This window comes from Microtus oregoni, unplaced genomic scaffold (assembly GCF_018167655.1).
Source record: "Microtus oregoni isolate MIOR12 unplaced genomic scaffold, Mior012 000103F_ref0000194, whole genome shotgun sequence".
NCBI classification, from domain to species: Eukaryota; Metazoa; Chordata; class Mammalia; order Rodentia; family Cricetidae; genus Microtus; species Microtus oregoni.
In genome coordinates, this window is record NW_024544717.1 from 2820380 (window position 1) to 3108737 (window position 288358).

Consider the following 288358-nt stretch of genomic DNA (forward strand, 5'->3'; position numbering starts at 1 on the left):
CAAATATTGATTTAGAAAGAGTATCAAAATTACAAAAAAAAATGGCAAAAGGGCTTCATTTAAGTGAAGGGCCCAAGGCAGGGAGAAGTAAGGCCCTGCTTCCAGTAAGAAACCCAGATTTCCCCTAGCTGACTGGGGATCAGTATGACTTCAAGGCAAGCATTCTTTAGCTTGTCAAGTCAGTGAGGTATAAAGAGTAAGTCAGGGCACCTGACTGGAAGGTGCTTTCCCTCCTCCAGGGTGCGGCTCTCAGGTGTCAGAGGAAGGACAAACAGGCAGCCCAAACACATTTGCTACAACCTAAACCAAGGCTAGTGAGCCCTCGAGACACCTAATATAAGCATAGGCCTTGTTTGTCAAGGGATTTAGGGCTTTGTAATGTGGACACTTCCAAATGTTAGTGTAGTTGGAGGTGCTTTAGAATCCCTTGTCTGGAGTGAGGAGAGTGGGTGGACCTGGGTGAGCATTTCCCAAACTTCCCTGCAGTGGAGGCTGTGCAGTGATGCTGTGCACAAAAGGTCTGTGGCCCCGAGGGAGGGAGGATGGCCAAGAAAGGGGCTCTCACGAAATTAGCAAGAGACGAGCAAGACCCAGAAAGCTTACAACATCCTCTTTCTGTTCCTTTCCCTTCCTCCTCCCCCATGCTTCTTTTCATGTAGCTCAGGCTAGCCTTGCACCATCACACTTAGCTTGTTTCTCCTTCTTAAGTCTTGTTAATTAGAACTCTGCTAGGTCCTTGATATTGATACATTTTTGGACTCTTCCTTGTATTTGAGAGTGACTCCCAATTGTGTGTGTGTGTGTATTCTTACATGTTACTTATTTCTAATAGCCTTGTACATCTGTATTGTTTTATTTGTTTGTTTTTTGAGGACTACTTGACCACCTATTAAAATATCCATCTTCTTGCCAGGTGATGATGATACACATCTTTAATCCCAGCACTTGGGAGGCAGAGACAGGTGGATCTCTGAGTTCAAGGCCAGCCTGGTCTAAAGAGTGAGTTCCAGGACAAGGAGGGCTACACAGAGAACCCTGTCTCAAAAACCACCATCTATCTCCATCTTCTGAGACCACTCCTATTCATTGACGGTGAAATACATTTCGAATATGCTGTGTACTTAATAGTAGAATGGGGTTGGGGGTGTGACTTAGAGGTAGGTAAAGTGGTTACCCAGCAAGCTCAAGACCTTGGGTTTCATCCTCTGAACCACAAGTGGGAGGGAGGAAGTGAAGGTGGTCACTAGATCCAAGGAAGGAGAGGATAAGGAAAAAAATGGGGTGAGCTGGATGATTGGTACCAAAATACAGTTAAGTGGAAGGAGTAGGTTGTGATGTGCCATATCATAGTAAGATGAAGATCATTCACAGCAATTCATTATGTATTATATATTTATATATATTATAGAGAAACAAGAAAAGAGGAATTTGAATCACACCCCCCAAAGGGGGAAAGCAAATTACCTTGATCTGGTCATTAATTAGTCAGCTCTGTGTTATCCCAGCAAAGCGCCTGCTATAAACAGCCTGTGGGAAGGAAAGACATACACGCTGGCTCACCGTCCATCAGCATTTGGCCATTGCTGTGGGCCTTGGCAGCACTGTTTACTGCAGGAGCAAAGTGGTAGCTACGTCCTCGAGGGTCCACTCCAGTGTGAGGACCCAACATGGAGAAGGACAGCACTGGCTTGCTCAAGAAGCCCCATCTAAAGGGTGGCGTGCTACCGAAATTGGCCTGAAATAGGGCCATCTCACTGCCACTAAAGGGTAAGACCAGAAGAAAATAGGACCACACACTGCACGTGGTTTGAGCTCTCATCCAACAATGGAATCGTCAATAATCAGGCAGACTCACAGAGGTTGATCCAGGCTCTCCCTAAAAATGATTACAGATTATGTAATTTTCCCCTCCCTAAATTCTTTGTGGGATCAACTCCACCCATGTGGCTCATAAATCTCTCTCTCCCTGCAGTGAATGAAGCAAGCGCTTCGAATGATCAGAGATTAAATGTCTGTAACACGTTAGGACCAGAATACTCAGTGCTAATCAGAGCTGTTACGTAAGCGGTTCAAGAATTCTTCTGCACACAGACAGCTCATCAGCAGTGAAATGGACATGACAGGTCTAGTCCAAAGACACGGAGGGAAAGCCTAAGTCATCTGTCATCCAAGAAGCATTCCAAGAGGGTTGTGCATCCTACACGCCACAACGTGAAAACAAAGTTGGTCGGACCAGACAGCAACAGCTCTCTGAAGCACTGTGGGCTCGAATGGATGGTATTACCCTGAACTGTGAGAATGAACTCATAAACGGAATTTCAACTCTTAGATAACACCTGCTTTCTCCAGGCTATCTGAACTCCCAGAGCTGGGGAGAGGGACATGGACGGCTAAATTTCAGCCCTGAAAACAACGAGGCTCCAAGACAAGAGAATGAGTGTGACCCTAAGCTCCAGGGTGTGTCTACTCATCAGTCACCACAGAATCCTGCTGCACCTGCAGCCAAAGCAGACGGTCTTGCCTAGGGGAGCAGCCCTTATGTCTGGGTACGCCCTTGTGATGTTCAGGTTGAAATGACCTCTTTGAATTACTGGTCAGACACCATTGTTCTTAAGATGAATACCCCATTCATCTGGGCCATGTGGCCACTAAAGACTAGAAGACCTAACTCACGGTCATGTACACCTTTGTCTTTGATTGCCTTTCGACAGTGAGGAGGTGAGATGCTTTATTCAGCCCAGAAAACGCTGTTAATAACAGAGTGAAGAGCCCAGGATCCAACACAGCACCGGTGCTGTTACAGATGGCAGGGGAGGGAGGGATTACCGTGAATGCATTGCTTGCCTGTAGGGACAGGTAGCTTATGCTAACTCAGAGCCAAGAAACAGATGTCAAATTGAGATGAACCGTGCATGGGTTGTATTGGGGCCGTGCACATGCTGAGAGAGGCTGGGGGACCCTTTGCACCACCATGTGGATATGACCCTGAGGAAAAAGGGGTGGGCAGGTGTTCTGGTGTCATTAAAGGTCCATGCCTCATGAGGTCACAGTCTGTGATCCAGCACTTGGGAGGCTGAGGCAGAAGCATTGAGGTGTGTTTGAGGCTAGGCTGGGCTACATATTGAATTCCAAGTCAGCCTGGGCTTCATAGAGAGAGAGAGAAGGAAAGAGAAGGAAGGGGAAGGGAAGAGGAAGAGAGGGAAAGGAAGGGAAGAGGGTAATGGAAGAAAAGAGAGGGGAGGGGAGGGAAAAGGAATGGAAGGGAGTGGAGGGGGGTAAAGGAAGGGAAAGGAAGGGAAGGGAAGGGAAGGGAAGGTGATGTGGGAGTGTCATATATCAATCTGTTGATTTCATTGGTTAAGTAATAAACAAACTGCTTGGGCTCATAGCTTAAAACATAGGTGGGTGGAGTAAACAGAACAGAATGCTGGGAGGAAGAGGAAGTGAGCTCAGACTCGACAGCTCTCCTCTCGGGAGCAGACACCTCAGCAGAGACACCATGCCCTGCTCCCGGGCAGACACACGCGATGAAGCTCCAACCCAGGATGGACGTAGGCTAGAATCTTCCCGGTAAGACTGGTGCTCACAGATTATTAGAGATGGGTTGATCGGGATATCAGAATTAGCCAGTAAGGGCTAGAGCTAAAGGGCCAAGCAGTGTTTAAATGAATACAGTTTGTGTGTTGTTATTTCGGGCATAAACTAGCAGGCGGCTGGGGTGCTGGGGACACAGTCCCGCCGCTCTTATTACTACAGGAAGGGAAGGGAAGGGAAGGGAAGGGAAGGGAAGGGAAGGGAAGGGAAGGGAAGGGGTTCAGCAAGACCAGGCAGCTAGAGAGACATCCTTGACATTCAGAACTGGCTTGCTGCCTGTCTGGCACTGCCTAGGAGTTGTAGCCTGGAGATGTGTTCTCTCAGCACAGATAACCAATGGGTTTCAGAGTCTAGCTGGTCAGCCACAGTTCCCTAGACTGGAGGCATATACATAGTCTTGAGGCTGCCTCAGAGCAGCCCACAAATCAAAATGGCACCAATACTAAGAAGGCAGTGTGTGCTTACACTAGAAACTAAGCATATGCTGGCAGCTGGGGAAAAACAAAGGCTGCATCCAGAGATGTGTCTGGGATTTCCCCGAGAAGAAGGTGAGTGAGCTGAGCAGGGCGTGATGACAAATACATGAAATCCTAGCACTTGAGAGACTGAGGCAGGAGGATCATGAATTATAGGCTAGTTCCCCAAACAGCAACAACAAAAAGCCGGGAATGCAGCTCAGGGATTGGGATTGGGCTCTTGCCTAACACATGTGAAGCCCTGGATTTGAGTCCAGCACTGGAAGGGGATGCTCATACCCTGACTTTGTGAGTGTGTGTGTGTGTGTGTGTGTGTGTGTGTGTAGGGGGACAATGACTGATGGTTCACACTCTAACTGTGAGTATAGCCCACCCTTGTGCTAATTCAGCAGAGTTGAGCCCCCTCATTGGCCATTTCTCCCTAGTAGTCAAATTTGATTCCAAAAACTGGGGGTGGTGCTGGTTTGGACTTCAGCCTCAACATAGTAAGAGGATCAGATTTGAGCAGATGGGGATTTTGGGATATTTCCCCCCAAAGAACAATTCATCTGTTGGCTGTATTGCTCTGGGCAAAGTGTGGGTAAATCTGTGTGAAAGTCTTGGATAGCTGCCTATTAATTTTTATAACAAAATGCAGGCCAAACTCTCTGGCTGAGATGGAGCTGTAGACGATCAAACGCTGATGGAAATTCACTACTTGATAACTGCGGCATTTTCCAATTAGTAGAGAAAAGGTCGCTTCATAAATTGTGTTGAATCAACTGGTAGCCATCTGGGGGGAAAATCTATTTTTACCTCAGAAGTTACATCAGAATCCATTTAGGATGGATTAAAGCTTTGAACGTTAAAAATGAAAGAACTTGGGGGTTAGGAGATGGATCAGTGGTTGAGAGAGCACTTCTTGTTCTTGCATGGGACTGGGGTTCCATTCTCAGTACCCACGTTGTAGTTCTGTAGTTCACAACCATCCAGAGCTCTAGTTCCAGGGCATCCAATGCCCTCTTTTGACCTCTGTGGGTACTCAGCATAGACATGCTATACATACATACATACATTCAAGCAAACACTCATACACACACAAATAAAGTAGATTGCAAAATATTTTAAGAGATGGGGGAGGAGAGAGAACATGGTGGCTGGAGAGTTTGCTCAGTGGTTAAGAGAACATGCTTCTCTCTTGCAGAGGACCTGACATTAGTTTTCAGCACCCACATGGTAACTCAAAACCACCTGTAACTCCAGTTCCAAGAGACCTGAGGCCCTCTTCTAACCTCTGAGAGTATGGAACACAAACATGATGCTCACACATGCAGCCCACACAATCCTGTACATAAAATAAAGAAATACATCTTTAAAAACATAGATAAAAGAACTAATAGGACATTTTAAGCATGAGGTAAAGGATTTCTAAAATGTAAAGCAAATTCCAGATACCAGAAAAAGATAGAAAACTTAATTTGATTTTAAAAGGCCACTTATGCATGGGAAAATACCTTAATCAAAATCATAAAAATAAACTGTAAAAGGCAGTTTGCAAATCCTGTTGCTAAAAATCTGACTTCTCTGAAGTAGAATGAAAACCTACAAATTAGTTTTTAAAAAAGAGTATTGATTAATGAAGAAAAGGGTAAAGGATACAGACAGCTACAGGGGAAAAATACAAAATGCTCCTACAGATGAAAATGCCCAACCTTGTGCATAATTTTAAAAGTGTATGTTACGGAGCTGGGGATCTGAACTCAGGTCCTCATGCTTGTGTGGGGAGCATCAGTAGACCGAATTAGACCCCAAATCCTTGGGTTGTCTCAAGTGGCCCAGGCTAGCCCTAAAGTTCCTCTGTAGCCAAGGATGACCTTGAATTTCAGGTCTACCTTCTGAGTACCACAATATACAATGTGCCAAGGTCTCCCTGGTTTCCCTCACGCACAGTGTCAATAGAAAACTCAAGTTCTTCTGAAGTGATTTTAATTTCTTGGAGCCCTTTGCTTTGCCTTTCTGATTGCCAGATTGATCAAGAATTATATCAAAATTGATCACCACCATTCCTTAAGTAATTCCTTTCTGTTTTTTGTTTGTTTGTGGGTATGGGTTTTTTGTTTGTTTGTTTGGTTGGTTGGTTTTGTTTTTCAAGACAGGGTTTCCCTGTTGCTTTAGAGCCTGTCCTGGAGTTAGCTCTGGTAGACCAGGCTGACCTCGAACTCACAGAGATCCTTTTGCCTCTGCCTCTGCCTTCCGAGTGCTGAGATTAAAGGAGTGCACCGCCACTGCCTGGCTCCTTTCGGTTCTTGAGTCCACGCCCCTGGAGATGCAGCTGCGGCTCATCTTGACCCCATCTAGAGTCACGGTGGACACACACCTGTGGTAGTGTTTGTAAGGGCGTTTCCAGAAAGGTTACACTGGGGGGGGGGGGGGGGACTCTGCTTGAACGTGGCAGAACCATCCCATGGCCGGGGTTGGAGACTGAATAATAAGAAGAAAGCGAGCTGAGCATGGTCATTCACCTGTTTCCGGACTTCAGCTGCACTGTGGCAGGCTGCCTCCGACTCCTTCTGCCATGCCTCACCCGCTGTGATGGACCACATACTCAAACTGTGAGTCAAAACGAACCCTCCTTCCTTGAGTTGCTTTGTCAGGTACTTTATCTCAGCAACGGGAAAAGAAACGCACATGGTGGTAGCCGAGGCTGGCATCAAACCCACGATCCTCCTTCTGGTGGGATTCTGCGGGGATTCAGGGTATGTATCCCAGCACCCGGATCTACAGTGGACTCTGGAGTGATGGTTTGGTCCAGGAGGCTCTTCATCTTTCCTTCATGTGCACGCCCTGCCCCACCAGTTCATCTTGCAGCAAATGTGCTTTGTGTTCCCATTCTAGTAGCTGCCCTGATAGCACTGCGATAGAGCTAGACCGGCAGGACCGCTCCATCTATGCAGAGTCCACTGGGGCTGCGACCTCGTTCCTGTTAACAGCATCCTGAGAGACAAGGTGGTCCTTGTCACACACACAGCTCTGTAGGGGGCTGCTTCACTGTGTGGGACACTGATGAAACAATCTCACTCCTGATTGGTGGGGACTCAGACCTACAGCCTGGGGGTAGGGGGCGGCGGAGGGGGAGTGTCACTAATATAAAGAAACTGTGCTTTAATCACCTCTTTCTAAAATTCCAGGCGAGTAGGATTATAGCCTATATTTACACAGAAGAACAATTTTTATTACATATCACCAAAGACATACTAAGTTACCATTCTGACCCGCTTTCTTTGTACTTCCCAAAGAACATTTGGGGATTCATGGAAGTGAAACATTTTTAGTTGAACCTTCGGATTGCTTTGCCGTGGTCATGTGTTAACTACCCACTTCTGTCTGATCATGAATTATTGACAACAGGCTCTTTAAAACTTAATTTGCTCTGCACTGGGCTTCCGTATGCCCTACTTCAGGCTGGTTGGGCTGGTGTTTAATTCACAAAGACATCTATTTCCTGTGGCTCTTCAGTACTGGAATTCCTCTTTGAAGATGGAGGTTTGCATTTATCTTTGGAACACTTAATCTTACAATATTTAAAAGTATTTACAAATTTCTCTTCATCTAAAACTCCACAAGAGCAATTTGCTACATTTATAATTGGCATGTCACCCTTTTCGTCCCATTCTTGTGCCCATCTGCCAAGGAAAGGCAGGCAAACCTTTGGTAAGAAACTTTTAACTGCTCGAGTGGACATCTTTCTAACGTGGGGCATGTAATTTCACAAGCAAAATGCTATTATTATATATCACAAAATCAACAGCAATTCCTGAACCATGATCACATATTCAGTGTGAACTGAAATTTTTCTTGCTGGTCCCCACATCCCTCCCCTTGGTAGGTGTGTTTGACCCGGGCCCAGTGTTGCACCATTGTGCTTTGCCCTACCAGTTCTCACAGGGGACCTGTCGCTCATCTCCCTTTGCCTCAAAAACGCGATCGCGTTTGGACCTCTTATGGCAACGGTCTTACAAAGTGTGGAAGCAATTAACCTACGTAGCTACAGCCTTTTGAAGATCAATAGAAGTTTGTCCTTCATTGTGCTCACTGTGAGAAACCCTTCACACAGCCAAGGAGAGACTCCATAGCCTCACGCATGCCTCCTTCCCATTTATTTTTAGAAACACGTCTGCAGGCTGCCGCTACCACGCGCGTCTCCCTCCACAGCTGTGGGGGATTTCCGTCTTCTGAAGAGAAAAGTCATATTTTAGAGTTATATTCCTTCCGCTCATCTCAGAATTGTGGCAAGGCCCCCACAGTAACACATTCTAAAATTACAAACCATACCTGTGGCAGTCCTTGGAACACAGAGACAGAGAGCCAGGAAAGAAAGCAGCCACAGGGGCCTGGCCCAGAAATTTGAATACCTCCCCTTCTCTGGGAGGGAAAGCCGGAGTGTTTGTGGGATTATTGAGTCCCTTTAACCTGAAAGACTAGGAACCACAACAGTTGTGTGAGTGAAGATGCTCAGGAGGGTTTAACAAGGCCCTGGGGGCTCAGGGTTTCTAGGTTAGAGGGGTAGACACATCCAAGGGAAACAAAGGGGTCTTTTCCCTCCTGAGAAAATGGAAATGCTGGTTAAGTTACGGCTGCTTTGAACCCAAACAAGATACAGAGATCTCAGTACCTCACTGCTAAGATCACTGTGGTGGCTGAACAGAGACAGACATGGCCTTTCTAAGTTCAGTTAGTGCTGCCTGTCAGAATGCTGGCTGACCTTGCTGACCAAGGATGGTGTGCAGGTGACCACAGCTGGCTGTGCAATTATGACTGCAGCAGCCATGTCATGTCCAAAAGACGGCCTTACACAGCACTGCTTCATCCTCCAGCTCTTACGTTCTTCCCATCCCCCATTCCACAATGTTCCCTGGGCCTCCCTGTTGGTGCATTGATACAGATGTCCCATTTAGGGATGACCACTCAATAGTCACACATTTTCAGCCTTTGACCAGTTATGATTCTCTGAACTAATGTTGGCAGCTCCGGAAGATGCTTCTCTGGCCAGGGCTATTTTGTTTGTAATCTAACGAGTAAAGCTTTCCTGAAGATCAGAGTGCAGAGATGAGCCACTACTTAGTCATAGAGACCAGGTAGTGGTGGCACACACCTTTAATCCCAGTACTTGGGAGGTGGAGACAGAAAGAGATATGGTTGGGCAGAGAGAAGAATGTAAGGCAGGAGGAGACAGGAGCTCAGATGCAGTCTAAGGATGCAGTCTGAGGATTCATAGAGACTGCTTTGCCCCTTTAGTCTGAGGATTCAGTAGAGGTAAAAGGTCTCTCTAGTGGCTGCTGCACTACTTCTCTGATCTCTCAGCTTTTACCCCCTAACATCTGACTCTGGGTTTTTATTATTAAGAACAATTAGAATTCATGCTACACTACTGGTCAAATAACTTAAGTATTTAGAAATCAGCTTAATATGTCCATTTAACAAACCAGTACCGGTAGGTTTCCCCTAGGGTCTATGACCTCCTGAGTCACGAGCTTTTGTTGAGGCTTACAGTACATGGATAATTCCCTCCTGTGGGGCAGGCCTCCAACTGATTATCACACACACACACACACACACACACACACACACACAGAAGAGAGACAAATATGAATAGCATATTCTATGTATGTGTGTATAGCGTATGACATACTTCTGTTTTTAATTTATTTATTTTTTTTCCCTTGACACAGGGTTTCTCTCTAACAGTCCTGCCTGTCCTGGAACTTGCTTTATAGACCAGGCTGGCCTTGAACTCACTGAAATCTGCCTGCCTCTGCCTCCCTAGTGCTGGGATTAAAGGCGTGCACCACCGCTGCTCAGCTCTGTTTTTAATTTTTGAAGGAAACTCTGTGCTGTTTCTCATAATGGGGACATCACTTTGCCTTCCCATCAACAAAGTGCAATCCTTCCTTTATGTTCTCACTAAAACCTGTCAACTCTGATCTACCTGACAATAGGCATCTTAGTGATGCCCATCACCTTCCCAAATATTTGTTGACCATCAGTCTTTGGGAAGTATCCATTCAAATCCTTTACATAGTCCTTTCTTTTCTTTTCTTTTCTTTTTTTTTTTTGGAGGGGGCATACAGACGATCTTAATTTTTTTGCAGCTTTCATTTTTACAAACTTGCCTACTTGCTAAGACTTGTCCCCCAAGCCAATCTTTTCAGTGCTTGCTTTTGAACTCATTCACAATCAGAGCTTTGACCCACCTTAAACACATTCCTAGTGAAATTCAAAGTACCCTTTCCGCAGTTGATTCAATATTGCATTTTCACTGCCGATTTTGCTGTTAAGAACCCTTTGTGCATTCATTAATCAGGTCATTTGGGTTTGAATCAGGTCATTTGGATTCCTTTTTTCTGTTAAGCTGTATTGAACTCTAATTCCTTAAAGAGCTCAGAGTCCTACCTGACAAACAGACAATTAAATCAGCATATTACAACAGACCCTGATCAGTACAGCTAACAATTACCAAACATTCACTATAGGAAGGTATGATGCTAGACACGTTAAATTGTGTGATGTTTAATTTTTTGTGTGTCAACTTGACTGGGTCCCATAGAGTCTCAGTATTTAAACAAACGTTTCTGGATGTATCTGCAGGTGTTTCTAAAGGGGATTGATATCTGAACTGGTGGATGTAGTAAAGAGGGCCTCATTCCCTACTGTGTGTAGGCACCTTCCGATCCACTGAGATAGATAGAGTAAAAGGCCAGGAGGTTGAATTGGCTCTCTCTGCTGAAAGGTTAGGCGCTAAGTCTTCCGTCCTATCATGATATTAGCTCCCTGTTCTCGGAGCCTCGTGCTTGGGAGATGCATTCCTGGGTTTCCAGGTTGCATAGGTCACATTATCAACATCTTATTTCCAGAACAGACTTCTTCAGTTCCATTGGTCTTGTTCTCTGGAGAGCCTTGGCTTTATCTCACTTCATCTTAACAATAATTCTGTAAAGTATTCTTACTATCAGTGGCATTTTGTAGGTGAGAAATTGAGACAGCAAAGCCGTGAAACTCCCCCAAGGTCACACAGCAGATTCATATCTAATGCTGACATGGCACATTCATAGCTAATGCTGACACAGCAGGTTCCCATATAATGCTGACACAGCAAATTTATATATAATGCTAAAATCAACTGTTCCGTGGGCCTGCAGATGTAGTTCAGCTGGCAGAATGCTTGCCTAGCATGCATAAGGGGCTGCATTCTATCCCCAGCACCATATGGACAAAGCATGGTGGTACATGCAAGTAATCCCAACAACTGGAAAGTGGGAGTAGGAGGGTCACAACTTCAAAATCATCTCTGGCATAGCAAGCTTAAGGCCAGTCTGGCATACATGACATCGTGTCTCAAAACAAACAAAGAGAGGCTGGTGAGATGGGTCAGTACAAAATGGTTACAACAAAGTCTGATGAGCATGGTCCCCAGAAGACACATGGTAGAAGAAGAAAACTGAAGTCTTCCCACGGGTTGTTCTCTGACCTTCACACAAACGCCATGGCATGTGTGTACCCACCCACACTAAGTAATCCAATATAAAACAAAGCAAAAAATACCTCACAAACAGTCTGGGATATTTTGGAATCTTTTGTCATTTAAAGAGGGGTTCAGGAACCGGGGAAAATAACTCAGTTGGGCAAACCACAAAAATCTGATTTGATTCGTAATACCAATATAAAAGTACATTATTGTGTGACTGTAATTGCAGCACCCAGAAGGCAGGGACAAGAGGATTCCTGGCACTTGCTGGCCAGTCAGTTTATCCACGTCAGTGTGCTCTAGTTTCAGCGAGAAGCGTTGTCCCAAATATTAAAGTGGAGAAAAAGATAAAGATTCCTGACATTGACCTCCGGGCTTAACGTGTGCACGTACACACACACACACACACACACACACACACACACACACACACGAGAAATTCAAAGTCATCCTTGACTATATAACAAGTTTGACAATACAGCCTGGGGTACATGAAACCTTGCCATAGGCATACAACAAACAAACAAAGGGTGGTTGTTCTTGAGCAATGACAGACAAGGGATGTATTGCTAGATCTTTCTACCCCATCAGAGATTTGGACCTTGCTGGAGAGTGATAGGACATGCACTGACTAGTGGAGAAGTCGGTAAGAATTCCTGGAGAAGGGAGCAAGGGTGGCTGGGTGTCCTGAGTGGCCCGTGGCCTGCAGAAATGAGCGCAGCCTCAGAGTCATCTTCCCAGTCAGGACTATTCGTCCTTTCTTCCATTTCCAGAACTCAAAGGTCTGGAACTTTTGAGGGCACAACATTTTGCTTGTGACCAGTAAGTGACAAGACAGTGAGAGAATTTCCATTCTTTGTCTCATATTTTCTAGACTCCCTTCCCTAATGTCTCCCCTTTCCCTCTTCTCTTCCTTTTTTGGATGATGTGTTAAGGTATGGTCTAGCCAGGCCGTGGTGGCACACGTCTTTAATTCCAGCATTTGGGAGGCAGTGGCAGGCGAATCTCTGAGTTCGAGGCCAGCCTGATCTACAAGTGCTAGTTCCAGGACAGTTAGGACTGTTACACAGAGAAACCCTGTCTCAAACAAACAAAAAACAAAAAACAAAAACAAACAAACAAATAAATAATTAAATAATTGAAAAATGGCCTTATCCTGTAGCCTGGGGTGGTCTGGAACTCATTATGTGGCCCAGTCTGGTCTTGGCCTCATGGCTATCCTACTGCCTCAGCCTCCTAAGTGCAGTCTAGGCCATTTCTCTGTTATCAGCTGCTCTTTCCTCATCTCACTCTCTGGACACTTTTCAAAATATGGAGAAGTTATGAGACAACAGCAGATGTGCTTTCTCCCGTGTGATTTCCGGGGGTTCTTCTGCTCTCTCTGTGAGCCACTTCCTGTGCTGCCTAGACAGGGTTCCCACCTAGAAAGGCCACAGCAGGCAGGACCCCAGGAGCAGGAGTCCCTGGATGACCTCATTGCTTGACTGCTGTGTGAGGATGCTGCATTTGTTTTCCATCGAATAAATTACCCTTTTGGGATGAAGTCGGCAGTAGATTGATACAGCGTGTGGGCAGAACTAAGCTTCCCCCCACCTAAATTGCTTCTGCCCGGAGTGTGATTATTCTGGGAGTCTGGGCAGCCAGGAAATGAACAAGCGGCCTCTTTATGACAGCCTATAGTATCCTCAAATATGGGGGTGGGGCTTTCCAAGCCTCAGGAGCTCAGGGTCAAGCCAGGTTGTAGGGTGGTTTTCCCTTATCCCTGGCCCCTATACTCCTGTCTCCTCCCAAGTGCTGGGATTGCCAGCATGTGCCATCATGCCCCCACTTTCTCTTTATTTTGATTCATCAGTATGTTAAGGGACATTAATAATCATATGCACTTTGCAGGATTATTGTGAGGATTAAATAACAGGGCTGTGTTTGGTGGACAGTCAAGGTTTGAGGGATGTTCTCTATTGTTAACTATTGTAAAATATAATTTTTTTGCGGTAAGTTATTTTCTTTTTTTTTATATTTATTTATTTATTATGTATACAATATTCTGTCTGTATGCCTGAAGGCCAGAAGAGGGCGCTAGACCTCTTTACTGGTGGTTGTGAGCCACCATGTGGTTGCTGGGAATTGAACTCAGGACCTTTGGAAGAGCAGGCAATGCTCTTAACCACTGAGCCATCTCTCCAGCCCCCGGTAAGTTATTTTCTAAGCAAGAATTATTCTTTGTTTTAGTCATACTTGGATAGATCATGTGACTTACTTTATCCATTGAAAACTATAAAGCCTGCAGACACTATGGAAATCAATGTGTCAGTTCCTTGGGAAGCTGGGACTTGATCTTGCTGTGTAACAGTTTCCTCTGAGATGCAAACATTCCATCCAGCAGAGGACCTCCTTAAGCAGGTAGGTAAACAATCTAAAGTAGCTTCAGGAAGTCCCTGAAACTGAGATTCACTAGGCCCCTCCCTGTCAGAATAAACAATAGAAGGGGAGAGTCCTGAACTGCAAAGAAGACTCTGAGTCCAGATCAACTGCCTGGTAGAAGCAGAAACCGGCCAAGCTGCCTGGAGGATATTAAAACATTGGCACCTGGGAAGGACTTTTCCCAGCCTGCTGAGGTGGCTTGCAGGTTGTGACATGTGTGCACTCCAGGCTCCCCAGGTTCTGTGAGCTGTCACTCATGTTGGGGCGGGCCTTGGTGGTGCAGTTGTCTTTGAGTCACTTCTGCTCTTGTAAGCAACTCCAATGAGATTCATTGGTTCACCAAGTTGGACTTTGGTATTATCCACTCTGGTCTGCTGTGGGTTTCTTAACTGGGGTAAGTAGATAAATGTGTTTCATCTCCCCAGGAAGGATTTTTACACAGCACATCTACCTGAAGATCCAGTTATGCCACTTGAGCATATACCCAAAGGACTCTACATCCTACTACAGAGACCCTTGCTCAACTATGTTCACAGCCAGAAATTGGAAACAACCAAGATGTTCGTCAACAGATGAATGGATAATGAAAATATATATGTTAATACAATGGAATATTATTCAGCCATTAAAAATGAGATCATGAAATTAACAGGTAAATTGGTGGAGCTAGGAAAATCCTCCTGAGTGAGGCAACATAGACCCTAAAAAAATTCTATATGTATTCTCTTATAAACAGATGTTAGCTTCCAAACCATCAATAGGCATGCTATAATCCATAAAACAGTAGAAGTTAGGTATAGAGTAAAGGACTAGGTGGGAGAGGTAGACCTAGGAAAAAGAAACAGAGCATATAATTATGGGGAGACATTGGGGAGATTGCAATGAGACAATTAAATGAAGATGGTGAGGGAAGAGGGGGCTAAGGGAGGGAATGTGGGGAGGGACAACTAACTTAAACATGTTTCACCACAAAATGAGACCTCCATTGCCAGGAATGGGTTACAGCTGATTGAGCTGTTAGCCGATGGGGCCCCCTGGAAAACCTTCAAACAACACTAGCTACCACCAAGGTTATTGGCTGCTCTCCACAGATTGACGCTAAAGCCCTGTTGCTGAAGACAACACCCATGCAACTCTTTTAACATGGAGAAGTTGAGTTGGTGCCTATCTAGAGCTTTCACGCCTACTGACTAGTTCATGGTACTGGAAAGTATTCTGTAGAGTACCAGAGGAAAAAGGTGACCACCAAAACAGCTACAAAAACTACAGTTGACCATGGTGACCTAGCTGCGTGAAATGCTGGTGTAATAGTGGCAAAAACAATGTAGAAGTAACCAACCACTGGCTGAGTGGATTTAAGCTCCATTCCACAAGATGAAACCCATGCTTGACACTGCTCAGGTGGTCAAGAACCTGAGACCATTGTTCTGCTAAAGGACCATAGCAATGTAAGGACTTCTAGTGACATTCTGTTATACCCATAGATCAGTGTCTCGCTCAGCGTTGTTGAAGACAATTCCCTCTGCAGGATATGGGAATTAATACAGAGACCCACAGTTGGACAATGTGCAGGGAGTGAAAGACGTCAGAACATCCAGTCCTAAATGGGATGCCTTCATCCAGCGTCTCATGCTAGAGCTCAGGCAACTATGCCCGAGAGGAGGTGGAAAGTCTAAGAGTCACGGGGTGGTGACAACAGGGAAGCAGTGTCTTCCAGACACAACAGGACTGACACTCTTCTGACATCACAGAGACTGTGGCAGCATGCATATACACAAGGTCCCAGCTCTAACCAAGACGTTATCTCCAAACGACAACTTCCGGTACAGAAAACTTAGTTTTCTCCCATGGAGTCTCACTGTGTTCACAGACCACGCTTAAGGGCAGGCCCCATGCTCAGCAGTAGATGGCCAACACAAAATAAACTAAATGGTATTTATTTAGATTTTTTTATTTCATTATTGGTTTGACTGGGCACTTTTTTTTTTATCTTACTTGTCTTTTGTTTGTATATTATGGTTTCTGATTTTGAGTTTTTATGAGTTTTTTTTCTGTGTGTGTGTTTCTTGTGCTTTTCTTTTTAACTCTGATTTTTTTAATTCTAATTTTTTTATGTGTTTTTTTTTTTTCTAAAGAGAGAGAGAATCAAGGTGTGGATTTGGGTGGATGGGGAGGTGGGGAGGAACTTGGAGGAGTGGAGGAAGGAAAACCACGATCAGAATATAGTGTACAAAAATGTATTTTCAATAAAAAAAATTGTATGCTTTGTAAACAGATTTTCAAATCTTGCTGTAGAAACAATTGAGTAAAGAGTTCAGTGTTCAGGAATAGGTGAAGAGACTTCCCTGAGCCCTTGCCGCCAACACAGGGCTCTATCTACTAGGCTTATTACCTCTGTGGCTCTCATGTGGACATCAGCCTGAGTGGGGAAAACAATATCAGGAGGACGAGTTTCAATAATTCTCTTGAAATAACTTTATATTGTTGGAAATGGCAACATTTGTTGAATAAAGTTCAAAGAAAAATTAATTGTCAAAAAAATTTAAAAAAAACTAAGGTCTTCGGTGTCCATTGTCAGCACAGTGTGAAGAACCGTTCAGCAATCTTTTCCTTTTCCTTCTGCCCCAAAGCCATTGCTGTCTCAGCTATGAGAGCAGAGCCACCCCCTGCGGTGATGGGGAATCATGGGAAGGAGGCCCTGAATTTTGCTTTTGAAGCCACCAAGATTAGAAGGTTTCTGGTCACCACAGAGAATTCAGCCTAGATGGATGGGTACAGTGCTTAACTAGATTTATAGAAAGCCTCTTAGGAAGTATTTGCTTGCCCTGGGATTACCTTTTGATTCTCTACTAACTTAAGCCATTAGCATTTTTTTTTTTTTAGGTCATCCAGACAGCTTACTACTGACCGAAATAGCTTTTGGACTTAGTCTCACAGAAATCAGGTGGTCCAAGAGTCCCTGAATGCTTGCCGACAGTTGTGCTCCGAAACCACAGCCTCCCTGTTTCTAAGGTAAAGCTGTACCAGCTGGAACTTTCTGGCTAATACAAGAGCTTGTAGGCAAAGGCCCTCCCACCAGCTGGCTCACAGCTGCTGCAGTGGTTGGTCATGGTGGACTCTAAGAAATGCAGAGGTGGTTTTGAAGAACGTCCAGGCCAGGCTGTGTTGTGGGGGAGCTGTCACCATCTGTCTCAAGCCTACCCCCAAATCTAGGACTTTGGGGGGGGGACCTACCTCTCCTCTACCCAACAGACTGTGATTTCCTCAGACTGAATCTATAATAAGCTACTTATCTGTCCAGCCCCTAGGTCAGTGGTTCTCAACCTTCCTGATGCTGTGACCCTTTAAGGCAGATCCTCATGTTGCGGTAACCCCCAACCATAAAATTGTTTCATTGCTACTTCATGACTATAATTTTGCTACTATTATGAATCCTAGCGTAAACATCTGTGTTCTCTGATGGTCTTAGGTGACCCTGTGGAAGGATTTCAACTGCTGCTCTAGAACCCTTCTTGCTTTTGTGCTGATTATTTCAGCTAGCTAAGCAAGGTTAAGGAAAGAAAAACAACAACAAACCAACTCGGAGAGTTACAGGTTCTCTGTTGGAAGTCCCCCCGGTTAGACTCTACGGCCTTCTTAGACAGATAACTACTTGAATATTTTGAGGGTGGGGTAGGGACACATACCTTAGATCCTACAGTCAAAGGAGTTTAAACAGTTCATTGGACAAGAGGTTTGTCTGTGGCCTCCAGTGGCTATTAGGCTAGTCTGAGGGCCTTTAGGTATGGTGGGGCAACATTATCCTCAGGGGTGGTTTTAAGGTCACAAGATGGCATACCTTGGGAACTTCAGAAGTGTGATATGCTGCATTGAACGCTCCTCTGTACACTGTGTAAATATATGTCACTATGATTGTCCAGAAAGGGAGGTTTCCAGTTTCATACCTGACATTCTGCATGCAAGAGCTCCACCCTCACCACCCTCTGAACTTCAGGCCCAGATGCCCAAAGGGAAAAGTCTGACAGACTGTGTGAGGCAAGAATTATGGTACTGAGCATCCGGGGCAGGGAAGAGTACCATACAGCACAAACACAGCCGTACAAGGAACCGATGGGTGGGGTGTGGAGGAGGAAGGAGCAGCGGTTCTCAGAATGGAATCTTCTTCATGGGTGGTGGGAGTCCAGATTCCCTGCTTGTTACTCATGAGCCAGCTGAAGATTAAGCTGCTTCAGGCTCCATGTTAGCGAATGAGGCAAGATAAGGTTCCTGAAGCCTTTCTTACAGCGCACTGTCCGGGGAGAATGGCGGGAGAGTAACAGAACGCACTATGTGACATGACATCCGCCCCCCCCCCAAAAAAAAGGAGATAATAAATATCTCCTTTTCTAGATGTTCCTCTTCAAGTATAACTTTTGACATTGCCACATGGAGATAAGGGGCTTAAATCTAAGAGGCCCTGTGGTGATGGCAGACATACTACCATAGAATTTCTGTGGTTAGGCCAGAAAAGATGAGAGACATTCCAGGGGTGCTTGAAATGCTTACCTTATTCACAGCCTACTGTGCGGCTAACCTTCCATCCCTGTTGACAAAGTATCTGAGTTGAGCAACGTCTAAGAAGGACTTAATAGTAAGGGGTCTGCCGGCTTTGTGGCTTCTAAGTTTTGGTAAGGCAGCCACCATGACAGAGAGTGTGTAGCAGAGCGAAGTTGCTCATCAGGCGGTGGCCATGGAACCATACAGAAGGCAGAAGGGGGCTAAGCCTCTTAACGTAACCACACCCACATGCCCTGATTTCTTTCCACTATGCCCTAACATTTAAAGGGTCCATCAGATCCCAGTCTTGCCAGCAGTGGGGGACCATGCCTTCAACCCATGGAGTTTGGAAGTCATTCAAGATCTAAACTTTATACCCATGCCTGCAGAGTCCATCAGCGAAGGCTTGAGATGGGAAATGTTCATTCAGCTCTATGGCTCCCGTCGCCCACGGCTCCAGTGTGCCATCTGCACACACCGATGGTGAGACTAGGGCCAGATGTCCTAGAGTTCATGACTCACTGGAGCTGCCAGGGTTGTTGTGGCTGTCACTGAGAGTTGCTAAAGCTTGGGTGGGGCCGATCTCGCACGCAACAGCATCCACTGCGTTCCAGAAGTCTCCAGAGGGTCGAGAGTGCTGCCTGCAACTATCTGAAAGATAGGGTGTGTACAGGAGGCAGACTTGAAGTGTGAAGCTGTGACAGACAGTAATCAGAGCCTCTGTGGGTTTGGTGGAGGGGCAAGTTTGGCACGTCACGGAGACCTGTCTGAAGACAGATATTTCAAATGGGTCACCTGACCGTGTGCTTGAAACTGAAGTTTTTGGATGGCAACCTTGGGGGAGACTGAAGAAATGTCTGTAGTTATTTTTATTATGTTTATTTGTTTGTGTGTGTGTGTGTGTGTGTGTGTGTGTGTGCGTGCAGAGGTTCTTGTGACGGCCAGGGAATTGATTCTCTCTTTCCACTAGGTAGTTCCTGGGGATTGAACCCAGGTTTTCAGGCTGGCTTAGCAACAGGCATCTTTTCCTGTTGAGCCCTTTTCACTGGCCCAAGATATATTTTTTCCTAGATTTTTAATTTTTTTATGTGCATGAATATGTTGCCTGCACATATGTAGGTGCACCACGTGCATGCCTGGTGCCTGCAGAGCCCAGAAGAGAGCATTGAATCCCCTGGAACTGGAGTTACTGACATTTGTGAGCCATCAGGTGGGTGTTGGGAATCAAACCCAGGTCCTCTGCCACAGCAACAAGTGCTCTTAACCACTGAGCCACCTCTCCAGCCACTCCATTATTATTTCTTAATAAGCAAAGCTAAAGGGGCTCTGAAGAGCACATATTTTCGCAAACTCTTTTTGGAAGAGGTAAAGAGTAGATGGGGCCTTTCACATCCGAGAAGGCTGCAGAACTAGGACGGACTACTTACTGTGGAACTGTTTAACCAGCAACACTTAAATCACACCCCGCTCACCTGAAGACCTCTTCTTACCCACTCAGGGGCCTCTCCTAATTGCGAACGCCTTTGCTTCCTTCACGCCTCACATCCCGTGGCTTGCTAAGTCACCCCACTTCATCTCTACAGTCGGCACCCCGCCTCTGTTTCTTCTGCTCCATTTGCAGCACCATTGACTTTCTTCATGCCATCGTGGCCTCTCATCTGGAAGTCTACAGCAGCCCTCTCAATGGAGAAAAGGCTGCAAATGAACCACCTAAAGAGATTGCCTCCCAGTGTGCCAGCTCCTGTTGATAACGTGGCTAATGTGCTCAAGGCGCTGGGTGCAGTGCCAAGCATTGTTAAAAAAAACAAAAAAAAAACCTTTCATGAACTAGATGAACTAGTAGGAAATGAAAGGGAAGAAGAGGAAATGGAAATGGGCAAGGAGGATTCTCTCTCTCTCTCTCTCTCTCTCTCTCTCCTTTCTGAGACACGGTCTCACTGTAACCCAGGTTGTCCTGAAACTCTTGTTGATCCTCATGCTTTGGTGTCTGGGATTCTGGGATTCTAGGCGTGCATTACCATGCTTCACTTCTTGCACTTGCTTCTTAAAATTGTCATAATATGGCCATGTGGTGGTAGCCCACCCCTTTGATCCCAGGACTTAGAAGGCAGAGACAGGTGGATCTCTGAGTTTGAGTCCATCCTGGTCTACAGAGCAAGCTCCAGGACAGCCAAGGTTACACAGAGAAACTGTGTCTCAAACACACACACACACACACACACACACACACACACACACACACAGATTTCCATAGTATTCTATGAACATTATGGCATAATACAGGCCTAGGGCTAGACCCCCAAATTTAAGGTTTTAGCAAAGCTATATTTCTTCTGGAGGCTGTAGGGAAGAATTCCTCCTTGTCTTTCCTAGCTTCTGCTAGCTCCGAGCAGTCCTCTGCATGTTTTGGCTTCTGGCTGCATCTGTTTAGGCTGTCTTCATCTGTCCCTGGATTCCTTCCTGCATATGTGTGTGCCTGGACCTCCCTCTCCTCTCTGGTGCCATTGGGTTTAGAATTAATTCTAAGTCAGTGTGACTGCATCTTTCCTTATTTCTGCAAAGACCTTATTTCAAATGAGATCCCATTCACAGGCTCTGGGGGATAGGACTTCAGTGTATTTTTTTAAATTGAGGATTTATTTATTTTTTTGATGTAGGATTCCCCTCTGTATGCCATGAATATTTTATTTCCATTGGTTAATAAATAATAATAATAATAAGTTGCTTTGGCCTATGGCAGGGCAGAATAGAGCTAGGCAGGAACTCTAAACTGAATGCAGAGAGAAAGAAGGCAGAGTCACAGAGACACCACGTAGTTGCTGAAGGAGAAGATGCAGGAACCTTACTGGTAGGCCACATCGTGGGGATGCATAGATTAATAGAAATGGGTTAATTTAAGATGTAAGAGCTAGCTGGGAATATGCCTAAGCTATTAATCGAAGAGTGTTGTAATTAACATAGTTTCTGTGTGATTATTCGGGTCTAGGCAGACAGGAAACGTACAAGCAGTCTTCATTTTCATTTATGCAAGTGTTTACTTGCATGTATGTATATGTGCATACCTGAAGAGGCCAGAAGAGGACATAACTGGAGTAACAATTGGTTGAGGGCAGCTGGGTGTTGGTCTTCCAAAAGGGCAGCAAGCGTCTTAACCCCTGCAGCACCTCTCAGCCCCTTGGATGTATGGTTTATTGTTGTCATTATTATTGTTCTTTAAAGATTTTTATTTGTATTTTATGCGTAGGGGTGTTACATCTGCATGTGTGTCTGTGTGCCATGTTTGTACAAATGCCTTCAGAGGCCAGAAGAGGGAGCAGAGTCCTTGGGAACAGGAGTTACAGGTGATTATGAACCGGTTGTGAGATGCCAAGTCATATAGGTCCTGGAAATTGAACCCAGGTTCTCTGGAAGAGTGGCCAGTGCTCTTAACTGCGGAGCCATCTTTCCAGCCCTGGATGTGTCTTTTTTTGATAGTCAGTACTCAATAACTGTCACCATTGAAAAGTGCCAGAGAAATTTAGCACAGGACAGCATCTTCCTTATTAAATAGTTCTGGATGAAGTGAGTAATTTTGAGAATAACAGGAGGTAATATTCAATAGGAACAATGGGGATTTTAAAAATTCCCAACTTACATAATCAAAGAATAGAATTTTAATTTCCTGGCAGCTGGGTTCAGGAGCGTATAGGAAACTACTTTAGGGAAGAGACTGTCTCAGCAATCTAAAGGTGAGATTTGAGATGCGGAGCTAGACTGTGAGCCCCAGAGGCTTGTGAATCCTGTAGCAGAAATAGCCCAAGGCCTCTAGCCAACAGCCTACAAAATTGTTCTATGCGTGTGCCTGCGTGCATGTGTGTGTGCTCAACACACATTCGTTGAAGAGCTGAATAGGGGGACAGAGTAGGCTTGCAGCTCTCTAGGAATGGAGGGGCAAACTGCAGCAGGACCCTCCTGATGGCCTGAGTTAGTTGGACCTGAAACAAGATGGGGGTGACTTAGGAACAGCGAAGCAGTGGTTAAGTCAGGCTTCCTCGGAGCCGGGAGTGTGATTCAGTGGGACAGCGGTAGACCGCATATGCAAGTCTGTCGTATCACAAGGTACCAGTTGGTGACAGACTGAATCCCTCCTATTTAGATCACCTGCCACACGTGGTTTACCATAATAAGTATCTCTCTGCCCTCGGCGTGGTCGGTGGAGAACAGGGCGAACAAAGCTGCTGAAGTCTGTGTGGTCTCTACAGCACTGCATCGCTCACAGGACGCGTTCAATAAAAAGTCCCCATGAAACAGTTCGTGAATTTGGACATTCACGCAAAATTGAGAATCTCCAGAGCCAAGCTCTCTGGCTCTTAGACTGGAGCACGTTTCAAAAGGCTTGGCACAAAGTAAGCGCCGCCCTCGCGCACTTGTTGAACCAAACAGAGTAAATCTACTTCCCTCAGTTCCGCCCAGACAGGGAGGTCTGGCTTTGGCCAAAGCATCCACCGACCGCGTTGCGGTTACATTCTTACGTAAGAGCCGGTGAACCCTCCCGGTCCTCCAGACCCCTCCCATTACAAGGGAAAGAAAATGCGCTCAGTATTTACAAATACACGGTTTTGGTGGTCCACTTCAAATTCATTCCTAATCTCGGTTCACCACAAAGATTTTAAAATACCGGTGCAAGGCTCGGTGTGGGGCTCCGAGGGGCGGCGCGCTGTGGATTTCGGGGGAGGAGTGAATTAGGCCTGCGCACCCGGCACCCGCTCTAAGCCCCTCAGACCGCCCCTGGGCCCTGGCTATGAGGGTGACAGCGGCCTCTGAAGGTGACTCGAGCTCCAAGCGGTGTCCGTGAGGTCTCCGTAGGCACTGGAGCAGGGAAAGCAACGGTTCCCTTCTCCAGGCCCAGCTGCCCGGAGCTAGGGACCGATCGCCTTTGCAGGGTGCCCCTTCCCGGGTCCCAGCTGCCCCGAGTCCGGGGCCGATCGTCTTTGTAAAACACCCCTTCCCGGTTCCCAGCTGCCGGGAGCCCGGGGTCGATCGCCTTTGCAGGGCGTCCCTTTTCGGGTCCCAGCTACCGGGAGCCAGGAGCCCGGGGCCGATTGCCTTTGCAGGCGCCTCTTGCCGGGTCCCAGAGTCCAGGGCTGATCGCCTTTGTAAAACGCCCCTTTTTGGCTCCCAGTTCCCGTTTGCAGCGGCCTGTAATCCCGGGCGCGGCCCCCGGAGCGAAAGATGGCGACGCTGCCCGGCTCCCGGCGGCCGCGAGGGGCCGCGGTGCTGCGCGCACGGCCCGGCCCGAGCGGCTAGAGCGGCGCCTGGGCCCGCGGCCTCCTCCCGCCGCCGCGCCCCGCCCCGCGCCCGCCCCTCCCCGGGCCCGGCCGTGCCCCGCGTCGCGCTCCCCCGGGATGGCCCGCGCGCCTCGGCGCTGCGTCTCGGAGCTCTCGGCGGAGCGGCGGCGGCCGCGCTCTGGGGGCGCGCGGCTGCGGCTGCGGCGGCGGCGCGGCGCTTGAAGGGGCCGCGTCGGGCGGAACAGGGCGCCGCCAACATGTCGGATACGAAGGTAAAAGTTGCCGTCCGGGTCCGGCCCATGAACCGAAGAGGTGAGCCGCTTTCCTCAGCTCCTTTTGCATTTCTGCTCGGGTCGAGGGCGGGGGGTGTGGGGAGGCAACTTTGCAAACTGCTGGGCGGCGGGGTCGGAGACACTGTGATGGCCCAGCGTGGCCCCGGGAGGAGGCAGCTCCCAGGCTCCGGCAGCCACCACTGTGTGCCCGGGGCGCCGTCTCCTTGCCTGCCCGGGACCGAGCCACGCGCGCCGGCTGTGGCCGCGGATGCTCCACTTTGCAACGTCTCCTTGCCCCTGTGCTTTCAGAGCTGGAACTGAACACCAAGTGCGTGGTGGAGATGGAAGGGAACCAGACGGTCCTGCACCCTCCTCCTTCCAACACCAAGCAGGGAGAAAGGTAAATCCCACCCCGCCGGCTCCTGCCAAGTTTGAGCCAGGAAAACCCGAGTGCGCGTTCCCATTGTTAGCAAGGGTGGCTTCAAGTTTGTCCCACGCTTATATGGGAAGCGGTTGCAAGTGCAGGGTTCCTCCTCTTTCTGTGTCCTTCTCTTCTTGTCCCCTCTCAACCAGAGCGGTGTCCCCCCAGCAGGGAACCCTGGCCAGACTCCCCCTCTCCTGGCTGCCTTCAGAGGCTCCCAGAACGTGAAGGGACCGGATGGATGGAGTACTAGAGATGTGTAGCTCAGACTACATTTTACAGATAGGAAAATCGATGTCTGAAGCGTGCAAATGACCAACCCAAGGCCTTATTGATGGGGTCCAGCGCCCGCGGTTCTTACACTGGGTTATTTGTCCACTTTAGCAGAACGGCTTAGGGATGTTGTGTGTGAAATGGGGGCTAAGAGCCGATAAAGCAAACACCCTGGTACAAGGTCTTTAAAAATCTTTAGGTTGTTGGAGGTGGTGAGCTGAGATGGTGTCTGAAAGTAGTGCGGGGACTTTTATTTTCATGGAAACAAATAGAGCCCTGAAGGGTAGCTGTTTAGACACAGGGATGGGGGAATGTCTAAAAGAGGGCTGCATTTTCTAGATGGCAAGACATTTGCATTTGAAAAGTCGTAACTGTGGGATCCTTATTAATTCTGCTGCGTCCCATGCAATGGTATGGGAAAATGCCCTAAAATAATGTGAATATTTGACATTTTTCTGGTAAGCTCCTGAGAAGAAATAGGTTGGAATTCATTCAGTATGGCATTGTAGGAGCTTGTAAAAAAAAAAAATAGAAAAGAAAACCGAGATTATTCCAATTCAGCTTGGAAATGAGTATGAGTTTGCCTCTGAAAAATCACCTGTTGATCGAAGTGCTACATAAGGAGTGGATTTTACTCTTTAGAGTTTCCTTGAGTCAGACTGTGAAGTAGGGGTTGTTACTTTATTGCTAACCGAGGCAGCTGCTTCCTTCTATGATGGAGCTGCGATGCAGTCCAGCCTTGCTAAATTTGGGGTAAGATTGTTAGAAGGGAGAGGATCGGGGATTCTTTGACTTTAGTGTTGAGCCTGGAGTGTTTCATTCACTTTGCAAACACTCTGCCTTCCCCAGCAGATTCTTATAGTGGCATTTAATGGCTAAGTTATTTTAAAGATGCGTCAAGTACTTTTATTGTCATGGCTATATCCTTGGACAGTATTTTTAGGCACATTAAATATTTTACAGTATATTTAGACATATGGATAGCAGTGTAGCTGGTATATTTTATAGATGCCTCTTATATCCTTTTTTTTTTTTTTCAAAACTGGATCTTGTATGATTGCAGAAGACCGTTTCTTTGGCTCTAGTTCTTCAAGGCAGCCGGTGGACGGCTCCTGTTTCACTTCATGGCTTGGTACCCACTTACCACTCACTCCCATTCTTTAAATATTTGTAACCATGTATGTTTGTGTGTATGTGTGTGTGAGTGAGTGAGTGTGTTCATTCATTTGTTCGTCCACTCATTCATTCATTCCAAGGTGCTGGGAATGGAGCACAGATATAGGTAGGACATAGACTCCCAGCCACTGTGGTCAGCTCTCCTTGCCTGTCTTAAACCCTAAAGAATGCTACTGTTCTCTACTGTTGAATGAAATGAAGCCTCGTCATTTGTGTATAGAAAAAGGTTGTTTTGGGGCAGAGCATTGATAACTCTGGGTAGATGGTGATAAGTGTTAAAGTAGCACTTGGACATTCTTAGGGCCAGTGTATTAGATCCTTTAAGTGAAGATTTGTGGAGTGTGTCCTGGGCATTAGCCATCGGCATGCTGACTTGGTGCTATAAAAATTGTGTTGAACTGTAGGATGCTTCATTGTTCTGGGCTGACAGATCCGACTTTTTGTGTGGCCCATGGGTGGTCTCTGGGTCTGCCCGGGTACTTTCTGAGATAAAACAGCAGTGCTCCCTTCAGGTCAGGATGACTGTCTTTGCCAGAATGAAGACACCAAGTGCATTTTGATGTCCACTCTGCAGCTGGTTTCATATTTCTTCCAGGAACTTCCCCTTAAAGCGACAGTGCATTTAAAAATAGAAACAATTCCTCCCTTGGGCTGTGGCTTGTAAATCACATCTGTGCTTTATGGTATATTTGCAATTCATTTCTGTAGATCAGTTTTTGGATAGAGCTCAGGTTGGGACAAGGGTGAGTGGGTAGAATATAGAGAATGTAATTAAATCCTCTGGCAATTCCCAGGTTTGAAATGTAAGAAGTCCTTCAATAAATATCAGCAATCTGGTATCAGGCTGAGAAGCATTGTTTTTCTGAAGTTGCAAAAGATTACCCATTCTTTACACACATTCATAGAAGCTCCGAGTTACCGAGTCAAAGTTTTTAGTTTTACCAGTAAGAACGAGAGAGAATGAATAGATTGACTTCTAGGAAAATAAACAGGCTTCACTTTCATACCTGTCTTTTATGGGACTGCATTTGGGGAGGCCAAAAGATCAGAGGATTTCTCAGGCTAAAGATGTTTGTTTTGATGCTGAAATTCCAGCATTGCAACCCTGTATAGGTCCAGGTTCATAGCTGGCCTTTTGGACCATTCCTCCCTCTGCAGTGCCAAGACTTGTACGGCTTGTTGCTTGTAAGGCCGTGACATTGCTAATAGGGACACACTTAGAAAGTTCCTGCCAGCTCCAGGCTTGGCCCAGGGGAACCAAAGGTAACTGCGGATTGGTGCTTATGCCAGGGCCTTCCCCATTGAGAGTTGTGGGAAGAAAGAGGTAGATATTTTAAATGCACTGTAATGATGGCAGAGGTGTGTGCTTTGCCTTTGTGTTTATCCTGTTCAGTGATTCCCCACTTCTGTCTTGATGGAGGCTGTGCACTCCCTGAAGGCAGGTACCTTGCACTGGTTTTCCTTGTGCCCAGGTCCCCACACAGCACCTGAGGTAGAACAGCTGCCATACGACAAAGGCTATAGTTGCCACCCAGAGTAGGCAGCCTGCTGAGGCAGCTGGCATTAGGCCGCTCTTAGGTAAGTTCACTTGGCAAGAGGAGGCCGAAGTACCTTATTAAGGAAGGTGAAAGCTTTCCTGCCGCAGATTGCTTCTGGGCAGTTCTCTCTGTAGGAACGTGGGGGTGAGGAGTGGGATGTGCCGGCCAGGCGGTTTACCTTGGGTGGGGATTGAGTGAGACTGTCCAGTGTGTCCTTATGGGTGAAATCAGCCATGCAGAATCTTTTCCTCAGCTCTGCTGCCGTCATCCCGACTTTCCCATCCTCTTACCCTGTTTGTTTTATTTTATTCATTTCGGTTTGTATGGGATAAGGTCTCATGTAGCTCATGCGTAGCTCACGCTAGCCTTGAGCGTGCTAAGTAGTGGAGGCTGTCCTTGAACTCTCAGTTCTCTTTCTTTGTCTTCCAAGTGGTGGATTACAGACCTGTGCCATCATGTCTGGCTCATTTATTTATGATTCATTTTTTTTGAAAGTATAAGAGTATATCTATACATACACACAGAAGCATGTATCTTGCTTATGTGTATTTAAATAAGCATTTTGATATCTTTTAGTATCCATATAGGAAACTCATTTGTTTTGGCATCTATCCTGGATGATAGGAGTAGTTTTTAAAGATACAGGTCATTGGGGTATAGATCTGATTCTTAAAGTTATCAGCAAAATAGTCTAATAAACACATTACTTAGGATATGTTGTTATAATTTTATGTTAGTAAATTGGGCATAAAGCATCATAGTGAAGTTTATATCTCTTCCTAGCCAAGAAGGAAAAGAGCCATTCTGACTGGGACTTCAAGCCCAGCTTTTAGAAAGCAGAGGCAGGGGGATCTTTGTGAGCTTGAGGCTAGCCTGTTTTATATAGTGAGTTCTAGACTAGCAAGGGCTGACGGTGAGATTCTGTCAAAAAAAAAAAAAAGCAAACTGGGTAGAATATAGACCCTTAGTAAAAGAGCTGCAAAGTCGTTCATTTCCTACCCATTCTTTCCAGGTTGCAAGGAGCCCAGTGGACCATGGGAATGTATGCATGCTGCTTAGCCGGCTACAGTGTGTAGTCCAGTTCACACATCATATGATGGATGTTTCCAGAATGGTTCCTCTGTTCAAGTATTACTGTCAGTCTTATAAAATTAGCAGGGCAGACCCCTAAGAGTCAATAGGGTTCCACATTATGAAGTCATTTTGAGGACCTGAGTTCTGGTCCATTTTGTGTTGTTACCCGTCTCTCTGGCTTTATTGCAGGGTTGGGTATATGGGTGCAAGGTAAATTTAGGTTTTGCTGGTCCAGGAGGACACGTTCTTCTTGCATGATATTGATGTTTGAAGGAGAATGACAGTGGGATATGTTCATTAGCTGTCAGCTTGTTTAATTTGTTTTAAAATAAAGTTTCATTGAAATCTCACTTTATTTTTTTTAAATATTTATTTATTATGTATACAATGTTCTGTCTGTGTGTATGCCTGCAGGCCAGAAGAGGCACCAGACCTCATTACAGATGGTTGTGAGCCACCATGTGGTTGCTGGGAATGAACCCAGGACCTTTGGAAGAGCAGGCAATGTTCTTAACCACTGAGCCATCTCTCCAGCCCCCGAAATCACACTTTAAAAAGAAAATAAAAGCTATTATCATCTGGCATAAAGAGATTTTAAAATTACTTGGGGGAACTGGATGTAGCAGGGGTTTTTTGTTTTGTTTGTTTGTTTTTATTTTTCTGAGACAGGGTTTCTCTTTTCTCTGTAGCTTTGGAACCTGCCCTGGAACTAGCTCTTGTAGACCAGGCTGGCCTCGAACTCACAGAGATCCGTCTGCCTCTGCCTCCCTAGTGTTGGGATTAAAGGTGTGCGCCACCACTGCCTGACAATCTCTTTTTAAAAATAGTATCTTGTTTGCTTGTGGTCGTTCTCTGTCTGAGGATGCTAATGACCATTTTCTCTGTGCAGTCTGTCCTGCTCTGCCCCTTATGTCAAAGACATCTTCGATGTGCAGCCTTACCTCATCTAGACTCTGGTGTCTGTGGGACAAGGGCGCAGCCTTTGTCTCTGTTTTCAGTGCTCAGCCTCTTCCTTCCCAGCTCACAGAAAGCATTTTGTAAATTCTGTCTGCTGGCGTGATTATTTACTATTGAGAGCTTTCCTTAGCTCCCCTGTCTACTTAAGTAAGAGCATAGGGAAAGGCTACAGGTGAGCCAGCAGCTTTGTGCATTATTCTCAGTGACTTCATTCCTAAGGATCATTAGCTGTACTTAGGACAAAATGCTAGGGAAGAAAACCCCCTTTAGTCAGGGTTTATTATTATTACTACTACTACTACTGCAAAAATTTTATTAAGAAATTGTTTTATTCTTGTTAATTTAAGAGGTGTATGCTTATTGGGCTGTAAGGTGCGGGGGGGGGGGCCCTAAGATAGTCAGACTGTGACACCAAGCTGGCTCGTGTACTGATCTACCAGTCTGGCAAAATCCAAAGACAAATCGGAAAGCTGGGTTGTTTTCAACTGTCAGTAAAAAAAATTCACGTGCCGTGTACTCACATATTAAAGAAACTTCACAACAACAAGTTAACTCTAATAGTAGGCATCCCAGAGATATCAGCATTTCCTAGAATTAGCCAACCAAAGCTGCCTTTCCCCAGATCTTCCTGGGAGGCAGGGCAGAGATGGTGTTTATGTGTTTAGAATTCAAAGCTGTTTCCAGAACATTCTCCGCAAAGGAAACAGACCAGCTGAGAAGTCGCCAGGACACACAGAAACGCTCTGATCACTTTGTATCTCGACAGTGTGGGGAATTATGTAGAACCAAGAGCAGAGCAGTCACTAGGGAAATGGTGCTAACGTTTGTGTGCAAACATTTTCCAATCATCAAGAGTTGACTTAGCTAGGAGTGGTGGTATATGCCTGTAATCAGGGCTCTGGAGGCGGAGACAGAAGGATTAGGGCTTTAAAGCCATCCTCCCCTACACAGCCTGGGTTACACAAGAACCTTCCTAAAAAATAATTTTAAATAAATAAACAGGGTTGACCTGTGAGATTCATCACTGGTCTTTTCAAAGAAGATCATGATTTAAATCTTTCAGGAAATTTACACTGGAAAGGTAGGAAAAGAAATTCCTCTTTGGAAGTTATTTTAGATGGCATTGCCACCCACGATAGTAACACACACGGAGTCAGGTGTTTGTATCTTTATCTAAAATTTCATTTGGAAAAAGGAGTAAGTCTTGGATTTGTCGATTTAAGGTGCAGAAGGGAAAGTGGGGTGGTCCGCGTAGACCCTCAGGGAAAGTGGGGTGGTCTGCGTAGGCCCTCAGGGAAAGTGGGGTGGTCCGCGTAGGCCCTCAGGGAAAGTGGGGTGGTCCGCGTAGGCCCTCAGGGAAAGTGGGGTGGTCCACGTAGACCCTCAGGGAAAGTGGGGTGGTCCGCGTAGGCCCTCAGGGAAAGTGGGGTGGTCCGCGTAGGCCCTCAGGGAAAGTGGGGTGGTCCACGTAGACCCTCAGGGAAAGTGGGGTGGTCCTTATAGACACTTGGTCTTTATTCCTTTTGTCCTTCTTAGAAGTTGTCATCTCTCCCTAATTCTGTCCTCTTTGGCCCAGCACCTTCAATTCTATGTTCTAAATAGAAGCCCCACCTGAAGAGTCAAAATGTTAACAGCTAACTCTTTCTTCAGAGTCACAGAACTCAGGGCAAGACTGCTGGCCCCGAAATACACCTCATTCCTTCGAATCAACGTAAGCCTCTCAAATACTAGCCTATGAGTGGTGGTCAGCATCACTGATTCAGGCTAAAGATACTGAGAGTTCACGGGTCCAAGCACGCGTGTTAATCGCTTTTGTGTGGTTGCTATGAACCAAATACCTGGCAGGAACATCGGAAGAGAGAAAATGTTTATATTGTGTAACACTTTCGGAAGGTTTCAGTCCGTGTGGCAAGGAAGGCATGGCAGAGATCCCGACAGCAGGAATGCATGCCAGAAAGCAGCGGGCTTCAGGGCCTGGGCTCTGACTTCCTATCCCCCTACTTCCACTGGCCAGGCACCACTTCCTAAATCTCCACCAGTATATTACAACATACAGCCTTCCTGCCCTGCTTCTCCTTTCTCTGACCCCATGAGCCCTTTTTGCCCCATCGATCCCCCAAGATGGAGCTCTCATGCTGAGCTCCTTTCTTCTCAAGATTCCAGCTGTTCAATAAACCTGATTCCTTCTTGCCAACTCCCATGTCTCAAGTGTTGGCCTTTCAGGGGCCGTTGTATTCCGATCACACCAGCGTAGGAGAATCTGAGAGTAGCAGTCATCCCCTTCTTGATAGTATCCAGTGATGTTACCATGTTACCATGGTTGCTCAAAGTCATTGGTAAAGTGGAGTTTTTTTCCAAACTATCCTTACCATGGCTTTTCATATTAAAGCACACTCGTGTGTTTCTATAGGGTTGCTTCAGTCCTCAAGAAGCAACAAAAAGTCGCAGTCCTAACAGATCAACCATCCTGCCTTTGCCCTTGCTACTGTCATGTGACTATCTCAGTTACAAAAGCTTTTCTTTCGCTCGTGTTTTGCCATGCTACATGGCTTTCACCGTTTTCAATTTAATAATTAAATGGTTTGTTGCATTTCAGTCTCTTTAGTCATTTCCATATTTTTCAAACTTATAGTTGTTTCTCTTAGTGATTGTATAAATAACAGTTATTTCTCTATTCAACTGAAAGAGCTGGCACAGGGGCTGGAGAGAGGGCTCGGGACGTAAGAGCATTTACTGCTCTTGCAGAGGACCTGGGTTTGGTTTCGAGCTGCAACATGGCAGCTCATAACTTCATAACTGCCTGAAGCACCAGTTCCAGAGGATCTGATGCCTTCTTTCAGCCTTCTTGGTTTCCCTGCACTCATGAGAAGCATACACACACACACACTAAAGACATTGAAGGGGATTTCTCCCAGCTTAGACATGATAAAACATATTATTATTCTCTTTTGCTATAATGGAGCTAAAAGTTGATGATCTTTAGAGCCACAGATGAGAGAGGGCATGGAAAAAGGCAACTGGAAAGCCAGCTTCTGCCATTTCTCCTTTCTGTCCACCCCAAAGCTTGAATGCCCATCAAGTCACAACAGTGCTCTGCATCAGTCCACTTAAAGATCTGCGTTTCTGACCAGTTCCCAAGTGACCAGGATGCTTGCAATGCTCTGAACCTTGCTTTAAGGAACTTCAGTTAAGGGGAAAAAAATAACCAAAAAAACCCACAAAACCTATTAAAGAACTGCTTACTCTAATTTCCTGGATAACAGAAAGTTTCTATTCCCCACTGTCCACTAGACTTACAGGATTGTTAAGCCCTTGAGATGTGGTTAGTGTAACTGAGGAGCTGAACTTTAAACTTGGTTTAATTTTTATGAATTTAGACAGTTATGTGTGGCACTTGGGTACTGTACTGGGCAGTGTCGGTTAAGAGAATTTTTTATTATTATTTTTACTTTATGTGTATGGGGGTTTTGCCTGCACATATATGTGGTATGCACCATGTGCATACAGTATGCAGGAATGTCAGAAGAGGTCTTCAGATTCCCTGGAGACATTTGTGAGCCACCATGTGGATGCTGGGAATCAAACCCAGGTTATCTAGAAGAGCAGCCAGTGCTTTTAACAGCCGAACCGTTTCCCTGGCTCCAAGACAGTGGTTCTTAACAGTGACTGCACATTATATCCTGGGATGCTTAGAAATGATACCTGCCTCTATCTTAGGAGATTCTGGCTGTACCGAATGTCTTAGTTAGAGTTTCTGTGACTGTGTTGAAACACTGTGACCAAAAGCAGCTTGGGGAGGAAAGGGTTTGTTTTGTTTATTCTTCATCATTGGAGGCAGTCAGGGCAGTGACCTGGAGGCAGGAGCGGATGCAGAGGCCGTGGAGGGGTGCTGCTTGCTGGCTTGCTCCTCCTTGCTTACTCAGCTTGATTGCCCATAGAACCCAGGACCACCAGCCCAGGGGTAGTCCACCCACAAGGAGCTGAGCCCTCCCCCATCAGTCAGTAAAGAAAGTGCCCTACACGCTTACCTACAGCCACTCTGAATGGAAGCTTTTTCTCAGTTGACTTCCTTCCTTTCAGATGACTGTAGCTTGAGTCAAGTTGTCAGAAAACTAGCCAGCACAATGAGCAATGGTTTACTTGGCCTCTTTTAAGAAGCCTTCCCAGGTGGTCCAGTGACTGTTGTTTAACAGACCTCTGTGCAGCAGGTTGAACCAGCCACGCTGTTGCTTCTGTGGATTCTGTAGGTCGGGACTTGGAAAGGGCAAAGCAGACATCATCCTGCTCTGTGTTACTGTCTGGGGAGTAGCCATCCGAATAGCTTCAACACCTATCTTTAATCCAAAATGCCGAATTAAAGTGCACTTCCCTTACCTCACAAGCTTGATGCTTGCGTCTCGTGAGCCACCACTGTTGTAAGCAATTAGCCTAGTTTAACAAGCCAGGGGTTCTCCAACCAGGTGTGTCTGACCGAAACCCTCAGCTTCTGTTTTACTTGGGTTGGGGAGAAAGGGGAAAGACTCAGTGAAGTCTCCTGGGTGTTGTGAACCTGCTGGATTCTGACTTGTGGAGGGACAGGTTTTTTTTTTCTAGGTTCAGACTCGTGGGCCCCAGTTCCCTGCTTAAGGTCTTCTCTGGTTTCCCAGTGGGAGACCAATGGTCAGATCTGCACTGAGGTGAAGTGAGAATTCTGGGGGCTGCCTAGCACTGCTTCTGTGGGATCTGTATCTCTGAGCTAGCCACTGATGGACCACTTTTGCTTCCAAGTTCCTTCGTTGATACAGATGACTCTGGACTAGATCATCTGTAAGGTCACTTTTGTTGTTGTTTTCCAAGTTCTAACATCCAGATTTATCCGTGTACAGTGCTTAAATACAGAACCAAGTCAGACAAAGTAGGCAGCAGACATAGCAGCTGAGATGGGCTGCCTTTTCATTTACATCTTGTTAGAGTGTCAGGAGTCCTGAGAAGGACAGGGAGGCCATTGGTGGGAGGCTCTGCTGGTCTGCAGTAGCTGAGGCTTGAAGGTGTCAAGTGAAATAAAACAGCCGCCAGCTCCAGACACTGAGGTTCTTATCAGCTGACTGGCTGGGGGCCTGGGGTGCTTGCAGATACTCTGTCTGCCTTCTTTCTTGGCAAGAAAGGTGGCTTTCCCATGTGCCTATAGGACATTATAAAAACCATTTGAGGCAGTCGCTTCTGGAGCCGCCGATTACCGTCCAGCCATGGCCAAGTCCAAGAACCACACCACACACAACCAGTCCCGGAAATGGCACAGAAACGGCATCAAGAAACCCCGGTCACAAAGATACGAATCTCTCAAGGGGGTTGACCCCAAGTTCCTGAGGAACATGCGCTTTGCCAAGAAGCACAACAAGAAAGGCCTGAAGAAGATGCAGGCAAATAATGCAAAGGCCATGAGCGCACGTGCGGAGGCCATCAAGGCCCTGGTGAAGCCCCAGGTGGTGAAGCCCAAGGTGCCAAAGGGCCCCACCCGCAAACTCACCCGTCTGGCTTTAATTGCTCACCCCAAGCTTGGGAAGAAGATTAGAAGCTACATGGCCAGGGGTCGTAGGCTCCAAAAAACAAAGCCCAAGGTTCAAGCCAAGGCAGAGGCCTCAGCTGCAGCTCAGGCTCCCAAAGGTGCCCAGGCCCCTGTGAAGGCCCCATAAAAAAGGTCGCAGTCTGCCAGTGTGAAGACAGATGGACTGGTGTGAACACCTACACAGTATTTGCAGATGTTCAGGACCTTATGCTGTTTTTACAAATAAACTTGAGGCAAGTTCTGTTAAAAAAAAAAAAAAAAAAAAAAAAAAAAAAAAAAAAAACCATTTGATTTGAACCTTCTAATGATATGCCATCTTGTATAGGTTGTGTGTGTGTGTGTGTGTGTGTATAGCTGTTTTGGTGCAATATGGCATCGTGGAATATTATATAGGCTGTACTAGATGACATTCTCAGAACTGCTAACATAAAGCTTTCTTGTCGTCTCCCACCACCACTTCTTTCCCCCTGTAAGACAAGGTCTTACTGTGTAGCTCTGGCTGGCCTGAAATTTACTGTATACACCAAGCTGGTCTTGAACTCACAGAGATCTGTCTACCTCTGTCTCCTAAGTGCTAGGATTCAGACTATCATGCCCAGCTCTTGTTTTGTAAAAAGAAAAAAAAAGTTGTTTTCTGTTTGTTGTTAGTTTTTAATAATATGTGTATGTGTGGTAGGCTATGCACATGGACTGTAGGTACCTGAGAAGGCCAGAAGAGGGCATCAGGTCCCCGGATCTGGAGTTGTCGGTGGTGGTTGTGAGGCAATGGACGTGGGTGCTGGTAATGAAATGTGGATCCTCTACGGGAACAGTCAGTACTTTCCACAAGCCCTGGCTTGTTTTGTTTCCGAGGGTTTTGTTACAACTTCATTAAACTCTAGCTTATCCCTAATATTTCTACACTTGAACTTAGTCAAAAAAAACAGAGGAGTGCCTGGCGATAGTGGCACACGCCTTTAATCCCAGCACTTGGGAAGTAGAGGCAGGCGGATCTCTGTGAGTTCGAGGCCAGCATAGTCTACAAGAGCTAGTTCCAGGACAGGCTCCAAAGCTACAGAGAAACCCTGTCTTGAAAAACAAAATAAACAAAACAAAACCAGAGGAGCAATCCTACTAATTCCACTAGTACTTACTGTTTTCTGTTATGGGATGAAGTGTGTGTGTGTGTGTGTGTGTGTGTGTGTGTGTGTGTTTGCGCACGCACGTGGCCTCTCTGGTTTATATACGCACTCCTTTGTTGGTTTGTTTGTTTTGGACAGGGTCTCACGTAGCAGGAGCTATCCTTGAGCTCTCTATGTGGTCAAAGCTGGCTTGAACTTCAGAGCCTATTGCCTCTACTTCCTGAGAGCTGGAATAGAGGCTTTTGTCCTCTTTCTCCAGGAAGCAGGATGGAGGCTTTGGTTCCCTGTGACCTTAGAGTCTGGTCTGTAGGTATGAGGAGCTTTTCTGCAGTCAGGTTCAAGGAAGGCATCTGTTTACCATTCTGTGAGGGAGGAAGCAAGGTCTAGCTAGGCCTTTCTGATTTTTTTTCTATTTTGGAAACGGAAGGAAGCTTCCGGGGAAAGGAAAGCCTTTTGCAGCCGGCTTGTTGTGCTGTCTCTGAGAGACACTCCCTAGAGGTACACCCGTAACCAGGGACCACAGACACTCCCATCCCTTATGCTGGGAGACTCAGAGGAGAAGCAGGGTGGGTATATGATGGCGAACTATGCAGGCTTTCTGTCTTGAATACTTTTATGAATAAATTTATCCTGAGCTCTGGGTGCATCCACAGAGGTTTCATGTAGTTTGTTGAAAAAGGTAAACAAGCCTTTGAAAACACTTTATATTTTAATCTGGAGTTTAATGAAACAGTTCACAACTGACGCTCTTCCTACCCACCTACCTTACCAGCTCAGCTCGAAGGGGAATATTTAAAATTTGTGGCTGAGGGCTGCAGAGACAGCTCAGAAGTGATGAGCATTTGCTATCTGTCCAGAGCATCCATGTTGGGTGGCTCACAATTGCTTATCGCTCCAGTTCCATGGGATTGAGGCCGTCTTCTGGGTCTCTTGGGAAACTGCGTACACTTGGCATATGCTCACACAGACATATACACGTGTACATAAATAAAAAACTAAAAATAGGAGGAGTCGAAGTGGCATGAGCGGTGAAGAACACGTACTGTTCTTCCAGGTGATCCAAGTTTGGTTTTGCAAAACCCACGTCAGGCAGCTCACAACCCCCTGTAACTCCAGGCCCATGGAGTCCAATGCCTCTGACTTCCTTGAGTACCTACACACATGGGCATACTCCCACACACGTGTGCACATATGCATAATTAAGGAGGACAAAAGTAAATCTTTTAAAAGTAAACAAAAAGTCAAAAATTAAGAAGAAACTATTTGCGGTTCTTGCAGAAGACTAGAGCACCATTCCCTGCATCTGCGTTGAATGGATCGCAACAACTTGTGCCTTGAGCTCTAAGTGGCGACACTCCCTTCTGGGCCTTATGGACGCCTGCACACACATGCACATATACACACAGATACACGACAGCATATTTACATCCATTTAAAAGCACTAAGTCTTAGCCGGGCGGTGGTGGCGCACGTCTTTAATCCCAGCACTCGGGAGGCAGAGGCAGGCGGATCTCTGTGAGTTCGAGACCAGCCTGGTCTACAAGAGCTAGTTCCAGGACAGGCTCCAAAACCACATAGAAACCTTGTCTCGAAAAATCAAAAAAAAACAAAACAAAAAAAAAAAGCACTAAGTCTTAAAGTAAAAGATTTATAGCTGGAGTTGTGATGAGAGGGTTTAGGTGGACCTGGGTTTTGATGCCGTGGTTCCGTCTCATTCTCTAGCTTTAACCACCTCTGTTCATGTAGTTAAGTGGAGCGCAGGACTCACGGAACAAATTGGAATGGGAAGGTAGAATATTTGCGTGGTCGTGCTGTTGACATTGAGGAAGGTCCTGAGGAATGCCCTCTGTTGAGGCCATTGCTTTCGAAAGGGATGGGGAAGGGTGGTGGAAGGGTGGGCTTATCAAGACAGTGGTGTGCAGTTAAACAGCATGGAAGGACCCAGCTTAAACGTCTGAAGTTTTGATATAGAGTTACAAAGTGAGGACAAATAGGAGACTTTAGCATGGCAGCCCTTGCTTGTAAAGTTGTCTTGAAGTGTTGCTGGCTTCCATGGCCAGATTAGTTACACAGGGGAGAGGAAACTTCCAGACTTGCTGGTCTACTGTTATCCTAAACAGTGTTTTTATTTTTAATACTCTCTAGTCATGTTATTATTTAGCCAGTTGTTTTCTCTCCCAGGACTGACAGCCAGCTATCCTAGGTTTTCAGACTGGAAAATTAAAACAAAACAAAAAATTCCAAACCACTAGAAATAAGGTGTAGTTTCCAGCTTCCCGTAAATTGTTCTCAGTAAGCACCATTAAGAGCAAAGTATATCCACTTGTCCTGATGCCTCACTGACCTTGAACTCAGAGATCATCTGCCTCCCAAGTGCTAGCTAGCATCAAAGTTGTGTGCCACTATGTCTGGCTCTTTTTATTGGAAATTAACACACTCATTTTTCCTTTCCTGGATACTGAAGGGAACATTAGTATAGGTGGCCCTGGACAGCAGCCTACTTGGATTTCCCTGATGTCTACCCTATTGATCAGCAGAATTTTGAGTTTCTTGGATTCTATGAGTCCTTCAGGCCATTGCAGAACACACTGTTACAGGATTTCTCTTCCTTAAAACACTGACCAGGTAGCTACTCAGGAGGCTGAGACAGGAGGATTGCTGGAGCCCAGATGTTGGAGGCCAGCCTAGGTTTAAAAAAAAAAAAATTGAACATGGAGTTGCCTTTATTGAATTTTTAAAAAAAATTTTTACATTTACCTGTATATTTGTGTGTGTGTGTGGTCGTATTGCTGCATGCATATTGAGGTCAGGGGACGGGGGGAGTCAGTTTTCTCTTTGCATCTGAGGTGTTGAACCATAGTCATTAGGCCTGGTGGTGAGTGCCTCTACCCACCTAGCTGTCTCTACAGCCCGACTTTGGATTTTCTAAGTGGTGAGCTATGTCTTTCTATTTGTAATTTGATGTATTGAGCTAATCCATCATTTGCAAAGTCAGACTAAGCAGAATTTTTTAAGACATGAAATTATTGTAAGATACCCATGGACAGGTCGCACATCCCTGGGACTAGAAGTATTTCAGCCTTCTGACTTTGTCAAACTGCAGAGTATTTATGTACACATAATGAGGCATCATGGGAATGGGGCCCAGGTCTCAAGCACTAGATTCATTGGTTTCATCTACACTTTGTACACATAGCCTGCGGCTAACTTCATGCAATACTTTCAGTGTACATATGACTTGCCTGTGACCTGTCTCATGAGGTCAGGTGTAGATTTTCCACTTGGCACATGGCTGCTTTCAAGTTTTGTGTTTTGGAAAATTTGGATTTCAGATGCTCAAATCAGAGACACTTAATCTGCACCCAAGCCATAGCTCTTACCCTGGACAAAAAGAAACTCCTTATTGGTCTTTCGCCGTGTTTCTGTGGAGATCAGTGTGATATAAGAGCGGCCTTATGCAATCCCTCAGGTGTGTGTGACGCTGTTGCCTGTTAGCCTAGACCCTGGAGATATATCCAAGCTTTTGTCATTGTGTGGCAAGGTTGTCATCTACAATTGTAACCCGGGAGAACCACACGATAGTTATAAACAATATTCATATGGGAAAAGCACCTTTACAGTTCACATTCGGTCACCCTTGCCACACGCAACTGGAGGCAGGTCACCATGCCAGGGCCCAGGAGTGTGGACTTGGAGGCAGGCTGCTTCCATGAGTCTGATTCTACCACTTTCCAGCTGGGAAATCCAGGACGGAACCTTGACTTGGTCCCCAGGGCTTCAGTTTCTCCGGCTGAGCGTAGCAATGGAAGGACAGACATTAGAGGGCCGTGAGGCAGGCTTGTGAGGCATGTCAGGTGTCCACAGTTTTGTTTTTACCACCCTAGGACATGTGAGGGTCGCCAGCCTGGGTTCGCTTCTCCTGTATCTTACTCATTTCAGGTTTAAGAAAGGAAATTCTCTAATACCTAAAAATAGCAACAAAAAAAAAAAAAAAAGGAGAGAGAGAGAAATAGAGAGCTTCAGGGAAGTGGCATGTGGCCGGCTCCTGCCATCCTAGCGCTGGGGAAACTTAAGGCAGAGGAGTTGCTGCCAGCTCAGGGCCACTTAGGCCATACGGTGAGAACCAGCCTCAAAATAAGGGTTAGGATAAATAAAAGAGTCTCACAGTTTTATCCACAAGTCTTGTGATTTTCTATTGACCTTTTATTTAAATAAAGCATGCATTAAAGAATTGCTTTATTATTTTTACCTGTGTGTATGTTTATGGAAATATACTGAGTGCTGGTGACTGTAGAGGCAGGGGTACTGGGTCCTCCTGAAACTAGAGTTACAGGTGGTTGTTCTCCACCAGTGTGGCTTAGCCACTGAGCCTTCTCTTTAAATGTGTGTAGCCCAGGCTGGCCTCGAACTTGTGATCCTCTTGCCTCTGCTTCCTTCAGTAAATCCTACTGGCTACAGCATTCATTGTAAGGACTTCTGGCAGGTCTGTGGTCATGTCCATCCCACTTCTCAGCTGATAGGCGCGCTGCTTCCTCCGGACAGGGCACGATGTGTTTGTGGAGAGGGAGAACCTCCTTTTTGATGGGTACTCCTGTCTCTCGGGCAGTTGGCAGTCATTAGTTTAGGTGATGAATTTGTAGCTAGAGTCTGCCCGTGAACGCCTGCCAGAAGCAAGCATTCTTGAGGGAAAGTGTGTACCTAATGAATGAAGCTGGGGTACGGGGGGCACTGCACCAAAGCTGCGGAAGAAGATGGAGGGGAAATGTCGGTGCACCACAGTCTGTCTAGTGTGCAAAGTACTCTCTTTACATGCATGTTACAGCCTCCCTCCCCTCTCTGCCGTGTGCATCGTCTTGGCTTCTATTCAGGTTTCGTGGTTTGCTAAGTGAAGAGCACACACAGGTGTACTGTTTGTTTTGTCAACTTGACACAAGCTAGGGTCATCTGGGAAGAGGGAGCCTTAGCTGAGAAGATGCTGCCATCAGATTGGCCTGAACACAACTCTATGGTGCACTTTCTTGATTAATGATTGATGTGGGAGGGTCCAGCCCACTGTGGGAGGTGCCACCCTTGGACAAGTGGTCCTGGATGGTATAAGAAAGCAGGCTGAGCTAGCCATGAGGAGCAAGCCAGCAAGCAGCACCCCTCTCTGGCCGCTGCCTCAGTTCCTGCCTGCGGTTTCCTGCCGTGACTTTCTTTATGATGAGCTATAAGCGGTAAACAGAAATAAACCCTTTCCTCCCTGCATTGCTTTTGGTCATGGTTTTATCACAGCAATAGAACCCTAACTGATGGGACAGATGCCTGACTCTTATGCCCCTCCTTTCTCTCACCGAGCTATCCCTCCTCAGTCTCACCTTAGAAGCAAAGAAATAACACGATGGGGGATGGGGGCCAAAAGGAGAAGACAGATGTGGAATGAAGAAGAACTAAGGGATTAAAGAGGCGTAAGTCCTGATGACGCCGGCGGTCCAGCCTGCCCTCACAGCTGTCCTCCAGAGACAGCAGCAGGCTGGGTTCCAGGAGGGGAGGTTGGGTTGTACCTGGTCCTGCAGCTGAACAGGGTAAGGCATCTGCAGTGTGCCTTAGGTCACCTTGGGTTTCAGATCACCAATTATCCTTACTAATTAGCAGCTAAGCAGAGCCTGACAGAAACCATCTGAAGCATGACGCAGAGTGCACGCGTGTGTTTGCGTGGCCAGATTCAGAGAGGAGATCAGTGGTGGCGTGGAAAGAAATGAGCTGATAGCCTGTATGCCTCCTGCAGTTTGTCTGCTTCAGTGACTGGTTTAAAAAAATGAATCAAACTATAATCTCTGACTTACACATTTGGTTCTTTGATAGCTGTGAACATGAAGGTTAGTGACAGGGAACCCCTCCCCCAAGCCTCTTAATTGTTGAATTCCTTCTAGTCAGGTCAACAGTAAGCTACGTGGAAATAGTGAGCAGATAGGTAGAGCCACTAAAAATCCATGCATCCGTTCATTTGAGCATCACTGTGCCCCTCCTCCAGCCACATGGCCAAGCCCTGTTGCTTTGGAATAAAAGACAATAGTCCGGTCTATGAGAGAAGAATCCCCTTCTGGACCCTCTGGTGGGCAGAGTCTCTTCTGCTTTCCCTTCTCCTAACAGTTGGTACATGTGTGTGCATAGCAGGCACATTTTCTAGATGCTGTGAGATGGAGTACAGCAAACTATACAAATTCGGTGCCCAGGACCACGGGTCTGCAGTGGAGTGATCCTCAGACTGTCTGTCATGTCACTTGTGGGCCTCGGGAGGCCTCTAATCCCTACATCAGATTACTACATAATAACGGGCTCTGTGCTGTCGTGTGGCTTTTGGCTTCATAGCAGTATAGAGGGCTGGTAGCTTCCTTGAGCTTTCTGTGGTGCTGAGGATGGGCTCCAGGGCTGTGTGCATGCTTGGCACGCGCTCCACCACTGAGCTAGCTGGAACGTGACGGTGCCAGTGCCGCTCTGGAGCACTATGCCACCGACAGTCACTGCTTTGGGCTGGCAGGCAGAAGCTGACACCACTTAGCACTCCATGACATCAGTGACAGTCCTTCCAGCTAACAGGTCACCCAGTGTTTGGCAGACGTTCACATTGTACAGGTTTACTGATTTCACAGCCTACATGGCAGCCCCGACTTGAGGTTTATACAGGAGCTAGTGGGAGAGAATTGTGCTCTAGGCAAAGTCCTGAAACTAGGAATTCGTTTCCAGGAATGCTCAAGCCGAGGATGTCTTCTGACCTTGGCATAGAATGTGGTCTCAGACTTGGTGAGGCAGGGGGCTACATCTCTTTGGCTTGGGTGTTCCTGTGAGCCTCCCTTGTTGTGGGAAGAGAGGGAAAGAGGGGAGAGAGTTGAGAGGAAGCAGAGACTGTCCAGTTGTGTGAATGCCCTCCCTGCTACCATCTTCTCCTGGGGAACGAGGGCATCTCTAGGCACTTCTCACCCTCCAGTTCCTAGGCTGCAGCTGGATCTGTGCTGTGCGTCATCCTTGCAAAGCAGGCTTGTCAGAGCCTTATGTTCCTGTCTGGAGCCTGCAGGCCAGTGATGCTCCTGAATCTGTCACTCCCCGGGGTATTCTCAGCATTATGGGAAATTCTCAACATGTGGCCCAAGAGTGTAGACATTGGCATGGAAGTCACATGAGAACGGCTTGCTGCACGGAGAACTTAGAATCTGTTCGTGTTTGTGTTTTGAAGAAAGCCACTGGTAGACTTCGTCAGGTCTTTATTAGTGCGGTCCAGAGTTGAGCAAGCACAGTTTTAACATTTTATTAAACAAGCCCTTGCCAGTAAGCTGCTGGTGATGCATCATTCAGTGGTTACCGAGCAGGAGCAGAGGCCCATGGATGGGAGTCACAGCAGGAGGGGAGAAGACTGCAGCTGGCCAGCCAGAGCAGGAACCACAGTAAGAGCTCTGGGAAGTCAAACTTGCTGGGAAGTGGTGGCCTCGGCAGCTTGGATGCTGAGGTGCTTTGTGACCGTGGAGATGAGGAAGCAGGTGTCTTGCCTCCTGGCACCTACAGTCTTCATTACAAAGACTTTGATTGTTTCTCTCTGCCTGAGACAAATGTGGTTTCCTGTCTTTTCTGGGTGGTTGAGCGTGAGTTGGTTCTGTCTTCCCTTATTCCCAGCACTTTTCAAATGGCAAAGCCGTGGATGAAATGGTTCTGTTGTCATTCTTGTTGTTCAGGAGGTTGGGGATCAAGTTGTGGCTTCACTCACGCTAAGTTCATTTTCTCTTTCTAAACTATGACTCTGGTTCTTTAGCATTATTGTTATTATCATCATCATTACTATTATTCCTGGATGGCTTTTTCAGGAAATCACAGCTAACATTTGCCTGTGAATGGCACCTATCTTTTTTTTTTTTTTAAGCTCAAGTAACTTTGTGCTTTTTTCTTTTATTTGTTTTTTTCTGAATGTGTAGTTTATTGAAATAAAGGGAATGAGAAGGGAAGAGAGAATGAGAGGGAGAGAGGGAGAGAAAGACAGAGAGGCAGAAAGCAGCTTCCTCAGAAATATCAGAAAGGAAGCATAACTTTGTTTTTAATGTCATTTGTTCTCATTATAATCTTGGTACCTTAGGAAATATAGGTTGGAGATAAAATACCGTTTGCTCATCCGACTGTCATCAGTTTAATGCTTTCCATGGCGCGTTGATGTGTGGTAATTTATACCACGGGGAAGCATCACTCCTTTCTTAAAGCCCTGGAAATGGTTGCTCTGCTCAGCCTGCAGGTAGTAGCGGTGTCAGGCTGTGCTAGCCATTTAGCCTGAACCACAGGTCTGTCTTGTTGGAGTTTTCTCTCATTCATTCGTTAGCATCTCCTTTCTGCCAACTTTTCTCCTCAGACTACTTTGCTTCTGAGAAAGTACTCAGACCACAGGGAGCCAGCCCCCCATCGAGCTGGGCTGGGTTCTGATGGACTTGTGGGGTTTTCTGTTGCTCCTAGTGAAGAGGCAGGGTTAAAACACTAGCCAGGAACTTGTTACCCACCTAGGTGTGGCTCTTGGTACTTGACCATGCTAAAGCTGGGTGACCTTGGGCGAGCTGCCTCTGCTCCAGTCAGAGTCAGCTAAAGTGCTGACAGCTTGTGTTAGCTGTTTTAGTGACTTACTCTGCATGAGAACCGGAGCCCTGAGGCAGAGGGATGACACAGTAGAACAATGCGAACAAAAATTCTTCGAAGTCACTGCTCCCAGTTGTCAGGTGGGAGGATTCACCCTGGTGACTCTGCCTGGTTCGTGTAGAAACCGCCAGCCATGTCATGTGTTTAGAGCAGATGTCATAGATGCTCAGTTGATTAATCACCCTCTCTTTTTTGTTCCTTCATAAGTTGTCATGCTTGACTCACAAGATTCTTGTGTGTGTATGTGTGTGTATCTGCATCCTTTTCCCTTCCCCTTCTTCCCCTCTCCTTCCCTTCACCCCTCCTCTTTTCCTTCCTCTTCCTCCTCTCTCATTCCACCCTTTCCCTCTCATTTTCTTCTCCCTCCTCCTGCCACCTTTTTTTGAAACAGGGTCTCATATAGCTCAGGCTGTTCAAACTCCCTATAGCCAAGACCAGCTTTGAACTCCCGATCCTCCCAAATGCTGGGATACAGGTGTACCCTTCCATGCCCAGCTTGAGAGTTGTCTTAATTCTGTTCCTTTATCTGTTCTCAGAACTTTTGGATTTGCTCACTGTCAAACCATGCTCCATGTTTTTTTCTAAAACTTACTTTTTCAAAATATATATCCTTTTAGTGAAATAAAAAGTAGTAGAAACTATCTCTTGAGTGAGCACACCAGGCTGTTTCCTATGTATTCTCAAGTTGCTCTGTGGAACCACCTTAGAAAAAATGAAAAAAAAAAAACCACACAGAATTTTTATGAGTTAACATTGATGGTTCACATTTTAGCTTCAATTCTGTTTTTCTACGTATGTAGATACAAAATTTTAACCCTGTACCAAACTAGCACTTTTAAAAAATTATATTTATTTGTGTGTGTGTGTGTGTGTGTGTGTGTGTGTGCGCGCGCGCGTGTGTGCGCGCGCGCCTCGGGGAAGGTGCTTGCATGCATGGTGCACCTGTGGAGGTCAGAGGACAGCTTGCAGCATGTGGCTCCCAGGGATTAAACGACAGACTTTGCAACAGGTGCCGTGACTGCAGAGACATCTCTGTGGGCCCAAATCAGTACCTTTTAATTTGTTGAGTTTGTGGTTATTATGTTAATTCAAAGTTAGTACTAAAATGAGTGTATCTGTTACTATAAAGACGAATCTAAGGCCCGGCCTGATGCTGGGTCAGGCATGGGGGGGCATCACAGGCATCCCGAGTCGCCCTGGAAACGCCCGCTAATGGAGCACGGTCAGATTGCTTTGTTTTGAGTCACTTGTAATATTTTCCCCCTCTCCTGCTGCTAAAAAGAGAATGGAACTTTTGACTCAGTGAAAGCTATGTGAAATTTTGTAAAGACCAGAAACCAGTTTCTGCATTTGGAGTCTGGGTTCTCTCAGTAAGTTGCTGAAGTGCTGGCTGTTGAAATGGCCTGCTGGAGACTCTGCAAGAGACAAGAGCTCTTTCTCCCCACATTTCATTTTCATATTGAAATCTCTGTTCTTGGGGAGTCAGGTTTCAGATGGTCCTTGGTCAAAACATTTCTCCCTCCCTCCCTCCCTCCCTCCCTCCCTCCCTCCCCTCTTTTCAGTACTAGGAATTGTATCTAGAGCTGGCGGGTGCTACACAAGCATTCTGCCTGTGTGTTCTTTTTAGTTATTTATTTTTAACTTTGGACAGAGTCTCACTAAATTGCCCACAGTATCCTTGATTTTATAATCCCCTCTGTCGGCCTCCCAAGGACTGGGGTCCTCAGAGTATACCACCAGACATGATGCAAATGACAATTCTTTATCACCAAGCTATTGTTATCTAGGTATCTGAAGATTCAGCATGATATATATGTTCAAAACAACGTTATAGATATATCCAAAACAACATTAAGAAGTATTAGAGGAATAATGAATTAAGAATTTAATTACAAATTAAATATTTCATTCATGATCCAGTAGTCTAGGAAGCCTGTGGTCTTCCACGTAGGACACAAGCGCTTTGGTGGATGTCCTTCTGATTTTTAGGATTCTAAAACACAATTAGATGGGGTAGGATCAAGGCAGACATGCAGCTGGCTACATGGTAGTGTCCCCTGAGTTTGCTTAGAGTACCATTTCTGCTTGCTTCTGTTTGTTTCCCGCCTTTCCCCTTTGACACAGCAGCATCACTGTATCCCCGTGCAACAGCATTTCCCCACAGTCTATTTCTTATAATGATGTACATGCTCCATTGTTTTTATATGCTTGTCTTCCTTGTACTTTACCCCAGTGACTCACTCATTAATTTATTATTTTTTATTATCATTATTTGATCGCTCTTCTGAAGTATAGACTAATGGACAGCAAGCCACACCCTCAGTTGATGATGTCTATCTTTAAGAACCACAGATAACATTTATTAGGCCACCTTTTCAGGCCAGCAAAGGATCACAGCTTGTGAAAGCTAGAAAACTGGGCTTAGCTCAATAACATTGGTGGTTTTGCCTGTTTTTTTCAAGTTTCCTGTTGTATATGAGAATGAATGGAGCAGCTACAATGTAGGCAGCTTAAATGAAATGAAAGGGTTAATGGAACTGACTTGCCCTGAGTAATGAGGTCCTGGATAACAGGCTTTAAACCCAACTTTATTAAGGTATAATTTACCCTTGAGATAAAACACACCCATCCAAGGGTGGCCTTGTTGAGTTTGTACCCAGTAGCCACCACCAGCATCAAGGTGTTGGACACTCTTGTACCCAGATGGTTTCTGGGACCCATGTGAGTCATTGGTAAACCTTCTGTCGTGTAAAACTTTCTCCACTCATGGCCCTCAATACAGCATTTTCCTCTCTCGTTCTCTCTTGAGCATGCTCACTTTCTCTTACGCTCGTTCACGCTTTCTCTTGCCATCTTCTCTCTTGTGCTAGGGACTGAACATCAACATCTGGGATGTGCTTTTCCATTGAGCTTCATTCCAGCCTCAAACAACTTTTTCTTTATTTCATTTTCCCTCCCCGCACCCCTTTTTTGGACAGGGTCTCACGTATCCTAAACTGTCCTGGAACTCACTTTGTATATCAAGCTGGCCTTGAACTCCTGACTCTCCTGCCTTTACCTCCCAAATGCTGAGATTCCACCATCATGCCCAGCTCCTTCCCATTTCTTTTTGGTCTCAGCTTGTCACAAGAAGCAAGTTCTCTGTTATCTAGATTTCCTGGTTATGTAATTAAACTCTGTGGGATAAAGATAGTCTTTCTGCCTGTTAGCAGGGTAGCAGGTAAAGGAACAGAGAGATCTGGAATTTAAATAATCAAATCAACAGCACCCACACAAGAAGCTTTGGGGCTGGCAGATAAAATAAGCCCCGTCCCATTAATCACATTGTCATTAAGAAGCCAAAACTAGTAGACGAAATCCAGCATGAGTCGAGCAGGGGTATATGACTCCAGTTGAGTGGACAGCTGTAGGGTTGGCTGTGTTTTTCTTCTAATGTATGGAAGCCCAGAGGAAGAAAAGGAGGAGGAGAGGATCATGGGAATTTACCAGGCAGAATCCCTGGAGCATACACATAGACTGAAGCAGGCCTGCAGTTCACCCCTTCCCAAGCATGGTTGTTCTCAGGGCTGGGTGTGTGTCCACATGCTGTGGAGTGCCCTACTCCACCCATCCCCAGACACAGCCCTTGACGCCTCGTCCTGGCCTCGCTCATCTCATCAGGTAGAGTCACTGGCTGCCCCCTCACCTGCTGCCTTTCTCTCTAGACTTGCTGCTTCTCCTAAAGTCTCAGCATTTCTAGGAAAAAACATGGCTTTTGGTGGCTGTTTGAAACCTGTTCTCCAATTTAGTGCTGTCTGTTCACCATCTAAGACAGATGAGTATCTAGGTCCCACAAAAGAAGGAGGAACTTGCCAGTGGACCCATTGAACTTTCTTAATTGCCAGGTGCACACTGTTTCCACACTAGATGTGTTTCAGATTTTGGATTTTTTTCACATCTGTGGATGTTTGCTTGTAGACAAAATAAAATAAGCCGGGCGATGGTGGCGCACGCCTTTAATCCCAGCACTCGGGAGGCAGAGGCAGGCGGATCTCTGTGAGTTCGAGACCAGCCTGGTCTACAGAGCTAGTTCTAGAACAGGCTCCAAAGCCACAGAGAAACCCTGTCTCAAAAAACCAAAAAAAAAAAAAAAAAAAAAAACCCAACAAAAATAACCCAAAATAAAATAGGAGTGAGAGCCATATCGAAATACAAAGCTCATATATGTTCACATATATCTTATACACATACCCACAAGGCAATTTTATACTTTTTTTTTAAAGACAGAGTTTCACTGTGTAGCAACTGTACAGAGTTGAAACTGTATAGACCAGAGCAATCTCAAGGATCCTCTTGCTTCTGCCCTGTGAGTGCTGGGATTGAAGGCGTGTGCCACCACGCCTGGGCCTACAGTGTTTTTATGTGCCTGCATTTGGCAGCAGGAGGGGTTGAACCCAGGGCTTCATCTGTATGAGGCAAGCACTATACATACCTGAGGTCCAGCTCCAGCCATGTGTGTGCTTTCGGAACGTGGTTTATACCCCATGAGGTCAGGTGCTTGAAGCTGGAGGTGCAGTCAATTGTGAACCAGGTGCTTTGTGTTCACAGGGTTTCCTAGGGTTTTGATCCCTAGTGTGAAAAGAACAAAGGGAAAGGGGTTTGGGTTTTTGGCGTATTTCAGATTTTGGATTATGGATCCCTTGACAGTGACGTCAGTGCCGCTCAGCTTCCATCACTTTCCCGTTGCTTTTTCTACCCCACTATTCTAGGATGGATGTACAGCTCAGCGTTTCACTTACTCTCCTAGGCCTGTCCCTCAGAGTGGTAGCTGGGAATGTCTCTCAAAGCAAGGTGCAGCTCAGTGGTAGAGCACCTGCCCATAATGCACGTGCCCTTGGTTTAATCCCCACTACTCTAAACAGTGTTTTAAAGTCTTCTTTTATAGGTATGAGTGTTTTGGCTCCATGTCCGTCAGTGCTCTGCACCAGTGTGCTTGGTGCTGATGGAAGCCAGAGGAGGGTCTGGGTCCCCTGGAACTGGAGTTGTAGATGGTTGTGAGTCGACATGTGGGTGCTGGGAACCAAACCATTTGCTGAGCCATCTCTCCAGCCCCTCTAAAACCACCCTGTGTCCTGATGAGAGATAACAATCTAATATATCCACTTGGGAAAGGGAGGCGACTTCCCCATACCCAGCCCAGCTGTAACTGATGGTCCTTCAGCTAATACCGTTGAAGACTGTTTCTCTAAAAAGGCCATTTATTTGCTGGCTAGCCTGGTCTCATTTATAAAGTCACTTAGACTATTGGAAGAAGAAGAGTTAGCCAGGCATATTGATACTGACTTCAAGACTGCTGTTTCTAGTTACACACTGTCCGCACACACGTGGAGCCAGAGGCAGGTTCATCAGTGTTTTCTAGCAAAGCAAAACCTGAAATGCTTTTCCATGGCTCCCTCTTCAAGACTGCTGTATTGGTTTCGTTGGTTGTGTTTTAACTTCGAAAGGCATTACCCTGTCGTTGAGTACACCTTTTCTGCAAGATTCTACCCGGTTGGCGTCTCTCACCCCTTGAAGGTCGAAAAGTCACAAATGCCACTTAAAATGAAGGCATAACATAGATGTCTAACTGCTGTCCTACCCTTTTGGCAAGCACCTTGGTTGGTGGCAGCAGAGAGTTTTTACCCAATAGGGACACAGATTGCAGATGTCTCTGACTTTCACACGAGTTTTTAGGTTAAGACGAGGTTTTAGCAAATTCAGTTAAAAGTGACCTTCCCCACTTGGTGATGAGCTTGGGAAGAGTTGTTCTCTTTGCTTAAACAGACCTTGTCGAGATGGGTTTGTTTGGGGTTGTTTACACGGCCTGCCTGTTTCTAGCCAGTTTATTTTTCTAAGAATACATTCTTTCCTCTCCTGCCTTCCAACCCTTGACTCTCTTGTGCTCATACAGAGAAACATCTGGTATCTCGAGAATTTTTTTTTTGGTGGCTGTTGAATATTTCATGAAACCTTTTGTGTGGTATCTCCAGATATAATGCAGGACAATTGATGGAGTTCTCCCGATTGGCAGAAGATGCTCGACTTTGTTAAGGGTGTGGCTATAAATGATAGTATGGGAACCTTTTCGGAGGCTCTGGCAGCCTGCCAATGTGGCTTGTCCGTGTATGCCTGCTACCAAGGTGTCCAGTCAGCACTGAATGAATGGTGACACTTGTTGCTCCTTATACAGTGACCTTGGGAGGTGACACGAAGACCTGGTAAAATGTGCAGTTATAGTAATTTTTTAGTTTCATTTTCTTATTTCTGTGCATGAGTATATGTGTGTTTATGTGCATACGAGTGCAGTGCCCATGGAGACCAGGAGGGGCAGAGCTGGAGTTACAGGGCATAGGGAGCCATCAGATGGGAGTGCTGGAAACTGAACTCAGGTCCTCTGAAAGAGTGGCAAGTCGTTAACCTCAGAGCCGTCGCTCTGGGTCCTTATTTTGTTTGTATAGTGATCTGTAAAAGATCTGGGAAAGCCTGCTCACAGACAGTAAATTTTTATTTTTTATGTATTTGTCTTAAACAGTGTGACATGAAGGCTAAGCTGGCTTTCAATTTTCTATGAGGCCGATGATGACTTTTAATTCCTGAATCCAAAATTTAGGTGTTACAGGCATATACTACTGTGCCTGGGTATAGTTTTTAAAATTTACATATAACTGACACAGAAATGTTAGCATTGTTTACATAATGTTATAATATAACTGGATTTTTAAAATTATATTTTGAATATATTGAAGAGCATCAATAATAGGTTAAAACCAGTTTAGTGTTTGGGGGGATTAAAAAAGAACCTTGATAATGTAATGATGAGATAGAATAATTGAAATTAAAATAGAATAAATTGCACAAGAGAAATTCATTGGGATCATTGCATTATATATTTGAAAAAAAGCTAAAGGAATGGAATAGTTGATTTTTAAAAAACAAGTATTATTAGAGTACCCAAATGTAGTCCTTGCCTTTCAAAATTCAAATAACAGCTGTTCTGTATTTATAGAAAATACTTTACTATTTATAGCTTGTGAGCTGATGTTATAAGCAACAACTATGTATTTGGATATTTATAGGTGTTTTATTTAACAAATTCAGATACTCAAAGCTCTCATAATATCTAGGTTTTTAAAAAGTAGATATATATAGTTGAATGTATGCTTCCTGGGACACTGTACAAGTATAGACATTCTTCTTTTTGACATTAAGTTTCTCTTTTCTTGGAGGGGGATATAGCATGAGGAGGTCAGAGGGTGGCTCGCCGTAGTTAGTTCTCTACTTTCTCCATGTGAGACCTGGAGGAACCAACACAGGCTGTTGGACTGAGTAGCAGGCCCTTTGGCCCACTGAGCCATCTTGCTGCCTCCCAGTATAGATATTCTTTAAATTTTTAAAAATAGTATTTGTATGTATAGGGGTTTGTGCCTATGGGGTATATGTGTATAGGGGTTTGTGCCTATGGGGTATATGTGTATAGGGGTTTGTGCCTATGGGGTTTGTGTTTATAGGAGTTTGTGCGTATAGGTTATGTGCACATACCTGCAGTGGCCAGAAGAGGTGTCAAATCCTCCTGGAACCAGAGTTATAGGCAATTGTGAGCTGCTCATTGTGGGTGCTAGGGACTGAACCCCAGTCCTCTGGAAGAGCTGTAATGTATGCTCAGCTGATGAGCCATCTCTCTCCAAATATGGACGTTCTTAAAAGGCTTTGGAACAAGCACTTTGGCAGAAAGGAATGCAAGAGCAGAGAAAAAAAAATTCAGAGGTTTTGGAAATAGGCCCCGTCAGGAGCTAGAGGACTTGGGTTGGCTTGATGGTCCTGAAGCCATAGCAGATGAAGTGACTGTTACCAGAGACAGACAAGTATCAGTGGATTGAGTGTGTCTGGTGACGATGTTCTGGTTGACTTTTGCCATGGGAGAGGGTGAAGTGTAACTACAGAAGCCACAGGTTCTGCCCAGGGCGGTGTCTGTTACACGAATAGCGTTCTGTGTCCTCTCTGTGTGTATTGGGTTCCTGGACAGAGGGCTCAGTAGCAGGGTTTGGTAACAGCTTTGAGAGACATTTCGCCATTGGAAAAGCCTCCTGAGAATGTTTTCTAGAGGGAGGTGGGCCCTCAACCTAGGACTGTGCTCTTGGGGCTTTTTTTTTTTTTAATGTTCATCTTTATTTTGGGTTTCTTTCTTTTTTTTTTAATTTATTTATTTATTAAAGATTTCTGTCTCTTCTCAGCCACCGCCTCCCATTTCCCTCCCCCTCCCCTAATTAAGTCCCCCCCCCCTCAGCCCGAAAAGCAATCAGGGTTCCCTGTCCTGTGGGAAGTCCAAGGAACCCCCCACCTCCATCCAGGCCTAGTAAGTTGAGCATCCAAACTGCCTAGGCTCCCACATGTGTGCTTGAAGCTGCTGTGGTATTGAACTTCCGCGATGACGTTGAAGAGGGTGGGGTGTGTGGGGGTGGGGCCCTAGGGCACTATCCCTTCCCTGTGGTCGTATTGACTATTCTAGACACGTGCTGGCTACACTGCTATGACAGATACTGCTTTCTCTCTATTATACCGGGGTAGCTTGCCTTCCTCATTAGGATGCTACGGTTTTTGCATATTGGAACCACGCTATAGATTTCTTATTTCCATCTTGGCTGTTCTTTCAAGGCTAGGGGCAAAGTAGAAAACAGGTAACACCTTTTCCCTACTTAATTTGTAAAGAGGTGGCCTCTCTGTCACCCTCCCGCACAGGGGTGAGGCTCTGAAGCAGTATGTACACACTTATTATTATTATTATTAATTATTAATTATTTGTCTTCACTGTGGATCTGTCTTAGAGGTGGCAGCTTTCACCCAAACAGCGGGGAAAGCAGAGACTGGCACCAAATTGTGTGTGCTCAAGATCGACATTTCACTGTGTGGCGCTGGGCAGGTTGCCTGGCCTCGCCAAGCCTCAGTTTTCTCATTTGTCAGTGAAGATGTGCACATGGTGCAAAGGTTAGATGGGTTTCAGTGCTCAAGTGTTTGGAGCAGAGCCCAGCGCTGGCAACCTGAATTAGCTTGCTCTGCTGACCCCTGCCCTTAAGGCAGTGTGAAGAAACTTAGCACACTGCAGTTAATTAGGATCTGGAAAATATGGAGATTAGGTAAGTCTGCTCATGAGGACAGCAGTCTCTATCAGTAGCATTATCATTAAATATAAAAGAAGAGGGGCTGATGAGATGATTAAGTTTGCTAGGATGTCAGCAGCAATGAGGATGATGAGCAGCAAAGTGGTGTAAATTAACCTTTTAGGTTAATGTGGGGAAGCAAATGGCACTGAGTTCTCCAGGCTGACCTGAGGACTTTGCAAAGAGTCAGAGTCTCAAGAGAGGGAATGACAGGTACTTATGATGCAGCCAGCACCTTTGGTTTAATCAACAGCAGCTGAGCCAAGGGATCCCAGCATTCGGGAGGCTGATACAGGAGGATTTTGTGAGTTCAAGGCCAGTCTAGCTACTGGATGAGACTACTGCAAACCAACCAACTCTAACACCACCATCCCCATACACAATAAGCAAACAAATTCATGGTTGCCCATGTTCTGTTAGCCAAACAGCCAAACCATAATGATTACACCACTCAGTGTACTGAAATGAGACAACATTTGTTGTAATAGGAGCAGCGGGGCTGCGTCCCCGGCACCCGGCCGCCCACATGGCTAGCTTATGCCCCAAAATAATTACACAGAAACTGTATTCTTTTAAACACTGCCTGGCCCATTAGTTCCAGCCTCTTATTGGCTAGCTCTTACATATCGATCTAACCCATTTCTAATATCCCTGTAATACCACGAGGTGTCTTACCAGGGAAGATCTTAACCTGCGTCTGTATCCGGTAGGAGAATCATGGCGACTCCTTGACTCAGCTTCTTTCTTCCAGCATTCTGTTCTGTTTACTCCACCTACCTAATTTTATGTCCTATTAAAGGGCCAAGGCAGTCTCTTTATTTAACCAACGAAATTAACACAAGCCAGAAGACTCTCCCCCATCAAACATTTGACCAGGATGGATTCTTTATGCATTGCATATAACTTAGTGAATGCATGCTGCATGTGTTCAAGAAAACCATTTGTTCAAGTATATTTGTGAAAATTAAAGGGAAGGTTTTACTTGCGTGTATAATTTGGCCAGACATGCGTGCCCTGGGCTAAGGGCAGAAGGGTCCGTGGGAAACTTTGCCTTTTCGGTGATTGGGCTAAATGTTTCAAAAGCAAAAGCAAGCAGATTGCCCAGTGAATGACTTATACTGTGGATTCATTGTTAAGTTTGAATAAAAACAGGTAACAACCAAGTCCTGGTTCTAGTCCTGGCTTGTCTGCTGATTGAGGATCTGGGGTGAGCAGCTTTACTATTGGAGTCTTCTTCCCCGCTCTCATATAAAGAAGTGGATGTTTGGCCAGATGTGACAGAGGATAAACTCCTTGGGGTTTAGTCATTTACAGGCAAGCATTTCTTCCAAAAGTTCTTCTTTTTATGTCCATTTGAGTGTGAGTGTTCACAGAGGCCAAACTTGGATCCCCTGGAGTTGGAGTTCTGCCCAACATGGGAACAGAACTTGGGTCCTCTGTAAGGACAGTTCAAACCATTAACTGAGCCACCTCTTCAGCCCCAGTGATGAGCAATTTAAAAGTTTTAGAAATTCAGTGTTCTCTCTGTGGGTTGCTAGCGTTATTTTAAAGTATTTTTATGTGTTTTGATATTACATTTGTTTTTTTGTTATTGTTTTTTTTTTTGTTTCTCTTTTCTTCTTCTTCTTTTTCTTGATTTGAGCAGGAGATAGAGGCAGGATTGCTGTGAGTTCAAGGCCAGCCTGGGCTGTCAAGTGAGCCCTTGTCTCAAAAACACAAAAAGGAAAAAGCATATTTGAGAACTGCCTGGTAAATATCAGCAGATTCCCAAGATTGAGGTAGTTTTTGCATTGTACTTTTTCAGGTTCCCAATGATGAAATAAACAAAGCATTGTTAAATTTCTGCAGGAGCTTGGGGCTAGAGATATGCTCAGCAGTTAAGAGCACTAGCTGCTCTTCCAGAGGACCTAAGTTCAGTTCCCAGAACACACACGTGAGGTGGCTTATGGTTAACCACCTATAACTCCAGCTCCAGGAAATCCAACACCATCTCTGGCCTCTGCAGGCAACCGCACACCCATGTGCATGCACACACAAACGCACGTGTGTGTTTGTATATATTAATAAATAAAGGTATAAAATTCCGTGGCACTCCCCCAGCAGGTGGCACATAGGAAAAGACTGTATGCAGGGTCTGCTGTCTGCCCGTTAGTATCAGAAAGTAAATTTGGCCAGTGAGAGCCATAATCACGATGCTTTATTTGCTGAGTCCCTAACGGATCACTTTATCACAGCACATGTATTTCAGTGGTTGTTATTTTTAATCTCCTGTCTCTTTAACCAAACACAAACGTTTGCCTTCCGATTCATTCAAATCCCCTCTCACTTGTAGGAACTGAGTCAGCTTGCTCTTGGCTTTTCTTGTATTTGAAGTGAGGAAGCAAAGATTTTCAATTTTATGTTTACTGAGCTCAAGAGAGACGAGCCTATACACCACTGTGGGGGCCTCTGCCAGATGTAATTTACATTTGAAAAAGGATTTCAAAGGAAGATGAAGGGAAACAATTAGTATTGTAGCTGCAGACTGTCCCCCCTCCAGACTCTTATCCCCAGGAACTATTGGGGTCACTCCTTTTTCATTCTTCCTAGACTCTTGAGTTATGAATGGCCAGTAAACGGATTGTAATTAATGATTTGTTTTAGTGCAAGGCTTGGAGGAGAGCTGGCCAGAGTAAATTTGTGAAGGCATTTTGCAGGAAATATATCATGACAGTGGACTATAAAAGCCGTTGTAATTATCAGTATCAAAGTCCAACGGCTGTGAACTTCAGCCTTTCAGCTCAGTCTCATTTTGGCGCTCAAACTTGTCCTTCTTTTGGCATGAAAGGCTCGCTTTTCACAGTTGCAAAGTGACATGTTTGTGTGTGTGAACTTTCCAAGGAGGGAAGTTCATATGCTTTTGTCAAGGTTCTCACAAATCTGGGAGATTGGAGCACTGGCGTCTAGGTGGTCAGTCCGTGGTTGTGCCTCCAAGCGTGTTTTCTTTTCTTACCCTACTGTAGTTGGTTGCTTGTTACTCTTTTACTCTTTTAGCTTTTGGGGGGACCCATCACCCAACTCCCAGATAAATCACATACAGAGGCTTATTCTTAGTTATGAACGCCCGGCCTTAGCTTGGGGTTGTTTCTTGCCAGCTTTTCTTAAATTATCCCAACAACCTTTTGCCTCTGGGCTTTTTCCTTTTCTTCTGAATATCTTACTTTCACTCTTATTCCATGGCTGGCTGGGTGGCTAGCCCCTGAGGTTCTCCTCCCCTTGTTCTCTTGCTCCTTTTCTCCCTTGCTTCTCCTTCTATTTATTCTCTCTGCCTGCCAGCCCCACCTGTCCTTGCTCCTGCCTCACTATTGGCCATTCAGCTCTTTATTAGACCATCGGTTGCTTTCAACAGGCAAAGTAGCACAGCTTCACAGAGTTAAACAAATGCAGTGTAAACAAAAGCAACCCATTTTTACATCCTTAAACAAATGTTCCACAGCATAAACAAAGTTAACACACCTTAAAATAACACTCCCCATCACTCTACCTTCCTAGGAGGCATGCACTAGAATTCAAGGTATATTTAGAGTCCCCTGCCTCCAGCTGAGGTCTCTAGACATCAGAGTTCTTTCTATTAAAGTGCCGGAGTGTGTGAGTAGTGATGTATTATGTCCGTAGTCTCTCCGTGGATGGAATTAAAATGTTATCAGTGGCTTTAACTCATGCAGAAAGGCCTCATGTTTACCACAAAAAATACAAAGCAGAGGCTTCCCAAAGCTGTTAGTATATGATCTATCTCCTAATAATTAGCTTACCAATGAGTAGTGGTGCACTCTGGTGACTTTTTCCATAAAGATTTATACTTACAGCTATCCTGGGCATGATCAGTTTTTCTATGCAGAGCACTCTTTTGACCCAGAGGAGATTAATGCAGGTTTCTAATGAGCTGTGGTCTCTCTCTCTCTCTCTCTCTCTCTCTCTCTCTCTATATATATATATATATATATATATATATATATATATATATATGGAGGCAGCAAACTTGAGCATCTGCTGGGTGTGTGTATTCTCCTCTCATCCCTCATGTGTTGTGTATGTGACTTGTGTGCTCACATTGATTATAATGTCAGAACAAAAAACTAGGCTTGGTGGCTCATGTCTGTAAACCCCACACTTAGGAGACGGAGGCAGGAGGATTGCTAAGAGTTTGAGGCCAGCAGGGGCTTAATATTGAGTTCATGGTCCGGGACAGCCTAGGGTATAGTGTGAAACCCTGTCTCAAGGAAACGGAAAAGGAAACCCAGAGTTACTGTTAGTTGGAAAATACTCACTGTGGGTTTTACTTTCAAAGAGCCCACCTCGCACCTGCTCTTGCTATGCCCTGATATGTTACACAAGAATCAAAGATGAACCGTGGCCAGTTCTGTGGCAGCTTTGGGACTGTCTCTCAGCATCCATCCACATGGTACCCGATTTTACTGGAGGAAAAGCCTTCATTGTGGAGGGGTGTATTGATCCTTGTCGCCTGCCCCTGATGCGCAGTTGAGTCGCTTGCTGTTTGTCTTTTCCATTCTGAGAGGGGGAAAACGATTCCTTTTTTTACATCAGGAATTTGTGAACCTCAGGGTGCCTTTGCCCTGCGATGGACTTGTGGTGTCTTCTGAGGGCACACACAAGCGCTTCCATGCCCTGGTGCATATGTGGAGGTCAACGGACAACTGTGTGGAACCGACTCCTTTCCTAGCTCTGTGTGGGTTCTGGAATCTATCTCAGGTCGTCGGTGCTTTGCCCCCTATACTGTACCAGTCCCTTGCTTGGTTTGGGTTTCTGTGTGCTGTGTGTGTATGTGTATGTGGACACATGTGTAGAGGTGCAGAAGCTGTGGGGTGGCCTTCTCTATTGGACTCTGCCTTAATCCCGTGAGCCAGTCTCTCGCTGAAGGGCTGGTAACCAGCCAAGCTGAAGCCGCTCTTGTCTCAGACCCCAACCACAGCATTAGGAGTGCAGGAGACCCTGTCACACTTGACATTTTAGTGTGGGTGCTGGGGAACAGAACTCAGGTTTTTGTACTTAGCCACTGGGTCATTTCTTGAGCCTCTGATTTTTATCTTTTTTTTTTTAAATGAAGGAAATTGTACTTTTAGCACTTTCTACCACCTGTTTGCTCAGCCTTCGTATTGAGCAAATGTTTATTTAAATTAGCTTGCAGTCTACTTGATCTTGGTTAGACTCCCTTATATACGTGGCTTGAATATCATTCTCACTTTCTTCACTGTGATCAGACAGGAGTTGGCAGATCAGGCTCCCCGAAATGCAGCAGGAGTGAACCAGCTTTTTAATAGATTTATGAGGATCACGTACTTGAGCTGCCTAATGGATTCCACCCTCGAGACGCTAGTTTAAAGCTTACTGCACAATTACATATACTAAGCCATAGCTACTTAAAAAGTTTGTCATTAAAAACTGCAGAAATTCTTGTTGGAGAGAGAGACTTAAATGTAAATAATTGTTACTTGCCGTCAAGTTAATTATGTGCCCACATGCAAAGCCTGTTCACACAGCCCGCTGTGAGTCTGTTCTGGAAAAACCATCCACTGAGTCTGGGAATGGGAGCAAGGAGCTCGTCTCAATTCTGCAGTTGCATCTTGAAAGTGGGAAACGGGAATTAGGAGGAGAAAGACTGTGTGAGTGAGCTTTGACCCCTCCGAGGTTGGTCCGCGGGTTTCACTGGCAGCAGTGTTTCCTCCCCAGTGTAGTCAGCTGGACAGTCACATTTGCTCCACAACAAATGCTTTCCATCCTCTAATCCCTCTTCACTCAGGGGTCTCACAGACCTGCAGAACTGGCCCACTTTGGAAGCTCTTAGACCACGCAGGCGCTGAGGCCCCATACCAAGTGCGTTGCACTGAAATGCGGTGTGTTACCACATTCCCGAGCAGCCTGTACACGCTATCCTGAGAGGCTGGGCGCTGGCTCCGTGATGGCAGCACTTTAAGCAATGCTTTCCTTTGTTGTTCTGTTCTTGCTCTTTGGAGACAGGGTCTCAAGTAGTCCATGCTAGCCTTGAACTTGCTATCAGCAGAGCCTCGCCTCTGGCTCCTCCTCTAGCTTCCTCCTCTGGAGTGATGGCAGGTGTAAACTATGCCTAGCTGTTAATGGCTCTTTCAGAAAATGTACCCATGCTGGATTTTGCCTTCCTTCCTTTTGGTTGTAATGCATTTGTTTTTTTTTTTAATACTTTAATTTTATTTTTTAAAGTGTGTGTGTGTGTGTGTGTGTGTGTGTGTGTGTGTACTGTACCTCTGCGACTGTGATGATTTCTTTTCAAAAGTCAAGCCTCACCCTGAACGCAGATATGATTCCCCAGATAATTCACCCCAACTTCTTTAAGATTTTATTTTTATCTTTATTACATCTAGATATATGAGTAGATAGCTATAGCTGAAGATATAGTTATATGTATCAGTGAATATGTGCACCTGACTGCAGGTGGCCGTAGAGGCCAGAAGAGGGTGTTGGATCCCCTGGAGCTGGAGTTACAGGTAGCTGGGAGCTACCCAATGTGGGTGCTGGGAGAATTAAACCTCATTCCTCTAGGAGCGCAGCAAGCACCCTTATGTTTTTAATTGAAAATAAGGTTATTTTCATAAACTATATTTTGATGACAGTTTCCCTTCCCTACCTTCTCACTCTTTCAGTTCCTCGATTTTTCAAGACAGGACTTCGTTGTGTAGCCTTGGTTGTCCTGGAACTAACTCTGTAGCCCAGGCTGGCCTCAAATTCACAGAGATTTGCTTACCTTTGTCTCCCAAGTGCTGGGATTAAAGGTGTGTGCCACCACCACCACCACCACCACCACCACCACCACCACCACCACCACCTGGCCTCTTTCTCAGCAAAACAAACAAGCAAATAAAAAAGACAAGCAGGGATAAAACAAAAGAAACTAATAAGCAAACCAAAGGAAAAAATGCAAAACTAGTAAGACAGATAGACACACACCAAAAAACAAACAAAAAAAAAACACATAAAAACTCAAAATTGGAAACTATAATATACAAGAAAAAGACACGTGGGTGGGGAACCAAACAAAGAATACAAGACAAAAAAATGTCCAGAAATACCTTTGAGTTCATTTTGTGTTGGCCATCTGCTGCTGGGCATGAGGTTTGCCCTTAGGTGTGGTTTGAATGTCCAGTGAGACTTTAACTTTTTAATGAGAAATCAATTTTTCCTTTGTGAGAGGTTGTGAATTTGAAATAGCTTCTTGGTTGGGAATGGGAGCTTGTGCCCACTTCCCCTTCTCGGTGCTGAGATCCCATCCTGTTTGGACCTGTGTGGGCCCTGTGCATGCTGCCACAGTCTCTGTGAGTTCCTGCGTGTGTAGGCCCTGTTGTGTCTGTCCTTAGTATTCTCCATCCCCTCTGGCTCTCAGTCTTTCCATGTAGTTCCCTGAGGGGAGGGATTGGATGGAGATGTCCCATTTAGGACTGAGGGTTCCAAGTGTCCTCAGTCTCTGCACATTCTCCATTTGTGGGTCATATTAGTTCTCATCTATTCACAACCACTGCTCCATCCCCCCAGCTTCAACTCACCCCCCATTTTTAAACTCTCTGAAATCAAAGCCTCGTGTAAACCTTTCAGGTGACAGCTTACCAGAGAAAAATTATGTGTGAATCTTTTTCACTTCTTTGCCATAAAGAGATTGGTAGAATGCTACCCTCTGAGAATGCCACCACCAGAGCAGCAGTGACTATGTATAATACAAGTGACCCCTAAAATTGGGCTTGTTGACTGTTGGTGTTCCTTCATGTCTGGAAGGCTAGGGAGAGTCCCTGGACTGACCCGAGATTCTAGTTCCTCCCACTTATACCATTTGTATATAATCATGCCCTAATAGCTTTTGGCTCATGAGATTTGGGGGTATATAGACTGAAGAAGTCTCCTTTTATGAGAAAGTCATCATCCATGCTGGGGGTGAGACTCTCAGGTGAGGCTGAGTTCCCTGTGCTCCCATAAGTCAGCCCCCAGCTCTGATCTGTAAATGAGCACGGATGAGAGTTGACAGCTTCTCATGCTTTGGTTGTAGAGCCTGGGGAAACCAGTCTGGGCCTGCCAGCTGCTACAATAGTGGCATAGAGTGTTAGGGATGTAAGTCATTTCCTGGTTAAATTTAGGGCCCACTCCGAAGGGGAAAAGTCACATCTGTTACTATGAGCTCAGTATAAAACTCATGGTTCAAGAAGGTCATAGATCCCAATGGGGAAGCAATTGCTATTGTTTTGTTAAATGAATGTGATGTGTCTGTCAAATTATCTTCTAAATGTTTGTTTATTGCTATTAGCCTTGGCTTGGAAAGCTGCTTTTCACAGGGAGTCTCTCCAGAGACTCATAACAAGCCAAACTCCTGAGATCAAATGACCGTTGTTGATGTGGCAAGGCCTGAAAGAGAATAGTCAGGCATCTTTGTCCTCCTCCGAGGCTTAGGAAACACACACATAATAGGGAGGAAAGAACATAAGGATGGGAGAAAGAGGGAAGTGGAGAGATGTGGAACCATATCTTCTCCGTAGAACAGCCTTTGTCTTTATCAAGAGACCCCTGCAATAGGCTTGTTAATGCCCTGGCATTCTCGCAGAAGGAGGCGGAGAAGCATCACTGGACCACCTCACCTGAGACTTTGGCCACTCCCTCCTGCACCTCTTGGCCCTTTGTATGTAATTCTGCCATAACTGCATGTGGTCATATGGTCTCTGAAGATGTTAAGACGCATGGACTGTGGAGGGTTAACCTAAGACAGAACTAAAAGGGAACTCCCTCTCTGCAGCTATGGATGAGGAAGTCAGCATCCATGCTGAGTGGTGTGGCTACCTGAGGGTTCCCTGTACTCTGTAAATAAGCCCTAGACTCATTGGTTCCCCAAATTGGGTTGGTCCAATCACACATTGATTTGTTGTTGGGCCTTGTAAGGAGCATATAGAAGTTTATGTCTTCCCTGCAGTGAAGCACCCTCCCTGCAGTGCTCAGGATCCAGGTCCTAGTCAGGAAGTCATTGTCTCCTTATCAAGAGAGCCCTGGTCAGGCTTGGGCGACAGTGAGTGCTTCCAGTCCCCGCCCAGCTGGCCAGTGACTAGCTGACTAGCGGTGATGACTTAGGACATCGTGCACACAGGCAGAAAATTCAGCCGAGAAATTGTTAGTGTTCTACCTGTAAGTGTGTGCGTGGAGTACTCCCACACAGCCTCTGTGGGACTCATTTCCATTTCAAACGACTGTACTCTCAGACTCTTAAAGATCTGTGTAGTGACAGCCCTTGTTGAAGGAGTAATCAGTTCGAATAGAATGGCCTTGAGGGGCTGTCACAAATACAAACATATCAAAGGCAACATATTTCTCTGTTGTGTTTCATCCTGGCCGCTTTTCTGAATCCTGGATTTCAGAGATTGAAACATCTGTTCAGAAGATACGCCCAGAATGCTTTATGTCTTCCTCGCAGGAAGTGCTGTCTGCAGACATCTTCTGTTGTTACAATGTTGCTAATATTTGTAGCAGATGCCTGGGAACCAGGCAGCAGAGACGGCGGCCTGGCATCCTGGTGTATCTTAAGAGTTTTTCTAAGATTTAAATTGTGTCTCTTTTCTTAATTAGAACGAATTAATGGGAGCCTTGAAGAAGTTTGTGCCAATTTGATTGCTTTACGGTTGCATTTATATTAGAGCTAAATGACCCATGTCCTTGTCGTCATGGGAGTTTTGTCATGGTGGGCTATAACATTTGATGAGATGGGTTGGCTGCATTTAACTGGTTTTATGGAATGCGTAAATAAAAATTAATTGCGTACACTCTGCTTGTAAAGAATAGTCATCACCGCCCTCTCCCCTGTTTGACTGGGTGGGTGCAGGTGCAAGTACTGAAGGGACCTCAATTCCTAGGGCTTTCCGTCCTAAGCCGACTGAAGGGAAGCTGCATCTGCTGAGAGAGTGGAGGTGAGAGAGGTTTTTTTTTTTCTGTAAAGCACCGTGTTGAATCCATAGTTGCTCAGAAGGCTGAGATATTAATTGCTGGCATTTCAGTGCACGTGGCTGCCACATTCTTGAAAGGAAAGGATCTTCAAACAGCAGTGCACCTTCATTCTTTGTGTGAAGTTAGTTTTAGGTCAAGTCAGAAGCACACCCCGCAAGCCTGCCATATTATACACTATAAGCTCAATTCACCGCTATATACAATATAACAGCCGATGGGGGCGCTCCTTTATTTGTGACATTTTTCATGATTTTTCTTTATTTTTATTTGTGAGTGTGTGTGTGTGTGTGTGTGTGTGTGAGAGAGAGAGAGAGAGAGAGAGAGAGAGAGAGAGAGATGTCTGTCCTCCCGTTCTCTGTCTCCACCCTCCAAGCTCCAGGAAGAAGGCCTTCCTTTCTCAGTCTAGTCAGAGCATTTTGGATGCTTGTTTCTTTACCCGTCCCTTCCTCCCTTTATTCATTCATCCCATACTTGGGTGTCTTTGTTGAGCATGTAACTGTGTGTCAGTACCTGCCCTCCGGGATGGTATCTCATCTCCGTAGTTAGAGGGAACTCTAATGGGCAGCAGTGTCTGAAGCGCCGAGGCCCATCCGCGGTTCTCGAGTCCCGCTTCTCAAGCCGAGTCGCCCAGGGCTGTTTCTGAGACACCTTTGCCTCCTGTATCTGCATGGAAAGATCACCTGTCACATCCTCCTGGCAGCATCTTCAGAGTCCCTGTGTCCTCAGGATGACAGGGTCAGTGAGCTTGGCTCAGAAGTTACAGGAAGTAGAGGGCCACATTTGAAGTCACTTCCAAGGTTGTCCCCATTCACCAGTCTGTTCTGTGGTCACAATGTGCTGTCCCCTGGAGTTCTGGTGATGAGTACTCTTGTAACTACCGGACTTTTCGGTGGCTGTTGTCCACACCAGATGGTTGGCAGCCAGTCCCCCATTTTACCTAACAACTTTCTGGGTACCACTACCCTTTTCATTCTGAGGGGCTACTCTCACCCTTACATATGACACATCCATCTCCATGGAAACCCCACTCCCAAGAATGTCAAATGAATGCCATGCTTCTTAAGTAAAGTATTTTTATGGCTTACTGATGTTACAGGGATTCAGCGTTTGGGTTTGTCACTTTGGTCCGTCTCATGGTGCTTATGTCTGAGCCTCACAAGACTCCTCCTTTTATTTCTTGTGTTTGTGTGATACTGGGGATCTAACCAAGAGCTTCATACATGCTAGACAAGTGTTCTGCCCCTGAGCTACGCTCTAGCCCTCTGAATCTCATCTGTAAATTGGGGTAATAACAGCTGTATTACAGGCTGGCAGTGTGATGGAGGAAGGTCATTGGTTAAAAAAATAAAGAAACTGCTTGGCTGGCCCTCATAGGTTAGAACACAGGTGGGTGGAGAAAACAGAACAGAATGCTGGGAGGAAGAGGAAGTGAGTTCAGATTCGGTGCTCACAGATTATTAGAGATGGGTTGATCGGGATATCAGAATTAGCCAGTAAGGGCTAGAGCTAAAGGGCCAAGCAGTGTTTAAATGAATACAGTTTGTGTGTTGTTATTTCGGGCATAAGCTAGCAGGCAGCCGGGGTGCTGGGGACACAGCCCCGTCGCTCCTATTACTACAGCAGTGGTTTAGTGAGACAGTGTGTGTGGGTACTTGGCACCAGCCCGGCCCCAAGCCTGCAACTCCCTTTACCCTCTTCCCTTTTCCTTCTTGCAGACTTGCTTGGACCTATCATGCATCCAGATGTGTGTGAGATCCGAGGGGTTCATGAGTGCATTTCTGAGTGCCTGCTTGCATGCATGTGTACATGTGTTGGTGGAGACTGCTTGTTCAGTTCCTGGCCACCCAGACCTGAAATACTCACACAGAAACTGTATTAATTACAATGCTGCTTGGCCAATAGCTTAAGCATATTTCTAGCTAGCTCTTACATCTTAAATTAACCCATTTCTATTAATCTGTGTATCGCCACATAGTTGTAGCCTATCGGTGAGTTTCTATCCAGCATCCAATATCTGTCTCCTGCAGCAACCAGTCTCTCCTTGACTCCACCTATTCTCTCTATATGTCTTTTCCAGCCTGGCTATATTCTGTTAAGCCATGGGCTGAAAGCAGTTTCTATATTATTAACCAGTGGCAATAAAACATATTCATAGCATACAGAGGGGAATTCCACATCATACATGCGTGCACACATGTGTTTTCTCTCAGAACCCCCTCCCGAAAACCCAAACATCCCCTGTGCACTCAATGTAAGATAAAAGCAGCAGGAAAGGTCTCTCTCTCCTTCCCTCCCCCTTTTCCTTAGTTTTTTTTTTTGAGAGGGGGGACCCACGATGTAGCCCAGGGTGGCCAGCATTTTTTCTGCCTTGGCCTCTCAAGTGTTTTGATTGTAAGCACGGGCCTTTGTGCTTACCTCTTAAGGGTCTCTTTCATGTTGGTAAAACGTTCATATTTTATCTTACATTCTAATTTGGCTGAAAACGATTAATTTGTCTTCCTAAAAGCTTCATTTTGTAGTAGTTAATGTAGAATAAATTGGCTTTTGGTTATATACCCGAATAATGTAAGTATATTTCTGTTGATTAGACAGCAGTCTTATATGACTGTGGATGAGAGCACCCCCACCCACCCCCATTTCTTCTTTCACGTGCAGAAGGAAGCTGGATTTGAGAGAATTGAAATTTCTTTGTTTGTTTTTGTTGTTTTTTGTTTGGGGGGCAGGGTCTCTCTATGTAGGCAGGCTGGCCTTGAACTTGTGGTATTCCTTCTGCTTCTTAACCTCTTGAGTTATATACCACCGTTCTTTTGCTTTGATTTTTTTTAAACTTTATTTATGGGGGTGGGTGTTATGTGCCATGAGGCGTATGTGAGGTTAAGAGACAACTTTGTAGGAATTGCCTCTTTCCTTCTACCATGTAGCTCCCAGGGCTTGAACTCAGGTCATCAGGCTTGGTAGCAAGTGTCTGCTGAGCCATCTTGCCAGCCCCCACCCTTTGATTTCTGCGGTGTATATTGATTTGCACACCTGCTAGGGTTGTGTATTGGAAGCTTCAGGGAAGGTCACACTTTTCTCCTGAAGGTCTGATAATCCATTTTATTGGTTTTTTGTTTGTTTCTGTTTTTTGAGACAGGGTTTCTCTGTGTAGTCCTGGCCATCCTAGAACTCACTCTGTAGAGCAGGCTGGTTTAGAACTCAGAGATCCACTTGCCTCTGCCCCCTGGGTTCTGAGATCAGTTGCCCAGCCAGTTGATTATTTTTTTTAAACTGATTGACAGGAGAAAGGGCACTTTCACTTACTAATGTGCACAGGAGCCATAGGAAGTGTGAAACTCGAAAGCCAGATGGATGAGGCATAATGCATAATAAATAATAATAAAGGGGAAAGAGACAGTGCGTGTGTGTGTGTGTGTGTGTGTGTGTGTGTGTGTGTGTGAATTTTGGGGGGACTTAGATGAGCTAGAGAACAGAACAGACAGTGGTTTGGAGAGGGTCCCTCTGAGTTCCAGGAGTGATGCCGGAGTATTGCTGTGGCAGGAGTATAACCCTCCTGCATCTGTAAGGGGATTTGAGGACAATCGTGTCTGTCTTGAGAAATCTGGGCTAAATCTAAAGTAAACAAGGGAAATCCCCAGGAAGCTTCAGGGGAAAAGGAATCAGAGACACTGAAGATGCAGGTTGGCCAAAGTTAGAGAGAGACGGCTGACCAGTTCAGGGTGTTCAGTGCGGCACATCTCAAGCCCCTGCATTTCTGAGCCCAGGAGGAGGCAGCTTTCCCTGAATTGGGGTGGCCAGCAGGAGGGGCCAAAGGAGGCTGCTTTCAGAATCTGCTTTCAGGGCTGTGGTGCCCAAACCCAGCAGAGTCAGAGCCCCTCCAGGGAACCCTGGCATTAAGTTTCCCTCAGTGACCTGACTGCCTGGGGGGTAGGGGTGGAGGGTGATACCACTGAGCTGACGCAGGGCTTGAGCTTCAAACTGGCTGTGACATTTCCTTAGGACAGCAGCTGATGTGCAGAAAAAGAAAAAAAGAAAAGAAAAAGTTTTCAAAATCACCAAAAGATTTATGATGGAGAATTTGATGCCTGTGGAATAACAAAAAAAAAAAAAAATAGCTTCAATATCACCCCATTCAAAGAGAATCACCACGAACAATTTAACCTCTTATTCAGGTCAGCGATTAAGACATCAAAACAGCCCCAAATCAACTTGATTTGCTGACTGATTATCTTGGATCCACACGTATAATTGCTGCAGGCCTTAGTGAGGTGGCCTGCTGTGGCCCAACTATCAAGGAGTTTGCTCCCAGGTTTAAGTCCATACCCTAAGGGGTGCTGATGGCAAGGAAGCAAGGAAGCCTGGTGCGTCTCCTGTCTTTACTGAACTTGAGGGTCCGAGCCTGGGCCCTGGCAGCCCTCACAAGGCAGACAGAGCCACTTGTCCCCAGTCAGCAGATCAAGGAGGTTGATTCAGTGTGTCCACATTGGGAAGCTAATGACTCCCAAGTACGGTTTGGGGGTGTCATCATGTCAGGGTTAGGTTTAAGTAGAGGGCAAGAGGTATGTATAGTGAAATAGTGCTGGCCCAGATGTGGCCCCGCCCACCACTGGGCCATCATTGTCTTGGCCTGTTTGTCCTGTTTGCAGGGTGGCCCGGTCAATTGTTAAAATGTGAACTCTTTTTTCTGGGACACATGTTCCTCCTGTGGTTGACACCAGGTCTCAGCCTTTCCCAGAGTTCTGGGGGAAATTCCAGTTGTGTCGGTTGTGGGATCACCGATGAGATGAATACAGATGTTGTCTTGCTTTAGAACAACGTCACTCCTTCCAGGACCGTCACAGTCCAGTCTTTATACATGGAAAATGGCTGATAAAAGTGGAGTTGTACATTGGATAGGATGGTGGTCATATTGACGTGCAGTCAGCCCCTAAAGTATTATTGTCTCTTTGGCGTGATAATGAGAGTCTGCTTGTGAGAAAGAATGCTGTCTGCCGGAGCGTTTGTTTCTGTTGTCTTTCTAGTTTCAGAAGCGTGGAGAACACGGAGAGGTCAGAATTTCTGAATAAAGAGCAGGGACCCACCTAGCTCGGTGATAGAGCTTGCCTAGCATGCACGAAGCATGTAAGTTCAAGCGCAAATTCTACCAAAGGCAGGTTCCTGTTTAGAAATGGGATGGCACCGGGCTGTGATGATGCACGCTTTTTTTCCCTAGTTATCCTAGAACTAGCTCTTTGTTGTTGTTGATTTTATTGAGCTCTACATATTTCTCTGCTCCCCTCCCTGCCTCTCCCCTCCCCTTCAGCCCTCTCCCATGACCCCCATGCTCTCAATTTACTCAGGAAATCTTGTCTTTTACTACTTCCCATGTAGATTAGATCCATGTAAATCTCTCTTAGGGTCCTCATTGTTGTCGAGGTTCTCTGGGATTGTGATTTGTAGGTTGTGGGATCACCGATGAGATGAATACAGATGTTGTCTTGCTTTAGAACAATGTCACTCCTTCCAGGACCGTCACAGTCCAGTCTTTGTGTCTAAAAACCACTTATGAGTGAGTACATATGATATTTGTCTTTCTGTTTCTGGGTTACCTCACTCAATATGATGTTTTCTAGCTCCATCCATTTGCCTGCAAATTTCAAAATGTCATTATTTTTCTCTGCTGTGTATAGTACTCAATTATGTAAATTACCACATTTCCTTTATCTATTCTTTGGTCGAGGGGCATTTAGGTTGTTTCCAGGTTCTGGCTATGACAAACAATGATGCTATGAACATAGTTAAACGCATGTCCTTGTGGCATGATTGAGCATCCTTTGGATATATACCCAAAAGTGGTATTGCTGGGTCTTGAGGAAGGTTGTTTCCTAATTTTCTGAGAAATTGCCACGCTGATATGCAAATGGGCTGTACCAGCTTGCACTCCCACCAGCAATGCAGGAGTGTTCCCTTTACCCTACAACCTCTCCAGCATAAGTTATCATCAGTAATTTTGATCTTGGCCATTTTTACAGGTGTAAGATGGAATCTCAGAGTTGTTTTGATTTGCATTTCTCTGATGCCTAAGGATACTGAGTATTTCATTAAGTGTCTTTCAGCCATTTTAGATTCCTCTGTTGAGGGTTCTCTGTTTAGGCCTGTACTCCATGTTTTTAATTGGGTTATTTGTTCTTTTGATGACCAATTTCTTGAGTTCTTTGTATATTTTGGAGATCAGACCTCTGTCTGATGTGGGGTTGGTGAAGATGTTTTCCCATTTTGTAGACTGACGTTTTGCCTTGTTGACCATGTCCTTTGCTTTACAGAAGCTTTTCAGTTTCAGGAGGTCCCATTTATTGTTTCTTTCAGTGTCTGTGCTACTGGGGTTATATTTAGGAAGTGGTCTCCTGGATGCACGCCTTTAATCCCAGTGCTCAGGAGGAAGAAGCAGGTGGATCTTTGTGAGTTCAAGGCCAGTTCGGTCTACAAAGTGAATTCCAATACAGCCTAGGCTGGTACACAGAGAAACCCTGTCTCGGGGGCATGAGGAGGGGGAGAGGAAAAAATAAAGAAATAGATGGCATTCAACCTCTTCTCCAGCGTGAGCTCTGAGGCAGCGCTCTTGCCCAAGGGCAAGTAAGTATTGCATGCCTGCTCCACCCTTTGCCCTCATCTCACAAGGTCACTTCAGGCCAATTCCCAGTAGCCGAAGAGAACAAACATAGGTTTCTTTGTCATGATGCAGAAAATCTTCTCTGGATTTAAAAAAGAAAAAAAAAACCTTCCTTTTATTCTTTTCACTTAAATACTTATTTTTTTCCCTACTCTGAATGAGTAAATAAATAAATAAATCTCAAACCTGAATGGTATAGTATAGATGAAATTGAATTACAAAAGTCAGCTCTTGGCTTTCAAGAGAAAATAAAACTCCAATGCTGTGTTGCCATGGTTACACTGCATTGTCCTTCCATAGAACAGGGCGGAGGGCTGTGTCCTAAAGGCACTTGATGGACCCTGGGAGGTGCCTTGGCTCTGAAACCACCTGCAAGGGTTACTGCTGAGGCAGCTCAGGGCGAGCCAGTCAGAATTTTCCTGCAGAAGACAAGCTTTTCTGGTGCTTTATATTGCGGGTAAAAATGGGAGAAGGGAGGGACGCCCCTTGCGCAGGGGCTTCCAGGTCACCAGTGCCTGAGACCCATACCTGCAGAGGACTTTCCTGTTCAGACTGTGATCAGGAGCTTCCCAATAAACTGTAAACCTGCAAACGTTCCAGTTGTTGAACTGTTTTCATTTCTGTTCCTGCTTTAGTTGTCATTCATCCAATTATTTCCTTTATTCAAATAGAGTACTGAAGACTTTAGGTTGAGAGGCCTTAGCTTTTTATTTCTTCTGTTTGTATTGGTTGAGTTTTTGTTTGTTTGTTTGTTTTTTGTTTTTATCAGTTACTGTGCATTTTGTCCAAAATATTTCTTTTTCGTTTTGGAGACGGTGTCTGCACATCCCAGGTTAGCCTCTATCTATCTCACTGTGTGGTGGAGGATGAGCTTGAAATTCTGATTCCTCTGCTTCTGTCTCCTGAGTGCTGGAGTGGCAGGTGTGCTTAAATAATTTCCTAGGAGCAGCATAGCTCAGGTGGAGGCATTGGTTTGAACCCAGGCTCAGTTATGACCCATAATGTTGTGACTTTTGTTTGAGTTACATTGAGTCCTTGGTCCCTGCTTCCTGCCCCTAGGAAGACTGTTGTGGTCGTCACTCACTTCTGGGATTGCATGCTTAATTCTAGTGTGGCTTAATTTTCTTAATACTCAAGGTGTGTGTGAGCACGTGCCCGTGCGCACACATGCGTGCAAGCGTGCATTACTAGTGTGAAGGTCAGAGGAAAACCTTAGGAGTCAATTCTCTCTCACCTCCTTGAACACGGTCTTTTGTTTCCACTTCGTTGTGTACTCCAGGCTAGCTGGCCCAAGGGTTTCCTGGCCATTCTCCTACCTCTGCCTCCATCTTGCCATAGGAGCACAGATGTGAGCCCCAGTGACTGCTCCCCACAACTTTTAGTGTGTGTGTTGCGTGTGCACACGTTACATTGTGCATGTGGAAGTCAGGAGACAATTGGAAAGATTCAGTTCTTTCCTTCCCCGAATCAGGTCATCAGGTTTGCACAGTCAGCAGTTTTAAACCCTCTGAACCGTCTTGCTGGCCCAATGCTCGTTTAGCCTAAACCACTTTTCTGATGATGTCAGGTCTTGGTCCTGTAGGTGCATTTTGTGGTTTCTGGGATACTAATGATGTTTGCAGGCATTTGTGTGGTGCTAGGGATGAAAGCCAGGACCTAATACACGCTAAGCAAGACTTCTGCCCTAGACTTTGGCCTCTGTGTCTTAGGTGGGGATCTCTGGTATTTCTAATACTATGATTAATGCTCATAGCAGACGCTTCCTCGACTCATGCCTGCATAGATGTGCTCCTGCTCCAAGCACTTCATGCAGGCAGTTAACCCCCATAAAACTCTAGGAACCCCACTAGATGGGGAAACTAGGCCCAGTGGGGTTTGGGATTTGCCCGTCTTCAGCTGGAAAGTGGTGTAATCAGCTCCTGAGCACTGGTACTTGGCTCTATCTGAGGGTTAACCTGGAAGGCCTTCGCTTCTGTGTCTGCCGTGCTGTCTTGTGCTTCTTTAGAGTTGCTCATGCAGATGGGTACAGTTGGAATGTCTTTTGTTGTTGTTGTTGTTATTGTTAAGAGGAAAAATTGCTCAGTGGCACATGCCGCACAGGTCCCATCTAGGTGACTCTTAAAGTCCCGGCAGCTAATCATGTCATGTTTTAAAACCCAAACAAACAAACAAAAAAAAAACACAGAAAGACAAAGTCTTGATATGCAGCCCAAGCCAGACTTGCCAAGTGATAAGATTTATTGTCTTCGCCACCATGCCTGGCATTTCCTCCTCATTCTCTCACTTTATGTTGCATTACTGTGTGATACTGACTAACACTGGGCTCTTATGCTGTGGTCCTGTTAGCCTTGAACTTGAAATCTGTCTGGCTCTAAATACAGGTGTGCACACTCTGTGGTGGAAGAGGAAACTGAGGCACAGAAATGTGTAAATGACAAGGCCAAGGTCACAAAGCTTGGCTTGTTTGTTTTGGTTTTCTTGTATACCAGCAGGGGCACCCTTGAGGTTTCTTCTGCCTTGATTCTTTCTGCCAGTTAAGACAGCTGTTTAGCCGGGCGGTGGTGGCGCACGCCTTTAATCCCAGCACTTGGGAGGCAGAGGCAGGCGGATCTCTGTGAGTTCGAGACCAGCCTGGTCTACAAGAGTTAGTTCCAGGACAGGCTCCAAAACCACAGAGAAACCCTGTCTCGAAAAAAACAAAAACAAAAAAAACAAACAAACAAAAAAAAAAGACAGCTGTTTAGTGACCTTGAGGAAAAGAAAACAAAAGCTTGACCCTTTCTTCAGCTTTACCGAATTGTGGTTTTGCTGGAGTTTGTAAAATGTTTAGACGGCATGGTATTTTAGAACTAGAAAAATAATTTGGCCAAGCCAACCACTAAATCTCCCTGAGCTCTTGCCACTGTTCCTCCTACCCCATTTTCTTCCTTTCTGTTCTCAGGCACCCTCCTTCCTAAGTCTGGGTCTCCTTCTGTGAGTCCTACCTGGCCGTGTGGAAGTTCCATCCGAGGACTGTGCAGTGATGTTCTGTTGTGCTTGGGAAGTGGGACACAGCCATAGTGTTTAGGTGACAGTTCCCGTGTGTCACATTGATGAGCCAAGAAGTGTTTGTTCAGTGCTGGAATGTTGGACAGCAAGTCAGGTTTCTAAAGAACCAAAAATAGATCATGGGCAGAGATGCAGAGAAGCCAATGCAAATGTTCCTTATTTTTAAAACTAATCCCAACACCTTATGGGACTGCTCAGATGTGGCTAAAATGGGTTTCATCTGCCCCTAGAACTCTAAATGACATGTATATTCAGCCACCAGTGTTTTGGTCTGGCTGGCTCTTGGTGTTTAATTGCATTTGCTATATGAACCATTTGCAGTGCTGCTGACCCGTATGCAAGGCATTCAGGCGTACAGTAAAGTGTTTATGCAATATTTAGGTGGCTTTCAAAATAGGAACTTGGTGCCAAGTGGTTAAATTTTAAGCACTTTGTGCTCCACATTCCCGTTTTGGAGAGACAGGAGTTGTATGCACGTGTATCTGCATGTGTACACGTGTGCACAGCATATAACATGCCGCATATAATAATCTTGAGGACTTGTTACAAACACGTGGCCGTGGGGCTGGAAAGATGGCTCATCGGATAAGAGCACTGACTGCTCTTCCAGAGAACACTGGTTCAATTCCCAGCACCCACATGGCCGCTCACAACTGTCTGTAACTCCGAGATCTGACACCCTCCCACAGACATACATTCAGGAAAAAAAAAAAAGAAAAAAGTGCACATTAAAAATCAAAAACAAAACAAACAAAAACCACGACGGTGTCTCACCCCTATAGCATTGTGTCTAGAAGGTCTGCAATGGGCAGGTGTATTATTGAAGAAAGGTTGTAGTTGATGCTGGTATAGAGACCAGCTGGGGAAGCCCTGTGAGGGAGAAAGAAATCTAGAAGGAGTACTCACCATTGCATCATCCACAGCGTCCATCTGCAGGCAGTAGGATTATGAAGGCTTCTTATTTTGCCTTTGCGCTTTCCTGCGTTTGTTGTTTCCAGCGACAGGGTGTGGCTGTTATCATCAGAAGGAGTAATGTAGTTATTTTGAGGTTGTGTCTTGACATCTCACGAGCACATACATTGTTTCTTGTCTTCTGCTGTCCAGCTTTATCATATTGGCTTTATCAAAACAAAGACTCCATGGTGCAGTGTATTGTCCCAGTCTTGCCACAATGTAGCCATATAGGAGGACCTTATTTGAGACTGCAGCCATGGCCTCTGGGTTAAGGATACTTACTATTGGTGTAAATAGTGGCTTACAACTACCTGTAACTCCAGTTCCAGGGAATCTAGTGCCCTCTTCTTACCGCTGTGGACTCCTGAATGCGTGTGGTATACATATTTACACATATAAAAATCAAAATGAATCTTTTTTTAAAAGGGACCTTTCTTCTCCCAGAGATCTCCTAGGTCAGTTCTTGTTGGTGAGAACATGTGTTCAGTAGATGCTTTGTAACTCTACTTAGAATCAATTCTTGGCCATGCCCTGCGTTTCTCCATTAAGGCTGTATCATGCATATAAGTTGTCTTCAATAGCCCCTTTGGAAGAGAGAAGCCTTCCTCAGAACCTGAAAGAAAGTGAAGAATCTGTCTAAGGTAGTAGAAGAAGTCAGGACCCAGATGATACGTCTGCTTTTGGTCTCAGAATAAGTCAGTAACCAATGAGCCAATAGCAAAGCCCCAGCACCAGAAATAGCACTGTGTCACGGGAGTGTCTGGCCCTGTGGTCTCAGGATTGGCATGTGCCTATCACTGCTCTCGAGGACACCTCAAGAGCGCCGTGTCTCCCACACCTGTGTCTATGTATATGTCTCGTTGGTATTTTTAGGAAAGCCCCATCTCAATTGAAAATAAATTTGTATGTCAACTAGTTGGGAAAACACAGGACTTAGAATCCAGAGGAGTAATGTTTAGGTTTGAGTCTAACAGATTTCACACCAGTCAAGTGCTGTCTTCATTTGGGCCCTCGTCTATAAATGGAGATGTCAGCTTTGTGAATGCCGTGGATTGTCACTAAAGACCAGGTGATCCCAGGCCAAAGAGGGGCTGGTTAGGAGCATGTTAACCCCACTGAGCCCTAAGTCAGGGAGGGTCCCCAGCCCTAGCAGCAGGATCAACACCCACAACCACCCTGCTTATAGAAACTTATTTACTTCCCCAGTCTCCTGTCTTGAGGAAGGTTCTGGAAGCTTGGCAGGTCTTAAGTTCTATTCTGTTTTGCTCGCCACCCAGCCAGTTTGGCAGTGACATTGGCTGTTGAGTGACCAGTGAGGTCAGACAGTTTGAGGAAAAGCAAGACAGCCTCTGAGCCGTGTTTTCCCTGATAGTGCTAAGTTCTTTTCCTAACCGGGTCTCCAGGAAGTTCAAGTATTTACTGTCTCCATGGAAATCCCTGAATCTATTACATAAAGCTGATCCCTCACCTGGGGAATGTGTTTGTCATTTCCTTGTCCACTGGCCCATCAGGAAACTTTAGTTTAGGCACATTGTGAGCGGTCTGTAAGGTAGATCACAGACAACTCGTCGACTTCCCAAGTAAATGCTCCAAAGTGGCTTGGTGACCGTGGATGAAAGTTTCAAAATAAATTGCGACTCTGGCCCTGGTTCCTGGCTTCCATTGCTTATGACCATAAATGGGGCAGCAGGTCATTCATTCCCACCCTCATAGGACAAAAGGCCAATACATGTCACGCATGCTATCTTCACTCGTTCCAAGTTGGGGCTGTCCTCCTTTTCTTCCTTTTCTTTAACTTAGGCCTCGTTAGTGTCTCATGAGGCAGTTACCTTATAGTCTCTTTCACCTGTGTGTCCTTGATGGCTGTTGGTCATCATGGTGGTGGATTCTTGTGCAGGCAAGCCTCAATGTGAGGCCTCTTCACTGACAAACAGGGCAGGGTAAGACCAAGTCCTGGATTCAGCTTTATCCCCAAATGGATGTTGTACTTTAAATATGAACTCTTCCCCAGGGGCTCTGTGGTGGTTTGAAGAAGAGTGGCCCCATAGGCTTTAGTCACCAGGGAGTGGAACCATTTGAGAAGGATTAGGAGGTGTGGCCTTGTTAGAGGAAGCATGTCACTGAGGGCTGGGATTGGAGATGTCTCTCTGTCTGTTACCTAGAGATCAGGATGTAGCTCTCGGCTGCTGCTCTAGCCCCATGCTACCGTGCATGCTGCCGTGCTCCCTACCAGGATAACAGACGAAGCCTCCAAAACTGTAAGCAGGCCCCACCCCTTAATGGTTTCTTTCATAAGAGTTTTCTTGCCTATGGTGTCTCTTCATAGCAATAGAACACTTGACTAAGACAGGCTCATATGTTAGAACACTTGGTCCCTAGGTGGGAGTGTTGTTTTGGAAGGAGGTGGAGCCTCTTTGGAAGAAGTAGGTTGTTAGAGGTAGGATTTTGGGGTTGATAGGCCTGACCTCACTTCTTATTCATTCTCTGCTTTCTAATTCTAACAGCATGTGACCAGCAGGCTCTGTCCCTGATGCCGTGCCTTCCCCAGTATGATGCCCCGTACCTTTTCTTAAACTCAAGCCAAATTGAAGCCTTCTTCCCTTAAGCTGTTCCTTACTGGGTATGCCAACACAGGAACTAGAAAACAAATACAGTGTTCTTGAGTCTAGTCATTACAAAACAGTTAACAGTAGACAATTAATTATGGGCCAGATGTGCTGGGGCATGCCTATGCTCCCAGTTGTTAAAAGGTCAAAGTAAAAGGATCATGAATTTGAGGCCAGTCTGGTGGAACAGCAGAAGATCTTGTCTCTAAAAAACCAATGATGATGGTGATGGTCGTGGTGGTGGTGGTGGTGGTGGTGGTGGTGGTGGTGGTGGTGATGGTGGTGATGATGGTGCTGATGGTGATGGTGGTGATGATGGTGATGATGGTGATGATGATGGTGATGATGGTGGTGATGATGGTGATGGTGGTGGTTATGATGATGGTGGTGATGGTGTTGATAGTGATATTACTATTTTTTTCTTAAAGAGCTCTTTTGTTTTTTAAAGAAATTTTTTTCTTTTTTTTTTAAATTTATTTATTTATTAAAAATTTCTACTTCCTCCCCTCCTCCCATTTCCCTCCCACTCCCCCAACTCCCCCTTCCCCAAAAGAAACTTTTGAGTCACTTGTGAAAGGAGATCTTTCAAGAATGTTCACAAAGTCCCAATTGTTCACAATCTTTTTTATCATGTTTATTTAACATGTCTGTGTTGCGTGTACACATGATTGATGCACATGCAGTGGTCTAGGGAGTTGCCTTTCTCTTCCTCCCATGCAGTTCCCAAGGATTAAACTCTGGCGATTGGTGGTTGGTGCGGGGGTGAGCACCTTTACTGCTGAGCCATTTCTCCAGCCCTGACTTAGAATCTTGTGGTTAGTTTTTATGTCATCTTTAGCATCCCTGATCTTTATTAACATTCCTTCATATTTCTATTATCTGCCAGTCTTTCCAAAATCATGCTGAGTGGTTAGTGTGACCCAGGTCATTCAGAAGTTGAAGTTGAAGATTTGCTATGACCCTGGCTATGTATTTTTGCTGCAAATGTCCTTTTAAACATAATAACATTTTCGAAAGGTTATCTTGAGATGCTGTTTGGTAGATACCTTTCTTGCCCGGTGTTCTGCTGTTCCAGTGACATGGGCATTGTGACACAGACCGCAGAGAGTAGGTTCACAGGGAGGCCCAGTGTTGCTACGCAGCAGTCTGCGTCCAGTGTACACGATGTAGCAGAAGATAATAGATTCTGATTTTCCTCTTCCCTTCTCGGTCCTAAAAGCTACTTGGTCAGCGAAATGTAATACATCATGGCTGCTGTAGCCTTTGGTAGTGCCATGGCTGGCTGAGTAATGTCCCCATGTCCTGAGCTGCCTGTCTTTGGAAATGCTCCTTCTCTTCCCTGGTCTCCCTCCTCCCCTCAGACAGGGTTTCTTTTGTATAACCCTGCTGTCCTCGAACTTCCACTGTAGACTAGACTGGCCTTGAGCTCAGAAATCCACCTTCCTCTGTCTCCTGAGTGCTGGGATTAAAGGCATGTGCCACCACTGCCCGGCTTCCTGTGGTCTCTTCTGACTAGCGTGGAAGGAAGATTTCTTTAAACTTCATCTGAGACAGATTTGAAATGTTTTGGACATTTTGGATAACAAACTCTAAGAATGTGTTCACACAACTACCTGAGTGATGGAAACACACAAACTTATGAGGACATCATTGGATACTCTACAGGAACCAAATCTTTCAGCTTCCAATATCTGTTAACAAAAGATAAAGTTTTCTTCTCAGAATTAATAGCAGCTTGGCATGAAGACTGATTCTTCTGCTCCCCGTCCTGCACCTTTGTCACACGATAATTGGTTTGTGCAGGCTGTAAGGACGGCAGCCTCTCGTGGTGCAGTGTCAGTTAGCTGGGGTTAGGATAAGAATGATTGATGTGTTTAATAAGCACAGCCATTTGTGCAGCGGCACAGGGTTTTCACCCATTTGCTTCTCTTCGTCCAAAGTATCTTCTTCATTAATAACTAATTTCCAGGTCTGACATTCTCGTGTCTCCTAATTCATGAACAGACCCTCAGGACAAATTGCACTGCCAGTGTTTACTGTTACGGTAATAGCTGCCTGTTCTGAGTGAATAACTGCTGCTAATCAAACATGTTCCCTAATTATTGTGGTGGAAAGCTTCATTTAAAAGCAGTATAGACTACGCATGTGCACAAGCGTGCACAAGTGTGCGCGCGCACACACACACACACACATGTGCATGCACCATGGATAGCCTGCTCCTTCCCGTGGTTGTTGGTGTTACCGCCTCATCAAGCATCCAGAATAGGTTGCTTTCTCGTGGCAGCATCCTAGAGACGGTCTCTTCAGAATGAGAAGCCCCTGTATGCATTCACCTTGGGCCATCTGATGGACCGGAGCACTCTTATCAGGTTCAGGCCTCTACGTGTCTTTACTTTGACTTCTCACGTACCTACGGTGGCTGCTTCCTTCATCATGGAGCTATTTAAGTGCCTCTCAGGGTGAGCACTTTTATAACCAAATGCCTCATTCACACCGGTACACCAGCTCTTCCCACGGCTTCACAGTTTAGTCTAAGCTAGCTCCATTTTTCATTTCATTCAGGGAAAAAAAAATGGTTTCTTACTTTTATTTGTATTTTTCGAGACAAGATATTGCTCTGTAACTCAGACTGGCGTGGAACTTACCATGTGGCTAAGCTAGCCTGAAATTTATGGCCATCCTTCTGCCTCAGTCTCATAGGTGCTGGGGTTATAGACATGAGCCACTATGCCCAACTTCATTGGGTCTTCTCGCCCTTGTCCACTTGCCGTTACTTCACCAGCACACGTGCTTGCTCTGACCTTGCACACCTGTGCCGTCGCCGTGACCTTTCATCTCCTCCAGCCATGTTTTAGCCTCTGCACTTGTTGGGTCCCCTAACTTGGGTCTCGTGTCACAAAATAATGTCATATGGATGGATGTGACACTTTCCTTGATGCTTTCTTTCTTCTGGAGAGCACGTTTAAAGGAAGAGAGGAGAAGGATTTGAATCAGATGTGGTTCGTATGTAGGTGTTCTCTTAGGAATAGACCCATGCGTCTTAGATGCTATGTGACATAAGAAGATACAGGGAGAGCCGGTTCCCTAGGTTTTGGTAAAGATTTGTTACTGTCGCTTCTGAAACATCTAATCCTTCTTCATACCCAGCTACTATCAGCAATCAGAAAAATTTGGACCTCAATGTATAGCCCAGGCTAGTTTTGAACTCACAGCAATCCTCCTGCCTTAGCCTCCTGAGTGCTTGGATTACACTGTCATCACACTCTACTGTCTTTTGCCTTCTCTGATCCACTTCTTCCAAGCTTCTATTGTTCCCAGAAGTCTTTGTCCTTGCTCAGTAGTCAATAACTATTGGACAAAAGAGTTTATTAAGTCCACCATCAGAGCAAACTTTATTTAAGAGGGAACTGCCCTTGGTAGAAATTTTATTCGTTGTTATAGATATTTCATTTGACCAATCAAGTCCTGTTATTACAGAGTTTACTTTGAAAAGAACTCCTATTGATTATTCTAAGGAGAAATGTCAAACTTTTATACCAGACAAAGAAGGTCACAGCCATACATTGAATTTCAAGTTGACAGTGTTTAGAATATCCTGTGGGCACATCACAGTTCCATGTTGTACAGAAAAATCATCCATTTATAAGGAGCTGTGACTAGTCCTGTAATTGATTGTCAGGAAAACATTTCAAATCAAGACTGGGTCCTTGCCTACCTGACTGTGTGACATTTCTTGGCATCCTAATAAATCATAGCTCAAATGTGTAAGTAGCATCTCTGCCCATAGTACCTTATAGTTTCAACATATAAAAATGATTTTAAAATTCCAGGATTGGACATTAAAGCATTTTATGCACCTTGGTGTATGGGTGTTGAATGAAGGCTTGCACCACGGCCTGAGACAGTTTGCCTTGTGGATATTGGAGGTGTTGCTAAGCTACCCCATCTTAGTGACTTGGGGAGTTTCGTCTTCACTGATATCCGAGATAAGAAATGAAGATTTCCATCAGGTTTTCGGCTCAGATGTAGGAAAAAGCTGATTTGAGATTTAGGGCTTTGGGAAAATGTTAAGGGGCTTGTGTGAAATCCTCAGAGCTTGGGCAGAGCCTGCACCCGCTGCCTCATGCTGGCCCAGGTAGTTGAAGCTGTTTGTTGGAGAATCCTTGTTGTTTGCCGGAGTCACTGTGAAGCGGTTCCCCTTTAATTATGTGTTGCCTCTCCACACATCTGATGAAGCACAATAAATACAAACTCAGAGGCAGATACTGGTGTTCAACCTGAAGATCAGAAAAGCAAAGCAGCCAGCCATTGGCTCTTAGCTCTCCGTCAGTTTGAAAATGTGATCCTACCTTCAGGAAACCTCAGAATGAGACTGAGAGCTGTCTCCTCCCGTTTTATAATCCTCTCTAGTGCTGGGATTAGGGGTGTGCACCACTACTGCCTCATTTCTATGGCAAGCCAGTGTGGCTACTGGGATTAAAGGTGTGTGTCATTGCTGCCTGGTCTGTGAGACTGGCCAGTGTGGCTGGTTTCTTTTCTGATCTTCAGGCAAGCTTTATTTATACAAATGAAATGCCACTACAATCTGAAAAAAAAGAAAATAAAGCCATATAAGACTACCTACCACCACTACAATACTGGGGAGCAGTGCCTGGCACCCTCCTGGTGTTTGGACCAGGGGAGACTTAATAGAATTTCCTGTCTTAATTGTGAAGACTTAACTAAATTCCTGGGCCATTCTCGACCTCACCGGGGTTGACAAATCTCTAGTAATTGAATTCTCCTGACCCATCCACTGTATATTTTAAATTTGTTTTCTTCTGAAGACTTAAGGAGAGTCACCAAAACAAACCAATGGCATTATCTCTGAAAGTGTGTGAGCTGTGCACAGCTGAAGAGTAACAGCACAAGCATGTACCCGTGTAGCCCAGACAAGCATACCCCTGTGTCCTCCTGTGTCTGATGGAAGAAGCAGAGCCAGTCTTAAGAAAAGAGGGGTGGGCACTAAGTTGCACCTCCCTGCCCACTAACCTTGTTTTCCTGACTTTGTCGGTCATCTTCCCTTTGTTGTTCTTAGTAAAATGGTTTTACATTGAACCAGGATCCCTCAAGCGGTTTATTTTTAGTTTTGACCTTTATTCTTTGAAGTCTTATGTAAATGGAATCATACTGAATATGCTATTCAAAGTCGTCTTTCATTCGACATTAGGTTTGGGGCTCTTGTCACTTTAGATGGGAATCATGGCATAAAGGATTGTCTTGTACACAGGATCAGATCATTTTTCTGTTCTCTTGAGTTTGGCTTTTCACCTGTTTTGTGGAAAACAATATGAACTCTGAATTTTTCATGTCACGTGATGGCGGGCCAGATCTGTAGCCCAGGATGGGAATTTCATTACTCTAACTGTGGGCATTCCTTTTTCTTTTCTTAATCTTTAGAGAAAGGGCTGTTTGGGTCTTCTCCAGATCTTGATTTGAGTGTTCTCAGTCTGAAAATAAAGCCCCATTTCTGTAAAATCTCTCTCCCTCCTCTCTTTTTAGTATGTATGTACATGTGGTATGTGCAGGTATAGGTGCACATATGTGTGTACAGGTGTATGTGCAGATATGTGTGTACAGGTGTGTGCATGCATTTGTGTGTAGACAGGTGTATGCTTACAGGTATATGTGTACATATGGGTATACAGATGCATTGCACAGGTGTATATACACATATGTAAGGTGTATGTGCACATATGTGTACAGGTGTGTGTACAGGTGCATGTGTACAGGTGTATGTACACACATGTGTACAGGTGGTTTGTGCATGTGTGTATACAGGTTCACGTGCACATATGTGTGTGCATATGTACAGGTGTGTGTGTACAGGTGTATAGTGCATGTGTGTATAGGTGTGTGTATACAGATGTATATGTGTGCATGTGTACAGATGTGTATGCATGTCAAGGCCAGAGGTTAGCTTTACCATCCTCTTTGCTCTTTGCTCTTTGAGACAAGTTCTCTTACTGTCTTATAGTTTACCAGGTCTGCTAGGCAGGATGGCCAGCGAGCCCAAGGGGTCTATTGCTTTGGCCTCCCTCCCTAGCATGGGAATTACAACTGGGTGCTACCACACCCAGATAAAAAATACTTATTTAGTGCCCGCGTGTGGTTGTGGGTGGAGGTCAGAGAGCTGGCTGTGGGAGTCAGTTCTCTCCTGCGACTGTGTGGGATCTGGCATCCATCTTGGATCACTGGTCTCTGTGGCAAGTTCTTCATCTGCCGAGCCATTTCACTGGCCCTCCCCCAGCTGTTTTTAAGTGTGGGTTCTCGGGTGGAGCGCAGGTCTTCACGCTGGCTGGCATGGAAGGCAGCACTTCATTAACTGAGCCATCTCCCCAGCCTAAGACCTTTCTTTCTGCGTCACTCCTTCTATGGTTATTACTTAGTTCCAAGTTTAAGGTAGTTAGGGGCCGGCTCAGAACCCCAGAGACGCAGGCTGGCTGCACAGGAAGACGGTGAGATTTTTCTTCCTGCTTGGCCTTGCTGGCTTCTCCTCCCTTCCTCTCCACCTTGTTTCTCCTTGCTGTTGGCAGATGTTCCCTTCCATTGTGTCCTCTCCGAGGGAGCCAGCAAAAGGGCACACCCATCGTCTCGTTTTGAAACACCCCTATGGAAATGACCACAGCACCAATAAAACATTCAGCTGTTTGCGTTTATTTTCAAATTTAGAAAATTCCAAAATGATTACATGGAGGGGTTACTTGGGTCGTTGTTTAAAAAGTAGTTCGGTACGTAAGTTTTTTTCTTCTTCATAAAGCAAAGACGAGGAGTATATTTTCCCATATCATCTTGCTAGTGTTACCTAGGGCTTATCCAGCTTTCCATGTGCTGTTTTAGAGGCGAAAATGGTTTTAGGGTAAAATAAAATTAAATCAGTTTATTTACTGCAGAGTTTCCCAGAGCCTTTGATATCCCATCCAACTTTCTGTGTGTTAAAAGTCTGTTTGCTGAAGCCTCCCAACCCTCACCCTCAGCCTTCCTGCCGCTGGGCATCCTATGCTGGCCCCTCCTGTGCTGTTGCCTTGCAACAGACATTGTTTTTATGTCTTTGGTTATTCATATTGGTTTCCTCTGGCCAGGTCTTGGGATTACCTGGAATTTTTTTCTAAGGAAAATGGGAATCTTTCAGAGCAGACTGTTTTCAGTTCACTTTTGATTTATTCCAAACAGCCTTTTACCTTTGAATGAGAGCAGAGTGAAGACTTACTTTTGCATATTGGTAAAAAGATTGAAGTTTCAGCTTTTAAAAAGTATTCAGGGACTGGAGAGATGGTTCAGCGATTAAGAGCGCTGGCTGCTCTTCCAGAGGTCTTGAGTTCAATTTCCAGCAGCCACATGACAGCTCACAACACTCCGTAATGGGATTTGATGCCCTCTTCTGGCCTGCAGTCATATATGAAGGCCGAACACTGTATACATAATAAATAAATTTTAAAAATGTACTTATCAATATTTATTGATATTGATAAGTATTAGATGCCCAGTTGCTGGGTTCCTCCGCCTCCTATGCAGTAAGCCAAATCTAACTGGATTAATAAATCCAGACTTAATAAACAGGGCAGTATGAAGCAGTCCATCCCCGGATGACTCTCCTGAAGGCAGGAAACAGAATACATATTTTTCCGGGAGAGGAGTCACCCCCCTCCCCAGTCCATGGCGGGCTTTCTCAGGGGCAGAGTCTGGAATGAGGCAGCTCCAGTGAGCTGCTGCTTAGTGTGCTGAGGGCGGGGTCTAGAATGCCACCACCACCCCACCCTCTGACCCCCATACCCCCGAGCTGGAGATTCCAAACACTTATTGTTGTTCCATAGATTTTGTTGCCAGCTTCCACGTGGCGGCTAACAAACACCTGTAACTCTAGGGAATTGGAAACCCTCTTCTGGCCTTTGTGGGTACCAGGCATGCATATATGGTATGCACATACATATACATAAGCAAAACATTCATGCTCATAAAATAAAAATAAATCTTTAAAGAATAGTCATTGTCTTTGGACTGCTGTTTCCACAAATGTAGAAGAATCATAAAACATTTTGACTTGGACTTTTTTTTCTCTTTTTATGAATATCTAGAGAGGGATTTTGTGCTTAAAATGCGATGAAGGTGACTTCTCCTTATAAGTGTGTGTGTGTGTGTGTGTGTGTGTGTGTGTGTGTGTGTGGTGGTTGTAAGCTTTGTGTGTGGGTATTGGCAATCCTTACTCAAGCTTCATGTTGGTGCAGCAAACACTTTTCTCCCTGAGCCATCTCTTCAGCCCTGAGTTATCTTTTTGTTGTTGGTTTTGAAAACATGCTGACAATGTGTTCCAAGCCTGGTGATTCAGGTGTATTAGAACACATCTTTTTATTTTGTGTCCTGTTGGACTATATATTGTTGTTTTTCTACATGCATGATAAAGTTGAAAGCCAATTTGTGCTCTAATGTGATTGATACGCTGCTCTGTTTTTTCATAAAGGATTAAACCTTCCTGAATATTTGACTTGGGAAATCAAGCATCTTCGTTGATTTTCAGAGTTGATCAATATTTTGATTGTATAATTGTCGGCGGTGAGAACACTGCTTCACATAAACACACAGTACAGGATAGCAAATGAATGTTTGGAGCCATTTCAGTAAATGTTGGAAATTCTCTTATCATCCCATGCCAAAACTTATTTAATGATTAAAAAAAGAAGAAAGAAAGAAAAACTGAAATTCATGCCAAGCATTCTAAGATGGTGTGTGTGTGCCATCATTTGTGGGAGCTGGTTTCCACCTCCTCCATGTGGGCCCTGGTGATTTGAACTCAGATCTTTGGGCTTGCAACAAGTGCTTTTTACCACCTGAGGCATCCTTCTGGTACCCATGCGCTTACCCTTATGGGAGTTGACTCCTCTGAGAAGCTAGGCAGTGATTCCTACCCCCTGCGCAGGTGAGGACTCTTAGCTGAAGTAGCAGGACCCATCTGCCACACACAGACTATGCTCCATGATGCCAGCATCAAGCTCTCAGAGAGGCTGAGGTAGATGCGGAAAATTTTCTGTTGTCATGGATACGCAGCAGCGTCTCTGGTGACCTCACAGGCCCCTCTGACAGCTCTGTGAAATTATGGGTGCAGCATCCAGCCAGAGAACTTACAAACAACCATTTTTTTCTTCAATTCAGAGCATTTCCCAGTCTTCCCTATCTCTTGATGCTTTTGAAAGTGGGATGGAAGTTTCCACGTGGGCTTTAGTTGCCTGTTTGCAGATAACTAGCTCAGGTCATAGCAGAGGAGAAGCTGCTGGGCCTTGGGCCTCTTGTGCTCATACCCAGGCTCAGTTAGACGCCAGAATTCTCCTCAGCTGGGAGTTAGATGACAGAATTCTCCTCGTATGTGGACTTTTTTTTTTTTTGTTTTGAATCCCCCCACACACAATTTTTTTTTTTTTGCTTGCACAAATTATGGAATCCCAGCAGGACTTTCAGGGGCCTGTGAGATACTGAAGAATTCCATCGTGAAGGCTTTCTTTGGGTTCATGCTGGCAGCTTGCCTAATGGGCAAATGATTTGTTTGTTTGCATTTGACCACATAAATAGCACATGCAAATGAGACGTTTGTAATTCATATGGAAGTAACAAAAATAATGTGAGTGTCACAGCTGGTGTGCTAGAGTGTGTGGCAGAGTGGGAAGAGAAGTCTGCAGCTGCCTTTTAGGGATCCTGAACCTTTGCAAATTGACCTCACACTCTCCTGCCTGTGGCTTCTGCTGAGCCCCGTATTGCTCCCCATTCATTTTCCCCATTCATTTTTTTTCTGTGGTGGGCGGAGTTTAAAATAGACCTGGGGGTCTCTCCTTAACTTTTTTTTTTAAAGCATATTTAAGTTTAAAATCAAGGATTTCTATCCCCGTCGTGACGTTTTTTAAATCATGCACATTCTAACCTGGAGGATGACATTGCTGTAAAATGCTAGCTACCGGTGTGGCTTTTGTCCCAGACATATCATTGGCGCCTTCATTTGCAGCTCCCAGGTCTGTATTGGAAATGGGATGAAAAATGACATCCTGCCCGGTCAGCACGCCTCCTAAAATCTCATTCTCTAATAGATATCATTTCCGGCCCTGGTGATTCAGCTCAGTGTGACCTTGAAAGTAGACTGTTCTGCACAGATGCTTTGTGAGTAAGTGCACTGCTGAGGCAGGGGCCTCCTGGTGTGGAGCCCCTCAAGTGGCCTGTCCTGCAGGCTGTCAAAGCAAAGCATCATCTGGCACCAGCAAGGGCAGGTGGCGGGTGGAGAGAAGGCTTTTGTGAGGGAAAGAAGCTGCTGATAGCGACGCTTGGAGACTGTGTGTTAAGCTGATGCCTCCAAATTCTTCCTGAATATTGATGCAGCTAACCCCCACTGCACCTTGTATGTGGCAGCTGAGGGGGCATTCACGTAAGCACCACATCCAGTGTCACCTTGCTGGGGTGGGACCGGGTGAGATCTGCATCAGCATCCATGCCCTTAAGCACCATGCTGGGGCAGGCTCTCACAAAAGGCCACTGTGGGTCTTAACTTGGACCTACAGGAGCTGTTTCATGGAGCTGGGTGTTAGTTTCTGACTCCTTAGTGGACGAAAATCACATGTCATTCGGTGGCAGAGTGCTTTGCTTCCAATGGGTGAGGGGTCCTGGTTTTGCTCCTCAGTACTGCAAGCAGGAAAGGATATTATTGTTATGGTATCATGGACAAGTGGCGCAAGATTTCATGTGAATGCAAAGTTCATTTGGGAATAAAAGTCATAACAGAAAATTAATTGGAATCAAGAACGACCTCAGAAAGTGCTTCGCTCTTGATCTGTGGTAATCATAGTCATAGTTTTGAGCTGGTGTTCTACTTGAACTCAAGTAAGCTTCCTGCCTTGGCCTCCTGGATAACCAGAACTACAGTAACATGTGCCGACAAGCCCCGTTCACTTCTGGCTTGAGTCTAGCGTGTGTGCTCTGTGCTGTTGTGGTTTGCAAACCCCACCGTGTATTGCTTTGAAAAGAGGGCAAGAAAACTGCCCAAGACCCATGTTTCCTCCACTTAATTTTGTTTTGGTTAAGCCCGATGTGAGTTCTTGCTAGGTTTCTCTATCCTTGGGGAATCGTCGCCATAGCGATCAGGAGCAGGAACGTGGAAGTTGCCTGTGAACACACCAAAGGCATGCTCCGCAGAGATCCTGGCCTTGCACGTGGGCTTACCTGGCGCCTGTGACTCTGGCTGTGCTGCCGGAGGACCGAGTTGAGTGTTGATCCCCTTGATAATGTTTGGGAACAAGCCAGAGAAGCCAGTCTTGATGTATGGCTGTTACACACTACAGCATCATATAATTGTCAAAGGTTCCATGTGTGGACCCGTTTCAATTTTAGAAAAGTACATAGAAGACACCATGGTCACCGTTGTTTTAAACTAATATCATGTGGATATATTCGTACAAAGTCACCCATGTTTGGAATTTTACTGTAAACTTTATTAATCACCTGAACACAGATCAATGAACTGATGAATTCATTAGCAATTAGAAACACAACAGCAACAAAAAGTTTCAGAGGAGAAAATGCTGGTTTTTCTTTAATATAAAGCAAGCATCATACCACTCAGTCCCAGAGAGACTCGTTTACTTCTTTCTTTCTTTTGTTTTTTGGTGCTAGAGGTCAAACACAGGACCCCCACATGTGCTAGACAAATGCTCTACCACTGACCTAAGCCTTCCCTACCCCTTCTAACTTTGAGTTGCCTGCATTCGTCTTGAATTAACTCTATGTGTGGCACAGGTGAGCCTTGAACTTCCAGACCTGGGAAACAGCCTTCCACTTAGCGCTTCAGGAGAAGTCTGTGACAGGCTGTTTTCTTTCTTGCCTTTCATCCCAGTCGGTCATGACTGGATAATTTGGAAGGTTTGGGGGGGGAGGGTGTCGCCGTGTCAGTTCCCCCACAACAGAAAGCCGATAGTTGCTAGTGCAGAGGGAGAGATGGATCCGTTCTCTGGAACTGCCACTCACCCTGCACCCTGGAGCTTCAAGATTTCACCTCGGCTGGTCTCAGCCTCCTTTCTGTCTAGTTTTGGGTCTTTATCAACCTGAGCCCCTGTGGCTGTTCCTTCAGCTCAAACAGATTGCCAGCAGCTGGCTCAGTCAGTCCAGGAGAGGGGCTGAGCCCTTTTTTGTCCAACACATCACTGTTCCCATCCACACCCAATAGTTCTCCCATACTCTTCACCCTCCTGGGCTCAGCCGAGCTCTCCCTCTGGTTCTTTGCGATGAATGAGTTTGGAGACACAGACAGCTGTTTGTTCTCACTTGCCTGGGAACAGTCACCCAGCCCCTCTACTGGATGGAACTTCCGGCAGAGCAAGTGCTGTCTTCCTGCGGTGCACTTCCCAGAACAGGCTCCAGTTTTGTGTTATACAGCCCTGCTGTAAGAGCAAGAGCTGTGTAAAGTGCCCGTGGCTGCAGGGTTGTATTAAAAATATGGAAGTCAGTCCACTGGGAGGGGAATGCTTAGGGACGAAGAGCCCACTGTGAGTAAAGTTTTAGTTTATTATAACTCTAGATTTCTGGTTTAGAAAACGTATGGAATGGAATTTTCCAGGAATCTATCCTGGCATCAGCTAGCTTCCTCTCGCTCCCTGCTCCTACCGGCCCGTGTTATTCTGAGGTCAGAGTTCCAGCCTCAGTTTACTCCAAAGCTTCAAGGTGGAGGAAAGAAATGTAAGAAGGTCTAAAATTGTGTAGTAGTTCCCAGAAGGAGGAACCGTAAGGATTTTCCTTTGTATCACCTTTACCATCAGTATGTTTTCAGGGCTCTGACTGGGTGGACAGGATGGCCAGGGAAATAAGGATATGTCTGGGTAATTCTAAATCATGTTATTTCCCTCTGAGCTTTTTTATTCCAGATGTCTGTAGCTATAAGACACTTAACATAGATTTGGAGGTGGAAAAGGAACACTCAAATATAAGAGATAAAACTCAAGAAGTTATTGTCTGGGTTGGCGAGATGACTCAGTAGGTAAAGGAGCTTTCTGCCAAGCCTGATGACCTGAGTTCAATTCCTGGGACCCACAAGGTGGAAGAACAGCACCGTCTCTCACTCTCTTGACCTCCTGTTCCACTCACAAATAAGCAAATCACACTCCTGTCTCTCTCTCTCTCTCTCTCTCTCTCTCTCTCTCTCTCTCTCTCTCTCTCGCACACACACACACACACACACACACACACACACACACACGCACTCTGAATAGAATTCACCCAGGGCCTGCAGGGTCTAAGGGCGTGGTTAAGGACAATAGTGAGGAGGGACGGAATAGTCCTAGAGAAGGAGATATGAAATAGGGTTGTCTAGTTGTCCTTGTTAATCAAACCTGCTTCCCACTCTTGGTTGGTGGGACTTGTTTTGTTTTTTAAGGATGAATCGGGCACTGGAGAATGGCCAGTAGTGAACACAGCTTTAAGCCAGTATTCATTGAATGCTCCATTTGATAAGAAGTTGCTAGCTAGGCTGTATCTTGTTGGGGTCATAACTTTAAGCCTGAGGGTGGGCGTTCGGCACTTATCAGCATGAGTGGTTCTGTGAGAATGATCCCATGTCATAGAGTGTACTCACACAAACTAAGATAATACAGTGTCCCTGGTGATACTGCCTTCTGGGACCAGTGTCCTCTGTTGGTTATCCTGGACGTAAGTGTTAGTATGTGGTGCACGGCTGTATTTAGAACTGAAGGTGCTGGATGTTTGTCTTCTTCGCCTTATTTTCCCCTTTTCCATGTTGTTGAAAGAGAAAATGGGATAATTAACCCTTAGTGCATACAGGGATTTATCCGTGGAGCTATTCCAGATGGACAGTGGTTGGGGATGCTCCGTCAAAGCCACAGGAAGGCAAACGTTTCGCATAAACATGCAAGCAAAGCAGAGAAACAAAGTCTGAACAGTTGCTCTTTGGTTATGTCCTGACAGAAAGTCCCTGATAACACGGCCAATCCTCAGTCATCCTTGTGGAATGGTCTCAGCTTTCTTCATTTTTCTTATGTAGAAACTTGGGGCATTGGCACCTTTTCAGCCTCAAGGCCTCCTTTAGAATCACTTTTATAGTTTGTCTACAGTTTATCTCCAGGTTGTAATATCACAAAATGTCCAGTCCCAAAGATGGCATGTGTACTGTATTTTATTATGGTATCAGTGTTAAGGGCACACACTGCCCCTACAGACGACCCAAGTGTGGTTCCTAGAACCCGTATTAGACAACTCACGACTGCCTAAACTCAACTCCAGAAGATCTGATACTCTCTTCTGGCCTGTGCACTCACACATACCCACACATGTATCCCATAATTAAGAAGCAGAATAAAAGAATCCAGTGTGGTGGTGCATACTTTTAATCCTGGCACTTGGGAGGCAGAGGCAGGCTGAACTCTGAGTACAAGGCCATCGAGGTCCACATAGTGAGATCTTGTCTAAGGAATATAAAAACACAAAAAAAGGAAAAATTTTATTCATCACCTCAGATGAGTGGCAGACAGCCATCCCTAGTCAGCTGGGTGGGTCTTTCAGCTGTATCTACCTGGATAGAAATCGTGAGTAGACGGCATAAAGCTATTCCGCTCTTGGCAATCCAAGTCTTGAATAGCCAAGGCCTAGAGTCTAGCCTGACAAACCCAGAAGCTTATAGCTTCAAGCGAAGAATGCTTTTGGGTTTTCAATGTTTAGGTTGAAGACTTACTCCTCCGGACTTTAGTTGCTAGTGGCCTCAGCACTTGACGGCTATTGCAATCCCTGGCTTCCCACAGCAATAATTGGCGGCAGCAGTGTAAAAGCTTTTGAATGGCCTTCAGGTTCAGTCTTACTGTGGTGTTAGTGTGCTAGGCAACTAGTGTTAACACTGCTTATTTCTACAACGTTGGTATCATCAGCCATTGACAGAGGCCATACGGTTACAACTCTCAGGGTTAGGGTGCCTGGGACCCAGAGTTCCCTTCACCCTCTCTCACTTTACCTCTCTTCTGACAGCCTTCACTGTCTCCATGGTGCTGTGCCCCGCCCCCCCCCCCCCCCCCCCGTTTTACCTGATCACTCTCTGAACTCTTCAGTTCAGGGGTCAGGGGTCTGCACAGGAGGGTCTCTCCTGGCTGACTGGAAAGGTGAGTCAATCTGCTTATATAGGTGGAAAGGGGGCCAAGGTGAGCCTCTATGCAAATGAAGGATTTTGTTTGCACCAATCACAAGCATAATCTTACATGCAAATAAGGGGTCATCTTTGTTTCATCATAGGCCTTATTGTGGGCACCAGGGAAAGTGCCCTCTTTTGGCAAGGGTGAAAATAGCTGCTGGACCTACTGGGCAAGGATGTTCAACCCACTGCACAGAGGCTAGATGGGACCCAGGATAGCTATAAAAGCAGCCCACCACAACGTTGGAAACTTACCCAAACCATTATAAGATTTGTTTTGTGCTGGATTGCGTGGTTCTCCAGTGTGAACATTATAGATATATAGATATGACCCAGAAAAGTCAAGGGCTGGAAACCTAAACTTGTGATTGAGAACGGAAAAGAGAAGAAAAGGCTTTGTGAGCATTTTGAGGCAGCTATGACTACAACGGAACTTCCTCCAGGTGTGCATGGAGTGTTCAGAGCAGCCAGGTTGACATGAGGGTTGACAATGATGCCTTGGCAGGTGGTCAGTGTAGCTTCAGCACCAGGGAAAGAGCTGACAGATATCAGTCAAGGAGGCAAGCCTTACCGAGCCCAAGATCTTGGCTTGTTTACAGGAAGAACAAACAATTAAAGGGACGCTTATGAAGCCAAGTACGGTGGTACATGTCTGTAATCCAGGAACTGGAAAGGCAGAGGTGGCAGAATTCAAGGCTAGCCTGTAGTACACAGCAAGACCAGTTCAAAAAAAATAAAACCAGGCAAACGAAAAGCCAGCAGGGCCTGGAGTGCTGGCTCAGCAGTTGGAGCACTTACTGCTCTTATACAGATTGGGTTCAATGGCAGGAATGCCCTTTTCAAAGCACCTAAAAGGCCGATACGGGGTTGGTTTTTCCAAAAGACATTAAAAAACAAAACCACTGTTGGAATGTTAGTGAAGAAAGGAGAAGGGTATTTTTGGCTAGCTAGGTACCACTGGCTACAAACCAACACACTGTTTCGTGGCTAGCCATGAGCATTGTGGGACTGTAGAGTCCAATCACACTGTGATGACTCTGGAGGGCCCCGTGAGGTTCCTGGCTCACCTCACTAGGTTAATTGGTTCACCATAGCCAAAATGAGAAATGTGTGGTTGGCCCTCAATAGGTTCTACACCTTCAGATTCACTGTCTACAGATCATAAAAAATTCAGGGGAAAAATGTGCCTGTACCAACTGTGTAGACACTTAGATTATTCCCTTAGCAATCTCGTGCGACACCTATTTACGTAGCACATCTAGAGATGGTTTAAGTCGATAGGAAGATGTGTATAGGTCATATGCAAGCACTGTACCCTTTTATGTAAGGTAATTGAGCAGCCATGGAGTTGAGGATCTATCCCCGTGGACGCTCAGGGACAACTGTATTTTATTAACTTGGCATATGCTGTTTCATGTGACTGCCTAACATAACCCAAGTGACTTTCCTTTGTCAAATAAATGGGTGTTTTAAAGAACTTTAAAAAATAATAATAAAGTGGGTGAAACAAGCGGCCTCATCAAATGGGGCAGAAGCTCTCATTCTTGTTCTCCATGCACAGAGCAGATGAGTCCACACAGTCTCCACTTAGGGAAAAGTTCTCAGCAGAAGAAAACTTGTCATCTAGAATCGTGTTTTTGAAATCTGAAACTTCATATATATATTATACTTTATGTGCCTAACAATGGAAAATAGATAGGCATTTCCACACTGACCTAGAAAAATTTAAATATAAGGTTGGACATCTTGCTCAGTTACTGGATGAGACTGGGTGTGTTCACGGTGGTTTGGCTGTAGATGGAGCTCAGGGGGTAGAGTGCTTGCCTGTCAAGCTTGAAGCCCCAAGTTTGATCCCCAGCACAACGGAAATCAGCTGTAGTGATACCTGCCTATACTTCTAGCACTCAGGTGGTAGAGACAAGAGGATCAGAAGTTCAAGGTCATCCCTTGTCATTCCCAATTTAAGGCCAGCCTGGGTTACATAAAACCCTGTCTCGGAGAACTAAGGTGGGAGCTAGGAAGAAAATTTACGTGTAAAACTGGTTTAAAAGAATTTACCGGTAATGGTTACAGGATTTCATTCTTTCGCTACCCTTCCTTAGAATCATTAAAGACATCTCTCAGTGAATGTCTAGGTCCATCCCAATAGAGCATAGGAGATGATTGTTTTATGTGCGAAGATTCTGAGCCACCAGAGGTTATTGCTGTAGGCAGTTAGTGACATGTGATTTTTCAGATCCCATTACAAAGTTGCTGAATTTGTTTTTGTTTTTTCTTTTCTTTTTCTCTTTCATTGTTTCCCTCTGATGTGGCCATTGTGTTGACAACCTTCTGTATCTCCGCTATTGAATTTTTTTCTTTGCGTCACGAAGAAAGCCTCCCAAGGTAAGTACTGGCGTGGAAGTGGGCATCAGAACTGACTTGGTGTGCACTTAGGATCCTAACTCATCACAGGAGCCCATGGCTAATCCCTGGCCACCTAGGAAATAAGACTAACTTTCTAACTTAAGCTGTAAGCCTGGGTCAAGAGTTTGTGTTGGTGCTGATGTAAGAGCAGCCAATACTTCCTCTGCAGAGTGCACTCACCCATTGCTGCATCCTTGGAAGATGCTTGAATCTCTCGACCTGCCTGTCAGGGATTGGTTCTGTCCTGTTGGCATCAAAAGGGAGCTTACCAAAAAGCAGCAGCAGGTGCTGGTTCATAGGCTGAGAGTGGGCGATCTGAGGTGGTTGGCATGGCTGTGCTGGCTACTTTTATGTCAACCTGATACAAGCGAGAGTCATTTGGGAAGAGGGACTCCCAATTGATAAAATGCCCCCCATAAGACTAACCTGTAGACAAATCAGTGGGACATTTTCTTAATTAGTAATTGATGTGGAAGGGCCCAGCCTTTGCAGGTGGTGCCATCCCTGGGCTGGTGGTCCTGGGTTCTATAGGAAAGCAGGCGGAGCAAGCCATGAGGAGCAAGTCAGTAAGCAGCACCCCTCCATGGCTTCTGTATCAGCTCCTGCTTCCAGGTTCTCATGCCCTGACCTCCCTAGATGATAGACTCAAGGTATAAGCTGAAATAAATCTTTTCCTCCCTTGTTGTTTTTGGTCATGGTGTTTTACCACAGCAATAACTAAGACAATGGCCATTCGAGAAAGCAGAAAAATAAAAATGGGTCTTCCGGGTTGAAACTTGGTAACTTGCTCAGACAGACAGACTGTCTTCTGTTTTGCCAAGAAGAATCGAAAGGTTTTCCACACATTCAGATAGAGATGAGCCATCCCCGTGCTAATGCTCTGTGCTCTGTCAGATTCTTAGCTGGTCACAGTGACTGCTAGTTGGGGCTGTTCTGCCACCTTGGCCAACTTTTGATAGCATGTTTACTGGTGGAATCCCCAAAAGTTCAAGAGTAAATGGAGTGGGCATTTGAGTGACAGCCCATGAATAAGTGAAGGCCGGTGTCAGCACCAGGGAACATGTTGCTGAGTGTTAGAGAGGCATTCAGTTCTACGAGCCACCAGAAATTTTGAGCAGCCCTGGCTGATGTCACTGATTACAGCCATGCTACCTAAGGTAGGTTTAGGGCAGACACTTTCTCATACGGTCAGAATCTAGGACACGTGCGCGCGTGGAAGAGAGACGAGAAAGGCTTACTTCATAGACCTGGGGCTATGGAGAAGACACTTAATATAGCTCTGGATTATGGAAAACTGATAAAATGTTATTTCATGCTTTACATTTATTGAAGGCATCATTCATGTTGTTTTTGGCACTGAGAGTTTGAACTCCAGCAAGGAAGGCATGCATTGAATAAATAATAGGCAATGTCTTAAGAAAGAGGAAGTAGCTGATGTTTCTGGAGTGAGCTGGGCCAGCCATCATGGTCAGATCTGGAGAATCATGGCAGTCCTCCCTGGGGTGACTGTGATCCCTAAAATTCATAGCCTTGAAAGTTTGCTGCCCCTGGAGGATATATGCTCCCTTAGCTTGTCTGTTTTCTTTGCTCCCAGAGGTTTCAAGGCATATAGTCTCATTCTGGTAATAAACTAACTTTGTTTTCCACAAAGAAGCCAGTGTGAGTTGGGCAGTGGTGGCGCACGCCTTTAATCCCAGCACTGGGAGGCAGAAGCAGGTGGATCTCTGTGAGTTTGAGGCCAGCCTGGTCTACAGAGTGAGTTCTAGGACAGTCAGGACTACACAGAGAAACCCTGTCTCGAAAAACTGGAAACAAACATAGATATACTTTTAAATATTTAAAAGTATTTCAAAGTATGTTTAATATGTTTTTTAAAATACTTAATAGCTGACATCTACTCTATGAGGTACATTTGGGAAGCCTAAACATTGTCTTGAAACCAAATAACTGATAAAATAGAGTAAAATATATTAAAGACACAGAAGTTGATTTAGGGCATGTGTATATTAAAAACAAGCAGGAAAACCAAAGTTGCTTTTATAATGCTTTCTTAGACTGAGATTTAGGCCTCAGTGATTGGAGAGTTCAGGACAGATGGGGTGATTTTAGCTAATATTTTAAGTAGGAGCAACTCGTCCATGAAGCATGCTTAGTCTTAGCATTGTGATGGTGGTGGGCTGTGTATGTGTGCACTATGAAATCTGTTGTTCTGGGGTCATGGGAGCCAAATGTCTGAAGATCATAGGATACACATTCCCATTCTGACCTTTAAGTCAGAAATGACACACCAGGGAATCAGTATCACTTTCTCCATTAAGTTCAACTGAAAACACTTTAAGCCTATGCTTAGGATGCTGACCTAAGTTCAAGACCCAGGACCCACCAATGTGGTGGGAGGAGAGAGTGGACTCCTCCATATGCCCAGGCATCCATGTACCCTCCCACATACATACAAACACAGATACATAAATGTGATTATAGTTCTTTAAGCCTGTGCTTAAAGAAACTGGATGTACATTAGGGTTAGTGAGGGATTACTAGATGAAGTTCTGAAAGGACCCTGGAAATTTAGAGAGACAAATCCCAATGTTTCACGTGCAGCACTCAAGTGGAAACAGCTTTGAAGAGAGCAAGGTACTGGCAGCCTTATGGGGCAGGACAAGGTATAGGGGCTCATTGCTATGCAAGAATGCTCTTGTGTGCTGTTAAGATCTGTTACTTGTATTGGTTTAATAAAATGCTAATTGGCCAGTAGCCAGGTAGGAAGTATAGGAGAATTCTGGAAAGAGAAAAGGCAGAGGAAGCTGATGTGGGAAGTCCTTCTGTATATGTGTTGCTTTTATTGGTTAATAAATAAAGTTGTTTTGACCAATGGCTTAGCAGAGTAAAGCCAGGCAGGAAGTCTGAATAGAGATAAAGAGAGAGAGTAGGTAGAGTCAAGGAGATGCCATGCAGCTGCCAAAGGAGAAAGATGCTGGAATCTTACCTGTAGGCCACAACCTCATGGTGATACATAGATTAATAGAAATGGGTTAATTTAGAATATAAGAGCTAACCAGGAATATGCTTGAGTCATTGGCCAAACAGTGTCATAATTAATATAGTTTCTGTATGATTATTTGGGTCTAGGCAGCCAGGAAACCAATACGCGGTCTCCATTTGCAGAAGCATGATGAGAATGTCTCACTAAGAAAAGGTGCCAAGCCACACGGCTAAACACATAAAGAATTATGGGTTAATTTAAGTTACAAGAGCTAGTTGAAAGTAAGCCTGAGCTAAGAGGCCAAACAGTTTGTACTTAATATAAGCTTCTGTGTGTTTCTTTGGGACTGAATGGCTATGGGACCAGGCAGGATAGAAACTTCTGTCTACAGCTCATTCACATAAAGCCAGAACTGAAGTCCTTGCTAAACTCCATGTACTGTAGTCAGCACAGAGGGTTGAGAGCAGTCTTTGGGGGACACACGACAGTACCAAAAACAAATCAGCCCCCAGATGGATTACTGTCCGATCTAAGCCATTGTGTTACAGTGTGGTGGCACTTTCCTGTAATGCCAACACTCAGGAGGCTGAGGCAGGTCAACGTAGGCAACCAAGTGAGACTTGGAGTTAGGTAAAACAAGAGCCTATGATGCCAGCACTCAGGAGACAGAGGCAGGAGGATCGCCCCAATTCAGGGCTACCCTTGTCCACATAGCCAATCCAGACCAGCCAGAACTTCATGGTGAGACTCTGACCTGTCTCAGAAACAAATGGACTAACAGAAATCAATAATTAAACACGTCGCACTCCAGGTCACTGCGTGATCCCGGAAATCTCACGGACTGAAGTCATGTGGAAGCAATCCCAGAATTCAGTGCCTAGAAACTACAGGAGGAAGCAGATGAAGTTCCTGTCTTTAAGGATCCCACAGCCACCACAAAGAACATAGAGTCCAACGCATCTCTGTGGCAGGGCGCTCACCAAGTGCGCACAGGTCCCGGGTTCCATCCATAGCTGCACAAAGTGAAGCGCACATTCAGAGATAAACTACACACAAGATAATAAGAACCAGCAGAAATAAAAGACCTATGAGTGCTTCTGATATCAAATTGTCAGGCCCAAACTTTAAATGCACTTATGTCTAAGGAGATTTAAAAAAAAAAATCAGATTGAAAAATGATAGCAAAGCCGGGCGGTGGTGGCACACGCCTTTAATCCCAGCACTCGGGAGGCAGAGGCAGGTGGATCTCTGTGAGTTCGAGACCAGCCTGGCCTACAAGAGCTAGTTCCAGGACAAGCTCCAAAACCACAGAGAAACCCTGTCTCGAAAAACAAAAAAAAAAAAAACAAAAAAAAAGAAAGAAAAGAAAAAGAAAAATGATAGCAAGAAATGGATGTTATATAACTCAAGAAACCAATAACCCACTAAAAATTCTCAGTCTGAAATGTCCAAAACCTAAACTGGAAATTTAGTGTTAGGATTCTATAGCAGCTTACATCAAACTGAAAATAGAGGCTTAAAGAACTGGAAGATAAGTTAGTAGATAAGAATACAGCAAGATGCTAACGAGACAAAGGATGTGGAAACAATGGAAGATCCACATTTTTTAAAAAGTAAACTCCGGTCTTCCATTCTTCAGGGAAACTCATTCCAAATGGACGCAGGCCGCGCTGTAAAATGCACAACGGGAATGCTTTCAGACGATGACAGGGAGGAGGGGCCGCGGCTCGGTGATGAAAGCACAAGAGAAAAAGACGGGTCTTTTACTACAAACAAATGTGGCATTGCCGGTGACAATGTTACATAAAAAGAAAAGCTGTATACTGGGACAAATGTTTAGAAAATACCCAATAAATGATTTGTATCCAAATCACTTTTGCTTAAAACTCAACATAAAAAAGAAAGAAAAATAAAAAAATAGTTTAAAAATGGATTAAAAAAATTTGAAAAGTCAATTTAAAAATGGATAAAAACATCTGAGTAGACATTTCCCTAAAGAAGATGTAGGGATATCGAATGGATGGATGGATGGATGGATGGATGGAAGTAAGTCAGTAAATCCCTGTCGTGTCCTTAGAGAATTAACATGAAAACAGCAGTGACATGCCAAGGCACACCTATAGGATGCCTAAAATCACCAAGTCTGATAAAACCAAAATGAAGTCCGTGGAGCAGCAGGACCTTTGCTATTGCTGGCAAAACGAGGCAGATGGTCCAGATGTTCTGAAAAACAGCCCACAACTCCTGATAAACCTAATTATATTCTTACCACATGACCCTAGTGATCAAGCTTCTAGCTGTTTACCCAGACAACCAAAATTTTGGGTCTACTGCGCACAGGTGTTTATGGCAGCTTGATTCATGATGGCCAAATGCGAAAGCAACGACGACCTCCTGCAGGAGAATGGGTAATGAATCCCGGTACGGGCTCTTGATGCAGTATTGTTCAAAGATAAAAGAGAAATGAACTATCCACGCACAAAAAGTCACTGTGGAGCCTCCAGTGCATATTAATAAGTATAAGAAACCAACCTGAAAAGGCTCGATGCTCTAAGAGTCTGCTATTAATCCATGATGTTCTGGAGTAGGCGAAACTATATGCCGGTTAAAAAAAAAGACAATGGTTCCTCAAGACAGTAACCACAGCTCAGACAAACTACTCAGTGAAGCAAGGGATGTTTGACAGGCAAGTCAGTTGGAGAAAGTTATGCCTCCCTTGCTGATGGACAGAACCTTGACAGAGAGTGACACACATACACACACCAAACATAGATTGCTATGTCCCTAATATTTTGGATTTCTCTGTCTGGTAAGTGTCAGATTTTTTAAGTTCTGAATGAAGAAGCATTCATCTTAGATACTGCCCGCCTACCTGCCTGTTAATCCTTTGACCTGATGAACGCTCTGCAGTGCTTATGGGAACGAGGTCTGTGTCCCTCCAGAACAATGGCCCTTTAGACCAACATGGAGACACTGGTTTATATGTCTGTAGATTCAGAAGAAGAAAGAGCCTTTGTTGTGTGAGCACCAGAGCCTGAGAAGTGTGTCTGTTGTAGTGCAGAGGTACTATTGCAGTTGCTTATTGGTTGAGCTGTCTTCTGGTAAACTGGATTTTGGCTAGCACTGGTACACATGGAAAAGAAAGGTTGTTTTATCTGTTGTGTTTTATTGAGCAAGTTAATAAGAAGGAGGCATTGGGAAGAAATAAAAATATCTGCCAATCATCTTATTTAGATGTCTCTCTTTTTAGTCAATTTGCTCACTGTAAATTTATGAGCACAATATCTTATAGTTTACTGCATGATTTATTTTACTATCTCAACCTTGTGAATTAAGTTTATTTTCATTTTTTAAAAAAACTGTAGATGCTCAACCTCAGGGCTTTCATACATGGTAGGCAGACACTTAAGCAGTGAGCTATGCTCCTATCCATTGTTTAAAGACATTCAGGTTTGGTGGTATATGTGTGTAATGCCAGTACTGAGGGCCACAGCAGGGGATCCAGAGTTTGAAGCTAGCCTGTCTCCAAAAACAGACGTACGCTATAAACACCCGAAGCTGACTTTATTCACGTTTCTCGGGAAGGAAGGGAACCACGCACAACTCTGCCATCTGAGACTTGGTTTTGTTCAGTCTGGTCTTGGGGTCTGTGGTACGTCTTCCCTTTTTCTGAGAACAAAGTTTTGGGTCAGGCTATTAGGCATGTACTATGTGGGTGTTCTGACTTGAGCTGAGTAGTAAGTGTAAAATACATAGCAGTTTTCTAAGGCTTAATACAAGGGTAAATGAAAAAATGAAGCACACAAATATGTAGGATATACTAGGTTAACTTAAAACATGTCACTAAACCAATTTTGTCTTCCTTTTGCTTATAAGTATGTCATGAAAACAGTTTGAATCACATATGTGGTTCCCATTGCCTTCTTGTTGGACTGCTCTGCTCTGCACAAACACATAGCTTCATAGTGACATGGTGGTCACAAGCACCTGGTCTTTGCTTGGCCTGGTTTCTTTCCTAGTTAAACTTCTGTCCTGGTGTCTGGATCTTGACGTCCTGCTGTCATGCAAGTTCATTGGCAGCCTGACCTTCCCTGTCAGGGCGAATTTTATTCTTTCTTTCGTGGCAGGCAGTGGCCATTTGTCGAGATGGTGGGTGGGCTGTATCTGCAAGCTCAGATGCTTGGGACTTTCACTGGTGTTTCTTAAAGAAATACCCTGTTTTTAGAAATACCCACAGTGCAGTTCTGAGTGTACCCTTGAAGAAGTTTAATCAGGGCATGGGAAGACTAATAAAAAAGCACCCACTCACCGAGGATGTAACACATCTTCTCCGTCCCTCTGCAGCCAGTGGACTTGTGTTGGGAGTGATGATAAAGGTGTCAACGTGGCCTGAACTAAGTATTCGAAAGAGCTGGCATTGGCCACATGCTTCATTGAGTGTGCACCACTGGTTTACACACACCAGTGTCCAGTGGAAGCCCTAGGCTGCTGTTGAAGCGTCCGCACAGGATTTGGGAGAACTAGTTTTCAAACTTTCTTCTGAGTTGAATGACAATATGGATGTGTTCCTGAAAAGACCCTTGCCATCACCCCTCCTAGAGCGTTGAGTCCCTGTCTTTGGGACTTTGCAGAGCATTGTTTCCTCCTGTGTTGGATGATGAGGTCCCTGGCTTGGGGACAAGGCCTTACTTCTTGTGGGTGTTTCCCAGCTGCTGTTAGCTGCTTGGAATCTTCAGTCAGACACCGTTGACTGTGCAACCCAAGATATCATTTGGTGTGTACTTAGGAGCGCATATGAAGGAAATGATTAATTACACCATGAAAAGGCAACAAAGACTTGACAGACTTTTAAACAGGAAGGGAGGTCTGTCAACAGACCTGGCTAGTAAGGCTGGTGTCTCTGGTGCTCATCTCCCTGGGCGGTGGCAGCTGTGTTCAGACACAGGCTGAAGTTTGTGGTTGATCCAGTGACTTCTACAAACAGCAGCCGTGAGGACAGTGCTGGGGTCAAACAGGCTTCCCATGCAGTTCCAGTCCGAGACTTCTAAGTGAGGTTTAGCTTAAAATAATAATGATGATAATAATAACAATAATAACTGGCATATGTTTGTTACACATAGTGCTAGCTAGCTGTTTTATTATAATTCTGAGGGAAGTGAGAGAGGCACTGAATGGCATCCACATGAGATGAAATGTCGATCCTTCCTAATCTAGTGTGACTCAGTTCTCATAACACCAGGCAGTGAATGAGGGCATTCCAGAAACGTCTTCATACTGTCATCTTGCAAAGCTTTAAAGTTTTTTTTTTCTTTTAAAGAAAACCAAATAGGACCCTGGCAAGCCCATAATCCTACACCTGGAGAATTAGAGGTTTGCAGAGCGATTGTGGGTGTAGATAGGAGATTGGGCAGGATGGACCATGGAAGCTGGGTGTACAGATGGGAGCTGAGAGATGATGAAGTCAGGGTGGAGGAGAGAGACCCATGCGCTCATACAGAGCAGAGCAGCTCCACATGGCGCAGGCTTCTTAAGCACTCAGAACTTCAGATTCGGGAACTAGGAAGTCATGTGTCCTGCACTAGTGTTTTCTGTATAGAGCTGCAGCAACCCTTTTTGCATGAACCTTTTAAAAATGCTGCGTATTGTCTTCCTGTAATTGAAGTGAATATAGATCTTCACTCTCTGTGTTACTGAAGGGTTTGCCCTCGCTGATCCGTGCTATTATATGTTGTGATATTTTGTTGATGTTTTAAAAAATAAAGCTCGCCTGAAAGTCAGAGTGCAAAGCTAAGCCACTAGTGGCCAGGGAGTGTGGCACACACCTTTAATCCCAGGAGTCGGAGGCAGAGGGATCTCTGTTAGTTCAAGGCCACACTGACTACCTGAGATTGACCTGTCTAAAAGAGAAAGAAACAGAGCTCACACAAAGGTGATCCCAGCACTAAGGATCACATACCTTTAATCTCAGCATTAGGGAGGTGGAGACAGGAGTGATGTGGCTGGGTAGAGGGAGGAATATAAGGTGGGAGGAGACAGGCGCTCAGGGTAGTCTGAGGGTTGATGGAGACAGATGCAGGCTGGAGATGCAGTCTGAGGACAGGATCACCCCTTTAGTCTGAACATTGGTAGAGGTAAAAGATCTCTCTAGTGACTGGCCACTCTGCTTCTCTGATCTTCAGAATTAACCTCTTATATCTGACTCTGGATTGTTATTATTAAGACCAACTAGAATTTGTGATATAATGACATGTGAAAATACATGTAAAAATACAGATTCATAAGCTTGTTCAGATAAGAGATAACTCACTGTCTTCATCAGGGTTTCTGTTGCTGTGATGAAACACCATGACCAAAAGTAAGTTGGGGAGGAAAGGGTTTATTTGGCTTACACTTCCATATCAACATAGTCAGTCCGTCAATGAAGAAAGTCAGTACAGGAACCCAAGTGGGGCAGGAACCTGGCGTCTGGAGTGATGCAGAGGCCTTGGACAGATGCTGCTTACTGATTTGCTCTTTGTGGCTTGCTCAGCCTGCTTTCTTATAGAACCCAGGACCACTAGCCCAGGGATGGTGGCACCCACAGTGGGCCCTCAGTCACTACTTAAGCAAATGCCCTTACAGGCTTGCCTACAGCCTGATCTTCTGGAGGCATTTTCTCGATTGAAGTTCCCTCCTCTCCATGACTCCAGTTTGTGTCAAGTTGACATAGAACTAGCCAGGCACATTCATCAAGCAGCTGCTCTAGACTAAAATGCGCATTTTCAGAGTCTTTTTATTTGATGAATCATAAAGCACAGGAACAAAGCCCTTGACCTCTTAATGGTGAATAATATAGCAGAACAAAGGGAACCATAGATGAATGGAGGTACGTGTCTACACATGCACAGCGTGTGATTAGGCAGGCGTGGAGTTCAAAGTAGTTAGAGGTGTTTCTAGGCTCCCGAAGACTCCAGGGGCAAACGTGCTTGCTGCCAGGCCTGGTAATGTGAGTGTAATTCTGGACCCAGGCAAAGGGAGAATGAGATCACTGGTCCCCACTGGGTGTTCTCTGGCCTCCACATGCATGCTAGATAGTACATGGGCCTGCACACACACACACACACACACACACACACACACACACACACACACACTTCATATTGATGATGATGATATATTAAGAAAATTTTAAATGAAGCATCCTCAATAAAGTTTTCATAAAAGGAGTGGCATTTAAGATAGCATTGACAGAGTTAAAGGTAAATGGAAGCAGGCTTTGATTCAGGTTGCAAAGATGGATACTTGCTTTCCAAGTTTTTCTCCATGTAAAATATAATATTGTGTCATAATACACCTTAGATTAATCATTTTCCACCTGGGAAAGGGATGAAAAGCAAACTAAAATTATTTTTTAAACAATATGTGAAAATGTCCAGAATAATTATTTTCCATTTTGTTGTTTTTGGAAATGAATGGATGGGGCCCTGTGTTCCAAAGGTGACGCTGGGCTTGGCCCACTTGCCTCATCCTCAAGTCCTGGGGTTTCAGGAGTGCACTCCTATGCCAGGTTGTCTGATATGTTTAACTAGATTTAAGCAACTACAGGACAGAAAATATAACTGACAGGTATTTGAGACTCAACCTGAGAGTGGCTGCTGGTCTTCCTGATTGCTTCCTGAAGTAAACATATTATGGCCGGAGGCTTCAGTGAAGGGACAAAACTAGACAGGACCAGAGAAGGTCACAGAGCCACCGGAGTCATGGCTCAGCGCTAAAAGCAGAAGATCCAGGTTCTGAGATCAGTTCCCAGCACCTACATCACACAACTCTCTCCTGCCTGTAATTCCGATTCCACGGGAATCTGAGGCCCTCTTCAAGTCTCGATGGGTACTGCAGGCACATGGTGCACCTTGTAGGCAAAATAGTCATACACAGAAAATAAAAAAAGTAGGTGGAAGGAATGAAAAAAGTAAGACTGTCCATAGACCCTATATGGTTGAAGTGCCTTCACATTTGGCTTTTATTACTTTGATGAACTGGGGTCTCTCTGAGTAGCCCAGGCTGGCCAGCCTCATTCTTGACCTCCCTTCCTCAGCCTCCCAAGTGCTGGAATGACAGGCCTCCACCATATCTGGCTCATGTGTTTTAGGGTTAGAAAACTGGTTGCAGACCACATTTCTTAGAATGCTGATGCCTTCTGCTCCTCCTCAGAATATGCAGGATGCTTCTTTCAGTTTTTTTTTTTTTAAACCACAATTGAATTTTGCTGAAATGCCATCAGAGATCACAGCTCTCAACAAGCAGGGCGTTTGTACAGCATGCTGCTCATAAATTCTGGACCCTCCTTCCTTCAGGATATCTGTCACTCAATGAGTTGGTCTTATTAAAAACAGCCGTAGCAGCTTTGCTAGATGCTCGGTGGTTCACAAAAATGCAGAGCTGACTTTTTTAAGGGCCCAATGGAGCTGGAGCAGATGCACAGCAGGCTGCGAGGAATTCAGTGCTGGCGTGAGTTTTGCACATGGGGAACTAGGGGAAAGTGGGATTTTGCTGGAAAACAATGGCTTTCTAATTTTACCAGTGATGAGAATATCTGTGCATTTGGCTCTTTTTCTAATTGGGAAGATGTGAAGTGATTGGTGTCTCTTGGCAGTGATGAACTAGAAGGCTGTTTGTTTGTTGTTGAGGCTATCACTTGGTATCCCAGGCTGACCCAGAACTTACTGTGTAGCCCAGGCTGGCCTCAGACTTAATGGCAGCCCTCTTGCCTCAGCCTCCAGGTGCTGGGACTGCAGGTGTAAGCTGCCACACCCAGCTTCCATCTTTATGTAAGCGCTCAGCTGCATCCAGGCTCTCCGTGTTTTCCATCCCCCACTTTGCAGTTAGGAGCCACGCGACTTCTTAATGAGTAATTACAAGACACTGAGGTGCTCTGACGACGCGAGTAAGTCCTAAAATGAAACACTTCTCTAGTCTGTTATATCACGTCTTTGCGTTTCAGTGAAATGAATCAGACTTCAGACTTCTTCCTGATAAATGTTTACTAAAATAAAAGCCTACACTCCATAATTGGCTTGAGGGATCACTATCCTAAAGTGCCTAGGACCAACAGCTGTGAAATTCAGGAGCTTGCACAGCTAAAGGTTTGGCAGGCAAAGGACCCCTGTATCTTGCAATGCTTCCAGAGCCCCTTTGTCCATGGTAGCATTTTCTTCTCCTTTTTTTTAAATTTATTTATTTATTAAAGATTTCTGTCTCTTCCCTGCCACCGCCTCCCATTTCCCTCCCCCTCTCCCAATCAAGTCCCCCTCCCTCGTCAGCCCAAAGAGCAATCAGGGTTCCCTGCCCTGTGGGAAGTCCAAGGAACCCCCATCTCCATCCAGGTCTAGTAAGGTGAGCATCCAAACTGCCTAGGCTCCCACAAAGCAAGTACATGCAGTAGGATCAAAAACCCATTGCCATTATTCTTGAGTACTCAGTAGTCCTCATTGTCCGTTATGTTTAGCGAGTCTGGTTTTACCCCAGGCTTTTTCAGACCCAGGCCAGCTGGCCTTGGTGAGTTCCCGATAGAACATCCCCATTGTCTCAGTGTGTGGGTGTACCCCTCGCAGTCCTGAGTTCCTTGCTCGTGCTCTCTCTCATGGTAGCATTTTCATACTTGTCTAGACTTTAAATGGGAAATACCGAAAATTTGAAGAAATAGTTTCAAATAATTAGCTGTTGGAGTGGGCAGTGATTGTAACCAGCAGGTGCACTTCCAGCTTGGGCTAGATCTCATTTTATCTCAAACAGTGGCTGTGCATATGGAGACCGGTAGATTGATAGCCTCAGTATGCAAGATGGCAAATTATTAAACGTCTGACAGAGATGCCTGTGACTGCCACACTATCTAGGAACTACTAAAGAGACTCATTGTTGTCCAGAGGATACCAGTAAAGACATTTACAAATTGGAAAATAGCCCCTCCTGACCATTTACAGTCAGGATGGAGCCTTGGCTTAGGTGGAAAACAAGGCAGATGCCCGAGGGGGAGAGGCAAGTGTTATATGATTTCATAGAAAGAAAGTGGGGGGCAGATCATAGAATCTCCATTTGTGGAAATGTTTTAAAAGAACACAGATCTCTTGAGAGCAGTGCTGAAGTTCAGTCCTGCCCAGAGGCTGAAAGTTAGCTGGATTATGCCCGTGTGATCTTTTAAGTCATTGAAGGAACTCTCACAGGCAGGCAGTAAACATTCTTTATTTTGCTGGCTGAAACCATTGCCTCATAGCTGTTCATTTGAAAGCTGGTTTTTGTGGGTCTGTCAGTATCAAATTTGAATCTGGAGTCAGTGGTTTAAGTTATGTGTTTTGTATATGCCTGAATCTGTGTGTAGTGGTGAAACTGTTGTAAGCATAAGTTAACCTTTTACTTTTGTTTTATGAGTATGTTTGAGAGAAGGAGGCGGGAAAGAGCAATACGGAGAGAGGGAGGAGGGGGGTCAATATAACCACGAGAGTTGTGGCTCATCACTCTCCCTTACTCCTTTGAGATGGTCTTTCGCTGAACCTGGAGCTAGACTGTAGCACAGAAATTCCCTCTGAATTGCTGGGGTTTCAGGTTCACGTGACCACATCCAACTTTTTACATGGGTTTTGGAAATTTGAACTCGGGTCCTCATGCTTGCAAAATGAGCAATCAATCTACTGAGTCATCTCTCCAGCCCATCTAAGTCTTTTACTATATAAAAACTACCTGCTTCCTTGCAGAGTTTCAATGCCATCAATCATCCGATAAATAATTCCAAGGCAAAGAATATAAATACTGCAGGCTTCAAAGATGAATTAGCTTTAGCTCCTGCCTTCAAGGAACTTAGGGTACCAGTGGATGGAGCTAAGACATCCACAGATCATCCACCTAAATGTTCAGCCTGCAGCCTTCAGGCTTATGCCTGCCAGGGTGGCTGTGAATTCAACCTGACACATTTGTTGAGGACAGAGGCATGTCACTATATCAAAAGGTTGGGCAAACCTGTATCATGATTAGTAGATAATAGAAAAAAATTGGAATAGGAGCAGAGAAAAGGATCAAGCAGTGTTGTGAGATTGTATGTATGTATATATGTATGTATGTATGGATGGATGGATGGATGGATGGGTGGGTGGATGGGTAGATGTATGTATGTATGTGTATATATATATATATATATATATATATATATATGTTTGTATGTATATGTCCTTTGGGTGTAACCAAGCAGTCTTTTCTGGAGGAAAATGCATTAAGCTGGACCTTCAGTATGAAGCATTTTGAAGGGCAGAAATGAAGAAAATGAGAATAGTCATTCCAAGAGGGCACACTGCACTGGGGCGGGAGGGGACAGGGCAAGTAACTGGCAAAGAGCTAGTGGTGTCTGGTCTGGACTGCCAGGCTGAGTTGCTCAGTGCTTCTCCCTTGGAATGTTGGGGATCCCTGTGCAGGTGAAAAGCCACATGTGCAGCTCCAGAAAGAGGCCATGGAGCCATCTCCAAGAGCTATGACTTTGAAGCTAAAGCTGTTTGAGTGTTCCCCAGAAATAAATTCCAAAAGTCGAGAAGGCTGGCCGTGTAAATGGCTCTTTACTGGAGGACTTTCAAAAGCTTTTACCCTGGGAATCGGACACAGTGCTGTCCGTGTGTGCAGTTTTCAGTATGATTTCATCGTCTTACGTGGACCATCCCTTGGAACTCGTGTTCCTTGGAACACAGTCTGGGAATTATTTTCTGTGCATTTGGCAGTAATGGCTGAGGGCAGGTAGTGGTGTCTGTGTGGAAAGACAGCAGCTAGGTAGGAGTCAGCACTCGGTAGCTGTATGGAGGGTTAGTGCCTACAGGAGCAGATGGTTGAGTTACCAGCCATGCTCAGCCAGGGATTGCGTGTTGAGACACAGTGAGGAAAAGGGGAATCCCAGGTTGTGAAGAGGAGCGACCTTCCCTGTGCTAGAGATGAAGCGTACACAGCTAGGGGAAGGAACTGGTGTAGGTAAAAATCTACCTGTATACCATGACTTGAGAAGGTAGGGGAGAGCCAATTTAAAAGATTCCATGCACACTACTAGGCTTGGAGGAAGGAAGGGAATTCTTATTAAATATACTTTAAAAAAAAATAAACCACCTGGTTAATATGTTTGTCTGTTAGAATTGTGGATAAATAGTATCTTCCGTGTGAGTTCGTTACTATAGGGAAGTTGCCCCCAGACCCTGCTGTTTCACTAGCTGCCTCTCATCTCCACTGAGTCTCTTTACCTCTCTGGAGCTAACTATTAAGCTTAATATTTTGTTCTTTTGTTTAGGTGTTTGCCTTTGATTATTGCTTTTGGTCCATGGATGAATCAAACACAACAAAATACGCTGGTAAGTCGGCTGTTCCGTTTGGGTCCCTGGCCTCCTGCATTCTGTCTGTTTTCTCTTATTATGCAGGAGGTTTGTTTCTCCATGTGTCCCACACCCGCTCTCTCATTCTGGTGGGTGTGTTTGGAAAGTTGGTGATCTGACTCTGCCACGTTCTGGATAAGCAGCCTTAGACCATGTGTGGAAACCCCAATAGAGGAGTGTGTGTGATGGTGTGCCCCTGTGACCTCAGCACAGAGAAGGCTGAGGCAGGAGGACTGCCCCAAGTTCAAGGCCAGGTCAAGGCTGAGCTGGATAGCTAGTATTAGGCCAGGCAGTGTTGTGTAGCAAGACTCTGACTGCCCCCCCCCCCACCACCAAAATTTCAAAACCTCTTTAGGTTTCTAGTTGTTCCCCTTCTAAGGATGTCGTTATCCTCAGAGAAACTCCCAGGTCAAGCCTAAACTTTACCAGTTTTAACTGGTTTAGAAAACCTGAGGCAAGACAACATGGAATGGCTATAGTTTCTAAGGGAGATACAGAGATGGTATTAAAAATTAGCATATAATTGTATATAGATAAAAACGAAAAATAAAAATATCATTTTTCCTTTTGTAAGTATTGAGGTTAGGCGTATGTTAGGTCACCTGATTTAACTAGTCCAAAATGTATGCCTATATTAAAATGTGTATGTAACGCCATAAATATCAGTTTTACTTGTTAATTTGAAAAAAAGAAAAAGATAAGTTAAGCATCAGTTCAAAGAGGAATGTAGAAGGTACCCAGTCATGAAGTGTCATGGTACCAAGGCAAGTTCACGGACCTTGAGGTCAGATATGGGATCTGCTTTGGCTCCTTGGGATAAGTGTTTAATTTCTCTATACTTCATCCTGCTTCCTATAAAGTGGAAGTGGCAGCTCCTGTGAACCTATGCCAGGTGGTACAGGTTAACTGGGGACCTTAAGTGCTGACTGACGGAAGGTCCCCGTAAAGGATGCTCTACTGGGGGTTTTTACAGGGATGGTGCTGGACATGGGGCCTGAGCAACACGTGTAACAGAGCAGTGATGACAGGAAATTCGCAAAGCCAAGCTAGGAAGTAGAGATCAACGGGATGAAACATGAAGCTGTTGGCACAGGCTGCTTAAGACGATGTGAAGAGGAGTCTGTGGTCCTCCCATCTGCATCCCTCAGCATCTCAGTGCGCGTCTTCATTGCTGCCTGCAGATACCACTCTGTGTAACCTCTTGCGATATAGTGCTCAGGGCCCACAAACTCCCTTTTCAGCCACGTACAACTTCATTGGATCCAGATGAGAAAATATCTGTGGAATTTAGGATCTGATAAACCCTGTGGTCAGAATTATAAAAAGATAAAAATGATTTTTAGTGTGCTGATCGCCTAACATTGATGCGCTTTTCGGTTACATGATCATTTCAAATGCTATGTTCCGGTTCACCTTGAAATAAGGCCTCTTGATTCACAGAACACTGCTTCTTTACGACACTGGGGTAAGGAGTAGATTTTTCTTATTCTGTAGATACCATCATTATTACACAACCACTATGACACTCTTAGCAAAAAGTAAAATTCGTGGTTGCTGTTGTCTCTGGTGTTTGACTGTTACACAGAATCTGCGTAAAAAATAAGTAGGTTGTGTAGATGAGGTTTTTGGTTTCTGTACTAACTTGATTTCTGTTTTCTTCACTTAAAAGAAACAGCAACTCTTAACTGCGAATAGAGACATTAAGAGGGAAGCATTCTTTCTCTGGTGAGAAATAAGGGACATGGAGAGAGGGAAGCCCAGATTTCCTGAAACCAACCTATTTGTCAGGCTCCATGAATAATGGCCTCATTGAGACTGAGTCGGGGCTCTCAAAGCGGCTCTCAAAACTGGGGTCTGGCAGGCTGAGTGGGGGTTGGTAGATTCATGGGCTGAGCAAGCCAGAGATGCCAGGACCCTCAAGCGTCATGTGCTATGTCCGAACATTAAATCCTCAATGAAGTTTTGCTGTTTATTGAAAGCTAATACAGGATGCTCTACCCTCTGGCTTTCCAACCTGAAACTCTTTAAGTTCCCTGGAATTGATAATGGCACTTCAGGGCTTGGGTGGGTCGCAGTGGCTAGCATCAGTATGTGGGCAAGGAAATGCTCTGGGCTGGGATTTAAGGCACCTGGCTTTGCTAGAAGCTGCTAGGCTTTGGTGAGATAAAGATAACCTTATTCCTCATCTGTGGACAGGATGAGGTAAAGGAGGAGCTGCGGCTATGCCTCCCATCAAGCTGAATCAGCTATTTTGTGCGGGAGGCACAGCTGTGCTGGCGGCTCAGAGGCAAATCAAAGACTGGTTTGTTCAGCTTTTTGCATTGCGTGGAAGTGTGCTTTGAGGCATTGTGCCCTTGAAGGAGCTCTTCCTCCTTTTACCCTCTTGATTGGATTGGTATAATAATGTTTGGCGGGTATTTTTGAGTCAGAAGCACAAGTCTCTGTGGTGGGACTAAGTGGGAAAAAGAAAGGCAGACAAGCAAACGGGCTGCAGAGTTAGAGACCTCTAGCACGGCCTCTCTGCGTAAATCCGTCTCTAACCCAACCCCAGCATGCAACCACACATAAATCTCATGAAGAGTGTAAAGTGACTGTGTTAGCATCAATAGAGATAAATTCGAACCATCTTAGTAAATGATTACATCCTGCTAATGGTAATTAAGACCTTCTTGATAAGGAATCAATACATTAAAAATATAATTTCCTAAAGTGAACCCTGTCAGTAGATAAGTGACTTCCAACAGCTCTGTTGTTTATATCCTGCCTGCTTACCTTTAAATCTTACTGCAGATATGAGAAGCAGTCTGGGGGCTGGAGATGTGGCTCAGGGGTTAAGAATATTTTCTGCTCCTCCAGGAGACATGAGTTAGGTTCCCAGCACCCATGCAGGTGGCTCATAGTCTCTTGTGACCCCAAGGGATCTGATGTCTCTTCTGGCTTCTACAGGCACCAGCACACATGTGGCACACACAGACACATAACACATAAATTAAAAAAACCATATTTTTTAAAGGAAAGAAAGAATAGCAGTCTGGTGGTGGTATAGGTGGGAGTCAGTGTGGATAACATTCCTTTGCCTGCGAGATTCTGAACGTTGGCCTAGAAATTATGTAATCTCTCTTGCCATATGGCATGTTGCTCAAATTTGCTGAAGCCATGTGTTCTTGGGCATTTGTTGATACTCCACAACCTGGAAGGAAAGATGTCCAGCTGACTCCCAGCCTACTCACTCTGTTCTTGCTGTGCGAGGATAGAAGAGCACCTTCAGGGCGAGGGCTGAGCTGCAGGCTGGTTGGCCACGTTTGATTCTGTGCCTGTCATGGGGGTTTATGTGCTCAGAGGTCGGAATGATTAATTTCACATTGCTTAAGGAAAGCAAGAATAGTAAGATGACAGCGACGGTGTCCACCAAAATTAATATTCTAGAAACCAGTGTTTGCCCAATTAGAACCAAATTGTCAGCAGAATGGCACAACATTAATTTGTCTTAACATATTTAGGCCTAAGTATTTGACCATTGAAGTATTCTCCTAGTAACTACTTGGAGAAGGCACAGGCTCCTGGAGTCAGGCTTCATGGCCTCAAATGGCAGGCAGTCATAACAGTCTTTCACTATCATGAATCAGAGGATGAATTTAGAGTCCCAGCAAATTCTGTGCATCCAGAAAATAACTGATAATTGTTAGCCATTATGTAAAGCTGCAAAAGTTCTTTGTGTGCTCATCAGAAGTACTAATGATTGGCGGTTTAAGCATCCTTAGAGTAGACATGTATTGGACGTGATATCTACTGTCCCGAAAGCCCCTAACCAAATAAAAACCCTGAGCACAAACTCTATCCAGGTTTTATTTCTTTCTTACAGTGCTTTATAAATTGTCTTACGCACATGGCCATTCTCTTAGTGGCTTGCCTTCGTCACGTCGTGCCTGAGCCTCTAAAGTTTTCTTCAGATCAGCAACTCTTTCTGATTTTTCATTATATTTGTCATTGAGAGAGACAGAGAGAGATAGACACACACGTTTGTGTGCACATGTGTACACACACAGAGGGAGAGAGGGAGAATAGTTCAGAGGACAGCTTGCTAGATCAACCTACTCCTTCCACCACGTGGGTCTTAGGTTGCAGGCTTGGCAGCAGGCACCTTTTATCCACTGAGCTATCTCAGTGGCCCAGAAACTCTTGCGTTTGTTTTAATTAAAGTATATAATCACAAAGATATAAACCAGCTTGGAAGCCAATACCACTGACCTTTACAAAACATACCTCACCTGGTGGAGGCTCGGGAGGATCAGGTAATTGATGTTTGTGGATCCCAAGAACAGATACATGCAGTTCAAGTCAGGAATATTTAGTTGGTAAAGATGCCCCAAATGTAAACAAACGAGTTAACTTTATGAACTTTTAAAAAGTAGATACATATGCATATTTACACATAGAGCATATATATTTATTATGCCTGTGTTTTTTTTTTCTTACATCTAATGCCTACCCCACTCCCCAGCTCCCTTTTTCATTTTGGGACAGGGTCTTGTGTATCTTGGGCTGACTGTGTTTGAAGCTGAGGATGACCTTGAACTTATAATCATCTCGTTCTTTCCTCCAAGTGCTATCAAGTGGAATGATAACCACACACCGCCACGACAGGGGTAGCCTGTACTGGTGCTGGGACCAGGACGTGACAAGGGTAGCCTGTACCAGTGCTGGGACCCAGGACACGATAGGGGTAGCCTGTACTGGTGCTGGGACCCAGGACTTTGTGCACACCAGACATGCCCTGTGTTGACTGAGCTGCAGCCCTGTCTCCAGATGTCCTTTTTAATCCTACCCCACCCCATTTCATGCTCTCCCCTTTCTGACCACATCTATTCCTTAGAGCATTTGCTGGCACCCGAGAGCACTGTTTAACTTAGCTGTATTTGGAGGGGCAGATAGCAGTAACTGTGATTACAATCCACATGCTGCATTCCTGGCCTGGTGCTGAGCCTTTTATGTGCGGGAGGAGATGCAATAACAAGAACATACCATTAGATAGGAAATACTGCTGTCAGCATTTTCGCAGATGAGGAGATCGAGGTTGGGGAAGGTTCTTACTGCCTTTCAGAGGCGAAAGCAATGGCCAGTGTAGACTGAGTCAGAACCAGTGATGCATGCTAGTGATGACTTGAGGATTCAACTCCTGTCCTGGTTACTTCTTATCTGTCCTAGAGGGGATTTGTTAAGTCCTGGTGTGGAGCCTAGCCGGGAGAGCTAGTAGTAATTGCATCCTCCCTCCAGGCAAGTGTTGTCCAAAGTCCTGAGCCCATGTGCTTGGTCGAGCTTTGTTTGAATATGCCCCCCTCCAAGAGCTATGAATACCGGAGCCCTGAGTTCTAGAAGTGAGGGTAGGCCCGAGTCTGCTACCTTGTTAGAGAGAGCTGTCGTAAAATGCTTTCAAAGCCGACCCACGCTTCTCTGTCAGCAGCGGCTGGTGCGGAGTCAGGCTTCCCAGCTGAGCCCGACTCTGTTTTCTTTTCTCATCCTCGGCACTGGTGCCCGGGGAGGAGTTTTCTTGCCCCCTCCCCTGTGAGTCAGCCACTTTATCCAGCAGCAAAAAAGTTGCCCAGCTCATGCTCACCCCTAGCAGTGTCCCCGGAGTGGAAACATTGTCGGAGTAAGTCACTCCCTGCTCAGTACTAGTGACACTTCCCCAGACGGCAATGCTGATAGCACTTGGAAGCCACCGTGGAAAGTGGCCTGTGGTTTACTTTTAGCTCGTGGCCCAGTTTCTCGAGTTACCTTTACCAATCCTGAAGTTGATTAAGAATTAAATGTTGCACCTCCAAGTCGAGCCTTAAGGTCTTTGTTCCTTTATCTGTACTGTAGTTTGGGTTCATTTAACTTAAGTATGGCCTGAAGTCTCTGAATGTGAGAAATTTTGTAAGCTGAAGTCCACATGCCAAAGGCCTCTGAGGAAGAAATTTGCTTCAACCTTATCCAAATAAGGCCCTTTTCTCCCTTTGAGGTGTGTAAGCACAGACCTGTCTGTTCCTGCACCATCCAGGTGCCTTGATTTGGAACTGGGCCCCTGCCAAGTCCAGACTCATCACAATGACGGTGGCTGTCAGCCCTGTGCAGAAGGGAAATTACCTTCGTAAAGAACGAGGCCCAGGAATTGCCACTTAAAATACATAGCCAAGCTCCCCCAACTCCTGCTCCAAAGAGAAAAAAGACAGAGAAATGAAGGGGCTTGTGAAAGGAATTCGATTTTGGGTTGTGTTTGTATTGGTTAGCTTCTGTAGCCATAGGGAACCTGAGGCCCAGGCTTTAGAGGCCTCATGCTTTGGAACTGAGGAAGACCATGTATAATGACAGAACTATAAGGTGGAAGAAACCTCTTACTTCAAGGCCAAGAAGTAAAGAGGGACACACTGGGATTCCAAATCCTCTTCACACATTCCCTGATAACTCAAGGACCCCCCTTTAGATTCTTACACCCTAAAGACCATTTCCCACTAGTACTACCATGGACCACAATCTTTAACTTGTGGGCCTTTGGGGACATTGAAGATCTCAGCTTTAGCATGGTTGTTCCAGTCTTAGGTGGTCTTCCATGTCGAAGGAGATTCTGTTTATGTGTTAAGTGTGCTGTGCCCCGCTTGAGAGTTTTGTTGACTATGATGTATCTATGTGTCTGCCTTTTTAAATGTGGGTTATAAACACCATGGGTCAGACCCTCTCTTTCCATTCTCCTCTTTTCTAGGCCCCCGCCCATCGTGTTCTGTCCTGTCCTATTCAGTGGGCAGGTGCAGACCCAGGACCTAGCTGCCTTCCCTTTGTTGCCAGTTCTCTCCTTTAGAGCTTTGCCGTCAGGACCCTGCTATGTAAAGACAGCTGCCTAGGATCCTTGCACGGTGACTGGGAGGCCATTGCTGCTGTTCCCAAGGGGTCAGGGGGTGCCCACATGTGGAGACCTGGTGGTGTTGGCTTTTCAGAGATCTGTATCATATACGTGACTCAGTGTTGGGTGACTCAGACCGTGACTGCTTGCAGAAATCCCACACAGTGGCTCCTGTTACTGCTCTCACATTGTGTTACAGGTTTCACTGGGCATGCCTGTGTTTTATAACTTGTCCACATGGGTTATAGGAGGTCCGATTATAAACCCTGAAGGAACTTGGCATCGCTGTCATGCTTATTAACAGTGAGGTCAGACGTGGCATGCCCTGTGGACTCACCACGCCAGGCATGTGAAGCTGACGTCTCCAGAGACACCTCCTCCCTGGCACTGGTTCTGCTAAGAAGTCACAGGCCTCTTGGGTTTGACAGTGTTGTGGCTTTGCTCTGCCCGTCTGGATTGGGAACAAATACTCACAGAACCTCCTGTTTCCCACAGGACTTCTGAACTTCCCTGTAGACTTTCCCGTAGAAAAACAGCCCTCCATTCTGCTTGAGTGTAAACTGTAAACTGTAATTGGGAAACATTCAGGGTGGGGATACTGCATCTTTTATGAGAGCTGCCCGGGCAGGGTTTGAATTCCCTGGTTCCCACCATGCAGCGTAAACAGCTGCTCTTTTTTTTTTTTTTTTTTTTTTTTTTAATGAGTCAAGGTTCAGAAAGCAGTGGGTAACTCATTTTTTCCTGTGCTGACAGAGACTCTTAGGTTTAAAAGAAAATGGAAGTAAACAAAACAAAATATTTTCTAAAAAGTTAAAAAGACCCCTCGCTGGGGATGTAGCTGAGGGGTAGAGCATATAACCAAGCGTGTTCAAGGCCCTGTGTTCAGTCCCCAGTACTGCAAAGGCCAAAAAGGCCCTCATTCGTCTGGGTCACCATGGGTCTTGTGTGGTCTTTGGGGTGCCCTGCGTTCTAAGGCAGAGTGAAGTGAAGCCATTGCTGTGCAGCCTGTGGAGTCTGCTTTTGATGAGGACAGGGGCTGGACCACAGCTACAGGAAGGACTTTGTGGTTAACAGTTTGGATCTTGGCCACTTCCACAGCTATTCTTCCTGTAATAGCGGTTCCCTGAAGGTTACTGAACAAAAGAATTGGTTGAGCATAGCTGCAGCCCAAGGTTCATGTGTTCACACAGCCCCAGGGTGGAAAAATAATGAGAAGTCCGTGGAATTGGTCCCATTCACCGTTTTATTGATGCTATTCATTATATTGTGTTCGTTCCCCTGCAACCTTCTAATGTCACAAAGAAGGGGACTAGTTTACTGGATACTGTACCGTAGCGTGCTCTGACCTAAATAATGATGTTCGGTTTCTTCTTGTCTTCCCCAGGTATGTGTATGTGTGTGTACACAAACATACACACACACACACACACACACACACACACACACACACCATGCCCTCTGCCTGCCTCCCATCACTCCCTCTTAAATGTGAGAAACAATCCCCCTTACCTTATCAGTGGCACTTAACCAGGGGGACCATGAAGAAAGAGTAGAGAAAATGACTTTCTAAGGCTGCTGTGGATGAGGGAAATAGTCATTATGTTCTTATCTTAAAAAAGAGTAAGTTTCCTTTGGGATATGAAGTCGTAATAAAATGTATTCCAGTCTCTCTAGGAACCTAGTTGTTTGGGAAAGCACATAAGCCTCACATAGCTCTTTCTAGTCGACTCTTTCCTTAGTTGGTCTTACATAGTTATTTAAGGATAGAAAGGAGGAAAGGCATTTCTTTCCAGAAACACACCAAAATATCTGTGTTATGTGTTTATATATGTATATACACATAAATATATTGTTTTCCAAATATTTCTCATTTGCCAGTTATGAATAAAACTTTACTAAATATGACAAACAGTGGGGTTGGTGGGATGGCTTAGGAGGTAAAGGTGCTTGCTGCCAAGCCTAATGAACCTGAGTTCAATTCCCGGAACTAACATAGCAGGGAAGATAACTGTCTCCTGCAAGTTGTCCGTTGACCTCGACACATGCATCCAAGTATACACAAATAAGTAAATGGAAATATGACAAGCTTGGGTTATATTCTGTCATCAAGCATAGTAACATTTGAAAAAATACTCAGTTGTCTTTTAAAACAATATGAGTATACTTAGTGGAACTGAGACGAGGTAATATTTTCTATGCATGTTATTGTTATGATGCCTAGGAAATGACTACATCAGTAAAGAAGTAATGTGTATTTTTTTATTTATGATCATGTGTATGATACATGCCTTTACATGTGCTGCAGAGCACATTTGGAAGCCAGAGGACAATTTCCTGAAGTTGCTTTTCTGCCTCCACCTTTGCATGGGTTGCGGGGATTAAACTCAGGTCACCAGGCTTGTGCTTCAGTGAAACACCTTTACCCACTGAGCCATCTCCCCAGCCTGATTTGTAAGTTTTTAGATAAAAATTACTCATGCAGTCCAAACACAGTACACACATATTCCATTGACCTATCTCTTCATACCTGTCTGGCTTGTTTGCCAGAGGCCAACTCCCAACTCTCATCCTTTGGGACTGACTGAAATAGTCGTATTTGACCGCAGTGTAGATGGAAACAATCAATTATTCTTTTTAAGCTTAAAGCACAGTCTTTCAATGACTCAGTTATCAGTGATTAGGAAAGGAGCCTCAGTTAGAAGTACACAATCTGAGGGCAGCTGTATCAACCCAGGAACAATTCAGCAAATACAAACGCCTGCTATGTGCCTTTATTTAGCTGGGTACAATAACCCTGTCGTCATAGTCTGAAGGTTGAAGCCAGAGTGACTGACAGACAGACAGACAGACAGACAGACAATAAACAATCAGTTCTGCAGGATAACCTAGGAGACCAAGGGTGAGGGCCACTCACCAGCCACTTATCAGTGACCCACAGCACGGGTCCCTGCCAATGGGTGACCATCCAGCTACAGTTGCCAGCAGTGAAGTCTTAGACGACAGGGTTTCAGATCCCGGTCACCTGTCATCATGTTTACATCTGCTCTGTGTGTGTACTGTGAGGGTCCCCTGATAGAAATCTGTAAAGCGTGACCGCACGTCCGTCTTCTCAGAAGGATAGATACTGTATTGTCTAGTATTTCCTAGAGTTTGGACATAGTCGAAACTAAACTCCACTGTCTGGCATTTGTTGTCTTTATTGTTGCTGCTACTGCTGTCGTTGCTTTTGAGGCAGGGTGTCCTGCATCCCACCTCGGCCTTAAAACTTGTTTTGTAGCCAAGGATAACCCTGAGCTCCTCGTCTGTCTGCATCCACTACTTAAGCACTTGGGTTCCAGACAGGTACCAGTGTGCCTGGATTTGCTCTTGAGCTGGTAGAGGGTAAGAGCAGAAGTTCAAGGCCACCCTGCACCAAGACACACCCACAGTGATGAAGTGGACATAAGGAAGTGTGTGCCATGGTTCTTACTAGTTAGAAACTGGATCCAGATTTGGGAGACAAGACAGACAGTTCATATTTAGTAACATTTAGATAGAATCTCTAAGGAGAAGAGGAAATCGAATTTAACAGTGCTTTTATGCAGCCTGCTAACAAGGAGTGGGATTTAATCCCCAGAGAAACGTCGAAGAGGAGACAGTACGGAACCATGACTTTATCCAGATAGTCAGCTGTAGTTTAGGAGCAAAACTGATGTTGCAAGTCAGGTGTGGTTATTCATGTGTGTGTGTAGTCTCAGCTCCTGAGCCTACTGGGTAGAAGGGTCACTGTTTCTTGTGAGTTTGAGATCAACCTGGGCAACATAGCAAGACCCCATCTGCACGACACTGCATTTGTTAAGCTCTTACATATAACTGTGTAGTAAGCATTGTGTATATCTTTAAATTGTGAGAGGAGGGGATGGGAGAAGGTTGTTACTAATGCATCTGTTAGAGGGCTGGAGAGAAGACTCAGCTCTTAAGACCACTGGCTGCTCTTGCAGAAGACCCGGGTTCCAGTTCCCAGAACCCACATAGTGACTCACAACTGTTTGTAACTTCAGCTCCAGGGATCCAACGCCCTCTTCTGGCCTCTGAGGGCACTGCACATATGGTATACGTACATGTATGCAAACTAAATGCTCATACACAGAAAAATAAATATCTTTTTAAAGAAACCACACATCTCAACACAAATAATCCTTTTTGATTTTAAGTATCTGTTTGGGAGCTAGATAAATGCCTCAGCAGTTAAGAGTTCTTGCTGCTCTTTGAATGATACATCAGCTTCAGGGAGTCAGATACCCTCTTCTGGCTTGTGTAGGTACCCACACATACACACAAGACTAATAAGTCTCCAATGTTTGTCTTGTTTTCTAGGTCAAGAAGTCGTTTTCAAGTGCCTCGGGGAAGGAATTCTTGAGAAAGCCTTTCAGGGATACAATGCTTGTATTTTTGCATATGGCCAGACTGGTAAGATGTTGCTTTTATTGCAGTTGATGATATGAAACAAGTCTTTGATAGGATGTAGGTTAGTGGATGAGTGCTTGCCTAACGTGCAAAATCCAGGCTTTAATCCCTAGCCCTTAAATTATAAACAATAAATAAATAAGTCACACACTCTCTCTCTCCCTCCCCCCTCCCACTTTCTCTCTATGGTATGAGGGATTGAAACCAGGACCTCCTGTGTCCCAAGCATGAATTGTGTTCCACTGAGCTACAGCCATACTTAAATATAATTTCTTAACATTTAAAGGGCAGGGGGAGCTTGAGGAACCCAGAAAACTTCTCCTGCTGTTTTGGACTGAACTGAGTCATGTGATCAAAAGTATTCTGCTTCTTGAAAATGCATCAGTTCTGGTAATTGCCTGATTTCAGTGTTAATGAGTGTAGCTAGTTCCAAACCATTAAGTGTCTTTTTCCTAAATTAGAGTTTTAACCTGGATTTGAACTGGAAAGCTAATCCCAGTTTCTCGGTATAAAAGTTTTAATAGAATCAATATAAAAATTTTAGAATCCCCCATGCCTGGGACTTCCACATGGGCACAGAAATGATGATGGATCCCAAACTGAGGCGGGTCTCGCAATTGGTCAAAACGGGCAGATAGAAAATACAGCTGTGACCCAGCTGTTGTCACTCTGAGCTGGAAATAAATTATAATTCTTAATAACGCTTCTTCCTGCTGCATCATCACACTCTAGCTACAAGAATCCAGACAGAGAATGCAGATAATGTAGTATGTGCCAGGTCCAACCGTGACATATTGTTTGTTTGTGTTGCTTAGTGGACAGCTGAGATTTTACTGTGTATGCAATGTTGTAGCACAATAAAACTTTATCTGGAACTAAGAAAATTGCTCATCTTGTAGAAGGCTTGCCGTGTGGGCACGTGGACTTTACTTTGATCACCAGAACCCATATAGAGAAGCTAGGCATGGCGGCATGCTTGTATAATCTCGTGCTTCAGAGGCAGAGGCAGGCAGACTCCTGAAGTTTCATAGCCAGTCAGTCTCATGCACCTGGCAAGCTCTAGGGCCAGAGAGAGACCTTGCCTCAAATAACAAGGATGGCAGAAAGGGAATGACACCCGAAGCTGCCCTGTGCTCTCCACATGCTCGGGCACTTGTGCACACATGCATACACACATGGCCCTTTCCATACAACCCAGTAGACAGGTGGAACTTTACCAGGCTTGCTCTCCAAGGGTGCATTGTAGTGACTGCATACCTAGACACTCACTAGTACATAATGGACCGCACCAACCTGCTGGAAATAGACCAGAGGCTCTAGTGTGAAGCAGAGAAGTGTGACAGTTGTTCAGGGGTCCAGGTTGGAGGTCAAGCTCACCCCATTTTTTCTGTATGGCTTTTGCTATCAGGCAAGCGCACCTTGTATTACTGAAGTGTTCTGTTTGCTTTTTCTCCTGCCCTTCCATCTCTCTGCTTGCTTCTTTTCCAGGCTCCGGAAAGTCTTTCTCCATGATGGGCCATGCTGAGCAGCTAGGCCTTATCCCAAGGCTCTGCTGTGCTCTGTTTAAAAGGATCTCTCTGGAACAAAATGAGTCACAGACCTTTAAAGTCGAAGTATCATATATGGAAATTTATAATGAGAAAGTTCGGGACCTCTTGGACCCCAAGGGGTGAGTGTTTGAAGTAAAGCTTGACATTAGGAAGAAATAATGTTAAATGATCTTAAAATTAAGCTTGCAAGGGTGTGTACATATTTGCGTCGTTGGTCACTGCTCTGATGTCAGCTCATGGACTGGAAATGAGGGACTTCCCAGATCTCTCACTGTCAGTCATATGCAGCTTCTCCTAGACGGCCGTGGAAAGTTACTCACATCTCCGTGTGAGAAATGTTTTCACCACAGGTATTATTTCTTCTCATCAGGGGTAACTCATTAAAACAAAGTTATAGGAACTGGGGGATGGTTCAGTGCTTAAGAACGCTGGCTGCTCTTCCAGAGGACCCAGGTTCCATTCCCAGCACCTGCAAAGCGGCTGGCAATCATCTACAATTCTGATCCCATGGGATCTGTCGCCCTTTTCTGTCATCTGTGGGTACTACACACACATGGTGCATAGACATGCATTCGAGTTGAGTGATGTGATGCATGCTTATAACCCAGCACTGAGAGACTGAAGCAGGAGGATGGCTGCCAGTTTTAGGCTATCCTGGGCTGCATTTCGGAGTAGAGTTATGTAGTGAGACACTGTCTCCAAGAAACAACAGAAAAATTGTGTCATAATGGAAAACAGCAGCTCTGAAGTGGAAATAAAATGGGGGAAGGATTTTGTTTATTTGTTGCTGTTTTTTTTTTTGTTTGTTTGTTTTTTTCGAGACAGGGTTTCTCTGTGGCTTTGGAGCCTGTCCTGGAACTAGCTCTGTAGACCAGGCTGGTCTCGAACTCACAGAGATCCGCCTGCCTCTGCCTCCATAAAGGCGTGCGCCACCATCGCCCTGCTAAATGGGGGAAGGATTACAGTCACCCGCCTTCCCTGGTTATGTGTGGGGAGCATGCAGGATGCTCTTCAGAGGATCTTGACTGACTTGAACTCCCACCCCCATCCTAAATGATTTGGGTGACACTGGGGAACGCAGGCATCTACATTTTTCAAAAGCTAAGTGATGCTGGGCTTAGTGACACACACCTCTAATCCCAGCACTGGGGAGGCAGAGGCAGGCAGATCTCTGAGTTTGGAGCCAGCCCCATCTACAGAGCAAGTTTCAGGACAGCCAGAGATACACAGAGAGACCTTGTTTTCAAAAATCTAAACAAACAAACAAAAAAAAAACTTTAAGAGTTAAAAAATCAAGTAAGCTTGATTCATAAATTCATTTCTGCCAGGCGAAAGTTTGCATTGGTTTAAAAGTAACAGATAGTTGGGAAAATATGGAAAGCACACATGTATCTTATGAACTATAAGAAATGAAGTTGACATTTAATAATACCACTCAAAAATAACCTTAGTTAACACCTGAGTGTGTCTCCCTGCTGTTTCAGATCTGTGTCATGAGTGGATATGCTCACATCCTCAAGTATATTATAGATAACAGCCCAGTAGCCTGTGTAACTCCATGACCACTTTCCCTGTCATTAAATACATTTTAGTTGTTTTAGCAAATGTGTCATATGTAACATTTATACTCCTATGTACTCCTATAGCCTCAAATCAAAGCAAGAGTATTGGCAATATTATAGACATCAAAAATGTCTCCAGTCATCGATTTGCTTGTGTTTACCTGAAAGAGTTATTGGCTGCTTATATAAAGGAACGTTTGCGAGGCATAAAGAATAACAAAATCATCCTCTGCCTATGCGTCATTGTCTTAGAAAATGGACCCTGACCAGTAATTCTTAATCTTCCTACATGTCCCCCTCGACTCTTACTCCTTTCCCTACTGGTCCCCAAGGCAATGAAGTTTATATTTTCCATCTCTCTCTCTCTTCTGCAGCATCTATCCGTGATTTTGGTGGAGTTTTAACTTTGTGTAAACAGCACCAACATGTAGTGATTTCATTCATTTTTTTTTGTATATGGGACAATAATGTGATAGTTTTGACTATTGTTTAATATCTGTTGCATGATCAAATGGATTGGCCCCTTTTCTCATCACTGGCGTGGCGTCATGTGTCCTCAGTATGGTTCTGCTCTGAGCGTCCACACACAGGCTTCTTGGCACATAGATGCAGGGGTTTCTAGAGGATTCGTCTGCAGATAGGACTGAGGTACAAGATAAGGAGGCGCCTGCTTCATTAAATAGAGCAGCAAGAGTATGCGGGAATTCCAGATCCCAGCACAAGGGCCCTTGATAGCACGCTGGGTTTCATCTTGCTGTTGAGTAACACTACAGAATCTGGTTGGTAAGGAGGAGCCCACTGCTGGGCTATGTATGTGACAGTAGCCCTCCTGAGGATCAAATTGGTTGGTCCCTGAGTCCAGCACAATTGCTATAGGTACCTTGAAGTCTCATCCTTGAGAGTGAGATTAAAAGGGACAGCTGGAAAATGCTTCAGAAACTTTGCCAAGACTTTCAGAAGCACCGAGGATTCCCCACATCTGAGAGACGCCAAGCATTAACTCTCTAGAAAGCAATTAAATTCCCTGTGTCGTGAAAAGGATGGCACCTACATTCAGTACAGGAAGAATCTAATAGCTTTAAGTTTTAAATCTCATTGGTCAGATAAACGTCTCAAATGGGCCCCAAATCAGAGGTAACCATCTAAAATTCTAAAGGGGCAGTGAGATGGCTCATGGGACTTGCTGCTGGCCCCACCTTCATAATTTGTTCCCAAGGACCCATACAGTAAAAGGGGAGAACCCATTTCCCTCTGGCATTCATACGTGTACCGTCTCAGATACGGGGTCGGGGGGGCACATACAGAGGGGGGACACACATACATACACATGCACACACAGAGAGATACAGAGGCACACATACACACACACATGCGTGCACACATTAATTACAACCCCAAAATTGTCTTCAGCAGAGCCAGTTCAAATATTGGACACAATAGCTACAGTTGTGTTATTACCTGACTTTCTCTATAAAGTTGCCAGCGTGCAGCCAACATAAATCAGTGGAACTTGAAAAAGTAAATTAGTTAAAAATATTTTATAATTGTTCAGGCTTTTCTCAAAAATTTTAACCTTAAGAGAGAAAGAAGCCATGAAAACTAGGTAGGGAGGGAGGATATGGGAGGACTTGGGGAGGGAAAGAATATGATCAAAATATATTGTTTGAACTTCTCAAGAGAATAAATAAAAACGTTATCAAAAAGAATTTGAGATGTTCTTGATGAAGAATGTCCAGGCTTCTCTGTCTACTCTCACAGGGGAGCCCAGCTAGGTTTAGCTGCTCTGATTTTTCTTGGGGTGAGAAAGGGACGTTTTAAAATAGTATCAGTATTTGAAATCAGAGTTGAACACATTCTCATGTGGAATGCTGCTTTGTTTGTCCGTGTAAAGTGCCTATTAGAATACCTATACTTTCTAATCGCTAAAAAAAAACCTTTGAAATTGTAATCTGAATTTCCAAATGCTAAGAAGGAAAAGCTTGCAAGTGTATAAGATTCACTCACTCTGATTTTTCTCCCTCCTACAGGAGTAGGCAGTCTCTTAAAGTCAGAGAGCATAAGGTTCTGGGGCCGTATGTAGATGGTCTGTCACAGCTGGCTGTCACCAGCTTTGAGGTAAGAGTCCTTTTTTAAAATGTCCTTAAAGCCGGGTGGGGTGGTACACACCTTTAATCTCAGCACTTGGGAGGCAGAGGCAGGCGGATCTCTGTGAGTTCCAGGCCAGCCTGGTCTACAGAGTGAGTTCCAGGACAGCCAGGGCTGTTACACAGAGAAACCCTGTTTCGAAAAACCAAAAGGAAAAAAATCATTAAAGAAGAAAGGCAGTAACTCAGAATAGGTGATGCTGAGGCTGTTTCCATAGGGATATGTGATGGCATACTGATGCCCTTCGCAGCCTCAGGCGTACAGACAGCACACCCAGGAGGAAATGTCCTTCAGGCACACTTCTGGCTGCCTCCTTGTGAAGGGCACACAGTGAGGCCAAAACATCCAGTGATCTCAAGTTGCTGAGTGTTTCCTCCCCGAGGTGCTCAGTGGCATCCTTCTGAACAAATCTGGTAGTCTGTGCAGCATGTGGTAGTGACTCATCCCCTTCTAGGCACAGGCCTTGCTTTGATTTCTAACACACTTTACTCTCCTGGTGCCTGTGTTTCTGGATCATTCCATTGTCCAAGGATTGATCTATGTTCCTCCTTGACTTTTATACCCAGACGTAATGTGCTGCTGTTATTTCTGTAGTCATTACCCTGGAAGTCTTGTGGCGCAGATTTCCAGCTCTTTGGCTGAAGAATGTTCATGAATGAGAAAAGGAATAAATGAGCAAACCTCTATATTTGCTTCTGATATATAAGTGATGTAGGAGACCCATTATCATCTGAGACTTAGTGAAGCTAAAATGAGGATAAGGTTCAGCATCCGGCTATTTAAACAAAAGCATTGTACTTTTTATGTTATATTTGTACTTATTCATCACTTTAAATACACTGAGATTTAACAGCCTGGCTCCAAGGGGTCCAGACAGCACTTTGACTAAGTCGTTTCCCAGCTCACGGCAATGGAGCTCAGTCCCTGTTATCTTGTCACTTATTCCTGACAACCAGGAATCTGGTTACAGGAAATCTCAGATGACCTCCATGAGCTTCAGCATCTTAGTGTGTGGGGAGTGTTTTTCATAGCACTCATTCAGCAAAGCCCACAGCCTCCATGGGTGTACTAGGAATAAGGTTACAAAGATACCAGAGAAAGTTGCCTGCAACTGGAAATTTTTCTCCCCACTGCCAGTTTCTGAATAACTCCTCTGAGGCATTAATATTAATTACACTCTGTCCTATTAGCTCAGGTTTATTATTCACTAGCTCTTACAACTTAAATTAACCTGTTTCTGTTATTCTATATTTTACCATGAGGCTTGTGGCTTGTTACCTACATCTTGCTTCTCCCGTGGCTGCTGGCGTCTCCCTGACTCTGCCTTCTTTTTCCTTTCTTTGCTTGGATTTCCCACCTGGCTCTATACTGTCAGGCTATTGGCCAAATCAGCTTCTTTATTAACCAATGGTAATAAAACATTCACAGCATACAAAGGGGCCTCCCAAATCAGTTCCCTGCTCTTTGTAGAGCCACAGTTGTCGGCAGAGTGAGGCAGAAAATGGGACAGACAGCCATACCAGGGTGACAGGCACAGGAGAGTTGGAATTAAATGAGTTGGCTACTGTTCTTAAGCATGTGAAGTGCTCAGTAAGTGTGCCCTCTTCTGGGAATGTATGAAGGAGCCAATGGGATATTGACAGGGCAAGAAGAGACCTCGGGCAGAGAAAGAGGAAGGCTCTGTGTGGGGAGGAGGTTCAAGCCATGCTGTGTGGGAAAGAGGCTGGGCCTGTTTCTGTGGAAGAGTATGGCCAAGGCATGGGACCACCCTGAACACACCCCTGGGTGCTGGGTGCTCTTTCTTATCTCACAGTGCTTTCCTCGTCTTTGCCTTTAGGACATCGAGTCACTGATGTCTGAGGGAAATAAGTCTCGAACGGTAGCTGCAACCAACATGAATGAGGAGAGCAGCCGCTCCCATGCTGTGTTCAACATCATCATCACACAGACGCTGTATGACCTGCAGTCTGGGGTGAGAGGCGAGGTGGAACGTCTGGAGGTTGGGGAGCTCAGGGTGGAAACGGGAAGTGTTCGTGGTTGGATCCAAAGACGGAGAGCTGTGTACTGTCATCCTGCCGTTTGTGCCGCTTACATCGCCAGGTTGTTAGGCCTTCCTTTTACACTGGCATTTTTTAATTGAATTTTTCAGGGCTGGGGATATAGTACGGTTGGTAGAGTATGCATGAAGCCCTGGGTTCAATTCTCCAGCGCTGCACAAAGCCTAGAAGCAGAAAGATCAGAAGTTCAAAGCCATCCTCTACTTCTTGAGACTCTGTCTGGAAAAAAAAATGGATTTTGTGTGTAAACATCCTAACTACCCTGATGATTTCGCTGTACAACTTTTTTTAAATTTTTATATTATGTGAATTGGTGTTTTGCCTGCATATATATTTGCATGAGGGTGTCAGATCTTTGCGTTACAGACAGTTGTTAACTGCCATGCAGGTGCTGGGAATCGAACCTGGATCCTCTGGAAGAGCAGTCAGTGCTCTTAACCATTGAGCTATCTTTCCAGCCCCCTACTGTACAATTTTTAATTATGTGTTCTTTCTTACTAAAATTTCCCTAAAAGCAATCAGTTTACTTCATGGCTACTGTGGAATATTACGAAAGAAACTACAACATTCTATCTAAAACCCACATCTCAGAAAGGTAGAATTTGACCCAAAATGCAAAGGAGCTTCATCTGCTGGTGTTTCCTTCAAGGTGCATAAACCTCTAACTTGCCACTGTCCTGGACGAAGTCTGGACTTCTGGCTGCCCTGGAGGTTCTGCTAACTGCCCTGCATATTCAAACCCTTTCTCCCCAGCTGCAGAGCAGAATCTTAGATTTCTGCACCATTTTAACTTTTGACTTTAGGGGCTCAAGAGATGACTTAGAGGGTAAACCCCAAGCCACACAAGCACGGGGGACAGAGTTTGGATCCCTGTAACCCACATCAAGTCCCACATGGTGGTGCACATCTGTGATCCCAGCACTCCTATGTTGAAATCAGAGAGAGCAGAGATGGGAGAATCCCAGAAGCCTGTGGACCAGCTAGCCTGGACCACTGCAGCTAACAAAGGAGATCCTGCCTCAGCGAGGCGGAATACAGGTGTACCACACATACATGCAAAGTAAAAAGACTTAAAATTGGCTTTTCTAGGAAGTGATTTCCTGAGTGACACACCTACGATTCATAGCCTGAGTACTTCATGGTGTTGTGGATCACAGTGTTGATAAATACGTCAGTACTCACGTGGCTCTCCTTCATGTCTGCTGATTCTCTTATTCCCCTGCCATTAGAACTCGGGGGAGAAAGTCAGTAAGGTGAGCCTGGTCGACCTGGCGGGGAGCGAGAGAGTGTCGAAGACGGGAGCTGCGGGTGAGCGTCTGAAAGAAGGCAGCAACATTAACAAGTAAGGTGACCGGAACAGCGTGGGTGACTTCCGTCTGTTTGCTTTGAGTTTGGAGGATTCGCTGCATTGAGGACCCAGTGGTTTTTAGGCAGAGTGGCTTAGCCTGAGGGAGACTGCCGTTGTTCCAGCGCGTGACGTGTGTTCAAGTCAAGTCATGTGGTATAGCCCAGCCACACCCCTGCCAAGTGGTACAATGCCTATGTGTATCATCACGTGGACAGCTGGTCCCCAGCTCAGGGTGACTGTAGTAACAGTTACTTTTATTGTCACTTTGATTGTAACTGACTAAGGTGACTGAAGGGAGGGAACAGCATATGTGGGCTCACAGTGAAGAGTCCTTCGTGGCGGAAAGCATGGGGACAGGAGTTGTCCCCTGGCTGTGGCTATGGGACCTGGCTCTCTATGGGATGGGTGGATCAGGATGAGTGGACGAGAGGCAGAATGCTGCTGTAAATCCCCAGAGGTTCACCTCCTAAAGGGTCACCCAGCACCACCAGCTAGGGATCAAACGTTCAACCGCCTTCAAACCCAAATAGTGGTTGAACTTAGGATTTTCCAGGTTTTCTGGGACAACACAGTCTGATTCTGTACCTCCAGGCTGAGGTAGATTGATGGCAAGCCGCAACTCGCTGGACAGACATATCCAACCCTTGACAGTGTGCTGGGTTGCTAAGCTGGGATGCTGGTTAGGGCAGGTGTGTTAACTGAATTCTTGACTCGGTGTGTCTGACTGAGGATAGCTTTATCTGGAGCTAACCCCATTTAATTCAGGGAGCACCTGCAATACAGTCTTGGGTAAACTTCAAGCCACAGTGGTATCGGACAGACCATATCACAGAAAACCCTACCTGAGATTCCTTTGTAAAGCTGATGCTGTTTATGTATGAGGGTGTAGATGAGTCTGATGGTTATTGAGTAAATACTACCCTGGAGTCTCCATATGTGTGTGGGGTGTGTGTGTGTGTGTGTGTGTGTGTGTGTGTTGCTTTGCAAAGTCTGAGAGACAGGAGACAGGTTGGAGTTTTCTAGAGAAAAAAGAAGGAACTTGGGAAGGAAGAACTCAGTCTACAGGATCCCACTGGCTCATGCCATGAGAAGGCACGCAGGAGGAAGCCCTCTCCAAATTGACGGGGAAGAGGTTTTATATCCAGAAGTATGTTCAAGGGCCAGGCTGCCCAGGGTTCATCCTGCATTCACTATTTAGTAGATATATGTATCATGACCAAATGCCTTAGCTACTCTGCCTCATTTTCCTCGTCTTAAAAGGGGAGGCTGAATAATAAAGTAATTGTAGCTGCTTCCTCGGACTGTCAAAGAGTAAATGCCATCATGTATTTAGAACAATGCCTGGTGTGTGGTTTGTACTGAATAAATACTCATTACATCAGTGCTGTTTTCTAATTAGCATAATTGCTATTATTATTCTAAGTTCTACAGAAAATAGTATGTAGCTGGTCTCTCTTCCTGCTGATGAACTATAATTTGAGGTCTTGTCCTGAACAGAACGTGACAGGCAGAAACGTGTTCAGGAGCGTGTTCCTGCAGCTTCACACTTCAGCGTCACACTGGCACTGACAGTGAGAAAAGCGAGATCAACACGGCTGCACACACTGGGAGAGCCTTCCCATCTTAGGGGGTTCACCGCCCCGTCGTCCTGTCTGTGCCTCTGAGAAGGAGGGGCTTTGATGTGTTTCGTGACAAGGGATTGCAAGAGGCCGGGACGGCCCTGCATCTTTTCTTCCCAAGAGCCCAGAAAAGGGTGGGAAAACAGAAAGGAGTAGGGTGGTGTGTGTGTGTGTGTGTGTGTGTAGGTGACCTGGACGGGCCCTCCCAGCAGAGGGTCCCCTGGAGTTGATATTATGCGCAGTTGTGAGCCACCATGTGGGTGCTAGGAATTCAGCCCTGCAGCCAGTGTCTTGACCTGAGCCATCTCTTTAGCCCTAACCCACCGCCAGCATTATAAGATGGGTTTTGTGTCTTCATTGGGCTGATGAGCAAACCCAGGCAGACAGTAGTCAAGTAGTTAACCTGAGGTCACTGACCCCTAGATGTGGTTCCTGGAGGTGGCTGTGGGAACGCTCCAGAGGCTGTTGTCAGCCTAGAAGAGGCTGATTCTTGGCTTCTAGCATGGATTCAAATGATGCCCCCTCCTATTTAGATACTACGCTGTTTAGAAGTCCTGACTGTATTGAACTGGATTACTCTGGGGCCACGTGGTAACATAGTCTAGATTCCCTAACAACTTTTGTATCACGACCTAGGAGTTTTCTTAGCAGCCTACTCTTTCCCTGACTTACACACCAAGGTCCCTGACCTGCCCCTTTGTGGGGTGAGGCCTCCGTTTTCACTGTTCTCTGTGGCTTTCAGAGTGCAGGGCTCAAAACTGGTCCTTTTGTGTCTGTTGATACAGCAGGGAGCTTAAAGACTTGTAACCTGATGTTGTTTACCTAAATGAAATGTTGTCATCTAAATGAAAGCCCATCAGACGTGAGTCATGCATGGACTCTGTGGCCATCCCCGCAGTGGATGCTGGGAGTGCAGAAGGACTTGAAACACCATGATAGTCAGAATAATACCAAATTGCTACACACTGTGAATTCTAAAACCTATGTGTGTGTTACAAGGCAAAGGGGTTTTGCAGGTGTAATGACTTTGAGAAGTAGAGATTATCCAGGCGGGTCCTATGAGTCCAGGGCTCTTTCCACATGAAAGACGGATGCGAGCAAGTGAGTCCGAGACCAGCAAGGGGTAGGAGAAGGGACTGTGAGTCAGGAATGAGGGTGGCCTGTGAAAGGAAGGAGAAAATGGAGACTCCCTCGGAATGTAGACCTACCTTCCCCTTGGCTTTAGTTCAGTGGTCCACAGTCTGGGTTTCTGACCTCCAAAGCTGTAATGCCGTGTGCGTTTAAGCCGTGACATCTATGGTAATATGTGATAGCAGGATGGTGACCCTTGAGGGAGCCTCTGGGTTAGGAGAGAAAGGGCATCACCGCTCCAGAAGCAGAAGGAAGTCTTGATTTGACTAAGCCAAAACAAGATCACCCCGCTCTTATGATTTAGCCTCCAGACTATTACTCTAGACTTTTTCTACATCGATCATCTTTACTTACTCATATCCTGGATATTTTCATATTTATTATGGAGACTGTCAAAGATCCCCTCCCAGGGGTCCTGTAGTGTGTATATAACAAATACACAATTCTCAAAGACTCCATTCCAAGACACACGTGCACTCTAGGATCTCAGATACAAACGTGAGGACACATTTTAGCACATGCGTGGTGATGAGACGCTGTCTAGAACACAGGCTGGGTACCTGGCCTTGTGAGGTAGTGCAGGAATAGCTTTGGAGCTGTTGTGTTGGGACGTAGATTGTCACGGAAACGTGAAGAACAGTGAGAAGCCAGCAGAGGCCAGTGACAGCTGGGGGTGGGGCCAAAATGGGCCTCCCCAAAAAGACCCCGCAATTCCCTGGTTATTCAGACCAGCTATGTGACCTTCCCTCAGTTTCCTCCTCTGTAAAACGTGGCTACGGAAGCTGTCAGTCAGGTGTACGTACTGTGAACATTCAGCCAGCGGTTTTTCCTAAGGTGCTTACAACAGTGGCTGGCACACAGGAAGCCGAGCGTGTGCTAACAATGTTTAATACGATGAAACTGTTCATAGTCCCACAAATGGCTTTCTAAGCTTCATGATCAGTGACTAGCCGGATGCTAACGCTAAAGAAATCGCTGATGTGCTTCCTGAATGCGCTCTCAGCCTCTCACTCGGCTCTTCATATGCAGCATTAATGATCCTCTTAAGCAGGCCTGTCAGCAGCCTCACCGGGACATCAGTGTCCGCTAATGGGCTTCACCCCTCCCAAAGCTCCTGAGTGCTTTAAAGTGCAGTGCGTGGCGCTCCTTTTGTTTGAGGAATGAAGGCACCAAGGCACCAGGTGGCGGCGCTGCTCAGGGATGAGAGGGATGTAGTTCATCTGTATACATTCTTCCCGGGGTGCCAGGGTGAGAAGTTGTCCACCATAATGCCAGGCTGCAACTCCACCTGTCCAGCGAAGGTGGGACGGTGGAGCCATTTCCCCGCCACTGGGCTCGGGCTGCCTCAGTTTCTCCACAGACTGTTTGAGTTCATGGAGCGCCCTTCCTAAGGCTTCCCCACAGACTCCTACCATGGTTTCCTTACATTCTCAACCTTGACTACTCCCTAGGTGGCAGTAGTGGCCACTCTCGGCATACATCACGTGCAAGATGCCTGGATTGGTCCCCAATTCTGCAAAACTATATAATGATGATGATAACTGTTCACTTTTTCCTCTTGGATACTTTACCTGGTTCATGTTCATTTTCTTATGGGAGGGCCGAGCCACAGGCCAGCTGCCCAGGAGTTCGAGCCTTCTCCTGATTGCCTGTCCTCTTACTGACTCCTCAGAATGATGGTTGCATAATCTATGTTGCAGTCCTACGTTGCTTCCCATGTAGATTTAAGAGGACTGGCTTCTGTGATGGCTCGCAGTTGGTCACTGTCAATGTCAAAGTGGACAGTGTGAGTGGAACCTGGCATCGGGGAAGGTGGGAGTGGCCACTTTCTCTCACTGCTCTGGGCTTCCCTCTCCCGGGCAGATTCCTGGAATGACTGTTCAAGTTCTACAGGGCTCTTCGCCTTCAGGCCCTTGTTTCCAGTTTGCAAAGCTTTTTAACTTTCTTTTTATTTATTCTTTGTGTCTTTCACATCATGCATCTCCTTCCCATTCATTTCCTGGTTTCCTATCTACCCTCTGCTCTGGCGCGCGCGCGCGCACACACACACACACACACACACACACACACACACACTAAAAGAAAATTTAAGAAAATAAAAGGGAAATCCCGTTATGGAAGCTGTAGTGTGACACGGTAAGTCACCTTTGCAAAACTTTTTGACCCACCCTTCCCCTGAACTTCTTAGCAGCTCCTGGGCCAGGTGCTTTGCTGATGCCGCAAGCTGTCTCAACTGCCTTTCCACTCATATTGAGCTTGTATAAGAAAATCCCGAGGACTCTCCTTGCTGCGGCTACCTGAGCTGCGGTGGAGCTAGTCATGGCTGGGCAAGCTTTCAGAGTTCCTCCCATTCTTTGACAGAGGATTGATTGAAAGGAGTGCCGCCAAAACTGTGACCAAAGGTGGCATGAGGCTTCCAGAAGAGTCTCAAGGAAAAGCATTGCAAGCAACAGTAGTAGCTGTGGGATCAGGCATGAAAGGAAAGGGTGGAGAGGCTCATCCTGTAGGGGTGAAAGCTGAAGACACAGTTCTCCTCCAAGAATATGGAGGCACCAATTCTAGACGGCAAGATTGTTTCTTATGTAGAGAGGATGACATTCTCGGAAAGTCTGTGGACTGAGATCACTGTTGAAATGGTGTCACATGAAGTTGCCCATTTCGCTGACATTCTGAACTATTCCTCGTGTAAATAATGTCCGAGCCTCCCTTTTGTAATAAACTGATGCTGCCTACACCCATGACATCCATCGTCTCTGCAGTTTAGTTTTGCTGTACTGTTATAAACACTTCCAAATAAAATAATATAAATGAAAAAAAGAAAATCTCTCCAATTTGCTTTTTGTCTAACATCATTTCCAAAGCATAAAACTCAAATTCTTTTCTTCATCCATTATATTTTACTATGGCAACTTTTATTCTGCTTTTGATCCTCCCTAGTTTGTTTTGTCTTTTAAATTTTTTTTTAATTTATTTATGTGTCTGTGTCTGTGCATGGCCCTGTGAGTGCAGTTGCCCCAGAGGCCAAAAGAGGGCGTAGTTATGAGTCTCCTACCATGGGCGCTAGAATTCTAGTGGCAGATTCTTTGCAGGAGAGCAAGCGCTTAGCTACTGAGTGATCTCTCTAGCCCCTATTTGTCTTCTTTTGTATCCCAACTTCTCTATTATTATTCTGGTAGGTTTTTAATTCTAAGTACTTTTACAAGGTTTGAGGGGAGACTGTGGGTAGAACTCCAGTAGAACAGCTCAGGAGGTCACCAAAGAACCCAATGAACACAAAGGCCAGGGCTGTTTATAAATGGTCCCCCAACCTAAGGTTCTTCCCTCCTCTGCAGTCAGCCCCTCCCACTTCCCATCCTGCTAAAGAACTGTAAGAGATCTAAAGATTAGGAGTTTCCTAACAGCAGACTAGGGGACAGGAGGGCTTAAAAAGAATTCTGAAATAAGTGTTCAACTTCTGACATTGAGCAACACCTGCTGCCCCTGTCCCCGTCCCCACGACTGCCTTTCACTGCCAGCTTAAGACAGCGCTCTCTCAACCACTGCACAAGTTAAGCATCGAAGCACAGAAGTGTTTCTAAGAAAGTAGCTTGTATCGAATGGCCAGGAAAGCTTGTCAAGTACAGGTGGCTGAGTCCTGCTGGAGTCATCCTTCCACGGGGTGGAATAGGGCCTGAGACTCGTGTTTCTGACAAGTTCCCAAATATGGCGATGGTCAAGGTCCTAGGACTGTGCTTTGTTAATGATGAATCTAGACAGCTCAGCATGGTGTCCAAGAATGTGGATATCCTTGGGTATTGTCTCGAAATTGTGTGTGTGTGAGAGAGGGGTGTGTGTGTGTGTGTGTGTGTGTGTGAGAGAGAGAGAGAGAGAGAGAGACAGAGAGAGAGACAGAGAGAGAGACAGAGAGAGAGACAGACAGAGAGAGAGAGAGAGACCCTGAGAGACCTTTGATGCAGTAGTTCTGTGCGAAGGCTTCTGCAATTTCCTTAAAAGCCCTCGAGTTTTACCCATGCTCCTCTGAGTCTGAAAGCGAGGCCTGATGCTGTCCTCTGCTTGCACAGGTCAGCTTTTGAGAAGCTGTGGTGACCCTGTGCTGAATCCTGTCCCCAGCTTTAAACACTAAGTTACAGGGGGTGTCTGCAAGAGCAGAGAGGCCTGAATGGTCCAAAGTTGACCTGAAGCTTAAGTAATCCAGACCTTAATATTTGGAGTGAATTAGTACTTTCTAGTATGATTTTATAATTGCATGTTTAAAATGTACGTTTTATAAAGTCTGCAGTGAAGCATACTATTTTCTTATAGAAATTCTAAATTAATTATTTTATGTTAATAGGTTACCTTTTTCTTTGTTTTGGGCTTCCGGGAAAATTATTGCAGACCTCGCTGACTGTCGACTTGCTCGCTCTGCGTATTTTATTCTCGTTTTCTAGAAAGATTGTTATTGTATGAAAACAAGCTCGCCACAAAGCTTAGTTTCCTTCTTTTTGTGGCAGATCGCTTACAACCTTGGGATTGGTTATATCATCGCTTGCCGACCAGGCCGCTGGCAAAGGCAAAAACAAATTCGTGCCTTATCGAGATTCCGTTCTCACTTGGCTTCTTAAGGTACGTTGTTGACTCGGGGTCGTTTTTTGTCTAAACCTCGCTGTTTCCGACATGAAACTGTGAAAGGACCGTGCAGAGCTACCGAAGCACACACAGAACCGTCACCCTAGTTCTTAGTGACACGCCAAGAACATGATTTTGTAGGGAGGGCTCGCCAGGTAAGATCGTTTGCTTGAGTACGCATGAGAACCCGAGTTCAAATCCCCAGCACAGAGAAATGACAGAGAAAGACATCCGACATCTTTTTCTTTTATCTTCATGTTCATGCCCATGCACACACACATGTACACACGTGCTACACAACAGCATACATACACAAACTAACACTACTTACTGTTTTTATTCTATTATAGTGACATTTGTCAGGTATTGTTTATTGTTATAAATATAACAGGCCATGTTTCATCTTCTTATAAAATTATGTGAAAAATACTAACACATTTTCACATTGCATTCTGTTTTTCACCAAGAACAAAGTCACGTGTGGATATTTCCTCTTTGGTCACGTCTATCTGAAATCCTTTACAGGACAACTTAGGAGGGAACAGCCAGACCTCCATGATAGCCACCATCAGCCCGGCAGCGGACAATTACGAGGAGACGCTGTCCACACTGAGATATGCAGACCGAGCTAAGAGGATCGTGAACCACGCTGTAGTGAATGAGGACCCCAATGCTAAAGTCATCCGGGAACTGCGAGAGGAAGTGGAGAAACTGAGAGAGCAGCTCTCACAGGCTGAGGTAATGTCAGTCTGCCGTGCCCAGTTCCTGAAGTCCCCTAACTGGGGTGTCTGGTGGCTGAGGGCTGTGTGGTTCACCCTTTCAGTGTGTGCAGGCGTCTGCTCTGGGCTGAGAAGCATTGTGAAGAACCACATAACTCACACCAGTTCTTGCCCTAGCCGTCTTCCGGCAAGAAAGGAAGTGAGGTCATTCCTGTCACTACCTAATTGTTGGCTTCAGCCCTTCACTTGGCCCTTGAACTTCCAGTGGGAAATCCTAAGAACAGTGTGTGTGTTTAATTGACGCTGTAGATTGTTTCTGTGAGACTTTCATAGATGTTGGGTCTCCTTTCCTTAGTCTTGGAGCCTGGGTCTTGTGGATGGGCACCAGTCTGCATATGGTCCTAACTGGCTACTGTAGCTACGGGATATGTATGGATGACATTATTGATTTCTGCCTTACTGACAGATAAATCTGCTTAAATAACCTTTTTCCTACTTAGATATTTCAGAGATAAACTTTAGCTTTTTTTTTTCAGTCTTTTTGTTTAAAGAGAAACACGATGTCCTCTTCCGTTTACTTTGATTAGCAGAATTCCAAGGCCCACACTGACAGTGCGTGACTTAATCCTTTCTGAAAGTCTATACTTGTTGAGGGAGAGCATATGGCTGCTGAGATGTAGCCCATAGCTGCATAGAACATGCATAGAGCTGCACACAGAATGTGCAGGGCCCTGTGTTCAAATTCCAATACCACAGGCAAGGGTACCATTCTATATGTACTGTATATAATGTTGGAAAGATTTTGAAAGCTGGTGTCTCTGGTCTTGTTTTTAAAGGCCATGAAGGCCCCGGAGCTGAAGGAGAAGCTTGAAGAATCTGAGAAACTGATAAAGGAGCTAACAGTGACATGGGAAGAGAAGCTGAGGAAAACGGAAGAGATCGCACAGGTGGGCTGATGAGGTAGCCTGAAACACTAAGGCCTCCTTCCCCTGGTGCCCGCTGGACAGATGCCTGCCTCCTCCAAAACCATCCAGGGCCCCGTTCTCTCTGCCGAGCTCATTTTAAAGCCCCAACTTCACATCTCCCACCAGTCTGCATATGGTCCTGTGCTGCTGGAATACTCTGTTGAATAAGCAAGACTGGGGCAGGAGGAGGGGCCTGTCGTTTCTGTCCCTCATATGATCAAAGGTCCACATTGTGATTCCATGTTTTTCTTTAGATCGCTTGGCAGAGTAGGGCATTGGAAACACTGATTAGCAGAAAGTCGTAAGACATACAACACAATAAGTTTTCACCATTTGACTCTGTGTGCTTCTTAGAAGATTCTATATGAACATTTAGTAGCATAGACCTTGTGACAAGGGGTAATACAGCAGGAGTGTGTGTTTGGGGTCACTCCACACTGCATTGCATGGGCATTTTAGTTCCACTAACACTGTCCCCAGATCTCACTACCATGTGTTTTCATGAAAAAAGGACTTTGTTGTATTAGCTCTTTTGTTCCAAGTCATAGATCAGTACCCACCATGCTCTAAACTATCGTTAAGTCTTACAGGTGGACTCAAAGCCTGTGACGACAGGGTCTCTACCTGTTCTTCCATCTCCTACAGCTTCCCTCATTTGCTAGGAGTTCTTGGCTCCTGAAATTATCCTCTCTGCCCAGAATCTGGATCTGCTTTCCTGTGACCACTCCTCAAGCAACTGCTCTTGCTTCTTGCTATGAAAACTCATCCAATGCTCCAAGAATTGTCCCACACATATTCTACGCCCGTCGTGCTGCCCCTCCTTGGAAAGCATGCAGCCCTCCATGGCACACCGCTATTCTTTCGCATCCTAGTTACGCGGGCTTGTCCTTTTCCCCAGACACTGTGTGTGATTCACGCTGGGTGCCCTATGGCAGTGTCATGTCCTAGGCGCTTAGCAAACTTAGTCGAGCCGAGTAGAATGTGTCACCTCTTTGGCACTGTCCCCAGAAACGGTGACTTATTCTTTCCGTGGATGCATCTTGTGAATCGAACAACAGAGTGTCTCTGTTTTTGTCTGTTTCCATGCCCAGGAGAGACAGCGGCAGCTGGAGAGCATGGGCATCTCCCTGGAGACCTCCGGGATCAAGGTAGGGGATGACAAGTGCTACCTTGTCAACCTGAACGCGGACCCCGCCCTCAATGAGCTTCTGGTTTACTATTTAAAGGTGAGTATGTCTGATCGGCAGACCCCTGCCACCCCGCATCATCCCAGCAGAACCCAGATGCCTGGTCTCATGCTTTTGCTTTTTGTACCCAGCTTCACCCTGAGTAGAAAGACCATGGACAGTGCAATCCCACATCACTGATCACCAAAAATAACTTATGTTTCGCCTTGAGTACAGGCTGCAGAGGGACACAAATGGACAACTCAGGGTACACCTGTTGGAGGAGGTCCCACCTGTAAGGTGACAGAGTTCTGAGGTGTTTGGGGGTTTAAGAGGTCATAGAGAGTCTTCATTATAACACTAAGGAGCTCTCAAGACCCACACAAGCCTAGAGAGACCCTAGGCTAGATTCAAGAGCGGAGCTCTTCCAAGTCTGCCTTAGCTCTGACCCATGATCAGGAAAGGACTTTCGTCCTATGATCCTTCATTTAAGGCCTTTTAGCATTGGTCCCGTGGCTTCGGTGTGCACTGACCATGCTGGGGACATCTCTGCAGTAGGTTTCCAAATGCCCTGGGGTTAGATCCCATGCACATTCTTTGAAAGTATCAAGGACTCCAGTGCATGTTTGTGTGCCTAGGTTATAGCCATCGGTCTGGACAGTGTTTAGATTGGGGGTGCTGGAGCACAGACACACAGCTATTAGCTTTCAGAGCTGCCTCACCACTGACCAGGTGCCTGCCAAAGCCCTGCCATTCATGCATGATAAAATGCGAAAGCTGGAACAAACGACACTTAATGTTTTTCCTAAAGTAGTTTTTAAAAATTATTTATTACTTTATTTTATGTGCATTGGTGTTTTGCCTACATGTACATTTGTGTGAGAGTTCCAGAACCCCTGGAACTGGAGTTACAGACAGTTGTGAGCTGCAATGTGGGTGCTGGGAATTGAACCCAGGTCATCTGGAAGAGCAGTCAGCGTTCTTAACCTCTGAGCTACCCCTCCGGTCCCCTAAAGTATTTGGACCTCATGAGTCTCCAGAAATGTCAGAGAGAGGCCAAGGGTTCTTTGGCTACATTTATAGAACTACTGGCCAATTTTATTAAGCAAGAAATGGGACATCCAAGCCAGGTGTGGTAGCACATGCCTATAATCTCAGTATGTGTGAGGCATAGGCCAGAAGGATTGGGAGTTTAAACTCAATCTCCAGTACATAACAAGTTCAAGGCCACACTGGGCTATATGGGACCCTATCCTAAAGGGAAGGGAAGGGACAGAGAGATAGTTGAAATAGGACACTTGATTGCATTCGTGCAAGGTGCCCTAACTGACAAAGGGAATTCAGTTGCCCATCAAAACACTTTTAACTATAACATACACACAGAGAGTATGCATGTTATGGTAGTTTATTTATATGCCAGAAGAGGGCATTGGGTTCCATTATAGATATTTGTGAGCTACCATGTGGTTTCTGGGAATTGAACTCAAAACCTTTGGAAGAGCAGCTAGTGCTCTTAGCAGCTGAGCCATCTCTCCAGCCCCCTGTTACGGTAGTTGAATATTAAAATGATGGTCAAGGATTGGGTACCTGGAGTCTTCTTAAATTTATTTGACTTGTTTTATTTATGGGTATATATGTATGCCTGCTTGTCTCTGTGTGTACAACATGCATGAGGCCAGAAGAGGATATCAGGTCCCCAGAACTGGAGTCACAGGTAGTTGTAAGCCACCATATGAGTTCTGGGAACCAAAGCCACATCTTCTTCAAGAACACCTTGGTAAGGATTTTGATCCCCTGGGAGTATATAATATGCAGTGGAGAATGAACTAGAATTGAAGCAGGGAACCTCAGTCTCCTATGATCTTTTTCCTTCCACTTTTTTCAGAGGTAAAAACGTGGTACAGCTAGCCCTTGACCTACCGAGGCTCCATGAGTCAGCTTGGGATCCGTTATTTAGGGAGAGCGAATTGTTTCTGATCCTGGCTTGTAAACCCAGGATCTTGTGTGTGGAAGGCAAGCGCTGTGCTACAGAACTGTATCCCCAACCACAGACATCTTCATTTGAAAGACCTAGCGTTGCGTTTTCTCCATTGGATACAGAAGTAATGCCACAGTGATTAAATAATTTGTAGAGCAATATAGGAAGGTGCTCTGTGAATGAGCAGGGGTACACAGCAACTAAGTCCCCAAAGAGATTCTAAGACTCAAGATCTTTAAAACTACATGGATTTGTACATCATATAACCACAGGCTTCACCACTGTATGGAATGCTGACATTAGAAATGTTGACAAGTGTGTGTCTGTCTGTCTGTGCAGGCACATGCACGTACGCAAACACACATGCACACACACGTCAAGATTAATGTCATGTCTTCATCAATTACTTTCTGCCTTAGTTTTTGGAATGGGGTGAAAACACTGAGTCCAAAGCCTACTGATCAGCTATACAAACTGGCTGCAAAGCCCCAGGGAATCCCTTCTCTGCCTCCTCAACATCAGGATGGAAGGCAAAACTACCATGTCTGACTTTTTGTATAGATAGATACTGGGGTCATCTTTACCAACTGAGCCATGTCCCCAGCCCTAAGGTGGGAAGGAAGGATGCTGAGGTAAAATTTACTACAAGACTGCCTTTTAGTGGTTCTGAAATGGAGTCCTTTTAAAAAGAATCCAGTCAAATAGGTTGAATAAATAATATTGTCTTAGTTTTGTTAAAAAAAAAAAAAGAGGGCAAGAGAAAGGAAAGGAAGGAAGGAAAGAAAGAAAGAGAAAAAGAAAGAAAGGAGGAGAGAAAGAGAAATAGAGGCTTAGGATGAAATGTCATGCTGGTACCCACTCAAATAGTAAAAATTCAATCTAGAATTAGAATTCAATGTCTGCTATAGCTATGTCCAATTTTCTTATGTTTTAAAATGATAATCATTGTTGATACAGGAGCTAGTTTTGATAGGGTTTTAAACATTTTTTTTCTTTGGTGCTCTTGTTTGATTGGTTTTGGTTTTGGGTTTTTTTTGAGGTTTTTTTTGAGACAGGGTTTCTCTGTGTAGCCCTGGCTGTCCTAGAACTCTGTAGACCAGGCTGGCCTTGAGCTCAGAGATCCCGCCTACCTCTGCCTCCGGAGTGCTGGGATTAAAGGTGTGCACTACCACTGCCCAGCTGAATTTAAACATTTTTAAAAAGTTGTTTCTAGGTAAGATTTTAGCTTAAGAAAATTATTACTGCATCCATCCATCCATCCATCTATCCACCTACCTGCCATCCTACCAATCTATTTATCTATCTGTGGAGGGCATGCACTTGCCACAGCATATGAATGGAGTCAGAGGACTATTTTTCTTCCACCATACAGGTCTTGGAGACTGAACTCAGATTATCAGACTTGGTGATGAATGCCTTTATCCTCTGAGCCATCACACTGACCAATGTTTTGCCTTCTGATGCTCCAGATGTCCTCCTGTGCCGTTCATTTCATACAGTCCTTGATTTATTCCAGTTGCTTGTGACCATTTCTGGTTGAGTGCCTTGTGAACTTGGTTTCCTCTCTTCAATTCTGCGTTCCAGGATCACACCCGCGTGGGTGCAGATACCTCTCAGGACATCCAGCTCTTTGGGATCGGGATTCAGCCCGAGCACTGTGAGATCGACATCGCCGAAGATGGAGACATCACTCTCACGCCAAAAGAAAATGCAAGGTAGGAGGCGCCCGTGGAGACGCCAGCCTCTCCTTTTCTTGCTTCAGTTACATCAAAGTTAAGGATACGCGGGTATCCTAGAGGGTTTGCTTTCTGTTTACGGGCGTGTGTTAGTTACTGTTTTCATTGCTTAACCAAATATACCTGGAAGGAAGCATTTATTTCAGTTCACAGTTTGAAAGGGTACAGTTCATGTGGCTAGGAAGTCATGGGGGCAGGCAGGGCTTTTTGTTTGTTTGTTTGTTTTTGTTTGTTTGCTTGTTTTTGTTTTTCAAGACAGGGTTTCTCTGTGGCTTTGGAGCCTGTCCTAGAACTAGCTCTGTAGACCAGGCTGGTCTCGAACTCACAGAGATCCGCCTGCCTCTGCCTCCCGAGTGCTGGGATTAAAGGCATGCGCCACCACCGCCCGGCTTCAGGCAGGGCTCTTGAGAGTGACAGGGAGAGCATGAAGCAGCTGGCACCATCTGACATCAGGAAGTAGAGAGAACCAGACCTGTCCAGACACAGGGTAGCTTTATCTCCTAAGATCTGCCCCCAGGGACCCACTTCCTCCAGTGAGGCGTCACCTCCCACATTCCTCAACTTTAGGATACAGCGCCACCCACTGGAGATCTGCTGTTCTAGAACAGGAGCCTGTGGGGTCTGTTCATATTCTAGTGATAGCAGTATAGAACTTTGAGGAGTAGTAGTGTTGTCTTAGTTAGGGTGTTCTACTGCTGTGAAGAGACACCATAACCACATCAACTTTTACAAAGAAAACATTTAATTGAGGTGGCCGCTTACAGTTTCAGAGGTTCGGTTATCAGTATGACGGCGTGCAGGCAGATGTCCCTGGAGCTGCGAGTCCTACATCTTGCAGGCAACAGGAAGTCAACTGACAGTCACGCTGAGGGAAACTTGAGCAAAAAAAACCTCAAAGCCCTCTCCCACAGTGACAGTTTTCCTCCAACAAGGCCATACACCTCCGTATAGTGCCACCCCTTTTGGGGGCCATTTTCTTTCAAACCACCACCAGCATGTCTTAGGGTTTCTGTTGCTGTGAAGAGATAGCATAACCATAGCAACTCTTATAAAGAAAAACATTTTATTGGCTGACCTACAGTTCAGAGGTTCAGACCATTATCATTATGGTGAACCATGGTGGCGTTCAGGCAGACATGGTACTTGAGAGTGGCTGAGAGTTCTACATCTTGGGTAGGAATAGGATGTGATCAGAGACACTGGGTGGTGTCTTGTGCATAGGCGACCTCAAAACCCGCCTCCACAGTGACACACTTCCTCCAACAAGGCCACACCCACTCCAACCAAGCCACACCTTCTAATAGTGCCACTCCCTTTGGGGACCATATTCTTTCAAACCATCATATGGTTTTGTTTTGGTTGGTTGTTTGTTTGAGACAGTCTATTGTTCAGTACTGTGTACACCAGGCTAGCCCACCTGGGACCATCCAGGGATTCTGTCTCTACCTTCTTTGTCTCCATAGGAATGATAAGATGACAGATGTGTTGCTATCCCCAGCTTTATATGATTCTGAGAATCTGATTTCAGGTCCTCACGCAAGCTTTACTCAATGAGCTGTCTCCCCAGCTGCATTTTGTAAATGTCTGTTAACCATCCTGTAGTGCTGTTTTATATCTCCATCAGAAACACAGAGTTGGGCCTCATTCTTAGGGGCATAGGCAGACCCTTCCTGACTCATGACCGAGACTGGGTTTCTTTTACTCCTTCTTCAGTGGTTTCCCAGAATACATTCATTAGGAGAACAGTCCCTGTTACTTCTTTGAATTTTGGGACTACTGTCTTCCATCCACCTAACATCTTCCTTTGTGTCCCTTCAGGTCATGTGTAAATGGCACCCTCGTCTGCAGTACCACCCAGCTATGGCACGGTGACAGAATCTTATGGGGAAATAACCACTTTTTTAGGTATCAGCTTCATGTTCTCTGATATTTCCATTTGCCTTCTTTTCTGTTGTCTATTTAAGTATAAACCAAACTGATTTTATCTAATGATAAAAACCCGCACAGAATTAATTTACCTAAGAGGAAACGGCGGGACTGGTTGAGAGACTTTGAGAAAGATGCAGGTCCGGCAGAGCATGACCTGGATGCTGCAAGCGAGGCCTCCTCGGAACCAGACTACAACTACGAGTTCGCACAGATGGAGGTCATCATGAAAACCCTCAACAGCAATGGTAAGATGCTCTCTCCGGCAGCAGCAGATCTTACAGGGGCCCACAGGGGATAAGCAAAGTCTCCCCAAAGTTTAGACACATAAAGCCAATAATTCCTTCCAGAGGCTAGCAGCAAGGAGCAGCAGCATCAAGACAGCTCAGGGAACTTGGGTAGCACCAGAGAGTCTGCAGATGGCCCCCTCTTTGGGGAATCTCTTGTTCTCAAGCCAATCGCAATAGCATTTCCATGGTCTCAGTATTTATGAAATCGGTTTGACAGATTTTTTTTTTTAATCAAATTTTCCATCATTGATCTTGTCATTTTCTGGAAGAGTGGTAAAGGTCCCCCAGGAAAATACAGATCCAGAATTCTCATGGATGTGAAAGGTAATATTTACTATCAACTCAGGTGGGAATTATACTTCTGAAGAGGCTTACTTGACAGGTACACTCAAGCACCTTTGATAAAGATGACGCTTGAAGTGAAATGTTCCCAGGCTCTTTGCCTTACACCCTCTCTGCCTCCCTCACCCCCACTTCCTGTGCCAGGCTCACTCTCGCCAGTGTTAGTATCACCTGTGAAGAGCGATGCCTCCCTCCTCCACCAGGTGCCCAAAGTGGCGCTTCCCTCTGAGGCACCCATGCATCCTCTGTCATGGTGCAGATGAGCTGATGGCCTTGGCGTCCTCAGAATTCCGTCTCCTGCTAGGTGGCTTTCCGACTGTAAGCCTGTCTGCCTGGTGGTCCTCCCCGTGGTGGTCCTACTTGAAGATCCTCTTCCCCCTCCTGTGGTTTCAGACGAAGCTGGCTCACCAACGCTGGGACAGAGGTTCTTAATTGCTGCCTTAGCATGTGGGATCCTGGCTGGCTTTCAGCGGGACCGCTGAGGGACGTTGCTTGCTGTGAGCTTTGGCAAACTCTAACAGGCAGTATTGGGATGAAGCGAAGGTTTTTCTGCCTGACCAAAGTGCTTCTTGATCATGACTGAGGATCTCCCAACCATATTCCAACTCTGTTACCGCCCAGCTGTCCTTTTCCCTACACGCCCAGCAGCACAAGAATGTAGCTAGCTCTAAAATTAGGAGTATTTAGGGACTGGTTAGAAGGTCATGAGGTAGTTTCTAACTAACATCTAAGATTAGAGACTTCTCCCCCATCCCCAAAGGCAGACGTCCCTTCTAGCCCAGTGTGAGTCATTTCCAATGCTGTTTCTAATGCCCGCTCCTAACACCCTGTCCTGTCTCTCCCCCAACAACACCCCTGTCCTTTCTCTCCCCCAGGGCCCCTGTCCTGTCTCTCCCTCAGCACCCCTTCCTGTTCATTCCCCCATCACCCCCCCCAAAAAAAAAACAAAAAAAAACCGACTCTTTGGTACCCTGGCCTTAGACACCAGATGCACTGAATTTTGAAATGGTTCTCTTGAGAAGAGGAAAATGAAGTGGCAGTGTAGCTCAGTGGTAGAGTGATCGCCTAGCATTGCCTGAGGCCCTGGCTTCCATTCTCAGAAGCAGGGAGAGAAGACAAGAAGCGCGGGGTGGGGGTAGGGGGTGTCCTGGGCCAGATCATAGACAGGTTACCTTGCTAACTGGATCCATTTTATTTTAAAACACGTTGGGGGTGCATCAGAGGCAGGTCCAGCAGGATAGGGGAGCGTCTCTGTAGACCTAAGATACTATCTGATGGCATTCTTAGATTTGGGGTTGGTGGGAGCTAGTGATCTATTAAGTTAATGATTGGGTAAAGGTTTATCTATTAGTCGCAGGGTGTTCGTTCAGACACAGAGGTTGGCAAGGAATGGCTGAGTCAGAGAACTAGAACTCACCCAACTGCAGCATTCCAATCTCTCCACAGTCCTGAAATTCGGATCAGCCTCTGTAGACACAGTTGCTTTCCAAGCATTTTCTTTCATAGCACCCCCTGCTGGTCAAGTTCCACATTGCGTGCATGCGGGAGTACATTTATGTATTAATTATAATGTCCCTTGTAGTTAGAAATCTCATTCTGAGAATCTGATATAAATGAGACTGAGTAGTGGGCAGGATAGCAGTCTTCAGGAGAGAGAAAAAGTCATTAAGAAATTTCTGGATCATTAAAAAGCTATTAGCTATATTAGAACCTCTTTTAAAAGAGGCTGGGTAGTGTAGCAAAGGCATCAGACTGATTGATAGGTGAGAGGAATATTGTCAGACATTCCCGCAGGCTTGGGAGATAGCTCAGTCAGTAGTTTCCTGATAAAGACCTAAGTTTAGTCTCTAGCACCCACATTAAACAAATAAGCAAAAACAACATTCCAAAAGCTAGGGGTAGTGACATGGACCTGTATTCCCAGCCCTGGAGAGGCGGGGGTGGGGGAGGGGATCCTGGGACTGGATGAACTTCCAGTCTAGAGTAACTGGTTAGTCCCAGGCTAGTGAGAAACCCTGTTTCAAAACACAGGGTATGGGACAGGGGGCTGATAAGGTGTCTCAGCAGGTCAGGGTGCTTAGTAACAAGCCTGACAGTCTGAATTTGGTCCCCCAGAACATACATGACATAAGGAAAAAGCCACCTCCTCCACACACATGTCACAATATGAATGCATGTGCACACACTAAATAAATCCATGTTTTTAAAGGTGATTTACCTCTGGCCTTCACATGTACATATCGTACAGGCATTCCCACATACAAATATGTTTACATACACACACATAGATACATATATATGTATATCAAACCAAAATAAACTTGAAAAATGAAGCAAAATAAACAAAAGAAAAACAAGAGAGAACTATGTTCCCATAGTGGTGATCAGAAGTAAAACAGCCTAGCCCCTGAACAGGACTGTGTGTGACGAGGAGGTGACCTGGGAGTCCTGCTTAAGGGGCCCAGGTGCAGGGCTGAGTTGCTCTCCTTCTGTATTTGCATCTTGTTCTGTGGCCCCCATAGAGCCTGTGTCACTGTGGCTCCTGGTGCTGTTTTAAGCAGCCTCAGTCGCTCGGCCTCCATGTTGACAAGGAACCTGGCTTGAGATCCTGCAGCATCAGCCAGCAGGGTCACGTGTGTTTCTGCAGCATAAAAAGCTGAGATGTGGATAGATAGATATGTTCTTCAGGACCCAGGCAGTAGAAGTCAATGGCACAGTTCCTGCTTAGCATGAATAAGACCCTACATTCGATCCCTAGTATGTCTTTCAGTATCTCTTCACAAAACGCAGTAAAAGACAATTTCTCAGTGACAAATCTGCTGTTGCTTTGAAGAAGCAATGGACTTAATGAAATACAGTTGTATGTTTTGAAGGCTTTGTTCTTTGATGAGTGCTCATACGGAGTGACTCTCGGGCTAAGAGCATCGCATCAAGACATATTTATCAAGTTGATGTCTGATCCTCGTTGACATTGAGCTTCTAATCTAAGCTCAGTACATGGTGCTGTCCTTGGTTGTCATTGGACCTTGGTCATCTGTGTGATATTTCGGAACCCCAGTTTCCTCTACATTAAAATGGAGATGACACCCACCACAGGGAAGGGGGGGCTGCAGGTTTCTTTGGAGGTCATGCTTGCAGTCAGTTTGGTCCCTGCTCTTGAGATGCAGCCAGTAAAGTCACATTGGCATGGTAGCTGTCGTTTTCATTAAAACAACTTACAGCATCTTGCAATTATGCGAAGCTGCTCGTTTTTGCTGTGTTAACTTTATTCTTAAGGCTCGCGTGTTCTCTCCTCTTACATGCTAATGTAGAAAGCATATTGTCTGTGTTTATTGCATAAACTGGTGGGGTATTTTGGAAGAGTCTCTGAATAGCCATGATCAGGTGATTACAAAACTCCTGAATCACCGACCAGATTCTTTCTGGAAACTGAGACAACTGGATGGGAATACAGCCCAGGTTATCAGGGAATCACAGGCAAACGTGTCAACATACAAGAAGGAATCTACATCTTACACTGGTCTAAAGATGCGTCTCCCCACAGTCCCGTGAACTTCTGGAAGATGCTCACTGTGATGGGCAGTCCTCCCCTGCACCGTGTGGCTGTCAGCATACTGACTCTTTGCAGGCTACTCATTTGTGTTGTGACTTTACTCATGAGTCATTGTCTGGACCTGGCATGCAGCTCATTGGTCATCATCACATTGGTGCCCTGTGCAGTCAATTGGTTCCTCAGAGTCAGGTCCCGCACACCACACACACCACAGCCATCCATGGAGGTGCCAAGGCTCCATTGTTTTTTTTTTGTTTTTTTTTTTTTTTTTTGGTTTTTCGAGACAGGGTTTCTCTGTGGCTTTGGAGCCTGTCCTGGAACTAGCTCTGTAGACCAGGCTGGCCTCGAACTCACAGAGATCCGCCTGCCTCTGCCTCCTGAGTGCTGCTGGGATTAAAGGCGTGCGCCACCATCGCCCGGTCTAAGGCTCCATTGTTGATATGTCTGTACCTGCTTGCCCAATTGCAAGTTTTAGATTCCTGGAGCACTAAATTGCCAAACACATGCTTTTCTTTTACTTTTCTTTTTTTATGAAAGTTAGTTGCCCTTTTAGGAATTAACACCTGAGAAATTGCCATGTCATATACCTAATCAATACTTTCAAATGTATGTTATGATTATTTCCTCTCCATCAAGAGAAGGGAGGTTTGTGGTGAGGTTTTGTCACACACAAAAACCATGTTACATGAGTGTGGAAGGCATGTGCTCTAAAATTCAACTTGTGCAAGCTCCTAGTCGTATGCTGTCTTGGATAACACAATGGTTTCACATCCAGTTCCTCCCCATTAAATACCAGGAAGTTTGTGATACACACAGCTAGACATGAGGATGCGCTCATCCCATGAAAGAAGGTAACAGTGAAGGTTTGTAATTAGCAGTTAGCTGAGTGTTATCCGAAAGCAAGCCAGGAGGATTTCCACTGTGAGCTCTCAGGCTCCACAGAGAGCACAGGACCAGGCTAGATCAGGTCTGAGGCAGGAGATTTCTTGCTGAGAGTAGCCCTGACTGGAGCTGGTGTGGACTCCTGTCTTTAACAGCTCCTTCCAACCCTTTGCCTCTTCTCTCTTCTCACCAGATCCAGTTCAGAATGTGGTTCAGGTCCTGGAGAAGCAGTACCTGGAAGAGAAGAGGACTGCCCTGGAGGAGCAGCGGCTCATGTATGAACGCGAGCTGGAGCAGCTACGCCAGCAGCTCTCCCCCGAGAGGCAGCCGCCGAGCAGTGCCTCCGACCGCCTGACTTACAGCAGCCAGACAGCCCAGCAGAAGGTGACCCAGTGGGCTGAGGAGAGGTAAGGATGGGGCCAGACCCTAAGTGAGGAATAGGGGCTGTGGAACTGGAGAGGCCTGTGGAGGGAGGACATGTCTGGAAAAAGGAGACTGAAGGCCCAATTCTAGTTTGGCCATTGGTGTTTCATCTAAGAGTTATGTCCCAATAATGTCACAGTAATGTCAGCCACCATAGACCACCCCCTCCCCAGATCTCTAATCCTTCAGTACAGATAGTGCCAAAGTAGAAGACTGGTGGGTCTTGAGATAGCAGAAGTTTGGATGATTATTTAACAACAGCAGTTGAATGTGCAGACAGAATGTAGGGAGATTTTTTTTTTTTCCTTTTAGAAGGTTTTGGTGCTCGGAGCCATGCTTTCCCCATGCTAATCATGTCCACTGCCCCTGAGAACACCCCCAACCCCAGGCTGTATCTGGGTGGCTTGGCAGGAATAAAGCAGAGAAGAGCAGGGAGTGTTTGGAAGCATGTGAACAAGCTGTCTGGTTGAGTCTGGAAGTGACTTATAGAGGAGGCAAAAGAATTCAATCTGTAAGCGTTAGACTGGGCATGAGCAAGACAACAACCCAGCACACGTGAGAGACGGCAACCTGGGATGCTTGGGGTTTGTCCTCTGAAAGAAGCAGTTCCCCTGCTAGACTTGAACCCAGGAATGGCCTAAGGAAGGCAGGTGTTTATAAGGACTATCGTATAGCAACTGGTTCTTAATAATAGACAGATAGATGGTGGCTAGATGGAGGGTGGATGGGTGGATGGGTAGGTGGGTGGGTGAGTGGATGTATGAATGAAAAAAATGAAGGAGTGGAAGTGAAGAGGAATGAAAGATTGTGGCCACCCTGACTGTCGTGGAACGGATTGTTGTAGGCCAGGCTGGCCTTGAACTCACAGAGTTCTGCCTGCTTCTGCTTGAGCGGTGCCTGGGTGTTTGTTGGTTTGTTGCTTTGTCTAATATCAATCCTCAACCCCTCAGTTTTGTTCCCAGCAGTGGTTCTCAGTGCCCTCCTCTCTGTGGACAGGAGGGAAAACTTCCTAAAAGGGGTGCTGCTGCCGTGGGTGGAGTTTGTCACCACTTTGTGACAGGAACGGAACTCTGGTTTACTTTACCTGTGTGTGCTCTCTCTTCTTCAACACCCCAGGGATGAACTGTTCAGGCAGAGCCTGGCCAAGCTTCGAGAGCAGCTGGTGAAAGCGAACACTCTGGTGAGGGAAGCCAACTTCCTAGCTGAGGAAATGAACAAGCTCACCGACTACCAAGTGACTCTTCAGATCCCCGCGGCCAACCTCAGTGCCAACAGGAAGGTAGGCACGGCCCTAGGGGTTGGGAGAGCAGGATGTAGGCTAGTAGATCCTGCAGACTGGAGTCCAGAGCTCATCTCTGTGAGCAGGTCCTGTGGGGAACCAGGTGTTGACTCTGGACACCTTCAAGTTGGTCTGTACCCCCTGGGTGAGCATACGCTGTAAGCAGCGTCCTTAGAGAGAATGGAAGAAGGTCAGGTGGTAATTATGCCTGCTTCTCCTCACACAAATGCCCCGATGCAATGAGTATATATGTATGCCTAGTTGTACAACCTTTCTGTGAGTGAATTCTCTGAGGAGAAAATATCTTTGAAACCTATACTATTACATGTATGGAACTCTTCGCAGCCTTCTGAAAGACGCCTATCACTTAAACTTAACAAAGTTTTGCTCTAAGAGAGAAACCTGGAAGACAACAAATTTTCATCTTTTTTTTTTTCTCTACTCGGCCAACAGCTAGAAAGGAAGTTGAGTGTGGTGAGTGGAGAGAGGGTTCGCTCAGTTAACCACTGGCTGCTCTGCCAGAGGACCGGGGTTTGCTTCCTAGCACACACAGTGGCTCGCAATTATCTGTAACTCTACTTCCATTGCGTGCAGTATCCTCTTCTGCCTCTGGGGGCACCAGGCACATGCGTGGTACACATGCATGCACGGGGGCAAAACACACATATACATAAAATAATTTTTTTCATAAATTTAAGAAAGCAAATTAGGGAGGATTTGATTGGTTATTGGAGTTCTAAGTCCACAGATATAGGCATGGACATACCTTCAGGTTGTGCACAAGGGTTCTCTGATAGTACTTTTATTCTCTAATATTGATTGATTGATTGATTGATTGATTGATTGATTGATTAAGGCAGGGTCTCATAATCCCATGCTGGCCTCACATTCAATTTGTAGCTAAGGATGACCGTGCACCTGTCTTTGCCTCCTGAATGCTGTCATTACAGGCGTGTACTGACCACAGCTGTTTTAGGTGGCACTGGGGCTTTTTGCTTGTTTGTTTGTTGTTTGTTTTTTGAGACAGGGTTTCTCTGTGTAAGACCCCTGACTCTCCTGGGACTTGTTTTTGTAGATAGGTTGGCCTTGAACTCACAGAGACCTGTGTGCCTCTGCCTCCCAAGTGCTAGGATTATAGGCGTGCACTACCACCTATAACTAAGGGCTAGACAAGCATTCTAGCAACTGAGCTACCTCCCAGCCCTCACAGTGGCCTTTATAAAACAAAAACATGTACCCTTGCAACTGAATAATAATTAGGAATGAGATAAATCTGTACGATGAATTTCTATGCTACTATGAAACAAGTTTGCAAAGAGTAGTCAATGAAAGGAATTGATCGTGATGTAAAAACTGGAGAGAGACTGGGATGTGTGATGATGTGTTTACATGGGCTTGTGATTTAAAATATAAGTGTGTGCACAGGAATATCTAGAAGAAAGTGACCAGAATATTTCCTAGGTGGTAATGTTTGACCATTTTGTGTAAACTCACTGTAATGTAGACAATCTTTTTTTTAATTATTTAATCTTATTTTTTATATTTATTTATTATGTATATAATATTCTGTCTGTGTGTATGCCTGAAGGCCAGACCCCATTACAGATGGTTGTGAGCCACCATGTGGTTGCTGGGAATTGAACTCAGGACCTTTGGAAGAGCAGACAATGCTCTTAACCTCTGAGCCATCTCTCCAGCCCCCAATGTAGACAATCTTTAACTGTCAGAAGGGAAGTCAAAACCATGTCCGCCTGGTTTCTCTTCATTATACAGAGAGGGGCGATAGTGAGTGAGCCTGCCATTCAAACGAGGAGAAAAGGAAAGAGCACCCAGATTTGGACCATCGAGAAGCTGGAGAATAAATTAATTGATATGAGAGACCTTTACCAAGAATGGAAAGAAAATATCCCTGAGGTAAGAGGAACAAGGAGATGTGGCTGCATTAAAACTGCAGATAAAATGCTCTGGTGTTTACACTAGGGAGATAAATGTGATCCTCCAGGAGCACTTAATTCAGACAGGTGGAAGGGGACACCCTGCGGCTCTTGTTTTGTCTTCACTGCCTCTCATGTGAAAGGAGGAGGAAAGAAGTCTCTCTGTGCTGCTGGTCTGTGTCCTGGTAAACCAGGCCGGCTGGAGCCAGTGTGGACTTCATCTTCATCCCCATCTGCATGTGCCCCTATCTGTATATGTCCCTATCTGTGTATGCCCCTAGCTGTGTGTGCCCCATCTGTGTGTGCCCCTATCTGTGTGTGCCCTATCTGTGTGTGCCCCTATCCGTGTGTGCCCTATCTGTGTGTGCCCCATCTGTGTGTGCCCCTAGTTGTGTGCGCCCCATCTGTGTATGCCCCTAGCTGTGTGTGCCCCATCTGTGTGTGCCCCTATCTGTGTGTACCCTATCTGTGTGTGCCCCTATCTGTGTGTGCCCCTATCTGTGTGTGCCCTATCTGTGTGTACCCTATCTGTGTGTGCCCCTATCTGTGTGTGCCCCTATCTGTGTGTACCCTATCTGTGTGTGCCCCTATCTGTGTGTACCCCTAGCTGTGTGTGCCCTATCTGTGTGTGCCCCTATCTGTGTGTGCCCTATCTGTGTGTGCCCCTATCCGTGTGTGCCCCATCTGTGTGTGCCCCTATCTGTGTGTGCCCCTAGCTGCGTGTGCCCCAGCTGTGCTCACGGCTGGGTAGATTTCTAAACATAATTGTAGTGCATGTAATGCTTTGTTTCTAACATTTTATATTAGCAATAGAAAGAAAGATTTGGTGCCAGTTCCAGGGCACGACATGAAACAGGCTGTAGTTGTGGGATGAGTGAAGGCGAGGCTCCTCTGCATGATAGCCCCCAGCAGACATGCCCCACTCATGTGCTGGGTTGATCTGTCTGCATATTCTGATTTTACTTCTTGTTTATTTCAGTGAATGCTTCCTCTAAAAGTATGTTTAGTGCTGGTTCGAAATAACATGATTTAAGTTGATGCTTTGTTTCCTGACCCCTCCCCCCCCCCAATGATCTGTTCTGCTTCTCAGGCCAAGAGGCTCTATGGGAAGCGAGGCGACCCTTTTTACGAAGCTCAGGAGAATCACAACCTCATCGGAGTGGCTAATGTGTTCTTGGAATGTCTCTTCTGTGACGTTAAACTTCAATATGCAGTACCCATCATCAGCCAGCAGGGGGAGGTAAGGACACACCAGCCCCTAGAAAATGACAGGTGTGAAATTTTGTTAATCTCTGCCTTGAGGAAGATCAAGATGCTCTGTGTGCATGTGTGTGTGAGTGTGTGTGTGTGTGTAGGATCTGGTACCTTCCTGGGATAATTCTGCTCTGGTGACCACCAATGCTTCTCCCCATGCTAAAAATACAACTTAAGTGGCCAGTGGATCCAGTGGCTGAGGCCCTTGCTCGGGGTCTCTTAGTCTCGAGTCCCCGGCAGGCTCTGGGTATCTCATATATTAAAAACACACTCAAGGCTCAACCCTCAAGCACTTGCCATGCGAACCAAATGCTCTGAGTTCAAGTTCAGAGTGGAAGAAGAGAAAAGGCTTCCAAATGCTTTCCTCTGACTGAGACATGTGTGCTATTGCATGCGCGCATGCACACACACACACACGCACGCACAGATTAATGCAGTGCATTCAGTTCCCAAACAAACATCATATGACACATTGCACTGCTGTGTCTCCACCCTTCTTTCCCTCGGTCCCTCCTCCCGTGTGTCTCACTTCTCGGATACTTCTCTCAGATCCTTGTCTCCAGCGCCAATGCTATGTGGAGATTGAATCTGAGCATTAGGCGTCCTCCTTACTTAGCCTGGTGTGGCGGCTCGTCCCTGTAGTCCCAGCATTCAGAAGCCGAGGCAGAATTTGAGCAGCCTGAGCCATCTCAGAAAGGAGAATGGAATACTGCCAACCTGGACCCACTCCAGCAAAACACTTCCGCACTCGGAAATAGAAATGTTCTAATAAAAAAAATGGCCTGAAAAGAACAGTTATTTAGAGGCTGGAGGAATGACTCAGCAGCTAAGAGTGGCTTGCTGCTCTTGGAGAGAGCCCAAGTTCAAGCCCCAGCTCTCCTATCAGATAGCTCCTAACCTACCTGTGACTCCAGCTCCAGGGAGATCCGATACCCTTGACCTCTTTGGACACCAGCACTCAAGGGCATGGACCCACACACATATACATAATTAAAAGGTAAAGTAGGTGGAACAAAAGAATTGTTACCTAGAGCTAAGAGTGGGGTTGCACACCTGTCATGAAAGCACTCAGGAGGCTGAAGCAGGAGGATTGTGCAGTGAGTGAGATCAGCCTGGATTATGTAGCGAGCCCTGTCTCAACAAATCAAAATCTTACTTACAAAAGCAAGCAAACAGAAGAACTGCCTTCCCATACCCATCTGGCTTTGTTCATGTGATTCCTGGAGTAAAAGCCCACTGCCATCCCACTTTTTCATGCATCTCCATATCCTGTACCACCCATCCTCCCTGAGCTAGGGGCCGGGTCTGCCTGGTGTCGTGTTGGAAGCACAGTGCTCGGCACAGTCCTGCCCCCAGTAAACACTTGTCGCATGCACGTGCTTACATTTACCCTACACACACCCAATACCTCTGTGTCAGACGCTTTATCCTGTTGTTCCTGGGTTCTGCCTTCTCTGCTTTCTGGCCATGAGCTCACTGGCAGCAGAGCCCACTTCTTTTCTTGGCTTCCCAGTAGGTCTTTGTGGAGTGACTAGGTTAACCAAGTACATGATCAAATAAATGCGTATGTAACTATGTAAACAATTGCAAGACCAAAGGTTCCAGTGGACGATGATCGCTCCCTTGAAGCTGTTCCTTGCCTGAGCTGAGGAAAATGGGTATACCTAAGGATAGTTTTAGAAAACAAGTCGTGAAGGGACAAATTTGACTCAGAGTAAGAAAGGAACGGTGCAGGGCACGGCTGGCTCTCGGAGGGTGGTTTTGGGTCTCCCTCATGGGAATGGCTTGGGAGGGAGGGTCTCGCACTGCCAGAGATGGTCAGCAGGGGCCGAGAGTAAACTTGTTTCTCAGGCTAGTGTTGCCCGGGTATGCCCTTGAGCTCTGAGATGCTCTTGTCCCATGATCCAGGTTGCCGGGCGTCTCCACGTGGAGGTCATGCGTGTCACTGGGACTGTTCCGGAGCGTGTGTCAGAGGATGACTCTTCCGAGAACTCTAGTGAAAGCGGAAGTCTTGAAGTCGTGGACAGCAGCGGCGAAGTCATTCACCGAGTCAAGAAGCTGACATGCCGGGTGAGAGGACCATGGTGGGGGCTCACGTAGACCGTGGCAATGCCAAACTGTGTGCACAAAGTGCTGTGAGTTTTCCATCCAGCACGGTAGAAGCTAAACTGTCTGACGAGAGATACAGCTGTAGGCAGCACTTCTAGAACAATTCTCTCGGATCAAGTGTGTGGAATTCCCCAAACATGTACCCTCTACCTTCAGTGTCTAGACAAAACTGGTTTTGTGAAGCCCTCCACAGACTCAAATCCACATGTATGCAAGTCCCTTACACACAGTGTGTTGGCGGAGGCTGCTAGTTCAGAAATAATCACACAGAAACCATATTATTTGCAACACTATTTGGCCAATAGCTTAAGCATATTTCTAGCTAGCTCTTATATCCTAAACTAACCCATCTCCATTAATCTGTGCATCACCACAAGGTTGTGGCCTACTAGCAAAGTTTCAGTGGACTCCAGCGGAGAAGTCTGTCTCTGGCGGCAACTACATGGCTTCTACCTGACTTCACTACCCCCTCCTCCTCTATCTATCTGCTTGGAACTCCCACCTTGCCCTATTCTGCTAAGCCACTGGGAAAACAGCTTTATTCATTAACCAATAAAAGCAAAACACAGACTGAAGGATTTCCCACACCAACAGTGGACTGTGTTTGCATATAATCTATGCACATCATTCTATACACTTTTAATAACTGCCAATAAAATAGCATGAAGTGCAGTGCAAATGATGTGTAGTAGTTATATCAGTTCTAGTTAGCCTCATTTTTAAAGATTTATTTTATTTATTTGCTTTTCTGAGGCAAGGTCTCTCAATTATGTAGCCCTGGATGTTCTAGGATTCACTTCGTAGACCAGGCTGGCCTCCAACTCACTGAGTGCTAGAATTAAAACTGCTCACCGCCACACTTGGCACTAGTTGGCTTTAATTTTCTATTTGACGCAGCCTAGAGTCACCTGAGAGAGGAATTGCATTGGTGAAATTGTTGATGGGCCTGGCCTGTCTGTGAGGGGTTGTCTTGGTTGTTAATTGATATGACAGTCCAGCCCACCGTGGGAGGTACCATTCCCTTGGCAGGTTGTCCTGAGCTGTATAAGAAAGCTAGGTAAGCACAAGCCAGCCAGTAAGCAGCATTCTTCTATGGTTTCTGCTTCAAATCCCTGCCTGGGCTGCCCTCAGTGATGGTCTTTGCCCTATAAACTGAAATTAACCTGTTCCTCCCCTAAGTTGCTGTTATAGTCATGGTTTTCACCATGTGTGACCGTTGCTTAGAGAATAATGACAAGATGAAGTCTACACATGTCTGTATGATTTAGTGTCTGGAGTATATCTGATCTATTGACTAAACCACAGATGGCAAATCTGCAGAAAGAGAGGGCCATGTCTGTCGCAGTATGGAGAATATATTATTGAATTGTGTTCTCCTAATAAGAGTTACTTCTTTATCAGAAACTCAGTCGTGAGTAAGATTATACAGGAATGTGCCTTTTTTTCCTCACAAATAAGTAAATATAATTTTTCTTAAAATTTGAAGATGAGTCCCTGTGTTAGATATGATGGTGCATGTCTTTAATCCCAACACTTAGGAGCAGAAGCAGGCCGATCTCTGAGTTTGAGACTTCCATGCTTTCTAGCTTTATAAAAGGATGGACTGGGAATATAGCTCGGTCTGTGTGAGGCCCTAAATTCACTGCTAAAGATAGGAGATAGATAGGTGGATAGATGGGTGATAGATAGATCGATCAATCAGTAGATAGATAGATAGATAGATAGATAGATCACAATGAATGGTCTTAAATATTCTCAAATAGATGATTTCATCCTCTCTTAGAGATAACTGAACTATGGAAGGACATATTCTTTAGTGTTTCTTTTTTGAGAACTATAATTTATTTTTTTTTAATCTCTTCAGGTGATAATTAAAGAGGCAACTGGGCTCCCCTTAAGCCTCTCAAATTTCGTCTTCTGTCAGTATACGTTCTGGGACCAGTGTGAGTCCACGGTGGCAGCCCCGGTGGTGGACCCAGACGTGCCTTCCCCGCAGTCCAGGGATGCCCAGTACACGGTGACCTTCTCTCACCGCAAGGTACGGATACAGTTACAAAGTGGTACCAGGCCCAGGGTGACACTCTGTGGTGAAGTGTGAGCTTGATCTGGGTCAGTTCCCGCCAGCAGAACAGCCACAACAGAATGAGCATCAGCTGCACGGTGGGGAATGGAATTGGGCACACACTTTTAAAATTGCCATGTACTTATTCTGCAACATTACATACAATTCTGGTGTTTGGAACGGGATACTTTCCAACTGTGTGGAGCTTCTGTTTTCCTTCCTTCCTTCCTTTCTTCCTTCCTTCCTTCCTTGTTTTAAGGACAAAGGTTCCCTTATTAATTTTTTAAAATAATTTATTTCTTTTTATTTTATGTGCATTGGTGTTTGCCTGCATGCATGTCTGTGTGAGGATGTCAGATCTTGGAGTTACAGAGAGTTGTGAGCCGCCATGTGGGTGCTGGGAATTGAACTTGGGTTCCCTGCAAGAGCACTCAGTGCTTTTAACTGCTGAGCCATCTCTCCAGCCCCGCCTTATTAATTTTTTTTAAATGTTTTTATTGTTGGCTGGCAGTTTTAGAATTTTAGTCATTTTCATGCTCAGTTCCCTTTTCTCATCTCCTTACTACACTGAAACCCTCTTCTTCCCACGAGTCACCTCCTCCTTTCTTTTACCTCTTCCTGTGTCACTGGTGGAGTTAAGAGTTTCTTGCCTAAGCATAGGAGTGAGGTTATAGGCTGGATATCAGCAACTTGCTGTTGGCCACACCCCTAAAGAAAATGATACCCCTCTTCCCCAAATCTATTAAATCACAAAAGAGTCCTGCTCTGTAGCTCAAGCAGGTCTAGGACTCATATGTCCTATTCTGCCCTCCAGTTCATGGTCATCCTCCTGCATCCGCCTTCCAAGTGCTGGAATTACAGGCAGGAGTTCCTAGGCCTGGCTAAAATCTGCTTATGACTCAGAAGTTCTCCCCATATGTGGTGGCACATGCCTGTAATCCTGGAACACAGGAGGCTGAAGCAGCAAGATCCCATGTTCCAGGACAGGAGATTCTCTCTCAGAAGAGTTTTCCCTGTAAGTTTCTTTCTTTCTTTTTTTTTTTTTTAATTGAACAAAATATCTTATTGGACTTTGTAAAGCTCCAATGTACTCATTATAAATTCAAATAATTAGGAAATATATAAAGTGAAATCTGAACAGTCTCCGCTTGGAGCCTTAGTTTACAAAAGTATAGCCATGTTTCTTTTTAAGGAATATGCTGGTAGGGCTGGAGAGGTGGCTCAGTAGCTAAGAGCACTGGCTGCTCTTCCAGAGGACATGGGTTCAATTCCTAGAACCCACAAAGCAGCTCACAACTGTCTGTAAATCCTGTTTCAGGGGATCCGACAACCTCACACAGACATACATACAGGCAAAATACCAATGCACATAAAATTAAAAATAAATAAAATTAAAAACAAAAGAAATATGCTGGTATGTAAAATGAAAAAAAGGATAGTTTGTTTTCTGTTTTTAAAAAATAAGGAAAGAAAGAAAGATTGATTCTGGCCTTGAACTCCCAGACTTTCCCTGTCCTGAGCAGCTGGGCCATCAGGGGTAGTCCCTGTGCGCTGTCACATATGTTGGTAAGCTATTGTCTATGTTCTTATCTTTCTTGCCTCTCTGGCTTTCTCTCGGTACCGTCACCTAATGTTTTCTCTAAGATGGACTCTGCCCTTTGTGGGGAGGCTTCTCCTAGAGACCGCTTCTCTGTAGATTGTGTCTTTTCTGTCTGACTCTAGCTTAGAAAATGAATTCCTATTACCACCTGTCAAACTTCATATATGCAAGGCTGCTGGGTCCTCCTCCTCCTCCTCCTGCTGCTGCTGCTGCTGCTGCTGCTGAAGAAAAAAATCAATAGCCCACATTTCTTTTTTCTTTCTTCCCTCCCTCCCTCCCGTCCTCCCTCCCTACTTACCTACCTTCTTTCTTTCCTTCCTTCTTTCTTTTTTTTTCTTTTCTTTAAGATTTTTTTTGTTTTTGTTTTTGTTTTTTTTTTTTTCGAGACAGGGTTTCTCTGTGGCTTTGAAGCCTGTCCTGGAACTAGCTCTGTAGACCAGAAGATTGCCGGGTGGTGGTGGCGCACGCCTTTAATCCCAGCACTCGGGAGGCAGAGGCAGGCGGATCTCTGTGAGTTCAAGGCCAGCCTGGTCTACAAGAGCTAGTTCCAGGACAGGAACCAAAAGCTGGAGAAACCCTGTCTCGAAAAAATAAAAAAAAAAATGTAGACCAGAAGATTTGTTTATTTAGAGCCAGACAGTGGTGGCACATACCTTTAATCCCAACACTTGGGAGCAGAGACAGGCAGATCTCTGTAGTTCAAGGCCATCTTGGGTATATAGAGTGAGTTCCAGGACAGCATGGACTATACAGAGAAACCCTGTCTCCAAAAACCAAAACAACAACAAAAAAAGAATTTGCTTATTTATTTATTCAGTGTATATGAGTGTTTTGCCTGTGTTCTATATGTGTTCCATGTACATGGCTGGTGCTCCCAGAGGCCAGAAGAGGGCGTCAGAGCCTCTGGTGTTAGTGTTACAGGTGGTTGGTGAGCTGCCAGGTGGGTGCTGGGAATCAAAGCAGGGTCCTCAAGAAGAAGAACAAATGCTCTAAGATACCAAGCTGTCTCTACAGCCCTGAGCCTACGTTTCTTGACCCGCATTTACTAAACCACATTCTTAAAATCCTTAGTTACCATTATTTTACCTGCAATATTAAGTTTTTATTACTTAAGTTAGCATGCAAAGCAATGGCCTTATTATGGCATTTTCATCCATATGAATTCTATGCCTTGTTCTAACTCATCTTCTGCTGCTGCTGCTGTCCTCTCCCATCCCCTCCCCACACACTGGCTTCTCCTCCTCCTAAGTAGCATCCCTCCCTCCCCCATTTTGTTGTTCTTGTTGTTACTGTTTTTCTAATTGTCTTCTAAATATTCCCCATCCTTCTTTGGATCCACAGGACAGTTTATATCAGGAAGACAAAGGCTGGATTTTCAGTGTGTACTGTTTAACAAATGTTTAAATACATACGGATCCCAAAATCCCTGGGTTCACAGTGTGATTTTAGAGGTTGTTGTTGTTGTTGTTTCGTTTTTCACTTCTAAAGAACATAGATTGGACTCACTGACCACTGTGTTTCTTTTCCTCCTAACTTTCTGGGTCTGTCTCCAGATGAAATAGGAAGTAGATAGAATAAGGTTCAATCTACTTAGTAGCTGTTTCTGGAAATGAGTCAATGAATAACTGCCTCTGAGTCTCTGCTCAGGCTCCCGAGGAGGCTGATGGGAAGGAAAGTGGCTTGGCTTTAAGCCTGCTCAGTGTTCTAGGTGACCAGCCACAGTTCTCAGGGAACTCTATACATTTCCACAGTCGTGGCCTTGTCTTTTAGAGTGAGGAATTGAAGAGAGACACACTCATGAGCAAGAGCCCAGGCCAGGAAGGAATCAGATAGTTCAAGTCCCTTACGGGGTAAGTCTGCAAGTGCAGCTAGGGTCATCTGGAGGTTAGAGTGGTTCACTGGAGATGGCCATGAGCCAAAGTAAGGGAATGCAGATGCCAGCTCTGCACCTAAAGTCAGAGTTTTGAGTTCGGCTTTGTTCATTAGAATGGAGTTACCTCCTAGATCGCTTCCAGATACGGCATCCTGTGAACCTGGATGCTTTCCTGCAGAACAGAAGAGATGGGGTTTAAGGTTGAGAGCAGATAATTGGGTGCCATTATGCCCGACTTTCAGTGTGCTCTCCTGCCTTCTGCTTGTCCCAGGACTTTGTGGTGACGGTCACAGAAGAGTTCCTAGAGTTCATTTCCGATGGCGCGCTGGCGATTGAAGTGTGGGGCCACCGGTGCGCTGGGAACGGAAGCTCCATCTGGGAGGTCGACTCCCTCCATGCGAAGACAAGAACATTGCATGACAGGTTGGTTCTTGCTGCAAGCATTAGACGCAGGGGTCAGGAGCAGCTCATGACCTTAAGTCAGCATTGAGGCTTCAAACCCTGGGGCTTCAAAGAAGTTGCTCAGCCTTTGAGTCCATTTCCTCCTTTGTAGTACTAGAAGAAGCCACCAACATCGAAACACACTGTGGATAGTGAGTCACTGAAACCAGCGGGACTGGAGTAATTGCTGTATTGATGTGGGAAAAAAAAAATCCTTGGTTTTACTTAACATCAAGCACAAAAGTTATGTTTATTCTTAAAGTCTTTATTACATTAGTGTGTGTGTATGTGTGCGCACATGTGTGTGCGCGCATGCTGAGGGAGGTCAGAGGACAGCTTGCAGGAGTCAGTTACCAACTTCCACTTCGTGGTTCCCAGGGATCGAACTCAGGTCATCTGGTTTGAAGGCAAGCTCTTTTACGTACTAGGCTACCTTGTTGACCCAAATCATAAATTTAAATGCAAAGAAAAATCTACAAATCTGGTAGAAGAAAATGGTAGGATATCTTTTTACCAATTTTTATTGCTTTGTAGGGTTTTTTTTTTTTTGTTTTTGAGATATGGTTTGGTTTTGACTAGGCTGGCCTCATATTTGTGGCAGTCTCCTGTCTTGACCTCCCGAGTGTTGAAATTGCAGATATGAGCCACCATGCCCTGAGTTTTTGTCATTGTCGTTGTTGATGGTATCGTTGTAAGCAAGTGCTCACCTGCCCTCAGATTCGCAATCCTCCTGCCTCAGCAAGTGCTAGTTTTACTGGTCTGTTCCATGCTGCCTGGAGGGGGATAGCCTCTTTACAACTTTGACATGGTCACAGGTCCTCAGGCCACAATAACCATAGGAGGGAAAACTTCCAGGTTGGAGTTAATTCTGCATCAAAGGCATAACGATGAAAATAAACAAACAGCCGGGTGGTGGTGGCGCACACCTTTAATCCCGGCACTGGGGAGGCAGAGAACGATGAAAATAACCAAGCAACCGCGATCTAAGAGAAAGTTCCTAATGTCTTTTTTTTTTTCTTTTTATAGCATTTCCAGAGACAGAACGTAGATCTTTCCGCTTGCCAGGCAAGCACTCTGCCATTCAGCTTCAGCCCTAAAATTGGCAATTTTTTATAAAGTTGATCATTTGCCTCTTCTGTGGCCTGGCAACCCCATACCCGGGGGCTTACTTGAGAGAAATGAAAAATTAGGTCCACAAGTAGTGTTCGTGGCGGCTTTACCAATACACCAGTGTCACGATGAACCCAGGTATTTTCAGCAGGCGAATAAACAGATTACTGGGTCAGTCATCCAAGAGCAGCTTAGTCAGCATTAAAATCTAAAAGCACTGGGGCCAGGCGTGGTGACACATGCCTTAAATCCCAGCACTTGGGAGACAGGCAAACAGGTTTCTGTGAGTTCAAAGTCATCTAGGGCTATAGAGAGAGACCCTGTCAGAGAAAGAAAGGATCATCCATCCATTGTGCCAAATGACTCAAGAGTCCATGCCTCGTGGTTCCATTTTTATGACATTTTAAAACAGGCGGAGCTAACTTGGGTTTGTCAACCCCCCTGGAATTCTGTGTACACCTCTAAGTGGAAGGTGTGGGTCAGTTAAACAGCCTGCGAGTCCATATCGCAGGGTTGTATGAGCGGTCATTGAAGAGGTAACCTGTGAGACGCCGCTGGCACAGTGCCCGAACGTGTTCAGAGATGGATGTTTATTACCGTTTGCTACCAGTGGCCCTGGCTGATGCTTGGCTTGTTGGGATTTTCACAGGTGGAATGAAGTCACTCGAAGAATAGAAATGTGGGTCTCCATATTGGAACTGAATGAGCTGGGGGAATATGCCGCCGTGGAACTTCACCAGGCGAAAGACGTCAACACTGGGGGTGTCTTTCAACTCAGACAGGTAGAAAGGTTTCGTTTGTTTGCTTATCATCTCCTCCCTACTCCACTCTTAGAGTTTCTAGGCATGCCCTAATTATTTTGTGTTTCTGTTCTCAAATTATCTCTCCTGTTTCCTCCCCCATCCCCATCCCCATTTCTGGCATCTTCACTGCCTTCACCTCCGCAGGGGCACTCGCGTAGAGTGCAGGTCACAGTAAAACCTGTGCAGCATTCAGGGACGCTGCCACTCATGGTGGAAGCCATCCTGTCGGTATCCATTGGCTGCGTGACTGCAAGGTCCACCAAGCTGCAAAGAGGGCTGGACAGTTACCAGGTAAGACATAGGTCTGGGGTCATAGGTGCCAAGGACTGGGGATGTAGCTTGGTTGGAGGACACTTACCAAGCTTCCTCAGAAATACCAGAACTTCAGAATTTTTTTTTAATTTTAATTTTAAAAAGATCAAGGGATTGCAGAATTGGCTCATCAGTTAAGAATGCATACTGCTCTTACAGAGAACTCAAATGCAATTCCTAGCACCCATGCGAGAGAGCTCAAAACACCTGTAACTCCATCTCCAGGGGATCCAGTGACCTCTTCTGGCCTCTGAGGGCACCTGTGCTCATGTGCACATACCCACACTCAGATATGCACACACACGATTAAAAGGAGATATTTTCATTAAAAAGAAGAAATTTAAAAATCAGTTACTGTGTAAGTAAGGAAATTGATGTACAGTGGAAATCTTACTTGGAAATTCAGCAACAGTTGCCAACTGCATCTCTTCCAAGTCACATCCCCGTCTGTTGCCTTTCTTCTAAATATAAAATGCTGTGTTTGCTTAGTGTTACTTAGTAATGCTTACTTCTTAAAGCGCTAGTGGTCGCCTGCTCTGGGCTGCTTTTATTTTATAGCCAGCGACTGCTGCCCCAGTCCACTTGCAATGTTATCAGAAAATTGCTCCTCTATACCATCACTTTAAACCAGTCTGTACTGCTCTTTTTTTGTTATTATAAAAACTATACCCTTGATCATTTCATCCATTAAATCTCCATCCTCCAAGCCCATTGTTCTCATTAAGAAATAAAAGGATGCCGGCTGTGATAATACAAGTCTGTCGGCCCAGCACTTAGAATGTGGAGGCAGGAGAATTGGAGTTCAGGATCGTCCTCAGCTTTAGCTACATAGTGAGTTTGAGGCTAGTCTGGGCTACATGAGACACTGTGGAGGACAGACAGAACAGAAAGCTAGTCTGTGCCCTAGGAGAATAAACTTCAATAACTGTCCTCCTACTGTGGCTTGGAATAACGTATGTGTTTCAAGGGACTGGACACAGTTGAACCAGGGTCCCCTATTGTCAGATGTGGTAGAGAGGATTTCTCTGCCTTGCCAGAGAGAAAATATTTCCCTCCATTTCTCTGAGGAGTCTGGGTATCAGCCCAGCCAATCCTGAGAAATGGTTCATCTTCTACCACAGTTTCTCTTTGGCTTCATGGTGTTGGCGCAGACTTTTCTGAAAGTTGGAGATGAATGCAGAGCTCTGGGCTTTGCCCAGCACTACCCTCGTCTGGTCTGACCAAACTTCCCTGTGTCTCAGGGTGTGCTTGCTTCCTTGAGAACAAGAGCAAAGGACAAGGAGATTGGGCACGTGTTCTGGGCGCTTCTCTAGCACACTTGTGTGTTTAGAGCCTATGAATGAAGAATAAAATGCATATCCTCACTCCAGGCCAGGCCCTTGTGAGCCAGTAACCTCCAGGGCGGCCACAGGAGTTACTTGGTAGCACAAGACTTACAGACAGGAGACCCCCGGTTCCCCATTCATTTCCTGGTTCACTTAAATACTGGATTCTTTCTTTTCTAAAATGATGAAATAGATGCAACAATTCTCAGTTTCTTTCTGGAATAAAACTATGTTATGATATATGATATAACTATGTTATGATATATGATAAAATCAATCTTCAGCATAAGACATGGAGTTCATGTAGCTTAAGTTGTGACTTCCAAAATTAAAATGATTATAATATTCTCTCATGTCATTAAAAAAGATTGTTATAAGTTTAAATAAAAGAATTCACCGGGGATAGTGGAACATTCCTGTAATCCTAGAATTCGGGAGACAGAGACAAGAGGACCACTGTAGGTTCAAGGACAGCCTGGTCTACGTAGTGAGTTCCAGACCAACCAGGACTGCAGAGTGAGACCCTGTCTCTAAAGTGACAATAATGGCTGTGATAATGATGACTGAAGGGGGCTGTAGTCTCATTTCTAAGGAAAATTGTCTCTACCTAAACTCTTGTTTTCAGCTTGATTCTTTCTCTTGCCTAAAGTTTTTTTAACCAACATTGTTACCTTGTGTAACTATTGCAAAATGCAGCCATGCCTTTGGGGTACTTGTGATCCATGCATAGAGAACACAGGTAGCCGGTGCAGTCCAGTGGCTCAGCTTCCCCTGCAGTAGCCAGCATAGACCCTTACATGCCCTTAGCCTGGGTCCCCAGGCATTCCTGTGGCAACTTCACCCCTCTGAGTGATGCTCTCCAAGGAACGATTGCTGGGGATAGAAACAGGAGGTCCGGCTTCTGTCCTGAGCAGCCGCCATCTTGGATGGTGAACCTTGGATTAACTCTCCATCCTCTAGGGTCTCTGTGAGAAGAGAATCTAACTCCTTCATAGGTCAGCCTTCTGTGCGGCTAACATCATCCCAAACTTCAGACAGCCCACCAGAATGCATATCACCCGTCCGTGACAGTGGCACAAGGCCTGGCCCAGGGATGTTGTTTTCAATCCTTATCTAAGAGAATTCTCTTGAAAAATATTTGATTTTCTTACTTAAAAAAATAATTCTTGGGGTATTAAATGACTCAGTGGGAAAGGCACTTGCCTCCAAGTCTGACAACCCCAGAACCCACATGAGGAAGAAGAAAAATGATTCTTAGAAGTTGCCCCCCCCACACACACACACAGACAGACAGACAGACAGACAGGCAGACAGATGAATTTAATCCTTCCTTCCTGTCCTTTTGGGATTCGGTGAAATGCTTTACGGTGCTAATGTTGTACGAGGCGTCCATTGTAACATGTGTTAAATTATCTTTCCCTGTGTGCTGTTTGAGAAAACGAAATGCATGTCCTTTATGTTTATTTTCTCCCCACCAGAGAGATGAGGAGGATGGCGATGATATGGATAGTTATCAGGTATTGCTGCCACTGTCAACCCTGTGCATGGGGCACAGCTCTCGCTAATCGCCAGCCTTCGCAAAGCAGGGCCCAGGGAGGTGGAAACAGGGCCACGGAGTGAGAATGTGCAGTTTCTCACTTGCTTTTGGTTTGCTTTGTATGTGAGAAAGGTCACAGTACTAGTTCTCGCGATTTTCCTGTTGATTCCAAATCTGTAACCAGACACTGCACTGTTTGCTCTGCCGGCTCCAGCGACCAGCTAGCAAAGCCTTGCTGAGCGAGACCACGATGGCCGTAAAAAGATGAACGATCTCAAAACACACTGCTCTCCGTTCAGTTCATTGGTCCAGTCTTGTCTTTCCCCTACTAAACTGCACTTTGCCTCTCACTTCCGGAAGATTTCTGTCACCCTAAGTGCCATTTTTATTGGACAACAAGCTTAGAGACTGAACATAGACCTTTCTTTAGTTTTATTTAACCAGTGACCCTCTCATTAGAGTCAAGCTTAGTTCATCGTGTTGAGAATTTAAATAGCAGCACTTTTTGTTGGAAATGGAGGAGAGGGGATGAGCGGATGTGCCATAGATACCCAGTCAGCCTCGGCTAGCCTTACAATCACGGATGATGGTGGGGTCGTGGTCAGAGTAGTCAGCCAAGATGAAAGTTTCAGGCATGAGTTCCCAGTCTTTGTACTGCTTTCCTGGATGTCAGTTGTGGGGACATTGTAGGAGAAGCTTCCAGGTTCCCACTCTTAGTATCAGGTCATCCTCGCTAGGAGAGTTAGACCCAGCAGTGTCTGGGGTAGAAGTGATGGTTTTTCCTTCCCTACTAAGAAAGGATGAAACTGAACCAGAACAGACCTCGGGAGGAGGTCAGGAACCCCTCAGGTCTCAGCTGTGCCATCAACTAACGTCTTGTGGCTTTGGGTGTGCTTCCTGCCATGCGCACAGTGGAGTCCAGCATCTGCTTCTGGGAGTTCTTCTAGCATGGCTGACTGCATGTGGAGTTTTTGCATGGGAGGTGTTTGGTTATCCTTGTGGTGACGGTTGGCTGTTTGAATCTTCGCAGCAAGTTTAGGAAGCTTTCTGCTGACCTATTCTTCGCAGTTCAGAAAAGTCTGGTGTTAATTAATTAATAGCAAGGCCATTGAACTCTGAACTACATAAATATCGTCATTCTCCCTACCGTTTGATGTCCTGTGCTTCGAGCTTGGCTTTTGGTAGCCTCCTGCTTGAGATCACATGTCTTTTAGTGAACTGCTGTCATGCAAATGTGCACAGATGTGGTGCACACCTGCAACATAAAATCACCTTGCAGCATAAAGATCATCCTGCTCTGGCATCATTCGAGCTTGTGTTGCCTTTTAGTGTGACTGTCCTGATCCAGGGCTCTGATTTCTGGGCACCAGCATCCTTGGTCAGCATGGAGTAGTCTGTGACCTCTGCTTTCTCACCTATTAATTAATCACCGTGACCTTCAATGGCCTTTCCTAATGAAGAGCTCCCCCAATCTACTTAAATATCTTTTTCATACAAAAGGAATCATTGTCTGCACATTCTATAGAGAAATAAAAAGCTTCCCTCTCTTGTTGTCAGGAAGAAGACTTGAACTGCGTAAGAGAGAGATGGTCAGACGCGCTCATTAAACGGCGGGAATACTTAGACGAACAGATTAAAAAAGTCAGCAATAAGAAAGGTATGTGGTGGGGTCCAGGAGATGGCTCAGCAGATAAAGGCACTTGCCACCAAGGCTGACGACGCAGGTTCAGTCCCCAGAGCCCTCATGATAGGAGAGAACCGACATTCACAAGCTGTCCTCCTGTGTCCACATGTACTGTGACATGCTTGCCCCATCCCACACACAAAATAAATAAATGTGAAAAAAAGTACATGGGATTAAACTCTCCCAGGAGTAGCCTTTTCAGTATTGTACAGTGGTAATAACAACAACAACAACAACTAATCTGTGTGAACCACACCTTTAATCCCAGCTCTTGAGAGACAGAGGCAGGTGGATCTCTATGAGCTCAAGGCAAATGTGATCTACATAGTGAATTCCAGACCAGCCGGGGCTACATAGTGAACCCCTGTCTCACATGATGGATGGATGGATGGATGGATGGATGGATGGATGGATGGATAACCTTATGCTCTCAACTTGACTTCATAGTGACTCATGGTACTTAATGCTTTGTTAGTCCATGTGGATTTTGCTCCATTTTGTGTCAACAAAATTCACCTTGGTAAACCATCTCAGCCAAGTGGATGGTGTAGGTTTGTCTACCCAGTGAGTATAGTCAGGGAAGCTCAGAATTGAGTTTGGAGCATGAAGACAGAAAAATTTGTCCAGTAAAATCCTTTTCACAGTGAGCCTGAAGAAAAATGTTTTGTGGAGCGAGGTATACAATGCTTTTAAATACCCTGCCTTTGTAACATGGCTTGTCAGTTTATAAACCACATCATACCAATTAATAAACTGGCTCATTCCAGCAAGTGTGTAAAGTAGACACGGCATATATTCCTAACCCCTGCCCCCAGATGCTGCACCAGTAATACAAACCCCTTCTTGGCCACTCTCCCGGCTCTGTGTACTTCGTCTGGCTTCTACCTGAAGCTGACGCCATATCCTGCCTCTGTCTGGTGTTCATGCTTGATCTTCAGGGCCACAGTTCCTTCTCTGGAGTATGGTAGCCACATAAACCATGTTGGATGTCCTGGAGTGAAAACACTGGTTGCGTTACCCTTAGCTACTGTCCCTTCTCTTTCGCTGTCACTCATGTCCTCCTGATGTTCCACAGAGAAAACAGAAGACGACATGGAGCGGGAAGCCAGGCTGGTGGAGCAGTGGGTGGGGCTGACGGAAGAGAGGAACGCAGTGCTGGTGCCTGCCCCCGGCAGTGGGATCCCCGGGGCACCGGCTGATTGGTAAGGCCACCCTTTATGCAGGCCAGGCATGACCTGTGACAAGCGCCGTGCAGATAGCTTTCAGTATCAGCTAGCTGCGGCGGAGGGAAGGGCCACCCAACTCCAGCATGCCATCTTCTCTGTAACTTCCCCACCAGAGCCAGCTTCTTCCAGAGGGGACCTGGCTGGGCGTAAATGCTGCATTCCCCTCTTCCTCTGAATGAGCAACTTGGATCCTGTTTCCTCTCTCTAGACTGAGAAGGCCGGTTCAAAGTGTACTGGGCTAGAAGGTGGCTTCAGAATATACTAAAAGAGCACAGAAAATAGATCTATTAAGACGCTGGCACGTGCTTAATTTGGCCGGTATTAATGGAGAGAGCAGTGGTCCTCAACCTTCCTAATGTTGTGACCCTAAATACATTTCCTTATGTTGTGGTGACCCCAACCATAAAAGTCTTTCCTGCCACTTCATAACTGTGGTTCTGCTGCTTTCATGAATTGTAAACGTCTGATCCTCCTGCCTCCACCTCCCAGTGCTGGGGTTATAGGTCTGTGCCACCGCACCCATTTTAATACAGAGCTGGGCACTGAACCCAGGCCTTTCTGTGTGCTAGGCCAGTACTCCTGCCAACTTAGCCACAGTCTCAGTTGTATTTCTTGAACTACTTCTTGCGTTTATTCCTGATATGCGAGTGGAATGGTGTTTTTAGTTCTGTTGTAAGACTTATAGACATAAAAAGAGGCTTGTTCATTTGAATGTAGCTTATTTATTATAATGCGTATTATGTATATAAAATGCCTTTTGTGTATATTGAGTTAAAGGTAGCTCTTTGACTTTTTTGTTTTTCATTTTGTTTTGGCTTTTTTAATTTTTTTATATTTTTAGAGACTGGGTTTCTCTGCGTGGCCCTGGCTGTCCTGAAACTCCCTCTGCAGACCAGGCTGGCCTCAAACTCACAGAGATCCACCTGCCTCTGCCTCCCCAAGTGCCAGGATTAAAGGCATGCGCCACCACTGCCCAACTGCACTGTTGATTCTAATTCTCATTCTCACTACAAAGCCATGTCTTAGAAATTTACTTATACATTGTTCTTGTTTGGATTTTTGTTGTTGTTGTTTTCTTGTTTGGGGGTTCTGCCTTTTCTTTTCCTGCTTAGGCTGCTGAGTCAGGGAAATTTTTTTGCAGCACGCCCTAGCAAACAGCAAAAAGCTGTGGTAAACTCTCTCTCTCTCCTTTTTAAGCCCTCTCAGGTTTTTAAGTGGATTTAATTGGCCACGTTGGGTGCCACTCTGTTGTAATAATGAGCAGCGGGGCTGCTTCCCGCCACCCGGCTAGCTTTACCAGAAATAATTACATGGAAACTGTATTTTTTTAAACACTGCCTGGCCCATTAGTTCCAACTTCTTATTGGCTAGCTCCTACATATTGATCTAACCCATTTCTAATAATCTGTGTAGCCCACGAGGTGGCTTATCAGGGAAGATCTTAACCTGCGTCTGTCTGGAGTGGGAGAATCATGGTGACTCCTAGACTCTGCTTCTTTCTCCCAGCATTCTGTTTTGTTTACTCCGCCTATCAAAATTTTACCCTATCAGAGGGCCAAGCAGTTTCTTTATTGCTTAACCAATAAAACAACAGAAAGAAAGATGACCCTCCTCTATCAGTGTTTTGTTTTTGTAGTGCTGGGATCAAACTCAGGGCCTCTATTCTACCCCTGAGCTACATCCTCAGCCTCTGTTCTAAGTGGCTAGGAGAAAACCCAGCATCCCCTTTGAACACCATACACATGTCCAGATCTGCCCTGGACAGATAGACATGCTAGTGATGTTCCCATCTCTCTGGATCATGGAAGTGGCATCAGCTTCATGGTCTTCCTGAGGAAGTGCTATGCCTGCTGCTTCCCCTCGCAGCCTCTGCCTGTGTGTTGCTATCCTGTCTGTAGTGTGCAGTGACTCTGCAGGGTGCTCCCTGTGAGGAGTCAGCTCATGCCGACTTTGCTGGTCCTCAAAGCCTCCCTCGTAAGACGTCCTCGCCTCCGCCTCTTTTATGTGATGTTTTCCAGCCCCACATCATCTTGAGTGTTCCTAAAATGTCACCCTGGGTCCCATCCTAGGTCTGCTTCAGATGAGGAAACGTATGACCAGAGCTCTCCAAGAGCCCTCTGAGGTGATTCTAATGTGGGCCAGTTTGAGCAATGTGCTTGCCTGGCCTGTGCTGTACACACCACCTCCTTGCACAGGCTGTGCGCACTCCTTTGGAGTTTTCTGGGCTCCTGTCCTTTTTGTTTACTTCCTCTAGGTTCTGATCCACCCCCTTCCATCTGATAGCACCCTGGTCCCTTGTCCCTGTGCCTGGAATTGTTTCTTTTCTTCAAAAATATATCATTCATTTCTTATTCTTAGGTGTATGAATGTTTTACCTGTATGTATTTTATACACACCATATGTGTGCCTGGTGCCTGAAGAGGCCAGGAGAGGGTGTCATGTCCCCTAGAACTAGAGTTATAGAGGGCTGTGAGTCACAGTGGGGTGCTGGGGACTGAACCCAAGTCCTCTGAGAGAGGAGAAAGTTCTCTGAAACGTTGAGCCATCTCTTTGGCCCCCGGAACTGTTTTTTGAAAGGCTTCAAATCAACTTTGTTTTAGTTACTCACATCTCATGCCTGTGTCTGGTAGTTTATTTGTATGTCACAGTGATTGCCTTGTCGTGTGTCAACATGGGAGTCAAAAAAATGGTGTGTCTTTATAGCAATTTACTTTAAGAAATTAAAAATGGTGGAGTCTGGAGATAGGGCTTAGTGCTGCTTGCTGTCAAGCCTGACAACCTGGATTTAATCCCTGGACTCCTGCAAGTTGTCCTCTGCCATGGCACATGTGCCCCCGCACACAGAGAGACGCATACACAATAAGATAAACATAACAAAGAGATACAATGGCGTGACATGAGTAGGCGAGACGCCACAACCCCACAGTGGGTACTTCTGTTTCCATGGTTCTACGGTGTTTCGTAATTAAAAATACAAACCACACCTGTTCTTACAGTTAAATTTTGTTGTTGAATTTAGGGTCCCGCCTCCTGGAATGGAAACACACATACCGGTTCTCTTCCTGGATCTGAATGGTAAGTAAGTACTTAACCCATCTCGGGATTATAAATGGCAGCTAAGATCATCATCTCCTCAGCCTTGTGTTCTTTTGGGTGCGTAAATCACTCCCGTAATTACTGATATGGTACACGAGGTGACAGTGTGGCTCGGGTCACACGCATCAGCATGGCATCCGGTCACGGGAGAAGAGCTGCGGGGGTCTAATCGCACACAAAGCACTCAGGGCATTGCAAACTGCAAACAAGAGCCCAAAGTATGTGCTCTGAGATATGAATGATTGACATCACCTGCAGAAGGCGTGGCCCCTGGAGATTCTGTGTTAGGCTTGGCGAGGGCTGAGGAACTGCATTTCTGACTGGTACCCTCTGCCCTCAGCCCTTAAGGTGGGGAAAGGAAGAGAAGGTAACAGATTTCATGTAACATGGCAGCAGGAGAAAATGCTCTCATGAAACCCATGACTTTTTAGGCTGGTTTTTTTTTTTTAATTAATACAAGTATAAAATAAGTCAGATGATGGGTCATGCCTTAATCCCAGCACTTGGGAGGCAGAGGCAGGTGGATCTCTGTGAATTCAAGACCAGCATGGTCTATAAATCAAGTTCCAGGACAGGTTCCAAAGCTACGCAGAGAAACCCTGTCTTTTAAAAAATAAAAGTATAAAATGGAAAAATTAATTTTAAAGGCATATTTTAAAATGCTGGTGTTTGTTTAAAATAAGCTGACTTTCTTTGCTCTATTTTCATCTTGCCCCTCGAACTTGCTCAGCGGATGACCTTAGTGCCAATGAGCAGCTGGTGGGTCCCCACGCATCGGGTGTGAACTCCATCCTGCCCAAGGAGCATGGCAGTCAGTTCTTCTACCTGCCCATCATAAAGCACAGTGGTGATGAGGTAATTTACCCCAGGGCTCTCTCGGGGTCTTCACAGGCACACAAGCCCTATCAGCCTGATAAACCCTGGTAGAGACCCTGGGGGCTTTGAACAAAATGCCATCCGGGTCATCATTCCGAGTAGTTGAAGGAAGAAGTCTACTTGGTCACAGCAAGTAGAATTGATTTTCTTTCTCTGGGATGTCTTATCTGTTCCCCAACATTCTGCTCCTCCCAGGTTTCAGCCACAGCTTCCTGGGACTCCTCGGTCCACGATTCTGTTCACCTGAATCGGGTCACGCCGCAGAATGAAAGGATCTACCTGATTGTGAAGACCACAGTTCAACTCAGCCACCCGGCAGCTATGGAGCTAGTGTTACGGAAGCGGATTGCAGCCAATATTTATAACAAACAGGTAGCGACAGAACTGGCTTACCGTAGCGTGTACAAGGGCAAAATGATCTCCTCTGTGTCACACCCTGTTTTGTAACACTCGGTAAACAGCATGGGCGTTATGGAGCCCATAGTCATGGTGGCCAGGTGAAGACCTCAGAAGGAAATGTCAATGCCAGACTCATTAACTTTGCCATGTTCACTGGTTAGGATAGCCGTAATCTTTGGAACTGAAGCTATGGCTCAGCAGTTAGGAGCACTTTTTGCCGATCTAGAGAATTTGAGTTTGTCAGGTGTCTGATATCTGACTGTAACTCCCGCTCCAAGGGATCTGACACTCTCTTCTGTTCTCCTTGGGCACCCCCACACATGTGCATGTGTCCACACACAGAGATACACACATACACAAATAAACTTTTTCTTTAAAAGAAGAGCCTGTAATGTTTGCAGGCAGCAGCTGCCACTGTCTCTGCAGCAGCAGAGACCGGAGGATGTTTCCTGTCCTCACCACCTGTTCCCAAATAGCCAGTAGCCACTTCCCAAATTACCACATAGAGGCTTATATTAATTATAAATGCTCAGCCAATAGCTCAGGCTTACTAACTAGCTCTTATATTTTAAGTTGACCCATATTCCTTATTTACGCTCTATCACATGGTGGGTCCTTTATTAGCATGATACATTCATCTCCTTCCCCTGCATCTAGCTGGTGACTCCTTCCCATCATTCTTAGTTTGGTGGCCCCACTTATACTCCCTGCCTGGCTACCAGCCAATTGGCCTCTTATTAAACCAATTCGAGTGACAAATCTTTGCAGTGTGCAAGAGGATTATTCCACAGCAGGCCCTGACATTAGTGACAACACTGGGACAGAGCAGACTTCTGCTGCTTTGCCAAAACCCATGTCAGAGGTACTGTCAACAAAACTGACCCCCAGGGTTCTTCAGATTGTTTTAGGAAGGCTGGCTAGCCCCTGGAGAGATGAAGGGAAGTTAGCATAAGGGAACAATGAAAATGAGAACCCCAGGGATGTCCCACCTCTGCCAGTCTGACCCCAGTCACAGCTGCATTTAGCTCTTAATGGTCTTGCTGTGCAGCTTGGGTTGGAACTGCCTGTGTGGACCAGGCTCGTAGCTTCAGTTGAAACTACCTGTGTAGACCAGACTCGTAGAGATGTAGAGCCTTGAGCTCACAACGATCTGTCTCTGCCTCCTAAGTGCTGGGATTAAAGATCCCAGACTGAGACAGGAAGTTTCAGAAAGAGGGTTTTATTCTCTCCTTCTGCTCCTGATTTGGACCTTGAGATTTCTGTCCAGTGCTCCAATGTGGGTCTCTGTCTCTGTCTCCTTTCATCGCCTGATGAAGGTTAATATTCAGGAGGATGCCTATATGTTTTTCTTTGGGTTCTCCTTCTTATTTAGCTTCTCTAGGATCACTAATTATAGGCTCAATGTCCTTTATTTATGGCTAGAAACCAAATATGAGTGAGTACATCCCATGTTTTTCTTTTTGGGTCTGGCTTACCTCACTCAGGATAGTGTTTTCTATTTCCATCCATTTGCATGCAAAATTCAAGAAGTCCTTGTTTTTTACTGCTGAGTAGTACTCTAATATGTATATATTCCACACTTTCTTCATCCATTCTTCCATTGAAGGGCATCTAGGTTGTTTCCAGGTTCTGGCTATTACAAACAATGCTGCTATGAACATAGTTGAGCATATACTTTTGTTGTATGATAGGGCCTCTCTTGGGTATATTCCCAAGAGTGGTATTGCTGGCACGAGCAAGGAACTCAGGACCGCGAGGGGTACACCCACACACTGAGACAATGGGGATGTTCTATTGGGAACTCACCAAGGCCAGCTGGCCTGGGTCTGAAAAAGCCTGGGATAAAACCAGACTCACTGAACATAGCGGACAATGAGGACTACTGAGAACTCAAGAACAATGGCAATGGGTTTTTTATCCTACTGCACGTACTGGCTTTGTGGGAGCCTAGGCAATTTGGATGCTCACCTTACTAGACCTGGATGGAGGTGGGTGGTCCTTGGACTTCCCACAGGGCAGGGAACCCTGATTGCTCTTTGGGCTGAAGAGGGAGGGGAACTTGATTGGGGGAGGGGAGGGAAATGGGAGGCGGTGGCGGGGAAGAGACAGAAATCTTTAATAAATATATAAATAAAAAAGGAAATAGAATAAAATAAAAAAGAAGTAAAAACAAAAAAAGAAGGTTTTATTGCATGTGTATATTTACTTAGTGTATTGTATGTGTGCTTGCATGCTAAAAAACAAAGTATGCGTGGAGGTTGGAGGACAACTTGTAGGAGTCAGTATATGCTTTCCCTCATGTGGGTCCTGGGGATCAGGCTCGGGCCCTCAGGCGTGGAGACAAATGCCTTTACTCACAGAGCCATCTTGCCCATCAGAGACAAGATTTTTAGGCTTTGTTTTCTGCTCTTTTCTTGATTTGTTTATTTATTTATTTATTTAGGTTAGTTGCTTGAGACAAGGTCTCATTCAGTAGCTCAGACTGGCCTCAAACCTGTTATATTCACTGTGTTACCCAGACTGGCTTTGAAACTAATAAGGAATCCTCCTGCCTCAGACTCCCAAGTATGGGGATTTTAGATGTGAGACACCATACCCACCTCCTTTGTTTTGTTTCCTTTCTATTTTGTTGAATATATCTGTACTACTAGAATCGTTTATAATAATTTTCCAGTTTGGAAAATGAGAAATTGGTTTGTCTTAGATTCATTACACAGTTTGATCCTGCCTTCCTTTCCTTCCCTACCAGAGTTTCACCCAGAGTCTCAAGAGAAGGATATCGCTGATAAATATATTTTACTCTTGTGGAGTGACCTATGAGATAGTGTCCAACATACCAAAGGTAACACGTGCTGCTTCTGCAGATGTCGGCGCGTAAGAGCGGAGGGGGAGTGTTGGTTCACTGTGCTTTGAAAGCACATTACAACACTTACGGAAACGCCATTCACAGAAAAACAGTCGCCTCCTTTCTGTGCCTTTAGGCGACCGAGGAGATTGAGGACCGGGAAACACTGGCTCTCCTGGCAGCACGGAGTGAGAACGAGGGCACCTTAGATGGGGAGACATATATCGAGAAGTACACACGTGGGGTGCTGCAAGTTGAGAACATTCTGAGTCTGGAGCGGCTCCGGCAGGTGGGTGGTACCTGACTGCCTACCTAGTCCTGAGGATGCCATCGCCAGCCTTCCCCAGCAGTGGGCAGAGATGACACATGCACCTCTCAAAATGCGTCAACGAGATGGATTCATGTTTGTCAAAGCAGTCTCCCTTTTCTGTGACGCGAGCAGAACCCCGCAGCATCTCCTCTTGGGTTTCTTCGTTTCGTTTTTCTGCACACTTACATCAGTTCATAGCGTGTCCGCTGCTTAGCAGCTTTCGTGGTTTGTGGTTTAAGTTTTTTACATTTTTGATAGGTCAGGTTTTATTGTTGTTGCTTTAAACACGTGTAGTTGGGGTACCAGCCTTCTAAGTATTGATTTGTTTTTGTGTACACCTGTGGTTTTTACGCTTGTGTTTTCTGAGTCTTCTAAAATAAACACGTGCTCCGTTTATAATCTGACGAGGCAATCCTCACTGTTATCTTTGTGGTGCTGTATCTACAGGCCGTCACGGTCAAGGAAGCGCTCTCCACCAAAGCCCGGCACATTCGGAGAAGCCTCAGTACACCAAACGTTCACAATGTGAGTACGTGCCTACAGGGAACTCATGTTCATGTGACTTAATCTGGGATTTGGGGACGGAGGATCTGGGACAACACAAGGTTGGAGCTTAAATGGTGGGAACAGTGCTGAGCCTGACTTTCCGTACCAGGGTGCACACCAGACAGCCAGGATCCCATAGATATTTGCCTGTAGTGATCATCTCTCTCAACCAATTTCGTGTAGAAAATCCCCTTGACAGACGGCTTCTAGCAGCAGGGAAGCAAGGGCAGGTTAATGTAAGGACTGCTTCAAAGTGGTCGCTTCCCAGCAACAGAAGGCGCTGTAGTATTTCCACGGAAAACCTGATTCCTCCTTCCTGATCTCAGCAACTGTCTTAGAATAGGCCACAGAGCGAATATCCGTACTCACTGCTGTGCAGGTTACTGCAAGCACAGTGCAATCGTTAGAAATAGATAATAGGGTGGGAGCTGCCTTTGTAGGAGAGTGCTTGCCACACGAGCATGAGGACTTGAGTTTGGATCTCTAGGATTCATATAAAAGCCAGGCATGGGGGTGTGCTCTCGGAACCCTGATTCCCTGGAGTGTGCGGACCCCAGGCTAGCCAAAAGTGGCAAGTTGTGAATTCAAGACCCTGTCTCAAAAATATAAGGTAGATAGCAACAGAAAAAGACACCCGAAGTCAGACTCTGCCCGCTTCATGTGTGAGCATAGACAGGCGCACGTGTGCATACACATTCACACCACACTTAAAGGCGCACACCCAATAGAGAATGAGAGACTCACAAGTTACAGATTGAAAGCACTCTCCTAGGCTGGGGATATAGGTCAGTGGTAGAGTACTTGCCTAGCAGATCCAATGTCCCAGATTCAATCCTCATTACTACAAAAGAAGAAAAGAGGAAATGTATGTGTGTGTGTGTGTGTGTGTGTGTGTGTGTGTGTGTGTACACAGTTTTATCTTTTGGATGTTTTGTGTTGAAATAGGGTCCCATTATCAGTCCTGGGTGGTCTCAAACTCACAGCGGTCACCTGCCTTTACCACCTAAGCACTAGGACTAAGGGTGTGTACCACCGTGTCTAGCTAATTAAATATTTTAAAAGACACTCTCTTAGTTAATTTATTTATCAAGAAAGAGGTCATAATACAAACTAAAACATATAGAACTAACTGATAATAAAAACATTCACAAACTAGTACTTGTGGAATGTAAAGTGGTACTTAAATGAAATCATGAGCCCTAAAATGCCTACTTCACCCCTTGCCAGTAAGAATTCTAGACAGGACAGAAAAATGAAAGAACAAGAACTATTATTAAGAAATGTAGGGGCAAGGTGGGCAGTGGTAGCCCATGCCTATAATTCCAGCACTCAGGAGGCAGAGATGGGCAGATCTCTGTGAATTTGAGACCAACCTGGTCTACAAAGTGAGTTCCAGGACAACTAGAACTGTTACACAGAGAAAACTTGTCTCAAAAAAGAAAAGAAGGAAGGAAGGAAGGGAGGAAGGAAGGAAGGAAGGAAGGAAGGAATCAGAGAGAAGGCTCAATTGTTAAGAGCACTAGCTGCTCTTCCAGAGAACCCAGGTTCAATTCCGAGCATCCACATGGCAGCTCACAACTGTCTGTAACTCCAGTTCCAGGGGATCTGGAAACATACATGGACACACATGTACCAGTACACAGAAAAGTAAATCATAAAAAAAAAGGAAGGAAGGAAGGAAGGATGGAAGGTATCGAGGACTTGTGAGATGGCTCAGCAGGAAAAAAACACTTGCTACCTAATAGCCACCTGAGTTCAATTCCTGGGACCTACATGGTGAAAATAGAATACCAACTCCTGCTAATTGTCTTCTGTTCCGATACACACACACACACACACACACACACACACACGTAAATGTAGTAAAAATTTTAAGAAATTTATATGACTTTCGTCAGGCAGTGGTGGTGTACCCCTTTAATACCAGCACTCAGAGGCAGAGATGGACAGATCTTTGTGACTTTGAGGCCAACCTGGTCTATAAAGTGAGTTCTAGGACAGCCAGAAAACTGTTACACATAGAAACCCTATCACAAAAAAACACATAAAAAATAAGGAAAGAAAAGAAAAAGAAATTTATATTAAGAAGAGTTTAAAAATCAAGCTGGATATAGTGGCACATACCTGTACCAACACCTGTACCACACATCTGTACCACACACCTGTACCACACACATAACCAGCCAGTGCTATGGAGAATCTTAAAGGGGGAAAAAAAGAGAAGGGGCCATCCTGATCAATGGTATGACATTTATTCAAAGCTTAAAGTAAAAAAATAAAAAACACCTGTAAAGCTATTTATTAAAGTGTTGGTTCTGTATCTGATCAAGGCTCTAGCTTTAGATAATAATATTTAAAGAGAATACCAATAATAATAATAAATGAGAATGTAGAGATTCAGTTTAAAAAGTCCAAAATATGGGAAACTTTATTAGGAACAATGTCACCAGAAAAAGCAGCTGGCATAGAGTCTAGCAAATGAATTTCAAACAAACAAACAACATGATTTTATAAGACTGTCCTTTGGAAAAGTGGAGTTGGCATCTCGCATGCCTCATTGGTGCAGCCCAGAGTCTGTGCTCCAGAAGTCTGTTGAGGAGATGCTCACAGACACGCTGTATGCAGAACTGATACTGAGCCAACCATGGTGACGGTACATGGTTAGGGCAGGAGGCTGGCATCTTGAGGCTAGCCTGGACTCCCGTAGTGAGACGCTGTCCCGTAAAACAGCAGCAGAACAAAGAGAAAGTGAGGAGTACGGAAGCCAGGTCATAAAAACACAGCTGTAGTGGACAGAGTCGGTGGAAGGTCTGTGCCAGCATGCTTTGCTTGGGGTTCGAATCAGTCTCACTGAGTAACCCAGGCTAGCCTCAGATTCATAATCCTCCTGCCTCAACCCTCCTAAGCACTAGGATTATAGGTACATACCACCTCACCTACTTCATACTCTGTAAATGAAAAGCTAAGTAAAAAGCAGGACATCAGATGAGGGCACCTGCCACCAAGCCTGGTGACCCAAGATCAATCCCAAGACCCAGGGGCTGGAAGGAGAGAACTCACTCCTGAAATATGACCTCTGGCTTGTGTGTGCATGCCATGGCACACAGAGACACACACAAATAATAAATTTCCATGTTAAGTATTAGAAATTTATTAGAAGCAGCCTAAGTAACCATCTGTAGAAGAATGGGGCCAAAAATCACTATAAAACACCATGCCTAGTAATATAGCACTTAGCACAGTGTAAAATATGCCAATACTATTTATTATTTATGAGCATATGTGTACATGTAATTATAGAAATATGTGTGAAAATAAGTCATGATTCCTGGTGGGAGATATATTTATAAATAAAAAGAAAATTAAGAGTACGTGCCTGTAACCCCAGCACTCAGGAAGCAGAGACAAGAAAACTCTGCAAGTACCAGGCTGGCAAGATCCATTATAAAACCCCGTCTCAAAAAAAGATGACTATTAAATATATGAATCATATTGGTGAAAATGTCCATCTCTTACAGGTCTCCTCTAGTCGGCCAGATCTCTCTGGCTTTGATGAAGATGATAAGGTATGTATATTACAGTGAGATAGACTATCAACACCTCCTAAGTTCTTGGGAACATACTATGTGTGGACGTGTGTGTGTGTGTGTGTGTGTGTGTGTGTGTGTGTTAAAGGTTTTTTCATGTATGTGTTTGCCTACGCTTATGTCAGTGCACTATTTGCATGCAGTGCCCACAGAGACCAGAAGAGGGCACTAGAGCTCCCTAGCCCTGGGTAGACAAATAGTTGTGAGTCACTTGTGGGTGCAGAGATCAGAACCCAAGTCCTCTGATGAACAGGAAATGCTTTTAACCACTGAACCATCTCTCCAGCGCCTGTGTGTATAGGTTTTGTTTACGTATTTGAGAAGCATAAACTTTAGTCCTTAAAGGCAGCAAGTCCTAAGGTGAAATGAGCTCTTACCATGTGTGAGTTTCCCGTTAGCCCGCCTGCAGCTGTGTCTGTTCGTAGTTTATCATCTCAGGCTTAGGTTAAATAACCATACCTTTTAGTTACCTCAGACAGCCTCAGCTCGGGCTGCTATCCAGGCAGAATTATGAATAGAAGGGCTCAGATAAATACAAGTGATTGCCTCTGGGGAGGGAGGGAGGTGGATGGGGTTACAGAGGATTTCAAAGGTGGTTTCACGGAGGGCATGGTGGTCACTGCTTTAATCCCAGCACTCCAGAGGCAGATACAGGCAGATCTCTGTGAGTTTGAGGTCAGCCAGGGCTGCATAGTGAGAGCCTATGTCCTAAATTTTTTTCATTGTATTATATAAAATTTTATTAAATCTTAAAATATAAAAGAATACTGACATTTGCTTACTCGATGGTATTTGTTTTAATCATGTTGTAACCATCATTAGCATATATGATTAAAATATTTTGTAATAAAAGTGAAAACACATACTGAAACTATTTTTTAAAAAATTACAGCCAGACTAATTTTGTGTGTGTGTGTGTGTGTGTGTGTGTGTGTGTGTGCAAGCCTTTAATTCCAGCACTTGGGAAGCAGAGACAAACAGATCTCTGTGAATTTGAGGCCTCTCTGGTCTACAAAACAAGTTCCAGAATATCCAGGGCTATACACAGAGAAACTCAGTCTTAAAAAACCAAACAAAAAAATAAAAACTGGCAAGCGTTAGATATAGTGGTGCACGCCTTTCATCCTGGCACTTGGGAAGCAAAGGCATATGGATCTCTGTGAGTTTGAGACCAACCAAGGTCTACATAGTCAGACCCTGTCTCAAAAAACAAAAAATGAGGAGGGTAAGCAGGAGAGGGGAAGAAAGAAAGAAAAGAAACAGAAACTGAAATACCAGCTGCCTTTCCGTTTTTCCAGAGTGACTTCATCGCAGGTGACCTATATCTTTACTTTGCAGGGCTGGCCCGAGAACCAGTTAGACGTGTCTGACTACAGCTCCAGTTACCAGGATGTCGCATGCTATGGGACTTTACCCAGGGACTCACCTCGCAGGAGCAAAGAAGGTAGTGGTAGCATTGCCTCCGGTGACTATCCCCTCAAGCAGATGTTCAAAGCCCGTCTTCTTAGCCAGAATGTCCCACATTCCCTTACTGGGTTTCTTTTTGCTGTGTGTTCTATATAGCAAACTAATAGTTGTGCATGCACAGTGTTGGGGATCAAACCAAGAACCTCGTGCATGCTCGGCAGGCACTCTCCAGCCTAAGAGAATACCTTTTTGTAATTTCAAATTCTCTAAATCATTTTTCAATCCATCATATTCTGACCTTGTTTTGAGACACACATAATTCTCATTCAGTTTTCTTAACCAAAAGAGTATTTACCTCTCATTCTTTTATGTAGCCCTCAAATGTTATGGAAACCCAACTCTAATACCTAACACAGGTTCATAAATGATAGCAGAATACACACCAGAGACCTTGGGGAGCCAGAATTGGCCTAATAAGTGGAACTCAAGCCAGATCTTGAAAAGAGTGAAGGGGCTGGAGAGATGGCTCCATGGTAAAGAGTACTGGCTCTATTGCAGAAGACCTGGGTTTGATTCCCAGCACCCACATGGCTGCTTAAAGCCATTTGAAACTCTAATCCTAGGGGATCTGAGGCCCTTTTCTGACCTCCCTGGGCACCAGGCATGCTTGTGGTTCACAAACATACATGCAAACAAAATACCCGTATGTATAAAATAACTAATAACGATAATAATTAATAATAATGATGATTTTTAAAAGAAAAGGTTTGAATTTTTTATTTCTCATTTTCTCACTGATCAGCCCTTTAATAATTTTTGTAACTTCATAGACTTAATTTTATTCTATTTTACTGTTATTACATTTATATCCTTGTATTGCACGAGTTGGGAGTGGGAGTGTAGCACACGCATCACAGGAAAGCTTGGGGGAATCAACTCTCTCTCTCCACCATGGGGGTCCCAGGGATTGAATTTGGGTGAGCGGTTTAATGGCAAGCACTTTTGACTACTGAGCTGTCTCGCTAGCCTAATTTATCCCTGTTCTTGCCTCCATCCATTGGAATGCTGGACTAAGTACTGGCATATTATTTTTGCTTTTATATCAGATATATATGAATATATATCTGATGGGGGTATTAACTTTCCATTGCTGTGACAAGCTACCTGAGAAAAACTAACTTAAGGAAAGAAGGTTTCTTTGGGCTCATGGTTTCGAAGGTTTTGCTCCAGGACCACCTTGCTTCATGCTTTAAAGCAGGGAAGAGCAGAGCATCAGAGCAGCAGTAGTCTGTGATGGTGCTACTTCTCACTCTAAGAAACAAGGGAGAGAAGAAAAACTAGGAGCCAGAAACCATGCCCTTCTGAGGCATACCCCACTCCCCACCCTGTAACCCTACTTCCTCGAGCTTGGTCCATTCATCTGTTCTCATCAGTGTGCATCTCCCTTGATGAGGCTGACACCATTGTGATCCCATCACTTCTCCATACATCCTTGAGCTGGGGACTTCCTGTGCGCCTCTGACCATGCTCAGCTATCTATAAATTCTTGTCCTTTTTGTATTCCTCAGGTTATCCATCCGAGAATCCACATGCCTTAACAGTCAGCCCTTTTAAAGCGTTCTCTCCTCAGCCACCAAAGTTTTTCAAACCCCTAATGCCTGTAAAAGAGGAGCATAAGAAAAGGATAGCCCTTGAAGCGAGACCTCTCCTAAGCCAAGAGGTAAATGCTTGACTTCTCTGTCCTGTGCCAAACCGAACAGAACGGTGCTGCCTTCAGAGAAGTGGTTTGCAGTCACGTGTTGGACGCTGCATGCAGACATGCATGGGTTACGTCACTCTGTGGAGCCCATTCTCAGAAGCCTTTCTCTCAAGCATGCCGGGTGGTGGCAGGAGGTTTTGGTGATTACTGCCACAGTTTTACTTCTCTGCATCAACGGTGTTTCAGTCCTTTATATCTTTCAAGAGAGAAAAGTGATGCCCGGTAGATATTTGACAACTCAACGGGCCTTTATGTATTTACTTGTTGATAAAACTAATGACGTGTCTTGCCACAGAAGATGTGCGTTCTGGTCCTATTTCACCAGTAGTTTAACTCTGATCCGTAACATTGGCTGCCGCGTTACTCACACGTAATGACAGTGGTGTCGTTGCTCTTTCTAACATGCACGTACTTAGTAGATATTTTGGCTGTGATCGTCTCTTGTGTGTGATGCATCTGTGTGTCTTAACCTTTGCAGAGCATGTCTCCATCTCAGGCACATAACCCTGGCTGCATTGTACCCCCAGGAAGCAATGGCAGCAGCATGCCAGTAGAACACAATAGCAAACCTGAGGAGAAGATTGTAAGTTCTGGAATGTTTCCGTCATATTGCCTGGTGGTGGGTTGGAAACCCTTTTGCAATCTGCCTTCCAAATGCTGTCAAAGAAATTAAGACATGTGTGGAGCCTTGCCTCTACAAGGAAATGTGACTCTTGAAAATGACGTTTTGCATGAATGTAACCTTGACCTGTGATTTTCCTCTAAATGTTTTTTTAGCTTGTTTTTACATCAGTTAAGTTTCCTTAGCTAACGGGGGAAGGCACCTTTGAGGGCTCTGGTCATTTTAAAGGAAAGCGTAACACAATCAGTTGAACTAATACCAAAAATCTCTCCGATGTGTCTGTGCGTACTGCCCAGATTCTGAAGTTAATCTACCTAGAGGAATTGCATTTACTTGGCGTAAGTAATCCTGCACTTAGCTGTGGGTGTGTTTGAAAGCTTCTTGTGTTGCTGCTTCCAAGATAACTGTGTAGCTCGTAGCCGCTCTGTTGCCATCGTCATCAGCCACATCCTCATCGCTCCAGGTCCCGTAGCTTTTGTTACCTACCTGGCAAAATACAGTCCAACTTGCTTGTTCTCAGCCTGACTTTTAGAGTGATTTTCAAAGGACTGGAAGGGACAGCTCACACCTGAGGTGGAAAGTTCAAGGCCAGCCTAGACTGTAGAGCCAGCTCCTGTCTCCGAGTAAATTAATAAAAACAAAACATTTGAAATGTCATTTTTCAAGTACCATTATCCCTGGTACTTTTGATTATAAGTTATACCTCAATTTAAAACCAATATTTTTTTTTAAAACCTGAAGGTTTGTAAACCTGGAAACTCTGCTTTAGCTCAGCTGTGGCTTCCTAGCCTGGGGTGGGGACTGAATGGGACACCAGCCTGGGGCAACAGGAGGCTGTTTGATGTCCACTGCTGCCTGTAAGCTGCTATGTTGAGCCGTGCGAGGAGTCTCCCAGCTAAGCAGGGTCAGACCCTTTCATGGGTGCATCAGTGTAAGATCCATTAGCCGTGGCCACACTGTGCAAACACTAACTGCATCTTCAGCAGGTCCTACGGCGGCCCTCTCATCTGCATGCTCAGCTGCTGCCTGGGTCATAAAGCAGTGCCTCCTCTGCTAACACAGGAGAGGAAGAAAAGGCATACCCTTCCTTACACACCCGCTTCTGAGTTCTGTTCATCTGTCCCAGCTTCTGATGGCACAGAGGGTCCATGCCAGAGACTGCTCCTTCACCACCATGGGTCTCAAAGAGCCGTCCCCACTTACCTCACTGTCCACTGTCTTACTAAGAACTGCTGGGTGCACTCAAAGAGCTGATGGCTCTGCCTTTACCCTCAGGCTGTCTGGCTGTGTGTCTGCCTGGATCTGTCTGTGGGCTGACAGGACTCTCACCCCTGGGTTGTAAAGACATAAAATTAAAAGTGTTTATTTTGGTCCAGCACCCACCAGAGACTGCCAGGTGCTCCTTCTGGTACTGCCTGGGACATAGAGGTGCAGTTCCCACAAATGTGCGGTTCATGCAGATGTGTGGTTCCCGCAGATGTGCGGTTCCCACAGATGTGTGGTTCATGCAGATGTGTGGTTCACACAGCTTGCCATGGTTACTTCCCTGACTTTCCTTTAACCAACTTAAAAGAAAGCCCATCCCAGCAGGCAGAGTGGAGGGTGGCCCCAGATTCTCTTGACCCAAGACACCTCAAGCAGCCCTCATCTCCATGTGACCAAATGCATCACGTGTGGATGCTGCGCAGGGTTTTCTGTTGCTGGGATCTGACTTGAGAAAGCTGCCTCTGCTGTCCGTGGAGAAGCTGCTGTGCATGCACTGTCTCTGGGCTGTTCCACTACTTTGTTCTGTTTGCCAATTTTCTGGGGTGTTTTGGTAAAGTCTGAGTGCCTTGCTTGTTTGAGCTGAGGTTTTTGTTTTCTTTGGGAAATTTTCATTTTATTTCCCATCTTAGAATGGACACGAGCTATTTCCTTCCTCTGTTGTTTTGTTTGGTTTCTTTGGTTTTTTTGAAACAGGGTCTCACTATGGAGCCCATGACCTTGAACTCACAATCCTCCTACTTTGGCCCCTTGAGTGTAGGATTGTAGGCTTGTGCCACCATAGCTGGCTATGTCTGACTCTTGTAACTTGGATGTCTGATCACATAGAAAGATATGCAGGTGTGTGCCTCAACCTGTATAAATAAGATTTAAAGAAAACAACATCACATTATTTTTATCCCTTATTGTGGTACAGGGTATCAGACCCAGGGCTTGTGTCAGGCAAGCTGTCTGTTACTGAATCATATCCCTGCCCTTTATTTTTTATTTATTTATTTATTTATTTATTTATTTTTTGGTTTTTCGAGACAGGGTTTCTCTGTGGCTTTGGAGCTTGTCCTGGAACTAGCTCTGTAGATCAGGCTGGTCTCGAACTCACAGAGATCCGCCTGCCTCTGCCTCCCGAGTGCTGGGATTAAAGGCGTGTGCCACCATCGCCCGGCCCTGCCCTTTATTTTTTATTATTTTGAAATAAGGTCTTGCTGAGTTTTCCAGGCTGGCTTTGGTCTCACTGTGTAGCCCAGGAAGGCCTCTAATTTGCAATCCTCTTGCCTCAGCCTCCCAAGTAGCTGTGTTAAGACATGTGCATCAGTATGACCAGCTTTGAACTTGTCGTCTATTATTATTATTATTGTTGTTGTTGTTGTTATTATTTGGATTTTTTGAGACAGGGTTTCTCCGTAGCTTTTGGTTCCTGTCCTGGAACTAGCTCTTGTAGACGAGGCTGGCCTCAAACTCACAGAGATCCGCCTGCCTCTGCCTCCCGAGTGCTGGGATTAAAGGCGTGCACCACCACCGCCCAGCTATTATTATTATTATTATTACTATTACTATTACTATTATTATTATGTATGCAGTGTTCTGCCTCCATGTATGCCTGCAGGTCAGAAGAGGGCACCAGATCTCATTATGGGTGGTTGTGAGCCACTATGTGGTTGCTGGAGATTGAACTCAGGACCTCTGAAAGAGCGGCCAGTGATCTTAACCACTGAGCCATCTCTCCATCCCGAACTTGTCTTTTTTTTAATGTCATAACACACAGAGAATAACAGTAAGAAAGTCAGTCCCTTCCCCCTGTATCCTCAAAACCCCTCTCTGGTTTTACACAGGCAACATATGGTTTCCTCTCATCTCACTGAAGAAACAGAGTTCGGGAATGAGAGAGCAATTTGCCCCAAGTCACACAGTTACCGAGACTAAAGACACAGACCTACAGTCTTCATAACTGAGTGAAGTTCAGTGCTCTGCCTTCAGGCCCTGGGACCTTCATAGGCATGCTGGGAGCCCTGGCAGGCAGCCCTGAACTTGAGCCATTTCTGACAAACCTCCATAACCTGATTGTAGTGGTAACAGAAATTGCATCCACTGTGTGAGTGACACCCCCTACTGAGAGTCACTGCTTCAATAATGGGCTTAGTCCCCCTCCCTCCTTTATTTTTAATTAGAGCATTTTATCTATAGAGAAATAATCACCTTTACAAGTTAAATGGGAAATATATCAAATCTCAAGTGCAGTAACTACAGAGAAGTCTGAGAGTTTGGACTCCGTGCTCCACATTTAGGTTGGGTTGTAACCTCTTTTGCTTTTAATTTATTTGTAGGCAGGTCCAGTTCAATGTCCCTCATGATTCTGACACTTTGGTATATCCCGTCTAACTAAAGTACCCCAACATGCATTATAAGCCAGAAAACTCTTTTCTTTTTCCTTCTTGAAAGCAATTCTTCAGCAAACTTTCTATCTTTCTTAAATGTTGTAAACCATTTAATCCCTACTGAGGTTTTTGGGTTTGTTTTCTGGCATATGTAATTCTTCTGTCTTTAGCCTGTTTCCTAGTTGAACTTCTTCCCCTAGAGTCCATGGATTCTCAGGTTTCTCTGGGTCACTCTCATCCTTTAGGAATAATCCTTATCTTAATGAGTTTGATACATTTCTACTCATTAAAATAATGGCTGCTTATGCCATCCAGCAAACGGTATTTCAGAAAGATGAAAGTCCTCAAGCCGCTAATCCTTGGCTGAGGGTTGCCTCTCCTTGCACAATAAATCATTTGTTAGTGGCTAATTGTACTGGCTACTCTTGGGCCTAGAGAATTGCATTATTTTTGCTAGCTTAAATTAAACAAATAAAGAAGAGTAAAACTTGAAATTCAATTTTCAGTCTAAATATGATGAATCCAGAATCTAAAAATACAGGAAAGGGCTAATAAACAAGACCATTAGTCTGTTCGGGCTCTGTTCTTTGACCACCACACAAGGAAAGAACATCCCATCCCATCCCAACCCATCCATTTGGCCAGGGGGTGGGGATCCTTCCCTTTCTTTTCCTAATGTTAGTGCCTTGCATATGCAGGCGAGTCCTTTACCAAGAGAGCTATATTCCTCCCAGGCTGCATTAGTTACTTTTAGTTACTTTTCTCTTGCCATGACCAAAGCAATCTAGGAAAGAAAGCATGTAACTGGGCTGGCAGTTTTAGAGAGATGGCAGCGTGAAGAGAAATGGCAGGAAGAGCTCAGAGCTTAAGTCTCGGACCCTAAGATGGCCCCTGGCGACCCACCTCCTCCACAAAACCACACCCACAGCTCTTCCCAAGCAGTTCCACCAACTGAGGACCAAGTAGTCAATCATAGGAGCCTTTGGGAGCCATTCTCATTCAAACTACAGCACTGCCCCCTCCCAGCTTTTAAAATACAATTTTATTACATTTATTTAGTTGTACATGCATGCATATGTGTGGATGTGCACACGCCACAGCACTTGTGTGGAGGTTAGAGGACAACATGTAGGAATTGGTTATCTATTTTCACCTTGTGAGTCCTGGGGATTGAACTCGGGTCCACCAGCTTGGTGGTGAGCACCTTTACCCACTGGGCTATCTCACTACCCTACTTGAAAAGAAAAGAGTTAGTTAATTTTTAAAAAAATATTTATTTATTCATTATGTATACCATGTTCTGTCTGTGTGTATGCCTGCAGGCCAGAAGAGGGCACCAGATCTTACTACAGCTGACTGTGAGCCTTGTGGTTGCTGGGAATTGAACTCAGAACCTCTGGAAGAGCAGCCAGTGCTCTTAACCACTGAGCCATCTCTCCAGCCCCTTAGTTAATTTTTTTTAACTTTCTTTTTTTTATTGTATTCTGGGCACCGGATCTCATTATAGATGGGTGTAAGCCATCATGTGGTTGCTGGGAATTGAACTCAGGACCTCCAGAACAGCAGTCAGTTCTCTTAACCTCTGAGTCATCTCTCTAGCCCAAGAGTTAGTTAATTTAAAAGCATCTTGAGATTAGGATACAAGAGCACTTGTAGCCTAACTGAACCTGATGGCACATACCTTTACTCTCATCCCTGGGGAAGTAGAGGCAGGCTGATGTCTGTGAGTCAAGGCCAGCCTGGTTTATGTAGCAACTTGCAAGCCACCCAGGGCTGCACAGGGAAACCTGGCTCAAAAGATACAAAGGATTTTGTTTTGTTAATTTCAAAAACTTTACCACCCATTGGTATTTGATACTTACCTTTTGGTAGCCAAGGAATTAAGGTTACTGATTTCTTCAACTAATTTATACTCTCCCCCACACACACTTTGGAAGAGTTCTAAGGATTGAACCTTGCATGCCCTAATCATGTGCCAACAAATGTGCCTTCAGTTCTCAGTTAAACAGTTTAAAACTTTGAAAATTAACTTTTAAGTTGAAGTGACAAAAAAAAAAACACTTTTTTTTTAAAATTAAGCCAGAGTCTTATGTAGCCCAGGCTGACCTCAAAGTCACTATGAAGTCACTATGTAGCCCAGGCTGGCCTCAATGTCACTATTTAGACGGGGCTGGTCTCAAAGTCACTATGTAGCCCAGGCTGATCTCAAAGTCACTATATAGCCCAGACTGGTCCCAAAGTCACAAGTAGCCCAGGCTGTTTTCAGAGTCACTATGTAGCCCAGGGTGATCTCAAAGTTACTAAGTAGCCCAGACTGGTCTCAAAGTCACTATATAGCCCAGACTGTTTTCAGAGTCACTGTGTAGCCCAGGCTGGTCTCAGAGTCACTATGTAGCTGAAGATGACCTTTAACTTCCGATCTTCCAGCTCCGAACTTCTGAGTGCTTGAGTCTAAGCCTGTGCCACCACACCTGGTTTATGCAGTGCTGAAGATCAGACACATGCTAGGCAGGGACGATACCAGCTGAACTATGCCCCCAGCCCTAATCAACTATATTTGGGGGTATTTAAATCTCATATGTTTATGAGATACAAAAGAAAATATTACTATAAAATTCAACAGATGAAATTTATATCTGTATTTGAATAGCCACCTACCACATTTTGGTGACCTCCCCTTTTTCTCATCTAAATAATATACCCACCCCCTATGCATCCTTAGTGAGGAAGGCAGATGTTTGCATCTGGGTTTCTACAGTTGTTTTGGGTAACGGGGAAAATAAAGCTGCTTCTGTGATTTCTAAGTTAGTGGAGCTCAGGACTAGTCTTGGAATAAGGACTCACAGGTATACCTTACTGAAGGAGGGACCATGTCCCTTCTCAGCATCTGTGTTCCCAACCCTCAGGACAGCAGAAGGCATGCAAGGGAAGCTTGCCGGATAGTTCTTCAGTGCCCTCTTCTGACCTGCTCAGGCGTCAGGCACTCACATGGTACACGGATGTACTTGCAGACATACATAACACTCACATATATAAAATAAATAGACAAACAAATCTAAATACTTACAGAATTTTTAAAACAAAATAAATGTATCATTTGTTGGACAGAGACTGAGTTGTACTCCCTTTTGTGTTCTGACTATCTTTGCCAGTTCCCAAACTACTCAATGCTGGAGAATTCTCTTGCATTCACTCCCTGCCTCCCTTGCTTTCTAGCCAAGCCTCTCTCTGCTTCTCACAGACCCAGGAAATCAGTAATTGAACTGTTAGCATGTTTCTGTGTCACAGCATTTAGTGAAATACTGAGTGCAGGGTTCTGAGCTTTGCACAGACCTCATAATTGAGTTCAGAAACTTCCCCAGAGGGCCTGAATCTCCTGCACTCTGCATCCCTGGATTGAAGATTGTCAGACCAAACAAAGGAGCTCACTCCTCTGCCCAGGCAGACTATGCCTCTGCTCACTGACTAAGAGGGGGAAATGACACAGCTAACATTTGCCCTCCATCCAGTTCCTTTCCTTAAACCAGAGGCAGATGGCCTTCCAATGAGCATTGAGTAGACGCAGAAGAAATAAATGCATATTCCTGCTAGGCAACAGTGGGTTTATATTCTCAAGTCTCTGAGAATAAGATACTTATGGCCATAGATGACAAGATTTGACTATACTTAAGAATGAGAGGCTGGGTCTGGTGGGGGATCCATACCCATAGTTCTCTGCTCCCTGAGGTTGAGGGAGGAGGATTGAGCAGTCAAGGCCAGTCTCAATGATATGAAAAACATGGAATAAAGGGAGGGAGGGAAGGATCATGGGGATGGGAATGTGTGTCTCAATCAGACAGTTGCTATAAGGAGCTAACAACTGGCTTTGGCTTCCTTTCTGTAGGACTCCGAAGAGGAGGAAAATGAGCTGGAAGCTATTAACAGGAAGCTGATGCACCCACAGCCTTATGTGCCCGTGGAGTTTGCTGACTTCAGTGTTTACAACGCCAGCTTAGAGAACAGGGAGTGGTCTTCTAAAGCGGGCCTGACAGACTCAAGTGTCTTGGAGAAAGCGGTGTCTCGGAGCCCAACCACCAGCAGCCTCACCAGTGGCTACTTCTCCCATAGTGCCTCCAATGCCACTCTGTCTGACATGGCAGTCCCTTCCAGCGACAGCTCGGACCAGCTAGCCATCTCTGCAAAGGATTCTGAGTGTAGTGAGCACTCTGGACCAGCACTTATGCCTGACTTCAGACCAGCTTCAAATAAAGAGCCTACCGAAGTAGAAAGAGGCTTGGGGAAGGATCAGACAATCACCGTGCCACGCGAGGAAAACAGTGCCTTACCCAAGGGGAATGCATCACCCCAGAGCATCCCTGAGATAAATTCCAGAATGCCATGCAGGACTGCCTCATGTTCAGAACTGGATGCTGGCCCCAGCAAAAATGGCCAACTAGCCAGAGAATTCTGCCCAGGAGAGGTGACTGTAGAACACACTACAAACATACTAGAGGATCATTCCTTCACAGAGTTCATGGGTGTGTCTGATGGCAGAGACTTCGATGGTTTGACAGGTTGCTCTGTTGGAGAGCCCTCTGGTAGAACGGATCTACCAGATGAAACAGACCATAAAAGTGTCCCAGATGGACCCCCGGATGCTGACCAGCTGCATTCCAAGATAGTTAAAGAGCAGGTAACCATTCCCAGAGGTGGCCCTTTGGGTTCCCAGTGAACTCAGCTTACTGGCCACCAACTCACCAAAGCTGGCCACCACAGTGAGATTCACAGGAGAGCTTCATCTGACCTCGGTGATTCGGAAGATGGGTCCACTGCAGAGCAAGCTCCCAACTTGTCCCGCTCGCCTGCTGTGTGACCACAGCTCTGATTTGGGAACCAAAGCAGAACCATAGCTGTTGGGTTTTGTTGTTACTGTTGTTTTTTAATTGGAAAATGGTTGGTTGGCGGATGGGCTGTGTCAGACTCGAGAGGTAATCTTCATGTTTGGTCCCTCGGGTGCTTATTGGTTAACTCAAGACAATCTGGTAGCATCTACAATAGTTCATCACTTCTGTGATTCCTTTGGCTGTCACAGTCTCCATTAGTATTGGATCCTGAGGACCTGAGTTCAGGTGTGCAGCACCCATGGGAAAGCCAAGCAGAGTGGTTTTCCTCTGTAGCTCCAGTTCTTCACAGCGATGTTGAACAGAGAGATGGATCATGGGGTCTTGCTGGCTGGTCAAAACATCAAGTTCCTAGTTCACTGAGGTCCTGTCTCAAAAATTAAGGTGGTTAGCTACATGTCATAATCTCAGCACTCTGGAGGCAGAGACAAGTGGAACTCCATAAATTCAAGGGCAGCCTGATTTACATATGAAGTTCCAGGACAGCCAGGCTACACAATAAGATCCTGTCACAAAACAAGCAAACAAAATGAGTCAAGGGTAGGGATAGAGTAAGACACATGACGTCATCTTCCATGTGGCATTCATTGGTGTGCATGTACATACACAAACAAACACACACACACACACACACTCACAAGAGAACAGTGGGCTGGATTAGTATAGTTCAGGGATGTTCAAGACTTTGAGTTGTGTTCCAGAAAACATTATCAGTAACTGCGAGAAACACACACTTTCAGAGATGTTACAATATGAATGAAAACCCACCAGTTTTCAGAGTGGAACTGGCCTTTTAAACCTTGATGCCCTTAGGTGGAAAGGCAGTGCTTCCAGAGCAGTTAGTTGAACTTTGGGCTTTGGATGATTTCAGCATTGTTTAATTTTCATACTAGAGCTAACTGGCTTTCCTTAAGGAAAAGTAGATTACAGCGATAGATTTTCAGCTGCTAAGCGTTCTGTTCCTAAGGACACTCTTCCCACTCACATTTCCTCTTTCATCCCACGCCTGTGTAAAACTACAGGCTCAGCAAAACAGATTGCCAGACAGGAGAGAGGCACCGATGCCTGGTGAGGGAAGATAGGACAGCCACACCCATGGTGCCACTCCTGGCTTTGCTGAGACCCTGTCCCTGTCAGTGCTTTTCTCTGTGCCTTCTGGAGCAATGCTCCAAACAGTGCACTCAGCAATTCTGTTGCTCCTACTGGCCTGAAGTTCAGAGACTGACTCTGCCTCCAGAATGCCAGAGTATAATCTAGAAACCCTATCCTGGGTAAGGGAAGTCTGTTAAAGTCCAAAAAGGTCTTCCCATGTGTAAGAATGCTAGTAGCAGGGAACATAGGTGGAGAAGTTCATTGTTCATCTTTGTTACTGCTAGCCGGTGTGACTGCACCAAGTCCTCCTGTCCTTCACACTGATCTTAAAGCCCGTCTGATTTTTTTTCTTCTTCTAGGTTTCATTTGTTGTTGTTGTGTTTCTTTGTTTTGTTTTGTACTGTTTTTGAGACAGGGTCTCTAGCCCAGGCTGGTCTTTAATTCCTTGGATGCAAAGATGACCTCACACTTCTCATTATCCTGCCTCCACCTGTCCCATGCTGGGATTACGGGCATGCACGACCACCTACCGTTTACGCTATGCTAGAGATGGAACCCAGGGCTTTATGCGAGCTAGGTGATCCCTCTACCAGCTGTGCTGCATCACCAGCCTGGTTTGTTTTGCTCAGTTTGTTAGATCTGAATTGGGTTTTCTTCTCAATCCTAAATACTCACTAGAGGACTATGGAGAAGCCAGATGAAACCCTCAGGAACTGCTCCACCCACAAGGCTCTGCTTCGTAAGGGGTGGGGCAGGGGAATAAAGTTTGCTCAGACCCCAGGGGTAACATCCAAAGAGATTGGATGTCCAAGGTCCCATTGTGAGAAGCCTGGGCTGTTGAAAAGGAAAGAGGGGATGTAGTCTTTGCTGTTTCATTGCCCCAATGGATCAGAACACAACAAGAAGGAAGAATTTCATTGTGAAACATCCCAGAAAATTGAGAAATTGAATCCTTGCTGAAGACCTCTCTCTCTTCCTCTCTCTCCCTCTCTTCCCCTCCCCTCCTCTCTCTCTCGATAGGGTCTCTCTCCCAGCTGTCTTGGAACTCACTACATTGATCTGGTTGGCCTCCAGCTCACAAAGAGATCCACCCTCTCCTGCTCCCAAGCTCTGGAATTAAAAGTACATTCTACCACACTTGACTGGCCATTCTTTTTCTTCAGAAAGAATTCTGTGTGTCTGAGGAGATGGCTCAGCTGGTAAAAATGCCTACTGCATACACATAAGGAATTGACTTTGGAAACCCAGTGCCTACTTACCAGGTCGGACCTGAGGAGCATACCTGTAATTCCAGCACTCTGGAGACAGAGGCAGCATCGCTCCTGTGAACTGGAGGCCAGCCGGGTCTACATAATGAGTTCCAGGTCTCAATAAATAGGGTGAAATTCTACTGAGGAACACCGGACACTGAACTCTTGCCTCCACACACACCCGTGTACAAGTGCATGTGCAAATACCACACAAAAGACAAAAAGTATTTGACACTAGGGTTTCTGCTATGTTGGAGTTGGTTATGATTTCAGTGTGACCTGGGTCTAGAACCTCTTGAATGCTTGGCAGCTGCTCTACCCATGAGCTACAACCCCTGTTTGTATACTAATCTTACTAAGTTGTTTTGACAACATGAGTCTATTGAAGAGCTGGAGACATGGCTCAAGAGAGTACAAAAAAAAAAAAATACTAGATATGCTAACGTAAGTGTTGGAGCTTGAGTCCCCAGAACCCATATAAAAGCTAGGCATGGCTGTATATGTCTATAATCCTAATATTGAGGGGCAGAGACACGCAGGTCCTAGAGTTGCTGGCTAGTTGGCCTGTCTGAATTGATTTCAGATTCACCTGTTAAGACTTGTCGGGGGCGGGGGAGGAATAAATCAGAGTGATAGAATAAGACACTCGGTATTCTCTGGCTTCATCATGCATAGGCACATGAAGTACACATGTGTGTACACATGTATCATAAATACACATATATAACAACAGCTGTTATATCATAAATACACATATATAACAACAGCTGTTTAAAAGGCCGAGAGTGTAGCTTGATGGCATAGTGTTTGCTGAGCATGCGTGAGGTCCTAGGTTCAACTCCAAGTACTTACGTGGTGGCGGCACACGTATTTAATCCTAGTAATTGGGAGGCAGAGGCAGGTGGATCTCTGTGAGCTTGATGCCAGCCTGGTCTACAGAGCTAGTTCCAGGACAGCTAGGGCTGTTACAGAGAGAAACCCTGTCTTGGGAGGAAAAAAAAAAATCAACTCTCAAGTACTTAAGTGATATAAAAGAAAACCAAAAGTCTATTTGGGAACCTTTTTTTTTTCTAAATTTTTTGTTGTTGTTTAAGTGATGAAATTACTAAGAACATGGATCACTTCCTACAGATGCTTCACCTGATTTTGAGATTCCATAAATAAATTCAGTCAGAAAGCCCCTGAGAGGATGGCCCTGTGTTGGGGTAGGGAAATGGGGACAAGGAGCTTGGACTCATCATCCTCTGTATTCCAGGATACCACGGCCACATGGTAGGAGACAGCCATGCATCTGCAGGCCACAGCTCGGCAGCTTCCCCACTCCTGCCCTGGGACAGTACACGCCCCCTGTGTGACCCAGCACGGGACAGCTGTGACTCAGCACAACCTCAGACCAGCACTGGGGGAGCCTGGCACCTCCCCTCCCCAGTGGGAGAAGCAGCACTTTGTCCCATGGCGAATCACAGCCTCTGCTCTTTCCAGAAAGGAAGAGAACTGAAATCTCGGCTTACCTGTGTGGCAGTATTGTCGTTTGCACTTCCTACATGCCCCCACTGTGTAAAGACCTCCACAGACTCAAACTTTATTCTTGTACATTTTTAATCAGTTCTTACTGCAGACTTTGGAGTCAATGCTCTGATTTGTCTTTTTATAAATAATATATATTATGTATGTGAATTGTGTATCTATGGTATGTCTGTTCAGAGACATATCTGCACATTGAAATGCAGATAAGTGATTTGTCAAAAATCACAAGGTACTGGACTTTGTTACAAAGCGACCTGATGACTGCTTTGACACGAGCAGATGAAAAAAAAAAAAAAACCTATTTTATTATCTAAGAATGAGGTTCTTAATCCCTCTTTATAGAGACGGTTGCCGGCGCTGTTCTTTATAACCAAAGAACTCCTATGAGACTGAACGTCTTTGCTGTCACTCTGTTTTGTGTGAGTATATAATCTCACTTCCAGTCTGGTGCCATACTACCCTTGGCTACCCAGCCATGTGCTGCCCTGTCCCCTGTCCCATTTCCTAAGCACACTGAGAAATCTCACAGCTATAACCTTTGGTCTTCCACCTAGCCTGATACCTGCTGACTTGATATTGACCATTGACAATGGCTGGGGCTCCTGCTCTAGCCTAGCTTTCCTATACCCTGTTCAGCCCATCTAAGCAGGCGGAATGCACAGGGCAGTATTACAACAAGCAAACCCAAAGCTGTACCAAGAGTGGAGGAGGGGCGCTGAGGGAGGAGTCTTGGTTTAGGGCTTCTCATTATCACTTTGTTTCAGATTGGAAAATTCCATCGTGGTGTGGTTTTGCCATGTTGCTTGCTTCCAGAAAATGATGACGAGACGGACCGAGCTATCAAATTCATAGGTTTGCACGTCACCTCGATTGAAGGGGGATTGGATATGGACCACTCCGTCGTCATATTTTTCATTTTCAAACTCTCCTGCAAGCAGAGACATTGTAGGATTGCGTGTGGAAATTTTTACAAAAATATTTTATGTACTTATTCTGCAGATGCCTGTGCAGTGGACCTCCATGTACAGCTACATGTGTGTTGTGAGAGAAAGGGAGGCATGTGTGCGGCCTGCTGTACTTTTGTTAAATCCTTAGCGTTGGTGAGGGCCATACGGGAGATTTTATTGAAAAGCTGCTGTTTTGTGTGTATAGTGAGCTGACTGTAGTGTTTCACTATCTTCTGTTAAAAACAAAAAGAGAAGCTGTAATTTATATTCCCTTTCAAGTTTATTGTATTTAATTGGTACAGATTTGTGTGTGTTTTAGAATACAAACTGTCTAATTCAGATTTTAAAGCACTGAGTGTCTGTTCTTAATAAGATTGCCATGGGGTGGGGTCAGAGTTTGTGGATAAAGTGTTGCCTGTGCAAGGGTGGGGACCTGAGTTCAATACCCAGAATCTACATTTTTAAAGAAAAAAAGCTGAGCATGGTAGTGCATGCTTGTAATCTCAGTCCTGGGGAGGCAGAGATAGGTGGGTCCCTGGGGCTCACCTACCACCCAGCTTGGTCTAATCAGCGAATCCCAGACCAGTGAGAGATTCTGCCTCACAAAGCAAGTTGGACAATGTCTGAGGATGACCCCAAGGTTGTCCCCTAGGCTATCTACCCACACATGCCATTATTTATTTATTTATTTATTTATTTATTTATTTATTTATTTATTGTATTTGCATGCATACACACCACACCGCTAAGGTGTCAGGGGCCTGCTAACATTTATTAATGTATTGAGGGCTTAGTGTCACCAAGATACTGTCCTAGGCACATTTGATGTTTATTTTGATCACCTGACAACACCGAACCTATGGGCGCCAGAGTTGTAAAGTGTTGGGTAAATGGCGAGCCAAGGCAGAGTGGTTGACAATGGGGTTGTGGCAAAGCCGGGGTTCAGGCCACATTTCTGCTGCCCCCTTCCCTTTGTGGTCTGCATGATAGCATGACCTGGAAGGGCTCAACTTGAAGAGGGCAGTTACAGGAGACAGCAGTGTGTGCTATGATATGACAGCTGCCGGCTGACCAGCAACTCCAGGGCCTTCTGGAGCAGGTAGGGCATGAATTGTCTCCGAACAAATCCTGACAACAAATGGCAGGCCCAGCCTGGTCTATAAGAGCTAGTTCCAGGACAGGAACCAAAAAAAGCTTCAGAGAAACCCTGTCTAGAAAATTAAAAAAAAAAAAAAATGGCAGGCCCGGCCACCTGTGGACCAGCGCTAACGATGCCCTTGCCGAGTCTTTATAGGAAAGCAGGTTTTTTGACGTTTCCAGGAAATGAAGACAACATTCTCTACACCAACAAGTGCCTTGTGTGGACTTCCAGGAGAAAACAGTCCAAGGGAACGGAAAACTCATTGAAATACAGGAGGCTGAGGGGAGAAAGCAGTCATGTGATCTGTTAGTAACCGGTGATAACTCAGACAGTTTAGGGGCTTGGAGAGATGGCTCACGTGGGCAAGTGCGTGAGTGGTGTTGAAGTATGAAGGCCTGAGTTCAGATCCCCAGTGTTCCTGTAAAAAAGTTAGGCACAGCAGCATTGACTTATGGGAAAAATAACCGTTTTATAAAAAATACCTTTAAGAGGGGGCTAGAGACATGGTTCAATGGTTAAGAACTCTGACTGTTCTTCTAGAGGTCCTGAGTTCAATTCCCAGCAACCACATGGTGGCTCACAACCATCTGTAATGAGGTCTGGTGCCCTCTTCTGGCCTGTAGGCATACATGTAGCAGCACATTGTATGTATAATAAATAAATAAAATTTAGAAAAAGATTCATTAATGACAGACAGGTATTATCCTCTAAATTATACTTCCCAAGCAATACTTACTTTAAAAGATGCTATTTGAGCCTTAGAACACTGAGGAGACAACTAGTTACCTATTTATGTGATTAAACTTTATTTTAAAAGTCAAGCTGAGGGGCTGGAGAGATAGTTTAGTGGTTAAGAGTACTGACTGCTCTTCCAGAGGATCTAGGTTCAATTCTAAGCACCCACAAGGCAGCTCACAACTGTCTGTGACTCCAGTTCTGGGTGATCTGACACCCTCACACAGACATACATACAAGTAAAATACCAGTGCACATTAAAAAAAATCATTAAGTAAATTAATGAAAAGTCAAGCTTTTCAGTTGTGTACTGGAAGGATCTCGAAAGATGTGGTGGAACAAGAGTCCTTACTGTCGTTTGGAGCAAACACCAGCAGGAGTTGGGACCCAGTTGGATAGAAAGCTTTCTTATTCATTCACCCCAAACTTCCTACAGTATCAGCGACACTTGTCTTTCTGTAATGTGCTGCTCGTGTCCTAGATTAAAAACCAAAAATAAGGGGCTGGAGAGATGGCTCAGTGGTTAAGAGCATTGCCTGCTCTTCCAAAGGTCCTGAGTTCAATTCCCGGCAACCACATGGTGGCTCACAACCACCTATAATGAGATCTGGTGCCCTCTTCTGGTGTGCGGGCATACACACATACAGAATATTGTATACATAATAAATAAATATTTTTAACAAAACCCAAAAATAAAAAAAGCAAAAACAGGCATGGTGACACATGCATATAATCCCAGCACTTGAGAAGCAGAGGCAGGAGGACCACAGCAAGTTCAGAGTCTGGGTTGCATAGTAAGACCACATCTCAAATAAAATAATAATAATAGCAACAACAAAAAAAACCACTAAATTTGTAATATGCTGCAATTCATGTCAGGTTTTCTCTAGCCTAAAGAGAGACTGCCAGTTCCAACAGCAACAGCCTCTTCAGCAGAAGTCCTGAAGCTCTCTGCCCCATTTCCCATGGGGAGGTGAAACCAGAAGATGCCGCGGAGAGCAAGAGGCAAGATCTGCCCTTTTGCAGAGTCTGGATATGAGTGAAAATGAAAGCCCAAAGTCTAAACTTAACCTGCTTGTCATTTGTCTAATCTTCTGAGGGGAGGGAAAAGGATACAAGTTTGAGAACCGTTTGTCATTGCTTCCAGGATGAGATGTGTACAGTGTAATCTAACTTCTTAAACGCACCCATACTGGCATGCACGCATGAATGCACACATGAACACCATGTGTTCTGAGACACTCAGCTCTCTCACCACTGTGTATTCTTGATAAAACAGTTTTTTCCTGCCTGGAGGCTGTTTGGGTTCCTGTATCCTTGTAAACTGCCCTCTTAGAGAAGACACAGGCTGTGTCTCAGTCATGAACCTGAGTCTGTAGGCAATTGCTGCTTTCTTGGAGTTTTCTGCATGCAGAGAAAGGAATTCTGGACTCCTTCGTGGGCTTTGTTCTTGAAGATGTTGGGATACTAATTGATAAGACTATGGATCTTGTGTTGATGCAAAAAGAATAAAAAACAAAAAGACAGCTATCATCTTAAAGGGAATAAGAGATAGTTTATTCTGGAGCCATTTTGAGGTCACCCCAAATTTCATGTTCCAGCATGAAAGTCGTTTTGTGAAGTTTTATGGAACAAAGAAGGTCATAAATCAAGGCAAGTTTAAAATACATTGGTGGGTACATCAGAGAGGCAGGTACAGCAGGATGGGGGAAGCTTTTCTGTAGGCCCAAGATGCTGTCTGGCGTCATTCTTAGACTTGGGGTTGGTGGAAGTTAGTGGGCTGTTAATAAATGTCTAAAACGTTTTTATCTGTTAGTCAAAGGATGTTAGCTCAGACTCAGAGGTGGGCAAGGAATGGCTGATCCAGAAGGCTGGAACTAGCCCAAGATAAGGTAACCAGCCTTTGGACCTTCAACATTCCAATCTCTCCGCAATACTGAAATTCTAATCAGTCACTCAGTCTCTGTAGTGACGGCTTCATTTTAGGAATTCTCATTCGTAGTTGGAAAAAGTAATATTTAAAAAGGCGAGTCTCGAAAGAGCTCCTTAGAAACTATATTAGATTAACTTGGCAATTAAAAAGTTGTTTTGGGTTTGTCATAATATTAACCGACCTCACTGCACCCCCTAATGCCTTGAGCTGTTAAGATTTTTGTTTACTTGGTTTTTTTTGAGACAGGGTCTCTCTATGTAGTCCTGGCACTCACAGATCCTCCTACATCTGTCTCCCCGGAATTAAAGGTGTGTACTGCGTGTCTGGCAAAGCTATTTAGATTTTAACACCTGGAAATGGTAGCTATGACAACTGAAGCAGTTATTTGGGGCTTTGTGTCCTAAACTCCTGCCCAAGCCAAAATCATGAAGATGCTGTTTTTATTTTTATATTTATGTATTTATTTATTTATCTGTGTGTATGTATATGTACATGTATGTTAGAGCATGTATGTGGAAATCTGAGGACATCTGTGGAAGTCATTTCTCTCCCTATCGTGGATTCTGGGCTCAGACTTATATCCTCAATTTGGTAACAAATACCTTTAACCATTGAGCCAGCTTACTTTTCTGAGATGTTGTAAAAGGAGCACGGGGCTGCGTCCCCAGCACCCCGGCCACCTGGCTAGCTTATGCTCCGAAATAACAACACACAAACTGTATTCTTTTCAAGACTGCTTGGCCCATTTCTATCTAGCCTCTTCTCGGCTAACTCGCGCACCTGGACTAGCCCATTTCTTATAATCTATGTAGCCCACGAGGTGGCTTACCAGGGAGATTCTAGCCTACGTCCATCCTGGGTCGGAGCTTCATTGCGTGTGCCTCAGAGAGAAGGGAGCATGGTGTCTCTCTGAGGCGTCTGCCCCCGAGAGGAGAGCTGTCGAGTTTGAGCTCACTTCCTCTTCCTCCCAGCATTCTCTTCTGTTTACTCCACCCACCTATGTTTTAACCTATGAGAACCAAGCAGTTTCTTTATTATAATTAACCAATGACCTTCCTCCATCACTGAGATTTTCTGAAATTTCTCTCTATTTCAGGCATGATACTCAAGTTTATGATGCTCCCATTTGAGAGACTAGGGTAGAAGAGTGTTATGATGTGTAAGTCAGCTTGGGGTACATGGGAGGTTCAGTTAAGCTAGGGCTACAGAGTAAGACCTTGATGAGTTGGGTGTGGTGGCCCACGACTTTTATCCCACCACTTGGGAGGCAGAGACAGAAGGATCTCTGAGTTTGAGGCCAGTCTGATCCACTGAGCAAATTCCAGGGCCATCAGGAAGGGCTACATAGAGAAACCCTGTCACAAAACACAGAGTGGTGCAGGAGGAGAGAGGGAGGGAGGGAGGGAAGGAGGGAAGAAGGCAGGAAGGGAGGTTGTATGTCACTATCTAACTAGTCCAGGAAGTTTGAAGATCAACAAATCCAATTTCCTGGATTCTTTTTTTCAAGATAGGGTTTCTGTGTAGCCCTGCTTGTCCTGGAGCTTACTCCATAGACCAGGTTGGCCTCAAACTCAAGACATTCCCCCTGTCCCTGCCTCCCTGGTGCTAGGATTAAAGGTGTGCGCCACCACTGCCCGGCCAATTTTCTGAATTTTTAATACCTTTTTTTTTAAAGTGAGCAAATAAAGTTACATATCTGTGTGGCTGGTTAAAAAAGGGTTACCTCACCGACTCAGCATAATCTACGCAGCATGTGGTTAACCACAGATATGGCAGGCCTACTGAGTTAGCACCAGAGTTAGACTATTAAGCCGCAACAACTGTCGCGTGAGAGAAACTGCCCAACAATGAGGATGTGAAAGCTAACTTCCCTACCGCTTGCCCTCGGCTACCTCAGTACAAAGATGGCAGTTTACCTGCATTTTATGCTGCTCCTTGTGTGTGCTGTGTCACACGTTTGTAACCAGGGCAGTATATTAGTCATGTGGTGGATTGTACTTGGGCTATTGGCTCAATGCAACAATTAACATAATCTTATACAATTTATTTCGTGTTTGAAACAATGTGTCACGTATCCTAGGCTGACTCCAAACTCACTGTGTAGCCAAGGACGGTCTTGAACCTCTCTGATCCTCCTGCCTCAACCTCCCCAGTGTTAGAATTATGGATATGTGCCACTACCTCCTGGTTTGTGGTGCTGGGGACCAAACCCAAGGAGTCACGCATGCTAAGAGAGCACACCTCTCTGCCCAGCCCCATCTCACACAATTTCTGTGGATCTAGAAGGCAAAGGTTTATAAGTCTGAGTTCTGGCTCAAGTCTCATGGAGTTACCATCAGCCTCAGTTTTCTGAAGGGTTGTGGAGGAGGAGGAGGATCCACTTTTAGGATGGTCCACCCACACAGCTGGCAAGCTGTGCTTCCTCATCAGGCAGACCTCTGTATAATGCTTAGATGTCCTCGTGCCAGAGATGGTTTCCCTGAAGAGAGTGAGGGGCTTGCAAGAGCAGGAAAAAGCTAAGATACTTTCCATAACCTCATGCTAGAAGGTGCACTTCCAAGACACTCCGGAATAGAAGTGAGGTGCTTTATGTCGGGCTCTTCCGAAGAGTAAGGTAAGTGGACTCTTCCTTCTGAAGACGATGGAGAACATGTAGACATTTGCAAGCTACCATCAACCAAGTTACGGAGCTGAAAACCTGAGCAAAGCAAAGCCTACCAAATCCATAGAGTGGGTGAGTCCAACTCTTCAGACTTTCATTCTTGAAGTCCAGGGTGGAAAAGAAAGCCTCACACCCGTGAAAGACAAAAACAGATATATCAGTAAGAAAATCTCAGGTGCGGTGGTGCGCACCTTTAATCTCAGCACTTGGAAGGCAGAGGCACGGAGATCTCTATGAGTTCAAGGCTAGCCTGGTCTACATAGAGAATTCTAGACTTTGCAGGAATCGACCCTCTACTACCATGTGAGTTTCAGAAACTGAACTCAGGTCCTAAGTCTTGGCACCCCTCCCTGCAGAGCCATCTCATGGCAGGGGGGCAGCTAACATTCTAATGAAGACAGACTTCTTTGAAACCCCCACTCTCCCCACTATGTTCTTCTCTGATGTTGACAAACATTTAGCCTGAGAGTCAGTTTCCCTGCTTGCAAAGTGGGACTAACGACAGTATCCACATCTGAAGACTATGTAGCTGAAATTCCCTGGGCGGAGTCAATAGATACTGTGCAAATGCCGGTGCTTGCTGATGTCAATCAGATACACCTGCCCTGCTTACAAAGCATGGCGTCCTGTGATCTCCCACTTTTGGTTGTAAATGTCAAACCTTTCTTCATGGACGGCTTAGCTTTTAGCTGCCACCAAGCCATACCCCGAAACAGAACCGAAAATGAAAATTCATACCCAAGCTGAATGGATATATTAATAACCAAATAAATACCGAAGGAAAAGGTCAGTGTGGAGCATCCACCTACGTTTCAGGTCCTAGTCAGCTGAAATTTCAAGGGTAAGTGAAAAGAACACTTTCAGACGAAGAATGAACTCTTTCTTGATCTCCGACTACTCAAACAACTCTTTGAGCTAGTACTTTAAAAAGGGAAATCTTTTCATTAAAAATTAAACAAAGCTGGGCGGTGGTAGCGCACGCCTTTAATCCTAGCACTCGGGAAGCAGAGGCAGGAGAATCTCTGTGAGTTCAAGGCCAGCCTGGTCTACAAGAGCTGGCTCTAGGGCAGGCTCCAAAGCTACACAGAGAAACCGTGTCTCAGACAAAAAAAAAAAAAGTAAACAAAGGGGGCACTGGAGAGATAGCACATAGCTCAGCCATTAGGATCACTGACTGCTCTTCCAGAAGACCTAGCACTCACATGGCAGCTCACGCCTGTAACTCCAGTCCCAGGGGATCTGACATCTTCACACAGACATACGTGCAGGCAAAACACCAGTGCACAGGAAATAAAATATTCTTTAAAGGTAAACAAAGGATTTTTTTTTTAAAGACTGGCTTTCAGTATGTATCTCTCTCTGACTGTCCTGGAACTCTTTATGTAGACCAGGATGGCCTAGAACTCCCAGAGATCTGCCTGCCTTTGCTCCCTTCTCATGCTGGGATTAAAGGCAAGGGCCACTAGACTCCACGATCAGTTAGGCATCTTGTTTTTTTAATTCTCTGTGTCTGTGTGTACATTTGTGAAGTTGACCGCAGTGTCCTCATAAACCAGAAATATTAGACTTAAAGGTAGCTGGACTTAAGGTAGCTGTGAGCTGCCCAACGTGTGTGCCAGGATCTGAACTCAGGTCCTCTGTCAGAGAGGCACTATTACGCTGAGCCCTCTTTCTAGTCCAAATAATAAGAGTTCTAGAAACCGCTCAAAGCAAACATAATAAAAACACAGCCTGTGGGCTGGAGAGGGGGCTCAAAGGTTGAGCGTACTTGCTACTCTTCCAGGGGACCCCTGTTTGGTTCCCAACATCCTCATGACAACTCAAAACCATCTGTCAAGCAGTTCCAGGGGATCCAAAGCCCTCTTTTGACCTTTGCATACAAATCCTATGTGCACGTGTGCTTTTTTTATTTTTTTAAAAAATTAAAAATGCTAGAATTTTAGTCAGATAATTTAGTCCATTGATCAAGTCACCAAATTTTGACTTTGAGAACAAAGCCTGAGATCTCTGGGTCTTAATTTCCTATGAAAAGACAAAATATTGACTAAATATAGATTCAATAAATGAATTAGTAAGTAAGAAACAGGAAACAGTGATTTCCAATTGGATAACTCACTCACAAAGGACAAGGATTTTATTTTTATGTGAATGGGTGTTTTGCCTGCATGTATGTCTGTGTGAAGGGTCAGCTCTCCTGGGACTGGAGTCACAGACAACTGTGAGCTACATGTGGAAGCAGGGACCCAAACCTGGGTCCTCTGGAAATAACAACCTGTGCTCTAACCTCTGAGCCATCTCTCCAGGCCCAGAACAAGGACTAAAGTGTTTTCTGTAGTCGGATGAGAGTCAGAGTTTGGTTCCCAAAATCCACACCTAAAAAAAAAAAAAAAAAAGTGTGGGCCGTTTCTCAGGCCAGTGAGAGAGCTTGTCTCAAAGAACAAGACAGGTGACTGCAGAGGAACAACACCCAAGGCTGTACTCGGCTGTATACAGAGAGAGACAGAGACATTCAGACAGGCACAAAGAACGACAGACACAGAAGAGAGACAAAGAGACAGAGAAAGGTCTATAAAACAGCTCAATTTTTAATCAAGGGCTCATGTGGTGAGATCTGCTGATAAAATCTCCCTGAAGTGGAAATTCCTGGTGGCTGAGTCCTAGAGTGGCCCCCAGGCTCACCAGGGAGTAGTAGCCCAAAGCAAACTGTCTGGTGTGACCTTTAGGATGGATCTGTCTCCAGAGGGAATAAAGCCCAAACAGCATACAAGCTTGGAGGGGAAGCAAAGAGGTTCCAATGTAGGCACGGGGCTGGCCTAAGAGAACTTCCTCGGTTCTTTCAACTTGTTAAGTCTGTGATTTCTTTGATACCTTCATCTCTATAGTAACCTTTCAGAGAAATACCATCCTGCTTAGAAGAAGGCTCTTCCTTATTCATGACAGAGGAGAGCTCTGTAGACAGCCAGCTCAGTTATGACTCTTCCCAGTCAACCCACCTGCAAGAGACCCTGGTGTTTATCTGTGTTAAATGAAAAGATACATTCCCAAAAGCTTAAGCCAAATAGTCCTTCAAAAATAAGAAGACATTAACCTACCTCTCCATCTCTACCTCCCACTCAGCCTACGCCCACCCCCCTTTGGCCCTTGACTTTGTTTAATAATGCAAAGTATTCTGATGTCACAATAGCACTACCTGAGCTGCTGGGTCAAGTTAATAAACATAACTGGTCTCTGTCAATATCAACAACATTCCCCAGGGGTGAGTCTTCCCAGCCGTGGCTTGTGAATGGTTTTTGGTTAGTGTATCCCCCTCATCCCCCCCCCCACCCTGATCCCCACACATCAGTCTAGATGAACTCCTGTGGATTTCGAAGAAACACAGAATTCCCAATCTCCCAATCTAACAGGGGCTGGAGGATAGACATGACCAGCCTGGTGTACCGGACCTAGCTAGAGTTTCAGGAGATGGGTGGGCTCAAACCAAGAGGAGGCCTAATACAAATTCAAGCAAGTGAACACAAGTAATCTAAAAACACCCTTATTTTAGGGACAGATTTTATTTGCTAGACTAATTTCTCCTTAGGTGTTTCCAAAACTGGAGTAAATTGGATATATATGTGCAGATAATTTTCCCTAAGAATGAAACAATGTTTCTGTCTCTAGGGAATATTTTCAGATGTGACATAGATATTATTTGTGTGCTAGTTATTGATAATATATTTGACTCAGGAAGCCAGACATGGTGGCACCAAACTATACTCCCATTGGTGTAGGAGGCTGATTGTTAAGTTCAGGTTATCCCTGGGCTACGCAGCAAGTCTAAGGGCAGCCTGAGCAAGTCACTGAGAGTCTGTCTCAAAACAAAACAAAAAAGTACAGGAGTTGGGGGTTGAGGAGACAACTCTGAGTTTGGATCCCCAACAACTATGTAAGAAGCCAGGAGTAGGTGTATATGCCCATAATCTTAGCTCTGGGAAAAAATAGACAGGATGGAGCCTGGGGCTCACTGGCCAGCTAGTCTTGCTGAATCAGTGAATCCATATTCTGTGAAAATCCCTGTCTCAAAAAATAAGGTAAGGAGCAATAGGGAAAGATAACTGTACACACCTGTGCAACCACACATACAAATATACACACACATATATGCTGCATACAAACACACATGTAAGTGGAGTTTTCATTTCCCACAGCCACTCTCAAATAAACATACTGAGGCTTTTATATTAATTCTAAATGCTTGGCCAATAGATCAGGCTTATTACTAACTAGCTCTTACATTTTAAGTTAACCTATATTCCTTATTTACACGCTGCCATGTGTGATACCTTTATTAACATGGCACATTCATCTCCTGTTCCCTCTGCATCTGGCTAGCAACTCCAGACTCTTCTGACTCTGCCCTTCTTTCTCCCAGCATCCTCTTAGTTTGGTTTTCCCACGTAACCCCCTCCTTCCCAGCTATAGGCCAGTGAACTCTTTATTAGAAGGAGAAAAAAAAGAAGGAAGGAAGGAAAGATGGAAGGGAGTAAGCAAATAGCCGAGAGAGGGAGAGAGAGAGAGAGAGAGAGAGAGAGAGAGAGAGAGAGAGGAAGAAAGAAAGAAAGAAAGGAAACAGCTAGTGTGTTGGCGAGTACTTGTAATCGGCACTGGGGAGGTGGAAACAAGACTCTTGGGACTTACTGGTCAGTCAGTTTAGTCAAATTGTGAGCCACAATCCAGTGAGATATTTTGTCTCAAATCACAAGGCAGAGGGACTGAAGAGAAGGCTCAATGGTTAAGAGCACTGGTTGCTCTTTCAAGGCATCCTGTTTCAATTTCCAGTACCCACACGGTAGCTTGCAAACATCTGTAACTCTAGTGTTAGGAGATCTAATGCCCTTTTCTGACTTCTGTGGGCACACACGTGGCACACATGTGGTACATGCATGTGGTATACATACGTGCCGGCAAAACATTCATACACATAAAATAAAATATAAATATAAATTTTAAAAAAAACCAAAGCAGCAACAACAAAAAAAGATGGACATCTCCCTTAGCACCCACCTGGTGTCTTACAATTTTCTGTGACTTCATTTACAAGGTATCTGATGGCCTTTTCTAGCCTCTGTTGGCATAAGGCACATACATGGTACACAATATAAATACAGACAAAATACTCACACATATAAAATAAAATAAACTGTTGTCGTTTGAGAGACAGGGCCTCTCTATGTAGCCCTGGGATATCCTGGAAAAATAAGTACTAAATGTCCTTTTAAAAATATAAATATAGAGAATGTACATGTATTTCCACAAGGAATTTATGTGTATAAGTATTTAATCAAAATAAAAAGTAAAGTACATCAATAGGAACACCTAAGTTACCACTGTGTTTTTGCATGTGGAGCACAGGGCTGGGCCATAGTAACTATCCGTGAACTGCTATTCTGAAAGTCTATTTCGCACTAAACTTATGTGTATGCATCACTGAAGAATTAAACTTGGGGGCCGGAGTGTTCTAGGCAAGCGCACTACTAATAGGTTATTTCCCCTAAACTAAGTTTCCAAAGGGCGGTCCATATAATTGTGACTATGGTGTTGAGTTCTCACTGTGGTATAATCACTAGGGAAGCATTGTTGATTTGATTACCAGAGAAAAGGGTGTTTGCCGCTAACATAGCAATTAGTACACAGTCTGGGACTATTGTGTTTAAGAGGAAAGGGTGGCAAGGAGGATGTAACTCAGTACTATAACATTTGCCTCGTGTGTACACCACCTGCAAGTTAACCCTAGCATCATGTGTGTGAGTGTGTGTGTGTGTATGTGTGTGTGCACATGTGCATAGGCATGTATGTAAGAGGGATTAAAACATTAAAATATCTTAACAATAAAAGATCATATTAACACTTTTTAGTTTGAATTACCTTTCCAAAAGCACAGGAAATGGGATAAATCCGGACTAGCTGAACATAGCAGACAATGAGGAATACTGAGAATTCAAGAACAATTGCAGTGGGTTTTTGATCCTACTGCACGTACTGGCTTTGTGGGAGCCTAGGCAGTTTGGATGCTCACCTTATGAGACCTGGATAGAGGTGGGCAGTCCTTGGGCTTCCCACAGGTCAGGGAACCCTGATTGCTCTTCGAGCAGATGAGGGAGGGGGACTTGATTGGGGGAGGGGGAGGGAAATGGGAAGCGGTTGTGGGGACGAGGCAGAAATCCTTAATAAATAAATAAATTTAAATAAATAAAAAAAAAGCACAGGAAAGTGCTTCATCTAAAGCTTATGACACCGAGCATAGTGGCTCACGTTAGTAATCTCAGCACGCTGTGAGCTGAGGCAGGAGTTTTGTTATGTTTGAAAACTAGCCTGGGCTACACAATGAGTTCCAGGCCAGCCCTGTGAGACTTTGTCTCAAAAAAAAAAAAAAAGAAAGAAAGAAAGAAAAGAAATGAACAAATAAAACTTATGAGGGAAATAAGCAAATACAACACGTTTTTAAAATATAGACTCATCTATTCAATAAACATGTAATGGCCAGGACTTTATGAGATGGCTCAGTGGGTGAAGGAGCTTGTGGCCAAACCTGACCATCTGAGTTCAATCCCCAGGACCTACTATGGTAGAAGGAAGACCCAAGTTTGACAAGTTGTTCTTTGGCTTCTACATGTGTATTTTGCCATTTGTGTACACACACACACACACACACACACACACACCAAATAAGTAAATGTAAACAAAATTAATTCCTCAACGTATCCAGTTTCTGTCTGGCACCACGGATGTAAAATGCTGGGAAACACGAAGTGACGACAATAGGGAGAGTCCTTTCTTTGCGATGGATTATTTATCAATCCTTTATTATTTATGAAGCTAGTAAGTGACACCCAGCCTTCTGGAAACTCCATTTCTGCAAAAGTTCACTCCTCTTCCATTTGCTTGCTCTGCAGCTTTTGAATCTGGGTCACCAAGCTGCCAACCTGAACTGCCAGGACTGACTTATGGAGGAATAACAACCAACAGGGTGAGTCAGGGTGGCTGTGGACCGGGCACTGTTTGGAGTTGTGTTTTCAAAATGGCTAATGGGGACTCAGTCAGAGTTCAGTTTTCTCACCTTGGGCTTCCTCTCTGTTCTCTTCCACCGCTCCATCCGTGTTTCTTTATTGCTTGCACATAGAAGATGACTTTAGCCAAAGGTGCCAGACACTTAATCAAATGAGCAAACCTCTTTGGCGTGGCTCTGAGCACTGTGTTGTTGGTATTATTTTAGTTTGAAGCCAGCACGGAAAGTTTTCTTCTCTCTGTTTCATTTTTAAATACTTCTTCAAAAGACCTACTAAAACTAGTGATGGAGAAAATGAGGTGGGGAAGCCCAAACCAAACCTTAAGAGAAGGAGCAGGACTGGTGTCTGAGGAAGCGCAGCAGGCAGGAAGAGAAGATGGGGCCCTGCCTTGGTGACCTCCTGCTTCCTTGGGGACAGGCCACCACTACCTGGTAGAAACAGTGCTGCTCAGCCTAGCGAGAGAACCGCAATTCACTCGGGTATTAGCAAGCACAAAGCTAAAATCAACGACTGCCTTCAGCGCTTGGGCTGAAAGGGGTTAACCTCCAACAGGTGCTTGCATGCTTCCTTCTCCTGAAGAACCCTTGCAAGCCACTGAGAAGGCAACATTTCATAGCCAAGCAGGTGAAAACAAGACCTAGTTGTTTATGTTAAAGCATTTAAGGTATGGGCTTGGTCTAGTTCCCTTTGGTAGGAAGTATTTTTGTGTGGCAGAGCCTCTCATCTGTGTCAATGTTTTTTACCTTTTGTTTGTGGTGGGACCTTTGCTTTGGTGTCTAGAAATCTCTCCCCCTAACTGGGGCAGAGTGTTTACATAGATTTTTCTCAAGGGTTGTTGTTGCCTTTAGTCTGCCTGGAAATGCTGATCTTGCCTGCTGAACACGGAGTGCGGAATGATAGGACTTCACCCCACTTTGCCTTGGAGACTATTGGAAAGTTCTTTTGGTAGTCTGCTCTTTGGTTTTGAAGAACCATAGTTTTGGTAGCTCGTGATCCTCTTCTGACTTTAGGATAGACCCAAAGAAGTTGAGCCGTGGTAAAGTTCGAAGGACATACATGAATTATTAGTGTTGACCTAAAATGCTCTCTATTGACCATTATTTGTGGACGATTGCTGTAGTCAAACAATGTACCACCCATGATAAGAGAGAATGGCCCTAATTCCATCTTAGCCCATTATGTATTTTCTTTTGTAGAAAGAAGCCAATGAAAATATAACTGATAAATGTTCAATTTCTGCTCACTCCATGCAAAGGAGAAACTTACAAATAAAAAGTAAAGAGGAAGAATAACATATATGTACTACTGGCCTCCAGTTTGCCTGATATTCCTTAGTTAGTAGAGGCTAATGAGAAGCCAAAAGTCCTAAGTCTACTGTTTTGGGAAACTTTTGTTACCTCATTTACGTTAGAGTTTTCCCAAGTGTTCTTATAAGCAAACTTGTTGCAGGATATTTGATTCCACTCTGTGAAGATGTCTCTGTTTTACATCACCTGTCTAAGGCGCCTTCTGATTGGTTTAATAAACAGTGGAATGACCAATAGGTAGGCAGGAGAAGTTAGACAGGAGTTCTTGATGGGAACTCGAAAAAAGAATCTGTCACGGAGGATTTGCTTGCCAGACTTGTAAGTAGTTGGACGTACTGTAGGCTGAGTGATTCTCCAGGCAGCTGTTTCTGCCATCTCTATAGTTTTTGAAGTTGCTTGCTCTGCACTTCTTGTTTACTCAGGTAATAGTTCATCCTTCTCAGGTCTTTGATGGGGTTGCAGACTAGATAGTTATAGTCACAGTTTTCCTTGTTATCAAATTCAGAAAAGGAAATGTAACATTTATAAGGTTGAGAGACATAAAAGCTTAAGCTCTTTATCTAAGAAAATGTTTTATGTGTAAAAAGACATTTTTAGGTTGGTAATGCACATTATGATAGAAAGTGATTTAGGTATAAAACTTTGGACTCACCAAGATAGGATAGATAAGAAGGACTTTCTCCAACGTTGTCAAATACAAATGGACATTGTGAGTCTAACTCTTACCTGATAATTGTTCTTATTGTATATAGTTTTACTGTGTTAGAGTTAAAACATTTCCCTTTTATTTAAAGAGAGAAAAATGTCGTGGACAATTTGGTCACACTGTGTGAAGATGTCTCTGTTTTACTTTGTCTGCCTAAGGCACCTTCTGATTGGCTTAATAAAGAGACGAAAGGCCAATAGCTAGGCAGAAGAGGATAGGCGGGACTTCCAGGCAGGCAGAGACAGGAACTTGGAAAAAGAATCTGGTGTGTGTGTGTGGGGGGGATTCACCAGGACAGGAAGGAAATTGGACATACAGTATGGAGGAGAGGTAATGAGTCAGAATGTAGATTAATATAAATGGGTTAATGTAAGTTTTAAGAGCTAGTTGGGAACATGACTAAGCTAAGGCCAAATTTCATACTTAATAGTCTCTGTGTCATTTTTCAGGAGCTGATGGTCTAAAGAAAGTTTGGTTACAAACATGTTTATACTTGATCTAAATAAGGAGAGATGTATATGAGGCCTTTAGTAAAATTTTTTTCTCTTTGTTTGCATTTCATACATTCTTAGGTTTCCCCTATTGAAGAGCCCAAGAACTGTAGACGTGTTGTAGAAAGAATATTTAATTTTTAAATTATATTTGTTTACGTGTGTGTGGCAGTGTGTGTATGTACATGGGCACATGCATGCCACGGCATATGTGGGGAATTCGAATGTCTCAAAAAGTAAAATGAAGGTTGTGGTTGGCTCTGTGGTTAAGAGCACTTGCTGCTTTTGCAAAGGACCCAAATTCAGTTCTCAGTGCTTACGTTGGGCAACTCACAATGTCCTGTAACTCTAACTCCAATCTGATGCCTTCTTCTGGTCACAGTCACAGCCCCTCAGCCCCCACAAATGAATAATAAACAGGTAAGACGAAACAACCACAAAAGGCAGTGATTAGACCGGGGAGCTAAATGAGCAAGCCTGATGACTTGAGTTTCATCCCAGAACCACAGAGAGGTAGAAGGAGAGAGATGACTTTAGAAAGTTGTTCTCTGACCTCCGCATGTACACTATAGTGGGCCCGTACCTTCTACACCCTCCCTTTGTTATACACACACACACACACACACACACACACACGTCAACATTCTAAACAAGGTCTCCAAGGACGGCTAATGGTAGATTGCTTGCCTAACATGCTGGAATTAGCCTAGGTGCCCTCCCATCCAAATAAAGAAGCTTGGCACCTTAATGTTGACAGAGCAAAATTGGAAATGATACATAGTTACACTCCTATTGCTAATGATGTTCTAATATAGCTGATGATTAATATTTTATAAACAGTAAAATTGAGCTGACCAGTAGACTGCTTGTCTGTTGGGATGGAATCCATCACATGGGTTAGCATTTATAGGTGATTAGTGTTAAGTGCTAGTGGTTGGCAGAGCATCTCACACTAAACTTGTAGAGAATTGTCAAGTGGTAAACTTCAAGGCACTCTGTGGACAGAGGTTGTTTTACAGCTTTACGAACAGGCATACCAAATGCTAAGCCTAAAACCCCATAGGTTCTCAATAGATAGTTTTCTTTTTTCAACTACTCTTTTTTTTCCAATTCATTTGTTTTATTTTATGAGTGCTTTGCCTACATGTATGTATGTGCATCTCAAGTGTCACAAAGGAACCACAAGGGTCAGAAGAGGGCATTGGGTCCTCTGGAGCTGAAATTAGTAGCTGTAAACAGCTGTGTGGGTTCTGGGAATCAAACCTGGGTCCTCTGCAGGAGTAAGAACTACTCTTAAGCCCTGAGCTGTCACTCCAGCCTCAAAAAAATAGTCTTAAAATAATCATTGAAGACTATTAGCCAGGCGGTGGTGGCACATGCCTTTAATTCCAGCACTTGGGAGGCAGAGGTTGGTGGATCTCTGTGAGTTCAAGGCCAGCCTGGTCTATAAGAGCTAGTTCCAGGACAGGCTCTAAAGCTACAGAGAAACCCTGTCTCGGGGAAAACAAAAACAAAAACAAACAAACAAAAAAAGCAAAGACTATTTATTGACTATTTAATGACTTAAAGTAGTCTTCCTCAGATGGAGCTAGAAAACATTATTTTGAGTGAGGTAACCCAGACACAGAAAGACAATTATCACATGCACCCACTCACAGGTGGTTTTTAAACATAAAGCAAAGAAAGCCAGCCTACAAACCACAGTCCCAGAGAACTTAGACAACAATGAGGACACTAAGAGAGACTTACATAGATCTAATCTACATGGGAAGTAGAAAGTAGAAAAAGACAAGATCTCCTGAGTAAAATGGGAGCATGGGGAAATGGGGGAGGGTTGTAGAGGGGAGGGGAGAGGCAGGGAGGGGAGCAGAGAAAAATGTAGAGCTCAATAAATATAAATAAAAAAATAGTCTTCCTCTCAGATGGTGACTCAAAACCTGCCTTAAACATTAGAATAAAATTGGTATTGTAAATTTAGTCATTGTTTCAGCTACTAAAACTGAATCTTAATTAAAAATTTAAAATAGGCATGGATTAAACACCTTAGCCATTAAGTCCAAGTCACCAATAATTGATCAGAGTCACATTAAGGAAAAACAAAAATACTTCATTTTGGAGTCATTTAACTAAGAGCAAATTCGGATTTGAATTCTCTACTACCTGTTCCTTGGGTCGTCCCTCCTAACGAAGGCCTTCTGCTCTGTACTCATTGAACTAACTGCACAGGAAGCACTGGATGGGGAAGGAATGGCATGCTTGACAGAAATCTCTAACAGAGTTTTTACAAGGATTAAGTCACTGACTCCAACAGACCCCACCTGAGCCAGATAAAAAACGGTATTACAAAGATCACTGTTTAGCAGCCAAAACCCATAAATGGACATGCATTATTAGAAGATGGCTTTCAACCCCTGGATTTGCAGCCCTCAGCAAATGATACATGTGCATTGTTGTGGGTAAGGGGGCGTGGTTTAAGATTACAGCTATGTATTAGCTTAGGTTGTAAAGATGTTTACGTGGGAAATCCAAGACAAGTTAGATTGGTTGCAATATTGTTATTCTAGAGGAGGACTAAGCAGTTTGAGTACACAGAAGAGCAGCCGTTTTAAGCCTTTAGTGATCCCAAGGTGCATTATTAACTCCGTCTGTGAGGTCCAACAAGAGTTCCAGCCTCTTAGACTATAAAAGGTATTTTTTTTAGTTCAATTCATTGCCATAAAAATATGCATCACTTTGCACGTTTATTCAATTCGTGATCTATGGTAGCCTAGAAGACATCATATATGGAGTTGGCAAGAGGAACAATTTCATGATATTTTGCAATCATGATGTGGATATAATTAATTAAAACTTGACTATAGTCTAGTTAATTCACTCAGTCTTAAGTATTATTTTATTCCCTAAAGGCAGAGAACTTAGTAAGTTAATGAGAGTATAATGATGTATAACTTTAACTACCTTCCCATCACCATTGCCTTTCTAATAGCCAACACAGGAAACACACATACACACACATCTCAAAATACACAATTAACTTCCTAGAATCTGGGTTCCACTGTACCATTCTGAGTCTTCGTGCATAAATGATTAAACCAGTCACACATTTTTTTCTTTCTTTTCTTTCCTGCTTTTTAGACTTTTTGCTTGTTTATTTTTTGAGACAAGGCCTCACTATGTAGCCCAGGCTGGACCTAAAATTCTTATTTCTTTTGCTTCTACCTCCTATATGCTGGAATTATAGTTGTGCACCACCAGATTGGGATTCTTTTTATCTTTCTATTTAATGAAATTCTTGGTAATAATTATCAGATGAAGCTGTATGCAGGCCATCATGCTGATCTAGCTAACAATAATCTGATGAAAATTATTTGCATAAATAGACATTATAGTCCAGACCTTTTTTGGGGGAGGGTTGAGATAGGGCAGACCTTATTTTATTTTATTTTATTGTTTAGAGGGCAAATAAATTTTGAAAAACTTCATAATTTCCTGTATTTGCCATCTCTGAATATTCTATTGGATGGAGTTTTTTGCCTTTTGAAAAATAAATGACTAATCTTCAATCCAAGTTGGGCTTAGACAAAGCTGTATTTCACTTGTAATTGCTCGTCTTCATCTCTCAGAAAAAGGTCAGTAGCATATTTGCTGATTTGTGATCGGCAAACAGTTACCATGCTAAATGGGAAAACAGAACAAATGTTAATTTCCTATCTGTTGGCAGAGAGAGACCCTGGCAGTAACTCAGTTTTCATGAATTGAGATGGCCCCTGGACCGATGGTTTGTTCTGGCTTTAAAAACCAGTGGAGGTATAATGTGGATTTCTTTGGAGACATTGTTTTCCTGGTTCAGCCTGCAATGAACCAATCACACAAATTTGAGTGTATTGTGGTGTTGTTCTTTTAAATTTTTCCTAATTAAATACTTGGGAAGTTAATTAAATCACTGAGATCAAGCCTATTAGGGATGTGGCCTTTTTCATGTCTCCTCAAATTCTACCAATCTCCTATTTTAAAATTTTGTCTGAGTTTGGTCAAGTTCTTTGGCCTAACCTTTCCTTTATTTATTTATTCCTTCCAGATATTTTTTGAGAGTGGGAGAGATAGGGTCTTGGTGCGCAGCCTACAATCTTCTCATCTCCCGAGTGCAAGGATTTGTCTGATGTGACTTTTTTTTCACAGTTTCTCCCTTCCAAGAAACAGGTGACATCCTGTGCTGGGAACTTTGATTCTGATGGGATGCAAAGAAAGCTGTGGCCAACAGTTCTGTCTTACATATAGAGCCCTGGGGAGAGCACAAACCTGGGGAATGTAGGTGGGTCAGGACAGGAAAGATGTGAATTCTTTCGATCATCTCTGGTACCTGTCTCAATGGCTAAGGTCAGACAAAGCCTGTACCAACTGGTTACAGCATGGGCCTTTTATGGGCTGAAAGTTACGACAAGTTTGAAGGTACTGTAACTTTTGTTTTATTAATTTGATTTTAGTAGCGATTTGAATTGTACAATTTGGGCACGTGGAGGTCACTCTTGGTAGTTGACTTCTGGTTGGTAGTCCGTGCCTTCTATCTGAACAGCTATGATAAGCAGAAACGTGTCCCTGCTGAGGTAAATTCTCATTCTGTTTGCAGATGAGGAAAGTGAAGCTTAGAAAGAGGATCAGTAGCCTCCCCAAGACCATACAGCTAGTAAGTGACAGATTTAAATCATCTATTTGATTTTATAGTTGTTATAAACGTAGAACAATGATCTCAAATGGAACAATTACGACTGCGATTCTTCACAATTGATTCTTCTTCCTTATCATTTAGCTACTTGTTTCAGCTCTTATGGGAAACTGGGTTATAGTCCTGGTTTTGAGCGCCTTACTTGATGTCCTTAATGGTGTCCCTTAAATTCTCTGCGTCTCTATATAGTCCATTGAACGGATAGCTGGGTCACATGATCACACAGCCCTTTTGTCTAAAGCCTGCCTCTTAACACTGTGGATTCAGCCTTTGAAGGTAGTGTTTATTCACCTTCCTAACACTAGCTGGAGTAAATATACATTTCCTAGGAATGTATTAGTCACCCTTACTTAATGAGTATTGATTGCATAGGTTATAATTGCAATCGTTTCCTGCGTTTCTCGTATACCAGGCAATCTACTGAGTGCTCTACCCAGATGACCGCACTAGCTCCCCACAACTTTATAAGGTGGATTTTAGAGCTCCTATTTAAGAGCGGAGTCATCCAAGGTCAAGTATGTAAGTAGTGAAGCAAGTCAGAATGCTAGCAGCCTGGGTGTTGACAACAAAGCCCTTACATGTTTAATGAAACAGTAACGAAATTGTATTTTTTGCTTTTGTTGAGACACAATCTCACAATGAAGCAGAGGCTAACCCTTCCCCTCTGCCTCCCAAGAGCTGGGATTACAGCACATCAAGCAGAAGCCGATCGCCTTTTCTACTTATTTAGGCCTGGGGCTCACGGTCACAGTTAATTTAAACGCAGGTTTTTTTTTTTTTTTCCTATTTTGATAGAGTATCGTTCTATTTACTGTTTACTTCCATTCCGCTTATAACTGATGAATGAGAGGAGATTACTATTTTCATGTCGAGTGTTAGGCCGAATCTAAACAAGCAGCCAACTGCCGCCAAACGACCGGGCTTTGTGCCTCTGCCGCGCTTCGCGGGTGTCCTTCCGCGACAGCCTGCCTTTCCGAGAACCCGCGTTCTTGCGCGAAAAACTATATCTCCCAGAGGGCCCCGCGGCCGAGAGCGCGGGCTCGACCAACCCTTCCTTCCTTTGCTCATCTCCCCCCCTCGTCGTCGCAGCCTGATGATGCAAACGCGTCGGGCGCAGAGAACTGACGGCGTTCTGACTCGCGACCGCGGCGGCGGCCTCAACAGCGGTAATAGGCGCAAGAGCGGCGGCGGCGGCGGCGGCGACGGCGGCGACGACTGCAGGGACGACGACGACGACGGCGGCCGGCGGCGGGGCGGGCTCAGCGCGCACAGGGGTGGGTAGGCGGGCGGCGCCAGCGGCCTGGACTGCGGCAGCGACGGCCAGGGCGGCTCAAGAGGAGCCTTCAGCAGCCGGCGGTCGAGCTAGGCCTCAGCGGCGCCCGGAGCTACTCGCGCCGGCCTCGGCGGGAGATCTCCATAGAGACGGTGACAAACACAGACGCGGGGGGTCCGCACGCGGCCGGTGACCCGCAGTCAGCTCGGAGCCCTCAGCCGCCGCCACCGCCTTCCTCACCGCCGGCGTGCGCGCACTCTCAGTTCCCGCTCGCTCCCTCGCGGTTCTCGCTGTGTCTGTGTGTCGCCTAGGGCCGGGCGGGGGAGGCCCTCAGGCCGCCGCCTCTGCCTCTCCCGCCCGGGAGCGGGAGTGGGAGGCCGCCCAGGCTCCACCATGGCCTCCGGAGCCGGAGGCATCGGAGGGGGCGGCGGCGGCGGCGGCAAGATCCGGACGCGTCGTTGCCACCAGGGGCCAGTGAAGCCTTACCAGCAGGGGCGACCCCAGCATCAGGTACGGGGACCCGCACGCCGCGGTGGACTGGGCGGCTCCGAGCGGCCGCAGTGAAGTGGGGGGGGGGGTGGACGGTGCGAGGCCCCGGTTCCCCACGTGGAGCGGATCAGGGGACCAGAGGGCGTGAGGCAGGACCGGGGTGGCGACGGGAAGTGGGCAGAGCCTGACGGGGCCTGGCGGCGCACACGTGGGGTGCGGGCGGCCTCTCCCAGCCCTCCCGCCCTGGGGCTTTCCCCGGCGGGCGCTGGGCGGGAAAAGAAATTCCAGACTTCGGATACTCGGGGTTTTTTTTTGGCGGGTTTTGGGGTTTTGATGGGATTACTCATGACCTCGCGCGGGAACAAGGGAAAGAGATGTGGGAACAAGGCCCATCGGCTAGCAGGCTTTATTTCTTTTCTTTTTCTTTCCGGTGCTCCGGGTTGAGGGTGCGTGGCGAGGGTAGTTGCTGCTGCGGCCCAGAGGGACTTGGGGAGGGGGCGCTGTTCCCCGCATCGTGGACTAATTCAGTCTTAGCTGCATTGAGACGTTACTGGTTATCCGGTCGGCTTATCTCCCGGGTTGGCCTTCCCGGATCTGCACACGCTGCCTTAGTCTCTCCTCTGCCACTCTTAACCGAGTTATAGTTACTATGGCACTGAGGCGTTTTGAAAGTCCCTCTCTATTCTTACGTCTGGTCTCTGCTGCGCGATTCTTCCTCTCTCCTATCCTCCCCGCTCTGTATTTTGGGAGGCTAGCATCAACCATTCTGAGAACGCTTAACCAGTTCTCCAGCTCTGATCTCATACACCAAATATTCTTAATACTGGGCGTTTTCTAGAATTTTAAGGCACTTTGGGCACACATAGTGGTCTTATATAGTTAAGCCGTCGTGTGCCTTTGTGGATGTTTATAATTTTTTAAAAAGTTGCTTCCTCTTGCAAATGAGATGTTTGGTTCTGAGAAAGATTTCAGTGTTTAAAAATTGCTTGTGAGTTAAGAGAGTGTTAAAAACTCTGAAACAAAGCCACTTAAAGTACCACGGTGAACTAAAGTAGGAAGTGTGCATTTTAGTATTGTTGAAGAAGTCCTAATAACTTGTTGCATACTGTTAAATGTAGACTTTGTTTTAGTCTCCGTAGTGCTGAAATTGAATTCTTAGCGTTTTGATTGGTAATGTTAAATTGTATCACTTTCGATAGTTTAAAAAGTAAAGGTCTGAGAAAAAGTTTTGAATAGTAAAAACTGATTATGTACTCAAAAGTTACTTGCCATTGGTTGGGAATCTTGGCACTATTACCATTTTCCCTAGATGTGTACAGAATGCTGAGGAGCAGGAGTATTTTGCAAGCCGATTTTAAGATTAAAATCAAGTCACAAGCTTGGCCATTTTACTTCACCTAATATTTTACAGTAGAAGTTAAGACAGGCATACTTTTCACCAAAGAATAACGAATCACCAGCGAATGCCTATTAAAGGAAAATGAAAAAAAGAGAAATGGATGACTTGGATAGAGTTTATAAGGGAGCTAATACATATTCTAAGTGACAAAGTTACGGCCACAATTTATTTTAAAATGTACTCAGATGAAAATCTAATCTGGGAGAGAAGATAGCTAACAACTACAGCCCGAGTTTAGAACTGGTCCAGGTCTCAAGCTGAATGGCTTTAGAGCTCAGTAGTTACATCATCTAAAATACTAGATTTTCGCCTCAGCAATTTTTTTTGAGACATGGTTTTCTGTGTGTAGCCCCAGCTATTTAATTATTGATTAGCAGATTTAATTTTGGCAGAAATGACCAAAGAAAAGTATTCAGGGTCACATAAAAGAATACATCTCAGTTTTTGTTTGTCTTAAAGTAACTAGTCTTACCTGGAACTTAGTGGACTTCATTGTCATCTACTAGCAGAGCTTGTCAACTGGATGTTTTGCAGTGGCTGCTGAGTCATCCTGGATATAATAAAGGAGCTTCATGACATGGCATGTTTCATACTAACATTTGATAAGTGTCCAGGGCTTCTGGGCAAATGAAACCTTTGGTTGTGTAGTAGAAGGTTAGAATAAGAATAAGCAAGCTGGCACTATTAGTGGATGCAGGACAGCAAATGTCAGGTCAAATAGCTAGGGCAGTCAGTCACCCAGTACCTGTGATTCCTGGTTTAACTTGACTTCTAATTTCCCGTTTTGACTTAGCTAGACTTGGTTAGAGGTTAGCTCTTCTGGGAAATGTCTAAACTTTTTAACTTTTTTCTGCTTTTAACTTACCTTAAAAAATACCACCTTGCTTGAAGTTGTGGAGCTAGAAAGTTACTGTCTTGTTCAACCAGATAAAGGGAGTAACTTAAAGAAAAGTAGAAGTAGCTGGGTATAGTGGCACATACTTGCAATCTCATCTGCTAAGAGTCAGATCAGGAGATTTTCTTAAGTTTGAAGCCAGTGACTCCAAGCTGACCTGGACTGTAGCAGTGTAGAAATAAATGAACAATGTGAGATGGTTGTTTTCACTTGCCTCTTTACCTCTCCTGTTAGCCAGTTACTTTTTAGCTTTTCTGAGATAGGACCCTTCTCTGTAGCCCAGACTGGCCTTAAACCTGAGATTTTCCTGCCTAAGTCTTCTGAGTACTAACCCAGGTACTTTTAAAAATGGCTTATTTTTCTAGTTGGGAGTTCTGTTCACTAAAGGTAATGTGTTTAGTTCTTGGCACCTGTTCATTCAGTCTCCTTCCCCATTTCCATTGTGTGTAGTAAGGTGGGTAGGTTAAGTGGCTGCTTTTTCTAGTGGCTATCAGAACATTTGAGTTTATAAGCAGAACTTAACCTCTGCAAGAACCTGTTGCCACCTCCTGGTGAGATAGACCTGTTTGTTTTTGTCCCTCCCTTTCTCTTTTGGTGCTAGGTTTTCTGACTCTTTCCACTCTTAGAGAAACAGAATGGCTGATAGCTTGTTCTTCCTGGCTTAAGTCAGTGACCATATTCAGCAGTTAAAACAGGTGGGGAAGGAGAATTAGAATTCCCCCTCCATCAGTATTTTAGATCAAGGGTTGATAAATCTTTTTTTTTTTTTTAAATAAACAAAACTGTTTTGAGGCACTGTAACTGACTGCCAGGTTTTTGGCAAATGCAAAAACCATTTTTAGCTCTTAAGAGCTGGCCAGAGACTAGATTCGCCCACAGTCACCGAGTTTGTAGAACCTGGTTTATGTGATAGGACCCTTTATTATTTTGTCTATTTATTTATTGACACAGATATGTCTTGCCTAACATTTGATGGCTAAAGAGTATTCTCAGCTTTGGAAAAGTAATATTTCCTAGTATTTTATAAATCCCAGATGTCATTAAATAATTTTGCTTTCTATATTCTAGATGCTAATGCTTTTGGTAGATAAGAAGTATAAATAATTGGTTTAAAAGATTCTAATGGAATCAGATGAGTTTGAATCCCTGCTCTGCCCTGAATTGAACAATGAAAAATTCTGCTTAATTTTGTCACCTGTAAATTAGAAAATTGCCAAGAGTGACATAAACACGTCCCATAGTTAGAATATGGGATAGTTAGAAGTCACTTGAAATTGTGATTAAATAGAGCCTTGAAATTTATTTATTTATTTGTTTATTTTTTTTGTTTTTCGAGGCAGGGTTTTTCTATTGCTTTGGAGCCTGTCCTGGAACTGTGTGTAGACTAGGTTGGCCTTGACCTCACAGATATCCCACCTGCCTCTGTGTCCTGGTGCGGGGGATTAAAGGCGCGTGCCACCACTGCCCAGCAAAATTTCATATATGTAAGTGATCTTTGCATTTTCTTTTATAGTTAGAGGTTTTTTCTCCTGGTTACCCAAGTCTTTTCCAAAGTCATACTAAACTTATGGTCTTTGTGGAGTGAGAAAGTCAAGCTTTATCACTAAAGTGGTCTATTGATGAAGGGGGAGTTCTTCCCATTCCTCAACTTTTTAAACAGTTGAATATAACCTGTTTCAGCTAGGAAGGTTCTGTAAGGATGCAAGGTAGATTCCCTTAACTCAAGGCCAGAAAAGTTCATTTATAGCACCAAAAGTTAATCACAAAGTTTGACAAAAATCAAACATTATCACAACTTTTTAAGTACTTAGTCTTTTTCTCAAGAAGTACCAGTCACTTAAGTATATAGGTAGAAAAGTCTGAGTGTTGATTAATAAATAGAAAATGGGTTTGGGGGCTTCTTTTTTTCCTTCTGGTGTGTTCACTTTTCTCACCAGGTTTTTAATACAACAATAACAACAGTAACAACAAAAACCCTCCAATTATATCTCTGTTTTCTGGAAAGTCCCAATGGGACAAGTGTCTAGCTTGAGGTAAAATGAAGCCTTTGGTCAGATGCCACTAAAGATACCATTTTATTAGGAACAGGGTATTGGGAACATTGCAATAATTCTGTATTTTTAACTTTTGTTTTCTGATATAGTTTCCTATAATCCCTAGCTAGGCTGGAACTCTGAGTAGTATAGGCTGGCCTTGAACTGACAATTCTCCTTCCTGTGTTCACCAAACAAAAAAGGTGTATTTACAGCCTTGATTCCAGACAATTTATGAACAGAAAGGATTGAATGCTTTTCTCATCTATAAATATTTCAGTTTGTTTGATTGTACTTACCTTTTTCATAGTGTGGTTTGAGAACTAAACTCTTAGTCTCAGTATTGAAATGTGGGATATAAGAGAGCTTTGGGGGTTTAACTACTGTGGGCTATTAATGGATTGTGTTTCTTCTTGTTGCATTTTAAGGATTTTAATTTTTATTTTGTTTTTCAAAAGACTTGCTTTTACTTTTATTTGTATATATGAGTTGTATGTGTGTGGGTGTGTGTATGTGTCAGAGCTCCTGGAGTTAGAGTTACAGGCAGTTGTGAGCACTCTGACAGACATGCTGGAAACTGAACTTGCAACCTCTGAAGAAAGCAAGAACTCTTAACCATTGAGCCATCTCCCAGTCCCGTTAGTTTTATTTTTGAGTCAGGGTCTTCCTATAGTCTAGGCTGGTCTGAACTCGCCATGTAACCAAAACTGGTCTGGATCGTTCTACCTCTGCCTCCCAAGTGCTGGGAGTGCTGGAATTACAAGCATATGCTACCATGCCCAGCCCACTTGGATTTAATTCTATTGCTGCAAAGGTATTTTTAAGTGGCTGGAGAACTTGGACTGGGTAGATAGAGTAAATTTAACCATTTATAAAATAAGATAGACCTGAGGTTTGCAACTTAAAATCAGATTATTAAAATTAGATATAGTAAAATGTCTTAATTCTGTACTCATAGAAATAGCCCAATATCAATGTTATGATGAAGCAGCTTGATAAAGACTTTGGGAAAAAAACTGGGTAAAAGTCTAATAATATAAGTACTGAATGAGTAAGTAGGGAGGATGAAGCATGTGCAAGAGCCCTGGAAGACAATGCTTAAGGGTCAGAGAGAGGTGCCCCCTCCCTTCTATGTATCCCTGGCCTACCTAGAACTCACTTTGTAGGCCAGGCTGGCCTCACACTCATAGAGAACTGCCTACCTCTGCCTCCCATGGCACAGACAGAGGTCTTAATGTATTATGGGTATCAAAAAAAATGTGGAAATCAAAATGGGTGGAGTATTTTGGAAGAGTAAGGCCTGATAGACGTAAAATTGATGCTGGACTTAGTTTGGAGTCATGTTCAGAGAGCCAGTGAAGTTACTTAGGAAAGAGTGTAAAATTAGAATACTATTTAATAAGGAATAATGTGAAGGGAGTTGAGTGGAAACAATACTGATCTGAAGTAAGGAAAATACACAGGACTGAAGAGTTGGCCAAATTGAGAAGTTGTCTTCTGGTGCGAAGAAAGTTTGTAATTATAAAATGAAGTCTTAGTATAGAGTAAATCGTTCTCTCTCCCTGCACCCACTTCTATCATGAACTAGGGTTAAACAGACTTTTAAACACTGTTCAACAGTGCTGTGATTTGTATATAGTATATAATTTTATTTTATATATAATTTTAATTAAAATTAATTCTAAAGCATCCTCATATGCCTTGCCTGTCCTCCAGCTGTGGCCCTACTTCCATCCTCATGCTAGGATTGCTGGTGTGCACCACCATGTCCAGCTTGTAAAGCATTCTTGCATCAAGTTTGACTCATTTCTGTGAAGGCCTGATTTAGGACTCTTCTTGGCATGGAGTCTTCCTCCTTAACATTTTTTTCTCTTTTCTAGTTCCTTTCATCCTTTTCTCACTCTGATCTCATGGAGCCTAGGCTGGAGACTTAATTTCTGATCTTCATTCTCAGTTTTTCACTAATGACTGACTGTGTGATTTTTTTTTAAATTTGCATTCTGCAGGGGGGGGGCTTTTTCCTGAAATGTAACTTAATTTCCTGTGATGAATCTGTTTCCTAATCTCTTCAACTAGAGTGGTTATTAGACTTGATAATGTATTAGAATCACACGGGAGAGCTTAAACATAGCCTTATCTTGAGAGTTCATGCTTTGGTAGCATTATGAAGGACTTGAAGTAGTTGCTTATCCTGTAGCTAAAAACTGTAGATAGAGCATTTTAGACCAGAGTTCACTTTTTCTTCACGCCTTGGGAGTCATTTAATCTAAGAATTTGTTTACTGAAGCTTAAGGATTTTAGTTTTAATGACTTAAAGTCAGTTTCTTTTTTCTTTTTTCTTTTCTTTCTTTTTTTTTTTTTTTTTTTTTTTTGGTTTTTCGAGACAGGGTTTCTCTGTGGCTTTGGAGCCTGTCCTGGAACTAGCTCTGTAGACCAGGCTGGTCTCGAACTCACAGAGATCCGCCTGCCTCTGCCTCCCGAGTGCTGGGATTAAAGGCGTGCGCCACCATCGCCCGGCTTAAAGTCAGTTTCTTTTTCATTTTTTGTGCTGTTGTTCTCTGTGAGTCCTGTTGAGCTGAGGCTAGTATGCGCGTTAAATTTTAGTTGAGGAAATGAAGGTCTCTTTAAGTACAGTTGCTGTATGGCAGTGTTTCCTTATTTTTTATCTCTTTGCCTTTCAGTTTTGTTCTCTGATCTTCAAGGTGCTTAATGCTACTGTATGTGACTTCGGTTAGATATGTGATGTTTCTAGCCTGTCCTATAAATTGCTTTATTGTTTTTGTTCAGAGACCACATAGAATATTAATTTTGTTGTATTTCTTGATATTTATGCCTTTCCAGATAACAAAGCAATTACTATTAGTATTCAAGTGTCTGTTTCAGAAAGACTTTCCATCTTTTCTCTTGGCGGAATTTCCTTCCAAAGAATTACATATTCCGCCTTAATTTATTTTTGTATTTACTAAGCCCTTCTTTCCTTTCTGTGATTCTCTGAAACCTGATTAAGGCTGCTTTATGAGAAAATTTATGCCTGAAATTACCTTATCCCAGCTTGCTTATGGTAGCTTTTTTTCCCTTACTAGTAAAATTAGTACTTGAGAAGTACTTCCATGTTATTTCATTTAATTTTCATCGTCATTCCAATGGGCGTTAGTAGGAAGGGATGTTCTTAGAGTAAATCAAAGAAAAGGGAGGTTAGTATTCAAGTTGTGCCATAGTTCCAGGATGCCATGCTATTACTGTTACTCACACTTGTATCTTGGGCATGCTACTTCATTACTTGCCTCTCTTCATGCCTTGGTTTTCTTATGGCATTGGGCATTGGGCATTGAGCCCAAGGTCTTGCCCTTATAGGCAAATACTACAATGGAGCTATGTCCCTGACTCTTTATTCATGGAGTATCATATTCTCGCTACATAAAGTAATTGTATTAAATTGACAAATATTTGTAAATTGCTTAGAAAGGAGCCCAGATCACCAGCTGCAGTGAATGTTAGCTGTAGTATTTTGTCATTGATTTTCCTTTAGAAATTGCAATCCTAAAGCTAATTCCTCAGATTTTTAAAGGGAAGATTCCATAATATGAAAATTTGACCGCCAAAAAGAGGTCTTAGGTTATTTCTTGAGTTTAAATTATATTGGATTAGTTGTCTTAGTTCCTATTTTAAGAGGGATTCCTTACTCTATTTGTTGTTTTATTATTATTATTATTATTACCTTTATAGTGCTAAGGAATCTAAACCCAGGCCTCAAGCATGAGAGGCAAGCACTGAACTATATATCTCCAGCTCTTATCCTTCTTGACAAATGTGACACAAAATAACTGTTGAAATGGTTTATACTGTGTATTGTAATCCTCTAAGGTACAGAAGGATGAAAACATTTACTGCCTATTACTATGTCTAGATCTTGACTTGTTGGTTCATAAAAACAATATTATGCCATAATAGTATGAACTTAGTAAATTTTGTTGGAAACACTAGTGTTTTGGTTGGCATATGACTTTCTATAAGTGCTTACTTACAAAAATAAATTTTCTAAAATAGTCTTATGTATGTTTTCTCCAACAGGGCATTCTTAGCAGGGTTACAGAGTCTGTTAAGAATATTGTTCCAGGGTGGCTACAAAGATACTTCAACAAGAACGAAAATGCATGTAGCTGTTCAACAGGTACAGGTGAAGTTCCACACTGGCCGGAAGATAGGGAAGATGAGCGGGTAATTTATGCTGGTGAGGACAACACAAACAGTGATGATGGGAGAATCACTCCTGAGCCAGCAGGCAGTAACACAGAAGGTGAGCATGGATATTTGGTGACAAATCAGACTTTCATGTCTAATTTTAAATATCTTTATATTACCTGACTATGGTACAGTCTAATTGAGTGGTGTATAAATCCTCTATGGAATATATGGAAATCATTTTTAAACTATGTTTTACTTAGCAGTCTTAAAGAATTACTATTTTGTGTTTTGTGCACATGGGCCATCATGGCACAATGTGAGTGTGTTTGTGTGTGTTTGTAGCATGAGTGATAAAAATAACTGACACAGATGTAAGGCTTGTTACTGCTAGTGTAATTAGTAATGTATATTCCTATCTAATTGGCCTGTAAAGAGAAATAGTGACCATTTCTTGAAAGAATGGTTACTTAGAAGAAAATTACAAATCTAGTGTTTTTAGTGTCATAGTTGTAGTTTCCATTGCTGTGAATGAGTTGGCTTCATCTTCCAGCTTACATCATCCAGGGAAGTCAAGGCAGGAGGAACCTAAAGGCTGAGTTCAAGGAGGAATATTGCTTATTGTCTTGTTCCCCATGGTTATCTCAGTCTGCTTTCTTATTGCACTGAGGACCACCATTCCCAGGGATGACACCGCCCATGGTGAGCTGGGCCCTCCCACACCATCAATCAAACAAATGTGTTAGCTGGGCATGGTGATGTGTGCCTTTTATTCAAGCACTCTGGAAGCAGAGACAGATGGATATCAGTTTGAAGAGAAACCCTATCTCAACAACCCCACCCCCATAAACAAAATATCAGAATGCAAGAAAGAAGAAAGAAAAATATACCATAGGCTTGCCCATAGACCACCGTGGTGGGTGCATTTTCTTAGTTAAGGTTTCCTGTTCTCAAATGACTCCAGTTTGGGTTGACATAAACCAGGGCATTTAGTAATAGTCAGTTTGGCATGGTCTTTGAAGTTTTACTGGTTTTTATTAGGATAAATTGAATTTTGATATCTGCACTTCTCAAAATTTCTTTCAAATGTTACCAACAGGCTTTATCTGGTAGATCTCTAAGGGGATTACTTCAGCTTCACTTTCTCTCCATCAGATGGGGCTCAGGCTTTCAGTTTTTTGATAAGAGATTTCTGGTGAGCACTAGTGCACCCATAGTAGCAGAAGGCCCTTTCCCAGTTTGATGAGCATATTAGTAAGGAATAAGTAACCTGAGTTTCTAATTTTGTATCTAAAATTTTAATTGTGTGTGTTTTCATGAACTTATATTTTATTCATTAAATTGCTCAATTTCTAAGTTGGCTTGGTTATGTATATCTTTGTAAATTTTAAATGTAAATTATGGGGGAAAATAGATGTTAGAATGAACTCCCAATGTTGCTTTTTAATGTTGGTAATATTTCATACACGCTTATGGAATAGACCAGTACGGAAATCCTCAAGAATGTACATGTTATGTTTTCACTAAAATGAGACTTCAGGCCACGGTGCTAGAGATAAAACCTAAGCCTTTGTACATGCTAGGCAAGCACTCTTAACATTGAGCCCTATCTCTCACCATTTAGAAGCAAGGAGGGCAGCTTTTTGATTCCTTTTTTTAAAAACTCAGCAGCATTTTTTCCTCTCCTTCACTTTTTAGATTTGATCTTCCCTCCTGTCTTAAAACTTGTCAGTCCCAGATAGTTCTTACAGTCTTTTTCTCAAGGTATTTATTTATTTGGTTCTGTGGTCAGTGTGTGGAGTCAAGTGCCACTGATGACTCTCTACAAAGATGAATATGAACCTTTGATAGATAGAGCTGAAAAAATCAGTTTGCATTTATTTTCTGAAACGTTGAAATGTAAAATGCATTCTCAAAACAATACAATCTTAGATATAGTTACCATCTAGTATCAAAATGCAGGAAGCACCACACAGTGGTGGTGCATGCCTTTAATCCCAGCACTTGGTAGGCAGAGGCAGGTGGATCTCAGTGAATAAATATGAGGCCAGTCTGGTCTACAAAACGAGTTCCAGGACAGCCAGGACTGTTAGACAGAGAAATCCTGTCTCAAAACCCCCTCCCCTAATTGCAGGAAGCTAAAATAGCTTAAATATAATAGTCCTGAGTTTTGTTTACTAAATAGGAAGTTTTACAAATAACTTATGTTAGTAAAAACAAGGCTGGAGAGTATTGAACATTTAAGTAACTTAGCAATAACAGAATTATGACAGTTTCAAGTTTCTTCCTTAGAGCATTCTGCCTATATACTGCCTGTGTTGACTTGTGTATGTGTTGTGTGTGTACATATTTGTGTATATGTACATGCACGTGCAGGTGAACGTAGTGTGTCCTTAGTTGCTCTTTACATTTTTTTTTTTTATATAATGAAATTAGCTGGTTAGCAAACCCTAGTAATGAGTTCTCTGGTCTTTTGCCTCCCTAGTGGGGTTACACTTTACTCAGCTTTTTTGTATGGATACTAGGGATACAAACTTAAGTTTACATAGTGAGCACAGTTACCACTCGAGCCATCTACTCAATGTTGGTTCTTGAGATTTCATCTCTACTAGGTTAGTGAAAACCTCAAGAATATAAGTGTAAGTGAGAGTTAGGTCACAGAGAACCCCATAGTGGCATATCTAATAAGTGAGTCAGTAATGAATTGTACTTGTAGTTGCCTGATTTATATTGTCATGATTTATAGTTATCTTAGAAATACAGCATTCATGGCTGATGTGAATCTGTAAATCATAGGGTTGTCTCATCCTTTGCCTTTTGCTACTTGATGTGGAGTGGAAGGAGCTATCTGTAAGCAATAAAACTTACACATATACGATTTAGTAGATAACTGCTAGAAATGGTCCGGTCACTTTTACCTATAGGATAAATGGATGCAAGGATCAGAGAATGGGGTGGCTAAAAAGCACTACCTGCTAGGATGAGTCACAATAATTAGAGTACCTGTACCTACCTAGGACACATTTCAGGACAGATGAGATGGCTCAGTGGATTAAGGCACTTGCCTACTAATCCAGAGTTAAATCTCCAGGACACAATGGTAGAAGGAGGGAACTAACTCCTAGAAGTTTCCCTCTGACCCCACAAGTGGAATATGGTGTGTGTGTGCACATACAGACTTGAACATAATAAATGTGTGTATGAATACAGTCATAGAGAAGTTGAAATATTTATAACCTTTGTGTGTGCGTGTGTGTTTTGGCTTTCTTGTTGACTGAATCCAGAGCCTTATGTATGCTAAGCTACATCCCCATCTTGTTTAATTTTTAGATTTTCTTTTTCGTTTTTGTTTCAAGATAGGGTTTCTCTGTGTAGCCTTAGCTGCCCTGCAACTCACTTTGTATACCAGGCTGACCTTGAACTCATGTAGATCCTTCTTTTTGCCTCTGCCTCCCAATGCATGCCCAGTAATTTTTACATGTTTTATGTTGTGTTGGGTATTGCTTATGCTAGACAAGTTCTGTGATGTTTAAATGCCAATACCAATTAATTCCTAAGTTTCAGCTAATGTTTCTCTTAACATGTTTTGTAGCAGATTATATTTAAATAAGTTGAGGTATTCTGCTGGATTGTTGTGATGCTGGGGATTTAACCAAGTACTTTTCATCTATTCTAGGCAATCAAGCTCTTCACAATGAGCATTAGCACTGTATTAGATGTAAAAATAAAAAAAAAATACAAAAAAAGGAGAAAACTTTAAGAAACAACCTTTCTTTTTCTTGATGTGCTTTTCACCCTTGGAGAATTCTTAATTGCCATGTCTGGTATACCTTGATTTTTAGAGAAAGATTTTTTTGAATTGTGGTAAAGTTCTTAATGTTAAAACATGAATTTTATCATTTTAGGTCTTGTTTTAAGTATGTAGACCTTGTTTGCAGACACTGTCTTGGAACTTTTTTATCTTACAAAGCTGATAGAACAGCATTCCCCATCCCTCTCTCACCACCTGGCGTGTGTTCCAACTTGAACTTCAGTTCTGGGTCTCAGGTATCCCAGGCTGATCTTAAAGAGCAAGTTTGACCTTGAATTCTGAACCTCCCAAGTATAGGTATTACAGGTGTTTGCCACTATGCTCTGTTTTTATGCTGGGGTTTGAGTCCTTGTGTGCTAGATAAATGCTTTACCAACTGAGCTGTCCGATTGCCCTTGATTTTTCTTGTGCTGTTTTCTTCTATGGTTTGAAAATAGTTGTTTATGTTTTCTCTAGTTCTGTACATGTTTATATTAGAAGAGCTAGTTTGGTCCTACTTAATTCCATTCTAAGGGGAATCTTCCTTTGGAACTTGAAATATGATTCTTGAAGATATACTGTAAGATGTAAGATGGTTAAGAGAAATTCTGGAAAAGAAGAATAAAGTGAAATTGGGAGGTGAATAATTCTATGGGGAGTAATAAAAGCGCAGTGTTTAAAATTTAAAAACGCAGGGCAAGTTCAGAAATGTCTTGACAGTGTCACAGAGAAGAGGGAAGCCTCTTGAAATCAGAGAGCATGAAAGTGACATCTCATTTGTGAGGAAAATAAGAGTTAGGTTAAGAAATTATTTTCGGTCATAATAAACACTAGCTTTTTTGAAAACAATGAAGCTAAACACTTCACTCGTGTATCCTAAATGATGTTGTATCCTAGTTGGACTAAAGATTAGCCATTGAATTGTATTATGTATAAAGGTAGCCCACTCAAGAAATGTAAAAGTTGTGAATAGGTTTAGCCAGCTGGGGAAAACATAGTTGTGTTTCAGTTTTCATATATCACGTCCTGAGTGATGACATCTTACTTACTAATAAAGTATGTTACTTGCTTTGAAGTCCAGACTGACATTAATTGTGCAAATGTGGTAAATAATGGACTAGTGCAATGTCTTTTCTCAGTTTTATTTGTAATGTTATTATTCTTTTAAAGAACCTTCGACAACCAGTACCGCCTCAAATTATCCAGATGTGTTAACAAGGCCTTCTCTTCATCGGAGCCATCTGAATTTCTCCATGTTGGAATCCCCTGCGTTGCATTGTCAGCCTTCCACGTCCTCTGCATTCCCAGTTGGCAGTTCTGGATTTTCCCTCGTCAAAGAAATTAAAGATTCTACCTCTCAGCATGATGATGATAACATCTCAACTACCAGTGGTTTTTCTTCAAGAGCTTCTGATAAAGGTATTCTTGATACTGGATAGTAAGTAGTAGTCAGTAGGGATACATTTTATATGTTGATTTTTATTTTTTTTTAGAGAAAGGGTCTCACTCTGTAACCATGGCCTTGCTCTGTAGGTCCTTGAACTGAGAGATTCACCTGCATCTGCTTGCCCAGTGCTAGGATTAAAGGAGTGCACCACAATCCTCCTAGTTTAGGCGTTTGTTTTTGTTTTGTTTTGTTTTAAGATTTCTTTTTAATATATGTATATATGTTTGCCTATAAGAGTTTTTGTGAGCCAGAGGAGGCCATCAGATTTCTTGGTATTGGAATTCCAGGTGGTTGTTGGAGGTGCTGAGAATTAGCTCCAGGTCCTCTGCATGAGGAATACATGTTCTTAATTGCTGACCCATCTTTCTGGCCCTCTTTTAATTTTAGTTTTAATTTTAATTTTTTTAATAAAATTCTAGGCCTTACGGTCTTAAAATTGGTGGTTACCTCAAATTACAAATATTTGTTTTAGATATAGCTGTTTCGAAGAGTACTTCCCTGCCACCGCTGTGGTCCCCCGAAGCAGAGCGTTCTCATTCACTCTCACATCATACTGCCACCAGCTCCAAAAAACCAGCATTCAACTTGTCTGCCTTTGGAACACTTTCCACCGTGAGTACTAACTTTGTTGTATATAATCACAAAGTTTTTAGTATTTTTGCTTATAATTTGTCACTGTGTTTCTGTGCAGTCACTTGGGAATTCTTCAGTTCTTAAAACAAGTCAGCTTGGAGACTCTCCTTTCTATCCTGGCAAAACAACATACGGTGGGGCAGCTGCTGCTGTAAGACAGAACAAAGTGCGAAATACGCCTTACCAGGTTCGTGTGAGAGGAGGGTGGTGATAAACTTTCCCATTACCAGACACTGACTACTAATACCCAAAAGACTTGAATTTTTATTAATGGTAGAACTGTGGATGTTACTTTAAATAATTTGAAGTATGAGAACATTTTAATTGAACTGAACATACAGAATATTAGATTGGTGCATGTTTTAGAAAGTATAACAATTCCACTCTTTAAAATGAGATAGATAAAAATGCACGTGATAAAATTTGCCTTAATATTAGCTTATTAGAATTGTGATAAAAGAGTGTTGTCACTACTGCTATCCAAATGTTGAAAACCATTTTCAGCCAGCTTTCACAGTCATTCTCTGACAGCCCCTTTCCAGTTTTTCTGTATTTAGGGCTTTTTCAGAATGTTAAATGAACTTAGTCATACATGGGCTGATATAGTTCATTGGCATCAGTCTGGCTTAGGTTGAACACCTTGGTTCCTTTTTATGCTGGTAGTGAGCTGTAGTTTATTATTGAAAAGATACTGGATATTCCCAGTTTTAACATTCATTTTTCATTTCCCTTAGACATATGGTAGATTGTTCATCATATGATTAAGTACATAATAAACAAGACAGATGTTTTCTGGTGTGTTAGTACCTGCTTGCTTCTTGTAATATTACAGCAGTTGTATTGTGTCCTTGCTTTACAGGTAGAATTGTCAGTTTTTTTTTTAAGTGTTTATGTTTTAGAAGTATGGGTTTTTTTTTTGTTTTTTTTTTTTACTTTTACAAATGTTGCTCATTTTTAAATTGTTTGTGTTCTTTTTCTTAAATAATTACTTTTATTTTATGTGTTGGTATAAGCATACCAGATCCCTGGAATTGGAGTTACAGACAGTTGTGAACTGCCATGTTGGTGCTAGGAATTGAACTTTGGTCCTCTGGAAGAACAGTCAGTGCTCTTAACTGTTGAATCTCTCCAGCCCTTGTGTTGTGTTCTTGATGAATGAGGAGAGCTTATTTTTTGTGTGTATGAGATATTTTTGTTTGTTTTTATGGGGTGTGTTTTACAGGTGATAACTAGTTAATATATATATTTTTTCTATTGTTATTTTATGTTTTTGGTATCTTTTATAAGTTATCTATATATAACCCAATGTCATAGTGGTTTTATTTTAAAAATTTCATAGTTTTTTTTTTAAGGCTTTAATTTGGGTCTGTCTTATTTTGAGTTGATTTGTGTCTGATATGTATGATGTGTGCATCAATGTTGATTTGATTTACATTTGAGCATTTGTTGTAAGTACCATTTGTTGAAGACTCGTCCTTTCTCCGTTGTCGAAACTTTTGAGTGGGGGATCGTTTGGGACTTGTGTTTTTCTGCATATCCCATTGTCTGTCTTTAGACTGGTAGGTACTTCCTTTGTGATAGCTGTGGATGGAGAGGAAGTTTTGAAATTGGCAATGCCTGGTTTTTAATTTGTTTCAATACAAGCTTGCTTTAGGTTTGCTAGGTTCTTTTGGTTCTGGGGATTGAACTGAGGGCCGGGAACATAGAAGACTCATTTCTGCTCAGCTATAGGAGAGCACTTGGTTTTCTGTAGTTCTTTGAATTTCATAAAAATTGATAAAAATTTCAAAAAATTGACATTGGTTTTGCAATGTGATTACATTTAGTCTAAAGATTAAACTCAAGAAACAGAAAACAAACACCCCCCCCCCACACACAGATTGTTTATAGCTAACAAATGGCATGAATACTTAAGTGTAAATCAAGTGATACAATTACATTCAAGGCTTTTATGGTAACTATATAGGATGTGAAAGAAATTCCTGTACAAGTCTTATTCATATATTGGTGTAACGTTTTAATTCTATGATATACTTTAAAGATAGGAGAGACTACTACATGGATGCTTTTGGAGAGGGCAAGCATAGAAATATGTTACATATACTTAGAATCTTTCTCAGTGTAGACTTCTAACACTTATAATTGAAATTTGGTGAGTTTTTGTGGTTTTGTGGTTGCTTGTTTTTATTTTATTATATGCTGAGGGATCAAATGTAGAATGTCTTGCTTGACAGGCAAGTACTCTGTCTACGAATGACAGCTCCAGCCCAGTAAGTGACATTCAGATGTTACTGGTTACTCCTTTCATACAGTGTAAGAGTTAGGAAACATACTAATGATTCATAACTTTAATTCTAAATAAACATTGTTTAATAATCAGTGTTATGGATGTCTTTTTAAAAAAAATTAAATAATGGGGTATGTAGGTCAAGATATTGCTAAAAAAATTTTTTCTTTAGAAGAGTGCATGTAATCCTCCCTACTCCTGTGCAAACACACACACACACACACACACACACACACACACACACACACGATTTCTCTTATGTAGCCCTAGCTGTCCTGGAACGCTGGTCTTGAACTTGGAGACCCACCTGTCTTTGCCTTCCAAGTGCTGGGATTAAAGGTGTGTGCTACTAGTACCCAGCTACATGCTGTCTTTTCACTTCGGATTATTAAAGTTATTCCACAGCCCTTGTTACCATAATCTTGTTTTATTTTGAATAACAATTTTGTTTTTATTTTTTCATTGTATGGACTATGTACCTTGAACTGTCTGTTGCAGCAAGTAACAGACTATATTATTTTCTAGGCACCAGTGAGAAGACAGATGAAAGCTAAGCAGCTCAATGCACAGTCTTACGGTGTGACCAGCTCAACAGCACGGCGGATATTGCAGTCATTAGAGAAAATGTCAAGCCCTCTTGCGGTAAAAATTTGAAATCATATTGAAATGAAATAATGTAGCAGAATTAGAATTTAGTGAAAAAGTCTTAGAGTTTTATTAACTTTTTGTATTGTAATGTTACAGGATGCGAAAAGAATTCCATCTGCTGTTTCTTCTCCTTTGAATTCTGTACGTTAACTTTTAAATCTTAATGAAACAAAAGTTGTTTTTCAGTTTCCTACCTATTCTAAAACTCTTTCATTTTTTTTTCAGCCTCTTGATAGGAGTGGGATAGACAGCACAGCTTTTCAGGCCAAAAAAGAAAAGGTAAGCTGTGTAAAAACGTCAGCAGCTCTGTGTTTACAGTTAGCAAGTGCATAGACTAGTAGTCGCTAAGGAACGTGTTTGAAAAAGGAGCTATTTTTACCCTGGGCATTGTAACTTTTCTTACAGCCTTGGGATGAACAACATATTCTGTCCTCATGTTCATGACTGTCTTTACAGCTTTTTCTTAATTTATAGATCGATATAAATTGAGGAGTGAACATTTCACATGTTTGTCATTAAAAGTGCAATAAATTTATCCCCTCATTGAAATAGTAATTTTTTTTTTTTTTTGTTTTTGTTTTTTGAGACAGGGTTTCTCTGTAGCTTTGGAGCCTGTCCTGGAAACTAGTTGTAGACCAGGCTGGCCTTGAACTCAGAAGTCCACCTGCCTCTGCCTCCCGAGTGCTGGGATTAAAGGCAAGTCCCACCACCGCCTGGCGAAATAGTCATTTTTGAAGAAATTTTATTATCCAACATGTCAAATCTTGTGAATCATAGAGCTTCAGTACATATTTTTCATCAGTTGAAATACTAGTTGAGGATATTGGAGTTAATAAAATATACAGTCTTGGTGCCTTTTTGTGTAGTTTCTATGGATTAAATTAGCTTTTAAAATTATTGTGAGGGAGGTTAATGCTTAGTAATGGTGTTGGAGAGGTGTCTCCTGTGTTTTATTTATAGCTATTTAAGTGTCCTCCAGGAAAAGTAGATTCCTGGATCCTTACTTATAAAAGAATTTATTATAACATTAAGCTCTCTGAAAATAATTAAAAATCATAGAATTAACATTATATGAATTATTTGTGGAGATTAAATGAGTTACCATGTCTTTATAATTATTCTTATTGAGTATGGTAAAAGACGAAAGCTACAGTTTTGTTTTCTTTCCCCTTGGAAGAGTGTTTGAATTCCTAGGGTTACTTAGATGTTTGTAGTTAGGTAAGAGGGATCTGCTTTGAGCCTCTGTTATGCTGTTAATATAAAATGTTAACATTCTTCAGACTCTTGAATCTGAAAAGTAAAATTTTAGGGTTGTGCCATTTTTGTCAATGAAAGTACTACAAATGTTTATTTTATAAGTTGCTGGAAATTAAAAAGCCAGAGTACAGTATTGGTCATGTGTCATGTGTAACAAATTGTCTCATTGAGTTGAGGATTTAAGGAGAGAGCTATAGGAACTTTACCGAAGGCTTTGCCCTAGAAACCAGCATTGTTGTCAGCTGTTGCTAAGTGAATGGACTATGTGTTGCATGGCAGTTTATGGACACAGTATAATTATCTTACACCAATAAAACTTTTACTTTATTTCAGTGTAGCAAAGGAGTATGTGCAAAACACTTGGTTACTTAGACCCCAAAGCTAGGTCATGTCATAGTCTGGAAGTCTTAAATGCTTTATCAATTAGACTCACATTATAAGCCTGCTGTAGGATAATGCGCTTGTACACTGTAAAGATTTGTCACCGATATTGGTTTAATAAAATGATGATTGGCCAGTAGCCAGGCAGGAAGGAGTACACGTGGGGGGACCAGATTAAGAGAATTCTGGGAAAAAGGAAAGGCTGGGTCTGCAGTCACCAGCCACATGTAGAGGGAAGCAAGATGAGAATGCTTCACTGAGTAAGGTACCAAGCCACGTGCTAAACATAGGTAAGAATTATGGGTTTTTTAAGTTATAAGAACTAGTTAACAATAAGCCTGAGCTAATAGACCAAATAGTTTGTATCAATATAAGTCTCTGTGTGTTTCTTTGGGTTTGAACAGCTGCAGGGCAGGACAGAAACTTCTGCCTACATAAGCCCTTTGGTTTCATTTGTTTTTTAAAATAATGATAAACCACTTTGGAGAGGAAGATTTGCATATGTGTTTAGGAACTTGTAAATTTTTATAACTTATTTATAAATCACTTTTAAAAAGTTATTTTTTAAATGTGAGTGTTTTTTGCATGTTTATGTGTGCACCATGTATGTGCCTGGTACTCTTAGAGGCCAGAAGAGGGCCTCATATTCCTGGGACTGGAGGCTAAAGCTGCCTTGTAGGTGCTGAGAACCAAACCCAGCCCTCTGTGGAGAAGCAAGTACTTTTTAACTAGTGGGGCATCCCTCTAGCCCCTGTAAACAACAATCTTAATTTTCAATGGAAAAAATAATAGAAACAGAGGTTTGGGGAAATGCATAAAAATAAGTTTTAGCCATGTCCAACAGTCATCTTGTCTAAGGTTAGAATTGTTCAATTGTCTTGAATATTGTATAGTTTCATTTTGTGTGGGTATATGTATGCTTGTGTGTGAAAAGCTATTGAATCTGGGGTAAAATTCAGTCCTGCAAAATAGTTTAGAATTAGATATATGTATATTTATGTATTAATAATAGATTAAATGCCTTTGGTTTATAATTTTTTGTTATTTTAATCTGCTTATTTAATTTCTCTATGTAATAATCTCTAGGTCACATTAGTTATTTTGAAATAATTTTTAGATATGCCACTGATAAATAAAAATGTCTATTTTTGATTTCTGTTTTCTTATAAGGTGGACTCTCAGTATCCCCCTGTTCAGAGACTAATGACCCCAAAGCCAGTTTCCATAGCAACAAATAGAACTATCTATTTTAAACCATCTCTGACCCCATCTGGTGATTTAAGGAAGACTAATCAAAGGATAGATAAAAAGAACAGTGTGAGTTTGTTTGTTTATTCTGTTTTCTTAACTATTTTGTGTTTATCGTTTAGTGATTTTAGCATATCCACAAGGTGTTGAGCCATCACTATGTTCCATTTTAGAACATTTTCATCATCATTTCTCTCCTAAAGTTTTTAATAACTTTCTGTGTTCTCAGGGTTTATGTAATTACAGTATACACAAATATTTTACTGTTTTTAGAAGGCAGAATATTACTTAATAAAATGGATTGTAATCGTATTCAAACCCTAGAAGGAATGTTGATGCAACACGAATCTGCAGGTTTTATTTAGATGTTAAGCAGATGTCCCAAAAGAAAAATGTCCCAAGATTATTATTTGTAGTCTCCATTAATCCAGAATATTTTTGAAAAGCAGAAGTTAGTTAACTGTAGAATGTCCTGCAGTGTCCGATTGTCCGGGATGGTTCTAGATTCTGGTTATTCTTGGTTAACCACTGAAGAAGATCTGGGCTCTTAGTGCTCAGGTGAGACATAGTGTGCCTATTTTTGATCTTTTTTAGCATCATTGCAAGTTCCTGTCTGAAGCTGTTTGTTGATTCTGCTGTAGTAGATCTTTAATTCCATTGTTCTTTCTCCATGTATTGGTTAACCCTTTGCTATATAATCTCTTTTCTGTATTTGATTTACTTCAACTGAGTTCTTAGTTTCAATAGTCTAAAATATTTTGTTAGAGTTGTTTACTTTGATGATTCTGTCCCCCTGCATCTGTCTTTGAATGGACTCCAGTGCTCTTTTACTATGCCCTACCATTTTTGAGCACCTTACTTTTTACATAGAGTCTTGTACATTTCTAGCTCTCTATTCCTGTAACTGGCCATTTCTACAGGAAGCCTTAGTTCTTTTCAGTGCAAGGAATTTGCATCTCAGAGATTCTGTCTTTATAAAGTTACCTGTGCATTTAGTATAGCAAAAAGGAAAGTAGTGTTTCTCCCCTCTCTCAAGGTCACTGGGAACTTTGTACTAGTGTTTTGGTTAAATACTTGATCAATGACGTTTTGTATATATACTCATAATACATAGTACAGTTGTAACTCTTGGTTAGCGTTCAAAGAGCATGCCTTACATATTCCAGGATAAAGAAGGTTAAGAAAATTTGTAGCTATGGATGTAGCCTTCTGTGGTAGAGGTATTTGTCTTGCATGTGTTAAGGCTTTAAGTCAATCCTTGCACCAAAAAAGAAAAATTTAAGCCAGGCATATTCATTCCTGTAATCCCAGCAGTTGGTGAGTGTAGATGACAGGGTCTGAAATTCAAGTCTAGTCTCAGCCACATGCTGAGTGCGAGGCATGCCTATCTTAATTACTACCCCACCCCAGCAAACAATGAATTTTAAATAAGATCCTCATTACATTCTTTTTCTTGCAGGCTGTAAATGAAAAAAATATTTCAAGACAAAATAGAGAGCAAGAAAGGTAACGTCATTTCATATACAACTGGGTTTCTTTATTTTTTTTGTAAGGTTCATATTTATAACAGTCTTTAAGAAAATTAAAAAGTATATTTAGGGGGGCAGTGAGATGGCTAAGCAGGTCAAGGCACTCGCTACCAAGCCTGAAAACCTGTTTTCAATCTCTAGAACCTACATAGTGGAAGTAGAGAATTGACTCCCCAAATCTGCCTCATTGCCCTAACAAGCTTTGTGTGTAATGATTGTGTGCTTTCATGTGCTTGCACACATGAACAAAATAAATGTAGAAAAAGTCTAAAGTGTATTTTGCTATACATTGATTGTCTTGTTAGCTGTTCCGGTGTTTGGATATTCATTTAACAATTTCTGGGACTAAATAATATATCAATTGTTTTGATTTTCTTTTTATTTGCTAGTGGCTTTTCATATCCCAGTTTCAGTATTCCTGCAGCCAACGGTTTATCTTCTGGAGGTGGCAAGATGAGAAGAGAGAGAACACGCTTTGCTGCTTCTAAACCTCCAGAGGAGGAGGTAGGCTCATATTTTATAAACTTTGAAATTGTGGTAGTGAGGCGAGACCCACAGAAATGGGGCTAGGGGAAGATTTGGATAGAAAATTATCTACTATTGAAACCATCCTTTAGATGTGCTTATCCAAAACTTAACCTAGGAGCCTCCACTTCATGAATTGCATAAAATAACTTAAAACAGAAATACCATTTTTTTTGTGTGTGTGTGTGTGAGGTAATTTCCATTGAAATTATTTGACTCTCTGGGCACTGCCTTACAGTTTTGCTTGTTTATCAAATGTACGTATGATTAACACTTCGTGCTTTTGTTAACGTTCTCTCTTGTCTCTTTCTCAATCCACTTTTGTTAGCCTTTTCTCTCTCTCTGTAAGTGTGTTACTTCATGTTAAATGGAACGATGGGTTTTAAATTTCTCTGCTATTTATCCTTTGTGCAGATTTACTACAATTAATCCATTCTCTCATCAGGGTACATTTGGGCTGATTCCCAGTATGTGCTAAGGTGAATATTTATACACTTCTCCTTTGCCATGTGCAGTTTGGTCTGGAGGATATTTACCTAGGAATGGGATTGTTGGACTGCAGGGGTTGGCACATGTCTTTAAATGTGTTTGACTTTACTGTATTCCTCTTCACAACACTTCACATGATCATAGGTGGATCTTTCATTTATTTATTCCTTTTTCTTCTTAGCACTTTGTTTTTGTTTTGACTCATTGCTGGTGTGATAGCTATAAAATGTCAGTGGGTTTTATTTTGCATTTTCTTGTCTAATGGGAAGTAGACTTTTGGATGTGTTTTGTGGCCATTTAGGTTTTTCTTTATTCATTTTTTTCCCCTATGGGATTATTTTTTAAATAAGGCTAAGTTCTTGGACTGGTGAGGTCGCTCAGTGGGTGGGAAGTGCCTGCTGCTAAGTCTGGTGACCTGAGTTCCATCCTGGGACCTACATTGTGGAAGAAGAGATCTGACTTCTGTGGGTTGTTTTTTTAACTGCCACATGTGCTCTGTGGCATATATGTGTGGGCACCCCCACACACAATTGAAATACAATTTTAAAAATAATTGCATTTTTGGTGTTGCTTGGATATAGAGGATGGTGACTAATTGAAGACTGGTTAAGTTGACTGGAGTTTGCCCATTTTCTACCTTTTGAGTTGAAACAGTTCTTATCTCAGTTTTTTTTAAAAGATTCATTATTTTTTTCTTATGTATGAATGCTCTATATGTATGTATGCCTTTATGCCAGAAGAGCGCATCAGACCCCACTATATAAATAGTTGTGAGCCATCATGTGGTTGCTGGAAATTGAATTTAGGACCTCTGGAAGAGCAGCCAGTTTAATCGCTGAGCCATCTCTTCAGCCCTCCCTCCCCACTTCATTCTTTAAATGTGATTTCAGCCAAGCTAACTCATTTAAGGTCCTCATTACCCTCTAAGAAGATGTCCAACTTACTAGTTCATTTAAATTTTAGACTGTAGGGCTTTTTAAAATTTTACATGTATTGGTGTTTTGTGCATGGAATACTTACGGGGGCATTGGATTCTTTAGATTGGAGCCATGGACAGTTGTGAGCCACTCTCTATGTGTTGGAAATCGAACCTGGATCTCTTAATCACTGAGCCATCTCTCCAAACCCAGGGACATAATGCTTTGACTCACTTGTCTCTAGTTAATATTTCTCAGTATGCTTATTGACCCATAGTGTGTCCAGAAGTATATTTTAAAGTTTTAAACTTATATTTCATTGATGGTGAATTTTTTTCTGGTATGTGTAAATGTGGGCACACACGTGCCAGGGTACATGTGTAGAGGTCATAGAACAACATCAGACATTGATCTTTGCTTTCTCCTTTGTTTGAGACTGGGTCTCTTTGTTGTTCATAGCTGTGCATGCCAGGGTGGTTGGCTGGCAAAGTTCTGGGAATTCATGCCTCTGCTTCCCATCTTGTTAAAGGAACACTGAGATTTCAGATGTTCACCTGCCTCTGGATCTGTGTGGATTCTCAGATTTGAATTCAGGTCCTCACACTTCAGAAAGTGCTTTTTGTCACTGAGTCATCTCTCCAGTTCAGCTTATGTTTAACTTAAAGTTGAATGCCATATCTGTTAGTGTTTGGTTTTATAGCTTGTTACGGAAGTGGCAGTTTTTCTACTCTACCATTTTCTTGGTTAGTTTTTCTGCTGTTCCTTTCAAGCACTAGAATGGAAACTTTGGCAGTTTATGTGCCCCGTCAGGAGAGTTGGGATTATAGATGTAAAGGGCTTTGGCTCCTTGCTGGTCTGGAGGTTGTTTCTGATTGTCACTGGAGTGTTGTGAATTGACGGACATGTCTCTGTCTTGAAAGAAAACTGGAGCTTTGAATGTCTTTTGATCATAAAATAGGTACAATTTGTAGTTTTTATGGTGTATTGCTTTGCTTTTTAAAAAGATATTTCATATGTTGGTAAGTGGGACATGTGTACATGGTTGTTCTTCTAAGACCATGTATGGCTTTGTGTTGTAGTGGAACCATAATTGTGGTACAGAGGAAGACATTGCATTGCCCCCCATTTAAAAAATACTTGGGGGGGCGGGGAGAGAAATTATTCTCATGGCCTTCCATGAATGAGAGAGGGAGGAGGAGAGGGAGGGGTTGAGGGTGCTGGAGAGAGGGAAGCACACAAGTGCCATGGTGCATGTGTGGAAGTTAGTGGGCAACTTTTACGAGTTGGTTCTCTTCTTCCCTTTTGGGCTCTGGGGATAGAACTCAGGTTGCCAAAGCTTCTGCAGCAAGCAGTTCTACCTACTCAGCCATCTTGCTAGCTCCCCTCTCATTTTTATAAAGTAGAAAATTGGCGCTGAAATTAAATTACATGGCAGTTGGTGGCACAACTGGGAATTTAATTAAGTCTTTAGGTTTTTAACTCAAGACCTCTTGTTAATGTTATTGCATGGGGCCTATTTTCTTCCTGTTTAAACTTGCTCATAACTATGTCAATTCTCCTTGAAAATAAGTAGATAAAAGTATGACATGAAAGATGACATCATTACAAAACATGCTGTGTTTTAGGAAGTGGAAGTACCAGTGTTACCGCAGATCTCTCTACCAATCAGCAGCTCCTCACTGCCTGTCTTCAGTTTTAGTTCCCCTGTGACCCCTGCTTCCTCATCGTCACCAGTCAGTTCTTCTCAGTCCTTACCAAACAAGGTACAGAACCCCACTCTGAATGGAGTGACTTCTTTTCTTATTCCTTTTAATCCAGTACTTTATGTTAAAATGGTTTTTCACTGTAAAAGTCAGTAATTCAAAGTAAAAAGAGAAAAATGAAAAAATATTGGGGATTTGGTGCTGGGAATTAATTCTAGGGCCCTTTTCATTTTGGGAAGTCTCCACTCTTACCCCAAGAATGAAAATGGTGTTTTATTATTTGTTAAAATGTATGTTTACAGTGGGATTATTCCAATCTGATAACTGTCTATGCTCTAGACTGAAAGTGAGAAAGTTGATCTCCAGTGTTCCCAGTTCAAGAAAGCAGTTGTTAGTGTTTTGTTTTAAGAAGTCAAAAGTATTTTAGATTTAAGTGGAAAGAATGCTGTTATTTCTTTAAATTAATGTCTTAAAGTCTATTTTATCATTCATAAATAATATCTTTTTGTGACATTTCTCACTACTATGAAAAATGCAGGCACAGACGTCTCTGGGCAGCACTGGCAGTCCTGTGTTCACATTTTCATCTCCCATTGTAAAGTCTACGCAGGCAGATGTGCTACCTCCAGCGTCTGTAAGTACCCAAAAAAGAGTGGTTCAAGATTGACTCCAAAGCCAGAGTGTTTTATTTTTAAATCAAACCTAAGATTTCATTGGTAGTCAAACACTTCTTCAAGTTAAAAATTCAGTATACAGCAAATAGGTGTTTTGAAATTTTTAGTGCATATTTAGATAGGTGTGTGTGCATTTTCTTCTGTATCATTTGTGCAGTTAAAGTGAACATATTTTGATTTCATTAGCATTTTTCCAGTTATTCCCAAAGAAGGACATTCATTTGCATTCATTTATACTCTAGAAATTTAACATGACTTTGATGTAGTGTATAGTCAGGGTTCCCTTGTAACTTCAGAGAGTCCTATAATGCTGATTAATTGCTATCCACCATAGATTAGATGAAAAGACCTTAGCAATTACATCATTGCATTTAAAATCTCCTGAATCACTTTTAATCTTGAAAATTCTGTTTGGGGTATTGTTATACAGTATATATTTGTTTCTTTGTAATTGGGAACTATTTGGGTAAGAATAATATATACATTTAATGTTCCTCCTGACTAAATTTCCATCATATATATCATCTTTACATACTGTCTTTAGGGGTTTTGTTTTGTTTTTTGAGGAAAGATCCTACCGTGTAGCCCTTGCTGGTCTAGAACTCATTATATAGGCTAGTCTAGTCTTGAACTCACAGAGATCACCTGCTTCTGCTTCCTGAGTGCTGGGATCAGAGGCCACACTTGGCTTGCTTTCAGGTTTTTGGCTGTATGCTTGTTTTTTATTTTATTTATTTCTTTTTGTCATAGCTAGACATTACAGGTAAATGTAGTTTTCTTGCATCCTTGTCTCCCAAACCTCATATTTGTAAGATGGTGTTCAAAGGTCCAGGACCTGGGGATTAAGATCTCCTAAATGTTTTATGCAATGCTTTGAAAGAAGAAAATGCATAAGAATTTAAGATGCTGTCAAACTACATGCCGTGCTGTTAATATAATTTTTTTATTCACTACATACAGTTTTTAATTTATTTAGTTGAGAAAGTATCTGGTTATGTTGTGTAGGCTGACTTCAAACTGGGCTCAGGTACTTCTTTCTTCTTTAGCCTCCCTGATATGGGACTAGAGCTATGCATCAAGGTACTCAGTACTTATTTAGTTCATGAGTTCTAAATTTAGGAATTGCAAAATAGGAAAAACTTATCTTTTATAATCAGTAAAATATAGTATCCCCTTTGATTAATGTAAAGCTGAGTTTTATTTCATGATATTTTGACAGCTTAAAATATCTTTTCTCATTATAGATTGGATTTACATTTAGTGTGCCTGTTGCAAAAACAGAACTTTCTCGTTTTAATAGTTCTTCAGAACCAATTTTAAGTAGTTCAGGTAAGTGAAAAATATGTTTCACAATTTTTACCAAAAAACAAAACCACAAACAAACCCTTATGTTAGAAGAGCATTTCAAATTCTCCATTAGTCATTCTTGAAAGTATTTACATTTGAAGAAAATCAGCTCGGAAAAGTCAGTGGAAGCTATTCCAGCAGTGCTCTTTGTTATAGTGAGTCACATTTAACTGTTGTAGTTTGCTTTATGGTGAACTGGTCATGATGTTGCATTTTTTCACTATAGGTAGGCAGAATAAGGTATTAAGTTTTTTGTCACATTTTAGTACAATCCGAAGATTTATTTACATTGTAGTTGTGATGAACCTGAGTGTTGATTACTTTCACTTCATAAACGTTTTTATTTATGCATTTTTGGCTTCATCAGATAAGTGATGCGTCATTTCTGAACAGAAGAAACACTGCATCACGAGTGATGAAATTAGTCAGATCATTAAAACAGTTTTTTGTGGTAGTGGTGGTTTTTGGTGTTTGGGAAATAAGAAAACATCTGAGTTGAGATCTCTAGGTCAAGAGTTTTGAGCAAAGATAATTTAGACAAGAAGGGAAGAAAACGGGGCACAGGGATAGGAACAGAAGCACAGTGGACTCACTTGCTTGTGCTTTTCATGAGGCTGGAGAGTAGCATTAAGTCTTAAAAACTCCTGTTTTCCATGCTGAAGAAATGGCTTGATTGAGTCTCTCTCTCTCTCTCTCTCTCTCTCTCTCTCTCTCTCTCTCACTCTCTCATACACACACACTCTCCCTTACTCCCTCACTCCCTCCTTTCTTCTCTTCCTCCCCCACTCCTCACTCACCCACCTCTACTGGTCCTTGCTCATGCTAGGTGGTCACTTATTCTGACACTTTGTTTTTCAACAGGCTCTGTACATCCCTGATTGTCCTGGAACTCACTGTGTAGACCAGGCTGGCCTCCAACTCAAAGAGATTCTTGTTCCTCTGCCTCTGTGTTTTCCTTCTACTGCTGGGGTTAAGGCTGTTGTACATCACCACATCTGGCCACATTGGTTTTTAGAGGATTGGAGATTGTCTCGTCATTTGAGTGCACTGACTATTCTTACGGAGGTCCTGGGTTCATTTCCCAGCACTTACGTGACTGTTTACAACCATCTCTTAATTCTTTTTTTTTATTCATTATGTATACAATATTCTGTCTGTGTGCCATCTCTCCAGCCCCCATCTCTTAATTCTTTTGCCAGGAGATCTGACTTGTTTTTGACCTTTATGCATGCCAGACATACACATAGTGCATATACATATTTGTAGGCAAAGCATACAAATATTAAAACTAGTAAAAATTACTTTGCCTTATGTTTACTAAAATCAGTAAAGTTATGATTATTGAATGTGAAAGCAAAGTGATAATCACTTATTCAGCCATTATCAGCAGCTGCTAATCTCTATATATAAATCTTATTTTCTGCTCTGTTTTACCACAGTTGTACTACAACAGGGATATTTTTAATCATAGCATGGGTTTCTCGGTGTGAAACCAGTTGAAAATGACTTTGGTTAGATTTTTTCAATTGCTATTGATCAGATCTATTATTTCAGGTATTGGACAAACTTCCCATTTGTCATATATGGCTATTGCTTCAGTTTGTCTTCCAGGGAGCTCACTGGCTGACAGTTTTTTTTTCTCTGCGTGGGGGCTTGAAGGGAATGTACAATGTAAGAAATAGTTTTTACTTTTGCAATGGCAGATTACCTCTGCTCTTTTTTACTTGCCCATTATTTTTGAATTGCAGTGACTTTCAAAGTTTTAGAAACTGATCAAAAAGTTGTTTTTGAAATTGTTTTAACTCTAATCCACTGGTATTTTTTCTTGGCTTAATAACTTTTATAATTTAAAAAAATTACAGCTCAAGATAACACTGTAGTGAATAGTTCAAACTATAAGAAGCGAAGTGCCACTTGTGAGGACCCTTTTAAACCTGCAAAGATTCTGAAAGAAGGAAGTGTTCTAGACATTCTGAAGACCCCTGGTAAGTGAGTGGCTGCCCTTGTAAAAATCTCTATTGAAACTTAACAGTGTCATGAATGTTGTTAAAATTTAAGTTTTAAAAAAATACATTAAATGCATAGAAAGGTGACTTGTGATTCTTGTAGATATTGTACCGTGTCAGTTCTTTAATGAGAACTGTATTAGAAACCTTCACTTAGTTCTTTGTCATTCAAGGAATCCATAAACAGGGAAATCTATCTCTTTAAGTTGTGGATATTGAAAGAGAAGATGCCACCCTTTTCTGTCTTTTTTATTTTTTTTAATAATTTTTTTATTATTTATTTATTTATTACGTATACAATATTCTGTCTGTATGCCTGAAGGCCAGATGAGGGCGCCAGACGTCTTTACAGATGGTTGTGAGCCACCATGTGGTTGCTGGGAATTGAACTCAGGACCTTTGGAAGAGCAGGCAATGCTCTTAACCACTGAGCCATCTCTCCAGCCCCTCTGTCTTTTTTATTGTCATGCCTTTTTCTGATGAGAGCATTGGACTACTATCTCACAGTATTTTCTAGTTTGGTATATGTACAAATTGGCTAAGTTTGCCAAAGTGTTATCTATTTGAAGGATAATGCTCAAGACTTGAAAGTTAGTAGTTAGTGCAATGTTTATTTTTTTATTAACATTTTTATATGTACTCGGGTATAGTTTAATTATATATACCTGAGTGACTACATATAAAAACATGTAATAATCAGGTCAGGGTAATAGGTAATTTGAAGAGGATGACTAGAAATTAAATAGGAATACATTTTTCAGTTTGAAGTTAAAGAGAATTTTTAAAGTTTGAATTGTAATGAATAGTATATAGATGTAAGGTTGTTTCTAAATAAGGTAACCTAATAGCCCAGAAAGAATGCATATTTACTCAGCAGATGTGTGTATTCAGTGTATAATGGATTAAGGTTGAAAAATAATGGATTAAGGTTTAAAAAATAACCTTGTCCTTTATAACAAGGGTCAAAGGATTAGGTTGTTTGGGTTCAGTTTCCTTCCTTTATAGATAGTGCAAAGTATGGCTGAACTTCAAAGTACATGGACTAGAATTAACCAATTATGTAACTTTTTCACCACACATATATTTAGAGCTACACTTTTCTTCATAATCTTGTCCCCTTTAATTAAACTTTAAACAGAAAAAAATTTGAGTCTTCATTTGGATGGAATTGGGAAAATCTGACAAAGGAAGGAAAAAGAACATGTAGTGGCTCCCAGAAAATTGCTACTGTGATTTTGCCAGCCTTACTGATTGCAATTAAACTCATAACTGATAGGGAACTGCTAATCATGGGAAGTATACAGAAGTTTGTGGATTGTATTCCCTTTAGGCTAAAGCAATTCACTGGGTTTTTTATTTTTTTTTTTTTTGAATTCAGGGTCTCACTGTGTGACCCTGGCTGGCTTAGAAACACTAACCAGGCCAGGTTGAGCTCAAGCTCAAAATGATTTGCCTGCTTCTGCCTCCTAAGTGCTGGGCTTAAAGATGTGCCCTACTATACCCAGCTGGATGATACCTTGATATCAATGGAACACCTTTACCAATCTTCTTTTCCGTGGCACTAAAAGCTGGAAAACTAGATCCCTGATGGTGTATGTAATGTGAAAGGTACATTACAGGTTTTAAATAAAAACATTTCTGGGACACTGTGTCAGTAGTTCAGTGAATCATTTTAATGAAAGGTACCCTACCATTCTAACCCATAGTTCCATGTGAATATTTTTCTTGGTTGTCAAAATATACCATTAATAAACATTACTCTGAAATTGTATTGAAGAGAGATTTCATGCATTTGACTTCAGTTTATGTGACCAAAATTCCTCTTTGTGAGTGTAGATTGGATCTTAATCACTTTGTATATGTAGGCCTGCCCAGAGGGTTTGCCACATCTTTGGGATTTTCATCAAACTATGCCTTTTTAAAGTTTACTGCAATTAAAGATAATCCTTGTCTAGGCTTGGTGGTGTACAATGTAATTCCAACACTCAAGAGATTGAGGCAGGAGGTGATGCACTCAAGGTTGACCTCAGCTAGATAGTGAGGTATAACAAAATATCCTTAGTAATCCTGTTGCATTGGAGGAACTTCTGTCAGATAGTTAATGCCTGTTTGACTTAGCTAGAGTTACTGAGGGTAGATTACCACAGCAATGGATTAAGACTAGGCAGCACTCAAAGATTACAGATATTAAGGTCATTTCACTTAGCTGTGGGAATACCTACAAGGGATGGATGAGGAGGAAGGCTAAGAAGAGTATTAAGTTCATTGCTGCAGAGAGGAGAATAAAATGTGGACAGCAGTGGTACCTGACAGTAAGTTCAAACGAGAACATTAGACTAGAAAGTTTTAGAGGGAGAAAGTGATGTGTAGTGTAAAGATGATCTGTTCTTCATTATACTTAACAGAATTTTAAGTAGGTTTAAGTGCCATATGTACCCAGATTAAATATGATTGTGTAAGTAACCGATAAAAACCTTAGTAGTTCTTGGATGGTATTAACTTGGTGATAATATAAATGTTTTCCTCCCATAATATTGCAGTTAATGCTTTGATTAGCAGAGTCCACTGCCTCATTTTAAAAGAACATTCTTTTATTTCCCCACTGTAGGTTTTTTATCACCAAAGGTTGATTCTCCTGCTGTTCAGCCCACCACTACAAGCCCAGTGGTTTATACAAGACCAGCCATAAGTACTTTTTCTTCTAGTGGAATTGAGTTTGGAGAAAGTTTAAAAGCTGGATCATCATGGCAGTGTGACACATGTCTCCTCCAGAACAAAGTCACAGACAATAAGTGTATAGCCTGTCAAGCAGCTAAACTGTCACCGAAAGAAACTGCTAAACAGGCTGGAATTGGGACACCAAGCAAAAGTGACAAACCAGCTTCTACATCAGGGACAGGCTTTGCAGATAAGTTTAAACCAGCAGTAGGAACTTGGGATTGTGATACCTGTTTAGTACAAAATAAGCCTGAAGCCGTAAAATGTGTAGCCTGTGAAACACCCAAACCTGGCACTGGTGTGAAGCGAGTCCTCACGTTGGCGGTGTCTTCAGAAAGTCCTGTGACTGCTTCCTCTTCTAGCTGCACTGTGAGCACTGGTACACTAGGATTTGGAGATAAATTCAAAAGGCCTGTGGGATCTTGGGAATGTCCAGTATGCTGTGTTTGTAATAAGGCCGAAGACAATAAATGTGTCTCCTGTATGTCTGAGAAACCAGGTATGTTTTACACTTGTATGGAATAGTTTTGCGCTTCACTTAATTGTGAAACAGTAACAATCTTGGTGTTTTAAACGGTTGCAGGTGGAACATTTCTTCTTAATCCTAATTTTTAAAAACCACCTTGTGGTTAATATTAGACTACCTGTTCACTTAGAATACGTTGTGAACTGGTTCATTCTATACTATACCTGCTCTTTTTGTGTACTGTTATTGGGAATATTCCTCTTTGTGATAATTGATGTGGTTGACCAATGAAGATAACTGAAAGCTCTCAGAATGGGGTAGTCTTTCTCAGACCTTCATGCCTTGTCTTCTTTTGTCTGTAGAAATGAGGATGGGGAGTGGTCATTTACAGGAGGTTAAGAGCTAGGCAGTCATGCCTTATGCTAGTGTCTGTTTTCTTAATATTATTGGTGCTACCTGTAGCCATGTGCTGTCTACCAGATTGTACAGTGATTGCAATTTAATTAATTGGTGAAAAATTCTTAGCTTGGTTAGAGAAATGGAATTTGGTTTGAGGTCTTTTTTCAAAGTTAGAATTACTGATTCATTTTTAAATTCGTTTTGGGAGTATGTGGTAATATGGATAGTAATTAACATGTTTGTGTTAGGAGTGAAGACTCCTGCTTTTGTTATATTACATTACATTAGCTGTATTCTGTAATGTGGGGATCTGTTACTAGCCAGATTCCTTGCCTGAACTCTTAAATCATGCCCCTATTTCTAATTTCTTCTGGTGTCAAAAACGAGCTATCAGAATCCTCATTCTAAATATTTGACTCTTCCCATCTGGCACTGTCTCCTCACCTCAGAAAAGGCATGCAGGAAGCTAGAACTCTGAGTTGACAGATGGGTAATGAAACTTTGAATCAGGAAGTAAATATATGCAGGAACAACGGAATCCTATGAAAACGACACCAGCTTTACTCTGGGCACAATGCCCTGTCATTTTCAGCACAGGGATGATTTGGTCAAATTTTAATTTTTTTCTTACTAGTTTTTAGATAGGTTCTAACTACGTAAGCAGAGGTTCTAACTATGTAAGCATTGCTAGTCTGGAACTTGATACAAACATAACATACATACCACACATACATGTACACACACACACACCAAATTTGGCCTGGAACTAGAAGTCACTTGCCTCTGCCTCCAGCCCTCATTTTTTTTGGGGGGGGGGGGGATTGTGTGTTTGTGCATCTGTTTATAAGCACATGTGTGCTAGCCTGTAGAAGCCAGAAGATGGTATTGGATTCCCTGGAACTAGACTTAGAGGGAACTAAAATCTTTTAAAGAGCAGCAAGCAATCTTAAGTGCTGAGTCATATTTCTAGGCTTAAACTTTATTTTTAAAATTATTTATAGATTTATTCGTTTTATTTTATGAGTGTTTTGCCTGTATATGTTATATGTATGTCTGCATGCATGAATGTATGTATGTGTACCATGGAGGTCAGATGAGGGCATCAGATCCCCTAGAATTAGAATTAGGAATGGTTGTGAACAGTGTACTTCAAAGGCATCTTTTTTTTTTTTTTTTTTTTTGGTTTTTCGAGACAGGGTTTCTCTGTGGCTTTGGAGCCTTTCCTGGAACTAGCTCTTGTAAACCAGGCTGGTCTTGAACTCACAGAGATCCGCCTGCCTCTGCCTCCCGAGTGCTGGGATTAAAGGCGTGCGCCACCACCGCCCGGCTTTCAAAGGCATCTTAAGAAGATTATGAGTAATGTAATGGCAGATAATGGTGATAAGGAATGAGATGATGGAGTTGATAAGGGAGGATTTAGAACAATGTATGGTTAAAGATAGATTAACTTCACACTGCTGAAGTTGGCATTCAGATATATTTGTGAGGCCTTTGGCTACATCATAGGGCCTACAGCTCCTTACTTAGGGCTGGGGTGTAGATTGAGGAGATCATAGGAAATAGTTTGATATTTGAAGTCAAGTGAGTAGATGTGAGTTGAGTGAATTAAGGGATAGAGCTCCAAGCTGAACTCTGCTAATTTAAGGGCCTGGAAGAAATCAAACATTGAACTTGGATTAACCATATAGAGGAAAACACTGTGGCAGAATAATCTCTGGAGAAGGTGACTAGAATAAGACCAAGACTAAGTGTTTTAGTAAGGGAACTATTCATAGAAAAGATAGAAAAGATGACCAGGCTGGGAAGAATACTGCAAAAGATGTGACAGGGTTCTTGCACTCATGAACCTTCAATGACATGCATAAGACCTGCACAAGACCATGCATATCTGCCAACATTCCAGCACAAGTGGGAGAAGGGCTTATGAAGTCCCGTTCCTGTTTGCTTTTGGCTGTTGAGGGAGGGAGACTGTTTTTTCAGTTATGAGCCCCCTGATAGGTTGCTCATGTCCAAGTGGTTAGTCTACATGTGTGTTTTACATACATCCAAATAACAACTATAGAAGAGGACATACATTTTTAGACGTGGGTGGAGGTCATGGGAGTTCTTGGAATATAGGAGAGGTGGATATGATGAAAATACATTGTACTCATGAAATTCTCGAAAAGAAATGAGAAAACTCAACAATAGCAGAAGGCTCAGACAGATTGATTGTACTTGGGAAATATAAAGACTGGGGCCTTCTAGATAAGCTTATAAAGCAGGGAAGTGTGGGTTGCAGATAGAGATGAGGAAATGGTTACACTAGTGCTTAAAACCATCACTGAAGGTGAGAGATACTTTGTCAGGTAGGTAGTGGATCAGTGACGGACACCAGACAGCAGTTTTGCTGACAAAAGAGAATAGAACATATTTAAAACTGTTGAGACTGTTTCCATGACTATGGGAGAATGAACAGGTAGAGGTTGTGTAGATGGACCCAAGGATAAGTGGCTGTATCTGGGCTCTGGTTTATACATCATACCTTGATTCCTCTTTCCAGTGTCATTTGAGTGAGTCATTACCTTTATTTTCTTACTCCTTTCTGTTTTCTTCCTCTTTTGCACACTTAAGATCTGTCACTTGCTGGTTGTGTTACCATATGTTTGTTTATATATTTTTTCCCTTTTAGACCAGGAGCATATTTGTTTCATATTATTTTAGTAATCTTTATGTCTTATAATTCAGTTACGTTAATAAATACCTGTAAAATAGCTTCTAGTGAGAATGTGTAAAAGTAATAATAGACTTGGGACTGGTCTGTGGGAAAATTATTTTTCAAATAATTTCAATGTAGCCGGGCGATGGTGGCACACGCCTTTAATCCCAGCACTCGGGAGGCAGAGGCAGGTGGATCTCTGTGAGTTCGAGACCAGCCTGGTCTACAGAGCTAGTTCCAGGACAGGCTCCAAAGCCACAGAGAAACCCTGTCTTGAAAAACCAAAAAAAAAAAAAAAAAATTTCAATGTAGATGGCCATGCATTTTGTGTTTTGCCTGAAATTTACATCTTGTATTTTACATGTCTGTAATAATTGAAGGAATTTGGACATTATTAAGGACATGTGTGGCCCTAGCTGGCTCGAAACTTGTTACAGAGGCCAGACTGATCTTGAACTCAGCTGCTTTGCCTACCTCTGCCTCTTGGAGTGTTGGAATTAAAGCCATGTGCCAGCAAACCCAGCCCTTTAGTCATAAAAACCCTAATTTTTCACATTTTCTCTTTAAATGCTGTTACTGGGAATCAAATTCAAGTTTCTTGTTTTTGAAAGATATGTACTTGACTGACTAAGCCATCTCCCCAGGTCTTAGCCCCTAATTTGTGAAAATATAGCCCACCTGTTTTTCTCATTCCACGTGTCTGTGTGGGCTGTGTACATGTATATGGTATGCGTGTCTGTGGTGGCCTGGTCTTTTTCCCTATCTTATATTTTGATGCTGGGTCTCATTAAAACACAGAGCTGGCTAATGTGATTAGTCTGCTTGCTAGCTAACTTGCTCTAAGGTTCCCTTGTTTTCACCTTCCAAGGCTGGAATTATAGGTGGGGCATGCCTATAATTCTCAGGGATCTCAGAGGGGAACTGTGGTCTTTTCGTTTGTTTGTAAGCACTTGAACCACTAAACCATTATCCCAGTCCCAAATTTTAAACAGATAAACTGGGATTAGCTCAAACTTGAATTTAAGAGTAAGCTCACTAAGGTTATAGCAAGATGTTCATTTGCAGTGTTAAATGAAATATGAGAAGTCTGTCCTATTTAGAACAATATAAGGCTCCCTTTCTGGCTGTGTGTATGGTTTAATAGGAAGCGTTAAGGAAATTTGAAAAAAAAATGTGTAGTCAGTGGTGTCATTAAGGATGGTACTACAAGAGTGAGTTTCAGGATGTCCAGGGCTACCCAAAGATGGTATGATAATGTAAATTAAATTTTTCATCAGTTTTCCCATTGCTTCTAGGTTCGGTATCTGCCTCAAATAGCAGCCCTGCCTCTGACTCTCTGTCTTCTGGAGGCTGTCTAGGATTGGATAAGTTCAAAAAACCTGAGGGCAGCTGGGACTGTGAAGTGTGCCTAGTGCAAAATAAAGCGGACTCTACCAAGTGCATAGCATGTGAAAGTGCAAAGCCAGGCACAAAGTCAGAGTTTAAAGGTAAGGCGTTGAAAGAAGCTCTCTAATACCTAGTTACAAGTGAATATATGGGGGCAGATTTGTTTTTCAAGGAACCCATTCTCTGAGTAATTATGGAAAATGAGACATGGTCCTTGGGTTTTTTGTTTTTCTTTTTTGTTGTATTTGTGGATGATAGTAAAATCAAATTAGTTGCATCTTAGTGTTAAGATCTGTGTATCTGGGTAAGGAATTTTGTGTTACTCAGTTTCCAGGTTGGGGTATGAACTTGACTCTTCTATAACTGAAAACTTAACACCCTTAGGACTTTACTTTAAATCATTTAGCCTCTGATTATGTCTGAGTACAAGAGAACTCTTGGCACAAATGGTGGCATAGGCCAGTAATCTAGTATTTGCATCACCCAAAAGCCTGACCTTTTTTCCCCCTGGCTTTTTTCTCCCCCGAGGCAGAGTTTCTCTGCCTTGGAGCCTGTCCTGGAACTCTATCTGTAGTCCAGGCTGGTATCAAACTCTTTCCCCAAAGGTAGTAGCAGTGGCTAGTGCAATGCTTTACCTTCCAAAAGGGCTTTTTATACCTGTCGTAAGCAAACACTGCCATTTAGATATTGTGATTTCCTTCTTTCTTGTCAGGAAGTTTGTATATCACCTACCTTTTGTTTTCACATTTGTTTTTATTCAGGGTTACTTTTGCCATGTTTTTGGTTTTTATCCTTCAGGCTGCCTGGACCTCATAGTATTTTGTGTGTCTCAATTTATCATAAGACAAATCTCAGCTCTAAAATTGCTGAGTTTTAGAGGATATATGATTTCGATTTTTTTGTAATCATTCATAGTTTCGATCTCTAGCTACTGGATGGGGAAGTACCTGCTGTTCTCAGTGTCCTCACCAACACATGTTCTCTTACCTTTGTTGACCTTCCAGTCTTAGAGATGGAAGTGGCATATAGGCCTTTTCAGAGCTGTCCTATGATGTGGTTTTCAGGATAAGCACATTAATTTGGTGTCTTTTTGTGTTTTCTATTTTTGAAGGCTTTGGGACATCTTCATCTTTAAATCCAGCACCCTCAGCCTTCAAATTTGGTATCCCATCATCCTCTTCTGGACTTTCTCAAACTTTTACAAGCACTGGAAATTTTAAATTTGGAGATCAGGGAGGATTCAAATTAGGCACTTCATCAGACTCTGGGTCTACAAACTCCATGAATACAAACTTTAAGTTTTCTAAACCAACTGGAGATTTTAAATTTGGAGTGTCTTCTGATTCCAAACCTGAAGAAATTAAAAATGACAGCAAGAATGATCATTTTAAGTTTGGACTGACTTCTGGCTTAAGCAACCCAGCTTCTTCAGCTCCATTTCAGTTTGGGGTATCTACTCTTGGGCAGCAAGAAAAGAAAGAGGAGCTCCCAAAGTCTTCATCTGCAGGCTTTAGCTTTGGTGCAGGTGTTAGTAACCCTCCCACTGCTGCTACTGACACCACAGTGACCTCAGATAACAAGAGTGGCTTCAATTTTGGACCCATAGAAACTAAGGGTGTCTCGGTGACCCCTTTTACATACAAGACAACAGAAGCAAAGAAAGAAGATTCTTCTGTTACCAAGGGTGGGTTCACTTTTGGTAAAGTAGAGTCTGCCTCAATGTTTGTTTTGGGAAGGACAGAGGAGAAACAGCAAGAACCTGTTACTTCTACTTCTTTGGTATTTGGAAAGAAAGCTGACAATGAGGAGCCAAAGTGTCAACCAGTATTTTCCTTTGGAAATTCGGAGCAAACCAAAGATGAGAGTTCTTCCAAGCCAACATTTAGTTTCAGTGTGGCAAAACCATCTGTGAAAGAGTCGGAGCAGCTAGCCAAGCCCACGTTTTCGTTTGGAAATCAAACCAGTACTACAACTGGTAAGTACTAAAAAACTGTTTTTTACAAGTTGTGTTTAGAAGTCTTGAGGGAAAGAGCTCAGACTTTTCTGTTTTAATTAATCCAAATACCCATGGCTCTGATGGGATCTAATTTGTGAAATACAGCTGTAATAGAAAGTGCAAGATGGGACACCTTATATATGTCTTTCTATCATTTGGACATTATAATTAAAATTGATGCATTTTTATGTTAAGTTTTTGTTTATAAGTATAATCACTTGTAAACAATCACTCATGGATAATGAGTCAAAGCATTTGAGAAACATAGGCAGTAAATATAATCAAACTCTAAGAAAACAGATAATTTTGAGAACTAAGAAAGGGGGAGGGTAAAAAAAAAACCATTAAAAAGCTAAAGAAGATTGTTGAAGTAAAGCTGTCTGGCCGGTGGAGTAGTAGGAAGAACATCATCTAGAAAGCCTGACTACTGTAATGGGGTTTCCCAGAGCAGTGCAATGACAGACAGCTGCATTTGTAGGGACTTTGAAATTAAATGGTCTAGGGAAATGTTAGAACATTGACGTGAGTATTTTCTGAATGTAAAATAAGACACTGAGGCTGGAGCTATGCATACTGCTCTTTAAAGAGGATACAAGTTTGGATCCCAGCACCCATTTTAGGTGGCTCAGAACTGCCTGTAACTCCAGCTTCAGAGATATTTGATGCCTACACACATTCGGTTAAAAATTAAGTTAAAAGGACACTGGTCTTAAAAATGGAAATGACTGAGCTAGCTCTTAATTCAGTGGTAAAGAGAATACTCTCAAAGACTTGGGCAAAGCCCTGGGTTTTATTCCCAGCATCAAACAGTGACCTACAAATGCAATAATCTTGAACCATTTTGTAACTAGCCAGATTCAATCAGACATAAAAGCAAAATGTAGCTATTTTCAGACATGCAAAGATTGTAAATTGGACCCTTTCATTAACATCTTTGAAAAGTAATTTGGAAACACTCAATGAATTATTAACCCCCAAATGAGAAATTCACATAGCCACGAGCAGTTTTTATTTTTACTTGGAAATTTGTGAACAGGCTGCTCCCCCCACCAAAAAACACCAGAATTAAAATTACTTGTCATTTGATCAGATTTGACCTTACCTTCACCTATAGCATGTTGTGCAGCATTGGAGCTCTGAGATATTGGGAAAGTGGAAAGGAAAGCTTGTTGGGTTATAGATTCATGATTACCATGTAAAAATCTAAAGGTTCCCTCCAAGTTGATAATCAGTAGTTGTACAGCATAAACATGACTTGTATGTTCTAAGTGTTCTCATTTACAATGGTGATAATGCTGAGCATAGAAAATGAACCCATTCCCGGGGAAAGTAGTTCTCCTGTTCACCTCATTTCAGTTCTTAGATTTTATACATCTTGTCAAGCTAAGCTACTTCTGGAATTTGTAGGAAAAGTGAATGGACAAGGAATTTGAGAATGGCATGCAGGCACTAATTAACAATCTGATGACAGTGTCAGCCAAGGAAATAGATGTGTACATTGCTAATTTAGGGTGCCACAAGTGTGACATTGTGCACTAGTTAGCAGGAGTTAGCAAATGCTGAGGTCCAGTCAGTATTGTGAGGAGGTTAACTGGTTGATTTGTTAATGTGGATAAATTTCTGCTATTGTAAAATGACAAACGGTATGGTCAAACACATAAAAGTACACCTCGTTTCTTCTATCAGGATTTGGTTTCTGAATACAAAGTCAAGTTAGATTTGTATGTGAGGCGCTGTGTATTTCTTATTAAATTTATATACATAGCCACAGGACTTTTTATTTGAATGTTTGAAGGTCTTTGTCTAAAGAGAAAATCCATAAATCATAAAAGGTAGACACTTTGACATTTCAAAGTGTTAATAGATGTTTATTTGATGAGTCAAACTATATAAAATAATCTTAATTTATATAATAGGAACATTTTGTTAGACAATTTGTTCTTAAGGATTTATGTTTGTTTCTCAATTATTGTTTTACAGATCAAGGTGTAGCAAAGCCAGTGTTTAGCTTCTTGAATAGCAGTTCCTCTAGTTCCAGTGCACCAGCCACTTCATCCAGTGGTGGCATATTTGGTAGTTCCACCTCTTCCTCCAACCCTCCTGTGGCAGCCTTTGTGTTTGGACAGGCCAGCAATCCTGTCAGCAGCTCTGCCTTCGGTAACTCTACAGAGTCCAGTACATCTCAGTCTTTGTTATTTCCTCAAGATAGCAAGCCAGCCACCACATCCAGCACTGGCTCAGCTGCCCCTCCATTTGTGTTTGGATCAGGAGCCAGCAGTAACAGTACTGCATCTTCCGGGTTCAGTTTTGGAGCTACCACATCAAGCTCTTCAGGTAACTTAGTGATGGGGGAGAGTAGGTTTTGTAGTTGAATTGTTTTTGCTGTAAAGTGTGACAGTTGTAGCACATTCTTGCAGGTTATAATCTTGATCAAGTGACATTTGAGTGCCTCTAAGTCACCCATATCTAGAATATTGTAAGTTTTCACCTGTGGAGAAATAATGCAGTTCATATTAATGCAGTTCATAATAATGTTCAGGTTGAATGTATTTAACTTTTAAACTTTTTTTTAACTTTTATTTTATACGCATTGGTATAATGATGTCAGATTCTCTGGAACTGGAGTTACAGACAGCTGTGTGCTGCCATGTGGGTGCTGGGAATTGAACCTGGGTCCTGGAAGAGCAGTCAGTGCTCTTAACCACTGAGCCATCTCGCCAGCCTATGAATATATTTAACTCTTAAGAACAATGTTTTCTTCGCCGGGCGGTGGTGGCGCACGCCTTTAATCCCAGCACTCGGGAGGCAGAGGCAGGCGGATCTCTGTGAGTTCGAGGCTGCCTGGTCTATAAGAGCTAGTTCCAGGACAGGAACCAAAAAGCTACGGAGAAACCCTGTCTCGAAAATCCAAAAAAAAAAAAAAAAAAAAAAGAATAATGTTTTCAAGCTGGGCATGGTAGTGAATGCCTTTAATCCCAGCACTCAAGAGGCAGAGGCAGGTAGATCTTTGAGTTTAAGGCCAGCCTGGTCTAGAGAGTGAGTTCTAGGACAGCCAAGGCTACACAGAGAAATCCTGTCTCAAAAAAGAAAGATCAAAGCAAAAAAACCTGATTTTTAGGAAAAATATATAATTTTTCCAAGTTGCCTTTTGAAATGTCAAATTCTGATGCAGCCAGATAATGATAGTGATTGTATTGGATATGAGTTCTCATACAGTGACCTATAGGTCACTTAAAAGTGTTGTTAGTTGTTTTTTGCTCTTTTGGGGTGCCTGCCTCCCAGCTCCCAAATAAATCACACAGAAGCTTATTTTTACTTATAATTACCCCGCCTTAGCTTGGCGTGTTTCTTGCCAGCTTTTCTTAACTTATCCAGACTACCTTTTGCCTCTGGGCTTTTTCCTTTTCTTCTTGTGTATCTTATTTTCACTCTTACTTTGTGGCTGGCTGGCCCCCAATGTCTTCCTCCCCTTGTTCTCTCCTTGCTCCTCCTCTTCCTCATTTCTCCTCCTATTTATATTCTCTGCCTACCAGCCCCACCTATCCTTGCTCCTGCTTCTTTATTGGCCGTTCAGCTCTTTATGAGACTATCAGGTGTTAAAGATCACAGCTTCACAGTTAATCAAATGTAGCATAAACAAAAGCAACACATCTTTACATCATTAAACAAATATTCCACAGCATAAACAAAAGTAACACACCTTGAAATAATATTCCCCAACATATAAGATAGATCATTTTAGAAAGAAATTGTTGGGCTGGAGAGATGGCTCAGTGTTTAAGAGCATTGCCTGCTCTTCCATAGGTCTTGAGTTCAATTTCCGACAACCACATGGTGGCGCACAACCATCTATCTGTAATGAGGTCTGGTGCCCTCTTCTGGCGTGCACAGACACACAGGATATTGCATACTAAATAAATAAATAAATGAAAAGAATTTTAAAAAAAAATTGTTGAGCCTAAGTTGCTAAGTGAGTTCCAAGCTAGCCTGAGTCAGACTCCGTCTTAAGTACACCCCTTCTTCTAGTAGAAGGTTGTTGGTTGCAAAGATAGAGAGTTTTGTTCTTTAAAGTTTTTGTTACATTAGTGCATGTTTTAGAAAATAGTGTCATTGTTCTAATCATTCAATGCTTGTGATCGAGGTAAGAGCCTGTAAAGTGGCCTGAAATTAGTTTGTGGGTTTGCAGAGCTTCTCAAGAACAATCTCACTACAAACTTTGATGTTGTTGATTTATTTTTTCGCTCAGGATCCTCCTTTGTATTTGGCACTGGACATTCAACACCATCTGCCAGTCCAGCATTTGGTGCTAACCAGACCCCAACGTTTGGACAAAGTCAAGGTGCCAGCCAACCGAACCCTCCAAGCTTTGGCTCTATATCGTCTTCAACATCGTTGTTTTCTGCTGGTTCCCAGCCCGCAGCACCACCTACTTTTGGGGCAGTGTCAAGCAGCAGCCAACCTCCTGTGTTTGGGCAGCAGCCTAGTCAGTCTGCATTTGGCTCTGGGACAGCTCCCAATTCCAGTAAGTTGTGTAATGACTCGTGGAATCTATACTTTGAGTCTGGTGTCTGTTTTTTGTTTTGTTTTTTTTTAAATTTTGAAACCATGTGCATATCTTATTTTCTGATGTTTTAGACTTAACACAATAGTGAAGTGTGGTGTTTTACATCCACCTACAAATATCACAGCATTTGATGGCATTAAAGTATATTTAAAACATTTCTTCCTCTGACTTAGGTATGGGTTGTTTCACCCTGTTTTCCTGTAGGCTGCAGTGGAACAGTGTTTTGATTTCCTTTGGGAAGTTTCACCTTACTTTTTTTTGTTTTGTTTGTTTTTTCGAGACAGGGTTTCTCCGTGGTTTTGGAGCCTGTCCTGGAACTAGCTCTCGTAGACCAGGCTGTGTGCTTAGTTGCTTCACAGCATTTGGATAATGCTGCTAGTTACCTCTCATATCTCATCGAAAGTTCTTGTTGTTTTTTTTTTTTTTTTTTTTTTTTTTCCGAGACAGGGTTTCTCTGTGGTTTTGGAGCCTGTCCTGGAACTAGCTCTTGTAGACCAGGCTGGTCTCGAACTCACAGAGATCCGCCTGCCTCTGCCTCCCGAGTGCTGGGATTAAAGGCATGCACCACCACCGCCCGGCTTTATTGTGGCTTTTTAAATACAACTGATTACACTGTATTTTAGTGCTGTATTTTCTCAGAATTGTACCCTTTGATTGTTCTAATTGAAATATGAGCTCATGAAAAGGTTACAAACATGAAAGTCATCTAATATGGACATTTGCATGTGTGTACAGACAACTGGAGGACACGTGATCAGAGGCCATTTTGATCACAGTCCTCTCTCTTCACTCTAATGGTGATTGCTGCTCTGTCCGTTGGACTCTTGTTTCCTGACACCTAGAAAATAAAAGTTTTGCCTGGTAACTTATCTATATAAGTGGGCTCATGTTGGATGCAGTCTTGCTTCTTTGGCTCTTAAATTTTACATGTTGAATGTGGTTTTGTCACTGTTGCAGAGTGAATCACTGAATGGCAGCCTATTCATTTGCTGTTGGGTCTTAGCATCAGTTTTGGCTGTTTGGAAATGCTCTTTTGCATGTTATAGAGTAGAGGATATTGATCTTGGGGAGCATATGTGTTTCTCTTGGTGCACTCTGAATAGAAAGTTAAACCATTTTCTATTTTTGTGAATTCTGAGTATTCTGTCCTTTAGTTTTTGTTTTGTTTTTTCGAGACAGGGTTTCTCCGTGGTTTTGGAGCCTGTCCTGGAACTAGCTCTCGTAGACCAGGCTGGTCTCGAACTCACAGAGATCCGCCTGCCTCTGCCTCCCAAGAGCTGGGATTAAAGGCGTGCGCCACCACCGCCCGGCCTTTAGGTTTTTTTTTTTGTTTTGTTTTGTTATTGGTTTATAAGGTTCATCTTACTTTTGTTTGGCTATTGGTTAGGGTTCATCATTCTGGTGTTTGTACTTAGGTCATGTGTACTCTAAAATTTCTGTTTTGTGGCAGCCCTGGCTGACCTGAAACTGGCTCTTGGACCCAGGCTGGCTTTGAACTCACATAGATTCTCTCCCCTCTGCATCCTGAGTGCTGGGACAAGAGGCGTGCGTTTATCACGCCTTGCTAAGATCTTAATTTTTCCCAAGTTTAATATGTCTAGGTCAAAGTTTATCTTAAACAATATTGTGTCATTAATGGGATATTTCTGCTTAATTTGTATAGGTTCTGTTTTCCAATTTGGCAGCAGCACTACAAATTTCAACTTCACAAATAATAATCCATCAGGAGTGTTCACATTTGGTGCAAATCCTAGCACGCCTGCAGCCTCAGCCCAACCCTCAGGTTCAGGGGGCTTCCCATTCAGCCAGTCTCCAGCGTCATTTACATTGGGGTAAGAGATGATTTTATTTCATTGAGAATTTACACTGGTAAAGATGTGTCTGTTTCTAAAAGTAAATCAGGCAGTAATATAGTTAGGGTAATAGTAAATATTACCCAGTATCAGTTTATGATATTGTAATTTTGGGGATTAAATTATAATCTGAAACAGGAGCAGCAAGTTATAGGCCAGGTATAGCAGAAAGTGTTTGCTTGTAACAACAGCATTTTCCTCACTTCTTCCCATTTTGTTGCCGGTTGTGTTAAGTGGTTATGAGTTCCCTTGTCCTGAGCGTTATGTAACATCATAATGTTTTATTTTCACAGGTCAAATGGGAAAAATATGTTCTCTTCTTCCGGGACTTCAGTTTCTGGTCGCAAGATAAAGACTGCTGTTAGACGCAGGAAATAAAGGTCACAAAGGTGTTATACCCAACCGTTTATCAGCAGCGAGTGCCTGCTTTCAGATACTGGATTGTACTACAGGCTGGGCTTATCGGAAGTCAGATCTGTCCAAGGACTTCTTTAATTTTGGAATTGCCCTCATTTTTCTTTACGGAAGTCCCATTCCCGTATCTCATTCTCTTTTGAAAATAATAGCTAGACTGATGACTGACTGATTCTTCAGCAAAAACATTTTATGACCCAGCACATTATTCACTGATTGGCATAGTCTGGCTGTACCCAGGAATAGAGCCTGCACGGTGAATGGCTTTGTATAGATCCTGTCTGCACCGCTATGTGCGTTGATAAAGCGTTAATGGAACGCATTGAAATTGTAATTATATCTGGGGAATTCTGTATAGATTAGAATCCTGTATAGATTAGAGGACTTTGAGATGAATGATTTCTATGCGGAGTTTGTGGTGGTGTATGTGTGAAGTGAGTTGGATGTATTGTGCACAGAAAAATTCTGATAGAGAAAGCCTGATTAAAGAATGGTCCATGCTAAGGACTTGTTAGATCTAGTTCATTCTCCATTTAATAAGTATATGCTATTTCTATATTTTCATTCTATCGACTGTCTTGCCTTTTTCATTATTTTATTATGAAACTTCTGTAAATACAATATTGTTTCTGTACTTTTTGGCATAACATAAATCTGTGAACTTGAAATTTTAATTTTGTGTTAGACATATTTTTGTTGTTTGTTTAGTCTTGTCTCAGATTTTATTATGTAAATCCCATTATTCAAAGTTGCCTAAATCCATTTGGAAATCTTTAAAAAAAATTGGGGATTCTTAAAGTTGAATTTATTGGCTTTTCTGATCCAGTTTTGTTTGGACCAAAAACCAGTATTGTACAAAGTATTAAGCATATATTTTTATATTTACTGAAATGGACTGTGGTGACTTTGGATAATAAGGAAAAGTTTAATATTAAAGCCATGTTTATTACAGTATAATTAACATGTTAAACCATGGGATAAATGCCATCAATAAAACTTTATGAAGCACGTTTCGCTAACAGTTCTCATAGTGGAGGCACATAATATTAGTGGGAAGGGTGGTTGATTAGAAATCCCAAAGAGTATAATCAGGCAAGGCCCAAGAGTTACCAGAGTTTGCAGTCTACAAAAGAGCCCCTGCATTCTGCCTGCTGCTATCTTTAATTTGTATGTATAGCACACCTTTAAAAGTCGAAGGTAAGCATACAACCCTTTCTGTTTGTAATCCTAGCTTCCCTGCTAGATGCCTAAACAATGTTCATTGCTTATACTCTTGGAGATATGTCTCAGGCATTCTGAAAGCTTGTAACATTGTAATGGGCCTTTTACTGCATTACTTGAATGACTAGACTTTTTGCTCACTTAAGGTCCAGGAGAGAACTCTTGGGCCAGCACATCTTACTTTTGTCTTTAGTGTAATTAGGATTGGCATTTATTGTTAGTTTGTGCTTAATTTGCTCCACTTCAGGTTAGTTGAGTTTAATTTACATTGAGAATTTCTAATGCTTTGTCCTCATGAAAAAAGTGTTTTTCTAACTAAAATAGCTTAAGCCATCATCACATACTGATATGAAGGTAGAGTTTTGTTTTTCTAATATTCTCCTTAATATTTATCTGATTATTTAAGCTTGATTGGAGTCCGGTGAATGCTGGAAGAGGTAACTCGGAACCTGTCTGACCTCACAGTGACCTTGGAGTCCAGTTCTTAGGCATTATCTAGGTCCAAACAGTGGTTTAATAGGGCATATCCCTTTTCTCTAAAATGTGTAGGAAATAGTTTTACTTTTAGTATCTCCCCTCTTAAACACACTTTAAAAAGCAGTTTACTAAATTCCTACTAACTCTGGTTTATATGAAAATTGGGAATCTTTTGGTTCTCCAGAGTCTGCAAGACTGTTAAGATCTTGAGACTTTTGATTCTTGGGCTGCATGTAGCTTTCCAGTCTTGGTGGCAGCTCCATCTCTGGAGCTGTACTCCTCTGGCCCAGCAATGGTAAACTCTTCATTGTACTGGCTGGGATTGAGAGTGCTTATTATTAGTGGGATTTGTACATGTACGTTTTAGGGGATATTCCCAGAGACTGACAGACTGGCTTTGGATAACAATCCTTTTCTAACTCTGTCAGGTCTGTGGATATCAATTTAAGCATTTAAGTGCTAGGTTGCGTGTAGTGATTATAATTTCAGGCCTTAAGGAAAAAAACTATAATTCAAACAACTGAAATTCCTTTTTTTTTAAATAATGAAAAAAAATTTTATTAATATAACTAGCATTTTTATTAAAGTGGTTTTTTTTTTTTTTAACAAAGTAAAGATTTAACTTGGGAACTACTTGTTTTTATTGTTAGCATATCCTTCTTGGGGGTTGTATGAAGCTTAAAATTCAATGGAAATTATTGAAGGGGTAAATGAACAGATACTACACTTGATATACTCCAAAGACCAAGAATGATTCAACGAGTTCTAGAAAGGGTAGCATCTTTAATGGAAACTGTTTGCTGTAACATTGAAAAATGAGGATGGTGAAGACCTTCTAGATAGCAACTATATTTGTAGTATAGAACTGTGTCATTCCCCCTCCCCTCCAAAATCTACTGTAGCCTCCAAATGCAGTTTGTAGATTGGCTTAGAACAGTAAATTGTCTGGAGCAATACTTCGACCAGGCTGCATTAAACAGTTTGCACACATGCCTTTTAATTTTTTTTTTTTTTTTTTTTTGGTTTTTCAAGACAGGGTTTCTCTGTAGCTTCTGAGTCTGTCCTGGAACTAGCTCTTGTAGACCAGGTCGGCCTCGAACAACAGCGATCCATCTGCCTCCCAAGTGCTAGGATTAAAGGCTTGCACCACCAATGCAGCCATGCCCTTTAATTTCTAAAGATAGGGTCTTATACTGTAGCCCAGGGTGGCCTTAAATTTGCATCAGTATGCTTGTGTCAACCTCGAGTTGTGGGTTTACAGTTAACATGTCTTTTTTGAGGAAGGCAGCCCATACGGACTGGTTTGTAAAGGCTTTTCCCATTAAGATGGAGTTTAAATTTAGTTATCTGATTGTTGTAATGGCTCCAAGTACCTACCAGTAAGTTTAACCTGAAGTAGCATTCATTTGCAGGTAACTTTTTAGATATAATTTTTTCATAGGTGTTTAGATAGTGTAGGGTCTTGCATATTCAAGGCAAGTGTTAGCTCCCTGAAGCACCGCTCCAGCCCTATTAGTTTAATTTAGGAAAACTTGTCAAAGAAATAGACAAACACAGATAACACTGTTGACATATTTATTGAGACAAAAATACAAACTGGTGACATACAAACATTAAAAATAGAATGGTGACTTTTGTTTATAGGTGGGTCATTAGATACTGTTTGCAAGGGAAGCCTTTCTAAATGAGGAACTTCACCCAGGCATGAGTAAGGACTTTGGCCTTTGGTTATGTGAATAAAGAAGCTGAAACAGTACTTGTTGGAGTTTATGAATACTGTTAATTTAGGCATTGTCCTCAAACAATGAGAAACTTTAATTGTCCCACCTTCTAAATAGCAAGTGTAAAATTTCAACTCCTCTTTGCCAGAAACAGTTGTTTAAGTGAAACACTCAAATCACTGATGTGAACAAGTTTTTTTAAGTTAAAACTTTTAGGATCTCTTTCTTGGAGAAGTAGGGGAGAATTAAGCCAGTGCTAGAAAAGGAGTTGGGCAATGCTTTAGAATACTGTCTACTGGCATGTGTTTATGGTCAGTTATCACAGTTTTCCTACCTAGAAGGTGGAACAAGATCTAGCCAGTGATGGCTGAGACTTTCTCACTGCCTAAAATAAAATCTCTTCCCAGTTGTCTGGATTGAATGGTAATGCATCAACAAGACTCCAATCCTAAGGTTTCAGCACAGGGTTTCATGCTCATTAAAAGAACATCTTCATTTCTGCCCTTTTACAGCTTCAGCATGAGACATAGGAAATCAGTATTTCTGTAATTGAATACACTCATGTTCTGCGAAGGAAGCTCCACTTTACAACCCTATGAAGAAGAAACATGCCAGGTTCCCTTTTTTCCTTTTTATTTCAACTCTTGAGATTTCTTCCCTAAAGGGAACTTAGTTTGAGGTTTTATTGTAGAGGCAAAGCAATACTTTTATCTTACCACCTATATGGCACAGCTTGAATCCACAGCTGGATCTAAATAACTTGCCCAAAGCAAATTGCAGTATTTAAACTAAGAAACTGTTTATTTTACTGCACAAATAAAAATACCCTCAGTGAAAACTACAATAATCAAATACTCTAGAGCTGGGTGGATGAAGCACATTTCAACTTGAATTTTCTCATCAGTGGCAAAAGTAGTGTCCGTACCAATTTCCTGATCTGTAGTGTAAGAGTTTGAAGAGCCATCAGGTCTTGCCAAAGCCACAAGCAAGTCTTCTCTATGTGCTGCTCTTAACAAGTAATAGGGTTTTTTTGGGATTTAATGTAAAATTATTTTTAGAAATCATGGTTTATGAACTTTTACAATAAGCTATTAGATTCTTAAAGTGTCTGTAGACAGTAAATGCATTTTCAGTTTTAAATGTCAAAAGCCCACTGAAAGTTGATACAATAATACAACAGATGGCTTATTCTTGCTATTTAAAACCAAGGAACAAAGATTGATCTCGTCGTGTACAATACAATTTAGTGTTTCTTGAGAAAATCACATAGAAGAACGAGTAAGAATAAAGTTTAAACTATAAAACGTACAGCGAGCTAACTGGGACACAACAAAAGCACAGAGACAAAAACCCGATAATGTTGCACCAACAGAGCAAAGTACAATGACTATACGCAAAAGTTTGCTTTAATATTTTCCCCCAAATTTCTTCTCTAGCAGGCTCAAAACGAGCTTAAAGACGCTAGAATAATGTCTGGAAATGATATTCTGTCTTGCATTAGAGAGAACAATTTATCATGGGAAAACTAATATTTCACAGGCTGCTAGTATTTAAGTTATTACAAAACACTGGAACTCTTAATACCTTGATGTTTTGACAGTCATGGAACTGTACAGAATATAGTTAGGAATTTGCTTGTACAGAAATAGAATCTACAGGTACATTTAGAACACTGGAGCGTAAACACTGGGAATGTTTGAATGTTTCCCCCCCTATTTATAGTTGGATGTTAGGGCACATGAATTCTAAGCTGAATTTACATTGAAAAATCACATCCCCATCCCCGCTCTACCCTCACAGAAGGCAATCACTAACTTACCTTTTTTTTTTAAATATAAATGATATGACAATATATTTTCATCATCATCACAAAAGTTCTTGCCTCCAAATACATAAGCAGTAAGAAGCTGTAAAATCCCACCACTACTGCAGTGAATTCTAGAACAACATGGAAGTATGACGTGAGGGACTGGTAGGCCTTCCTCACTAGCCCTTTTCTCCAATACCTACCATGGAGCCAGTGGGATGTTGAGTTGATGGTCTTTCTCAATGCCCACATAAAACAACTTCCCTAAGAAGAGTTGTGGGAGTTATGTAGGTGTTTATAAAACACAACTGGACATTTTCACTCCAGGATAAGCCAAAAGAAAATGGAGAGTTTAAAGCTGAAAATCCTTCCAGCAAATTTTTGTTATCTTAAATGCTAAAGTATGTATTTATCTATATTGATTAAAACCATTTGCTTTGTTATCCTACAAATATTTAACACTTGAATTTAATAGGTTTTCCTTCTGGAAAGTTCCTGGATAAGTAGAGTCAACACTTTCAGAACAGTCTCCTGCATCACAATGTAGTGACTGCTCTAATTTTTAAAATCATCAATTAATGTAACCTAGAGATACTGATGGCCTTAATACATAATTTAGACTTGTCATTATTATTCCAAAGAGTGGAATTCTGGGCTCTGGGGCATCATCTGACTCCATTTCTTTTTACCACTATGGTTCCTGCTACAATGTCATAGGCTGTTCGATTATGCTGAAAAAACAGTAGTGTGATGAAAGCAGGGAAAAAAGAAGCAATAGAAAAATTCTTGATCAAAGCTCGTATGGTGGACCTAGAGGAAGCAAGCAGAAGCAGCACGTCAGGTCGTATGAGTCATTTCCTGACTAGGTTTCTTGTTGCTGTCTCTACCTTCAGGACACAGTTCAAACCTTTCACACAATACAGTGAAACTACTTACTCTGCCCCTAAAGAAAGCTTCCTAGAAGACTACAACTTTGACGTGCATGGCTTTAAATACCTCGGGACACCAACAAGGAGACAACACACCTACTTTCTATTTTGTTAGAAGACAAGAACATCCCTTTTCCATAGTCACATATTCCCATGGGTTTCTAGAATCTTCTGAACTGAGTATGCTACTGCAGTCCTACTTTCTATTTTATCTGAAACACAATCTATTCTTTTATCCATTTTCCTGTATGGGCTCCAGTAATTAGAAGTCTTAAAAGCTTTCAGTAATAGCTCAAAATGGAGAATTATCCTAACAATGTTAGTTTTGCCTGTCAGCAGCTGTGTGGACTCTGAATCCAAACTGGTTGGTTTCACATTCTTTAATTACTAATGCTCCACAGCTGTGAAAATGAGATCAAAATGCTGCGTTAAATTAATAAAATGCCTGGTATCTGAGAAGTGTTCAGTAAACAGTAACCATTATTAGAAGTAGCCAGAGCTGGGCAATGGTGGTGCAACACCTGTAATCCCACTACTCAGGAGGCAGAGACAGGCAGATCTTTGAGTTTGAGGCCACCCTGGTCTACAGAACGAGTTCCAAGACAGCCAGCGCTACACAAACTCTTGGGGGGAAAAAAAAGCTGAATTAAAACACAAAGCTCTAAGGCAATGTGCATATGCCAGCAAAATCTAGCCTAATTCTGGAGTTTGTTGTCTTAGTTCCCCTGAATCAGCCAAATTGTTTGATTCAAGCGATCACAGCTCACTCACCTCCCCAGCTTCCATTGCCACTGCACCCTCACTACAGGCATTATGGGTGCTACGTATAAGAGCTGGAGCCAGGAGAGGGTTGTGGTGGGTAGTTCACAGAGCCAGAGAAGAAAGCTAGGCACAGGGCACTGAAAACACCCAAGTATCTCCTCATTGCGACACATTTCATAGAATCATTTTGAACATTTATGCCAAAGGCAATGAGACACACACAAACTTCCATGTAAGTCCATATGATTACAGTGTATATGATGAAGAAAAAGACCAGTATTTTAAAACACTGTATAGAACCTGTAACTAGTGAATACTGAACACAATCCTGTGCCACTTAACGAACTCATTCTGAGGAATGTATGAATGATCCTGAGAATGCAATAATCAGTGCATTTCCAGAAGCTCAAGATACCTTGAAATTAGCATGTAGTAGAATCTTAATCATTTCTGAATATGCCATGTACAGTTGACATCATTATACAGTAGAAGATGACTTAACTGTACTCTTTTTGCAAGTAGATTAAGATAAGCAAAGAACTTACGTTGTGATGCTAACATTTGAGGAAGGAATCACTAAAACCCGACTTGGAGCAATGAGTACTGATGTATCACAGGTCACAACTCGAAGCCCTAGTAGGAACTTTCCTGGAGTAGCTCCCCCTGCTCCCCATATGCAAATTATCTAAGGAAAGAAGGACAATTTAAAGAAAATTAAATCAATTTTAAAGATTAAAATTTTTTCTATTAAAATCACCTCATTCTTTATAAAAATGTCTTGTCAGAGGGCCAGGTATGGTGGCACACATCTTTAGTCTCAGCACTTGGGAGTAGAGGCAGGTAGGATTGGAAACTTGTATTCAAAGTCAGCCTGGTAAGCACAGTGAGTTCAAGTCAGAGAGGGCTACAGGGTGAGACCCTGTCTCAAAAATAAAGTTACACTGGATGTGCCAATAGATAGAATTCTAGAAGCCCACTAATCAACCAGAGGCTGGGGAGAGATGACTGGCAAGTTTGGGATTAAGCCAGGCTACATAATGAGGCCCTGTCTTGACATACAAAACCCTAAATAAAGGTCTGGCCTGATGGCACAAGGCCTGTCATCCCAATTACTGGGTAGGCTGTGATTCAAGAAGTCCCAACTGCATTCAAGATCTGCCCTTGAACTCTGAGACGTTTCTAAAAAAGAAAAAGAGGCTTGGTTTACCTAGCATGTGTGGGCTCTGGGTTTGATCTCCAATACCCACCCCTCTCCAATTAGTCACTAAAACATTTTTTACAGTTTTTAAAAAATGTTCAATATCAAAATTATCTACTGTATTTTTTGGCTCATAGTTTATGAAGTTGTTTCACAAGTAAAAATATATTTCTATAACCAGTCTGTAAGTATATTTTTGGACCTAACCTATTTTATGAATGTAATTCTATTTCCAAAACTGAAAAACACAACAAAACAATTATTAAATTTCTAAAATTTAAGTTTGAACTTGAAAAGTGTTAATTTAAAAAATTGTGAAAAAATACAAGTGTGTACAGATGCTCCAGAAATTCTCATTCTTTTTCTTGGTAGAAACCTAAAATTACACTATTAAAGCAGTATTTGCTTCAGTTGGCAGCTTACCTCATAGAAACAAACTAACAACCTGTATATAAGTGCCACAATCATCATTTTCTGCAAGTCTTCCATCGATGTGTCTTCATCGATTTCTTCTATTATATAGTGCATGGCAAACTTAGAGATGTCCCTGCACAAAGGAGAGTTTGGGGATAGATGAACTAGTTAGAGTTACCAGGTCAGTTGTGTCATTTCCCCCTGATCAGTCTAAGTCATAAGTTTTAAATGAAATTCTAAGCTGTTAGGTTCATGCCATCTAATTGTATAAAATACCTATGAGTTTATTCAACAAATAGCAATAAGTATATAAAAGCAAAAGGTGTGGTTGTTTGTACGTCAGCGGTAGAACACTGTAGAACAAGTAAGATGTCAGACCTGAGGACATGATGTCAATGGTTTTATCAACTTGAAATAAGATAGGATCACCTGGGAAGAGGAAATCAATTGAGAAATGCCTCTATCAGACTGGCTTTTAGGCAAGTCTGTGAGGTATTTTCTTGATTAATGATTGATGTGGGAAGGGCCTAGCACACTGTGGGTGGTACCACCCCTAGGCAGGTGGTCCTGGGTGCTCTAAGAAAGTAGGCTGAACAAAGCAGTAGACAGCATTCCTCCAGGGCTGCTTCTTTAGTTCCAGCCTTGATTTCCTGCCCTGACTTCCCTCAGTGGGACTACAAGCTATAAAATATAAACCCTTTTGATCATGGTGTTTATCACTGCAACAGAAGGCAGACTAGGACAGCAAGGGAATGCTGAACGTCTCAGTTTCCACTGAGATTCTAACTAGCAAGGAAAATAGAATAAAGAATAATAAACTAGGATGCCAACTGTGTCAGGAAACAAGCACCACATAAGACTGTTGTGCAGACTTCTCAGAAAGGACATTTCCTACAACATAAAGAATGGAGAGAAGTCAGCCACACCAAGAGGATGGAAGACACTTTAGAGAAAGACTGGCAGGAGAGAAAGCCTTGGAGCAAGTGATAGGGCCCCAATTTCTCTCTGTGTGGAGACTGTGTTAAGACTGGGCACCTGGGGGGCTGGAGAGATGGCTCAGCGGTTAAAAGCATTGCGTGCTCTTCCATTGCGTGCCGAGTTCGATTCCCAGCAACCACATGGTGGCTCACAACCATCTGTAATGAGGTCTGGTGTCCTCTTCTAGCCTGCAGGCATATATGTAAACAGAATATTGTATCCATAATAAATATTAAAAAAAAACTGGGCACCTGTTAAAACAGTTTAACACAGGTGATGAAATCAGTCAAAAGAAACTGCCGGGCGGTGGTGGCGCACGCCTTTAATCCCAGCACTCGGGAGGCAGAGGCAGGCGGATCTCTGTGAGTTCGAGGCCAGCCTGGTCTACAAGAGCTAGAACCAAAAAAGCTACGGAGAAACCCTGTCTCGAAAAAATCCAAAAAAAAAAAAAAAAAAAAAAAAGAAACTATAGCAGAGTGGAGAGGTAAAGTTCTCCAAATTGTCTTCTGACTTCCAAATAAAAATGTAAAATAAAGGCTGTGTTGGGGGTGAGGAGATGAGATAGGAAGGAATCACCATAACACCTGACAAGGACTCTATAAGGTTTAACAACTGTAACTGTTAAACCTTTTCTCCCAATTCTGGCCTTAACTTGTCATAAACATAGTGTCTACCTCGTGGTACTAAGGTTAACAAAAGAGTCAAGTTCAATGTCTTGCACATAAGAAAAGACTTAGTAAATGATAAGAGCCATTATCCTAAGAATTTGCAATTCTCAAGAAAATGCCAAACTTGGCAGTAGAGTGAAATTTGCTCAACTGTAATCAACCCCATTGAAATGCTACTAATTGATCACTGAGTGTGTGTGTTTGTGTGTGTACACAAATGTATGGCATGTGTGTGCAGAAGCAGAAGAAGGGGTTGGAGCTGGAGTTACAGGTAGTTATGAGATGCCTGACATGGGAACTGAACTTGGAACCTCTGGACAATCAGTGGTGCTCTTAACCATTGAATAGCCCCTCTTTGTGCTTAATTGGCCAACAAGAAGAAAACCAATAAATTCCTGGCCAAAGAGAATGGTTAATAGAACAAGCCAGGTTTGGAGGCTCCTTTTGCCTCTTAAATTTTGTTTGTTTTTTTGAGATAGGCTCTAACTGTAGCTCTGGCTGGTCTTGAACTCAGAGATCTGCCTGCTTCTGCCTCTTGAATGCTGGGATTAAAGGTATGTGCCAACAAAGCCTCGCTCTTTTTATATATTTTCAATAGGAGTATTTCCCACAGATCTTAACATACTGAAGTTTCCTTTCTTAAACCAGCAGAGGGGTGACAGCTCAGTCCTGAGCTTGTCCTTAGAACTCATCCAGAAGGCAAAGTACCATACACCTATGTAGCATCTAGGGGGAAGGGAGGAGACAGGCTGATCCGGGGACTTGATGGCCAGCCAGTCTAGCTTACATGATAAGCCCCTGGTTAAGTGAAAGATCATATCTCAAGAACAAACAAAACAGAACAGCAGAGAGCAGAAGACACCCAGAGTTGACCTCCTGGCTTTCACAAGTTCACATATAAACACAGTTTTTAAAAAAAGTTTTATAAAACAAAAAACAAAGCAAATACAACTGCTAGAGGATTTCACAAAGAAATCCTGGCCCTGGGCACCCATCACCCCAGTCACTCGCAGGCATGAGCAGATTTTACAAAGCAATATCTCTGGGTAGCAGCTCCAGCCTTTTCGGTGACCATTGTTAACTTACTTTATCCCACTGAGATGCATGATGCTCAAGACAATGGTCGCTTTTATAAAGAAGAGAATAAAGAAATCCACCATCTCTGCCATAAATCTGTGCGCCAAGGATGGAATGACATACTCTCTGCCTGTAGAAAAGGAAAAGGGGCAGGGGAGAGGAAAATGAATCACTCACATAGGTTTAAGAATACAAGCCCGAAAATGCAGGGGCAAAGTAAAGTCAAGGTCCAACTGAATTGAAAAAAAAAAATTACAGCCTTGAGCAGCCAATGGCAATGATGTCATCAAGAGAACATGTTACTAAATTATCTAATGATGAGCGGGACACGGAGACCCACACCAGGAACTAGCTCTCTGGACCTGGAGGCAGGAGACCGACTGCAAGATTTGCTACAGTAAGACTGTAGTTACTAAACAGAACCAGTTAGATGATATTTAAGATCAGTAAGCTTGGGCCCAGATGAAGCTCATTATTCTATTTGTAATGAGCTCCTTTCAGTTCCACTGTCCTAACGCAGCCCAAGTCCAGGTGATAAATAGTATTGTAGACTAGCTCCTCCAACAACGGGGCTTGCCATCTCAGTTTAACTTGGGATCTCTCTTTCCGGAGCATGGAGATCACTTAGAGAACGGTTTGACACGGGAAGGACTAGAGCCACGTCTAAGGGGAGAACAATTGGCATTGCGTGGCAGGACATTTCTGCGTGGTCTGGGCAAACCATAGCTGATGTCTGTGGAAGTTTCATATCTCAAAAGCGAGCATTTACTTGCCCAATGGTCACTCCTTCAAGAGATCGCTCTGCCAAGGCATGTTCTGTGGGCTGACACAGAACTAGCATTGCGAGTTCGAGGCTAACCTTGTGGGCTGACACAGAACTAGCATTGCGAGTTCGAGGCTAACCTGGCTACACAGTTAAGGTTAGCCTAGACTACAGAGTGAAATCCTTCCACAAGAAGAGCAGTAGGGGTAGCAGTCATTTAAAAAGGGGCCATGAGCCACCAGTACCCCTAACAGGCGGCCAGTGGAGCTAGACGGATCAAGAGTTCGAGTTCAACAAGGGCTTCGTGAATCCCGGCCTAAACCTCAAAGCGAACAGAACCCTCTCCTCCGCCCCTCCTCCATCCCACTCACCCGGCTCACCTCCGTTCTCACCCGCCTGCCGCCCGGCGTCGCTCGCCGTCCGTGCAGGGGTCGCAGAGCCTGCCCTGGTCACGGGGGCCGCCCGGGCCGCCGGCTGCACGTGCGGGGCCCGGGGCGTGAGGCCGGCGACGGCGGTCGGGGTGGCGCCGCCCGTGGGCGCCCCCGGCCCGGGCCCTGCGGCGTTCAGGAAGTAGAAGGGGTTGTAGTAGGCGAGCTGAGGCGGGGGCGGCGGCGGCGGGGGCGGCGGCGGGGAAGCCAGGGCGGCCGGCTGCGGGGCTGCGGGCAGCGGGCCGCAGTAGGCGGGGAGGGCGGCCAGGCCGCTGGTCCAAGTCAGGTAGCCGCAGTACGACTGCCACAGCCACTCGTGCACCTGCCGCGAGTACTCGCGCGCGCTCAGGCGGCCCGGCCCGGCCGCCGCCTCGCAGTCCCCGGGCTCCTGCTGCCCGGCCACCGCTGCTGCCGCCGTCTCCCGGCGCTTCCGGAGCTCTCGAGGCGCCTCCGCCTCGGAGCCGGCCGGGCCGATGGTCGCGAGGGCCCGGGGCTGGGGGGCGGCCGCTGCAGGAGGGTCAGGCCCGGAAGGGACTGGCTCGTGGTCCCCGCCGCCGCTGCCGTCCTGGCCCGGGGGACGGCTCCGGGCTTCCTCGGGCCCCTCTGCCATCGTCGCCTCGGAGGCACCCTCCGCGCTGCCTGTCACTGCGCCGTCGCTCTCCCTCGGCTGCCCCTCCCCAACCGCCCGGGAGCCACCACAGCGGCGGGCGGGTGGGCGGGCGTCAACAATCCGACGCCGGAAGCGGAAACCCCTCCCCTCCGGCGCGTCGCGGGGGGAGCCGGGCGGGTGGTGGGACTCCTGCGGAAGTTGGTTCCCGGTTATGCAACGGTGTTTCTGCCGCTCTATTGTGTGTTTTAATCATAAACTGTGACGTCTTCGTTAACATAACACATCGCGACACAACAAAACGTGTTAGATCCTGCTTTCGCGCAGGACTCTGTGAACGTACCTAATTAGGCTACATCTGTGAGACCTTCGGCATCACTCATTCCTCTTGACAATTCCATCACCAACGCCTTAGAGACGCTCCTGTGGGGTTAGGACGGGGTTGTCCCTCTTGGAACTGCAACCTTATTACCGGAATTTCCAAGCGGGCCCAGACCTCCAAGCACAGCGTCTATTTCTTGCTTAATACCTTAGTCCGTGTATGATTTGGTCTTTTCATCTATACGCAACATCTCACATACTTACATCTTAATACACGTTGCTGTGTTAAGTTTATAAGCCTGTTGGGAGTAGCAGCGTGACTTTATATCCCCAGGGTCGTACAAGAAATATACAAGAGCCAAAAATGTGAGAATACTTGATGATGGTCGTGCTAGCTAATGTCAGCTCGATAAAGGCTAGAGGCATTTGAGAGGAGGGGGGGGCCTCAATTGAGAAAATGCCTCCTTAAGACTGTCCTGTAGGCAAGCCTGTAGAGCATTATCTTATTTGGTAATTGATGCGGAAGGGCACAGCCCATTGTGGGTGGTGCCACCACACCCAGCCTGGTAGTCCTGGGTTGTATAAAAAGACAGGTATGGAGAGAAGCCAGCAGCACCCTTCTATGGGATTTGCATTAGCTCCAAGCCTCCAAGTTCCTTCCCTGTTTGAGTTCCTGTCCTGTCTTCCCGCAGTAACGGACTACAATGAGGAATTGTAAGTCAAATAAACACTTTCCTCCCAAACTTGTTTTTGGTCATGGTGTTTTATCACAGCAATAGTAACAACTAGAGAAACGATGTAGATAGTCTGGGAGACAGAAAAAAAGCTTATCTTTTGCCCTTAAGAAACTAACAATCTGCTTCAAGGGAAAGCTTTTCTTGAAACACTTGAAAACCTACTCAAGACCATCACTAGTAACAGGAAACACAACTCAACATCCATCACCACTGTGCAATCTGTGGCATTCCCTTCAGAGCCCCGGAGGACTGTACGTAGGTACAACCCAGATTCTTCAACAATGCTGCATAAAAAGAATCTCAAAATGAGTCAGAGTGCATCGAGTTAATTTATAGGAGAAAGAACACAGGCAATGGGAATCAAGTGTGGCTCCTAAGAGAAGAATGCGCCTACTAGCCTCTGCAGCAGGTAGCAGTGTGAGTGATTGGGGGATTTGGCCATTACCTCGTTGGAAGATGTAATCTACAAGGCTGAGAGGAAAATGTAGGGCTATGTTCATTTTCTTATGGGAAGATGCTTTATATATAAGTGAAAATTTAAGATGGTGTATGGCTGTACTAGCATACATTTCTTATATGAGAAAGAAATATAATTAAGACAAGATCATAGATCATTCCAGGTCTGACAGTGTAGGCATGTACTCCCAGCTACCTGAGGTAGGAAATCGCAAGTGCAGCCTGGGCAACTTGCAGATAGTCAGTCTCTCTCTCTCTTTCTCTCTCTCTCTCTCTCTCTCTCTCTCTCTCTCTCTCTCTTTTACACACACACACACATAGAAAAAAAAGGAAAGAAAGAAAGATTGAGGGCATTAGTGATTGACCTTTGCCTATAATGTGTAATACATGTGGCCCTCATTGACCTTCTAGAAAAAAAGAGGTTAAACTGCTTCGTTTTTAACCCTGAGTATAGTTAGTTAGCTAATAATAATAGTTTAATGGGGAGAATTAAATATAATTTTCTGTACACACTTTTTATATAAGGAAGTCCCCAGACATATAGGTCAACACTCTTCTCTCTGTCAGCAAGCAACACGGCAATTCAGGTAAGGGAGAAGAGGGACTTTCTTTCTTTGATATGTTCCCTTAAATTTGTCTTTCTAGTCTCCTCTAAGGCTGTATGCAAGAAGACCACGGGACAAACTCAAGGGCATATGTCTGACCACTCGGTTTCAAAATCAATTTGGAAGAAAGATTTCATTGTTGGTGTTTTTATTCCAGAGATCAAATTCAGTATCTTAGGACATACTAGGCAAATTATTTGTATTTTCTAACTGTATTTATTATAATAATTTTTAATGTGTATTTAGGACACATGTGTGTGGAAGTACACATGCTATGTTGTAACATATGGAGTCTGTTTTTCTCTTTCTATCTTTACATGTGTTTCAGGTTGCCAGGCATGGGCAACAATTGCCTTTACCCACTAAGCCATCTCTGCAAGCCAGCTAAACAAATTATCACTGAGCTATCTCTTCAGCTACTAAGATATTTTAATGTTTAAATAAATAATCATTATGAGTTAGAGTGGGGAGGCAGGAATAGCAGGAGTGAAGGGGAAAAGACCTGGAGAGAGGATGAAATATCATGCTTATCAGGGATATAGACTTTGTTTTGAATAGCCATGGTCCCATAGTATGTGACACAGTAACGATATTAAAAAAAAATAAGACAGCAAAGAATAAAAGCCCCTCAGAAATGAAGCTACATAATCTGAGAAGAAGTAGAAGCAAGTAAATATTATTTCAGAAAACCAGAAGCAATGTGGCAAGTATAAATCAAGAGATTGAACAGAAATCAAATATGAAATGCCTTAAGTCAAAAGAAATGCAGAGGGGCTGGAGAGATAGCTCATCCATTAAAAGAGCTTGCTGCTCAGGCATGACGGCTGGCGTTTGGATCCAGCAACCATAAAATAAGCAGAGTCTTGTTCTGTGCACAGCTGTAATCCATCTCTGAGTGGGTGGAGAAAAGGAATTTGCTGGCTTCCAGCCTAGCCCCCCAAAACACAAGTTCCAGGCTCAGAGAGAGACCCTGCCTCAAAGGACTAAGACAGAGAGTAACAGGGGAGGACATATGATACTCTCTATGTGCGTACACAATTGCTTGCACAAAACACGGGCACATATACACACATAAGTGAAAGAAAAAACATGTAAATACTTGAAAGAATTGAAATCAAACATAGGTAAAAACTATCCCTCATGAAGACTGAGACAATGAGTCATAAACCAAAATAGGTAAAATAAATATAATACAGTATAACCCAGAAGAACTTTTTTTGAATACATACATATACGTATATGTATACACACATACACACACACACACATCTACAGTGAGGTTTCACATATATTACTGATTGTATGTATATGCAATATACATACAGTATATGGCATTCCTGGGAACACTGAGAATGAAAAATGATATATGTACTCTAGTAAAAGACCTATATTTCCATTTAAAAAGATGATCAGAGGCAAAAAATAGTAAATAATTGTGAGAGAAAGAAAACTGGATTGTCATGTGATTTAAATATTTACTTATATAATAAAATTTCTGGGGGCTGGAGAGATGACTCTGTAGTTAAGAACACAGAGAACCCAGGTTCAATTCCCTGCACCCACATGGTGACCCACGACCATCTGTAACTTCTGTTCCAGTGGACCTGATGCCCTTTACTGGCCTGCTTGGGCATTGCACACATGAGTGGACAGACATATATGCAGTCACACACTTAAAATAAAATAAAAGAAAATAAAATAGTATGTATATGACTATTTTACTTGCATGTATGTCTGTGCACCACATGTATGCTTGGGGTCCACGGAGGTCAGAACAGGGCATCAGATACTCTGGAACGGAGTCAGGAAGGGCACTATGCGAGTGCTGAGAATTGTACCTGGGTTCTTTGTGAGAGCACTGAGCGTTCTAAACTTCAGAGACAGCTCTCTCCAGCCCCATTAGCCATTCTTTAAAAAGCACGAGATCTTTCTGAAGAATTGGTTCTAGCTTGAAACTCAGTAAACTCACTGGCCAGTGGACTATGTTAGAACGGGACTGGTAAGCATTAAATGTTCAGTTACTTTTAGAGATGAAACTAAATGGGTGTCTGTATCCGTCAGGGCGTGGAACCACACGATGACTTGAATAGGGGGCGATAAGGGATTCTAATGGGACTGAAGTAAAGGGCGATTGGCTAGCGGAAGACAAGCTCTCTGTATGCAGGAACCTTTCAGCTTGGAGAAAACCTGGGCAAAAGGCCTCATCACTAAGCTGCCATCTCTCTCCTGCTGTTTGGGCTCCTGAATCAGGCACCCATTACGGACATTACCCTTATGAAAGCTCTGAAATGGAGTAATGACTTGTTTCCTTGATGTTCAGTCTTTTGATTTTTCTTTTCCTTTAAAGTTTATTTTAATATTATTTGTTAAAACCTGGAAGGACAGCGTGAGTGTTAGGAACCAAACTCTTTATATTTTGGGTTGTGAGCCCAGCCTTTAGTGGCTGAGCCATCCCTCCGGGCCTCACTATTATTTTCAGTAGGGTCTTGTTAGTCTTCTAACTCCTTGCGACCCCCTGCCTCACCCTTCAGAGTTCTGGGACTATAAGCATGTACTACCACAACTAGGAAAATAGCTATTTTTTATCCAGATTTAAATTCATGCTTTGAAAGAACTTCAAAGAACATTCTAGACATTTGGGGAGTCAAACACCTATTCTTGGTTTGTAGTAAGAAGGCCACTTGTTTGTTTTTTGGATGCCCAGATTCCTTACATAATCACACAAAACTGTATTAATTAAATCATTACTTGGCCCATTAGCTTGAGATTCTTTTTTTTTAGATTTTTTTCAAGACAGGGTTTTTTTGTAGCTTTGGAGCCTGCCCTGGAACTAGCTCTTGTAGAACAGGTTGGCCTTGAACTCACAGAGATCCACCTGCCTCTGCCTCCCAAGTGCTGGGATTAAAGGCTTGCACCACCACCACCTGGCTAGCTCGAGTTTCTTACTGGCTAGCTTTTACATCTTAATTTAACCCATCGCCATTAATCTGTGCATCACCAGCAAAGTTTTAGCGCATCTGTCTCTGGCGGCTCCATGGCTTCTCTTTGACTCTGTCCTTCTTTGTCCCAGCATTCAGTTTAGTTTTCCCCACTCAGCTTTGTTCTACCCTATCAGGCCAAACCAGTTCCTTTATTAACCAATGGTATTCACAACATATAGTGGGGAATCCCACATCAATAAGCAAAGGGTTTTTATTTTGATAAATTTATAATTCTATTTGAGTAATTCTTGCCAGCGACATTTAATAAATAGGATGCCCAGTGCACTGAATAAAATATGTATCCTAAAAATAATTTGATTTCTGTACTAACTTGTGGAAAACATGTAATGAAGTATCTTTCTCCTGTGTAACTAATCTTGGGGTGAAATGTTGAATAAGGCTTTTCTGCCCTCTACCCGGGGTTGCTAAGCAGCCTTAAGAAACTTACCCATTGCTCCCTTTGGGTGGAGGAACGGAAGAAATAGGAGGTCACTGATGGCTTCTCCTCTGACTTAAAGCAAACTTTATTGTCAGTTGTAATCAAAAAAGCATACAACAAATAGCAATAAAATAATATTTTCCTTATTATAGATTTATTGATTATGGGAATTTGAGGGGACTTATATTTGTGTTTTCACTCATAGCAGACTTTTTGTTAACTCCGAAAAACATGTCACGCTCAATCCATAGCCTGCTGCCTTGTGTAAAATAAACAGACAGGACTTCAGGCAGCCAGTAGGGGGAGGAATTTCCAAAGCTAATCTCTTTCTCCAATCCTGCCTTCAAAAACTGAGACTCTCAACAGATTAATTTAATTCTCTGTTTTCTTTCCTCTCCCCCTCTCCCCTCTTTTCCCTTCTTCTCTTCTCTTTTTCCCTATCCTCTTTTATTTGAGACAGGTTCTCACGTAGCCCAGGCAGGCCTTGAACTTGATATGTGTTTAGGGATGACCTTTAACTTCTGCTTCCCCT

The 288358-nt window shown here is 43.7% G+C and overlaps 3 protein-coding genes and 1 pseudogene across 11 annotated transcripts; 3 read left to right on the forward strand and 1 right to left on the reverse strand.

Moving 5' to 3' along the window:
• Positions 1 to 23902: 23902 nt before the first annotated feature.
• On the forward strand, positions 23903 to 201188 carry LOC121443237 (kinesin-like protein KIF13A). 6 transcript variants are annotated; one of them, XM_041644916.1, is made up of 41 exons: positions 23903 to 24107; positions 24377 to 24467; positions 94810 to 94822; positions 110116 to 110176; positions 121431 to 121523; positions 123009 to 123189; positions 126660 to 126747; positions 128615 to 128749; positions 130064 to 130176; positions 137426 to 137537; positions 138066 to 138278; positions 139096 to 139206; positions 140316 to 140450; positions 143953 to 144083; positions 145923 to 146009; positions 146112 to 146278; positions 151291 to 151504; positions 152637 to 152799; positions 154573 to 154713; positions 155824 to 155973; positions 157896 to 158057; positions 159961 to 160134; positions 163903 to 164054; positions 165832 to 165964; positions 166130 to 166276; positions 169101 to 169139; positions 170717 to 170816; positions 171919 to 172045; positions 175089 to 175144; positions 175896 to 176020; positions 176237 to 176413; positions 179190 to 179282; positions 179422 to 179574; positions 180043 to 180120; positions 183660 to 183707; positions 185067 to 185172; positions 186704 to 186855; positions 187373 to 187477; positions 187813 to 187854; positions 195035 to 195823; positions 199629 to 201188. In XM_041644916.1, the coding sequence occupies exons 1-41, from the start codon at positions 24053 to 24055 to the stop codon at positions 199647 to 199649; spliced, it is 5433 nt and encodes a 1810-aa protein (XP_041500850.1). In that variant the 5' UTR covers positions 23903 to 24052; the 3' UTR covers positions 199650 to 201188. The 6 variants fall into 6 exon arrangements, with proteins under 6 accessions (XP_041500850.1, XP_041500853.1, XP_041500851.1 ...); XM_041644919.1 differs by lacking the exon at positions 187813 to 187854; XM_041644917.1 differs by lacking the exon at positions 169101 to 169139.
• On the forward strand, positions 135252 to 135552 carry LOC121443238 (annotated as a pseudogene).
• Positions 201189 to 222778: 21590 nt separating the features above from the next.
• Positions 222779 to 270754, forward strand: LOC121443272 (nuclear pore complex protein Nup153-like). Of its 2 annotated transcripts, XM_041644980.1 has the most exons (22): positions 222779 to 223374; positions 231752 to 231977; positions 236823 to 237071; positions 237572 to 237711; positions 237791 to 237919; positions 240545 to 240661; positions 240764 to 240808; positions 240893 to 240946; positions 243476 to 243622; positions 245013 to 245059; positions 245472 to 245586; positions 248639 to 248776; positions 249255 to 249350; positions 250635 to 250719; positions 252600 to 252722; positions 255352 to 255960; positions 260320 to 260511; positions 261522 to 262385; positions 264387 to 264740; positions 266653 to 266928; positions 268634 to 268802; positions 269117 to 270754. In XM_041644980.1, exons 1-22 carry the CDS (start codon positions 223258 to 223260, stop codon positions 269199 to 269201), a joined length of 4377 nt encoding a protein of 1458 aa, XP_041500914.1. In that variant the 5' UTR covers positions 222779 to 223257; the 3' UTR covers positions 269202 to 270754. The 2 variants fall into 2 exon arrangements, with proteins under 2 accessions (XP_041500914.1, XP_041500915.1); XM_041644981.1 differs by lacking the exon at positions 243476 to 243622.
• Positions 264608 to 282418, reverse strand: LOC121443273 (protein FAM8A1-like). Of its 3 annotated transcripts, none has more exons than XM_041644984.1 (5): positions 281624 to 282418; positions 280499 to 280619; positions 277776 to 277899; positions 276700 to 276839; positions 264608 to 264894 (listed from the first exon to the last, which is right to left on the reverse strand). In XM_041644984.1, exons 1-5 carry the CDS (start codon positions 282288 to 282290, stop codon positions 264891 to 264893), a joined length of 1056 nt encoding a protein of 351 aa, XP_041500918.1. In that variant the 5' UTR covers positions 282291 to 282418; the 3' UTR covers positions 264608 to 264890. The 3 variants fall into 3 exon arrangements, with proteins under 3 accessions (XP_041500918.1, XP_041500917.1, XP_041500916.1); XM_041644983.1 differs by lacking the exon at positions 264608 to 264894 and adding an exon at positions 272497 to 275273 and having other exon boundaries at positions 281633 to 282416; XM_041644982.1 differs by lacking the exon at positions 264608 to 264894 and adding an exon at positions 272497 to 275273 and having other exon boundaries at positions 281624 to 282416.
• Positions 282419 to 288358: the final 5940 nt, after the last annotated feature.

Coding starts and splice junctions, on each gene's coding strand:
- LOC121443237 (XM_041644916.1), top strand. CDS start 24,053: ATGTCGGATACGAAGGTAAAAGTTGCCGTCCGGGTCCGGCCCATGAAC. Junction 152,800..154,572: donor ACCTCAGTGCCAACAGGAAG/GTAGGCACGGCC, acceptor TTCATTATACAG/AGAGGGGCGATAGTGAGTGA. Junction 186,856..187,372: donor GACCTCTCCTAAGCCAAGAG/GTAAATGCTTGA, acceptor TAACCTTTGCAG/AGCATGTCTCCATCTCAGGC.
- LOC121443272 (XM_041644980.1), top strand. CDS start 223,258: ATGGCCTCCGGAGCCGGAGGCATCGGAGGGGGCGGCGGCGGCGGCGGC. Junction 237,920..240,544: donor TGCGAAATACGCCTTACCAG/GTTCGTGTGAGA, acceptor ATTATTTTCTAG/GCACCAGTGAGAAGACAGAT. Junction 252,723..255,351: donor AGACATTCTGAAGACCCCTG/GTAAGTGAGTGG, acceptor TCCCCACTGTAG/GTTTTTTATCACCAAAGGTT.
- LOC121443273 (XM_041644982.1), bottom strand. CDS start 282,290: ATGGCAGAGGGGCCCGAGGAAGCCCGGAGCCGTCCCCCGGGCCAGGAC. Junction 280,620..281,623: donor TGAGAACGGAGGTGAGCCGG/GTGAGTGGGATG, acceptor CCTTTTCTACAG/GCAGAGAGTATGTCATTCCA. Junction 276,840..277,775: donor TGTTAGTTTGTTTCTATGAG/GTAAGCTGCCAA, acceptor TTCTTTCCTTAG/ATAATTTGCATATGGGGAGC.